Here is a 288,358-nt window from a genome sequence, read left to right as displayed (position 1 = left end):
TGTCAAAAAGAAAGAAGGAAATGGAGAAAAGTTCATTAAACCCTTCCAATAAGAATTTATAATTAAAAAATTGTGCTTGGAACAAACATTTAATTTTTATTTAAAAAAACTTGCCTGATTTTGTAATTTTTAGTGTTAATAAAATTATATTATTGATAAGGGTATAATTGTAATTCACAAGTTCAACACTTCTTCAAAAACATAATGACGTCAAATTGGTACCTAGTTTTAGCAAAATCAGAACACCGACAACAGGCACTCCTGTAAATTTCTTCATTTCAGGCACATTAGCTATTTTCTTCCAATCCATTCTTCTGATATGTCCGACACCAGAATAACGAAGTCATCTAGCATGCTTTTATCTTCTTGGTAATATTTTACCGATAAATATAGGTTTATTACTTCCAATTCTTCGTACTCTGCCCTAGTCTTATACATTAATGTTTATTTTACAACAGGTTCATACCAATATTCACATTAAATATTTATAATGAAATCCCCCTGACTAATAACAATTTGGCTCTGACTTGAACCAAGTAATTCTACAGATAAACAATATGCGATAGTAATTTGTGATATCAACATAAAAAATAAAAATGTTGTTGGATTCAGCATATTAGAAATAATTTTTTTAAAAAAATTGTTATAATATTCAATAGCAACATTAGTCGTATGACTTGTATAACTCTTAAATGTGCTGCATTACTCCTCCTTTTACTAGACAGAGTTAAGCACTATACCAAAGTGTTGAAGCTTCTAGATTTCTTCCCCTTCATGTTGTTTTCTTTTCGATACATCAGATAAAGATTTATAACCATATTTCAACTTCTGCAAGGGGGAAGGAATGCATTTTTCAAGATAATTAAGCACTAAAGTACCCCCACCCAAAAAAATTTAAGCCTTTTTAGGGCGTATAAAAATTTTTCAAATTTCAGCATTTTTTATGAGGCTGTGTATCCTGTACATTCATTCATAGATAGGCTATTAAACCATTTTATCTTGGAATGATAGAAAAAGATGCAGTTTTGAATATGTGTATCGCAGGACTGAAGACTCAGTAAAGCATATACTAACCAAAATGATATATGTTATCTCTCATGGGCTCTTAAAAATATTTTCGTTCTGTAGCAACAAATAAGTTTCAATAACTGACCTCATTTAATAAGAATTCTGATCAGTTCCAGCTGTTTTCCTTACCCACAAAAAATGTTCACCTTTTGCAATCAAATTCATAAATAAAATAGTTCCATTTAAATCATTTGTAAAGAATATTCATAAAAAAAGCAAATGCTGTTAAAGGGTGAAATTTTAAAAACATGTTTTAATATTGTTGTAACATTTTTTTAAAAATACAAATTGCGCTTACGATTTTCAAGTACTTAAAGGCATTTCTATTTTCTTAATTACTAAAGGGGGAAAAAAAAGTAAATAAAACAGTAAAAGAGCAACTTGGGGATTCATACTTTAATGATCTTATTTTCAGGCAGGCTGAAGCATTGTGTTCTTTCCTTCATTTAAATTTATAAAGAAATGTTAAATAGCAAAGAATTATCATACTTTTGTGATTCTATCATCACAAAGTCATGATAATTTTTTACTCACTCTACGAGTGCATTTCACTCACTCTATGCCATATTGAACAGACTTCCCACTACTTTTCAAGTAAACCTCAATATATACTAATCGTGAATGTTTAAGTTTATGAAAGGAAGAAATGTGTTGCTTCCTTTCCTACATTATGTAATAAAAACATTTATCAAACCATATAAATAATGCATACACTATACACTTTATAAATTGAAAATTCATTAATAGATATTCCTTTAGTATAGATTTAAATACAGTTTGTTAATAAACATTTCTTAAGCGAGTTTTAATATTGCATAAAAATAATTCTTTTTATAACAAAATTTGTTATCTTTTGAGTATCATTAGCCAATATATAATTTAAAATTAGTGAGAATTACAAGTGCAGACATGGTACTTAATCTTATATTAGTTTTAAATGAATTAAGAAAAGTATGCCAAACATTTTAATGCATTTCCTTGGGGAGAGGGGGAAACATTATTCCAAAACAGTATTCAAAATAAAGAATGTCATCTGCTCTTGAGCAATTGTAATTTATTTTTTAATTATTAAAAATTAATTTTTCAATAAAATTATGGTATGGAAAGTAACAATTACACTTTAATATAATAATCCATATTACCTTTACACATATTTTTATAGTGTTCCAATGTACACATTCTTGAATGAAAAGCAAAACCTACCTGCTTCTATTTGACAACTCATACAGCTAACTGATTAATATTATGCAAGAATTTAAAATGCAATAATTAGATAAAATGTTAAGTAACTCACCTCACTAGTAAGCCCCAAAGGATTTTTAAAGAAAAATAAACTTGTTTGTGAAATGAAGAATTTTATTCCAAATTCATATTTATAAACTTCTGTTTCAAGTATACAAAGTGTCTGCTTTCAGTCAAAATAAAGTCGAACAATGCTACAAGTTCGTCATATAATGCATCTGAATTTTAAAAATAAATTAGGTTTCAAACAACAAGGGCCAAAGATAAATACACAATGTTAGTTCGGTCAGAAAAAAAAAGTGCTCAGTATATAATAAGGAGGAAAAAAATAATAATAAACTTTCAACAAGTGCTGTAACTTGAATGGCTAGGGAGTGCCTCCAAGGCTACCCCAAGGAACAGCCACCTGTTGGCAAAAACTACACCTCCAGCTGTTTGTTTCTTTAATGCAATCCAATCACAGCATGATAACAATTACAAAGTAGTAGTATGTTGTTAATGACATGAGAAGCAGGCAGACTCAAAAGATAGTGAGCTCCACATTGGTTAGGCAGAGACTGTTGCTTCATTTGGGGAAGCTTCTACGGAAGATGAACCTTCACATTTTACAGCACTCTGAAAAGGAAAGGGAAGATTAATTTATGATTATGGAATCCAAATATTCTATATAAATACACACACAAACTTCAAAATATTCTTATCCCCTACCTACTAAATGCTCAAGAATTCACTTTTCTCCTTTAGGTATAGAATTAGATTTATACAAAACATCATAGAAATAAAAATTAAATAGCTTGTAAATACAGTCCACTCCTGAGTATCCGACATACAGTGGCAAAGGGCAGGCTGGAGTCCTATAAACTTATTTCTTTGTCCACCAATACTAGAAGCCAGTTTTTACAGCAAATTTCACTGTTATAATATGTATTTTCTTGCTTTTTATAACATATAAATTCTCCATTTAACACAAGCCATATAGAATGTGGACATGGCTCGATGAATCATAGAAGCAATTGCCAGTAACATGTCAAATTAAAATAGAGGGCTCTGTACCGATAGTTTATACATGTTTATATACTTTACAGCATGTGTCAAGAATTTGAAACAGAAAAAATAAATTAATTGAGATAAACTGTTCACATTTTAACAAATTTTATAATTCCTAACTTAAATGCAGGAAACAAACAAAACTTTAACATAAATAGTAGGTTTAACCACAGCAAAATGCTGATATTTTGTGCACAACATGTAGGAGAACTGTAGCATTTGCCACTTCCAATATATCTTGGCGATGTTGCAAATACAAAGCCTTGCCTTCCTCATTCAACTGAGATAAAAGAAAATTAGGCCGGATAGTTGCAAACTAGATACTCAAGAGTGTATCTTACTACTTAATAAATTATATTTTCCCCCAATAGCAACAGACCCTTTAAGCCGGACATGTACAATCACTCCATGTCGATAGATTAATAGCATTCCAAACTCACTAACAAGGGGGAAAACATGTCATAAGTAGCATGATGGTGTAGAGTAGAAGATAGGATATGCAACACAATTACTAATTTTCACCAGTACATCTCCAACACTATTTCGAATAAATGCAAATAGGAAGTAAAAAGTTTATGATGTATGAAAGGGCATAATCTGTACATTCTACACCAAGCACCTACAGAACAGTCGGAAACAAGTATTTGCAAATTATGTGTGTAAATAGTTGAGCTAAAAAAAATCGATTGTCAGACTTTACTGATAAGATCTGTAGTTCTCTGGATGACCAGTTTAAGTCAGAGACATCAAAATTGCATAAGAGGTTAGAACACTTTTTATAAGAAGGGGAAAACACACACAAACTAATTCCTACCTTTTTATTAAGCAAATTCGACTTATTTTTAAACAAATCATAAGATAAATTTATTAAGAACAATTTCTACTATACTGTAAAGAAACTTGTTTCAGTGTTTTCTTTTAATGTTTAAATTTATAATTTATTTTAAAACATATTATAGAAATTCAACTTTTTTCTCAAAATGAATATCAAACAACATTATTTGTATAGAAACAAAATAGTCAAGCATACCAACCATTAATTAGGTCTTAAAATATAAGATATGATTACTGTTTTCAATGACATGCAAGTAAACACAATTTAAAATTTCTATTTTTACATACATAAAACAAATCAAATAAAACTATAAAAAAATACAGTAGTTTTTCATAACTACAGATTTAAGAACTAGAGTAACAAACCACATTTCATTTTACAAAGAACCTAAATATTTTGCATTCATCTGTACAAAAAGAATTTTCATTTTTCAGAATATGAGGAGGTGCTGTTTATTTACTTGCTCTGCAGATGTTTGCTCATTAGAATACCCCTTGTTCGTTTGCTGTGAATCACTGGGTTCTTGTGACACTGCATTAGAGGAAGGCGATGCATTCGTGCTGTTTGAATTATCGTTTTGGTTACCAGGGACATCAGATTTGGATTCATTTTCCCGCCCTTGGCCATCATAAGAGCCATCTCCTTTTCTGGAAGGATCATTGTCTGCGGACCTGGTCCTGGTATTAGATCCACCACGGCGAACTCTCCTTCGGTCCATTCTTGGTCTGTAAGGTGGGCGAGGTCTGTATCCCTGGCCTCTATCGCGGCGCTGGCGTTGATCATCTTCTGCTTCCGTATCCTGAAACATATTTTTCCTTTAATATTTGTAGAATATTTATAAGGTCTTGCTTAAATTAAAGGCAAAATGCATACACAGAAACCAAGTATCTCCATCTTAAAGTGATGTTTATCATTTTATCATGACTCGGAATCTAGGAGATGGATGAAAATGTAATCTTCTTAAATCTTAAGCCTAATCTTCTTTAAGAGAAAATATCTTTATAATTTTATTAACTTTTTAATGGCAGCACAATAATTATATTTGATGTGTTTTATTACAGGACTTGCCAGAAAGTATGAATTATAAAAGCATCCATTTTTTAAAACTTAACAGACTCTGTTAATGACTCGTGCCACTAAAACAAAATACATATGCTTAATTGTCATTACTGCGCAGATTATTCAGTGGCTCAGACAATTTTTAAAGACATGTAAATTTTAATTTTGGTCATTTGAAATTTTTGAAGAATGCCAGCTAAACTCCTTGTGCTCAATTTAATTTCGGAAACTTTTGTATTAAAGCAATATTTAATTTCAGTTAACCACTGCACAGCATAAAATATTAAGAATTTTTTCAAAGGTTTTTCAGTATTGTCTAATGTGTATGTTTAAACAGGCCACACATACTTCAAATCAAATAATGAATTTTTAATAATAACCTAAGTTAATTACTAAAAATGCATAATGTGCCCAGCTCATTACTGTAGAAGATATAAAACCATGCTCCAAGTAGTAATTTAATAGAAAATAAATTATAATAAGTACCAGACTGATGAACGTCCGACAGCAGGCAGCACATCATATGTGGTACTTCCAAGTGATGGTTTTAACTCATTTTATTTAACAAACTGGAAGCATCCATTCTAATTACTGTTAGAATATCTGCCAATTGCCAAAATAGCTGCTAGAATTTAGCTAAAATAGCTGCCAACCAACTGATGGTTCTAACTCATTCTATTTAACAAAATAGAAGCATCCATTCCAATTACTGCTAAAATATCTGCCAATTTCTAAAATAGCTGCTAGAATTAAGGATTTTTAATATTCGCATGTCAACAAAATACATAAAAATTCAAAACTAAATTAACCTTAAATGGTTTTATATTAGTAAATCATATATTCCTTTTAAAAATTCAAGAAAGTAACAGATTTTAGAATACTCGTAGATGAAAGCCATATTAGAAAGTGCAAATATCTTGATTACTCAACCATGTACTTGCAGCAAGTAGAAATTAAAATAAATCAGACAATGTAACAGTGTTGTATTAATACATTTAACACAAAACAAAACGAAAAAAACCTTATTAGTTGTTTCTCCTTCTACACCACTCTGGCTGCCTTCTGTGTCACTCCTGGGACGGCGTGGCCTACGTCGGAAAAATCGGCGTGTAAAACGTCTGGGTGCTCGTCTGTTACTGCCACCACCTCTCTGTGGCCTCTCATCATCTTTCCTCTCCTGACCATCCTGAAAAAGGAAATCCAATCAGTATTTAGGTGAAAGTATTTCAGTTTTTCAAAAGAATATGCAAACCATGATATCGACAAACTAGCCTTAAAAAGTGACTGTCCCATTATGGAATAAACTTGCCGAGTTAATCAGTGTACGCTGTAATGAGTGATAACTTACTATCCCTAGATAGCCAAATATTTCAAAACAATAAAAAGGGATAGGTAGCAGATTAAAAAAATTTAATATTCAATATATCTACATTACTTTGATTTATTTACTAGTTTATTTTGACCTTTTTCTCATCATATTATTAGCACTAAATTAGTAATGCCAATCAACTTTGATGAACTTATCCGATCAGTCTAAAGTATTATTTAAAATTATAATTGCACAATGCATTTTGATTGGTAATCTAAGTGTCCATATAACAAAATTAACTGCTGAAATCAGTCTAGATGCTAACTGACTTAAGAGCTCTGACTGGTGCAGTGGTTAAAGAAGAGGGATTGCCTGCCCTCAAAGAATGTACAGTAAAACATTGGTTTTGAAATTACCGCTGAAAGTGGGGGCTAGGGAAGGAGGAAAAACAAGCTTTGATGCATACATAAGGATTCATGAATTTTCTTTGGTTTTTATATTTTAAATACAAGATTTTTTTAATAAAAAAATTAGAAAAGGAAGCATGCACCCTCCCAAAACATTAATACACAACAGATAACACATTAAAGTGCTAAAAAACATTGCAATTTATTTAGTTATAATTTAAGTAATTATAAAACCTTGTTTCTTAAGGATGAATACACCAATTAAAAATATTACATCATTGCCTTCTTGATGCATGTTTCTGGGCGGGCCTCGTGGAGGTCCTCGGTAGTACTGCCTAAAGAAAGGACGGCGCATTTGTCGCCTCATAGGTCTCTGGGGTTGTTGAATCTCGTCATCAGCATTTTCTTGACTCTGGCTATCTTCACCTTCAGTTCGTTGCTATAAAAAACAATTTTTTTTATTACCTGCTGCTCTTGATTATAATCAACAATGCATATATATTATTTTTGTAAAAGCACGTGTTTTTTTTTTAAATTTTAGGAATAAATTAAAAATTTATTATGAATTGCCTAATTTATTTTCAAAAAATATATTTAAAAAACATATGTAAAATAACACAAGTGAAGCACATGTTAAGAAAAAAAATACCTTTATATACAATACCAATTATGACTATCATGCCACTTAATAAATAATTTAACAGATTAACAACAATAAGCAAACTGAAACATAGTTACAGATATAGTTCATTATATTAAGAAAAATTAAAGCTAAACTTAATAAATAAAAGAATCTTTAAAACAAATGTATCAATTCTAAATTTTTTTAAAAAAAAATTAAACATGAAGTACAAAAATCTTAGTCTTGATTCTGCAATATTTGTCTGAACATATAGATAAAAAAATTAACTAAAAAAGATGCCCATTTGAGATTTGACAAATATGACGACATAACTAAATTTGATTCACTGTCAGTAAATAAAACTTTTCTCCCAATATTGCAAAAATTTTGTATTGCTCTAAGATAGATTGCAATTGAATAAGTTTAGGAAACCATGCTCAGTTCTAAATCAACAAAAATTACACATTTAAGACGTCAATAACATGGTAATAAACTCCTAAAATCCAAAGAGTTGTGCTATATATGTGCATTTGAAAAACGTTTATTCAAATTTCAAATTAGATGCATAAATGAGTAAGAACATTACCAGCCTTAATATTAACATGCAAATCACATTTCCTTTAAACCTGCAATGTAAACTTCCTGAGGTTATAAACATTAATTTTTTCAAACCAGGTACTACGAGGTAGTCTTGAATCAAGAATGCCTTTAAGATGAAGGTTGTATCAGCAATTTAGTGAGTATGAATGCAATAATGAAATATTCGACAAGATAAATATTTTCAGAATACTCCAGAAAGAAGGTATGCATAATTTTTAGTTACAAAAGTCATAAGAAAATATCCCAAGAAGACAAAAATCAGATTGCACGAAGACACCAGCCAAAAAAGACTGCCACATTTGTCATAATAGCTCTGGTATATAGTACAGTAATTATAGCAAAAATTCAGGCTTCTGTTGACATCACAATGATATAGTGAATGATAAGAAATCAATTACCCAAGCAACAGCTCCAAATTACATGGCTTACATCTCAGTCATCTACGATTTCATTGATATTAAGCTAGAGCTCTTGGGGTGGGGAGATCCTTTATGTTCACAGAGAAGAATATACCGATCATTAATTTATGTTTTTAAGCTAGTAATGGTAATATGATAGAAAATTTTCTCGCCTAAATAAGAGCACTCATTTTTATCCAACACATAACATGGAAGAAAATCTGTTACACCAAACTTACGTCTGAACAGAAATGCAGTTATTTTTTAATGCTATTCAAAGGGACATTTTCTAACAAGATTATGCTTGTATCTATATAACCATACAGATTGTTTTTGTGTTGTCCTGACATACAAGATCAGAGATTTTCCTTCCACTATACACGAGAGGAATATTACTGGATGAACAATCCAAAACCATCAAGGTCCATTGTCGATTTAACCGGCTATATGCAACAAGCATGGAACTTCATCCCATAAAATAACATGCAGCACCATATAATAAAATGTATCAACATTTCCATTATTGCATTTAAAATCACAGTGGTTCCAAAATTATATATCATCAATTCAAATTTGAAATAATGCATCTAGCATATACTTTAAGTTGCGACTGTCAAACTTAATGAAATATTAACTTAGATAAATGTCAAAATTAACTAAGAACAATTTAACTAATGCCAAAATTTCATCGTTCAAAACTGATTTCTTTTGGGGGATTTCCTTTTCCATTATATTTAATAATTTCCAGCTCTTAGAATTTAACTTTTGCTCCATAAATGTTTACAGATACGGTAGAGAATTTTTAGCTCAAATTTATTTTAGAAATTTTTAGAACATTGAGAAACATTCCAGATCAAATATTTTAGGATACTGTATTTTAGAAGCGAATACCATTACATAAATATTTGGACATTATAGATTTATGTATTCTAAAGTATTATATTTCTAGAAATTAGCTTAGCTTTTTAAAAACATTTTAAAGTGGTAAATTTAGATTTTTCAAATGCTCACATAGTTATTCTAAAGTGCTTCTATATTAAGAAAAACATCAAAATAAATATAAAACTATAAAAATGAGATCAGTCATTTTAACTCAAATATAAATATAAAAATGCATTTGTTAAGTACTTAACAATACCAAGTTTAAAGTACCATATAGAGAATTATAGTGAAATTTTATATAATATAATTTAAAAATGTATAAAATTTAGAATATGCCCATACTGTTTTTGTTTTTTTTACTTTTAGATTTGTAAAATGTAGCTAACAGATATTTTTATATTTTAGGAATGTTTATACATTCCTTAATTCTAAAACACCACAAAAAAAATACATGTGAAGAAGCACAAAAAAATTAAAAATTGTGTTTACTCTAGGTGTTCTGGGCACGTAACGTCTTCGCGGAATCCACCTCCCACGCATACGATTTCGATCAGCAGCATATGGACTACCCATTACTGGAGCACCATCAGGTCCAGTCACATTAGCAGCTTCATTACCTTTCTCGCCAACCACAACATCAAATTCTACAACTTCACCATCTCCTACACTTCGAACCATTTTCTTTGGATTATTTTTCTTTATTGCAGTTTGATGGACAAATATGTCTTCTTTTGTATCACTCCTATAAAATAAAAACAGCTTAATCTTACTTCATTTTCTACCAAAATAATTTGATTATTCTCAAAGAATTTTGACAGATTTTTATACAAATGATGGTTTTCAAGATCGAGTATAATTTTTAACAAACTAATACATGCTTTTTAAATCTGTTTTAAAATTATTAATTCATTCAACAAAATCATACCAAACAATAAAAAAAGATATGCTAAAAAACACATAAGAAGAATTGAAGAAATTTTTAAATGATGACACTGATATGCCACTTAACACGCACATAATATCCAATTATACAATTCCTCTTATTGTTAAGAATGTCGAGAAGAAGTGATCTAATTAGGTATTGTTTGTCAACAGACGACCACATTCCGACGACTCCATCTCATTAAGGGGCGAAACGATAAGTGCATTTCCGGTATTCCCTTTGACCTGGATTTCCCCTTTGGATACTAGTAAATGTAAACATTTCCTCCTTTCACCCCTATTTTGATGAATTAAACCCATCCTAACGCATGTGCAAAAGTGCGGAACATTTTACAATCCGTTCTGAACAATAGAGTATGAATGAATGCAAAATATTTTGTTTGTATCATACCACCATCCAAAAAATTAAGCATGCATGTTGTGGAAACTTTTTTTAATGAAAAATTAGCTAGCCTTCTACATTCTTATTATTTATGTACTATTAAGCTTAAATGCTCTCTTAGACTTTTAAAAAGAGAACAGCATGCACATTTAATTTCAAAAGCCACTATTTTGATATTAATTTTTTGTAATGCCTCAGCAAGCACAAAATTTGGAAAAAGACAAAGATAATGCATAGAAATTTATTTATTTTTGCTAACAGAATATAAAGTTATAATTTTAATATTAAATTGACAACTTTAAAAAAAATTATTTTGAATGGATATAGATTTTAAGAATTAAAATTATACTCTCAAACACACAAAATAAACCTTCTAATTCACTACTGCAAAAATGTTTAAGGTACTGTGCTAGATGCTATATGGTTCGAGCTATATATTATTGTGTTTATGCTTGACTTTACATCTCCTAATCATTTTTTTTTCAACAAAATACACATTTTCTTATCTGCATTCCTAAATTTCCATATTACATATCATTCATATAATGAATTCTGATATAATATAGAATGGATTAATAACACTATAATAAAACTCAATATACATCTCTAATCTTGTTAATGATGATGGACCTTTAAGTCTTTAGGCATTTTTTTACACCTAAATAATTAAGTTGTTACTCAATACTAAAAAAATAAGATTTGCAATACTCATTTTAAAAGTTATACAAATAAGTGAAATTTCTTACTTTGCAATAGAATAACATACTCTGAACATAAAGAAATTTTAGTATTTGGAATAAAATAAATGCTCATAGAAGTAATATCAATTTGCTGTCCAATATTTACGATATGTACTTAACAATCTTTACAGAGCAATGTATTAATGTTAGTAGTTAAAATTATAGTGCACAAAAAAGCAAGTAATAATTAGAATTATAAAATTGAAATTACCTATTAATGAATCCATAACCATTTTTCACATTAAACCATTTAACAGTACCCTGTACTTTTGTAGCTGAAAAAAAGAAAATTCGTTATTTTTTACATCTAGATAGAAAAAAGAAAAAAAAAATACATATGAAGTTATTTTATATAGATTCATTCTACTTTTTTCCTTACTGATGAAAAAGAGCTCCAAATAATTCTTATGTTTTCTGCATTCCACTTGCAAGATGGAAAAGATTCATCCCAAAGCATATTAAATTATTAAAAATTTCACATAATAGTTAGTAAATAACATAGCAAAACCTCAATTTAATTGATGCAATTTCATTAAGACTGACATTTAACAGAGTAGTAAAAAAGAAATGGCAAGTCTACGGCCCTTTTCCAGCAATATCAAATTTTTTTGTGGGGTTTAATCTATACAGTAAACATAATCTATTTTAAATGTTAATTATAATACACAAACCTCCAGCATTTCCCTTTGTACTAATTAATACATTAAATGAAGAAGTCACAATATATATATATATTTTAAAATAAAAACTATGCATTTCTCTCTTAATACTGAGTTCATACTCATTTCTTACTTTTAAGTGTTCTTGTCAATATATATATACCTATTCCTTCAAAGATGAATTTTCAAATACAATATGCTAGCTTAACTTATTCCAGAACCTATACATTTTTCAATTTAAAAAAAAACCTGCACTTATCCAGCAGTATAGCACAATCTTTTGCATTCAAGAAGAACAACAGCAAAATATAGTTCAGTTAGTTGTTAGCTTAGCTATTATAAAATACAAGATCTTAAGATCATAATGCTTATAATTCTCTTAGGCTGCACTAAAAAATCTAACATTACACAAGAAAACTTAAATTTTCAACAATCCACAATAATCAAAATACGAGCCAAAAGAAATAGTAGAGTATAATTGCAAAATTGTAATATTTTTAAAAGTGATAAATTAGCAAATATGATAACTTAAGAGTATTATTATTTAAGCATAATATTGTAAGTGTACTATTAGACTAAGTGTATTAATATTTAGCGAGTTTCTTACAAAAAAATCTGTAACATTCTTTTGCTGTCAAATACCAGAATTTTGATATACATTTTGAATGATCCAAAAATGCTTCATAGCAAATATCTTATTATCTATGTAACCAAATAATTATAATAGTACAGTTTAAAAATAATCTGCCCATTTCACTAAGCATAAGAAAATTTTCTCGTTTGTTTGAATACAATTTAAATCTTGAACCAACAAATGAGAAACATGCTTTCTAATAGATGTGTATTTATTATAGACATATTATGCTCATAATCAACCAGAATTTAAAATAAATGCCTCCAACAACAACAAAAAGTCATTCAATATGAATACAGTTACAAATCGGATACAATTAAAACTATGCTATTCAGCACATTTGAAAAATTTTTAAATCTAAAATTAACTTCGCAAAAAAAATAACGAAATTATTCTTTGACACTTTTGTACATTTGGCTACATGATCACTTATATATATTCAAGAACGGCGTGTAACACAAGCGATCATTTTTACGCGAAATATGAAAGTGTTCAACTTAAAAACGTGATAGTCAAATTATAGAAAAGGAGAGAATACACTGATTTTGCAACCATGCTAAAATATCTCTTCCAAACAAAACAAAACTTTCTTGTACATAAATACTTCTATTAAGTTTAATTCTTTCAAAGATAATCAGATAATTCTTTCATAGATAATCAGAAGACGCAAAATAAGTAAGAATAAAGTTATTCTGAAATATACCTATTCAAAGATTTTTAAGCAACTAACTACCGCCCACTTAAAAATAAAAGCAATTGTGTTTACATGTGATCTATTATTTACATGGTTAATCATCCAAAGTGAGAGAGTCAACTGAAATAACTTTCTGAAACAAAACAATATATCTAAACTTTTCTTGTAAGTAAATAATAATTTTAAAAACAGAAACTGGAAAACTCAGAAATAAAATAATTAATGTGAAAAGCAGCGATCACCGTTGAATGCGTTGCTACAAAAAAAAATTATTTTTAGTGGATATATAGAAATAACTCTTTATAAGAATCAAAACAAGCTTTAATTCTTTTCCCAAATGAAAGCAAAATATAACATGTAAAAAAATGTGACTACAGTTATTAGGCCTAGTGATATTCTACACCAGATTGAAGATATTTGATTATTAATTACCTAGAATTTTTTTAGGAGTGTTGGCGGGCAAGGAGGATGTTGAAATTTCTTCTTTTGTGTCCGACATCTTCCACAACGAGACACACTTCGAGGTCAATAGAATGCGACCCTTAAATTTTTAGCCCAGAATTTTACAAAATCACAGCTCACGTTTTTCCGTAAGTTACTCTTCTCAACTCTTGTAAACCATAAAGCAACGGCACCGGCAGATAATAAAAAATATGAGCAGCTAACTATGAGAGAAGTTTCCTAATTGGTTAAAAATATTTACTGTGATACTGTAGCATTAAAAAAGTAAAAAATTATACTTGTAATTTAAAAAAGCATAAAAATTATATTTTTATTATTTTTATAACTTTTTGGAAATTTAAACTAAATATATTTTTGGTTATGTTATAAATAAAACAAAAATTACAATTCTTCGAGTGCAACGTCCACAGCGACACCTCTGCGCAAGTCCAGTGCAGTTGAGCTCGCACAGAACATAGTCTTTTTGAGGCTATAGCCACATGTAACTGAAGATCATTGAAATCATCCCCAGTATTATTATTATAATTCTTAATGTAAGTATTTAATTAGTAAGTGGTTTACAAATTAATTCATTTTGTTATGCAAATGTCAATGTTTTAATTGTTATTTTTGTTTTTCATCGTCCCGGCATTTTCACCGAACTAAACATGGCTGATTTAGTAATAAGACGTTAAGCCTTATTCCTGGCACGAGTTTTATTATTTTCTCCCATTTGAGTGTGAATCATTTCAATGTTCTATTTTTATTAAGATATTTATTCGTTTGTTAACAGTTGAAAAGATTTATTGTGTAAAGTGATGGACAAAAGTATGTATGATTACAAACACTTGGCTATTTTCGCCGCGTTGCACGTTGGTTCGCTGCCATTTAGGCCTAGTTTTAAGAATAAAAATTTCGGTAGTTTTTCCTTTTTCACAATGCTTGTTTTCTTTGCGGAATATTTAAACATTTATCCTCCCTCTTATTCTATTAAAGAAAGTTGTTGCTGATATTTGCCTTTACTTTTAATTTAATCTAAATGAGTGGGATGTGAAATGTCATGTAATTGTTTAGACTATATTAAAATTACCGCATTGTCATTGATTTTATTTTTTATGTCGCGATACTTTTCTTAGCTTTTTGAAAGTACTCTTAAGAAAGTTCATTTATATAGATCTGATAAAGTTTCTCTGCCTCACAGATAAGATAAAATTAGATATATTATCTTTTATCTTATAGTGAGACTGCAAGAATTGTACCTAAATTTTACATGGCAAAATTATTTTTACTTTATTAACCACGAAATAAATTGTCGAACTTTAGAGAATGTTTTTATTATTTGCACAAATCGTATCTTGCGCCTTTCCGTTAGGCGAAATTTCATATTAGTTTGGTATCCTTTAAGCTTTATTAGGATTTGTCGGCTTTTAAAATTGGATCCCTCTGTTAGTTTTCCCTTGAAATGATTCTAATTTACTGTGATTAAAATGCCAATTCAATGCATCATAGTTTTGCACCCTGAATATAAAATAAAAACTGCCTACATATGACAGGAAAATGGTTGAGATTGTGTTCTTTTTTTAGGATCGATGTTAGAAAGCTTTTGCTTTATGTATTTATTCTGGGATGTCTTTGAGCATATAGATATTGGAATCTAGAATTTTAAGGGGGGGGATTAGAATAAAACTATATAAATTGGAACAGAATCAGCTCATGTCTTTTTGATTAAGGAAATCTATTTTTATTTTTTGATGTGAAATTGAAATTCAAGCGATTAAGTTGTCTTGTTTTCTGTTTCAGTTCCAATAATGGAAGGTGGTGAAGAAGATTACACTGCTGCTAATGCTGGAGCTTCAGCAACCTACCCTGTACAGTGTTCCTCACTGCGTAAAAATGGGTTTGTAATGTTAAAAGCTCGCCCCTGCAAAATTATGGAAATGAGTACATCTAAAACAGGAAAGCACGGACATGCAAAAGTAAATATCTTGTATATAGAAACTGACTTACCATTTATTATATTTCAGAGTTATTTTCCTTTCTCATTATAAAAGCATAGATTATTGTATTATCTTAAAAAAATTGATAACTAAAATGCATATGTTAATGTGTTTTGAGTTAGTCCATGATGAATATTGTGATCTTTAATTATTTAAACATGGATGTAAATCAAAAAATATAGTACCTTTTGAAATATATTTTCCCTTGTCTAAATTTAAATTGTCATATAAGTTAGCTTTTAATTTTGATCCTGTTCAAGGTGGTAGTTGAATATTCTGTTCATGTCTGTTGCATGGTTTATTTATATAATATTCTTAAACCGTTAAACATTTTATTTAAAATTTAAGAAAATAATTAGTAGTATAATTAATTAGTAGTTTTATTCTGTTATCAATCTTGATGTTTGAATACTAGTCTGGTTACTTATTCTGAAAAATCGACCTTTGAAATGAATAAATATTTTTTGGCCTAAGTGAAGATTAGTGTGCACCAGCCGATTGTCGCCAATATTGCAACCCATCGGATCCCTCTTATAGCAACCGTACTGCTGTTTTGTTTACTACTTTTTGCAATGGTTGAGCTGTACTTAAACTACAATTAAATTATGAAAAATGTTAAATTAAAAATATTTAAAAAATATCAATTAAAGATTTTACTTTTGTTCTTTATTATAAAGAAATTTAAGCTTATAATTAAAAGTTATTTTCTTCTTTCTTTTTTTAATGTGAATACAAACAGAAAATATTTGTTCTTTTGCAATTTTTAATTGTCAGTATTCGCTTTAAAAAAATCGTCTGCGTTCTCACTTTCAAAGACAGCTGCAAATGGAATTCTTCGCAGTTCTCGTAATTCTTTTGGTGTTATAACGGTTGGTTCCCTTCATAATTTGTTATGTCGGGATTATTTCGAACCTGTAGAATGGATGAAGAGCGAGTTAAATATGCATACATATATATTTTACGAGTTAATGAAATTAGGAAAGGATGCTTGTTTGAAATTTTGCATTGAGAATGGTTTGATATCGAACCGGCAGAATGGATGGAAGGTGAGTGGAATATATTCTTTTACAAGTTGATGAAGGTGGGGAAAGTATGTTTGTTTGAAATTTTGTATGGAGAATGTTCCGATTGCTTATTTCTCTGTTTTTTCTTTTCTCTTGGTTATGTACTGTTTCTGTTTTCCACACAGTCTTTATGTTCAATGTGCTAGCGAAGCTACTAGGTTCCCGCTGCTAGCGAAGCCGTAGGATGTTTTTTTAAGTTAATAAATCCTGCCCGGGGCCTTCTACAGATGCCTTCGGCATCTGTAGAAGGCCCCGAGCAGGATTCCCTCTGAAATCCGTTTGTACAACATCCTTCATTCTTTCTTTTCAATTGATTATGTACAGTTCATGTTATCCACACAGTCCTTATGTTCAATGTGCTAGCGAAGCTACTAGGTTCCCGCTGCTAGCGAAGCCGTAGGATGTTTTTTTTTTAAGTTAAAAAATTCTGCCCGGTGCCTTCTACAGATGCCGAAGGCATCTGTAGAAGGCACCGGGCAGTATGAAAAAAAAATACTTATGAGTAAAAAGTTCTAATTAGATGGCGGGAAATAGTAACCGTAACTGTTCCGCGAAAGTATTTGTTTATTTTGTCCGCCATCTTTATTGGCGACTTGGCATTGTTGGCGCAGCTGGGTGCACGCTAAAATTCACTTTTACCTATTTTTTTATACTTCTATTAAATCCTTTCCTTTATCAAGTTTCTAAAATTTTAAAATATTGCATGTATATATACATATAAATATTGTAATATTGAGCTATCATGAAATATGAAAAGGGCTGTTTTGTTGACCACTTGACGATGAAATATGCTTTGATTCTAGTTGGCTTTTTATAAATCTGAGATAAGAATGTCTGTTGATTCTATTTTGAGCAAAAACATGTCATTGCATTAATGTTTATATCTGTAATAGTACTAAAATATTGTCCAGTGTTAATTCTGTTTGAAAGATTAATTCATTTTAGTTACAAACTGTTACAATTTAATTACAAAACAGAAATAGTGTAGAAAGAAAACAATTGTCATTTTTACTGTTTTGTAATGTTTTTATTTCTAACTTATTTTTATTTAGTACCATATAATCCTCATGTAATAAGGAAAATTTTATTTTATAGGTACATCTTGTAGGACTTGATATTTTTACTAATAAGAAATATGAAGATTTATGTCCATCTACACATAATATAGATGTACCTAATGTTAATCGTTGTGACTTTCAAGTAAGTATATTTGTTTAAGTAAATGAATTTTTAAATTTTATTTTGTTTTTCTCATTTTCCTAGTTTTTACAATTTTTTTTATTTTGGCCATAATGTTCTAATAATGCAACTAAATTTCATGTTTTATGAGAAATTGCATTTTTTAGTTTAATAAATATTAACTTTAAAAGCTCATCTTATATTTGCTGATAATAGTTGTAGATAATAAAATAATTAATTTATCCAGAAAAGAGGCCTTAATATCTTTATAATGTAAACTTAAAATCAGGATGAATTCTTCGGTTTATAAAAATTAATGTATTAGTAGCTTAAAAATAAAGATAGTGTGAAATTTCTTTTTCAGCTAATTGACATTAGTGATGATGGTTTTGTTACACTTATGAATGATAAAGGTGAAACACGTGATGATCTCCGACTCCCAGAAGGAGAGTTGGGACAGAAAATACGTGACGAGTTTGGTAAAGAAGACATCACAGTAATAGTAAGTGTCCTTTGTATCAGTTAAAGCTTGTGCAGTGTTAAATCAGTGTAAATTCATTCATAATTTATATCAACTATATTATAATGAAATTTAAGCATAAATCTTATATTAAGAAGCCTTACGTTTTATTAAAGTAAACGTAAATTAATTTTTCCTGTAGATGGTTGAATTGATGTCTTAATTATTCTTTCTGCAATGTATTATCCTTGCTTTGATTGTAAATATAATTGGCTTTGTATCTAAGATTGAGAATTTACGATATTTGATAATTATAATTTTACAATGAATTGATTTCTTTGCATGTGTTAAACTATTTTTCATTCCTTAAGGTTTTATTTTTTAAAGTAAACATCTGTAAGTTATTTTATATAATTCCTTCCTAGTAGAAATACTGTAATGTATATATGAAATAACTGTATATTCATTTAATTTTCCTTTTGCAGGTTACTGTTCTGTCAGCTGTTGGTGAAGAAGCTATTGTCGCTTGCAAAAATGCAAGTTAAATGAATGAATAAAATATAAACATTATTACTGGGAAGCATTTTTTTTCTTCCTTGTACTTGCTTTTTTTAAAAAAAATATATATACATGTAATAATTAAGCATTCCCTGCTAATTTTTTTCTATTATGCTTCTTTGAAAAAAATTCAAACAATTGGATGGGGAAAAAACCCAATAGAAGCTATTGATGTGCTCCTGGTCTTCTCTGCTGGGAGTTCTACACCTTGCTGCAATAGATTTTCTGATCACAATGGATTCAGTTCTTGTGACTGATAATACTCAAGTTACTTGAATATGAAGTGTTGGGCCTCTTTGTTACTATTATCATGTTTTTGTTACTTCATTTTTTAATGTTGATGCAACATAATTTTTTATATTGAAGCAAAGTGATGTGTTATGATTCTTAAACTAAATTATGCATTCTGTCGAGATTAATATTTAGAACTAAGCCTTCAACAAAAAAATGTCTTCATCAGTAATAAATAAATTAAATTGTGTTTTTGTATTTTGTTACTTCTGAGTTATTGTTATGCACAGTTTTGTCTTAAGGTTGGTGTGGATTATTTTATTTCTTGAATACTATTTAAGCACTTGTTAAAACTTCCCTGTCTTCGTAGATATGTCCTGTAAAAATTAATCACTGCCTTATGACGTGCAATGGGGACATGTGTATTTTCATCAAAATTTCTTGTTATGTGAATCAATTTTCCTGTTAGACTTTCCCCAGTGCCTACTTCTGTTATCCTGCTGGTCATTTGTCAGTAAAAATTTTCAAACAATTGATTGAAAGTTGATTAAACCTAACTAAAATAAGTAATTATATTTTCTTATACTGCTCAGCTTGTCAGACTAGATGTGTCTGAAAGCAACTCAAGTTCTGTGTTTTTAAAAAAAGCATGTAATATGAAACAAGCGTTTGATTAAATAAAGTGTCCTTTTTTTAGAGCTTTGGCAATGCTTTTAAATGATGCTCAGTAGTTAGATATATCAAATATAAGGTAATACACTATTTACAAAAGGGAAATAATTTCAAGCTTGTCTAACAAAAATACTCTCGCTCATGGCTTGGTTAGTACAAGTTATTGAAACATTGGGGAGGGGGAGTAACTATTTGTTCTCAAAATAAGTAATTTCTATAAAACACTAATTTATACAATAGAAATCATGAAATACAAGCATATTGTGTTATGAACATTCAGATTGTTTTACTGAATATTTTATACTAATTTTTTAAATCAACATTACCCTTGATTAATTTATGAAAATGCTAGAAGGGCTTGTCTTGTCGAAACTTCTGTTAAATTGAGAAAAGATGTAGTACACTCTTTATTGTTTGGTTCGCAACAATCTGGTTTCCATGTGATCTGGACTAATTTTCTTTTAATATAATTAAATGATGGCCTTATAAGTTAGAGTCTATTACAATTCTCTTGTATGTCTTTCCTCAAAGTATAAGTTGTGACAGGAAAAGAACAGTGCTCTGTTCTTTGTTTCATTAGTGAGTAATTGACCTCAATTGTTGCTGCTGTTCCTGATTATAACTGAACGGTATGTACAGAATTCGTAAATTTACATTCTATGTGATTTGAGGCAAAGGGAGGGCTTAGTACTCAGAAGTGAGGAAATGCATATTACAATAGTGAGTTTTGATATAAAAACTTTGTCTTCTGGTATTGGTGGGTAAAGAAGCGAGTTCATAGAAGTCCGGCTTTTTTTATTATTCGGTCTGCCCTTTTGACACATTAAACCGGACACTTGAGCGTGTACTGTATTTTAAAAAAATCAAGATATTAACTCAGTTCCATAATTTAAATATGGATATTCATGTTCATATCTTCCTGAACCTTACAAGATGGTTTTTGTATCATCGTAAAACCTTTTAATATTTCTGCGCAATTTTTTCAATTCAGTTCATATACAATCTGTGACAATGCTGCAATGAAATTCAAATTTGTCTATAAAAATGTTCATTCTTAAAAATACTTATTGGATATTAACTGAAGTAGGACTCCACTTTTTAATTTAGATGAACAATTTATAGTAGACTAATTCAATTAAATCCATCTTTCAGTCTTATCAAATAGCAAAGCTCTTTCATGCAATAGTTTAAAAAATCAAGTAGGTTTGCAAAGTTGCCTAATATATAAATAATTGGCTAATTCTTTGATTTGAATGCGTCAAAAAAATCTTGTATTTGAGTACCAAATCACATCAGATACTGATTTTTAAAAAATCGCATGTTTAATAGTTCATATGAATTTAATGTCTACAAGTGCGAAAATATATCGATTTGGATATAACATGTTTAATGTTTGCCTGAATAATTAAGTTTTATTTGAAACTAACACTAATTGGGCTTTGTGAAAATTCCTTGTCTTACAGTTATGCAATGTGATCTCGGTATATTAAATAGAAATTAAAATTGCTGGGCCCTGCAAATAAATTGTGGTTGGAGCTCATTGTTGAGGTATAAAGTAGTATGGCAAATAAAAATGTTTTTATAATTATTGCAGTGAATTTTTGATATGTTTTACTATATCCTTTATTTTTTAGTAATTGCTTGGGAAAAAAATTGGTTTTAACCTCTAAATGAGAAATTTTATTTTAAAAATGTTTTTTAAATTAGTGGACAGCAATTGATTATTCTTGAGCTCTTGCATAGTGTTACAAAATAAGATATTAAATTTGAATATTTCATGGAATTTTTACACCTTGCTATTTTTGTTAAGTCTTTTCTTTCGATTATAGCATTTAATTCATTGCCAAAATTGAGAGTTAAAAGAAGCTTATTCATAGAAATCTTATAAGGTTTTATGGGATTTAATTTATTATGCATACTAGTTAAATATATTTAAATTCTCAGCACTTGATGGGAAAAGAAAATTTATATTATCTCTTGACTCTCCAAATTCTGTAAAAGAAAGATTGGGGGGGATTTGCAGCCAGTAACAGATATATATTTCACATGAGCTGGTAGTCCCTTGTACCAGATTCAAGAACTATTCCTTATTGTAAAAAAAAAAAAATCCTTTTGTAAAAGTTGAGGTTTTAAGTGACAGTATGTAATAAATATTTAATTTTGGTAGGCTTTATAAAAATTACTCATTTTATGTTGAATTTTCAATAATGGGAATTTATAATGACCCATTATTTTGGTTAATAGGAGTTTAAAAAATGCAGTTAACATACTTTGCCATTCTTTGATCTAAACCTTAACCAATATTATATCGCACCTCAAAATCTTTTCTCGGCTCCACCTAAAAGAAATAAAAACTATTCTCTTTTATAACATAATTGAGTCTCAAAATAAGACTGATATGGTCCTGTTTAAGACAAGAGATCTTATACTGCAATGAGAACAGAGTAAAATCAGTTATTTTACAGGTATTAAAAATGATTGCTCTTGAGAAAGTATTTAACCATATATAGAATCCTTTTTTTCAATGTGGTATGAAAGATCCTTGTGGTTAATCCATTTTAATTTTGTATAACTTTAATTTTGATATAAAAATAATGTTTGTGCAGTAACCTGTTCATAAGTTGTGTCGTAAAAACTGTTTTACACCCCGAATGAAAAAACCATAGAAACATTTAAATGGTTAGTTACTGTATGCTAATTTTCGTTTGAATCTGCCAAGAGGTGTGAAATTGTTTATGGTACCTACAAAAAAAAAAAAAAAAACATTCATTTTCAACGGGTGTCTACTATTATTGTTGTTCAATGGCTAATTTCTAAACCGCTACAGGTAGACATATAGTTTCAGGTGGGAAAATGTTTTAAATGACGAGAATATTTATATTTCGTTGTTCGAGTCGATAAATATATTTCTCAAAAAGTTACGGAATCTATCATTTTATATGGTTTTATCAGTCATATTAAGTAAAAATTTGTCAATTTCCAAAAACATGTGATAAAAAAAATTCCATCGTTTTATGATGGAAAATTTTCCTAATTATAAGTGTATAACCTAAGTGTGGACCATATACAAATTTATTTTAAGGGACAATTTGAAAAGTAATAATTAAGGTGCATAATTTCAATTTGCAAACGAAGTCCTAAGTCTCAATGCCTTGAAATTATCTGTAAAGTTTGTCTAAAATAGCTAAAATATAATATAAATAAATAAATGTCCAGTTAATAAAATTTGACAATTAAAAATTGTCTAAGTATTTTAATAGCTGAAAAATTGATTCATTATTATTGTCAGAGTTTCAAGACTTTTACTAAATATGACTGATAGGAACAAGCGGCTGTATAAAAAGTTAAATTTCATAACTTTTTGAGAAATGATTTAAACAACATAAAATACAGTTTTCCCCGCCATTTAAAGTATTTTAATTGAAACTGTTTTTATGTCTACTTATATGAGCCACTTAAGAGTGGATTCTATATATGGATTGTTCACTACATTGAATGAAACATGGATTATTTGCCATATCGTCAACTGAAAAGATTTGGGGATAATATCGATGAACCAGATCAGAAGCAGAAGTTCAATAATGGAAGATTATTCCATTATTATTATTGGAATTACGGAAGTATTCCATATCATCAATTGCATTCAAGTGACCTGTTAAAAATTAGTGATTTTATATAGGGCAATCATAGGAAAATGCGAATAAATAAATAGTTAACCCTTTGCACTTGGATGGTGCCTTTCACTCACCATAAGTTTTATTTAATACAGATTCAAGTTAAAAATTAAACTTTTCTAGGTTTAGGTTGCAGTGAGAGTTAATTTAATCTTTTAATTTTTGTCAACATGTTTATTTTTTTATGAATGCATGACGTGGCCGAACAAATTACTTTTTATTTTTTTTATCAAATAAATTGTTGGAAAATATGTTTAAAATGCTTTTTTCATAGAGACTTATTTTATACGTTAAAAAAACTTGGTATCATTGAAAAGATAATTTGTTATATTTTAAGATGATGAAAAAATCATTTTTGTGCTGTAATATTTTTAGAAGTTGTTACGGAAAAGAGACAAAATTTCGCTTAGTTTTAAAAAAAATTAAAATTCTAGTTAAAATTTGTTTTCAAAATTGTTACGCTATAAACATTTTTATCTTCTAAACTCTATATATGTTAGGTTTGGAGCTTTATTTCAAACGCACTGACTTATAGAGGGCTAACACCACCACACACGCACAAACACACATTCATCTTTATAATAAACTGTCCGCCTTTGACTTATTCACCACAATTTACAATCGCTAACATTTTCAATTAAATATTTTATGTAACTTAACGTAGAGTTTTCAGCAAAATATTTATAAAGCTTCAGATTTTGATCAGTATTATACGTAATTCAGGCTATTTTAGAAGATTTCTGTTGTACTGCTCATTTTATTATGCATTTCCCCTTTTTTTATTTTTTTCCCAGCTTGCTGAAAGTTATAAAAAATGGATATATTCTGCTAAAAATGTTATCTCATTACTAACCAAAACGTTGTAAAATTTGTCATTTTCTTCTTGTTGATGGTATGCTTTACTTTAAAATCTTACCGATTCTTCTCAGAATGAAGTAAATATGTGTCTTGTCTTCCTGAAATCTGCTTGGAAAATAATGGTTTGTGTTCAGATCAAACGTTTGATTTCATTATTTTATAGGTTTCATTATTTTTGTATTAATATTGAAGGCAGTTCGGTGGCTTTTATTAATAATTTTTGTGTTCTTTCAGAATTGTTTTTTGGGCTATCATTCGTGATACATTTCATGCTCGTTCATAATTCTTATGACTCTTGTTAAAAAAACTGAATATTTTTTTAAAAATTGATTAAATTTAGAAAAACTAATTATACGATAAAAACACTGATATCATAGAAAAGATACTTTTCTGAATTTTATAATGATTTTTTTTTTTTTTTTTTTTGTACTGTACTGTTTTCGAAAGTTATCGCGAAAAAGCAGCGTCAAAATTTCGTTTATCTTTTAGTTAAAATTAAAAAAAAAAAAAGCTCCATGGTGCACATTCTCCCCCTCCCCGTCTTTGAAAATTTGCCAAATTTGGTAAAACGCACACAATTACCTTTGTTATACGTTATGATTTTGAGAAATAAAATTTTTATTAAAATTTTATTTATAGAATAAGAATAAATTTTTGGTAGAGCAGGCGAAAAGTGATAGTTATACGAAATAAATATCAAAATGTTACGTCGAATGAAATCGAATTTATATTCATGTGTACCTAAGCTGTTGAGTAACTTTGTGATTTGGTTATTTTCTACAAATCAGTATCGCTTGCACACGAGCAGGTGAAATTATCCAGGTCTGCTTGTTTGTCTTTTTTCGTTAGATTAGTTTACAGCTGCTTTTTGAATATCACAGACAAGAGTTTTTTCTTGGATAACTGCTGATGTGCATTTGTATTTTATTCTTATTATTTTTTAATCTTTCTCCATGACGTAATTGTAATTCTAGATAGGGAATAAAACTTTAAATCGCTAATAAGACTTGCGCTTTTTCAAAATTAGAAACAAATTAAATACTAGTATCGTTCAATAAAAACGAAGTAATTAATTAACGATAAGGAATGGAATGATTGTTACATTTCTAATAAAATTGGAAAATAAGTTAATTTTCTTAAAATCTTATTACATTAAAAAATGTTTAAAGTTAGAAAAGTATCAATTTAATATTTCTTTTATTAAAAACGACCTTTGGCGATCAGCTAATTTTTCTGGAATATTGGTTACATTTCATTCATTAGATTCATTGCGATTTATTTGAAAAATTCGTTGCGATGTTGCCAACGGAAAAACAAACAAAAAAAATTGCAGTCTTCCTTCTTTGCTCTTTAAGAAGGAAAGAAAAATGCACGATTAAAAATCTGATGAAAGAATGAAAGTATTTTATCATATTACATATAAGAATAATTTTCAAAATTTATTGAAATTAAGGGAAATTACTGGAATAAAAATGGTATCATCAAAGAAAATAGTTGAATTTAAAAATGACTCAAAATTAATTTTGAGTAATACTATTTTCGAAAGCCATGAAGGGAAAGCAACCAAATGTCTCCTAATTTTTAACTAATTAGAATTTCACATAACTCAATTCGAACTACATACTCCCACATTGCAAAGTCGTATTTTTTACGGGAAAAAAATGGCGCCAGTAACTTAAACATTCTTTTGCGAAATAATTTTAAACCTTTTTTTATTACTGTTTATTGCTTTCCCACAGACATTTTTTTATGTTATAAATGAGGAAAAGTGAAGTTATCCGCTTTTTTTTTTTCGGAAATGTTTTTTTTTCTTCCAATTTCTTAGTCTTAATACTAAATTGTATAGGGAAATAGTCTCATTTTATGAGAAGATTATTATCATTATTATTTTGAAAAACCAAATATATCATTTTACAACATATTTTTAACAAAAAGTAACATATCTATTATCCTATTGTATCTTTTTTTCCCTCTTCAAAGCTTAATATATCCATGTAATCTTCATGAGATCTAAATTCCGTCACTTCCGTACAAGATACTTCTTTGAGTTTTTCGGCACGGTTTCAGATAACAGTTCGGGGATATAAAAGTAGCGCAGTCTTTGTTCGTATACCATTTCCTTGTTTAATGCTGTAGGGAAAAATGTTATTTTACATTCGAACTTTTAGAAGATAATCGAAGCGCCTTATATATATATATATATATATATATATATATATATATATATATATATATATATATATATATATATATATATATATATATATATATATATATATATATATATATATAATTCGAAACGGTGTCGTATAGCAAGAGAAGTAACATCTATAGTAAAGTGACTATGCCAAATTTACTGAGACAGGTTACAACGTCCATAGCGTCGAAATAAGAAAAGTACAAAACAACTAACAAAAGTAAAGAAGATCGGCCAAAAGATCCAGTTGGAAATATGTACGTTACCATAATAATAATAATTACCATAGGAAAACTTCCATGGCATTATTTGCTATCTTCTTTGGTATTTTACCCACTCCGCAAGTTTGGTTTCTTAGATTTTTAAAAAATTATTTATATTTACTTTTTTTTGTTGCTAAAATTCAGCTTTGCAGTTGTTTAACTTTAAAAAACTGTCTGATAATACCGAAGAATATATTTTTCAAGATAGGACGAACTTTTTTTTCAAGTCGCGAAAATTTCATAAATTAAATCGCAAATATCTCCATGAGTCTTACAGATGCGAAAATTTTTCCTATATTTTTATTATTGTATAATGCACTTTCCCTAATTGGATTTTTTGGCTAATCTTCTTTATTTCTTAAAGTTATTTTTGTAACTTTCTTATTTCGCCGTTATACTTTACTATACTTAAAGTGACTATACAATAAGACATATTACTTCCATGGCTATACAAGACGCCGTTTTGTACTTAACGAGCATAAAACGGTTTTATTCATCACCCTGTATATTTGATAAATTCTTAATTAATTGGGATATAACAATCTTTAAAGCTACAAGTACCACCATCTCGAATTTCTATAAATTAATCAATGCTCATTCATTGATTATGCAGCTTTTTGCGTGCTTTCATCTGTGCTAGAAGTCGATGTTTTTGTTTATCTACTTTTTAAAATGGAACACTAAGTTAAAGAATTAAAGTATGACTCAATAAGTTAAATGTGTTTTTTCCCTGACATAAGTTAAACCAGACATCGCAATTTTTGAAAGATGAACATTGATGGTGCTATCATAATTTCAAAAATGTTAAATGCCTCGTCATCTTTTGATAATAATTTGATGTTAATTCATAGGAATTTTTATTCAGCAGAATGGAAAAAAAATCAAAATATTACATATATGCGGTATATTTTTGTAAAAAAGCCAAAAGAGGTTCCCAAAGATAAATTTTCTTGAAATATTTTGTGAATGCAAATAAAAAAATGGTTTCAGTTTGCTAGATTTTTTTTTTTTCCTGTCTCTTGCTATGGGCGGGCCAAAAGAGAAAATTTTGAGAGTTTGAAATGAGTTAATGGATGGAAAAGTTATAATATTATAAATAAAGAAAGATTTTGGAACTTTTTGTCTATTATGAGGTTAAATTATATTAACCGCCTGTTTTTCTTAAAGCAACACTACGGCTGTTTTGTGACTTCAGACCTTATTTCGTTTCGTACGGCAGTCAAATGAGGACACCAAAGTTGGCTCATCTTTGACAAACTCTTGCATTAAATTAATGGGCGGATATTTGGATCTGCTAGATTGAACAAGCACCAGATGCGCTTAAATGATGTCTCTTCGGTGGAAGCGCGTCTCGAAGCTGCAACCCTCCAGTCCTGAAGCCGAGATCTTACCATTAGACTATTGTGTCCTGCGTGGATTTGGGGGAAAAAAGGTTTTAGATACAGTACACTTCCGAGCATCTGGCTTAATGTGGCAGAAGGGTAGGCCAGTTAACAAAATAGACAGATGGACAGATTTCTATGAATTCATTTCTTTGCCCAGAAGACAAAGTTTTTTATTTCAAAATATACTGTTATAATAAGTATTTTCTCACTTCTTATTCAGTACTAAGCCGTCCATTTAACTCAAGCCACGTAGAATGTTTTTATTATTATTATTATTATCCCACTTTCACTAGCTTGTGCAACAAGCCACTTTTCAATTTCTGACGATGTTTTGACAGATCCCCACTGTACCACCCACTCACCTAACTCCGGAGTTATATTTTTCTAGTCGCTGTAAAGAGCGTAATTTCTCCTCCATAGTCACTACAACTTTTTTTCCTTTATCACCCATTTCGAAAGCTTCACAGTGGTACATTTAAAAAAACATTAAGCATACTCCGAGGACAACTTACGAATACTATACGTACTTTGCAGTTATAAGCAGAAACATCGGCAACAACTGAGGTCCGTTACACATTGACGAAACAATGAAAAACGAGCAGAACGCTACTCTTTTCCTGTCACAATTTGTAATTTGCACACGACATGTAGGAGAATCGTAGCAAACGCCAGCTTCCAATGCCTTGGCAATGATGTCAACGCAACGCCTTGCCTTCCTCATTTAAATATGATAAAAGAATATTAGGCCAGATAGTACGGAAGCTAGATAGTCGGGAACCGGATACTTCGGAGTGTACTTTATACAGAAAAGTTCATGGTATATGTTCAAGAGCAAAATTTTATGTAAAGAGATATCGAGGGTGAAAAGGTGAAATCGATACTAAAATGAGATGTTGCTCTTCCTATAAATTTAATTCTGTCATGAGCTTAGAAATTTAATAAAAAGCTGACAGCGAGAAAGCAATACAACATCTCCTTTCTACACTTCTCTAGGGAATCAGGATAGCCAAAGAAAAGGCTGACGATATTTTGATGTATTTGCTTACAATTCCTATTGAAGATAACTGGACTACAATTCTGGAGTGACAATATGATTCTTCAGAAGGGCGGTATTATTAACAAAGGGTTAGAAGAATGCTACATTCAAAATAGAAAGTACGATTTCGTTTAAATTTTTAAGTTGAAAAGATATTTTGTTAAATTTACATTTTCAATGGAATTTTGAAAGTCAGTTTTTTTTTCTTTCTAGTTTTTAGTGTTTTTCTCGAAATTCGATATATTCAAGGTTTTATTTCAGATTAACCATATTCTGTAAGGTTTTTATTACTGCTGACAATCTAGAAATCTTCCATCATTTTTTTTTAGTATCATTGACCAGAATCTTTAAACAGAATTACGTTTAAAAAATCAAAGGAAAAATTATTTAGAAAGTTTATTACGTTTCTTGAAAAATTTTGTAAAATAAATATATTTATTCATTTTTGAAACTCTTCATTTGATATCTAAAAAATTCCTGACATGCTATAAGACGTACAATATTGGTATTCATTTTATATAGATTTTTTTTATGCTTTACAAATTCTATGCAAACTATCTTTAGAAGTGAATGCTTCATTTTCAAATTATCTAGGATAAACCAGAAAAATACTTCATTTTATTTCATTACTTTATCTGGCTACTGCAATAAACATATTGATATTTTTCAAAATTTAATTTGGAAAATTAGGTTTTTAGGGGTTAATCAGTTTAGTTCAATTATATTAACGTCCCTTTTTAAAGCAACACTAGGGCTGTTTTGGGACGAACTTAGTAATCTTGAACCATGGTCAGATGCCGGGAATGACACCTGGGCTGGCAGATGTGTGAATGTGCCCTCCTGTAAAAAGGGGTTGTGCAAGCGAATGAGTGATGTGTGAGTAGCAAAGAGCTCTTGGCCCTAGGTGTCATTCCTAGAGCCCTATTTATAGTAGGGCCAAGAGTTTTATAGTAGCTAGGTTTGGCGCTACTATAAAAACAAGAGATGCTCCCCTTCCGGTTTAAAATCGCTATCTTCATAACAGCGGGCTTGTTGGCAAGTGCCATAAGAAACAACAACCATTTTTACACAAAAATGTTTTTATATCATTTTAAAATGCAAAAAATAATCTTTTCAGTGATACTAACTTTTTACCGTATAAATTTTTTATGTGCTTTTAATCAATTTTTAAAAAGAGAATATTTGTCAACAAGAATACAAAAATACTTAAGGATTCTGAACGAAAATTGAATGCTTCACAAACCATAACACAATAATTCTGGAAGAACATCAAAGTGCTTGAAAAAAAGTTGTCATTATGTAAACCTTCGCACTGCGAAAAATAACGAGATGCAGAATACATATATGAATATAAGGATTCTTGTTAGAGCTTAGAAATCTCAGAAACAATTTGTTTGTTTACTATAATTCTTAAAAATTAATGTGAAGATTGTTTGCTATTATACAGCTTTCATAGTTATAATGATCCAATCAGAATATCAAAACAATGCACCTTGCACATTCAGACTGCCCAGAAAAATTTAACAGCTATTTTTTTTTTAAATTTTTTTTTTTGGTCGTGCGAGAACATGATGGGTTTTTTTTTTATTTGAATATTTCAAACCTTAAAATGCACGGGTAGAAAATTGGCAATTTATCGCTTTTGAGGCATCAATTGCTCGCTTTTAGGGATATTAGAAAATAATAAAGAAGGTTATCACATTTGGCGACTTAGCGCTGACAAAAAGTTTCAGCTTGGTGCGAATGTTCGCCAAGTACCTGATTTTCCTGTCTGGCCAATATATATATATATATAGAATTTTTTTGCAAAGCAAAGTAAATTGTAAAGCAGATTTCAAAAAGCAAGCGATAAATTTACTTACTTCTGAGATGAATTTATAAAAGATCTAAAATATTGTTAACAAAATTGAATAAATAAAAAAAAATTAATTAAAAAAATTTCCAAACATTTTTTTTACGAAATTTTTTAGGGTAATTGGCAGAAAATAAGGGAAATGCATTGTAAAATGAACAGAACGGCATGAATTCAAATGAAACTTAAAAATATCACGTTGTATGAATATTAATCTTAAAAATATTTTGTTGAATAAGTCACTAAGATCATTTTGCTTAAAATATTTAATTAACAATTTTGGTGACAATTAATTTCGACGAACCAACTGGACACCAAAGGTGGCTGTAATAAAATATACTTTAGATTGAATTAAAAATGTCGTTTTAAAAAAATTGTATAAAACTGTTTTAAAATCTGCATTTTGAATTGTTTTATTGTAAGATATTGAAACAAATTCTCCAGAAAGTGGTTCATAATTGAACGTTTTGCTATTTCAATAAATCAAAATTTGCTGCTTAAAACTACTTAAATAGAAAGTAAATTAAAATTAATTTAAAAAATTTAGTTTTGAAAATTAAGGAGGAGAAAAAGCAACACTCAAGCCTTGTATTGCCTGAAAGCTCTGAGAAAGTTTAATCCACTCATGGCCGTGTAATTGCTAAATTGTAAAACTGGTTTTCAAATGTGCAGTAATTCAGTATTTAGATTTATTCAAATTTTCCGATCGAGTGAGCTCCAAGCAGGGCACTTTGCACTTCTTTGATGCATGATGGAATTCTATTTTAAGAATTGTAAACTATGTTTTTCAATTTCTTATTATTCCTAATATTTTTTTTTTCTTTAAAAAGTTTCATTAGTTCTTAAAAATATATAAAGTACTGGAATGCTTTTTATATGTCGTCTTTTTCTTTTTGTTGATTAAATAATCTATCTTTTTTTTGCACATTTAAAATCGTTTTCATTTGCATTTTAAGTTAGAAAATTTTTCGGAATTTATGAAACTAGAATTTTCACATAAAAACCTTCCTTTCTGTTTGTTAAGGATAAGTTTGTTTTCTTCAAATCTCAAACTAAAAATACATAACAAAGAATGTAATTAGAATTTAGTAAGTTATTAACTATAAGAATTAACATATGAATATTACAAATTTTATCTATAAAAGTAAATTTCAGATAAAAAATAAACTTTATTACTTGCAATCTAATTTCGAATTTTTTTAAGACGAAGACCAAAAAGATATTGGTGAATTCGTATATTAAATTTATAGTTTTGCTCCATTGTCTATCTGAATTAAAAAGGAGGATTTTCAACTCCAGCGATAACGTCGACTAGATCGAAAATAATTGATTCATCTTTTGAGGAGTAAATATTTCTGCAAGTATTTTCTGACTTGCTTGAAAATGACCTTCATTCATCAAACCTATTTTCGATGGTTGAGAGCTTGCCTTGATGCGTTTCACTGATTTCTGTAGTGTGCTAGCAGCTTTAGTATGCCATCAAAGGTTTGCCTTCCTTTACCATTCTCCTTCCTAACCTTCTTCGATTTCTTTCCCACTGTGAGATAAATAGCAAACAGGCTACTTTACTGTACTTTCTCTAAAGAGCAAAACCTCGACAGAGTTCCCAACCACAATCGTCATACCAATTTCAAAATTTTAGTTTCATATGACTGTCACGATCCCTCCGTACTTCAACACAGATCGTCTATTCCTTTCCTCCCCATATCAAGAGGTATTGAAAATTTTGACAAAACCCTTTGCTGTAACAACGAAAAAATTTCTTCAATTTCCATAGATAACTTGACAGTTCCCCCATTTTGAAATATAACTAAGCCTTCAAAACTCTCTATTATTATTGGGTTTTACTTATACAGTATAACTTCGAATTAATGTCATTCAAGGTGTTGAAGCGAAATTAGCGCTATATGCGAGAAAACGTTAAATCGAGGTATAACAAAAAACGGAACACTGGACATGAAATAAAAACTAATTCAGGTTACATAACTTTTATTTCTTCTTTCTCAATGGTTTGTACATCGATTTTTAAATTGGTTTTTTTAAAGAAATTCTTTATTTTACTTTGCATCTTGTTTTAATTATCTAAGTTGCAAATCGCATACTTGATGTATATGAATTTTTGCAAGCTTTTTTCTTCGCCTTCACAATTCAAAATGAAGGCTTCCACTATTTTCCAAGACTGAATGCCGGCTTTCCCATAAGGAATTCCGTGTTCTTCATTATCATCTTGATCATCGGCTGAACTATCAGATTCTTTGTCTATCAAATCGCTTAGAATCGAAATCTCTGATGCAAGGGATTTTTATATCGCAAATTACATAATCCTCAAAATCGTCTGAAATGGAAATGAATTCTCTCCTTTCTTTAGAATTTTCATTCTCAAATTCACCACTTTTGATCTTTGGAAAACCACCTTTTACGAAAGAATTTGAGATGCATTTATTCCAGATTTCTTTCCATGTTGAAGAAATCATATGAAGAACATCTAGCATGTTTACCAACTTCTTGCTTCCATATTATATATAAGAAGAGTAATATTCAGAAGTTGGTTTCGATAAAGCACTTTAAACTATCGTAAATCACAAGACAGAAGTTTGTTTTGACAGAAGTTATATTTTGTAGTTTTAAATATACAGTATGGGCTGTGCATTTATCAGTAAGTAAATGAATGCTACGTTTCTTTAAAAGTTTATCTGTCTACTTTGCAAAAAAAAAAAAAAAAATTTAAAATTATTCTTGCCATACAAGTTTTTGTTTGAGGCGTATTCAGTGGGAAAGTTCTTCATATTTTTGAAGCATCGTAGCTTTTTTTTAAATTTTTTTTCAAGAATTAATGGGGTTGACTTTACAGTTCCCGCCTGCTGCATGCAAAAGAGACAATCGTAGCTTCACAAGTTTCACACCGTGACAGCTAGCACTCTTTACTGCAAAATTCCTATTCAGGAAAAACTGTCGAACAATCCTGCCCATTCAGCATTGGAAATGTCTTCACTAGATTATTGGATGATTTTTACCATCCATTCTTGGGTAGTCTTGGAATCGACTGCATGTAAACTGACTTTACAGAAACACAGTTGGATAAATTGGGCCTCTTCTTAAAATAGTCTATCCAATTATTGGAAGCTAAGAATCGTTGAATTCCCACTTTAGAAATAATTTCCATAGCTTAATCTTCTCCATTTATAAGAATATTTGTTGCATGAACTTTGTTTAAAAAGGTTTTATTTATTATCTTATGAGAACATGATATTGTTTTGGTTAGGGGGTTTTGAATCTCGAAATTGCGTAGGCAATGAATATTGAAGCTCATAATCTCGTATGCAATAAATAAAACATAAATGGAAATTTTCGCATCATCTTTTAATCGCATATATTTTTTTACCTGCTTTTACCAGTATTGCATTATTATTATTATGTGTGCTTCTTTGAAAGCAGATGTGTTTCTAAAAGGTTGACTTACTTTTACAAGTATTGCTTTATTATTACATATGCTTCTTTGACAGCAGATGCCTTTTTAAAAGTTTGGCGTGTAACTATGACATCATAACTGTTATTTCATTTCAAAATCGGTCGAGCTCCAAAACTTTGTTTGCCAGCTAGAAAAATTGAAAATGAAAGTTTAAAAAATTATCATTATATATATATATATATATAGAGAGAGAGAGAGAGAGAGACCGATAGAGAAGTCTCGTGATTGTTTCAAACCGGTTTAAACTGGTTAATGACTTAAAAATAATAAGGTTTTCACATGGTAACTTAAAACATGCGATCGTTGATTTCATTATTTCATATTTTTTGTTTATATATATGTTAGTAACTTTGTGAAAATACACTTTCACTTTTTTATTTATTTTTTCTCTTATCATGTGAGAACACGATGTTATTTTGGTTTGGGGTTTTTGAAGCCACAAAATACATGGGCAGAAAATTGGCGATTTATCGCTTTTGAGGCATTAATTTTTCGTTTTTAGGGTTATTAGAAAATAATAAAGTAGATTGTTATATTTGGGGACTTATCGCCAACAAAAAGTTACAACTTGGCGCGAATGTCCACCATCCTTCTGTCTGGCCAATAAAGAACACGATCGTAAGAAGTTATCGCCCGACCAAGCACAGAGAAAAAAATGGGAATGAACGCGAAGGGAGGTATCAAAAGTTATATATGAAATTTTTTTGGCTGGCAAAAAAAAAGTTTTGGAGCTCATACAATTTTATTTTGAGATGAAAAAAAAAAAAAAAAAGCCATCGTTTTCAAGATATCGACGCATGCGTAATCTGATAGTCACGTAATTGTTTAAAACTAGTTTAATGCTGATGATTGCGAAATACGAGTCATGGAAAAATAGGATGTTTTTCTATCGGATTGATACCACATGACTTAAAAAATAATGTTCTCACATGATAATTTGAAATTTGCGATACCAGGTTAAAAAAAAAATTTTTTTTGACCAATTTCCCCTTTTTTTCTGAATCTTGCTTTATAACATCTGCCTACTTGAAAATTGTTTGCGAAGTTGAAATGGAATTTCAATTAATTTAGTAAGACAGTTTTACTGTCATTGTAAGCATCGGCTTTGTGGATGATCTCCAGATTTTCCCAAACAAGATAATCCTTTTCTTTTGATGCACAATTTAATTTAATTTCCAGAACCGATGAAAAGTTTCAAAAGAATGTCAGCCTTCAAGCTCGCAACTGCAGCGATCAAATGAGGTATGTCAACCAGGATTCAAAGAATATGTCCTTTGTCTTCATGTGACCAAGGGAATAGGGAAGATAAGGAACGGTCTTCCCACTTTTTAACGACACAAAGCGAGAGAAGGAGGGAAGAGACTGTTTTGTACTTGTTGACAAGAAAGTATTTCTTTTTTATTCCATCACAATCGCTAACGATTTTGAGAAAATTGCACTGAATTCTTGTTTGTCTAGAAAAGTTAAATGAGGAAAATAGTTCAAAGTGATGACGTTAAATCCGTGACTTTTTAACATTACAAGCATAAGGAATTATCTGAGACCAATGAGGAATGACGTCATATGAGGAAAAGACGTTAAATGTGGGAACGTTAAATCGAAGTTTCTCTATATTATTGTAACTATGCATTTATTTTACTTACACTATTAGAGGATGCAGTTAATCAAAGTTGATTTATAACTAAATTAATCTTATTAATACTAGCCGTTTTCGATTATTATATTGATGACATCAATATAGTCTCATCGATGAATAGTGAAGAAATATATCTTATAAAAATAAAAGAAAATGCTGTTTTAAATTATGACTGCATAACAATGACAGTGAATTTTATGAAAAAATGAGTCATCTATGCTTGCAAAATAGTGAAATTAATGGGGGCGAAATGGTTCAGTTTTGAGGTTGGGGGCTGTCTCTTTTATTTTGAATATGAATATTCTATTATATAATATTTAATTCTATTCCATAATATAATATAAACTTATTCTAAATTCTTATGGCTTTCGAGCCAGTAAACCCCATCAAATCAAATCAAACCTTATTCTAAAATACTTCTATTATACTATAATCTATAATTTTGGAAGTTGAGGAGAAATGAAATTTGATGACGCACCAAAGATTTTAATTTCATACGAAATAAATATTGGTAGAAACGATACATTAGATACTTTATTAAGTAGTTATGATAGACAAACCCGTTAATTTTTTCTTTTTTTCTTTTCCAAACGCAGAGAATGAAGAAACGCTTTTGAAATATCTCTCGGAGATAGAGGGTGGTTGATGGAAGGATATCGTTAGAAAATCTGTAGCAATTTCACCAATTTTTATTTCAAATGAATTTAAGACTAGAAAGGATCATATCAAATCACACTTAGTTGGCGAACGACGCATTTACTCATCAAAGGATGAAATCATTGCAGTTCGCGAAAGGATTTATATCATTTTCTATAAGCCTTATCGGCCAATTAAGTGGAATGATATAGTCTTCACACCAAATTCTATAGCAGAGTAATGCTATAGAGATGGAAAGGAGATATAAATCTGAGGTATAATAAATATTTTTAAAAAAAGGTACAAAATGAAGTACACGATGTATTAGGGTTCAACAAAACTGGAAGTTAAGAAAGCTAAACAAAACAAAACAGAAAATACGCCCAACGAATTCTCTGCATTGGCGGAAGCTTGACGTAATTGTATGAGGCAAGTGTATGATGGAACGCGACTTTGGCGAGGGTTTGTGAGAGTTGCCAATTGAGAGCTAAAAATATTTGTTGATTGAAGAACAAGTTGTAAATAAAAAAAAGTGAAATATTTTTAAATCAAAAAGTGGCTGGAGCTATTATGAAGGAAAAACATTAGTTTAAATGACAGAAGACTATAAGAAAATAATAGTTTTAAATAAAAGATAGCTGGTAAAAATAATTATTGAAATTTTTGGGACCTTCAAATTCCAGCCATAGATGCATTTTCGAGGCTCAATTCAAATTTTTCTGGCTTGGGTGACCCTGCCATAGTTTTAAATAATGGCATTAACATCGCTCTGAAATGTAGTCCTCTACTTACATCTTAAAATCATTGATTAAAGTTTCAAAGATAGAATTAGGGATGTTACTGATGAGTCTCATGTATTTGAGTATACTCGATGTAATACATTGTTTTCATATCTTTTAGAACAAAATTATAATGCTCAGAATTAATTTTATTACTAATGATATTTATGTGATTTTAGAGTTATTATAATGGTGTTAATTCCTAATTTCGCATCCGTTTTTGTACAAATTTTGTAGACAAAGAGAACAAATTGTATTTAATTAGTTACGTACTTCCGCACTCAAATTGCCTGAAAGATAAAACAATAATACAATAATTATACGATAATCATTGTATAAAGCAAAAGATTAAACAATAAAGGATCAAAGAGTCTAATTGTAGAAATGTTTTGGAAAAACGATAAAATTTTTTAAGGCATTTATGGTTTCTTGACTATAATTCCTTTCTTATAGCGGTTTTTTTTTCATTCATTATATGTACAAAGGAATTTGGATAATATTTTAATTTCATCTTTATAAATATTTTTCCGAAATAAATCAACTGTTACAATTTTCTCTAATCTCACGGGAAATAATGATAATAAAAGTTTTTCCTTATTGTTCTTTTATTAATTAAAAATAAAAATGACATTTAGTAATTATAAATCCTTGGTATGAGGATAATGTATAACAGCAAGTGGTTTATAGGAAAATGGATATAAAATTATTTAAATAATAATCAACAAAGTTAGCCGTCATCATCACATTTGCGGATAAAAAAATTATAAATTACTTTGTCCTACGCATTTAACGTACGCATTTTAGAAATGAAGCATGGCAAGCTTCTTCATTAGAGTTGCTATAGATATCTCCGCGAGCTAAGCCACTTTTCTCTTTCAGAATCTATATCTATATTATCTTATATGAAAAATAAATTCCGAACCATTTCTGTCTTAATTTTCATTTTGATTTATTTCTTTAATCTTTCTGTTTTTCATCTCGTGTTAATTTCTTGTTAACTATCCTTTCATTTTCTCTTTCGGGTATGGGAATTAAAATGATAAATTTTCTTTTGGGTCGTCCTCTGTTTCTTGAGTGAAGCCTTACGGAGAACTGATTTTTGAAGGAAAAAAAAAAAAAAAAAAGAAATTCGAAATGGGTGAAAAATCGATCTTTCTATTTTGGGTGCCTGGCAATTAAGAGAAATGGTTCCCCAGTCATTTCATTTATATTTTCTAAAATATTTATATCCAGTTCAGGAATTTTAATGACCAATGACAACTCTTGACCAGTTTGCTTTGAAATCTCTTCTGCTATTCTCCCTGCATTAAGGCTGGGCAATCAGTCAATGACATACAATGGAACGAAGATAAAATTTTGAAAAATGACAAAATTCTATTTGTTTTGAATTTACTCATGATGTTGAAAGGGTTTGTTGGTAGCGGCATACAATCTTTCATTATTCTTGGAATATCATAAATGGTCATGGTTTAACTCCTTGCACTGGAAAGGCGTGTGAAGCAAATCGGAATGTTTTTGTCACAAAATCACTAACGGTGTGTTATACACGTACGTCGACAGATCGTTGTCATAGAAGTAAAAATGATGTCCGTGACAGATCGACGGAGATCCTTTACCGGAGTCGAGTTTACAGGAGCACAATCTTCGAACGAAACTTAATTCATTCTTAATTCTTCGAATCAAAGTTAATTCATTTTATAAATCTTTTTCCGATTTCTATTAGATATCGGATACTTCGTGTGGCCTCACTGTGAGCTTCAGTGGACTGTTTTGGCACGAGCATCTGTGAATCTTTTGCGGACACAAGTGATTTACTAGGTTGCAGTTCATCCAGGTTGATTCAAGTAGAATATGAATGGATCTTAAAGTTGGAAGCAATGAAGAAAGAAGGACAATCCTTGGCTTTATTTACAATTGCTGTATTCACAAGATATTCCTCTGCAAGATATGAATGCAGATGGTCTATAAATTTGCAAATTCATTTTCAGTCATGCAACCTGAAAAACTGGCGGATTCACCTGACTCAGTTGGGCCATTTCGGACAAATATATCCATGTTCTGGAGCCTGGGGAAAATGAATATTGATGGAACACGGTTGCCCACTGAATTTATAACATAAGTAAAAAGCAGGAATGTTCTTATTTTAACCGAAGTAATAGCACCAACTCTTCTTTTGACCGCTTTCAGCCATGTTTTTTTAAGTTTTTGTATTATTATTATTCCTGAATCATTAATGTCGAAATTTAAAAGGTCGAAAAGTTATTTTTTCAGAAAATATTGATATTTAAAAAAAATTCATTTTATTGAATGATATTACTCAGTTTATAGACGCCACTTTTGATGTTCTTAAGAATCTGTTAAACCAATCAAAATCAGCCATTTTCTTTTTGTACTAAGAGAAAAATATATTTTGAATGCCAATAGTTATATCACTCTGGTAAACCATTTTTTTCCATTAGCGGAAACAATCGGAAGTAAATATCCGCTCATTCCAACAAAAAGGAAGATATTTTTTCTTCTTCCGCAGGTATAGATATTAACCTCACTTTAGAATATCCAGCTGAAAAAGGAACAATGAACTTTTTATTTATGTAGATACAGGAAAACAAAAATCGAACACCTCAGCTACTTTTCTAACATTTAGACCCTTTAATAAGATTTTTAAAAAATCATGTACATTTTTTCCCGTTGAAGCTCTTTTAGATTTCTTTTAATGCAAAGCAAGAAAAGAAGATGATTGAATAGTTAGAATTTATTACTTATTATCTAATCATTTACATTTCCTGTATTACATTCTTCGATGTCTGATGTTGTCATCTATTTTTGCGTGGTATGCTCAACTGCGACCCATATGAGAAAGAAAAAAATGTAAAAATATGTTTGTATATGAGAAAGAAAAAAAATTCAATCGGTTAAAATAAGTAAATGTCTGCCTTATAGAATAAAAGATATTGATAATTAATGAGACCTAATGACACAAGAAATTGTACAGTATCTCCGCGATGTTAGATAGTCAAAATATCGTATAATATCATGAGATGCCATAGCAATATTTTTTGAACACTGTGCTAATAGAAAATATTTCGCAAATGTCAATTTTTCCTAATATTAATTTTTGAAAAAAAAAAAAAAAGTCGATTTCGAGATAACATGATGATGAATCATGGCCTACGATGAACTGTGATTCAGTAACTCATATCATTATTTATTTTTGTTTTCAAAGTTTAATAGATGTTCAATATTTAATTTCTTAGTCGGAATTTTGATCGTTAAAGCATTTGCGTTAAACCTATCTTTCTTTAAAACGAAAATCGAATATCATTTGAAGAAAATTTAGGTGTTTATTTTTGTTGTCCTTTCATTTTAAGCGGAAACGATTATGATTTGAAGAGAAAATGAATATTTGTAAAATAAATAAATATTCTTGAAGGCATTCGATCCCCCCCCCCTCCGACTCAATTTTTGATAAAGATTCTGTAAAAATTCTTTCATATTTTTTATACATTAAAATGCTTCTTTTACGTATGTCATTTTGAAATAAATTTTTTCTATTCCCTATACTGAAAGATTCTAGCACTGATTACTATTTAAATATAATAAAAGAATCACGCATCGCTTATTTTCAAATATATTTGCAATTGAAGCAAATTTTCTAATGACTTTGAAAATACGAAGTATTTTTCCAAATGAATTGTAAAGTAAACTTTTAGGATAATTTTTAATGCTTTTATACAATTATGAATATAAATGAACTATAAATACATTTCTTCAACAACAAATACTGAACATTATTAATTTTTAAATACCTTTTATTGCACTTATATTAACTATAATTAATAGAAAATGGTAGTATATTAAAAAAAATCATGTATTTAAATTTTAGATTCAAAGCAGATATGTTTAACAAGGAATTCAAAAATTAACATACATTTTTAAAAAAGTGCTTTTTTATTAAATTTTTTCTGTACGAGTTAGTATAACTCTAAATTTTGTAACGCATTTTAAAACTTTGCATGCGTATATATAGTTTATTTTGTAAGGTATGAAACTATTCTTCGAAAAAATCGATTTAAATGCGAATCTTTTTATAACATTGTACTTAAAACATAATTGTATCGATCTTTCAACGCTCAATTATAGTAAGGCTAAAATTCTTTCATTTATGCTTCTTAATTGCCTAAAATCTGGGAGACCTTTTTCTTTCAAAAAATTTTAATATATTGCATCATTTTCTATAAATGTACTTACACTCCATAATATTTATTCTTGTTTTACAGATTTCGAAATTACTGCTCCTTAATCTGTTTTTGATTTTTGGAATTTTAAATTATATTAAAGCTTCTTTTTCTAATCTATATACAAATTTCTCCATCTACAAATTGAGTTTAAATGATATTCAGATACAACTCTCTAAAATGTGCTTATGATACTTTCAAAATAGTAGAAAGGAATTATGTTAATCATGCGCTAGATTAATTTCTTATAATATTAGACTTCAGATTTAGAATGAGAGATTCATTAAAACAACTTAATTTTTTATGTGAAAGATATTAATATGTTATTTCTTTCTTTTGTGAAAAGTGAAAGAAAGTGACATTTTTTATTTAAGCAAGACAGAAGGAAAAATTTTAAAAAATAACTTCATTCTTAAAAAATGGTATGATCAGTTGTAAAATGCAGACTTTGCTAAATCCAGATGCTATTATAATCCTATGCTGAAGAGATGAAACACAATCGTTTTTCAATTATTTTATTTGAAGGAATAATACGAAATTTTTATTACATAAAATGTAAATTTTATAAGATAAGCTAAAAACTCCTTTCTATATTTGCAGAAGTCTTGATTAGTCAATATGTTAAGAGAAGTCATTTACAATTTAAAGTTGCTATAAATAAATGCTAAAATCAAAATATATTGAGAAGTATTCATTTATATTGAGTGATATCTTGCTATCATCAAATTCGGCCATCGTTTAAACCTACTTACCTAAGCACACCACACTGATTCCACAAAACTCTTACTCATCATCCCAATATTAAAAAAAAAAAAAAATCTTTGCTTTTTTTATTTATTTATTTTATCATGAACATCCAATAGTAGATTATAACTGTATACCTTTACAGATTTGGCAAAACAAATCATGTTTTGTTAACAAATAATTCAAAGCCGGCGGGAGTGATCTCCAAAACTTTCTCGCCTACTTTCTGATAAAGGTGTTAAAACAGAGAACGCCTTCCATGACACTGGCGTTTAATAGTTATAAAATATTTACCTTTGGCGCGAATTTAACATTTTTATTTAATCCACCGTGCCATCCTTTTTTTGGTGATTAATCTCTAGCATGCCGATAATAATACCTTAAGAATTGGATTTGTGTTTTAGAAGCGTTTTTCCCAGCCGATCGTAACCAAAATTTGAAACAGAAGTACAACCAGAGCCGACCTTCTCTAAGAAGGGGCCTGGGTGCAAGAAACCATTTGGGGCGCTAAATTTTTTGCAAAGTAAAAAAATAAAAAATACGAACACATATAACTATTGCATGTTTATTTAATGCTTGATTTTGTTTTTGTTATTAATTATTTCAGAAAAATTACAATTTTTGCAATTTCCTTTTCGATGCTTAGTATAGTAAGTGCATTTAAACGTTATGCACACGTGCTTGACCGATGACAATTCTTTATTAATTTTAATTTGCTGAAAGAGCGCTCAACATTTATTACAGTAATAGGTACTGTAAAGAGAAATTTTAACACATTTAATAAATTTAGAAATAAATCATTATAATTATTAATTAGTATATATATGTTGCAATATGTGTTGAGCATTATTTATACCCCTTTCATACAAAATCAAATCCTGTAGCAAAACAATAATTTGGATTAGGTTTTCATCTATATCTTTATTATAAAACGTTACAAAGTTTTTATGTCATTTTTCTAATTCTTGCTTTTCTAAAATTTTTATATCAGTGATTAATTTCAAATACTTTTAAATCTATCTTCTATCTGTACAATAACTGTATCAGTTACAGAGTTAAAAAATAATATCTAAATTCCTCAACCTGGTTTTCTATAATTTCCTTTTCTTCTGTTTCGAAATATAATTTCCCTCTTTTTTTTCTAATTAGTTTTTCAGAAAAATGTTCTGAAAGATTCAAATGACGTGCTATCGCTTTTGCTTCATCCAAAAATGAGTTAAATTTTGTTCTTAAATTTGGAATTTAAAAAAAAGCCCAGTCAAGAACAATTGTTTTTTATTTGAAATGGTTTATTGATAGTGCTAATTTTGGACAATATTGTAAACCATGCTATGAAAATAAAATAAATATCATTTCTTTTATTGAATTCTATAGACTTTTAGCTTCGGTTATCGTTGTATTATTGTTATTTGCATCAATAAATTCTTCTAGGGCATTACAAAGTTGTTCAAACTGTATATACACTGCTTTAAACATATCTATTTTGGCTTCTCAACGATTTAATATCGCATAATGGTTTAAGAGTAATATTTAAATGCTTTTGTAGAATTTCCCATCTTTTTGTAGATGCTGAAAATAGACAATATAAGCGTTGCAATATTAAAAAAAAATTGCAGTATATACTGCTGGAAGCGGCATCACCAACTATTAAATTAAAAGAGTGTCATAGACAAGGTACATAAATTGCAGAGGGTTCAGAGCAATTATTTTAGATAGTACACTTTTACATTTCATTTTCATGTTGCTACTGTTGCCGTACGCCTGTCCACTACATTCTACAATATCTAAATCAAGCTCACTTAATATTTCTAATAGAGCTTTTGCTAGTCCTTCTTCAGTCACATCAGTTACTTCAACAAACCCTATAAATGACTCATTTATACTTAATTTTATCTCTTCAAAACTTACATAACTCATGAAGACGGAAGTTCGTTTTTTATGGTAAATATCAGAAGTAGAATCCATTTGGATACAGCAATACGTGGCTACTTTTGTAATATCTTTAATTTTGTTAAGAACTTCATTTCCTAAAGCTTAAATTATTTTTTCTTGTGATATATGTGCTAAATCATGCACAATTCTATTTTTGGGATTATTTTTTCTCTGTCTATCTGATCCATAAAAACAAAGTTGTATTTACTTAATAATTTGATTAAACTTAACAAATTTATATTATTAGGAGTTCCTATTATTTCATGATTTCTTCAAGATGGTAGATTATTTCATGTTAAAAATAAATCACATCTACAATTCTTTGAAATACAATTTAAGTCTTTCCGTTTCCTCATTTATATTAACATGATTTGTTTTATCAATAGTCGAACATAAATTTAGTCGTTTCAGTAATTCTTTTCAAGCAATAAACGAATTAAATGATAAATAGAACGCTCATGATCTTAAATTACAGTTGATAACTTTCTCTGGTTATTTTAAACATCTATAAATCGTGTAGATTTTTCATTTCATCTGGAATATAATGTTCAGTAAAAGCAAAATACTGAGTCTTATATTTTTGAATAAATCAACCAGCTGCGAAGCTCTATTTCACCATTTGGCAATTTTTTTTAAAGTAGTAAGTAATAAAAAATGATATACTTTCAGCATTCTTAAAAAAAAAACTCCTTTGTGTTGTACAGGTCCACTTTTAACTCAAAACATTTTAAACTTATCAGTTATAATGCATGGTCATAAACCTGAATCATTTATATACACTTGATCACATTTGCTATTGTCATTTTCGTCGTTATTTTCTGCTTCAATCGTATTTGTATAAACATATCGTTCTTCAAAAATTTTCACAGTTTCTACTTATCTCTTGCAAGGTTGTGTAGAACTTTCTTCGTCAGTTGAAGCTTGATTTGCAACTTATGAAGATGAAACAATTTTTTTGCCAGATTATTTCGTAGACAAGAAAACAGATATACTCGGAACTTTTTGAAATTTAGCTTTTCTACTTTTTTCTTTTCGGCTAATTTTCTGTGTGATACCGAGTTTTGACACCCAAAGAAATACTTTCTTGACATGGGCATGATTCGATCTAATAATATTAAACATTTTATTGTTTGAATTATCAAAGTAATATATGAAACTTTACCTAGTTGGCAAATGACCGTACTTGTTGTTTATAATATGTTGCACACTTGCACAAAACTGTAATATATCTGTAAAGTTCATATATTTCAATACCCATCGATTGTTCCAGTTACATTTCTTCCTTTCTTCTTCCCATTTCGTTATTACCGTTCAGAACATTATTTTAGTTTTTGATCATGTTGGGGCCCATCAATCGCGGATCCCCGGTGCATAGTATCCGTCGCACACCCCACATGGCCGGCTCTGAGTACAACTGTACTTACAAAATTCCATATATTTAAGTTATTGCACCTTTCAATTATATTTATCACTTTTACATGTTTTTAAAATTACAGACAGACAATCAATATCTTATTGTATTTAATACAAAATTTGATACGTGTTTACTTTATAGAGGTTAAATCTGAGTACCAAATTTTATCAATCTTGCACTCTTTGTTTTGTTTTTATCGTGTTAACTTACATTCGAATAACAGGAAAAACATACTTTCTCCAAATGGATTTTTCCCAACTTTGACGGAAATTTACAAATTTGATGAAAAGGCCTTATACCAACTTTCAACATTTTAGCTCAAAGCTTTTTGAATTATCTCTGTCACATTCAAACAGACAGACAGATATTTTCAAAAAATGTATTTTTCAAGTTTTGGAACTCTGGGAAGTCTAAAACGAGGAGATTCTTCAAAATCATGAGTTCGAATAAGATGATTACAATATATTCTTTATACTATGTAGGCGAGAAAGTCAAAAGCAATGCAAAATAATGAAAAGAGTGGAATTTGACTAATTCGTAACTGCCACAAAAACTCAATTCATTAATAATTTGAATTAAGAAAATTATTAAAAAGAGAAATGAATTTTAAATTAAAATAGGCAAAGAGTGATATTTTGTAGTTTTAATAAATAGTTTGAATAAATAAACCATGATATTTAAAAACACTGATTCAATAATATTTATTTATAAAAAGATTTACAATTTTATAATAATCATTACCTGAAACATACATAAATTTTTAAAAAATTAATAAAATTTTTATTGTTTTTTTTATTGGAACATTGAATAGCAGTCAAGTGCGCGAGGAACTTAAGAATCTAAAAAGTTATTTTTTCATGATCACTAAGGACATTAAGTGTAACTATATTTAAATAATGAAAGTAACTCATAATTTTAAAAAATTATAATTTGTAGCCTTGAATCAAACAAATAATAATAATCAAAATAATAATAATAATAAGTAACTTTAAATCAAACAAAATAAATTCGTCTCGCAGAAGATATTTTAACATTATATTAATAAAAGATTCTACAGGCCCAGTGAAAAATTCTAATTGACGACAATTAGAGTTAAAAGTTCAAATTAGCCAAGTTATCCAGTTCGACTATTAAATCTATTAAGATCGCATACTTTAGATCCTTTTTTTATAACTATTGCAATCCGAAGATATTATCTAATAACTCGCTAACTGACCCATTTATCAATTTGCCAGTAACTGGTGGGTCCTTATATGCAGAAGTCAAAGTGGACTTGTCGTAATTAGGGTTGAGTGTATTTGTTTGACTCCATTTATTGCAATGTTTAATCTAGATATCCAACCATGCACAAGTTCTTGTTCAGTGGTCTCAGATGTCATATTAATTGTTGGAATCAATTCAGACCATCTAGTGAATCTATCTATAATCGTGAGACAATACTTATAGCCTTCAGAAATGGGAAGGGGTCCTATGAAATCTAGACGAATGTGAGAGAATCGAGCCTCCGGTTCGGCATAGGTGCTAAGAGAAGCTTTAGGGTGTTGAAAAATCTTAGCACATTCGAATTTGACACATGCATGAACTCGATCTCTTATATCTGAGTTCATTTTTGGCAATATGGATAGTTCAGAAATTATATTTGAGGTAACTGATATACCAGGATGAGATAAAAAACGGACATTTTCAAAAATTATTTGTCGAAGTGCCTTTGGAATGAAAGGTCTGGGTTGGGCTTGAGACATATCGCAAATTAGATGGATATCTTCCACGGGAAAATATTGTTTTTGCAATTTTGAAGATGTGTTTGACTGTAATAATTGCTGCAACTCATAGTCATTCAATTGCTCTTGAGCAATTTTTTTATAGTCCAATTTTGAAGGAGTTGTGATTGCATCGATATCTATCCGCGTAAGAGTATCAGCAATTATGTTATCTTGACCGTTATGACCGTTAACATAACGAATGTCAGTTGAAAATTGTGATATGTAATCTAAATGTCTGAGATGACGTGGCGTACATTTTTTAGGTTTTTGTTTGAATGCAAAAATTAAGGGTTTCTGATCCGTGTAAACTGAAAAATTTCGACCCTCAAGCATATGACGGAATTTTTTTTTATCGATGCGTAAATAGCATATAATTTCCGATCATATGTGGACCAGTTTCTCTGACTTTTATTGAGTTTCATTGACAAAAAGGAAATTGGTTTCCATTTATCATTGCACAATTGCATCAAAGAGCGTCCAATTGCTACATCTGATGCATCCGTCCAAAGACTTGTTCAGCACCAGGAATTGGGTATTTTAGTGAGGTAGCATTAGCAAGAGCCTGCGTGGCTAAAATAAAGGCTTTATCTGTTTCATCAGACTATTGAAGTGGATTTTCTGGCTTTTTAGAAGGACGAAAGGATTTATTTTTATTTTTGTGACGTTCTAAGAATTTATTCAAAGGGTCCAAAACTTGAGCAGCTTTAGGAATAAATCTCCTATAAAAATTATACATGCCCAAAAATCTGCGCAATTGAGAAAGTTTGTGGTCCGGGAAACTTCTGAATAGCTTCAACACGATCAGTTAATGGTTGTAAATGTGATGTCTCAGCGGACAGGAGGTTAGTCGTCTTCAAGTCTGCCTGTCAACATTTCCCGAGAAGGATCACGGCTTAACACACTTCTTGGCGTTGTTTTGGAACTTTTCATGATACCCACGGATGTCCTTGGACGGAGAAAAGCTGCGCTTTTGAAATCGAAAGTGATTGCGTCGCCGATCTGAGCAAAGACGCAACTTCTATTCGAAGTACTCTAATTTCCGCAATAAGATCTGAGTGAGATTTAGCACTATTTGAAATTGCACTAGAAGCAGGACTTGAAATTTTGCTCACCTCAGGTGGTGTTACTTTCAAAATTCTATCAGCCATCTCTACAGCTTTAGTGGCGTTGAGAAGAGAAGCTGTTAGAATAGATTACACGTTATTTGGCATTTGTTGAAGAAAGAGTTCTAATAGTAGAGCATCAGAAATGCGGTGACTTTCCATACGCCTCTGCATAACACGAAGTAGCTCGCTGGGTTTTCGATCTCCTAATTGCTTGCCGGTGAGAAGACTTTGGATTTCGTGGGATTTTGATTCTCTGCATCTTTTTATGACCTCCGATTTCAGTTGCTGGTAAGGATCCTCTTCATCAGGGTAATTATGATGTCACGAAGAATAGAAGCAGCTTCAGGTGGAATATGTGCAACACAGTAGTTGAAATTGGTTTTTCCTTGCAGTTATCGGCTGGGGCACTGCTAATTCAAATGTACCTTCAATGATAAAAAACGAAACTTGCGGATCAGCATAATTAAACGGGGGTATTTTCACTGCAGATACTTCATCTATGTTGGAATTCTTTGAAAACGGAAGTATGCTTAATCAAATGAGAGCTGATAAAATTTTTAACGTCTGTAACCCATGTCGTAATTAGGGTTGCGTATATTTGTTGTGACACCATTTATTGCCATGTTTTAGGAAAATAATTTTATTTACAATTTAACTAAAGAAATTAAACATTTGATTTTTACTTCCAACTTCACCGAGACAGTACGCGTGAGAGCGTTCCGAGGAAAAAAAGGAAAGAATAGCTTTTTAGCAATACTTGGATGAAGAGCGGCAATTCAATTACGTCACATACAGCCTCGACTGAACCTGTAGTTTACAGTGTGGTGAATAGCATATAAGCCAGTAACATCTCTTCTACCCGAACAGCTGTTTTGGTATAATTGTTAAGTTACTGAACTGCTAACCACAAGGTCTCAGGTTCTATCCTTCGTCCATCACCTACCACTTCATTCGTGACCTCGGACAATGAACCTTCAATCTTCGTACAGCTGCTGTGGTGCCATCTACCCGCAACCAAAGTCGTCAGACTCACTTGACGCAGCAACCCAAAAGTCGCCAGACACAACATGGCGCATCAGCCCCCACAAAACGTTCGCCATAACGCTTGGCGCTATTCAACTGGGTACCGGCCCATTTAGACAACAGCTAATAATAAATACTCAATATATCACCACTCAACGCCATACCGTTCGTCTCACCTCCGACTCACTGGAGGGAGAGTACTGTGGTGAATAGCATATAAGCCAGTAACAACTCTTCTACTCGAGCAGCTGTTTTGGTAAAATGGTTTAGTTACTGGACTGCTAACCACAAGGTCCCAGGTTCTATCCTTCGCGCATCCCACACCGCTAAAACAGATACTGATATGATTTATATGATAGGTATATATGATTTATAATAGATATATATCATTTATAATAAACATTCACTACAAATCCTTGGACGCTCTCCCTTTTGGATATGTATGTGTAAGAGAGAAAGGAAGGATTTCATCTTGTCGAGAATTATTAAAACTTCTGTAGAGATAAGTGATGTGCTAGGATAAAACATGGGACCTTGTGGTTCGCAGTCCAGTAACATAACCATGATACAAAAACAATTATTCGGGTAGCAGAGCTGTTAACTGGCTTATATGCTATTCACCACACTTCCCATACTTTTCTTTAACCTAATAGCAATCCATTTCATTTTACATGCGCAGCTTCTTCTGTGTAAAGATCACTCAGAATTTGATTTCTGAAGCCTGCAATAAATTAAAAAGAAATTATCCTTTTATGCAGGAAATAGCTGTTCTTGCAAGAGGTGACACACACACACACACACACACACACACACACACACACACACACACACACATACACACACATTCTGGAAGATATTATTTGATGATCTGAAAAAAAGAATAAAAAAATGACTTAACAATGAAAACCAGTTATTTGTTTTCTTCATAAATGCGATGATCCATTTATGTGACGTTACAATCGCTTGACAAACATAATTGCCTTGATTTTCCTTGTCTAGCAAAATACTCGTAACTTTTCTAAACCAAACTGATTGCTGATTGACATGAATCACGTGAGCATAAGCTCTAATGCTTTGAGTACTCTATTCACTATGCTATTTAAGCGTCTATTTTAAATTAGAATTGAGAGTTTACAAAAGTTCTATTTATGCTTTTATAGAAGAACATTCAGAAAACTTTTAAAATTGTTGAGGAAGGGAAATCTAAGTGTAGATTAAGTTTTTTAACCTGTAAAATCAACAAGATAAACAATCAAATTAATTTTGGTTATCCTTTATTTAATTTCGGATAAGTTTCATAGGTGGCGCTGGGGATTAATAAAATGCATGGGTTCAAGAGTTATCAACATTAAATTGCAATGAGATCTGGATTGTTTATGTTTGACGGATTTGTTTATAAAATGTACCGCTTGTATTTCAGTTCGGCGGTAATTGAACGAAATTATATCGTTTAATCGAAAGTATTAATCTCTTATCTATGGCTCAATATACATTTTCCGTTTATTAAAATATGTATAAAGTGATGTCTCTAAAACAGAACTCTATGAAGTTTTTCATTAACTGTTGTTTTTGGATTATATTGCTTCAGTTACTACCAAATGTAGAAGGTAATTATGATTATTTTCTCGAAACATATTTTTAAATTAGTCAGTGTGAAATTCCTACATCTCTTAGATTGACTTATTTTGTTTGGATTATTTGAAGATTTATGCGTATTACTTTTTTTATTATGCGTTTATAATTAAATTGCGAAGTTCATGGTATTAATAGTATGCGTTTCAAAATGTCATTTGAAATGCACCCAAACATTATTGTATTACTTCAATAAATTATATTTCTTCTTTTGAATCCTAATAATTTTGTTAAATATTATAATATATATTTAATTTTTTAAATACTTTAATTTTATCCTCTTTTTGTTTTTTTAAACGGTATAAAATAATTTAAAAAATTTGACTTGATTAAATTTTTTGCTTTTATATATAAATAATCTGTAATTGCTTTTTAAATCAATTTTGAATGAAGAGAGAATTTCTATAAAAATTTTCACTTTTGAATTGTAAAAATTAATGCTATTACATAGACATTATAAAATTGAAATTTTATAAAAAAAATAAAGCAAAAAAATGAAATAAAATTTTGAGTATTTAGTAAATGCATAAAAGCAAAGAATTTGTCATTTGATTTATTTAAATTGTGAATTTTTTTTCATCTATTAATATATTACATTAACTTGCATGTACATAGTATTATTGTTTTGTATGGATATTTAAAGTATTTGCTGTTTGGAATCTGTCAGAAATTCATTCGTAGAAATTTTATAAGAAAGATGATTAAAAGGTATATAATATAAAAGCTATCTTCCCATCTTTTTAGAAATTTCTAAAGATTTCATTTTTCATAATTAAATAAGTTTTTTTTCTTCTTTCTGATTCTTAGATTTTTTTCCCCCTTTTCTTAAAATACTGTGCAAAAACTATCTTCTTAGGTTTTTAAACCTATCGCCTATTCTTAAATTAGTAGTATTCTTAAATTTAGTAGTATTTAGTAGTATAAATTTAGTAGTATTCTTAAATTTAGTAGTATTTAGTAGTATAAATTTAGTAGTATTCTTAAATTTAGTAGTATAAATTTAGTAGTATTCTTAAATTTAGTAGTATTTAGTAGTATAAATTGAGTAGTATTCTTAAATTTAGTAGTATTTAGTAGTGAATTTAGTAGTATTTAGTAGTATTAATTTTAGTAGTATTTTTTAGTAGTATTTAGTATTTTCTTTTTTCTAAAACATTAATAATAAAAGTGTTATTTTATATATATGTAATGCATTAATTATTTTTTATCATGCAGTTTTGAATGTATTTTAGTCTTATTTACTGCTTAATTTTTAAAATTCTTCATTTTTATGTAATGCTGCGAATTTAGATAGGATAAATTCAATCATTTGTTGAAATAATACAATTGATTTTTTTCTTGAAAAATTTTCTTGGATTTTTTTCTGTAATTATTATTCAGATATATCAGAATATTAATTTTGAAATGAAAGAGGGGAATGCATGCATGAAGATTTGATAATTATATAATACATTTCTTTCTCTATAGTTTATGCTGTACAAATTAAACATATTTTAAAATGCTATATTTATTGATTTAGTTTATTAGTTATTAGTCTTACAGTAATTCTGTCACTTTTAGCATAAATTCTGTTGCATTAAAGTTTAAATCCTATGTTTTGTAACAGAATCAATGTTATTACATATCATATTATGAAAGCTTTAATTAAACCAATTTAATCTTGAAAATTTTAATAGCCTCTTAAAGTAAATGACGAAATTTAGATGTATTTTTTGTATTAAGACTATCCAATGAGTCAGCATTATATTAGCTGGGTTCTCATTGTGAATATTTACATAATATATTTATGTGCAAATAGGTGATATACAATAAGTTATGATTTGCACTTTTACTGTCTATTTACGATAAAATACTTCTGTGATCATTTGAATTTTCTATTTCAATCTGTCTATTTTACATTTATACAATTTAAATACATAATAATTTCCATGCTTTCTCTTTGTTTACATCTATGTCCTTTCACATTTACAATCACGAAAAGTAGATGCAACATAATTTCAGATTTAATTTTTGTTTGCTGTATGTACTATAGAGTTCATGTTATTTATTTACATAATTGTATTTAAATTTTAATTTTCATGTTTTACATACAGTTTGAAGTAAAATAGATAAAAAAAATTATAAATAGGACTTGAAACTTGTCTATTGGAATGAAACTCAGTTCAAAGTTAAAGAGACGTGGTCTTAAACGACTTTTCAAAATTAGGTGAAGATATACTGGTTTTAAAGTGATGATGGATATATGTAGTAAATGGAAGGATTTAATGCTGATGATGTAATGGATCAAATATATGATAATGAGAAATATTTGGAATGAAGTTTAGTATTGTTGTTAGTGAGTATTCAAATTGGGGGAATGAGATATATGCTATATCATTATGAATGAGAATATGCTATATCATTATGCCAGTTACATAGTCTTGAATGTGATTGTAAATTATTAAAAAATAATTGATATGTCTGAACAGTTAGACAGCAGATACCAATATTCTGCATAATAAAACATCAAGAAATTGAACAATCATTTAATCATAAAGCTCTTCATGTATTCTGTGATACATGAAAAACTTACCCACTCACTGATAGTGTTGTGCTTCAAAGTTTTCTGTGCATTAGCATTTTGGGCTGTCATGGTTTGTGTCATTAATTATTGTTTCTACCCAATTGCCATATCTCTGAATCTACTGAAACAAAATATATCTCACATTGTTTTTGTGGTTAAAAAAAATGTGAAAAATGTTTAATGCTGAAAGAGTATTCTAGCAAAGAGATCAATGCATTTTTTTTTTTTTAGGAGTTAATTATATGCTTGGAAAGTTTCATAGTTTCTTGTTCTGAGAAATTTATCTAAGTATGCTCAAATCAGATAATATCACAACCTCCATTCTAAGAATCTGCTTTCAGATTAAGGGTAAAAAATTGTGTGTATGTGGAGATTTGAATTAAGGCAGTTCATATTGTTGAATTCATTGTTTGATTGAGTTGCTGCTTTCTTTAGTATACATTTGGTAAAAAAAATAAATAAAAATAAATTTAAAAAAATAAAACAATTATAATTATTTAGTACAAGAGGAGCTCAAAGTAATGATATTAGTTTTAGATATTTATTAATCTTTCAACTGTTTAGAATATATAAAGTTATTCCAACAATGACTGGATTGTAAGAAGTTATTCTTTATGCATTCAGATGCCATTGTTTTAAAGGGGATTCCGCTGTTGGATAAATGTTGGTGAATGAATTAATATAATGGCCTGCATGGGTAAAGTATCTCTAGTCAGAATACCCATTGAGATTGTTTTTCATGCATTTTCAGTTTAACACTGGCTACTAAAGGCTCTAAAAATGATACAAGAGTTGATAATTGAAGTTACATAATTGTTATTGTTAACTGTTTCTTAAATATGCTTAGTTGAACTCCCATTTGAAACTGTTGTACATGCATTTTCAATTTTTTTCTTTGAGTCTCTATTTTATCTTTGTTTTTTGCATAACTTACTACTATAGTTGCAGATTGACACAGTCTGTTGAAAAGCCATCTTTATTTTTCTTTATTTAAATTGTACATATTTTTCTTCTGTGGATTCTGCAGATTGATTCAGAGTAAAAGTTGCAGTATATTTGCAGCTGTGATATTTTAATTCTCAATAAAAATTTTGAATTGAGTTCAAGGTTGAATTTTTTTTCTCTTTCTTTTGCACATATTTTAGAAATTGTTTTCAAGTGAATACCGTAATCTTTATATTTTTATTGACATTCAATAATGTAGGTAACATAGTTAATATTTTTTTGCTTATATATATATAATAAATGTTTATATATAATATATATATATATAACAATATGTTTGCTTATAACAATATGTTTGTTTATATATATTTGCTTATATATATATAACAAATGTTTGTATCAGTTTGTTGAGAAATAAGTAGATAATTGAGTAATTTGATTTCTCCCCTTGATTATCTCAGAAGGGTGATTGCAGCTTTTTTCCTTAGCCCATGAAGTGCCATATAGCCAAAATAATGTTTTGTGTTTTTGTCAATACACACATTGGCAAAGGCATAATTTCTTCGGAATGCAACATATAAAATGCATTTTAAAACAATTCTAAAGCTGCACTATCCATTAATTATAACATGCATGATTAAGAAATTGTTCGAAATGCTATAAAAAAAACCAGACCTAGAGCTACCAAATTTGGTTTGTAGTGTGGTAATAACAAGCGATGGATTTTTCGAAATTTGTGTCAGAATTTTTAGTAAAAAGTGAATAAAAATGATAAAGTTATTCTGCATTAACTTCGGAATATTTTATTGTACAAAAGTCATTTTTACATTAATTTAAAGTAAAAATTCAAGAGAAAAAAAAACAAACAAGCGTTTTAGTAATTCTGATTTTATTTTTCTGGTTTTAATTTAATGTTGAAATGTATTCCATAACAATACTTTATCATTTTTGTATTTGCGTTTCCAACCACACGTTTTGTGACGGTATTAAATACATTTTTGTATGCATGTTATCGCTGTTTAAGTTAAAAGTAACTAGTTAAGTTTCGAAGTAGGAGTTCAAATCTCCTTTATTTTTATTTTATTCATTTTTAATTACAAATGAAACTGGAACAAGGAACATATTGAGGGATGGCATTGAAAAATATTTCGAAATGTTTGAGTTGTCACTGAAAACTGTGTCTTCCAAATAAATTCCGAATCGTTATGAAATCTCGGTGGGAGAGGGGACTCTTTTGATCGTGCTCATAAAGCTGTCGAATAAAGCTGTTGCTGTGTTCCCTTTTGTGTGTGTGTGTGTGCTTCTCTTAGGAAAGAAGTTTTCATATCTTGATAGTTTTTTTCTTCTCAATTTCTGAATAAAATTTTCAGCGTGAATGTATATTATTAATTCTGATGAAACTTAGTCCCACTGGTCGTTGGTTATGGGGGGCCATGTAAGAAATGTTTTAATAAACATGTCGAGGAATAGAGATATCAGAACTCCGAGTTCCTAAATCTGAGGACGCTGCAAAAACAAGACATTTCTCCGGTTTTTCTTTGTCTATATGAAAGATAACATTGTATTCATCAAATAAATCGATCTTGAGATTTTGTTGGATCTCCATACTTTAGATGTCTCCGAGTCCGAAGAACTCGATCTTGAGATTTTGTTGGATCTCCATACTTTAGATGTCTCCGAGTCCGAAGAACTCGATCTTGAGATTTTGTTGGATCTCCATACTTTAGATGTCTCCGAGTCCGAAGAACTTATGTTTGGATTTATATCGATTTAGTTGTCTCTTTGTATGAGCCCGATAGTTTAAAAACTCATCTGGTATGTCATCTTTACTCTAAAATCTTGTTATTTGTCAAACATTAGACAAAATTTGTTTGAAAGAAGCTATTCATGCGAATGAGCACACAATTTTTTTTAAAGCATCTACGATAAGATAAATACAGTTTTCATTCAAAATTTGGGGTACAGTTTTATCGCCAAAATTGCAGATTTGGATCAGATTTTGGAATATACCTTGGCTACGAGTCGATTGGTGTTTGATTTTAATTCTACTCTAAATTTGTGTGAGGCCGCGGTGGCCTGGTGGTAAGGTCTCGGCTTCGGAACCGGCGGGTTTCAGGTTCGCGACCCGATTCCACCGAAGAACCGTCGTGTAAGCGAGTCTGGTGCACTTTAAATCCATCCGGACCAAACGTCCTCCTGCTGGTGTGGTGTGATGTAGAGAGAGGGTGCCAGCTCGGGTGTCGTTCTCGTCATCTGACCGCTGTTCAAAATGGCGAGGTCCGTCCCAAAATAGCTCTAGTGTTGCTTTACTACGCGGCGTTAATATAACTAAACTAAAAACTAAATTAAACCAAATTTGAGTGAATAGGACGTTAAAATTCAGAAATAAAATGATTTAAATGGATGTAATTTGGTGTATCAAGCCGTGTACTATTCTTAATTTTGATTTCACTCGACCAAAAAGAGGGTTGATATACATACCGGGTTTTCTTCCTTATATTGTGTGTGAAGCACAAAACACGCCGTAATGTATCAGTATCCTCGAAAATCGGAAGTTTGAGGTCTTTTCTTTTTGACACTCCTTTGCTTTGAATGATTACCAATTTGATAGCAAAATAAATCTTGGGTTCTCATGGGAATCCAGGCCCTGCCCGCAATTTTCATACGAAGAGATGGTACATTTATTGAGGAATATTTCCCGAAATCGAATACCTCATGATTAGGGATTGCAATATCGGACCAAAAGTTCAATACCGGTATTCGGTATTTTTTAGATCTTAATAACGAGATACCGGTTTTAATACCGATATTAGAAATTTTAGAAAAAGAGAAGAAAACGTAGGTGTTTCTTTGTTTTTTTTTGCCAGCTTTATTAGAAAATGTAAATATCGCAAAAAATAAGTTGTAACTCATAAATTATAACAGTATATAAAGAATCACAAAAAAGTAAAGGAACATCTTATTTATTTAAATCACAAAAAAAGTGTTAACATCACTATTCAGTCTGTGGTATTATTGCAAATTTTTGAAATGTGATCTTAAAAAACATAATGCATCAATTGTACTGTCATTAAGCCTGGAATGTAATTTTGTGCAAAAATCAGCTGTCGAAAACACTCTTTCGGTATCTACGCTAGTTGGTGGTACTGTTAGCAATTTGCAATATACTTTTTCCAAATTTTTACTTCTAAATCCCTTATCTTCAAATAAATCGATTTCCCGTCGGATGGTTTTGGATATAGCTGATTTCTATATTGGACTTTGGTTTGTTGAATTTTTTTTATCGCTAATTCTAATTTTTGTTCAAGAGACAATTTCTTTCACATTAGTGTCATAATTATCTCCGATAACTGAACCGAATTCTTCTGAATGTGGATAGGTTTGTGGGTAAAAAAATTTTAAGAAAATTTACTATAAACTTGATCTGGTTTGAATTGGTTAATCTTTTTTCTTCTTTATCATTTTCATTTTTAAAATCATTATACTTATGTAAATGCCGTAAGACATTTTCTATTTCGGTATGCCTTTCTTCTGTCCGAATTTTCACTATAATATATAATTCTTCAGATAGTGATGTGTGCTGTTCTTTCAGTGACATGAAATTTATTGTTGCATTAGCTGTTAATAAATTAGAATCGCTCCGACATAATGCCTCAACATCCAGTTTTAATATTAAGTTATAACAAAGAGTTCTGGATATTAAGTCGAATTCACTATCTGAAAAATTAATTTGCAGGTTGAAGTCGATTATTGCTTTTTGGATTGGATTTCTCAGTTTCAAAAATCGTTCCATCATTAGGAGTAAACTGTTCCAACGTGTTTTAGAATCTCCTCCTAAACATCTCCTTTCATCTTTCCTCTCACCCCTATTTTGTGAAATTAAACCCATCCTAACGCATGCGCAAAAGCGCGGAGGGTTTTACGATCCGTTGTCAAATAGTATTTTATCACTTCTCTTGATTGTACGTTGCAACTTTGTATTCACATTCTAATTAATTTCGTCCGTTAAGGTGACATAAAAACAAAAAAGTATACTATTTTGCTATGTTGGCGATCCCTGACCATAAAATGGAGACAATTTAAAAAATTTCTTGTAAATATCGAAAAATCGGTATTTAAACTTGTGAATACCGGTATTACAAAATTGTACAAATGGCTCAAAATACCGGTATTCGGTATATCGGTATTGGAATCCCTACTCATGATATTAAAATCAAGTGTAACCAGATGGTTGTATAATATGCTATGCCTAGTCGCCATCTACCGTTCTCACCCCATTGGTGATCAATTTCTTTTATTTCGTTGTCAACACCACCGTACCTTTTCCAATGATGTTAAGCTTTGAACTACCTGAATAGAGCCATCATAAATGCTGGAGGAATATGCTATCCTAAGAATCCCAGTCTGTTTTCTGAGCCTCTTAATATCATCTAATGCTGGAAGAAGTAATTTCTTTTCTCCTATGCGCAGGGTGCTTATAAATGAACATCCCAACTTTGCAGAGCTATTAAAAGAAAGCAAAATAAAGTATAACTTTGTTGTTCATCAGAAATTGCAAATAATAGTTGAAAATTTAAATTTAACACAGTTATAAGTGTTTGTTCTAGGCCCTTCTAAAAATACGAACGATTTCAAGGCGACACGGTAGCTCATCCCATACTTTTTCACAATCTCTGATGTGACTCTTTGAAAGCCTGCAGATATGCATTTCTTAAGTTTGTCAGCATCATTTGGTAGCGGGGCCACAAACACCTGCTATTTGATGCAGCCCTTGAAAAAAAAAAATTAAATATCGCTATACACGCACATCTGCATTCTTTCAAACCGCAACACCAGGCATGCTGAAAAATTTGTGGGGCGAATTATCGTATTGCCTTGATACTCCGTATTTCCTGAGGGGTGCTCATTGGACACTTATAACTCTGTTGAATTTAGGCTTTTAGCTGTTATTTTTGATTTCTGATGAACAACATTTACAGTTGGGATATTCATTTATAATCACCAGTAATTTAATTTTATTTTCATCTCTTTAGAAATTATACGAAGATTGTTTTGAGATGAACATCGTCATTTTGAATTATAGTCAGATGATAAGGACGACACCTGATCTTCGAATGATGCTGAAAGAAACAAATTTTTGAATATATCGTTGCTTGTATGGTTCTCATGCATACGAAGAAACTCAGCTACAAAATTTTAATGCAACGCCGGGCCTGAGACGATGCGATTGGACGGCGAATGTCCGTGACTGCTTTCATTTTTCCAAGAGCAAGCAGACTGTTAAGGTCAGTAGCCTAACGATTGGGACAGATGCCTCAAGCGAACGAGGACAAAATATTAGCTCGTTTATTTCACTTTTTAAAACCAAATATGAATATAGAATTAAAAACGATACTTTGCTCTTGGTATTATTTATCCTAGGAATCAAACTGGTAAAACGACTTGACCATGCAGAACATTTGAAATTTGTAAACTATTTAAGAAATACACGTGTTTTTTTTTTGTTGGAAATTTAAATTATTCATTCCTTTTTTTTTCATATAAATATTGTATAATTTTTTTTTTAAATTAAAGGCTAGATGATGTATGTAAATTACTGTAAAAATATCCAAAACATTCTGCATTTAAAATGTTAATTTTGATTTAATTGTTGGAACTATAACTAACCAAAATTAATCTTTTTGGGAAGTAGGAACTTATTAAGAAAGGAGTTTTCATAATTTTAATTAGACTTTTTAATTAAAAATTTATCTAGATGCTATCAGTTTATCTAGGTGATCTTGAAAAATATTATTAGTCAAAAACCATTTTTTATATCACTTTTTAATTTAAAAAAAGTATTTTCCCGTTCATAGCAATTTTTTCCGTCTCTTAATTTCAGGAAAATGTTGAAATTATTTTTAAGTATATTTTCAACAATACTTTTCATTGTTTTAATTACTGCGTTTATTTACTTTTGAGCTGCGGCGATTTTTTTATACATTTTTTTCCCTCCGTGTTATCATGGCTATAATTAAAAGTAATTAAAAAATAATTTTAAGAGGAAGAAAAATTTTTTGGAAGTCAAGAAAATATTACTGAACAAAGAATTTTAAAAATTTAAGAAAATGTAAACATGTTTTTTAAACTTGATAATTTGTTTTGTCTGCCATTCTCTCGGTAAACTTCGTAATGTACAAATCAATCAGAATGGAACGGCTGGTGTCATCAAGACAGACGATAGACGAATCAATCAATCAAACATTATTATGCTGCCATATTTTAAACAGTTTTAAATTTTTTTCTTCTTCTATTCTGCGTACTAATTGCTACCATAGTAAAGAATTATAACCAACGAATTTTATCGTGCCTAAATTTTGATTTTTTTTTTTGGAACGATAAAATCGGGTATAAGAATCGATATTGATCAAATCACGTAGACTGTGTCATTTTCTTCTTCTTTTTGTTAAACTTGCTTGTTTTGTCTGTCTATGATCACAAATCAAAAACACTTTCAGTTTGATGGGTGAAATTTGGTATATAACCAGCTAGTTTGTCTATCCGAGTGCATGTGAACATGATAGCTATTAAACAGAAAAATGAAAATAAAAATAAAGCAGAATAAAAATTTTTTACACAGTTTTAACATTTAAAACTGATTAAAAAAGATTGATTGATTAAAGTTATACTTTAATCAAATTTTGAAACGGATTTTTTCCAACAGCTGACTGCCTGTCTATTGTTACTTTCGTATACATTTAAACGCGATTACTCATAACGCAATGATTTGGATTGATTAAATTTGGTGTGTGATCCAGTTATTAAAATTGTTGTTCTGTCTCAAATTTTGGGTTCAATCGATTGTTAATTATAGCTGATAACTCCAACTCACCCGAAGGCACATGGAAAAATCTGAATGATCGGAAGCTGCGACAACAGTGATGGGAACGAAGTTTGAGTCCTAAGAGCCATCACCGGCCACGGTACAACCCTTCCCGTAAAAGGTACTTCCCATCATCGGTAGGAGGTACCTGACCCTACACCTTTTCTGTATCCACTAAGGTAGCGAAAACCAACCAACGTTTCGGATTAATCAATTGATAAGTCATATCATATCACTGACTCTCCGCCCCGCCTGGATAACTGAATGATCAGACAGCCGCAACAACAATACTGGCAGGAACTGCCACCGGCCACGGTACAACCCTTTTGTAAGGAAGTACGTCCCATCATCGATGGTAGAAGCCAGACTCCAACCCTTTCGTGTACCCTACTGGGTGGCGAGAACCAACCACCATGCAGGAAACTTCTCATCCTCATTTCGAGGTGTCCCCTGGAGGGATTTAATCATTTGATAAGCAAGAATATAAATTATGTAGTTGGTTTTCATCTCTATGTTAGGAAACACGAATCTTTGATGTACGGGGCGCCAGCATTTATGGCTAAAATTTTTTCTGTGAAGATTTTTCAGTTCAGCCTTGCTCAAGGTCCACAATTTTTGTGGGAGAGGAAGGGGATAACACCGTTATTAGGGAGTGTGAGAGAGTTTGAGGAGAACACTTCCTCTGATTTTTTATTGTCAGATTAAAATTACAAAAAAGCTATTTTGCTCAAAGAGTTAGGGTTTTCAAGAAGTTATATATTCTTAAGACGAATTTTAAAGGTTGCAGTAACTCTTTTCTGCTTATTGATGAATTTTAACGATTATATACTGTCAAAATTCTTCCATCTGTTTTCCGTAAGAAAAACTAAGCTGTAGATGCTAACTGAACTCTGATAATATTCCAAATTAGAGTATTTAATTTTTAAAGTTCTTGATTTCATCAGTATTTTAATTAGCTTTTATTAACCCCGTTTGGTCTCCTAAATAATTTTGGATTTACTTTTATTTTGAATAGACAGTTCTAATTTCATTAAAAGGACAGTTGAAAATTATTATTATTAGGTAAAGTATTACATAGTTTCGAACTGGAACTCCAAAAGGATAGCTCCGTTTTTAGTATAAGAATGCTTTATAAATTATGAGATTAAAGAAAGTGGAACTTGGATAATTTAAACGATTTTAATTCGAATGAGGTGGTAATTCATTTTTTTCTCTAGTTCTTTGAATTTTCTGTTTCTATAATGTTAATATATCGTCCATAATTTGAATTTATTTTCGCTTATTCAAAGTAAAAACTGGATATTCTAAAAAATGTTTTTATTTCTGACTTATTTAGTTAATTATTAATTAGTCAATTAAATACGTCCATCTCATATGCTAGCAATTATCGTAATTGCAAACATAAGATATGGAAAGTTCTTAATTCGCTCCAAGATTTAATTTCTGTACTACAATTAAAAAATAATAAATAATTTCCCTCATTTTTTTTAGCAGTGAAAAGTGTTAGATTTGAATTTTACTTCTTATTTTAAAATTTTGTGGTATGAGTTTGTAATCGGAATATTTTATGAAGTTTATTAAAATTACTTTATTGAAATCATTATTTAAAATTTTCTTTCATAATTATATTAGTTCATTTATTACTATTTATTAATTATATAATACTTTGTGTTGAAATTGCATTTTTATTGCAATTTTAATTGAAAAATTGGTGTATTACTTTTGCGGTATTCCATCTGAAACTTGGTTTTGAATTAACTAGGTTCTACTGTACAAAAAAAATTCAGAAATATATGCATTGAACTCCTATTTAATTTTCAGCTGTTTAAAGGCTTCATCTCTTAATTAAAATGTTTCACTTTAGTGAGTAACCTAAATAACTTGAGGTGCCTCTGAATGGCGCATTCATTTAATATGTTTCAATTATGAGAGCACCCAAATAACTTTAGGCATCTCTGAATGGATGAATCCGTCACATTTTCTCCTGGATTCCTACGTGTGGGGTCCCCGGGAGGTGACAAGGTTCTCTTTTTCTTTTGATTAAAAATCGTGGCGAGTTGACAGTTGAGACCTTTTGCAGCTGAATAAAGAGAAGCGAAGGGTGTAAAAATATGCTTTTTCAGAGAGTAGACGCCTTCTACTTTAATCTCTTGTTTTCCTAGATCTTGAGATAGAAAGGGGGCCCCCAAACAGTAGCCTCATCAACTGAGGAACGGGAATTGCCATCATTTCTGAAATCTATTTATAAGCGAAACCACAATTTTGAAATGACACAACTGTCAATTGTTGAATTTTTTTTTGTATTTTTAAAGTATTAAATGATCAAAATTTAATCTGTTTCATTCCTAGGAATGCCGATTTAAAATGGTACGCTGGAATATGTTATTTCCTTTCTGAAAAACAGTTACTTTTATGCGAATAATTGACTGTTAACAAAAGAAATAAAGAAAATATGTTATTAGCAGAAATTATTTACATTTTTTGAATATTAGATTAGAAAAATTTAAAATTGACACCGAAATTTATCAACAGGAAAATATTAAGGAATGGGAAGGGAGGGGATAGGACCAAATCCTGATTTGTTGAATGATTAATTAGAGATAAGCTGTTAACTATGTAGCCCCTATGTAGTTAACTATGTAGGTTATATATGTTAACTATGTAGGTTATATGTATGCTAACTATGTAGGAACATATACATACCATTCCCTCATTTTTTTTCTCCTATGTACTCAAAGGCATTTTGAATATTGATTCCAGCTGTTCATCATTACTACAAGAAAAACTTTGAAGCTGCTTATCAATTTAAATCGAGAATTTTCCAAAACGAAAATGGTTCTCCAGCAAAATAACAACTACTTAATGTGATTTACAAATGGTTTTAATTTCTTAATTGTATGACATCATTTCTATCTTAGTGAAATCAGCAAATGTTTAACAAAAACTGGGAAATAATTGTTGAAATAATTGGAGTAGGTTTTTCAATCGCGTAACCGTAACCTAAGGACGAGCTTGCAGATTTAACTGCTGTCGTGCGATAAATTGTTTTGTACCTGAAGTAACTGTGATTTGTGAAATATACTATTCTCTCGTTCGTAATGCTATTCTAGATTGATTAGAACAGTATATTTTGAGGCTACTTTGAGAGTCATTAGGTGACTTACCAAAATGTGGACGATATTCATATGCCAAAGGCGACTTTGGGGATTTGTGATCATCAAGACTTTCAAAATGGTTCGTGAACTGATGATACATAAATGAAACCAGGGGAGTGGTCTCTCTAAAACTTTCTCGCATACTCTTTAATAAAGGTGTTATGCCCCACACATGGCCAAAAATCGTGGACCTTGGGTAAGGCACTTGCATGCCTTTGGTATAAATAGTTAAGAAATATTAGCTTTAAGCTTGAAATGATCGTGCGATCCCTGTCGAGTTTTTTTTGTGGTTAATGTTTTTCAAATTTCTATTTTAGACATGTTTTTTTCTAACCATCATTTGACGCAGAGCTACAGTTGTAGTTTCAAAATCACTTACGAAATTTAGTATATTTAAGCCATTGCGTTTTTGAGTAACCGCGTTTACATGCTTCTGATAAATGTTCAATCTCGTATTGGATTTGGTTCAAAATCTGGTAAGTATCTGCACTATAGATGCTAAATCTGTGTACTGAATTTCATCCATCTAACTCTCTTCATTTTGTAGTTATCGTGTTAACTATATTCGAACAGTTGGATAGACAGACTTTTCGTCAGAATCGATTTTGCTCAAAATTTGACAGAAACCTAAAAATACAATTATAATTTTATATACCAAATTTCAACTGTCTAGCTCAAAATGTTTTGAATGGTCCTTGCCATAGGCTGACAGACAAATATAACGCCAAAAAATATTTTTCGCACTCGGGGAGGTCTGAAATTCGGAAATTCGTCTAAATATTTAGTTGAATTTTTTGGCGATTATATTACTTTTTTTATTCTTCGTATATGAAAAAATAAAAGTAGGCTAATAACAATTTGTAATTTTCAAGTTTAACATTTGAATGATATATATATAAAATATCGAAAAAAAAAGGGGGTGGTTGGGTGGTTGTGGGGCTTTATTACGGATTAGGTAGCCTATTACAAATTCCAATTTTTGTTTCGAAAAATGAACTATGCATATTTATCTCTTTGATTTATTACGGATTAGGTAGCCTATTACAAATTCCAATTTTTGTTTCGAAAAATGAACTATGCATATTTATCTCTTTGATTTATTACGGATTAGGTAGCCTATTACACATTCCAATTTTTGTTTCGAAAAATGAACTATGCATATTTATCTCTTTGATTTATTACGGATTAGGTAGCCTATTACACATTCCAATTTTGGTTTCGAAAAATGAACTATGCATATTTATCTTTGATTTATTATGGATTAGGTAGCCTATTACAAATTCCAATTTTTGTTTCGAAAAATGAACTATGCATATTTATCTCTGATTTATTACGGATTAGGTAGCCTATTACAAATTCCAATTTTTGTTTCGAAAAATGAACTATGCATATTTATCTCTTTGATTTATTACGGATTAGGTAGCCTATTACAAATTCCAATTTTTGTTTCGAAAAATGAACTATGCATATTTATCTCTTTGATTTATTACGGATTAGGTAGCCTATTACAAATTCCAATTTTTGTTTCGAAAAATGAACTATGCATATTTATCTCTTTGATTTATTACGGATTAGGTAGCCTATTACAAATTCCAATTTTTGTTTCGAAAAATGAACTATGCATATTTATCTCTTTGATTTATTACGGATTAGGTAGCCTATTACAAATTCCAATTTTGGTTTCGAAAAATGAACTATGCATATTTATCTCTTTGATTTATGAACCAGTAGTCTGCACTTTCAGTCTTTAGTTGCCGAGCATATACTTAAGCGGTAGAAGCAGTTCTTGTGATGCTAATAACATGACGAACATAATTGCGCATAATCATCCAACATCTGTTTTGTCGTGCGCTCTGATGTCATTTTTTTTTCCACTTGCAGGATCCGTAATGAGCCTCTAAGCGAAATGAGCGCGCTATTATGTGAATGCGAATCGACTTCATTATTAATTTATTATTGTGAAAAATATGGATAAAGAAATTCAGTTTTTTGGAAAGGTTATTCTTGTCAATAGCAATTCCAATATTTCTTCTATCCAAATCCATTTTAAATATTTGCTTGTTAACGTTCCTGAATGTCAAAAACTCCTTAAAGAAAAATTCCACTGCAAATGGCTTTGATTTGTGACGTCACAGCATCTGTATACTCCGATTTAATTGGAAAGAAGGCGACAAAATAAAAATTGAACTTCTTGACTTTTTTCAGAAGTGTGACACGACATAAGTGTTCCGCATTTTTAATTCTTGAAACTTTCCTTCCTCTTGTTGCATTTGGCGTAGAGCACTTGACAACCAGACATTATAAAAAAAAAAACAGTACAACAATGGAAAACCGTACATGCGGTGTTCAAATGCTTTTTAGTATCTTAACATCCGCTTGTCTTTGTTGCAAATGCGGTAAGATTATGGCGGGTTTTTTTTTTCCTTCTTTTTTTTTTTTGCATGATTTCGGCATAAAAGATTTGGTAGAAATGCGAGCTAAGAAATCTAAAATTATTTTCTATCTCGATTACTCATCGGCTAAGTTATGCAATAGAATTAACTCCAAGGTTGCGAGAACCCGCTGAGAAGATTCCAGTAGTTTGAATCATTAACCTCTTCAAGGCGTGCGAAGTTTATTCATCGCCCGTCGTGAAAACGCCTCTTAAATCAAAATGCTGTTAATTGATTCGAGTTGAGGAAAACTGTTAAATTGATGAAAAAGGAAGCGCGCCATATCTCTAAGGAAAATCAACGATGAGATATGAAATAGCTTTTTTAATTATGCCAAATAAGTACACAATTAAGGAGAATTTTTTTAAAAATGATGCATAAACATTTTTTTACTGTACCAAATAGCTGAAACACTATTAGAAGGAAAAAATACACTAAATGCCTTTAGTTTTTGAAAAAACAACAACAAAAAAACCCCCCATGTTTATTTAATGAAAATTTAGCAAAATTTTCAATGTTTGAATAAACAGAGTAAGTCAAAAAAATAACGGAAATATTTCATTTTTATTTCACTTATATATAGCACAAACTACATAAAATGTAACAGACCACAAGATAAAAAATATTTTAATAAATAAAAATTTTATGAGCATTTTTAGATGGCGTTATTTTTTTTTTGTCAGAATTTGTCTATGTTTTGTAATTAAAAGTATCTGTAAAACACGTCTTAAGTGAAGCTATCTTAAAATCCGCGGTCTATCACATCCACAAAGGTTTTGGATACATGCATATCAAATTTCAAGAAATTTTATTGAATGGATTTTGATTTATCATGTTTTCCGTGAATCAATCACAGGGAAATATTCGTTCCTAGGGATTGCAATATACCGGTATACCGAGATACCGAATACCGGTATTTTGAGCCATTTGTTCAATTTTGTAATACCGGTATTCACAAGTTTAAATACTGGTTTTTCGGTATTTACTAGAAATTTTTAAAATTTCTCCACTATATGTTCAGGTATCGCGAACATAGCAAAATAGTATACGTTTTTGTTTTTATGTTTCAATAACGGGCGAAATTAATTAGCTAATTAACGGCTTAATTAATTGCTTAAATATAAATTAGCGAAACATGGATTATCCCTGAAAGAAGATATTGTATCCATAACGACTGATGGAGCAACAATTATGAAAAAAGTTGGAAAGCTGATTGGTGCAAATCAGCAGTTGTGCTATGCACATGAAATTCAATTAGGAGTAATAGATGTATTATACCAAAAAAATAAAGAACAGAAGAATCCAACTACTGTGGATATAGAAATTTCGGATTCCAACTTTGAAAAGAGTAAGAGTGAGAGTTATATTGACAATGAAGATAATGACAATGTAATTGTTGAATCAGATATTGCTAATGGATGAAATATTAACCTATCAAAAATTGCTTCCTCTAATTTATCAAATTAGAAAAATTTTTAAGATATTTAAACGTTCCCCTATAAAAAGGATATTTTACTAAAATATATACTAACTAAAATAAAACAGAATATATGTTAATATTAGATTCTAAAACACGTTGGAATAGTTTACTCCTAATGATGGAACGATTTTTGAAACTGAGAAGTCCAATCCAAAAAGCAATAATCGACTTAAACCTGTAAATTAATTTTTCAGATAGTGAATTCGACTTAATATCCAGAACTATATCAGCTCTACTTCCAATAAAACTGACTATTGTGGCTTTGTGTCGGAGAGATTCTAATTTATTAACAGCTAATGCAACAATAAATTTCATGTTGCAGTCACTGAAAGAACAGCACACATCACTATCTGAAGAATTATATATTACATTGAAAAATCGCACAGAAGAAATGCATACCGAAATAGAAAATGTCTTACGGTATGTACATAATTATAATGATTTTAAAAACGAAAATGAAAAAGAAGAAAAGAAAATAACAAATTCAAATCTGATTAAGTTTATAGTAAATTTTCTTAAAATTTTTTACCTGTAACCCTATCCACATTCAGAAGAATTCGGTTCAATTATCGAAGATTATGATGTCACTACTGTCGATAGTGAAAAGGAATTGTGTCTTGAACAAAAATTAGAATTAGTGATAAATAAAAAAAAAAATTCAACGAACCGAAATACAATACAGAAATCAGCTATATCCGAAACCATCCGACGAGAAATCGATTTATTTGAAGATGAGGGATTTAGAGGTAAATACTTGGAAAAAGTATATTGCGCATTGCTAACAGTAGCACCAATTAGCGTAGATGCCGAAAGACCGCTTTCGACAGCTGGTAATTTTTACACAAAATTACTTTTCAGGCTTAATGACAGTACAATGGATGCATTATGTTTTTTAAGATCACATTTCAAAAAGTTGTAATAGTACCCCAGACTGAATAGTGATATTTACACTTTTTTGTGATTTAAATAAATAAGATGTTTCTTTACTTTTTTGTGATTATATACTGTTATAATTTATAAGTAAGAAATTATTTTTTGTGATATTTACACTCTCTAACAAAACTGGCAGATAAAACAAAGAAACACCTGTGTTTTCTTTCTTTTTCTAAAATTTCTAATACCGGTATTAAAACCGGTATCCCGGTATTAAGATTTTAAAAATACCGAATACCGGTATTGAACTTTTGGTCCGGTATTGCAATCCCTATTCGTTCCTCAGAAAATGTGTTTGGATACTGTACTAAATTAGGTCATCCAAATGTGCTGGAAACAAAGGTAGTTTTCACACGTTTTTAACAGAGCTGCCAAAAATAAGCAAACTACGGCTGAGTAGGTAGCGAGTTAATCTAAACACATCAAATATTATTTTGAAGAATTGTACGGTAAAACTTAATTAAATCATTCATTTTCGGTTAAAAATACCACTGTTTCCGATTTCATTTTTATTTGTTGTTTATAATTTAAAGCACTGTATCTATAGTTCTATCTCACATATTTTAAAAACAAATTCTGTTTTAGAATTTACGAAGTTTGGACTTTATTTTTAGATCATTAAAAAAAATCAAATTTTTCTGAAAAAGGCATCTTTACAACCTAGTCGGATACCTTAATAGATTTTCGAAAAACTACTGAAAACCTGAGCCATATTCTTGATTACTGTTTGAAATATAATTGTGTATTGAAATTAAAATTTTTTTTAAGGCGCCACAAGAATGTGTGTTTATTTATTTACATATTTTAGTTCTTTCCTAATATATATCAAAAGTTTTCAAAAAAAAAAAAAAAAAAAAATGCAACGATTTCTAAATTCTAAAAGAAAAAAAAAAAAAAAAAAAGAGAAAGAAGCATTATTTATTCACAATTAAAATTAATTAGATGTTTTAGAAATTATTTGAAATGAGTACCTGTCTTACGAACGTTTCTCACTTAAACTTTTTCTTTCTAATAATGCGTTTTAACATAAACTTAGCGCGCTCTGTAAACATAAACTTAATAATAGGTTTTTATTATTATCATTATCGATATTTTTTTAAGTACTGAAAACACTTTGTCTGATCACAGCAGTGAAGCATGAAGCCTTCAATATTCGGGAAGGTAACTACTATTTTTCTTTTAGTATAATTTTAAACTATTTGCGCTTAGCTACGGCAAACAAAGATATGTAATGCCCAGGGCAAAATGTAAATGTTTTGTTCACAGTGGTTACCAGCAACTTATCAAATGTAAATTGCGCTTGGGACATGTTATAATTATGTCGCTCTTTGATTATATTTGAGTTTTAAAAAATTATGCAGATACTAATGTTTTATCTTCTGCGCGTTCCCTTACAATGAGACTGGCGCCTGGGGCAACTATACTCCCCGCCTCTTTGGCCCCAGGGCCCTGGTTTCTGATGTTTCAACGTCAACTGTGTTTTGTCAGAAGTGGGTAAAAAATCCTGTCCCCTGATACACTATTTATAGCCTTAGAGGTTTATTAGTTGAGGAAAAGGGACGTTGACTGTAGAAATCTTATATGGGATCTACGTTGTCGTTTATGTAATTTTTTTTCCAGAAATGGGGAATTTGAATGTAGATCCCATAAAAGAATCCGTTATTCCAAATAACTAGACTCGGTTTGGGATATCGGTCTACGATGTAAGCTGACCTAATATGTGAAATATATACTCTTTTCTGTGTAAGAGGATTTTTCTTTTAGTATTTTATAGTTTGATGTATTCATGAGATACGCTTATCGTGTTTCTGCAGTCTTCAGGGCTGAATGAAGTCCTGAAGGGGTCCAATGCAGTTTTCGGTGGCTTCCTCCTCATTTTCCAAAATCAATTTTTTAAAAAAATATAAATTTAATCTTCTTAATGGCAGCTTTATAAATAACAAATATTTTGCAAATTGAGATAGCGAAATGTGTAGTTGTGCATCACATCCAAGATGCAGGGTTTCAGTAAGTCTTGTATAAAATGAATTTTAGTTTCAATGTTGTTTAAATTAATTTTTTTTATAAGCAAATTTTTTTAAACCCAGTCTTTAAACTTTGTCAGGGGTTCGATTAATGATATAGTCAGTATCTGTCCATTACTACTGCTGGTGTAAAAAAAAAAAAAAAAAAAAAAGTTATAAATTATAATCTGAAATTGAAATGGATTTTCTAATGAAATGCAGGGCTTCATTTTAATTTAAGTTTGATTTTAAGTTGGAATGATTTTAATTTGAATATGTTCGTCTGGGCTCTTCTAAATAAAATGAGAGCTCAAAATTTAATTACTCTGAAAATAATGCAAAAAAAAAAAAAAAAAAAAAAAAAAAAATCCTATCTTTAATAGTTGTGGGGTTTCTAGTCTGTTGCCTATTTTGCTTATTTAAAAATGCGGTTCTGGGTATCCAGAAGGAAAAGGAACAGGAGGATGAGAAAAAAAGAAAGGTTCTATACTTTATTAACCTTATTTGCTGCTGATGTATTGCAGAACGTGGAGATTTTTCCACCCTGTGCAAACATCGTTTTTCATACGGTCTCCACCTCTTCTGCGACCCAAAAGAAAAGAAAAGGGGGGAAAAAGAAAAGAAAAAGAAACAAAAAGCACCGTGTATGCCGAAGAAAGTGTGCTTTTTGAAGCGGAAATGTCTCGTGTGATGTTATAAATTGTGTGGCGAATGTCCCGCTCTCTGGTTGGCGGCGATGCCATCTTTTCCCTCTGTGTTAAATCTTTCGAGAAGAGGTCAACTGACAGGAGTCAGATCGTTTGATTTTGCCAGCATGTCCGACACTTGCTACATGCGCGCCGAACATCTGCACCCTACTAAGTAGACGACGCCAGGCCTTTTGTTATGTTATTTGGGCTTCTTGTTTTTGTGAGAATGCTTAAGAAGTCAAATCATGCAGGATTGTACTTTGAAAACGTGTTGTGACGCTTTTATTTTCCAAGACTAGTTTATTCGTCTTTACCGTCGCTTTTTTTTTTAAAGGAGATTTTGTTTTTCAGAAAATAGGATGGTTTTGATCTTGTTTGATTTATGAATTTCTGAACTGTGGATTTTCCTTTTCTTTTTTTACCAGTCTAGTTTGACGAGTTGTTTCTTCAGGAATATCGTGTATCTGTGATTTTAATTAAATTTCTTATGCATTGCTTGATATTGATAAATCCTTCGACAGAATATTTGTGAGCATCGAATGGTGGGGAATATTTTAGCTGTATTTTTAAAAATAAACTTACCACCTCTGTTTTTAATTGTAAATTGTTGTAATTGTAACGAAGTAAAAAAAATGAATAATAACTGTACAAGTAATCTATCATCCGACTGTACGTTGTCTCTTGCGGCTATGCAATTTTAATTTCAGATACATCATGTAAACTGCAGTTAGCCTTTGAATAATGGAAGGAAATCAAACAATTAAATATTTTGTAAAAAAAGACAATAACACACATTAAATTTCATTGTAAGAATAAAAACTATTGCCAGAATTATGCAATTTTTTTTAAAAAAATTGCTCTATAATTAAATGATATTGGCAAGGTAATATTTGAATGTTAAAAAAGAGTAAAAATTAGTTTTGTGCAATAATATTTTTTAATATTATTGGGGAAAAAGAAAGCCAACATCTCGCTTCATTTTTAATCATTTGGAATTCTATTTATATGTCTTTCTTGATCAGATTCATTGCTTAGTTTGGCTAGTAAAAATCTAATGAAAAAAATATTTTTCCAAATTTGATAGCTCCATGTTAAACTACCTAAACTATGGAGCGTCAATAAGCATAGAATGCCCCATTAAACTTACAACATACGTTGCCCTTTATTATTACTACAAGTCTCTTTATAATCCAACATATAGAGGGTTCTAATGAGATACGTCCAAGTTAATGAGAAAACCAATTACATTTTTATTTTCTTGTATATAAAATACAGAGAACGTATTGTAATCGTCAAAAAATTCGAACTCAAGAATTTGTCCTCGTTTTAGACTTTCCCAAGTTCGAAGAACACATTTTTAGAAATGATCTGTCTGTCTTTGTGACTAAGGTCACTCGACAATGCTTTGAGCTAGACGACTGAAATTTAGTATAGGGTCTTTACATCAAATGTGCAGATTTCTATCCAATTTTGAGTAAAATCTGCTTAGGAGAAGTTTGTCAGTCCGGCTGCTCGAATATAAATTAACATGATAACTACAACATGAAGATGGATAAAATTCAGTGCCCAGATTTAACACCTGTAATGTAGATACCTATCAAATGGTGAGTCAAATCTAACCAGAGGTTGGACATCTATGAGTTTGTACTTTCAGAATCATGTAAGCGCAAAAATTCAAAAGCGCAGTGATATATACAGCAAATTTGGGTTTCATCAGTTGTGAAAAACCGCGTCTAAAACACACATTCAACTTTACTCACTTTTATGCGAGTATGTTTTGGAGAGATGATTCCCGCTGGTTAATGTATTGAATTAATATTCCTAAATGTTTGTTAGACACAACGAACTTAGCAAATGAAAGTTAGCATGCGATCTTTATAATGGAATTGTTTCTATAGAATTTCCATAGTTTTTTATTCTGTATTACATATAAGATAAAAAAATATTTTGTATTGCATATAAGATTTCTATGCGAAAAATGAATCTTCAGTACATATTCATTTAAAAAAGTATGTGGTTTCAGTGAAAATGTTTTTGTATTAGTTGATGTTCAACCGTTTCTGAAATCCGAGCTTCAGTCAAGTTGAAGCACAGATTTAAGAAAAAATGGCAGGGAAATGCATAATACAATGAACAGAACGGCGTGAAACTTCTAATGGTCGCCAAAGGCGGCTGGATTTTAATATAAGTAGAATTTTTAGATATTTGATTTGTCTTACCTTTTGATTTTCAACTAAATAAAGAGTGTTAACTCATTAAAAACAACAATATGAAGCCGACGCAGTGATGCTGGTAGATTTTTCAAATAAACAAAAGAAATGCAATGAAATTTTCTTATATTTAATATGCTAAATTTCTCTTCCTTTACTTATTTTCTTTTCTTGCTGCTTTCAGTTGGAAGAAATTTTTTAGAGTTACCACCGGCTTTATTCCGCAATAGACTTTCTCGTATATTTGCACAATATGGTGTATTTTGTGTTAAGCTTCGTAACATAGCAAAGGTAATCGAGTTTGCATTTTGTTTCTCTTCCGTTTGACAGATTACATCCGAAATTTGACATAAGTCCGCAATATTGATATCGAGACCACGTACCCAATTTCATTTATATTGTGATGTATGAAATGTTGGGGTTATTTCTTTCACTTATAAATGAATACAAGATGCAGCCAAACTCTTTTTGGCGGACTTCACCTGCAACTTCACACAGATTTAAAATTCTAATGAGAAAGTCATATGGTAGATTTCATTTCGCTCGATTCGTTTCAGTTTTTAGTTATCGTTTTCATACGTACGTGACCGATTAAGCAGACAGACTTCTTGCTGATGGGTTTTTTCCAAAATCTATATATAAAAAACGAGAACGTGCGTGGCACTGAAATCACGTTTATTACTTATAGTTGGAATGGTAATAGTTATGCACAAACCATTATACGAATCTCAGACTGTTTCATTGAACATTTTTACAGCTGCATTGAATCCAGTGCTTCGCTTAGCTAATTAATTAATGGAAGTGAAAAACATCATTAGAAATGTTCTGGGGAATATTCGCCGTGTCACCAAAAAGTCCTTTCAGCCAAATGAAAGAAGATATAAATGAAATAGGCTTCAAATAGAAAATTGAATCGAGGCCGAAAATAGGTTTAACCGTTACGATTGATAAGTAATTTTTATGACTTGCATATAGGAAAATGATATTCATAACTTTAGAAATAATTATCATACAAAAATAATCTTTATAAAAGACTTAAAAATTATTTTAATGATATCAATTTTACTTCTGTACTATCCCCTCCTCTAATTTTAATAATATTTTTAATCCAGTTTGATACAATATACTATCCGTAACAATGTTTTTAAATACTACAATCGAATCCAAACGCATTCCTCAAAACATTTGGGCTGTGGTGGCTTGGCGATAAGATCTCGGCTTCGGAACCGGAGGGTTTCAGGTTCGAGACCCGATTTCATCGAAGAACCGTCGTGTAAGCGGGTCTAGTGCACGTTAAATACATCGGGGCCAAACGTCCTCCCCCTGGTGTGGTGTGGAAGTTTGGAGAGGGGGTGCCAGTTCAGGTGTCTTTCTCGTCATCTGAACGCGGTTCAAATTTACGGGGTCCATCTCGAAATATAGTCCTAATGTTGCTTTAAAATGGGACGTTAATATAACTAAACCCTCGAAACATTCTCTCGCGTGTTTTTACCAATCATGAATTTCGTAGTAGAATTTTCTCTTCTTTTATTTTGCAGTAAGCTGATTCACCCAAATTGTGTTTTTCACTTATATCTAATAACAGGTGAAATTAAAAAAAAATACATTCAACATTAATTATTTAATAGTCTTAAAAAGTCAAAAGTGGCTAATTTGAATCAAATCAATTTCCACTGCCTTCCTTCATATTTTTACTGTAACTTTCAACCAAAATTTGGTGGGAACATCTTTTACCAAATTTTATCTGTTTAATTTGCTGTGCTCAGGAGTTCTGTCTTGTTTATAGATAACTAGACTTTTTTTTTTTTTTTAAAATTTGTGGAGGTCTGAAACGTGAAGATTCATAGATTCATCCAGTGCTCGAAAATTTTTTTGGTAGTTACTATGCTGTTTGAATACTTCGTTTACAAGAAATTTAAAAAAGATAGCGAAAAGTTTTCAGAAACAAAAATAGTTCATGTGAATAAGCATTTCTTAGTATGGAATTCCTAATAATTAGTTCGATAATAGAACAACTTCATGCTTTGAGATAAACTAAACCCGAAGAGACAACCGATGATCAATATTTATCATTGCTTCCCAAATACAGACTGAAATGAAGATGAAAACCTGTTCTGTCAAACATGAACGTATCATTCATTTTTTATCGTTTATTTATATTAGTCAGTTAAAAAAAAAAAAAAAAAATCCTAATATCAGTTTTAGAAATTTCTAAATAGATTGCATTCAGTGATGTTTTTTCTTTTTTCATCATTCGACTTGAATTGATATTATAGATATGATTTGGATTAAACTTCTGATTGCTAATTTAAAGTTCCATTGGAGATTATTTTGATAATTTTACTTTTCTGAGTTTCGGGAAGACCACGAAGATAACCAGTGTCTGGCGGAACATGGCTAAATATGGTTCTTTCATTACAAAATCCTACAATCCAAATTATATCTCGTTTGTACCTGACCCTTGGATATAGGTTTTACAAGAAATAATTTTTTTTCAATTTGTTTTGATTAACATAATTTTCTAACTCTCCTCTTTTTCATACTTTTCTTATGAAACCATAATTAATGTATTTTATTTTATTTTCTCGTAAACAAAGCGTGTCGAAAAGATACTCAGTTTAACAGGACTTGTTACTCCAATTTTATTTGGCAGAATCATGATACGTATTATGCAGACGTATCAGAATTTGTCTGTTTGTCCCGGATTTTTTCTCACTTTTAAATAAAATGTTATGAATGTTTGCAGATTGCAGGTTCCAGAGCCGATGCCATTTAAAATAAATAAATAAATAAAATTTTCTATAGCAAATTTCAAGTTATCATGAGGGAATTTTATTATTTTTAGTCTTTGTTTGTCTTAATTAATTTAAATCATTAAACGGTTTACACCGGTTTGAAATAATCGCGAGACTATTAGATTATGCATGCGTTGATATTTAGAGAAACGATGTTTTTTATCATCTCAAAATCGATCGAACTCCAAAACTTTTCCCTTGAGGCCAGAGCCCCCCCCCCCCAAATCCGAAAATCCGCTAACTGGTTTGAAATGATCACGTGACTATTTTACCCCCGCCCCCCATCTCAAAATCTTTCGAGCTCCAAAACGTTTTTTGCCACTTGAAAAATGAAAGTTTAAAAAATAATATGTTATTGGCCAGACAGGAGAATCGGGTACATGACGAACATTCGCTCCAAGTTGTAACTTTATGTTGGCGATAAGTCACCAAATTCGACAATATCATTTTCTAATAACCCTTAAAGCGAAAAATGGATGCCTCAAAAGTGATAAATCAGCAATTTTGTGGCTTCAAAAACCTCAAACCAAAACAACATCATGTTCTCAATGATAAAAAAAAAAAAAAATGAAGATGTCTAATTTTGTTTGTGAGTTTTTAAAAAGCCGTGCGGGAAAATGCTTCCTCCAAGCTTGGAGTTCGTGGTGGAGTTCGTGGGCAAACCGAGCCGCGTTGCAACATTTATTCATAGAAATATAATCATTGAAAAATTATATTATAAAATTATGCTATATTTTTTTGAAGGGAGGGAAGTTGATGCAGTGTATGTTTGGGGAGAGGAATCGCCTCCGGTTATATGTATATCTTTTGCCCATATTTCAAAAGTATGAAACAGATATATAACTTCTATAAATGATATTTAAATCTGACTATATTAAGTTGAATCCAAGTGATTCAAGTCTTCACTTTCCTCAGATTATTTTCACATTAAAAATAAATATATTATGGTATAATTATTAACTAAAAATAATAATAAAAAAATTAGCTTTTGAGTAATTTTTCTAAATTTTATTGCGTGTAGAATATATAAAAGTCACAATATCTTTATTACAATGCATAATGTCAGCTTAATATCGGGATTTTTAAAAAACTCTTAATTCTCCTAACATGCATGCCTGTGTTATCTTTATTATGAAGGCTGTGTACAAAGACTTTCCTGATGAATCGGAATGAACTCGGCTTTCGATTTCTTTGTATCATTTTGGCGCCCTCGCCTCCGCTTCAGTCTACAGCGTCTGTTATTGAAGTTCAGATAGCCTGATCACTTAAGATATCCACCTACGTTAAAAACCGATTTTTGACCAAGAATGACAATTTTTTTTTAATGCTTTATTTGAAAGCCTATTCTTTTACTTTCACAAAGTCGTTTTAATTTTATGTTTTCATTCATTATAAATGATATAAAATGCATTTTAATAGAACTTAGCAGCTGAAAATTTAACTTATTGCGACAGTAGTGTGAATAAACAAGTTTTTTTCATTATTTTTATTTAATTTGTTTAAAAATTGCCTTTTCCTATTTAACTTTTTTTTTATCATATGCTATGTATTATTTCGAAAATATTTTCAGTATTAATTTTTTTTTTTTTTTTTTTTTGCAAATTTTGCAAATTTAGAAATTTTGAATCACTAGAATATCTTGATTTTTCACTCTTGCTATAATGTTTGATAATAAAAACATGCAAAACTTTTTAAATCGTATTGATGACAAATATTAATTGATGAATATATTAATTAATGATAAATATTAATTGATGAGTAATTAATATCTCCAGGTTTCTAATATATATTCTTAAGACAAAAAAAAAACTTGAAGAAATACCAAAATCTGCGCTTGCCTTCTACATAATATATGCAATATGTATTTGTAAAGGTATGGAAAGAGATTAAAAAAAAAAAAAATTCAAAAATTGAAAACTGAAAAATGAATTACATTCAAGAAAAAGAAGAGATAACCTACCAATTTAGGAAGTTTGGGATAAAAAGTTTCCCAGGACATTTTAATCTCATTGAAAATTGAAAAAAAAAATTTTGGACCCATTTTTCTTAAACTGTGATTTTTTTCCCAAAATTTCATTTTTCTTTCTTTTTTCTTTTTTTCCAAAGCATTAAAACTATTCCTAAAATACAGAGTTTAATTTGCAAGAATTGAAAGTATCAGTTTGAAATTTGACATGCATTTAGGAATGGTTGGCATACATTTTTGTACATATAAATTTAGCTTACATTTTTATAATTCTATCTAGGGAATGGTCTGAAATATAAGTGCTATGAAAGAGTGTGAAGTTATCCACATTTAGAACTTTGAAAAAGGATAATTCCACAACAATCTGTGATTTCAAAGTGAAACTTTTAATTTGCAAGAATTTAAAATTATCTCCAAAGTTTTACTCCAGTCCCTAACCAACACATACGATTCAATGCCATTCTGACCATTTGTTTTTGATGGAGCGTATTTGAAGAAAGCTCAAATTTGGGATAAGAAATTCTATTTTTTCAAGTATTGAAAAAACAACATTTAAAATAAAAATATATTTGTAAATCATTTTTGCATAAATGTTATTTGAAAAAAGAAAAAGAATATATATATATATATATATATATATATATATATATATATATATATATATATATAGAGAGAGAGAGAGAGAGAGAGAGAGAGAGAGAGAGAGAGAAACAAACAAAACAAGAAAGTCTTTCGAATGTAGTCAGATACTTTATGATTTATATTCATTTTTTACGCAGAATTTTAAGTCTATTAGTAGCTTATTATGCTAATTTCTAATTAAAAAAAAAATCGAATAACATTGTGAGCTTTTCAATTTTTTAGTCCATTGTTTCCCAAAGTGCTTTTCTCTAGGTTTTGGGGAATTTCAGTATTCTCAAAAGGATGCTACCGAATATTATAAAACAAGCTTAAGCTCAGAGTGTTTGTGAATGCATTCCTTACTTCCTATTTTTATCCATCTGAGTTTTCGACAGTTATCTATAAAATTGGTTTCGCATGATATTTAGTGAGAAAAAAAATAGCTAAATTTCAGTATTTTAGATATTGTGCAGTTATGAACACGCGGAATAACTTCATTTAATATTATATTTATAATTTTTTTGAATGTATTTTATATGCCACATGAAATAATTTAACGTACGAATATTAGTGTGTTTTGCAAAAAAAAAAAATACTTATTGCAGTTTTACTAGGAACTCGAAAATCATGAAAGTCTGGGAACCACTCTCTTGGACTTCCCGTTTCTTTCAAGTTGTATAACTTGTATGAAAGACACTTTATAAAATGAAAATTAATAACTAAAAGAATTGAATTTTCCCCTTGACAGTGCATCACCGCTGAGATAAACATACAGATGTTGCATCAGAACGTGGGTGAGAATTGCAACGCGGAACTACGTTGGATGATGACAACAATCGCCAAACCACGCCATATTCATCTCTGAAGTCATATTAGAGATGGAAATAAATCTATGGTTTCATCAGTGAATGGGTACAAAACTTTCCCACAATCAACCTTCCCATTTCCACTCTCACATTCCGCAAAACAAAAACAAAAAAATGTATTTAAACATAAACTGAATATGATATATCAAAAGTCGGTAAAAAGTCTGTAAGAATGGTCTTCTGAAACTTTCTCGCACTTTCTAATTAAAATATTATCTCCCCACAACCCCCAGGGTAAGACAGAGAACGCCTTACAAGGCATTGGCATACAAAATATTAAACAAGAGTTACGAAATATTAACCCTATCAGCATTTTTACTGAATCCATCGTATGAAACTTTTCAAATTTTTTTGGCGATTCATCATTGGCATGCGGTTAATAGTATCCGAAAATGAAATTGGCGCTTCGCAAGCGATTTTCCCAAGCGATTATAACCACATTTTAACACGAAACTGCTATTATAGTCACAAAATCACATACCAAATTTTGATGTATTTAAGTCATTGCGTTTTTGTGCTATGGAGTTTATATTCTTCTAAAAGTACCGACCGACAGACGTTCAACCCCTTGTTGAATTTGCTAGGATTCAGCACTATAAATGTTATCGAATCTTATCCATTTATTCTCTTCGTTTTGTGATTATCGCATTCACTTTAATTCGAACAACGGGACAGACGAACTTCCTCTGAATAGAGTTTGCATCAAGTAGGAAGCTACAAATTTGTGTAAAGACCACATACCAAATTTTATTCGTCTTATTATCTTTGTCAAACTGACAGACAGACATTTTCCAGAAATCTGCTTTTCGAACTCAGAAAGGTAGAAATTCATCAAAATTTCAAGGTGTTTTTTTTTTTTTTTGGCGATTACAATATTTTTTCTATTTTTTGTATGGGACAGAGTGAAAAGTTGTAACCGTTGATATTTTTTTTTTATCTCCGCTATAAGTTTGGAAAAAAAGAATGGTGACAGCAAAAATAATATAAAGGATTCATTAAAATGTTCGAAGACATAATTATAGTTTCAATACTTTTATTCATTTCAGAGAACTTCGGAGTACTAAGACCCATTGCTGCGTTTTGCGGCTCTTGGCAATGCACATTATGAGGCCCTACTTTTAATTATTTTAAACAAAAAGTTAATTTCACATTTTTACACATTCATAACTTAATAATTTATTATTTATTTTGGGTTATTTCTTTTTTAATTTTTCTAAAAAAATCTTTGTAAAACTTTTAAATTTGTTTTATATATTTTTTATTATGACTTTTGATTACACAACACCCATGTTTTTAAGCAATATTTTATAAGTGAATGTTCGGCATTTATTACTTTAATAATAGAACGAACAGAATAAAACAAATAGGAACTTAGTCAATTATGATAGTTAAAGCATTATTAAAAGTCATCACATTTATCAGTCTCTCTATTTATAACACTAACGTACGTTACACAGAAATAGCTCTTATTACTTATTCCGAATGGCAACAGTCAAATATAAATAAATTGTTACGTGAAAGTTATTTGGTCATCAATTTGATAACGGCTTTTGTTGCCAAAAATCCCATTCTCATCCTATTTCAATCAATCAATGAATCAAGTTTCAGTTTGTTTCATTGAATGGTTTAAAGCTGCATCCGATTCAACGTTTCGAAAAAATATGGAGTTGGAAAAACTTGGAGAGTACCGAAATTCGATTCAGTCAGATTGAAAAAAAAATGAAGTGTCAAACACAAAGATGATCGAGCGCAGAAAATCGGCTAACCAAAGCCAGATATGGGAGCGCGATGATTTACTGAGGAAGTTGATGACAATATCTTTCAAAAATCTTATTTCGTAAAAATAATCTTTGCGTTATCTTAAAATTCAAGAAGTTATTGCTTTTAGTTTTTGTGATATGAATTTAATTTCCATATATATATATATATATATATATATATTATTTTGAATATTTTAAAATTCAATACACAATCTAACAAAGATTTAATGCTACGATGACATTCAAACTTATTATCAAAACATTCAATCAATGCTTTTGCCAATGCTAAATTTTCAAACAAACGAACGATTTTTTTTTTTTTTTTTTGTGTGTGTGTGTGTGTGTTAATACCGAAATAAGATTTTCACTTTCGCTTTTATTCCAGAGTATATACTTTTTTCGGTACAAATCGATTTTTAACTGCGACCCAAAACGCAAAAAAAAAAAAAAAAAAAAAAAAAAAACTCCGCCAAACTACAAAAATATTAAATCAGCTGTAAATCACATGATATATAGTTTGACGATTAAAATCGCCAATTGGCGATTTTTTGGCGCTTTTTAGTCGCCATTACAACTGACAAGTACCCATTTTTAATTTGTTTCTACAATAATTTATAATATTTGGATTGATTTAAATTTATATTTTTCTGTCATAACAAGGTGAAAACTTTTTAAAAAGTTACTTCATATAAATTTTTTTAACAGCGTTAAAAGTAAATATTCTGGGCGTACAAGCTGGTCGCCAAAGACAGCTAGTTATCTGTTACGTTACTAGTTGTTTATCTAGTTAATTCATAAAATTGGTATTTTTTACAAATTCATTTATTTGGTTATAATGCTAATAGCGCTATTTTAACCAATTTACTTGCGGGTCCTGTTATTCCAGAGGCCCTAGACAAATGTTTAGTCTTCTTAGTCAGAAATCCGCACTGACTAAGAGGACTGACGTCTGTTGTATTTCGTCAAATCGCCGAAATGTTTCTATTATCAATAGATGTTTCACGCGAAGACTTTTTTTTTTTAGTTCTAACACATAATCCTGGATCCTGTAGAGAGTAGCATGCTTTTTTAAGTGTTTCCGGTTTTCGTTTTGGCTGGATAGTGTATGATGGGACCTAAATGACAACATGATCAGGAAATTAATTTTGGTTGATTAAGCGGGATGCTGTTAATTAATTAATCAAGCTGAAATAAATGAATTACTTGAAACATGAATATTTTTTTTAAGTAGTAAGTAATTTGAACCAGAAACTAGTTACGAATAGATCAATCAGAATTTTCATTGAATCACTTGAAAAATGTTCTCCGCGCTTCTTAAAATCAATGAAGGCGATTTTTTTCTTTGTCATATTTTTCTTATTTTAATGAAAATAAATTAATATTATTACTTATTAATTACAGCATCTTTTGCACTTTTATCAGGTATTCTGTTTCAGCTGATTCAACCTGATGTCGAACTTAAATTTTGCACCGTTATTTTCCTTCAAACGGAATTAAAAAAATGAACATACAATTCAGAAGTCCAATCTGTTTCCCCTAATTAATCTAAATATCGTGGAAAATGTGAATTCAATTGTGCATGCTGCAAGCATAATCACAACTTTTATTTACGCTACCTAAAAATAGTAAATATTTATTAGTATAAATAATAATACTTATTTTTGCGGAGATCGTAAATCAAGAAGAGGCTGTATACTTTCATTAAGCATGTAGTTGCTTGCTTATGTAACCTGTAATGCTTAATGTTTTCACTTGATATAATATTACTTAGAAATCTATGATAATAATAAAGATGAATGTGTGTGTGTGTGTTGGCGGTCTACAGGCCAGGCCATTTGGCCTACATGTACCAAATTCGGAACATATATCTGAAAAAGCAAAAATAGTTGAATTTTTAAACTTTTTTATTAGAATTTTAATTAATTAAAAAGTGAATTGAATTTGGCGTTTTTCCGCGATAATTTCCAGAAATAATATCGCACAAAAACAAATTTTACATCTTCTTAAAATTTTAAGTAATTGTCTTTTTCGTGATACCAATTTAATAGTCGTGCAAATTTTTGCAATTTTTAAAAACATATTTTTTTTCTTGAATTCCAACATTGTTACCTGAAATTCATACCGTTTTCATTGTCTCATCACATTATTAATCGCATGATTTTCTTCTATTTTTGGAAGATTTAAAAAAAAAAAAAAAAAAAAAAGGGTTCTGTTTAATATCGGTGTAGTTTACAAGATTAATAAAAAAAGTGAAGTATCGTGAAATTTAGGTGATAGAAGAAGTGGATATTTAAGTTTTTATTAGCATTATGATGTTATGGCATTGTCCACGTTAGAAAATTCATGTATACGATAAACAGAATATAACTTAAGGGGATTGAAACAACACAGCTTTAATGTCGGACAATTTCGCGGGATCATGACCATGAAGTTGTAAAAAACAATTTATCTGGATTGAAATATAACCAATATTCCTGGTTGCTTAAGGTAACTAGTTTTCAATACTTCGAAAAATATTTTTGATGGCTGTGGAAATAATAAGGCACATATTTAGCTCTTGCATCTCGTAAGTGTGCTTACTCCTGGGCAAGTTCCTGGAGCGTGGCGTATGGAAATGATACGTTAGCTTTTCTTTGCAAAATAAACATTTCTTTTTGTGTTGTTTTGGACAATTAACTCTCTCCTTTTGAAACGTAGATTTAAAAGGGGAACTTCGCGGGTGTGCCTTTCATTTGCGGATTGCGAGAAAGCTGCTTTCGGGGAATTAAATTGCCCATGATCTCATTACTTGTGAAAACACTTCAAAATGACCAGCAAAAAGGGAGAGTTAAAAAAAAAAAAAAAAAAAAAAAAAAAAAAAAAACCGAACAAAGGCTTGTTTTGAGCCGTTAAAAGTTACAACCACGCGCTTTTTTCATTCCAGATGTATTTTTCAGTTATCAAGTGTTTAACGTTAAAAAAAGTTATTTAAGAGACGCTTATCGACAGTTTCCGCTAAGAGGTGTGTTCCTCTCTCTGTTGTTGCCACTTTTACGCCCTCTTTGTGCCGTCAAAAACACGTTACCGTAAATTAAGACTATTCTGAACGGACTTGATTTTCGAAGCATAGTCCAATCCGAGTCCAACATTTTATTTATTTCTACCTAGCTGATACCGGCGCGTTGCTGCTGCAGAAGAAAGAATTTTGGAAATATCGTTTGAAACAGCTATCTTGTTTTATTAGGAATGATAGAAAAAATGATATTTATTTTCTTGGCGACAGTGAATACATTCATTGAAATTGAATGATATAGAAGGGAAAAGTATAAGTTATATCACTGACTCAGATATCCGCCCGAAAACAGATAAAAATTACTGAATAACCGGACCGCCGCTACAGCATCACTGGCGGGAACTGTGGTTGAGTCCTAAGGGCCATCATCGGCCCCACTACAACTCTTCCCTAAGAAAATACGTCCCGCCATCGCTGGGAAAAGCCAGACCCCCATCTTTTCGTGTACCCTTCAGAGTGGCGAGAACCAACCACCATGCAGGGAGCTTCTCATCCTCATTTCGAGGTGCCCCTCGGGGGGTAAGGAGAAGTATAAATAATATTTATTCTATTTTTTTATTTTTTACTTTATTATTCAAGTGCTTTAGGGTAGACAATATTTTTTGTTTTTCCGTCTTCAACAAAACTTGGCTGTCCGACTCGTGAGCATCCAATATACAATTGGCCTTGCGAAAAACAAATTTTCTAGGCATCATCCACACTTTAAATGATTGACATAGCATCTTGTTGATGGTCATCGAAAATGCAAGTCGAATGGGGAATTGCAGTCGTTTGAAATCAAAAGGTATGTCGGTGGTAATAATGAGAATGCGTGTAATGAGCACATCTTCTCCATTCTATTTTCTCTTAAGAATAGTTACTTCGATTCTTGCTGCATGTTGCTTTTCTGATTCTGATGCGCGTGATCGGTTAGCACAAAAGCGTTGTCTTTCGATTCTTGCCGTATATTGATCTTGAGATTCTGAAGCATGTGAATTTGCAATTCATAAACGATCTGCTTCATTGCTCGCTTGCCTTAACTCGTTTATTTGAGAAGCTGGAATTTGCTTATTTCTACTTGTTGCGCTGTTAGATCTACTAATGAATCCTTGGGCGGCATATTTTTTTGACGAAGCAATCAACACGATATACGCTTGTATAACCGAAATATCTTTTGTCAATTCACTGAATAAATAGAAAAATGACTGTTTGTACCGGAAAATTTCCATTATATATATAACTTACCGTGATCGTCAACGATAATAATAATATTTGTATGTGTGAAATGAATAGTACTTGCGGTTCGCCGCAGCCAAAATATTGTGCCCGTTGAATGACAACATCCTGGGTACATGATTATTCATTAACGAAAAGAAATAAAATTAGCGTTTGCACTTAATATTTCCGATTTCATTTCACTCGTAATTGATTGGCATCGATGATAATAATTTTATTTTGTTTGATATATGAGAGATTACCTCCGAATGACACGCGCCGTTTTCTGTCAATTTTAAAATCATGTTGAATCATAGAAACGTATAAGACGATTTATTTGTAAATTTTATTGCCTTCAAAATAAATGCCACTAATTGAATTATGCTTATAACCCTCGCGCAGGTACAAGAAATAAGTTGACAACGTTTTACCCAGGGGTGTTTGTGCTCCGGGGAAACCCCGGAATTCCGGGGATTTTGAACTTCGATACCCGGAAATTCCGAGGATCGTCGTTCAAAAGGAAATAGGTATAATAATGAATTATTTATTTTGATCTGGGTAATTTTGTTTGCTTTGAAAGCAGAAAACGCAAGGTCAGTGTGTGTGGGGAAAACTTTTCCTTTCTTTCTCCAAAGGCAGTGATAATGCGTGAAAAGGGGGAAAAAACTTCCTTTTTGTTCTTTCCTTATTACGAGTTATGACTCATTCCCCCGGTTCTCGGACATTCTCTTCTGGATTCTTTTCGGCAAGTAGGCGCGGCAGAAAAAATAGAGAGAGACTTCGTTCGACCAGATGTGCGATCACGTGACCTCTGTTCAGAGGTCTTAATTTTGCAAAATTAATGGTTATTAATTTTGCAAAAAAAGTAATTCATTGAACTTTTATAATTAGGTCATTCAATACTTCATAATTGTAATTTTTCATTTCTCCCCCCCCCCTTCTCGAAACTCCAAAATGTCGGTAGTAAGTCCGTAAAAGTTTCAGGGGATTTTTTGGGGTCCCACAAACACCCCTGCAATCCGATAAACGGAACGGCAGCGCATAAAATACGAACAAACAAAAATTCATTTTCATATAATAGATAAACTTTAGGGGCCAGTTTGATTTGCCAAAATTATGGCATGTGAAAAATTTCGGTAATTTTTTTTAATTTTTTATATCTTCCACACCAGAGTACAATGGGAACGCATATCAAACATCCACTTATCGGATTTTTTTTCAGGAATTTTGCATCTTCAGTAAAAAATAATTTTTATATATCAAAGAAAACTTTAAATGAAAAAGAAAGTTAATCACACTTTCTGCAATATAAAAAAGTAACAATTGATTTCTTTAAAAAGAGAGAGAGAATATGTACATGTTCAGAAAACCCTGTTTCAGCGAATCTTACTGGAATAGAAATTTTTGGAAGTGTTTATGAAGAAACAGTAAACACTTTTGAGTGTTTACTGTTTACAGTTACGTGTTATTCTTAGCTTTTGTTCTACGATGTTTTTCCTAATATGAAGTGATATTTCTATTTTAATTTCAGTTAAGCTTTCATATTTTATTGTGAATATGGCCCTTAAAAGTACACTCATGTCCATAAATTCAGGAAAAGAAAGAGTCAGAAGCAAAACCAATGTGATTTATTTATAAAGCCTATTTATTAAACAAAAGGTAAAGAACAAAAAAAGATACTATATGTTTGACATCATTAATAAAAATTGCGATTTTTTGCTCTCTGGAGCAAATAAAAAAAAAAAACTGTTTACAAAAACCAATATTACATGGTTCGTATGGTGGTTAATATATAGCATGTCTCCCAGACGATGCAATACAGTTCGTACAGGTACAGTCCGTCCTAGTCATGCTGAGTATCAAATTATCGATCTGATCTTGGAGAATATTACACCACTCATCAAGCAATGCTTTCCGAAGTTCCTATAGACATGTAGGAGGTGGTTGACGGGCTGCAACTCGTCGACCAAGCATGTCCCACACATGTTCTACTCGATTCAAGTCCAATGAGAATGCTGGCTAGTGCATACGAGTGATATCCTCCGATCGAAGGCATTCGTTTGCGATGTTTGCACGTGAGGAGTCATCCATGAACACGAATTCTGCGCCCATGGCGCTCCGAAACAAACGTACATGTTGTTCCAGAATGACTTCCCGACAGATTTGGCTTGTCATGGTTCCAATTTGAACATGCAGGTCAGTTCTGGAACCCAGAATAATTCCTCCCCAAACGAGCAATCCTGCATCACCGTTACGGTGTCGTTCAATGATGTTCTCTTGGTGGTACTGGGTACCTGGCGCTCTCCATATGAAAGCTCGGTGAGAATCAGACTGCAAGCTAAATCTGGACTCGTCGGAAAACATCACACAAGCCCACTGTTGCGGTTACCACAATTCATGTTCTCTACTCCAGGCTAACCGCAGGCGACAGTAAGTTGTAGTAAGTGGAACACATCTGACAGGCCTACGAGCATATAGACCAATCTGCCCTAAGCGTCTGTACACGGTCTGTCTTGAAACTGTCATACCAGTGGCTGAAGAGAGCTGACAAGACAAGTCTGATGCTGTGTTCCGTCTTTTTCTTTTGGCAGTAAATGCCAAATACCGGTCCTCAGTCGACGTTGTAACTCGGAGGCGACCTTTGCTGCAACGTCTACTCTCATTACCATCATCTTGGAATCGTTGTCAAAGCCTAGAGCTGACACTCTGGGCGATTCCAAGTTCCTTGGATACTTCCAACTGGGTACGCCCATATTCCAGACTGCCGATAATTCTACCACGTAAAAATCATCCAAGTGCGTCCTTTGTGTCATAACTATGCGATTATTGCACTGAAAGGCTTATAAAGCGCTTGCGAACAATTTTACTTCTTTCCCTGTATTCCTTATACATCACTCTTACATTGTCGTCGTTGTGACGTACTATCGGTGTCATCTGGTGGCTTCCTGTAATTTGCATATGATTTTTGAAGATGCCTGTGTATAGTCATTTTACTGGTGATATATGTATTTTAGTGTTCGATTTTCGTGCGACTCTGAATTATCCTTAATTTTTGGACATGAGTGTATAATAGAGAAATTCGTAAAAGTGAAGACAACAATTTAATTGAATCTTAGACATGGCACTATATTTAAACGATTTAACTGAAATTAAAATTAGATATAACCAGTATAATTGGCGAACAAACTGATCGCCAAAGTCGACAAGTATTGAAATAAAGCGGAGTTAATTTTTGCATTTGCTATTATTTTAAATTCATATTAGGTCATATTTTTGAGGCTTTCTTTATAGCCTGGTATAATTTCGGGTAATTTATTTAAATTAAGTTATTTGACTTTGCTTTTTCTGCTTCTTATATGGAACAAGCCGAATCATTTATGCCTTTAACTTGTGTGAACAGCGAAATTTGTAGTGATTCTTAATATCTCGCTAATTCTATTATGAGGAGGAAGTGTCACGAGATGAGATAGCTTGGAAAGGATAGCGCATGCTTGGCTACGTCCTCTTAACGAAGGTTTAATCTTGATTCATCTCTTAAAACGTTATTATTCGCATCAAGCTACTTCTCTTCTCAGTATTATAATTACTCGCATATTATAATCTATTTGCATATGATAAAATAACGGTCAAAAGAGGGGAAAAAAAATCACGACCTATCTTAATCGTCGAATCACAACGATCAAAGATAGTTATTAATAACAGAAAGCTGTAGACTGATAAATATAATGTAAATTAATTGGAATGATAAACTTAATGTAAAAATAATATTGCAAACTCAACAGGGGAAAAAAAAAAAAAAAGCAGCGAAAGTGGTCTTTCCAAACTTTCACACATATACCCCCATAAAAGCGTTATCCCCCCCACACACACTGAAAAACTTCTGAACTTTGAGTAAGGCAGAAACTTAATGCTTTGTTGTGCAGTGGTTATGAAATATTAACCTCAGTTTTGGCGATTATTAATCCTTAACAGGTCGTTAATAATAACCGAAAATCGGAATAGTGCTTTATATGCATTTTTTGGGCCTGGATATCTTGATTGGTAGCGCGTTGGATTCGCGTCCCTTTGGTTGCGGGTTCGAACCCCACCGGTCGAAGATTCTCCGTGTGTGTGGTGGCTGGCGCACGTATAAATCTGTTGTGGTCACAAAGTCCTCCATGTCGAGAGTAATACCACTGGGTACTGGATCAGGGGTGATCGTTCTCTGATTCAGGTCTAAATTACTATCTGTGGATGAATCAATGAAGCCCGGCCCGTATAAAGCGTTTTGACTTGTGTGTAGCTAAGTCGTACTCTTGGCACTAGATGGCGCTGCTGGAAAAACAAGAGACGCACCCTTGGCTTAAAATCACTGACTTCTAATGTCAGTGGGCTTGTCTATGACAAGTGCCATTAGAAACAACAACAAAACAGATGCATTTTTCTCAACTGATTGAAATCAAAATTTGACACACAACTGCAGTTGCAGTCATTAAGTTTTTGAGTCATTGTTTTTACATGCTTGTGAAAGTGCAGTCAGACAAACAGCCAACACCTTGTTGAATTTGTCAGAAAATTTGATAGGTGTATATACTATGTATGTTAAATCTGTGTACTGAATTTTATCCGTCCGTTTATCTTCGTTTTGTAGTTATTGTGTTAACATATACTTGAACAGCCTGGTAGACTTTCTCTGAATAGATTTTGCACAAAATTTGATAGAAACCTGCAAATTTGATGTACAGACCACATATCAAATTTCATCTATCTGGTTTAAAGCGTTTTTGATTTATCCACATGCAGGCACCAACGTGTTTTTCGGTCTAACAGGGAGATTCATCTAAATTTCGAATTTACAATACTTTCTCTGTATTTAATGTACGTGAAAGTAAAAAGTGTTTTCATTTTTTTCCTCTGCTTACAGGCATACAAGAAGAAAGTGGTCGTTAAGAAGCCTGACTTCAGGATTTTGACATATAACACCGTTTAAAATTTTAACAACACCTGATTTTTTTTTACATCTGTGTTTGTGATGGTTCGCCCCTCTGCCTTACTGATCTGTGAATGCAACGATTAAAAAAAACTGAGCGTATTAGAAGAGTAAAATATAAGAATGTGGTATTTGTGCCAAAATTGTAAATATCTTTCAGACTTCGGGTGAAATCCGCAAAACTTCGGTGAAATCCGCAATTACATTCCTCCGTATGCTTGTGAGCCTGAGAAACTCAAGATCGCAAAGTGCTAATAGATGGAATCAAGCATAACGTTTTCTGCCAGATTTATAGATGTGTATCAATTTTTGGATCAAATTTGTCCGATCGCTGGCTGTTCACCTGCATTTATTCACCTATTTGTATTCGTGTGTATAATTAAACAACTCAAAATCAGAACAAACAAGATACATGAACTTTAATATATGATCCTGAAAGATCGAATTTTATATAAAATTAAACTTAGAAGAAGTACTGTTCCAAAATACCTAGGAATACCTACCTATACCTAGGAATACAAAATACCTACAAAATGAACCAAATAGTGGAATATGCGAGAAAATCTACAAAGAATATACCTATTGTTTTTAACTACCGTTTACCTGTTATTTACATTTTCTCCCTTTTCAGTTGTTTAGGTATAAAGATAACTTTCACTGTTGCTGTTTCTTTTATTTCTTATTCATTTATTTTTACTTTCGCTTATAAGAAGCATACATTGAGAAAGTATTGTAATCGTCAAAAAAAAATTCGAACTCGAGATTTGGACGAATTTCCAAGTTTCAGATTTCTCTGAGTTGGAAAAAGACATTTTTATAAAATGCCTTTCTGTTTGTAATAAATGTCATTCAAAAGCGCTTTATCTAAATGGATGAAATTTGATATATGATCTTTACACCAAATTTGTAGATTTATAGTAAATGGTGAGCAACGCACAACTATTCACAGGCAATCTGTCTAACTAGCTGTTTGAATATACGCTAACCCGATAACTATAAGACGAAGAGAGCTAGATGGCTGAAATTCGGTACACAGATTTAACATCAATACTATAGATACCTTTCAAATGGAGAGCCAAATCCAACGAAGTGTTGAATATCTATGAGCCTTTACTTTCATAAGCATGTAAACGCGATAATTCTAAAGCGCAATGACTTATATATCAAATTTGTTATATGATTTTGGGATTGTAAATGTATTTCTGCATCAAATTTTGGTTTCTATCGGTTGGGTAAAAACGCGTCTAAAACACAAATTTGATTTTCGGATACTATTAAAGTAATTTTGGGGATTAATCGCCAAAAAAAAAAAAAAAAAAAAAAAAAACTAACCCAAAGGGATACGTATAGATTCAGCGAAATTGCTAAATTTACACTAGAGATTAATATTTCGAAACTCTTGTAGTTTTTCAAAGTTTTTTTCTGCCTTATCCAAGATCCACGATTTTTGCGGCCCTGGAGAGCAACACTTTTATTAAAAAGTATGCGAGAAAGTTTTGTGGAGACACTCCTGCTCTTAGTATACAAAGAGAAAGCATTGTAATCGTCAAAAAATTCGAACTCTAGATTTGGATGAATGTCCATGTTTCAGACTGACTTACATGAGTTCTGAAAACACACTTTTGGAATTATGTCTGAACTAGCCTCACCTTGTTCACCTAATGTTCCATTGTACCGTGCGAAAAGTGTCTGTCTGCTTTCATACTCTTTTACAGAGCACTCATAATGAACTCTACAGCATTTATCATATCAAAAATGTATCACGGTATTTCCTGAATCTGAACAGAAGTCAGCATAAATGAGTTCAGAATGCCGAGCTTCTTCTGGGGCCGCGGTGGCCTGGTGGTAAGATCTCGGCTTTGGAACCGGAGGGTTTCAGGTTCGGGACCCGATTCCATCGAAGAACCGTCGTGTAAGGGGGTCTGTTGACGTTAAATCCGTCATGACCAAAACGTCCTCCCGCTGGTGTGGTGAGGTGTGGAGAGGGGGGTGCCAGCTCAGGTGTCGTCCTCGTCATCTGATCGCGGTTCAAAATTACGAGATCCATCTCAAAATAGCTCTAGTGTTGCTTTAAAAGGGACGTAAATATAACCAAACCAAACCAAACCAAACCGAACTTCTTCCGCACTTAGTTGTCGCAGTTATTAAGTATGATGTTCTGTGCCTCATTTTCATTAGGATTTTGTACAGGATTGTCACGCCACCGGGAAAACACTGGGAATTTAAAAATCGGCTTTAAAAAAAAACCCGGAAAATGCAGGGAAAATTGAAATTTTTTTTATAAAAACAGAGAAAACAGAGGGAATTTTAATTTTCGTAGTTATTTTTTTCGCATCTAAAAAATGCCAATCTCTAAAGATTGCAAGAATAAAAGATCGTAGTCATCGCTTCCAAAAACGAAACAATATCATTCGCGACTGTGTTATGTGGGAACTTGCACCGTTTCTACTCTCTCCCCCTGCAGAAATGGATGCTCATGTACGTGAATTGGTAAAAATGGATAAATAAAAAAATAATTTTGCTTTGTAATGTTATTTGTTAAGTAATAATTAAATTTGTATCATGATAACAAAAATGTGTTTTATTTCACACGAGTCCTTAATTTTGTGTGACTTACAATTAAATAGCATGAGAGGTAATATATCCCCCTCCCCTTAATATATAAATTTTATCTTGCTAAATTCTAGATATAAATAAAGATATTGTTTTCTTTATTTGTAAATATCAAAATTCTTTTAATATCCTGTTATTTCAAATAATTGCCGCTTCCTTTCTTTGATTTTTCCACGCTTTAAAATCATATTGCATTATAACTAGCATATTTACTCGTATCTTGAATAATTTGTAACCCTGTTATATTCTGGAGATAGTATTAAAACTGCTTTGTTTGATTAACATTATTTGTGTTATTTTAATTAATTCGGAATGCTCTTTTTCAGGACAAGTGTGCAATGTGGGCCATTTCAAATGCGACAAGAGCAACCTGTGCATTCCTTTAGGTTGGCTGTGCGATGGCGAAATCGACTGCTCGACGTCGAAAATCAACGATACCTCTGATGAAGATTTGTATCGATGTAAGTTGCTCATACTGTTTTCTAATTTTGCCCAAGTGGCATTGCAAGCCGCTGGAAATAAAAAAAAATAAAAAAATTACACTTTATTTCGATTGGTGTTATTCAACCACCACGGTAAAATGTCAACCGCCATGTCTCATTATTCATATTTACATGTTTATTCGCTTATATGCTACAATAAAATCAAACCACTCGGAATGGTTTTCCAAAAACTTTATTGTTTTAGTTTACTTTACTTATATTAATGTTCTGTTTTAAAGCAACACTAGTCTGTTTTGGGACGAACCTCGTCATTTTGAACCGCGATCAGTTGACGAGGACGACACCTGAGTTGGCACCCTCCTCTCCAAACTTCCACGTCACAGCAGTGGGTGGGCGTTTGGCCCCGACGGATTTAGCGTGCATCAGACCCGCTTATACGATGGTCCTTTAGTAGAGTCGAGCCTCGAACTTAAAACCTACCGGCCACCAGCGGCCCCAAAACTTTATTGCATACTGACTGATAGAGATACGTTTGTGTTTCAGAAGGATTGTTTTTCCCCCCAAGCGATTGAAACCAAAAGTGGACGCAGAACTAAAATTGCAGTTGGAAAGTCTTATATAAAATGTGATATATTTAAGTCACAGCTTTTTTGAGTTATCACGTAAAATTTTGGTTTCAATTTGGAGAAAAAATGCATCTAAAACGCAAATCACATTTATTGGAGAATATATGAGAAAGTTTTAGGGACATCTTCTGGTTTGAATGATTATGATATCGACTTTTTGCAAATTTTGTACCCGAAAAATTCCAGAAATCAGGAGTGGTCTACGCAAAACTTTCGCGCGTGCTCTTTAATAAACTTGTTGTGCCAGAGAACTCCTTGCATGACATTAGCTTGCAATAGTTATGAAATATTATCTTTTGGTGTGACTGTAGCATTTTTCTGAATGTTTCGTGTTATCCTTGGCGAATTATTTGGCTATTAATCCATAGCACGCTTTAATAGTATCCAAAAATTTAATTTGTGTTTTAGAACTCATTTTTCTGAACGGATTGGAATAAAAATTGAACACAAAAACCCATATCAAATTTGATATATTTAAGTCATAGCGTTTTTTGTGTTATCGCGTTTGCATGTTTCTGAAAATACAGACCGACAGACAGTCAACCTGTAGTCGGATTTCGCTCAAAGTTTGACAGGTGTCTACACTATAGATGTTAAATATGCGTACCGAATTTTATCTATCTAGATTGCTTCGCTTTGTGATTATCGTGTTAACTTATATACGGACAAACTTACTTCCTCTCAATAGATTTTACTCAAAACTTCATTGAAATGTGCAAATTTGGTGTAAAGACTGTATTCCAAATTTCAACTGTCTAGCTCAAAGCGTTTTACGAGTTATCTTTATCACAGACGATAGACCGACGGCCATTTTCCAAAAATATATTTTTCGAACATAGGGAGATCTAAAACTTGAAGATTCGTCAAAATATGGAGTTCAAATTTTTAGACGATTACTGTACTTCCTCTATGCTACGTATACGAGAAAGGAACAAAGACAAAATGGTAAAATTTGTCACTTTCTATTTATAAAAATGTAAAGGAAATGACATTAATTACACGGTTAGGCTACCAATAAATTTGTCCGAAATGGACGTGAAGGCTAGTTATGTAATAACGAAATCCCAAGCTTGACGAGTTAAAATAGCTGAAATGAACCGCCTTTAAACGGGGCCAGTTTTTGATTTATACTTACATTCGGGACATTTTTGATTACATAAAATGGAAGACAGCTCGCTTGAGGAATAAACCTGTACTTTAGTAGGTTCAGCTGCAAAAATAATCTTTGAATTAATAGAGAGAGAAAAAAGAATATCCATACGCTTTCTTTACACTGGATTCAATTGAGTCGAGCAAATTATGGGTCTTTAAATATATACAAAGAGTCATTAGAGCAAATTAATGGAAGTAAATAGATTGTAAGAGTCAAAGGTCAGACGATTTATTTAATTAATAAGCTTCGTGAGCCGAGCAACTTGTGTGTGGAAAGAAATGCCTCAAGCTAAAAATTTAATGTTCGCCATTGCGCAAATGGTAAAAGATATATGATAACGTCTTTCTTATCTAAAAAATATGCCAATAAAGTTTTAAATAAATTTTAAAGATATCTAGCATTTTGAAAAATAGATTTTTAAAAATTATTTTCTATTTTTTAATTTTAATTATTGGATAATATAATTAGCCCAATAAAAAATCACTAGTTGTCTTCTCACATTTTATTTTTCACTTAACTGTTCACAAACGCATACATTAAAGTTACACATTTAATACAACATATTTACATATAACACTCGAGAAATAGGCACAGATGTTGGCACCCTCCGCCTGCTTAAATATCGTCTGCACTGAGCATACGCCAATAGTTATGACAAATATTATGGAATCATTAAATCAATTCTTTCTCTAAATTAACATCATGGGTAAATGAAAATTTCATCAGATTAATTGACTAAACAATGATTCAGTTCTTATAATACTAAAATAGTGTACTGTTATCAAGAGCACACAAATGCACAAATTTCAGAACCCAGTTTCATTAGAATATAAGTAAAAAGCCGATTTCGAGATTCCATCTTTACAAAGCATGAAACTAGTTAAATAAAAGTTTATAAAAAGAATATATTAATGCTTAAATTAGTTTTTTAGCATCAAGGAACCTAAGAGAACTATTTTTAAAAGTCAATTTTTTCTAAACATTAAAATTAAGGGAGCATACTTTTTGCCTAAATTCTTTTAAATATTAATTTTATAAAGTTGAATGCAAAAAGGATGTTAGATAATATACAGAATATTCTTTCTCCCATATCTAACCAATATTTTAAAATATTTATTATGAAAAGTCTTGTAAATAATTTGAGGTACGAACAAGGGAAATTTTATAATAAAGATGAATGTTTGTTTGTGTGTTGGCGATCTATGAGCTAGACCCTTTAGCCCTAGAGCTACCAAACTTGATACATATATGCTTTGGAATGTGCACCTGGAAGAACGATTTTTAAAAAAAAATTTTTAATTGAGATTTTAATAAAAAATTAAGCAAAATATTGACGTATTTTCACAATAGCCTCCGAAAATAATACAGTTAAAAAATAATTTTTGAATGAACTTCAAATAAAAAAAAAATTCAATAAGGTCAATTATTTTTTTTTTTGTCATATAAAACTTTATTCATATTTTATTATTTTTTAAAAAAATATTTTAAACGTGTTTTCCAATAAGAATTCTAAAAATTCTGTACAAATAGAAACCTTTCGAACGGTAATATAAAAGCGTAAGAATTTTGGGTGAATACTAAAGTTATTGATAAAGGTCAGAAATGAAGTTGTATGTTTTTGTTTTAAAATCCGAATAATTATCCTGTCCTTAACGCAAATCATTATTGGTATAGCAAATTTCAGGCAGGCAAACGATATATTTATTTAATTCTGGAAAAAAATTGTAAAAGATTTAAATTTTTAAAAAAATTGTATAAGATTTAAATTTTTAAAAAAATTGTAAAAGATTAAAATTTTTAAAGAAATTGTAAAAGATTTAAATTTTTATTTAAAATACTATTAATATGAAGAAAAATGGTGAATATTACATTATTTTAGGTTAGAAATTGACAAATAATTTACTCATTCTTTGCGAATTTTGGGAAAGTTCACAGAAAATAAGGAAATACATTGTAAAATAAACAGAATGGCATAAGGTTTCTAAAATAGTTTGAATTATATATCTATCAAAATTTGAAGCTTAAAAATAGTTTGCTGATAAAGCCATTTATGCCAACTTACATAGCATATTTAAACCAAAATTTCAACAATCATTAATCCTGACGGACCAACAGGTAACCAAAGGCGTCTAGTGCGCCATAAATAAAGACAGATAATTTAATTATTTAAGATAGAACTGATACAAAATTTACACATAGTTTTTCTTCTTCTAAATTTAGAAAAGATCTTGAAAGACTTGAGAAAAGAAAATTCGTCAAAAATCGCAGAACATCAGAAACATGCATTCAAATTAATTCTAATATTAACTTTTACTCAAGAGTTATCTGAAGTATCTCTATCTTCCAACTTCTAATTTCCCGTTGAATCAAATTGATTCATAACTGATGTCTACTAGTGAGAATACAGCCTTCTAAATATGCAAGAATACGGTTACAAATTTAGTGAAAAGTCAATAATTATTCTAATAAAATCAATGGAGTTGGTCTCTTGCATGTTCTCTAATAAAGTTATCTTTACCACATTCCACATAATATTGTGGATTTAGGGCAAGCGCACGAATGCCACGAGAGCTAATATTTTTAATTTTTAGAGTCCCACACATGAGAATTATGTGTTTAGTAATGAAATCAATACTTCTGTATTACTAACCGCATGTCATTGGCGATTCAAAAGTTAGAGAAGTGTCTGTTAGCGTGCGATCTTTGTCAATAAATTGCTGGAATGCCGTTACTATTTAAATTCCTAAAAATCGAATACTATTTTGCACGTTTTTTTTCTTTTTTCCTCGACTGATTAAAATCAAAATGTAATGCATATCTACAGTTTATAATTAAGAGATCACATACCAAATTAAGTCCTTGCGTTTCTTATCGCTTTTATATTCGTCCATAATCTAAGATAGACCGAAATCAGCTCATTGACAAATTCGTTTCCATATTGACGCAGATCCATACTTAAGATGTTGTATGTACGTAATAAATGTTATCTGTTTAGCTCTTTTCGTTTCTTACCTTGTACTCGGGCAGATAGATTTCCTACGAATGGATTTCGTTCAAATTTTGATAGAAATCTCCAAATTTGTTGTTACGACAATATGCCAAATTCCATTCATCTAACTGAAATCATTTTCGAGTTCACAGCTAGATAGGCATCATTCCGATCATTTCAGTCTTTTGGAGGTTTGAAAAGTAGAGATGTGTTAAAATGAGAGTATGATTTTTTTTTTTTTTTTTTTATTGATGGCAATACTTTCTATTTACATAATTCACATATGAAGAAGTAAAAATGTATTTCCTTTCATGAATTTAGGTTATTATTTTTCAATTAAATACTTCTGACCTTAGAAAAGGGTTTATGTGCGAACACTCGAATGCAATCTCACCTGATAGTAGATTCTCACGGAATTTTTTTACCATCCTATTAAAATAGCACTGATTTCTGTATCATCCATTTGAATAGAAACCATTAACCTGTGGATTATATATTTATCGAGAAAACTAAGGAGACAATGATATTTGTTATGACCTTTTTAAAATACGGTATATAAAGTACATTTATTTCCTACAGTAACTTGTAAAACAAATGTTATTGTCGGGGAGACAGTAGTATTTGTTTTACAAAGATTTAAGGTTCTACAAGTTTTGTTTAACATCGTTTTTAAGGTATCTTTAAATCTTTTTTGTTTGCACTCTTTCCCACGGTTTCAACATTTTTTCTTCAAAAAAAAAAAAAAAAAAGTTGCGTACTTTGTCTAAGAAATGCCATGCATTTTTAGCAATGTCACCGTGCTTTAGTCCTTAAATAATTTCGCATACCTTCCAATGAATCCCCCCCCCTCTCCCCTTATAAAATTTTGAACTTTGGATAAGAGAGACCAAGAGTTCATTAACTCCATGCAGTCTAGTTGCAAATCACACATTTAGTTGATAGTTACAAATGACAGATCTTTGCCATGAATCTAACATTTTTGAATTTCTTTTGAGAAAACGTGTTTTTGAAGTCTTTTTCTTTCTTACTTGCCGATTCATACCAAAATTTGACGCAGAACTAAAAATTGAATCAAGACAGCGAATTTCATTGATTTAAGTCACTGTGTTTATGAATGATCGCGTTTTCATGCATAAGAAAATAAAGACTTCTACATATGCTTGGCATATTTGGTTCAAAATTTGATAAGAATCTCTATTGTAGAGACTAAATTCGTGTAGCTTATTTTATTTCTATGGCTCTTTGCGTTCTGTAATTATTTCCATTTGTACTCAAACAGTCGGACAGACAGATGTTTTCTGAACAGATTTTGCTCATCATTTAATAGATATTTACAAATGTATTAGAAATTATTGAAAATCTGAAATTTTTATGCAAGTACCAGAAGTTTGTATTAGTCAGCAAGAACTGAAAGTTTATCTCTGCATTTTATAAACATGTTTGGAGAAATTAGCTATCGTTTGCAAATATTCTTCTTTCAATTAAATGCGAAAAGTAATGTTTTATGACAGAAAGTACGAATTTATCGTTTGATTTTTCATGTGTATTGGAAGGAAAAAAGTGGTCTGCTTTTCTGAATTAATATGAGATCATTTTGCACTTTTTATTCTAATTAAATCGATTTATCAGCAATTATTTCGCATAGCATATATTTATTATATATATTTACAAATAAAACTTAATTTCGCCAGCTACTCGTGATATTTTGTAGCCAACACCGGCTTGTCACTCTTCAGCTATCTCGTAGGCCGTGGCTCATTAAAAATTGAGCGCGCATGCTGTGATATTCTCGGAATTCTAACTTGTTTAGAAACTTGTGTCCTGGAATGTTATCTGTTTATGATACGTTAACTCCTCGAACTTTCCGTGGAAAGTTGCATCTCGGATTCACTGCTTTTTTTTTTGTTTGTTACTTGCGATGCATCTGTTAAATGCTTGACAATAATGCTTACTCCCCCCCCCTCCCCTGCGCACTTTTCTGCAACTTGATGAGTTGCGAATAAGTCATTTTTGAGTTGTTTGAACTAAAATGACCCGGCAGAAGCATCCTCTTTTGACTTGGATTGACGAAATTCTCAGAATCTTAATTAAATGTCCGATTTTTTTTTTTTATTTCGTATACGAAATATAGAGAAAGTGTTGTAATCGCAAAAAAAAAATTGGAATTAGAGATTTTGACGCATCTCCATGTTTTAGACCATCTATGTTCGAAAAATACATTTTTGGGAAATGTCCGTATGTCACTCTGTGATAAAGATAACTCAAAAACGCTTTAAGTTAAATGGATGAAACTTGGTATATGGTCTTTATACTGAATTTGTAGGTTTCTATCAAATTTTGTGCAAAAGCCATTCAGAGGAAGTCTGTCTGTACGGCTTTTCGAATGTAACTTTACATGATAACTACAAAACGAAGAGAGTTAGATGAATAAAGTTTGGTACACAGATTTAACATCTATAGAGTAGACACATCACATTTTAAGTGAAATCCAACAAGAGGTTGAATGTCTGTTCAGCTTGCACTTTAAGAGCGTAGTGATTTAATTATATCAAATTTGGTCTGTGATTTTGTAACTTCAATTGTATTTCTGAGCCATTCGGTTGGGGAAATCACCTCTAAAACATAAATTCTATTTTTGGATACTATTAATCACATGCCAAGGATTAATCGCCAAAATACTCGCCAATGATTACGCGATAGATTCCGTAAAAATACTTAATTCGCGTTAAAGGTTAATATTTCGTAATTATTGTACGCCAATAGCATGTAAGGCGTTCTTTGCCTTAGTCAAAGTCCATATTTTTTTCCCGAGGAGTGGGGAATAAACATTATTAGGAAATATTCAGGAGACCATTTTCACTGTCTTTACTTCTGATTAATAGTATAATTTATATATATATTGTTACAAAATTTTTCTTCTACAACAAATACCGCCACTCAATTGTAATTACTCAGCGCATTTAATTGCTATAGTTCAGCAGCTTTCTTGCTGTCTAATCCTCCAAGACCTCTTATTTGTCGGCGACTCCGACTCCTCTCACACACACACAACTTTTGACGATCCACACAACTTCTTCCGATACACACGACTTCTTGGACGATCCACATAACAACAACAACTTCGTAGCTTGATGGTTGGGTTGACGGGGCGCCTAGCCCCGGTAAGGAGAGACTTCACAGTGCTTTGCTGTCTATACTTTGCCGTGGCCGTCTTCGACGAAATTTGGAGATGACGAGTGTCAGGACTCATTGTGATTGTCTGATATTAGGGTGAAGGGGGGGGGGGATACGCTGCCGTTGGGCTTAGTAAGTTTTTACTGCTCGTGAGCTAGAATTGGCTATTGAGATACAGTATAATTTGAGTTTGAAAAAATAAAAGTTAGGAAGAAAAACTAAGGGGCTGAGATAAATTAAAGTAGTATATTACGGGGTCTTCTAGAGTTTGTAGATGGTTTATATTTAGGGATTTTAGCTATTGCTTCATTTTCATTCTTATCCATGTTTTTAAAGAAGTTAGTGGCTAGATTTTGAATGAATTTTTTAAGAGGGGGATAGTCTAGGCATAAGTACATATTTGTATTGGGCATGTAGTATTTCATATTGCAGAAATTTCTAATTAAGTTATTTTGCTGGCGTTCAATAAGTCTAAGATTAGTCTTGGCAGCATATCCCCACACAGGGCAGGCATAAGTTAATACTGGACGCAAGTAGGAAGAGTAAATAAGCATTTTATTTTGTCTACTCATTTTGGAGTTTCGAGAAATTAAGGGATAAAATTTACGAGTAAGGTCTCGAAACTTTTTAGCTGTGTAAATAAAGTGGGGTTTCCAAGTTAATTTACTATCTAGAATAACACCTAAATATTTGCATTCCTTAGACCACGGGACAGTTTGATTTTTAATTTTAACTGGGGAGAAATTCTTTTTACAGTTATTTTTATTAAAAACTATAGCTTCAGTTTTACTAGCATTTATTTCAATTTTCCATTCGACGAACCAGTCCTCAAGAGATTTAATATGTCGGTTTAAAGCTATGGTAATGAAATTTTGATTTTTGTTTCTAGCTAGTATTGCAGTGTCATCAGCGTACATGCACAACATAGTGTTAAATTGCTTGGGGATATCATTAATAAACAAGGAAAATAAAATTGGCCCTAGTTTAGATCCTTGAGGTACACCTGCAAGAATAGGTTTTACTTCCGAAAATTCATTGTTTATCTTGATTTTAAAGGATCTGTAACTGAGGTAAGAAATTATAATTTTGATAAGGTGTGGGGGTATGTTGTAATTAATTAGCTTGTATATAAGACCATCTTGCCAAACTCTGTCAAAAGCTTTCTGAATGTCAAGGAAAACCGCTGCAGTTTTTTGTTTATTTTCAAAACCTTCTTCAATGAATTCTACTGCTCTAATTAATTGGTGGGTTGTAGATAGGTTACGGCGAAATCCAAATTGTTCAGGTGTTAGTATATTATGTTCTTCTAGGTAATTATTTAATCTATTGAGAATTATCTGTTCAGCAATTTTGCTGACAGAAGAGAGTAGGGATATGGGTCTATAACTGCAGGGATCAGTTGGGTCTTTTCCTGGTAACAACTTCGTAGCTTCTGAGTGCCCGTCTTTTATAGTTCCGGGAGGCGGGGCTAGAATCCTCTGACCAATCAGGGCGTACCTGGCTGCATCTCGGTTGTTAGTGGATGGATCTTGAAAGTTCTCGAACTTTCCGGTACTATCCATTTAGTCGCTAAACTCGCCAAATTTATCACCAAGCCGCCAAATGCTCGCCAAGTCTGTCGCCAAGCTCTAAGTTCATTGATCTCAGCACGTACAGGACCGATCGTACAACGGTCTTTCTTACGATGACTCTATTCGTGCCGGGTAGCAATATTATAGGTTCGTAACAATATATATATTAATCAGGCGGGAGTGCTCTGCCTGGATTTACTCTTATATTAACACAGTATGACGAATTTTTGTTCAAAGTATAATGAAAAAAAAAAAAAAAATGATGGTGGATTTTAGGTGACTTTTTTTTTTACGAAAATTAAAAAAAAAAAAAAAATGAATTCAAATATTTTCTTGCCTGTTTGTAATGTTGGTATTTACCGAATTCCGTTTTTCTGAAAGCTTGAATTTTGGAGTTATTGCTTTCACATACATGCAAACTGACAGACGGACAATCCTTTGACGAATTAGGTTCAAAATTCAAAACAGATCTACAATTCTATTTATAAAATATGATCACCCCTTGCTGCTGATTTAAATTGTATTAACTTTCACCATTGAAGCAACACGAAAGTAGGACGGATTTTGTTATTTTGAACAATGATTAAAAGATTTAGATTACCCTTGAATCGGTGCTTTTCTCTTTATATTCCAGTACATGTAATGACCGAAATTGTGGCGTTTCTAAATTAATTTAAAAACCAAATGCTTGAATAAAATATTAATTCAAATTATATAAAAAAAGAACAGTTTTGAAATTAAAAGTATTTGACATGATGTAATCATTTCGAGGTTGTAGATAAAACGTAGAATTAAAATTTGAATGTATGTTATTTTTAAATTGTAATTAGCACATCTGCATTTTGTCTTGGGCATATGTCATTTGAAATTCTACTGCTTTCGTTGGCGTGTTTCATTTTGAACTAATTTAACTATTTTCCCCCCTCATTTTTAAAATTCAATTTTTCTTTGTGCATTTCTTTTTAACAACAATGACAGTTTTAAAGGTTTGGAACCCAGTTTTTTCATTTTAATTCACGTTTTACTGATTAAATCCCATTTTAATATGTCTTAAGAATTTGTGTTGGTAATCGTACCGTTTTTCTTCTTTTGTTCTACATTCTTCAGATGTTTTTTATCAATCGATATGACTAAATATTTTCCCATAGCCAAGCTTGAAATCTGGATTTTGCAAAATTTTTATCCATAAAAGTTTTATGATCGCATTTTCCTGATAAACTCAGAAATAAAAATGGCGCGAAAGATAGCCGCCGGATAACAAACGCGTAAAAGCCACTAAACGTTCATGCACAATCGTGCATCCGAAGGAATTACTGCCCAATTTTTCAATCTACTTTCTGAATAACTCAAATGCCGCGATGTCTCCTCGCACGCCGGTTCTGTTTTGCATCCAAAATCGAGACAGTTTTTTGCTTCTTTGTTGTCGCTTTTATCACTCTTCGTGCGAATAATTCCGATTAGCTGGTCTCACGTTGGTGGTTCGATAAGAACATCATTCTCCGCGGCATTGGTTCGCAGAAGGATTCAGGGTTATTATCACTGTTCCATTTGTTTTTCTATATTTTATTTCCTTCTTTCCTGTTTTGGTTCACGCAGACTAAATTTGTAACACGCCATGTTAGGACTGGTCGGAATATGCTCTTTGATCTCCAGATCTTGGAATATTTATATCTTTACAAATAAAGGCTTTTCATGAACTGTGTGTTTATTTTATTTTTTTATGTAGACAGTTTAATACAATTTATAATCGTTTTAATTGGAGAGGAATGAAAATGTTGTCGTGAAATTATCGCTCATTCAGCTTTTGAATAGTTCCCCTCCCCCGTTTTTTTTTACCCACAGTGGAGTTATTATCTACCATAAATGAAAGAAAGATTTCATTTTATTTATTATTCGAAATGATAAATGAAAGAAATATAATATAAATTTCCATATTTTTCTAAAGGAAGTGATTCGACCGCTTTCAAAAATTTACAAGAATGACCGTGATTCCATTCCACAAACTTAAAAAAGTATTATGAAAATCTGACGTAATTTTAAATAATTCGAACTATTTACATTTTCATACAATAATAACAATATATACTTATATTTGCATTTTCAAGCATTTGAATTTTCTAAGCTTACTTTTATTTTTTTGGAGGGGGGGGGGAGACATTCTGAATAATGTTGCTTCTATATTCTTCTTTGCTAGCAATTTTATTTATTTTTAGTCGAATTTTTATGCATCGACAATCTCTCTTATTTGAATTTTTTTTTTAAAGGAATCTTTGAATTTCAATAGCATAACAATTTCTGCATATAGTATAGAATTTTTATTATAGTCAAAAACCGCCCAAAAATTTGGATTTTAGCAAAAATATAAATTAAATAATGAAAGAAAAAGTAAACTATTTCATTGATTCTTACTGCATTAGAATTCGTAGAAAACAGGATGATTGTTTTCTAATCCCTTCCTAATCTGGAGCGTAATTTTAAAATAATTTTTTGAACTCGAAATTATTAAATAGTTTAGGTTTTTTTGTTCATTGTTTTCTAAAGAGAAATCTTTTAAAAAAGGCTTCGTAAAAGTCATAGAAAGTAAGAGGGAAAAATTTTAAACGCGGCGAAAAAGTATGTAATTTTAATAAGAATGGTACTTCAATTTTGAAAAATCTCTTTTTATTGTACATTTTTAAAAATAAATTTCTTTATTAGTTTAATTCAAATTTAACCTTAAAAAATCAACTATGAATAATGGTTTTTGATAAGAAAATAATGAAAATCTTACTATACATATTTCTATGTGCACACACACATACACGCACACACGCACGCACAGAAAGCTCACTGTATGTACAACTGAAAATCCTAAATGTTTTCCCCACATACCCATATTTATTAACTAAAATTTTAAGCCCAATAGATCTATTTAAATGATTTAAATAATCTGCAGTAAAAATATTAATAAAAGGCTAGTGGTCTATATCACCTTGTGAACTTTATTTGTAGTTCAGTATGCTGTCTAATTTGACACCTTACACATATGAAACAAATGGATCATTTTGTCCCCTTTATTTATATTTATTGTTTAAGAAATAAATAAAGAGGATTTGAACTTTTAATACGAAACATCTTAGCATCTTAATTTTTAAGCTTTATTCGTCTTTATTTTAAAAATTTACTTTTAATAATATACAGGTGCGACAGAAAAACCCGGAGAAACAAATTTTAATATTACTTCATTAAAAATAAATAAATTAACAAAATAAAGCAAATAATAATAAGATTAGACATTTACTGATAAATAAATTTAATTGGTTTCAAAGTGGCCGGTTTTTGCAGTGATGCAGAGGCGCAAACTCTTATTGAAATTTTCAGCAGTATTTCTTTAATTTATTCCATTCCCGCCGAAGCCATTGCTTTAGAGTTTCCAAACTTTTATGTCGTTTAGAGCAAACCCTAGACTCCAAAATGGACCATACACTTTAAACATGGGATTGAGATTCGGCGAGTTTTGTGCCCATTCTCCAGATGATATCACTTCCAGAAAATATTCCTTCCACCACCTCTTCTGTCTTTTTAGCCTTGTGAACTGATGCAGAGTCTTGTTGAAACTCCCACTTTACATTGCCGAAGTGTGTTTTGGCCCACGAAAATTATAAAAGCTTCTAGAATGTCCCACAGGTACACTTTTTGAATTATTTTAACTCCCTCATCCACAAAAACCTAAGATGTTTTGCAACTTTCACAAATTCCGTCCCAGACCCAGACCGGCTTTGGAATTTTGAGATGTTCAATATTTTCTGAAGTGCTTAGTGCGTCTACAGATCAGAACCTATAGTTCTAGGAGTTACGAGCTTCTGGATGGTAAAAGCTTCTCATTAATGAAAAGGAATCTCTCTCAGTGCTGACATGCGGCCCGTTTCAAGTTTTCGGCGTCTTTGGAGCCGCAGGATTTTGTTTTCTTCAGTGAGAAGCTGAAATTTTTGGACCTTGTAAGGCTTCAGTCCAAGCTCTGATTGTGCCATTCGTTGCACTGATCAGTTCCTTATTTCCAGTTCACAAGCGATCTTTCTCATGGGAACCTTCGAATTTCATTGAACTCGCATTTCGATAACCTTACGGCTACTGAGAGAGTTCACCATGCATTTTAGTTCACTTCCTGGATTTTGACCATTGTTGCCAAGCTTTTTGAAGCGATAGATTGCATCAGACATTGTTTGCCGAGGCGCATTAAGCAAGCAAACGACTTCATACTGTTCGTTTTCCAACTTTAAAATAGCATATCTTTTGCTTGACATTTTAAAAAGAGCAAAAATCGGTACATAAACTAAAAGGCGCATTATAAAAATTTTTATAATTGAAGTGGTAGACAAAAAGAAATGAACAAACATTTAAAGAAATGAATTAACTTCTATTCTACGATGCAATAACTTTGCCGAGTTTTTGTGCCGCACCCTGTAGCAATTATAGTGTGCCCACAAAACTGTATTTATTATCATCACAAAATGCGTGAGTAATTAAGGCAATGAAAGTATTGTTTAAAAATATATTTTAGAAATTATTAGCGTTTGGGAAACAATAGTGTGGAAGCAAAATTGCTATCTTGATCAAATTTGAATGATTTTCCTATTTTTACTCGCAAAAGAGTTAGAATAAATAAAAATTTCAACCTCCTCCCAATTCTATTCCTATTGAGATGGATACGAGAAACTTGATTTGAGAAGTTGGTCGCGATTTCCAATCCTCCCTATAACATAATCCGCGCCTTTTCAAATCTCATTAAAACGACTCGAATTATCGTATTCACAAGTTAGCATGCTTTTTTTTTTGTTACAAATCAAAATTTTGCACTTAAAATTAAATTTTTTTTCTCAGTATTTAAATACAAATACATAAACACTTTGAGTTGCTCGGGCATTTTGTTTTCCCATGTCTCGCAGGATCTAATTACTCTAATTAATTTAAACTATTTAATGTTATTCAGGTGTATTGCATAAAAATCACAAGTTTCAAAGGAATGGCAGGTCATATTTTTTACTAAAAAAGTTACATCCCGAACGCGTAAAAGCAACCGTACGATCATTTTTAAAAAGTGAAAAATTACTCTTAAAGAAGGAAAGAAAGAAAGAAAGAAAAGTTTAATAATGCTTTCCACTTGTGTATTGTTTCATAAAAGCATATATATTCTAAGAACAAAGATTTTTTTTTTTGAATTTACATTATAATATTAAATTGAATGAACGTTTATAATAGATATTAAATTGACATCTGAATATTAGTTGACGTTAAAATGAATAGTAATTTGAAAGCTGCGTGACTGCTGTTTAGGAACAGACTTTCAGACTATATTCAGATGATGAGGATGATAACTGAGCTAGTAAGAATCCTGCTTTCCAAATTCCTCCATTATTATAGTCTCAAGATATTTAATTCATGATGGCATTTTTGCGCTTACCGGGCTTTCATAGGTGGCCTATTTTCGGTGAAATCAGGTCTTGAACCTGAATCCGAAGCCATTACACCTCGCGACACGGAGTTAAATATAAATAAATGTAGCAACATCAATCATTGCGGTAACATTTTAATGACTGAAAAATATTTTTAAGTATTTCTTTAAAATGTTAAAATAAATTCAATTCTGTGATTGACTTTATTTGTTTAAAAAAATTTATAAATGGATGTTTTGCATTTGCATGCAAATGTTTCTTATTTATTTAGATTTTGCATAAAAAATCAATTCAATTAATTTTTTTATTATTTTTTTTTCCATTTAAAATTTGTTTTAATAATGCACCAATAGTACTTTCGATGCGTGAAAAGTTAATTGATTTAATTACAGGAAAATAAAATTTCTGTATGGTGGTTTGTAATAAAAAAAAATATGTATAATAGGAGTTAATAATATATAGTTGTCTTTAGTAGGAAAATAAAACCTCGCTCGTTGTAGTTTTTTTCTCGTAATACTTAGAATATTCTAAGGTGCATTTTGTTTTGTGAGATTAATTGGTTTTTGAATATATTAGTGTGCTTTCAAATTTCTACCTCACAGAATATAAATTGCATGTTAAAAGGAAAATGATAATTCACAGTAAATGTAAGTTTTATTTTATTTACATTAAGCTTATGGTCTCTTTATTTTAGGTCATAAAGATCATCTCTGTCCGAAAAATTACTTCAGATGCAACGATGGAATAACATGTAGGAAAATTTCCAAACTCTGTGATGGAACTAATGATTGTCCAGATTTTTCTGACGAAGGACCTTTTTGTCGTAAGGCTTTTCTTAGTTATTTTTTTAAATCTAAAGTTGTGAAATTTGTTCTTAGCCAAAATTTGACTTTTAAAAATATGTGACATATTTTATAATGATTAAATAAAACTAATCTACCTCCAATAATTTCATAATATTCATAACTTGCATATTGAGAAATAAAAGTACTGACTTACAAATATTTGAAGCAATTTTATGCTTAATCTTGAGATTTTTCAGTTTGTTCAGCAACAACCCATATGCTGAAAATTCCAAAGACAGCTGCTTGACGCTACAAAATGTTAAATTTGGCGGCATGCACGTCACAGAAAAATGACCTTTTTTTTGCCAATAATTATGTTTGGTCGAATGTTGTCGATTTAATGGGAGTAAAAAAAGGACTTCAATATTGTCTGTGTTTAGAGGTTTTGGATACGGTTAAACTCAAAAACATTGCATTGCCGCCAATGTTTGTCAAGCTTAAATTGTGTACTTAAAAGCTTCGCCAATGATATTTAAATTTATATTTTCCCTTTCCAAAACAAAAAAAAAAAAAATTATTTATCAAATTAGAAATAAAATTTATTTGTGATTTAAATAAAAATGATCTGTTGGAATGCATCAATGACTAATAAGGTTCTACTAATGCTATTACCATAAGACACCCTTATACAAACCGGGCTCTGGGAGAAGCTAGGGAATTAGCAAAAAGTACGATGGTAAAAACCATTAATAAGCAGAGTGTTCTAGTAGAGTCTAAATATAAAAACAAAATATATAAAGCATACAAATAAAAAATAATTTGCTTATTAACATTTTACCTTTATTGCATATTTCATGTTATGTTCTGTATTATACAATAGCTTCAGAAATATTTTTTTTTAATTAACAGGAATAAAAAATAACATAATAGCACACATCAATGAAGCATTTATTAAAAACCTTTTCATCCAATTTAAGTGATAAAATTATTTTAATTACTAAATCAATTATCAATTAAATTTTAAAAAAATCATAAAAATTGAACAACTTTTGCCTCAAATTTCTATATACAGTCCTACTTTTTAACTGATGTGATAGTGTTTGTTAATACATTGCCAAAATAATCATAGTTTGGCAATGATGCAGTACCATGTTCTTGATCCCCTCCCCCTTGAAGTCTATTAAAATTATTTGCTAGCAAGATTTTAGAATTTCCATCAGTGATGGCTATTTTTATTTTTATTATTTTTTACAGTTTCGAAACATTAAAGCACTTGCTTTATATACTGAATTCATATTTTCTAATAAAAATTAAAATTCAGTATTGGTTTTCTTTATTATTATGTTGGTATTTTAATAAATTATCAGATTTATAGGTTTTTAGTTGGCATTATTGAATTCTCCAAAATGTATGTGAATTGTACATATGTTAAAGATATTTGTTGAAATTATATTTTTGATTTCATTTTTTAGGTAATAAAGCTATGTGTTCTGAACTTAACTGCACTTATGGTTGCAAACCCAGTCCGAAAGGTCCTACTTGTTTCTGTGGAGAAGGAAAAGAACCCAATGGCAGTGCTTGTGTTGGTAAATAAATTTCTGCTTCTCCCAAAGGTTAAAGGTTTTTACTTGGGAACTAAAAGGCTTTAGATTCAAAATCTGATTCTACCTGCTGCATTGTATGCATTAATGGCCAAAGTGCCATTCTCATCAACATAGTAAAGTTTGAATGGCTTCTTCAAAATTCTTCTACTTCAAAATGAGAAATTGTTATTATTGATCTTAACTAATCTTTTTTCAAAAATTAGCATATTTGCATTATGTATGGAGTTTTACTGGACATTAGCTCTAAAATATAGAAATGTGCTTTGTTTTTATTTTTGCATAAGAACCAAATGCTTGTATTTTTTTATTACTTTGATATGGTCTGCTTGAGAAGCAATGTTATTTTCAAAACTATTCATAAAGATAGAGCATTTTGTTTTCCAAGAAAATAGCAGCAAGAAAAATACTTGAACCAAATGAACCAAAAATAGAAACATCAGCAGTACAGAGATTATATCATATCAATTATTATCATCAAAATATACTGGCTAACATTTTTTAAAACCCACTGAAACAACTTTACAAAAAAGCTTGTAAACATCATATTTATTTATTACAAAAAAAGAGTAACGGTTCATTTATCAATTTTATGATTACTGCTTTATGTATTGGGTATTTGAAGTACTATCATACTGTGTAGAAAGCTTAAATTTAATTTCTCAAATTATTTTCAGGGTATAACTTCAATGAACTAAATAAAATAAATTCTTCGTGTATATCATTTTTTTTTCTTCATGATTTTGAAATATTTCTATATTTATACAATTAAAAAAATACACACACTTTGGTGATATTGGCCAAGTTTTCATTTTCTTGAATGATGTAAATGGGTTAAATAAAAGATATAGTAAAGTTAAAATAAGTTTTGCATACATTTCAAGTATTATATAAATTTTAAAAAATGACATCATATGAGCTTTTTTAATAAAACAGGAGTAATTTCAAGTATGTTTTTAAAATAGAATAGACAAAATATCATTTTGTTGATTTAATATGTAATGTTCGGAGAAATCAATTTTTATATTTTCCTTTGAAGAATGATTTGCTATATGTAAAATAAAATTTAAAAATAATTAAAATTAATTTGAAAATGTAAAAAGAAATATGCTGATATTTCTTTGTATAAATCTAGTTTGTTGTGTAATTTATATTAGCATTTTTTGTTTTGTTTTTGTATGATTAATTTTAATTTATTTGTTTAATTTGTTGACTTGAGGTATCATTCTCCATGAGATGCTGAAAATTGCTAACATGTTCAATCTACTATCCTTTTTTAGTTATACAAGAAAATAAGTGTGAAAGTGAAGACTTATGTGATCAAATCTGTAGTAGAAAAGGTACATCTTATGAATGTCTTTGTGTTGAGGGCTATAAGGCCAAAGGGCGTAAATGCATTGGCATCAATGGTAAGTTTGGAATATTATTTATTTATTAAATTAACAAACAATTCTACTTTAAAAGGATTCTGTGTCAATTTATTAGAAAATGAATGTGCAAGATATATCAAAAATCTTTACTCATTATTGAAATTCTCTATCTGTGAAGTTTTGACATTCTCTCAATCCTCCAAATAAATGGGATAGCAAGTGTCAACTGATAGTTCATTGCTCTTTCCAAAAGCATTTAAGAGACGTCTTAGATCAGTTAAACTAGACAAAGATATGCAGGCCTTGATGTACAATCGATAGTTGAAGTGTGTCGCTTTTTGAATCTGATACTTTTCATCAGTTTTAATTTAGTAATAATAATGAAAAATAATTGTGAGTTATCTTCAAGAGAATTTGTTTTAGTGTTTTGCATAAAAGAAATTTGAATGTAAAAGTTATAAAAATATTATAATTTATTCTTTCTCTATATAATAAAGTGGAATATCTCAGTAACTCAAATCTTTTGTTATCTTTTTCCTCTTTTTTTATTTTAATGGCACTAGGCGGAATTTGCCTGGGCTGTTGACTTCTGAGTCAGCCACCCACATATAGCTTTTTTTAAAAACATCTTATTATATTGAAAGCAAATTTGAAATATGAAAAAAAATTATCATGAATAATGTTCAAAAATTAAAAATACTTAATTTTAATTTCTATCTGTCAGAAAATATGTAAAAGCAGCCATGTTGATTAAACTAAAAAACAAAATTAAATTGCTTTAAAAATGTTGCAAAAAATATTAAACCTTGGATCTTTTAGGTAGTTACTTATTTAATTATTCAACCCTGGTTAATAAACATAATTTTTTTATGTTAATTTTATTTAAAATGTTTTATATTACCTTAATTAATTTTATATTTTTAGTTCCATATAAAGCACCTCCGACTTTGATTTTCACCAATTCTGCTAATCTACAGCACATATATTTGAATGGCTCTCTTGTACGTAACAACACTGCAATCAAAGTACCTGAAAAGTCACCAATAGATTTTGATCATAGAAATGAAACGATATGTTGGGTAAGTTTTATTTTCTTCTTTTTAAATTTTATAATTGGTCATTTATTGTAACCTTTTAACATACTCACTGGAGTTAACATGATTTAACATTTAACTGATAAGTTATGTAAGTTTACATTTTCCCATTGTGACTTCTTTTCATTGGTTTTCCATTCACCAAGAAAGGTAGAGCAGATACAACCTCTTGGTTAAGTGTTAAACATTTATACACTTTTCAGTGAGGTAACTTCAGATACAGATGTTTTTTTCTTTCTTTCTTTCTTAATAGCCAAAATAAGTGCCAGCTACCTTAACCATATGTTGCAACATTTATGTTTTTGTCAGTTTTGCACTTTAAAGCTACTGTACTGATGTTCTTAATTTGATTTGGTGACTATGGTATAAATAGAAAAATTTCACACAAAAATGTATAAGGTGCAGTTATCACTATTATTACAGAAACCCATTGAACATAAATTATAAATGGTGCCTTAAGAGGTTATAATAGTTTATTCATGTTTGTATGAGGTGCCTTCTAGTGATTGTATAATGGTTGTTAGGAGTGCTGTAAAATATGTTTCAGTTAATGTATTTGTAATATGGTATGTTAATTATAGTTCTTTAAAATATTTATTGTTCTATACAATTACTAAATAAGAAAATGTTTTATAGGCTGTGAATGGTGGGAACTCTTCTGGATTGGAATGCTGCAATGCTTTTAATTTCTCTATCCAATGGAAATTAACATTACCTCAGTTATATGCTCAGTCAAGTAAGATTTTCTGAATATTTTTTTTCCCCCACATTGCAGTTCTTTTATAATACTGTATATGTCTTTTCTTTATTCATCATTCGTAACATCTTTGGAAATAAGTCTGACTGAATAATTAATAAAAGGGGATATTCTTTTAGGTTGCAACTTGAATTCTGAGCCTTCCCAACCTTGTCCCTACCCTGTGAATTATAATTATAGTGACAGAATACCAAAAACTTTTTTCAGTTGCTCATTCTTATTACAAAAATCTGACTTTTTACCTTCTACTGTAATTTAGATTAATAGAATGAAAATATATGAATTTCATATTCAGGTAAAGTAAATGTAAAACTATAAATTAGCTAAGCCAGGCTGTATTTACCTCATTTATTTAAACAAATATTCTTGAAAATGTTACATATTTTCTTATCCCAAAGTGACAATTCCCCGGGATGTTACCCTCCCCGTACTTCTCCGCTTGATAAGCTGTTTTGTAGGAATTTTTTAACTATGATTCTTTGCATGGATTAAAAAAAAAAAAAAAATGCTTTTAATTGTAATTCATTGATAATGGTAGACGATGCAAAATGGGTGCTATTAACTTTGTTTTATAATATTTATTCTTAAAAAATTTTGTTGACACATAATGGAGATTTTAAATATATATTAAAAGTTCTTTAGTTTTTGATGTAGTAGGAAGATATTTTTTTCAGATAATTTAAATCCCTTTCTGCATTGCTTTCTCAACTTCTCATTAGACAAGCCTGTCTGTTTCGGAAATATTGATATCATTAAGAATCATACTGCTTCAGTAAGAGCGCATAGAATACTCAAAATGAGTATGGATTATTTGCCATTTTTGTATCGGTATTTTGTATTCACAAACATTATAATATCTCTGAATCGCCCAATTTTAGTTTATGAATTTGAAAATATCATAATTTGATGCACAAATAGAGCTCAGGTACCACAATTAAGGGATTAAAATGTCTATCACATTCTACTATTTTTCACTGATAGCAGTTCAAGACATTGAGTCCAATTCTTCATGAGCATATTTTTAATAACAATGAAAATTTTTGAGTTAAGACTGTAAATATGTAATTCTATTTACAATTCATCTGGTTGCAAATAAATAGGTTTTTAATTATTATTATTTATGTCACCTATACATATGGGTGATGCCTTTATTAGTGAATTAAATTATATAGGTCTATACAATATTAAGTTTACAGAAAAAGCTCAATGAAATTAAAATCAAATGCCTACCATATCATCGAATGTAGGCAAACTTTCAGATTTTCGTGCCTTATTTTGATTATACCAATAGTTCAATTTAAAAATTATTCTGCTTTACTTGTAGAAATTTATGTAAGAATAAATCTTAATTAGAGGAATATGACACCAATAAATTTTTTTTGCAAAAATTGAATTGTGTTTTTTTTAGCTATATTTATTTAAAGCCATATATATAAAAAATAGTAATAAATTGCCAGCATTCTATATTCTAAATAATTAGAATTTTAGAATTACGGAATAATTTTGTAGGATTCCAATTTGAATACCCTTGTCTATATGAAGTAAAAATAAATAAATAAATTGTGTATTGTAAAAAGGAAACATTTTTGTAACTTATTAAATAAAATTATCTAATAACTTTTATATTCTTTTTTTTTTTCCTTCTTTTAATTAATTTTTTTTCTCCTGTCGTTATAGCCTTAAGTCAAATAGCATATGATTGGGTCTCAGGAAATTGGTATTTTCTGGATGTGGAGAGAGAGATGTTGTTTGTTTGTCAGCATTATTTGACTCTTTGTGTCACCCTCATTGATATATCATTCAGTGAGCCTAAAGATCTGGCTTTGGATCCCACCAAAGGGTATGTAATCAGAAATCAGTAAATTTGTTAAAATTTTATCTATTTAAGAACAATAATTCTTATCCTTGTTTTCTGTGGTGTTATTCATTTCCTTATTGTTGCATTTGAATTAAAACTACTCTTTTGAAAGGATTCCTTTTATGTTTGACTGTTTAAAATTAAAATTCTCCTTTTTCTATATAGCATTTTTTTCTTTATTTATTTTTTATGCAAAGTATAAAATAACTTTTCAAAATATTTAATAAAATTTAATTAATAAGTTTCACTTCAATTTAATAAAAATAGTAGGTTTTAATCTAATTAATTATTGAATTTCAATACTGTAAGTATTTGCTTTAATAAGCATTTGCATTCTTGTTCACTGTAAATTTTTTTCCATCTTTACAAACTTAATTCATTATTATCGAAGAAATTAGTTGATCAAAAATTTTACTATTTCTTTTAGTTGTTAACTGAGTCACAGTTCCATCTTATATGTTGACATTTTTTGATATTTTGAATGGAGTAATTTCCATTGATACATTCTTTAATTTAACTTGCTTTATTTTTAATTAAAATTAGAATGATTAACATATTTTTCTTACAAAAGAGATAACTTTTTATCTTCATTGATTGTCCGATCTCATTCATTTCTCTTAATTAATATTAGAATTCTATATTCAGTAATATTTTAATTATATTTATTAATTATAATTTTATTATTCATATTCATGCTTCTTTTTTAAATTCTGATGCAAGATAGTGCTTAATATACAAATTATATTTTTGATTTCTAAGGTGAAGAAATTCTAATTTTAAATTGGTTGCTCCCGTCCTTTTCATTAATTTTTTTTTCATGTTATAAAATGCATAAACCAGAGTTTAGTATTTTTATGATTACTGTATTTATCGTTATAGGATAATTTTATGTTAAGTAACCTGTATTTCAGAAAAATTCTGAAAGATTAAAAATTAGTAACATTTTATACCCATATAGCAGCTTCTATTTTTATATGCATTTTCTTTTTCCTGAATTATTATTTTATTATCTTATTATTTATGTTCTTACAGGCTAATGTTTTTCACTGTATGGGGTTTCCACTCATCACCTGCATTGGAGAGAGCACAGTTGGATGGATCTGACAGAACAAAATTGGTTGCAGAAAAAATTGTTAAGCCTAATGGCATAGCTGTAGACATCCCTACCGAGAGTGTCTATTGGATTGACTTTTATTTGGGTACAATAGAAAAGATAAAATATGATGGAACTGGCAGAAAAACACTTCTCAGAAACAAACAGGTATTTTGAAAAGGAACATGTGTTTTAATTGCTTCATTTCAAAAACTAATGAAAAAAAAAAAATAGATTTAAATTGTATTAATATTTCTGTGCAGAACACTCCTGAATATCCGACCCAATGTGGCATAAGGAATGACCGGATAACAAAAAAGCCAGATAGGCCGGATTTCTATGAATTTATTTGTTTGCCCACTGATAAATGAAGACCAAGTTTTTATACCAAAATTCACTGTTATAATACATATTTCTTACTTCTTATTGAGTATTAAGCCCTTTATTTATCTCAATGTGAACACATCCATAGCCCAGTGAATCATAGGAGCGGTGTCGTGTTAATGTGTTAGTAACGTATCGAGTTAAAATAGAAGGCTTTGTACTAGTAGTTTATATATGTTTATATACTGCACTGCATATTTTAAGAATTTATTAGAGAAAAAGTAACTTAAAGGATATAAACTGTTCACATTTTAACATAAATTCTGTAATTCTTTCGGAAACATAAATAAAACATTAATGTAAATCGTTGGCCAAATTCTTAAGAACATTGGCTCAAATTGATTTTATTTTTCACTGATAAATGGTTACACAGATAAGAAATAACCCTAAAATAATAGTCAAAACGTACAGTTTTTATTTAGGAGAAACTCCTTAGTAAAAGACTTAATTGATGCCTTGTCATGCACATTTAATTATGATAAAAGAAAACTAGACCAGAGAGTCGCGAACCAGATACTCGGGAGTGTACTGTAGTTTTAAAAATATTCTGTACATAGTATTTCAAATGTTTGTATCTCTAAAGTGTTACAGGGATCCTTAGTGATTGAAGTGACGGTTTAATTCAAGATTCATCTTGTGAAAACATAATAAATGTAAATTATGTGGTTGTAGAATGTCTTTTTTTTTATTGATAATAGTTTTATCAAATTGTATGTATATATATACACATATATAATATAAAGTGTTTGTGTATGTCTGTGCTAACAATGTGTGGGTATCACTGATGATGTATGTGAACTATGCTTTTAAGATTGGAGTTAATTTTCTTTCTTTGGTTTTATGACTCAAATTTGCTTGTTCTAGTATAAATTTAGTGCTAATCAAATGGAATTAATATTGTGCAATTTCATTTGTAATCAAGATTAGATTTTTGCTACTTCAAGATTTTCTTACATTGTTTGATTATAAGTTAATCATATGAGCATTATTGTGGATTTAGAATTACAGTATATATTATCTGCTATTTAGCTAAACCTATGCTTATTATACTTACACTTTAGCTGTAAATTTTTATAAAATACATTTTTGTTATTTTTTGAATAAGACAATTACACATATCTGATGTGTGTGTGTGTGTGTGTGTGTGTGTGTGTATATATATAATATGTAATAATTTCAATTTATCTATGTTTTAGAAATGGTTTTCTTTTTCTTATCATTCAAACTCAAATTTCACCTTAATTTCTGAGTTGCATAATCTGTTATTTTTATACACTAAATCTCTGCATGTTGAAATCAAAATGCTCTCTCATCTAAATTCAGAATAGTTTCCCATTATCTCTTTTTTTTTTTCTTTTTCTGTTTTCTGCTTTCTTCTCTAGATTGCACTTCTGTCTAGTTATGGTTTTAACAAAAAAAAAAAAAAAAAAAAATCTTAATAATTTCTGAAAACTCTTAAACTCTTTGTTTAATCATGCAAAAATAAGAGAAATAATTTTAATGACCTCCATGTCTGCTTACCTTTATCAGTTAAAATGCATTTTTATATTGATTTTGATAAGCTAATCATGAAATCTAAATATCTTTGTTTCTCTTCCTTTAGATGAAAAGTTTGAATTTCATATCCAATAACCTTATTAGAATATCTACATTTGAAGACTATATGTATGTTACAAATGTGGATGGCAGCAATATATTGGCCATTCCTAAGCACAATGTTTCTTCTTCAAAATCTATAAAATCTAATAAAACACACCCTTATTCAATTCGTGTGTATCACAGGCAAAAACAACCAGATGGTGAGTTGAAATTAATTTCTTTTTGCCATGGAATTTTTTCTTTATCACAGATGCAGTTTATTATATTTTGATCTATTGAATTAATTATATATTTGTGGATATTGTTTATTACTTTTTCTATTCAATATGTCTTCTATTGGGCATATATATAAATAATTTTTCTATGATTAATTTAAATACAATTTCAATTATCCTTTAAGATTTTAAAGAAAATTAAATATAATGAAATGTTCATTTAGTATTGGATATCTTTCTTTAAGTCAGCTGTAATTGTTTACCATTTAGAATGCAAATGCTTCCATCTTTTGGCGAGTGCATTTCTTTCATTTCTATTTAATAACTAAATATCAATTGTCTGTAGTCAATGATGATTCAGATTGACAGTTTTTAGAAAGCTATTTTTGACATCTCCATTGAACATTTAAAAAGTGTTATTTTGTTATTTAGGATGACAGAAATGATTCATTCTTATGTTGATATTGATTGATGTAATAAGCTTTTCTGTAATACTCACTTGTCAACTTGTCACTGATTATTGAATGAATATGTTGTTACAGAATTTAATGAAGTATAATTTTGACTTTATGTTATTGATATTTTATGGAGGTAAATTATTGTCCTCTATAGGTTGTATATTTTGAAATCTCAACATTTGAATGAAGACAACATCATTAACAAAATTAACTTAATAAAAATTAAAATGTGAAAAATTAAATTAAAAGGTGAATTAAAAAAATATGTTAGTAAACCTGGGTGTTCTTGAATAATTATCTATTAGGTATTTATAAATACCCTGAATGATTGGTTAACATTGTTTGATTGTAAGAATCATTGGCGGATTTCTAACTAGACAGGTGTCTTGGACCACTGTTCTGGGAAGGGCTGTAGGGCAAGTTGATTAAAAATTGTTTTTAGTCATGTTACTAAAAAAATAAATTTCTAAAGAATACACATTCTTTCAATATAAAATACTAGGATTGCAATATGTGTTAACAATCATTTATTAAAATTGATATCAAATATTTGAATTTCCATTTATGATACATTAGAATTTTAATTTTAGAGGGGTTTTCTTTTCTAGTAGACAAATTTTGTAAAATAGTAATTATTAGTGTTATATTTGTTTGAAATTTACTTCCTTATAATTTGTCATAATAATTTAATATTTGTATTTCATAAATAAGAAAATCATTAACTTATAATTATGTGTTTTAAATATTTATTAACTTTCAACGATTTTTGATGATAGTTATTACCATATTGATTAAGCTAAAAAGTTGTTGAAGTGTGAAACATAATTGACCAACTATTATAAGAGAACCCTTAATGTGCAATGCTTGGATCCACAAAATATATATGCCTGTCACTATTAATAATTGTATGATATCACTAAGTTGAATGAATTCAGTTGACTGAATTCTTTAATTACGTAAAAAACTTTTACTATTTTTTACTTTTCTGCTATATTTAGATGATGATGGATTAATATTCTTCATAAGTGTTTGTTGTAAGAGTAAAATAATTTAATGTTATTAACAAATTGTAAATGGAGGGGGGGGGGAATAGAAATTCAAACAAAGTTGAAAAAAGGTTTAATTTGTTTATTCAATCTCAAAATGGTAGATGTCATTTTAAAGAACTTGACATCAATTCATTGCATTAAATAAATTTTAGATTATCTTTAAGCATTTATAATAAATAATTTCTTTCCTATGAAACTGTGCGTTGTTGAAGCATATTGGATAATTTGTATTTTGCAAAGGACTTGTAATTTCTCCAAAGGAAATTACAAACAAAAAATTTGTTGTTGCAGGTTTGACTTTTTTAGAGTGAAACTTATGATGAATAAATTGCTGATATATATATAATATATTTTTTTGCAGTTAATCATTCATGTACAGTTGAAAATGGCCAGTGTGAACAGATATGTATCCCTCTTTTTAAGCAGGGAGTTCCTATCCCAAAGTGTCGATGCCAGTCAGGTTTTAAGCTTGCCAAAAGTTTCTCACAAGGAAAGAAATGCATTCGTATGTATTTACTGAGTTATTTTAAAGCAGATTTTATAAAATTATTACTTTAAGTATTGTTATTATAATAACTAAAAATGCCAAAAGTGTTTTATAAATGATGAATTTATTCAGGAGAGCCATGTAGTTTATGAATATCATAAAGTTTATATTAAAGGATATGTTATGAAATAAACTTAAATCGGCTCTAAAAAAGACTTGACCAATTCAAATTTTGTGTTTCTATATATTTATAAACCCTATGATAAATTGCCCAAAAAGGCAAACTGTCATTTCATCGATACATTGGAAAATGGTCATTTGACCACTCGCAGACCTGCCAAGTACTCTGATTTAATCGGAGTTTCTCCACTTTTTATCAGTTTACTCCGGTAATCTGAAAATTATCAGAAAACTCCGATTTCTTAAAATTTGACGGTTTTATTTTTGTATTTCTCACTCTTCCTATGTAATTTGAATAATCTGCTTGCCAAATGCAATTCTTTAAAAAAAATACTACTTTTGGTTTTGAAAAATTATCGTTTCCGATACTGAATGCGGTTTGCTTTTCGTCAGTCGCTATTTTGTGTTTATACTTATTTTTAATGAAGCTGATCTTTTTTATGAATCTAAAAATCTCTTAGAAAAAAATTTCACCTTTTCCTTCAGGGAGGGGAAAAAAAAAAAAAAAAAAAATTGTAAATATTTTTATAAAAATATTTTTAGCATGATTTGGAAATCTCAATAAAAAGGCAAGTCTTTGTAATATCAATCAAAATTGAAATGTTTAGAAATTTATTAACTACAGTAAACTTCTTAAATAATACATAGTAAGAAAATTTACAGCTAAAGAACCAATTTTTTTATTTAAGAAGTAAAGTTATCTATGTGTGTACTTCATATATAAAATAATTTTAATTTGTTTATTGCTGTTGTTTATTTAAACATTCTTTGAGTTTCATTGCTTTAAAGAAGTCTATGTCAAAACTGTGAAAATAAGGGAGTACATGGGAATAACTAGTAAAAATTTGGTATCGTAGATTTGCTCCTATTTTTTCTTGTTTGCTCCTATTTTTCTAGTCTTGTGCTCCTAAATTTTTTTATGTAGGGTTGGCAGCTCTGCACTCAGGATAGGTTTAGTGTTAACTTGGTGATTGGTAATTTTGCATTTGCAATTTTGATGCAATAAAAAAAATTGCCAAATAAATGTGGGAATACAACCAACTTTTCTGAAATCATAGTATGATGGGTTTTGATGAATTTGGTATAATCTGAAAATCATCAAACAAACCCCTAATCTTGACATTTTTAGTAAGCTGAAATGTGTCACGTAAATCAGGGGATTATAAGATTAAATCATTACCCAGATTTTCTGTTTAGAAATATTTTTGTTGTACCATGAAACATTTAGCATTACATATGAAAAATTGAGATCAGAATCAGCGTGGCAAATTTAATCATTGTTTACAGAGGAAATTGCTCTATTAATTTAAAGGTTATATTTGATGTTGGTAAAAGAATATAAACTATCATATTATTTAATGCTTATCTGAGTAGCAAAGCATGCCATATTTATGTATCAGATAAATAGTTCGTTATTTTTAATGCAACTTTCCTTTAATAATTATAAATGCATTTTAAAATCGAATTTTATCATTTGAAATTTTTAAGAAATATCAATCGAGGATACCATATTATCACAGAGATAATGAAAATGAACATTTCTTTAGTTTTTATTACTTTGCTGCTTGTTCTCACTACATATCTTTTAATAAAAATTGTTGTACAGTCAATAATAAAATCACTTGTATTTTCATTACCAAAAATTTTACCGTTTTAAAATATAGGTGTTATTTGGTAATTTTCAAATTAATAGCTTTTTTTTTTTAAATTTTTATGTTTCACTGTGCAGTAATTATTTTTATTTTTTAGCATCTTTTAAGTATCTACTATGTGTCGAACTATGATGTGCCGTTTCATTTACTAGACATCATGGGATTTAAATATTCCTTACTTAAGTTGCATGCATTCTGAATATTAAAGTATTTACTGAGATGTAATATCTCTATACTTGTGGAACAAAAAGTCAAACATTCATAGCAGCAATTGTTGAAAATATTCTATTTTTTTACTCTTAAATTAAAATTCAAGCAATATTTATGGTCATAAAACTATAAACTGTGTGTCTGGGGGATAGGGAAGAGTTTTCTTCCTATTGTGCAGTATTTCAAATAAACTAACTTTAATTGTATTTACTTTGATGGTGGTTACAAAAACACCTGATATTCTGACATAATTTAGGATATGATTATATTTGGAATAAGTGCTATTATTTTTATAAATTTTATATGTGGGGAAAAAAAAAGGCCAATATTTACTTGTTGACATTATACTTTTTTTTTCTCATTCTAGTTAATATGTAGTAAAATTGTAGGCATTTTTCCTGGAATTTTACTAAAATAAGAAGCAATTGTTAAATCAATTTTTAATAACTGTCAATAGTGATAACTGTTATAAAATTCTAGATGCTTATTTTTAATGTGCATCTATCTACATTTTTTAACCTTGTTATAAACAATTAGAAATTATCTGAATTGATGACATTAGGGATAATTCCGATCACAATAGAGCCAGATTTACATGCATTGTGCTTTCTCAAGTTCAAAATTTTGAAACCTGTAAAAGATAACTGTTTTATCCATCTCAAATTTAAGGTTTACTTTCTCTGTATATCTTGTAATTCCAATTAGCAGTTTGTCTCCAATGCCAGTTACTATTCATATTTCAGATTCTAATCTAATACCTAGCATCAAAACAAAAACCATTCTCTGCATCAATATGTCTTGCTGAATTTCAGTTATTACTTTCTCATATACGAAGTATAGAGGAAGTATTTTAATCGTCAAAAAATTCAAACTTGAGATATTGACGAATCTCCCTGAGTTTGAAAAACTCCACTTTAGCATTCAATCAGTCTGTTTGTCTACGAACAAACCCAATAATTCAAAAATATTTATCGGATGGATTTTGTTACATCAGCTTTCAACCAAATTTGTAGATTTCAGTCGAATTTTGAATGAAATCTTCTCGAGGAAATCTGGCTCTCTATCTGTTTGAGCACAAGTGGACTTAATAATTTCAAAATGCTAAAAGTTATATAGATAAAAATGATTGCTTACATAGGTTTAACATCAAAAAAATTAGCATCACTTATCAAATTTTGGTTTACTGTCAAATGGGTTACCGTCTGGTGATCTGTACTTTCCCATCATGTAAACATAATAATTCATTAACACAATGACTTAAATATATGAAATATTGCATACAATTTTGTGACTACAACTTTAGTTCTGTGTCAAATTTTAGTTTCAATCATTGATATGAAAAAACACACAAATAAAATACATATTTGCACGATAGATCCAGTAAAAATGTTAAATCATACCAAAGGTATATATTTTGTAACTATTGTTCGCTAATATCATGAAAAGTATATGCAGTTTTACCAAAGGTTCACAATTTTTTGCGGGTTGAGGGACAGGATAAGAACTTTATTTTAGAGTATACGAAGCAATTCCTTTAAGACCACACCCACTGGTTTTTCAAAGGAAAGACAAATTTATGAATTCTCAGAATTTCATGCTGCCTCTCAAAAACTGCACATTAATCATTAAATTGTTTGAATATATACATGCATTTGAATTATTTTAAATTTATCTCAAACTTTTACTTCACAGTAATTTTCTGGATTATTGAAATTATATACTTTAAAAAACCCTGCTAATTCTTAAAAATATTTATTTAAAAAAATATTATTATCTTTTGAATTTCCAGCTGCCAAGCAAGGTCAGTTTCTTCTGTATGGTCGAGGTCATCCAGGAGCAATCAAGGGCATTTCTATAGAACCAAGTGGAAAGCAGGAAGATGTCATGGCACCAATTCTGGGTCTTGGGAAACCAATTGCTATGGATTATGATGCTCATAGTCAATTTGTCTATTACACTGATGCACAGAAATTTCTGATTGGACGACAAAAAGTTGATGGCACACAGAAAGAAGTGTATTTAGAAAAAGGTATGAATATATTATTATATCAGGCACATTTGTTCTGTTAGCATTTTTTTTTTTCTTTTAGGTAGACTTTTTTTCCTTTTAGGCAAAATTTAAATTCATAAGAAATAGAATTATTTATTAAAAACATTTGATTTAATAAACTAACTAAACAAATGAAAATAATTACTTTGGAGTAAAGGAAGTGAATGAATTCTGGAGAAATGTTCAGAACTTTGTGTTTCAAATGTACCATTTTAAGCTATTGATTGAATTCTTTTTTTATTTCTTTTTGCAGGATTAAATAACTGTGAAGGATTAGCTGTTGATTGGATGGGTAGAAATCTATATTGGAGTGATGAAGGATTGCTGTCTATATTTGTTGCTAGGTTGGATGATTCAACAATAAAGAAGAGAATAGTTCATGAGAACATGTCCCATCCCAAAGCTATTGTATTAGATCCCAAAAGAGGGTACGATTTCCCTCATTTTTTAATAGTATAGTTGTTTAGTATAAAATGATCCAAATGTGAGTGAAATTATAATTGTAGATCATTATTCTGAGAGTTCTACTGATAGATATCTCAGTATTAAGAAATTTAATGACAATTTTTTTTTCTTCTGCATTCTGAACCTTATTGAGACAAAATCTAGATGAAATGTTATCTGTTTTGTCATTTCTGTCTCATTTGACATGTCACTATCACACCCTTCAACAGCTATGGAATCTCTATAGTTAAATGGAAACTGCTGAAGTGCGGATATGTTATAAAAACTATGGAAAACTACAAAAAACGAACATATATACAAAAAACTACAAAACATTCTGAAAATATCCTTTTCTCAAATCTTTACTCACGGCAATACAGTGAATGAAAGTATTTTTAGCATGATCTGTAGAGAGAGAGAGAAAAGAAATGGCAGTTGTTTCAGTATGATTAAAAACTGGAATCACTGTCCATCACAAAATATGGGAATTTGTTATGATGTTATACTCAGCATTGATGACTTAAGAAAAGCAAAAAATGCTTGATATTTAATGAAATAAAGTTATTAATGTCTAAAATAATTTATTTGATCAACGAAATTGTGTTGTGTGATTTTAAAAAAAATTTCACTTATATACACAATTAATAATAAGTAAAAAAGTCTTAAATAATTTATTTTAATAATTTTAATGTTATGTCTTAATAATAATAAATGTCTTAAATAATTTGAATAATTTTTAAAAATATTTTTTTAACTAGTTAAAATTTTTTGGAAATATTCATTCTTTAATTATTTGTTGATATTATGTTATATGTAATATATCGGTAAGCAATGCTGCTGATGATTGAGTAACCAATGTTGGAGGGTATGGCCACTATTAATTAATTTATACCAGATTTCTGATATAAACAACCATCTACTGTTGAAAACTCCTATGTTCTGCTATGTGAAACAATGATACTACCATCTTACTTTCATTTGGGCATGACTTTTTAGTTAAGTCATTTAAAAATAACTATGACTTAATGGAATTCCATTTAAATATAGATCTTGCTTTTTTTTATTCTTTTCTTTAGAATGATGTATTGGTCTGACTGGTCCAATGAAATGCAGACTTCTGGTGCATTATTGCCTGCCATTGGGGGAAAAATTAAAAGTGCATATATGGATGGAAGCAACATCAAAGATTTTTTAAGTGAAGACTTACAGTGGCCTAATGGACTGAGTATTGATTATGTCGAAAAGAAATTGTACTTCTGTGATGCATATCTTCATCGTTTGGAACGAATAGCATTAGATGGATCAAATCGAGAAGTATGTTCTAATTTGTCTTTTTCTCCCATCATTTTGTTGATTGATTAAAAAAATATTTTTCTAAAGAATTATGTTACTGTTGTATTTGATGGTATGTATGGGGAGATTTAGATAATTTTAACTAAAACGCATTATTTTACTGAAACCTTGCATAACAAATTGATTTAGGAAACATATTTATTTATTTTTTTAAAACTTGAAGAATACAGTAATTCCTGCTTTATTTTATCTAAGTGTTAGGGTACTTTTATGGGTATATATTATTAAAAGTACAAATTAATTATGAGTTGGTTAAATAGTATTATGTATTGTGTTTTATTGGATTGTGTTTTAGCAAAAATGTCTTTGTAAATTACAAGAGAGAAAGAGGGAGAGAGAAATGCTACAATTTTTTAAATGTTATAAAATTTATTTTTGTGCCATAATATTTTCAAGTGTTATTGTGGAGAAGCATTGAAATTCAGCTTAATTTTGAATAAATTAATATTTTATTTAAAATTTCAAAAAAATTTGCTGTGCTGTACTCATTTCCATCTTCCCAGGTATATGTGTGTGTCAAACTTGGTAACTGTAATTCAGTCTCGCCTGTAGAACACCAATACACACATATTATTATTAGTAGTAAAAACAGGCACACAAATATTATTAGTAAAAATAGAGAGTAAGCTTTGGTAAATTTAAAAAGATCTCACGAAAGATAGAATCTTGTGTTATATTCATTGAAATAAAATTAATTTTTTTATATGTCTTATTAAATTGTAATAAATTTTTCAGGTTTTATATGAAGATATAAACAAGGATCCCTACAAACATCGTGGCTATCCTTATGGTTTAGCTCACTTAGATGACTTTGTATTCTGGTCTGAATATCAGCATGGGCTCATTCAGCGATTAAATTTGAAAAACAAAACAGTCACTACTATAATCAAAGAAAATCCCCCATTGTTTCAGATCAAAATCTTTGACATTGCTACACAAACAGGTAAATAATTATCTACCATATTAAGAATGAACATTTCATTTTTATGCCAAAACTTTTTTATATTCTTTTGGAACGAAATTTTTTTGCAAAGTTGGAGATATAAACTTTATTAACATTTCAGAATTATGACATTTCAGTTTTGTATCTTTATTTATTCTAAGATATTGCATGGATCAAATTATATATATTATACAGTATGAGAAATTATGAAGCTGGAATCAAGAATGAAAGTATAATTTTACTAATTTCTGTTATCAATATATTTTGTGTTGAATGGTGTAACCAGGTACTTACAAAATAGATGAATTATGGATAAGTGCATTAACCTCTAGCTTACGGCCGGTACAACTATTGTACCAGACTTTTTTATCTTTCCTTATGGCTCGGTACAACTGCTGTACCAGAAATGAGTTTGAAATTGAACACTACTGAACCCTAATTGCCTCGTAAAATCCTTTCTCTTTTGTGTTGCACCCCTTAGGGTCAGAAGATTTCGTCCATCAGTTGTTATAATCATTTTTGGCACTAGTCATGCAAACCCTGTTTTTGCGGCATTTTTTTGAAAAAAATAACATTCCTAAGAGGTATGGAATGAGTTTGCATAATTTCATTTGTGAGTAGTACTTGAATGAAAACTTTCGTGTTTTCTCCTGTTTCTTAATTTTATAACTTTATAAATTCCTTAATATTTTAACTTAATATAATTTTGTAACTTTACAATAAGTTGGACCCATCTATTCGTCTAAATATTTGAACCAAGAATTTACTTGAAAGAATTTATTAAACATTTGAACAAGAAGAATTACTTGAAGTTTCATTTCTGACGGAATGGTATTATGAAGGTAATCGGCACCCTAGGCAAATTGTTACTTCTTCGCTCCCATTCGTCACAAATGATGCAGAAAAACTAAATGAAACCTTTTTTTTTTTTTTCACTCTGTCATTATATTTTACATTCAAAAGTGAGAAAACACTTTATTTTTTCCTCATGCTTACTCTCCCCCCCCCCTGCTGGAGCCATGGGCATATATATATATACTTCTCAGTCACTAATTTATTAGTCTAACACTGTATTAAAGAATCCACAACTTACAATTTTTCAGCATTAAATTTTAATACTTGAACTGGATATATTGCTGCTAAAAATACATTTTGGTTTTGATTTTTAAGTAAGCTGTCAGTTTCACCATTATTTTTCATAATTTAGGAAAACGATTGATTTAATAATTTATAATTAATCATTCATTAAAAGTTATGATTCTAATTTTAAAATATTGAAGGAGGAAATCTATCAAAAATAATAAAAGTTTTTTGCTAACTACTTTTCAGCGTAATATTATCACAATATAATCTTATGTATCGAATTCTAGGTAAACCATATCTAATCTTATTTTTTAAAATTGTCTTATATCTGGTAATTACCTATGTATTAGTAAATTTTCTGCAGGAAAATAATTTTTTGTTATAATTTAGTTATTGATTGTATGCAAAATTGAGCATATTTTTCAAAAATACTACACTGCAATGAGTAATTGAAATTCTCAGAAAAAAAAAGTCACTATAAATTGTAAGAATCGTCAATAGAATAGGAAAACGTTACTAGTAATTATATTAAAAGCAGTTCAAACTATATTAGGAATAAACATTATATTCGATTTCTGTGTGTGCAATATATTCATACTAAAACATTCAAAGATATTTTAATCTTGAAAGCAGATAATTGTTATCTGTGTTATGCACAAAGAAATGGGAATATTTTTTAAAAGGAAATGTAAACAATTAGGATCCTTATGCATGATATATATGTTGTCACATTTTATCAAAATTGACGAGTTGAATAACAAAATAAAATTCACAATCATGTGTTCTAGCTTTATAAGAGTGGCTTTTTAGAGGCGCTCCTCCTCAGGCTTAAATCGGCTGTCTTCGAACAGTGGGCATAAGAAACAACAGCTTTATAAGAATTAAATTTACAGCTTCATTAATGCTTGAGAAATTTATTTAATTACAAATATGATTGAAAAATTGACAATATTTTGTTTAATGTGCTAAATAACTATGCAATAGTTATCCTAATTGCAATTTATTTAATGTCATAATATTTAATTCAATACTTTCTCCTACAGAAATATTAAACTAATGTTTCAGAAAAAAAAATTGTAGTAAAAAGCTTTTTCTAGGGTTCAGACATGGTGGAACCGCAAAAAAGCAACCTGATTACGATGGAGAGGGCAGATGACCAATTACCACTACAGGTGGTCGAAATCGGAACGGTTATTTCCAACAATCGCCTTTAAAAGAGGGGGGGGGGCATCTTCTAGCCTTTCTCAATGAATACCCATATTCAAAGTAACTTTTCTGAGTTGGATTCCCGAAGCTAAAAGGTTAAAAGGTGATGTTCACAACATATTATGACAGTTGTTATTAATTCCTGGGCACCTACTTATTATTGAATAAATATCTCCACTAATCGAGTCCATTATTAAAAATAAGTTTCAGTTTCCATTGAATTATTATTTTCTAATAACATTCACACCACAATATAATATGGTTATAATTTTGGCAGTTATTTCTTTATTATATGCAAAAATTTATTTTCTTGTTGGATTTGCTCCTGTTTTCCGATATCATGCATTTAACCAACAATTTATTTTTTGAAAATATTAGTTTTGAATGCAGTTTTGGGAACATGTTTTTCCTCCTGGATGTTTACTTTTTAGATTTTAGCATTCTTATTAAGTTCTTTGTGATTAAAATAGCTGACCATTCATTGCATTTATACATTAGAGTTTCGATATTAGGCATCAAACCATATTTGGTTGGATGTAAATGATACTGGTTTGTAAAGTTGGGAGAGTGATCTCTGTGATCATTTGATCCAGGAAGTAGTCAATTTTTTTTTGCCCGTTAACTGTCAGTGTTAGATTCTAGAATGTGTATAAAAAATTTTCTAGGTATGATTAAAAAGGATTGAATTTTTTTTCTTTCTTTTAGGTATAAATGAATGTAGTGCTAATAATGGAGGATGTTCCCAATTATGCCTTGCAACCCCCGAAGGACATGTTTGTGCTTGCAGAGATGCTTATTCTTTAAGTAGTGATGGCATCACTTGCACTGGTAATCTATAACCTTAATTATATCAGTTTTTTAAATGTTATTTATGTTTTTTTCTAAAAATATACTCAGATTTTATTTTAAGTATCTTTTTCATACTAATTATATGTCTAAAGAGAGTAATAATTTTTCTTTTTATTAAGTGTTATGCAATATTCAGTGCTGATCATTTTATTAAATAAGAACAGCTTCTTTTTTTTTAGATTCTGACATCCCAATACTTTGAAATTTTTTAATATATGTGACAAATATATTTCATATATTTCAACTCCTTTGGAGTTGATGTTTGTAGTGTTGATAGAAAAAAACCACTTCATATATTTTTTTTAATAACTAAGTTAAACATAGGGAGAGCATGAACTCTTTCTAATTTTTTCATGTATTTAATATGAGTATAAAAGCAAGAAAATTACTGCTATTTGTATGATACATTCGTAAATGAAATTATTACCATTGGGTTTTAATTAAAAACAAGTTTGAAATAATTTCGAATAATTACATGTAATAAAAATACATGAATATCTACTACTATTTCAATTTTTTTTTTTTTTTTGTTCTTCCTAAATAGCATTTCTTTTTAAATAAATCCTTCCTTTTCATTTTGCTTGCAAAAAGTTATGGTATTGTTGTCGTTAGTATTAATTTTAATTCATGCTCAGCAATTTTGAAACAGTTTTTGACTGCCCATTTTTAAAGAAAGACATTTAATCATAATTTATTATTATATAATAAATTAGTTGAGCTTATTATTTGTATGATTTAATTTTTTCTTTGAATCCTTTCTTGTAACCATAGTATACGACGCTCTTTATTGCTTTATTATTAATTATATTTTGAGATATTTTTTTTAATTCCTGTTTTCATATTCATCAAATTTAAAAATAATTTTCTTAACGTCGTGTGTACTAATATTTTAAATGCAAAATAATTATTTTCTAATCATAAATTCTTTATACTTTCATCATTTGTATTAAATTACCTTTATTTAATATGTTTATTTTTTTGCACTTAAAGGTTCAACAAATTACACTGAGCCTAGCCGATGCAAAGAAGGAGAGTTTGAGTGTGTGAAAAATCTGCGTTGCATTGATGTACGATACCTGTGTGATGGAGACAATGATTGTGGGGATGGTTCAGATGAAGACTCCTCTACAGGTGGAAAATGTGGTGAGAAATGTTTAAATTTGCATGTAATTTCTCTTACATAGTAATTATGATTTTTTTCTTTTTAACTTTTACTCAAAAATCTCATGGAATAATGACTATTTTTGAAGCTCCAAAGTTAAATCTCATTATTTTTATAAAGATATTTCTTTTTTTATTGTTCTTAAATACTTTAATCTTTACAAAAGTTGAAAACATAAGGATGATTGCTTTTTGCATTTTTCTTTTTTAAAATAACTTGCTAATTTCTAAGTTTTCAAGAAGAATCAAATTAATATCAGTAATAATAATATATTTAATAACAAGCATAAGTTAATAACAAGCAAACATAGTTTGAAAATGCTACGTAAATTCCTTCCCTTCATTCACTCTAGTTTGAAAAGGCTACAAATTCCTTCTCTTCATTTGCTCTTTTTCATATTTTAAATTTAGTGACTTCTCAGTGTATATTCATTTTCAAAAACCTGATAACACTATTTAATTAATCCTGTTAGGTATAATGTTAATATTTTATAAAAAATGTTCATATTTTGGGTATGTATTTAAAATATTTTATTAATTAATCGGTCTGTGTGTACTGCAATGGGTTCTATTTCCCTTAGAAGAATTCCATTGTCGTGTGGATCAGTTTCAATGTGATCACAATCGTTGTATTTCCATCCACTGGGTATGTGATGGAGAAAAGGACTGTAAAGATGGTTCAGATGAAGAGCCCACTACCAAATGCAGAAGTAAGTTTGGTGCCTTAAATTATAAAATTATTATTTTAAAATGACGTCACTTATTAAAATTTTGAATGCTTTTTTTTTGCAAAATTTATAATAAGAGTTTTATATTTTGCTGTTTTACTTCATTAATGGATATATTTTGCATTCTTTATATTTTCTTTTAGATTATACTTGCAGTCATAATATGTTCACTTGCAAGGAAAGTGGCCGATGCATTCCAAATAGTTGGACTTGTGACTCGGATCTAGATTGTGGAAATGATGATGTATCGGATGAACATGAAGATTGCGGTAAATTCTTATTTTTTGTTTAAGATATATTCGAATTAGCTTTTGGAGGTTTTTAAATTTTGTACATAGTTTGAAGAAATAATATTTGGCCGTTTTTGCTTTAAAATAACTTCTTGGCATCCTTTTGTTTTTGATGGTTGATTATAGAAGAGTTTTCAAATAACAATAAGCTTAAATTGTTCAACATGTACTGTCTCAGTTTCATTGGGGAATACTTGAAATTTGATAATATTATTTTTAGTAGAATTTCCCATTTTTTTCAGTTATTAATATATTTTTTCCAATAAACAATTTTAAGTACATCAAAATTGTTTTCAAATCTTTAGTTCTTTAATTGTGTTTCTGTATCATCAACATTGGATGAATTTTGGAACTTTGGTTTCTTTTGAAACTATTTTTTAAATCCTGAAAGATTTTTCATTTTTGTTTGACTATTTATAAAAAGTGTATTTTGTAATGGAATTTGATTGTTTGATTTATTCATTTAAAAAGCATGCTTTTGAGAATATCAACAAATTTATCAGTAATGAAATAAAACTATCATTTTTATTTAAACAACTTGAAAAAAGAAGTGAGCAAAAATATGAGATTTAAAAAAAAAAAAAAAAAAAAGATATTCATTTAGTTTGTGACATTTGAAGTATTTTAAAATGAAAAGCATTTTTCCGCTGTGACTACAGTATACAATTTAATTACTGTTTGCTCAAAAGGTTTTAGCATTTCTGGTGATTATTTACTTCACAGATGTTTCTTTATCATGGAAATGTTTCAACTCATTCACATTTTTTCAAAAATAATATGATAATTTCATTTTTGTTTTAATTTATTATTTACATCTAAATACATGATTTTTTAGAATATCTTGAAAGTTTTCTTCTGTATTTGCAGAATATCCTGTGTGCAAAGAAGAAGAATTTCGTTGTGAAAATAGAAGGTGCGTTCCTCTAGAGTATGTCTGTGATGGTGACGATGACTGTCGGGATGGATCTGATGAGCAATCCTGCAAGCAGAAATGTGATGGGCCTTATGAATTTTCTTGTGATGGCGGTACACTCTGTTTAACTGAAGATCAGAAGTGTAATGGTTGGATAGATTGCAAAGATGAGACAGATGAACAAGGCTGTGGTAATGTTTATTTTCTCTTTTACCTTTGAACAAATATATGAAGATAAATTTTAGATTTTTAAAAAAGGTGTTTAAGTAATTTTATTTAAAAAATTACCTTTTTTTGAATTGTATGACATATGACCAGATACATAATGAAAAATGTTTTAAAATAGTTATATTTTTAAATTTTTACATAAAATAACATTGAAACACATCTATGAGGACATAATATACCAGTTAAATGACTAAAGTTTTTTAAAAATTGGAAAAAAAGAGTTATTGTTAATTTAATAAAAGGTATAAAGCAAAAATTTTTTAGTTTAGAGCTTTATCAAATGATTTTCTAAAAAATTTGCAAATAGCTTAAGAAATATATTACCCAATTCCTGAATTAAAAAATTATTCTATTTTTATCCATTCTTTAAATATTCATGTTCAATTGATAAATATTATGAAATTTTCAATATTTTTCACATTGTGAAGCATTAAAATAACTATAGAATATTTCGAAATGAATAGATTACATATTCCCTAATTTAGGAGTCGTAGAACATGTTGAGAAATTATTCTAAATTTGAACAAAAATATGCATTATTTTTTAAATTTGAAGTTTTTGTTAGAAAATTCAACCAAGATTAGAATTTCAGAAAATAACTTTTAAAGATGTAAAATAGCATTAAAGTGTATATCAATGCAAATATAAAAATTAGCAAATGAACTTAGAAACGAAATTTAAACAGTTTTATGAAGAAAACTGTTCAAACATTAAAGATATTAAATAAACAAATTTTCATATTTTTAAAAAAAGTCAATTTTTTTAATGCAGTGACATGCTGTAAACTAGTATTTTAAATATATTACTATTTTTTCACACTCGAATGTAAGTATGCTAATATGTATTAGCCACTATTTCATTGTGAGATTAAGGAAAATAGATATTGATCGACAAATTAATTTAAAAAGAACTGCAAAGAACTTAAAAAGAACCTCAAATATAGCTCTTTCCTATGATTATTTTAATATTTGACATTTTTTTATCATTTCATTTCATAAGTACTAATAATGTTTAAATTACTTGATAATTTCGGACATATTAGCAAATAGTTCTAGTTAAAATGTTCAATCAATGAAATTATTATTTTCATTTTTCTTATTGTATTGCTAATTTAATTGTTTGTGGTCCTGATAGGTAATTTTTTAAATTCAAATATTCCTTTACAATTTAAAATATGTTTTGTGCATATTTTATTTTCTTTAATTTTACACAATCATTTTACAGTATATTGTCAAATTTGTTGTTGAATTGAATTCCTAAAAAGTAACAATTTATCTTAGTTTCAAAGAGAAATAATGAGAATTTAATATACCATCTGATTCTAGAATTGTTCTATACTTATTGAGTAAAATATAGAAATGATATTTGCTTTCTCTATCTTTAAACATGTTTTATATCTGATTTCATTAGAATCAACTATGAAGAAGACCATCTGTCCAAAGGATAAATTTTTATGCTCTGATGGAACTTGCATTCCCAGTACTTGGAAATGTAACATGAGATATGACTGTGTTGACAGAAGTGATGAAATGAATTGCAGTATGTATACTTTTGATTGTAGCATTATTTATTACAAAAAAACTTATTGGTTTGTTTTTAAAGTGGGATTTTAAAGAAAAAGTTAAGGCTTTAAAATTATAGTATGTTTCCTAATGTTTTTAAAGATATTAACATACAAAATGGAAGCGGGGATATCCTTAGTCATTCATCTTAGGAAAGTTGATAACTTTAGTGGAACATGACCACATTTGGTGTAGTCTTATTGATCATCAGATAATTAAGGGTTAACATACAAAACTTTAATATTAAAATAGATTAGTAATAAAATGATTTTTACTTTCAAAAATAGGATGAAGGGAAAGAAAATATATTATGAAAAGTTTTCTTTTTTACTGTATTATATTATGCTGAAGTTTCCTGAATATACTCAAATTTTAAACAGAGTACAAAATTGTGTGAAATATTTTTTTTCTTTGGCTCATTTCTTTTATATATTTTAGAAGAAAAACATACCTTTTCTATTTCTCATTATGAAAATAATTTAATAAATTTTTTAGAATTAATTTCCTTAATAAATTTCATATAATAAGAAATAACTGAAATGCTTTGTTGAATTGCTTTTTGATTTTTATTGTGTTGCTATTATTCAGAAATTGCAAAAAAAGTTTTATTTAATTTTCCAGCTAATGTAACCTGTGCTGATAATGAACATTTATGTGCTTCTAAAGATCAGTGCATATTAAATACCTTTGTATGCGATGGTCATCCAGATTGTGAAGATAAATCTGATGAAAAGGATTGTAGTAAGTGAATTTGAAAGAGATCTAAATTCTGGATAATCTGTGTCATTTGCTTAAATTTTGATCCAGTTTTAACTAAATATACGCTTCTGTAATTTATATAGAAGAACGCATCAACACCTGCATTTTTCCAAGTCATTTGTGCGACAATAAAACTCGATGCATCAATGTCACCCAATTTTGTGATGGTACCAATGATTGCAGTGATGGATCTGATGAAGGAGGCATGTGTGGTAAGTGAAAATTTTCCAATTTCCAGATTTATTTATGGAATTATTAATTTTTTATGCAAAAATAAATTATTCAAGCTTTTTATATACAGTCAAACCTTGCTTATCAAGCACCTCACATAATGAGTAACCAAAATGTTAAAAAGTGAATGGCTCAACAAGTGATGTTTCACAGAACAAACAGCGAAGTGATACTGTGATGTCACAAGCTTCATTGTCTTGTATTAGTTTGAATTGAGCACTTGTTTGAAGAAAGACTTAGGGAAAGTTTTGGCCAGATAACATTATCAAACATGACTCTGATGGAATGAGCAGTATCTGTGAAGCCTTAATTAATGAAATTTTGTATCTCGTCAAGATTATTAGGTTAGAGGTGGGTTGAAACGACATTGAAGAGCTGATGTAGGAACATAGCCAGAACTATTGAAGGCCTTCTACATTCTGTGTTATAGTAAAAAGGTAAAGGAAATTTGGTCAAGAGAAGAAAAAAATAAATTCAACAGAGCAATGATCTTTTAGTAAAATAAGGAAGATGCTGAAAGCCTAGGAATTTATTGCATCATATATTGAGAAACGCTACTCTGATATGGCAATAGCTATGTACATTACTAATTTCTTTAACAGTAATGCTGTGTCTCATTTTCATTAGATCATAAAATAAAGCAAAGCCAAAGATACATTTTTTAGATAATTTTCTTCCTTAAAAGCATGCATTATAAATAATAATTTTTTTAATTATTTTTTTTACCAAGTTTTACTTGGATTCATATAGAAAAGATTGTTTTACATTATGAGTAAGATTGGGGAGCAAATTATGCTTATTAAGCAAGGTTCTACTATAACCATTTCTTATGTAATCAGAATTTATTTATATATTGCTTTTAATGTGTTTGTTATTTTAGAAACCTTATTCTTTCTCACTGTATTTTAACTGACTAATAATTATTTTTCACAGCTGTTTATGAATTGGCTGATTGAATTTTTTTCTTTGTTTTATATCTCCTTGTTTCAAAAGCTTGATTGTTACTTTCTCATGTATGAAGTTTGCAAACAAAAGTGTTATAATCTTGCCTAAATTTTGACTTGATATTTGATAAATCTTCATGTTTTAGAAAATTTGAATTAAAAAAAAAACCCTGAAAAATATTCTTTAAAATTCATGTAGTAATTAATGTAATTAATTTTTAAATTGATCTCTAAATGCAAAGAATGAAACAATCTTGAGAGATTAAATTTGGTACTAGATCTTTGCACCAAAATTGTACATTCAAATTTGGTGTCAAATTTTAAATATTTTTTCCAATATTTTTCATTTATTCCATTTTTTATCCATCAGCACAAGCTCTGTTTATTTGCTCAAATGCGTGTGAACATTATAATTTGGAAATGTTTTGGTGTAGAAAGAGACAAATCTGAGCATGTATTTATCATCAGGTTCTACATCTGTATGGCCTTTGGCTCAGATGGGGCTATTAATGCTATCTGATCAAATGTTAGATAAAATCAATAAAAGTTGATTGTTTGCTTATTTTCTTATGCCTATGCCTATGAATATGATAACTTAAAAATGCTAGAAGTTTGAAAAGAAAAATTTGATATATAATTGTAACACCAAAATTATAGATAAGTATCAAATTGTGGACTGAATCATTCCACAAGTGCAAGTAAAATGTGCATTTGATTCTCTATCTAACCAGCACAGTTCTCTATCTAACTCTCAGTGCTTCATATTGTCAAAAAAAAAAAAAAAAAAAAAGCCAAGAAAGTTAAGAACATTTTTCTAGTTGTGTCAATGATTACTTATCTTTTTGTATTTTTTTTTTTGGAAAAATAAGTTAGTAAAAATACTGAAATAAATTTTTATAGCATGTATCATGTAAAATGTAAAAATATTTATATATATTTTTTATTTTTAGAATATGAGCAATGCTTCATGAGTCGATGTATGTACTTATGTCAAACTACTCCAACTGGCCACATTTGCTACTGTCCTCCAGGTCTCTCACCTACCTTGGATGGAAATTCTTGCACAGGTAATCTTAAGTATATTAACATATTAAATTATTCATTAAAAAAATTATTATACATATATGCAACATACAAATATTAATCATATTTAGTTTGTTTTTTTTAAAATTAAAATATGTATTGTATCTTATTATCAACATTTTACCTTGTTTTTTTAAATTTTTACTGACAACAATCTGTTTAAAGTCAATATCATGTTTCTGTTTTTCATTGAAAATTCAAAAATGAAATATTTTATATCCAGAAAAAATCAAATATTATAATTACTATGAACAAAAATGAAATATTTTATTTATTTTAAATCTGATTATTTTGCTCATAAGAACAGTAAGTAAGTTTTTTTCCCCTTCTGTATATAACACATCTAAATAAGATTTTAATAATAAATGTATAGCATTTTTAACTTCATAAAAGTATTAATTTTTTAAAGACTCTTCTTCTTTTGAGTCTTCTGAAATTGTTTCTTCATAGAAGTGGTCTAAAGTAATGTTAATTTTTGTACACTTGGAAATTTTCTTCAAACTTATTAACTTAATTTCTTATAGAAATTCCTGCTTGTGAACAGTGGGGCATCTGCAGTCAAAATTGCATTCAGCTGAAACATGGTCATAAGTGTGCATGTGAACCTGGGTATTATCTAGAGCCTGATTATTATACGTGCAAAAGTAATGGTAAGTGCTATTATTTATGTTTATTACAACTCTAAAGATAAATAAATTATATTTTTGAAATATAAACAAAATATTTAGATTATTTAAAAAAATGATTGATTTGATAAATAATCATTCTTAACACATTGCCACACACTTTTAATTCTTGCAAAATCTTGTATGGATATCAGATGATTAAATTACTTTTCAGTTATTCAGACTGAAATATTTGTATTACTACTTTTATGAACTGCAGTATTTGGAATTGTGATTTAATAATGCATTATTATTATTATTTTGACTTTTGTTCCTATTGAAATTGCTATATGTGTGAATTTTGTTTTATTGATTTTTATTATTTGAGATAATTAGGAAGTGATTCTTATGCTTATTATAAACTGTAATTGTAATATAATTCTTTTTTTTGTGAGCTTATTTTATATTGCTTTTCAGTTATAATGATTTGAATTGTCATGAATTACAAACAAATAGGATTAATTTTTTTTAAATTATTTAATTTCTTTAAAATTTTTAGTAAATTAATTTTATTTTCAAAGTTATTTTTGGAATTAATTTTTGTTGGAAATTAAAAACAAAAACAAAAAATAATAAAGTAAAAAAAAAAATCTTGTTATTTACATTAAGCATTTAAAAAAAAATAATTTTTATCTTTTGTGTCGGAACTGATATTAAAAAATATTTTTTAAACTATAATGGTTCCCAAATGTTTTATTTATTGGATCTGTGAAGTGCATTCAAAGAATATTCATTAAACTTTTTTTTTATTTATTGCTTAATATGTAACTTATCAAGATATGGAAAAAATACATGTAAAAATATTTTAAAAATAGTAAACTGAAGATTCAATGATTAAAATTTCAAATATGCTAAACTTTTGAATTAATAATCATAATTCCACTTTAGATTCTACAGAACCTTACATCATTTTCTCCAATCGTCATGAACTGCGGAGTGTCGATTTGAAGACGATGGCTGTGAAGCCATTGATCTCTGGATTGCAAAACACTGTGGCTGTTGCTTTTTATCATTCTGAAAAGGGAGATTTGATCTTCTGGACCGATGTTGTGGAAGATAAGATATACAGAGGATACATCATATCTGGATGTAAGTATTGAATATTTGAGAAAATCATTTATAATTTATTTAATTTATGAGCAACAAAACACTGTATTTGTGGTTGGACACATATTTCTGATTTCTTTTTACATAGTTATATGAGGTTTGATTTATTTCATGGTTCATGAAATTTTTCATTGCTTTTCTCTAATGTGTTTTCAAGATTGGAGCACTTTGTTTTCAGTGATGATATATTGTTTTAATATTTTTAGGATTTAAGTATTAGAATATAAGTAATTAAATTGAAAATTCTTTTTGTAAGTTAATAAAAGTGAGTTTTTAAGTGTTGCTTTTATTAAATTTATTTCATGTTTTTTTTTTTCAAACCTACAAATATTTTTTTTAAAAAATTAGTTCTTTGAAACTGATTATTTGTATTTCATATAAATTAAATGGAATCGCATGAAATCTTGCACAAAAAAAAAATCACTGTAAATTTAATCTTTATTGTTTGTAGCCTTGACCAATATAGAAGTAGTGGTACAGACAGGACTAGCTACAGCTGAAGGTTTAGCAGTCGATTGGATAGGTGAGAATCTGTATTGGGTGGAAAGTAATCTAGATCAGATTGAAGTGGCTAAATTAAGTGGACAGCACAGGAGGACATTGATTGCTAGCAATATGGAAAATCCCAGAGCTATTGCTTTAGACCCACGTTTTGGGTAAGATTTGTATGAGTTATAAAAAGTATCATGGCAATAAGTATTAATTTTATATAATGGAATTTTATTATAAGTGGAGTGGATTTTATACTATAATTATGAGACTTCTTGTCAATAAACAGGTTCTTAGTCTCTCCAGTGGAATATCATTCTGTATTTTCTCTTTCCTTCTTTCTCTCTTTTTTTTTAGTATGAAGAAATTATTATTTCAATTTTAATCAATTTATTTTAAAGTTTTTGAATTTAAAAAATTGTTTTAGATAGTTGATTTAGATTTTGATATTTAGTCACGGAATTTTTAAAAATTTCCTTATAAAATAATCTATCTATTATTACTTTATGTCTTTACAAAGTAAACATTTAAAAAAAGTTACAATTTCTGCTTCTTGAACCATGTGGAGTTAATAATGTATTTTTTAGTCATTGCATTTATTTTTTAGAAATTTCTTTCACTGTAAATTCAAAAAAATAATAATAGGAAAAAAATTCTTTAAATTGTATTTTGAAAATTTTAAGATGTGTTCAAAGCATTTGTTTCAAAATTATGAAATCACTATTTCTGATGTATTTCACTTTGTAACTTTCATTAGTGCTTGTCAAAGTAATTCTTGCATATGTTTTAAATTTCTTCCATTTCATGTAATTTTTCTGAAATTTTCGATTTTAATATTTTTTTAAATGTTGCTTGTACATTTACTTTTTTTTTTTTTTTTTTTAACATATTGGTGTCCAAAATGAATCAAAGGAACATTCATTTTTCATGCATTTTAGTTACCCAGTGTTCAGTGATCCATTTAGTTGAAAATATTGTTAAATTCTGTAAAACCCAAGTTAAATAGAAATTTACGTCTATAAAAATATTTAAAACTTTAAATGATCTGTTGTAAATTATACATAACAAAAAAAAAAAAAAAAAAAACTTTTTTTTTTATACACGTATTTGTATACATGTTTATATCTTTTTACATAAATTAACTTTCCATACTACATTAGTTTTACTGTACTAATGAAAATGTTTTGTCTTTTCTACAAACTTGATAGATAATTATAATATAAAATGAAAAATTATATTTGCAAAAAGAATGCAGTTATTTTTCTTATTAGTTTTCCTTTAAGGTATTTCTAGTGTTATATATTTGACAATGAACTAGTACTGCAATGGCCAAACAGTGACGTTTTGACTTCGGGGCCAAAAGACTTACTGGTTAAGGCCCAGTTTCACCTAAAAACTATCATGTAAATGATTCTGGTGCATGTTCAATCCATTGAAGCCCAGTGTCCTCTCACTGGTGTGGTACGGAAATTTGGAGGAAGTGCAGCTTGAGGGGCATCATTGTCATCTGACAGTGGTTCAGAATTATGAGATCCATTCCAAAATAGCCCTTGTGTTGCTTTAAAATGGGACATTAATATAATCAAACTAAACAGATAATGAGCTAAATTAATCCAATTTTCTCTTATATGGATTTAATGGTTATTAATTTTTAAAAATAATTATTTATCATGTATATTATATTTTACCACCTGAATAATATTTTTATATCTTATTGAATCATATCTTATAAATTTTATTTGCTAAATTATTTTTTTAAGCATGTTGTTTTGGACTGACTGGGACACATCCTCACCTCGCATCGAGAGAGCTTCCATGAGTGGTGAAGGGCGTTCTATTATCTGTCGGGTAGATGACATCACAGATGGTGGTTGGCCAAATGGATTAACCCTTGATTATGTTGCAAAGAGAATTTATTGGATTGATGCTAGGTTTGTATTGACTTGTTAAATTTCCATTTTTAACATAAAATATTTTTTTCATATTTAAGTATCTATTTAGAGTTATGAAGCAATTGATGTTCTCTTATATGCATTAAAATTTTAGGCACCTTTTAATTAATTTTCAGCAAAAAAAATTTTATTCTTCTGCTGACCATTCTTTAAAAATTAATTCCAAAGCAACCAAGTTTTCAAAATCAGAAGACACGAAATACAGCTGCACTCATACCAACAATAAAGATATGGTTGTAGCATCAAACTAAAGAATACCATCTTTTATTTGTGATTTATTCACACAATACATTATTCTTATAAATGGAGATAGGACTCCTCTAATCCACTTTCACTTTTGGCACGAGAGTCTATGTCTCTAGTAAAAGTATTTTTTACTGACATCTGGGCTCTATTATGTTTCAAATATCATTCAACCAAAGTAGTTTCTATACCCTTCTAAGTCTCTTTAGGCTTAATCATCCACAACTTAAATTCCTTTGACTTTTTTGCTTGTCTTATATGCACTCTTTTGACACCATATGCAATAGAAAATTTCTTGACATAATCTAAAATTAACCTTCAAACTGCTTGAAGTTAGCATCAATAACATAAATTCAAAATGTTAATTCATTCTGACTCTTGTCAACGTGAAAATCAGTATTGATGTGGCAACTTTCCTATAGAAACATTCTGAAATATGTCACCTGATTTATCTACTGATCCTATTTTCATCAGAGTGATGTTTTGCACTTCCTAGTATATTTTGATTTAGAAACTATATGCAAGAGTTGTAACAGTGTGTTTTTCTAAAGTACTTTTTTGTTCAAAATATTATTTAAAAAAAAGCTTGCAATTTAAAAAAAGTTAGCAGTTGTTGTAATGTTTTGATGATTATTGCTTGATCTAATATTTGGAGATCGAAAGTAAATAAAAAAGATGTGTGTGTTGTAGATTGAAAGTAAATATAAAGATGTGTGTGATGCCTTAAAAATAAGCTTCATTAGCTTCAAAGTAAGTATTCATTAGCTTACTTTTCATTCAAATGTGTTGTTATTGATTTTGCATATTGTCAGATTTTAATAAAATCCAACATTACTCAGAAGTACAAAAAATTGTAAATTCTTGTTATGTAACTGTAATTAATAACTTGAATGTCTCTTTGACTAATTTCAGATGTATTATTTTGTAAAAACTCTTGATGTTTGTTGCAGATCGGATTCTATTCATACTATCACTTATGAAGGCAAGGATCATAGGGAGGTTCTTCAACATCATGAGAGTCTATCGCATCCTTTCAGCATTGCTTTATTTGGAAATTATGTTTATTGGACTGATTGGAGAACAAATTCTGTTTTAAGGGTATTTTTTTTTTGTTTAATAGCACTCTAGCAGCATTCATAAATTTCTCAGCATTTTGTTTTATGTTATATTAATTTGGGAAAAAAAATGAGCAATTAATTTTTATTTTTGTAAAAATTAATTTCTTTGTTAAAATCTCTTTGAAGCTAAGATGATCATGTGAAGTACTTTCCGTATTTTCCCTAATTTACTTCCTATAAATTTCAGGCATTTGGGTAAAAAAAAAACTCTTCACTTTCTGGCATGAGGGTTATAGGATTGATGCGAAATAAATTAATTTGTTAAAGTAGTTTTCTTTGGACATTAAACTTTTGTATTATAAGTACATTTTAATATGCTTGTATTGTAATTTACTTTTTAATATTGTCTTTTCATTTTTTTTTCTTATTAAGCTTATTTTTTAAATTTGAAAGCTTCCTGTTGGTATATCACATGTCTTTCTTAGTCCTCCCCCCACTCATTGTATAAGATTTTTTTTTTTTACTTGATGAATTTGTCTGCTGTAATTGAATTGTTATACATTCTATACAGTAGCTTCAAAGTCATACTTTTTAAAATAAGCCAATGGACTCTTTCTTCTAACTTTAACAAATTCACCTCCTCTTCTTTTGAACTTTATTAGGAATTGGGGCATTCCCTGCACCCCCTGCAGGGAATGCCCCAATTCCTAATAAATGATAAATAATGATATGATAATAATGATTAATGGGCATTCCCTGCACCCCATTAATCCTTATTATCATATCATTAGAGTTCAAAATTCTAACACTGAATTTATGATTAAACATTAAAGGAATTTCAATATAATGTTTTTTAAAGTAATATGAGTGGGAATGTGTATTACAAAAACTACACAAAGCAAAAATATTTCTACAATGATAATAATAAACAGTTGGTTATTTTTGTATAAATTGTCATTTCATTGAATGCACATTTCATCTCTTTCCAGGAAAATTTACATGTGTATTGCCTGAAGCTTGTAATTATTGGAATTATGTCTTTAGTAATTGTTGATATTTAAATATCTGTATGAGTTATTGCATTAAGTATTAGATCAAGGAAATGTTGTTAAACACTTTTAGGTTGTTTTTCCTTATAATGGTTTATCACTTAAGTTAAAATTTAAATAATACCAGTTACATTTTTGAAAATATTTTGTATTTCTCCCAAGAGCAAATATATATTGCCAACTATTGTTGTATTTGTTTTAGAATAGGAATGCCATCCATTTCTTCCATATATGGTATCTGTTGACAAGACTATTTATCCGAAGGCCGATTATCCGATTTCTAAACCTTAAACCCCAATTAAAAATAGAAAAATTTGAAAATCTAAAGACAAAATTAAATGAATTTTGCTTTTTCTTAAATGGTTGCTATCGTGTGTATTTTTAGTAAAGGGACTTAAGGGATTTTTTTTAAAATCTCGGTTAAATTATGAGCTCTAAATTTGCATAATTTTTGTGCCAAAGATGTGCATTGAGCTAATTTTAAGGAAAGGCAAGTCCTTGTTATTTGATTGTAACTGGAATTGTTAAAGAATGCATTTGAAATCTGAAATTTCACTTCAAAAATTATTTTTGTAACTAATAAGAGGTGTTATCTATATTGTATTTAGTGAGTTATTGATCATGTTTTGGGAAAATGAGTATGCTTTTTTCTTTCTAAAGCATTCTTCTTTGAATGAGTTTGTTTTTAATGCACTTTTTTGCTTGTTTTGTAAAAATGCTCTTTGTAAAATAAATCAGAATATAATTATTTCTTATTGTGATACAGTCTTATTGATAATTCATTGTTTTTTTTTAACAACGATGGTTAAAATAAATTATAGAAATTAAAACTAAGGAATAGAAAAGTTAGCTAATAGAAAAGTTAGCTACAATTCTGCATTTCTAATATTTACATTTTTTTTTTTTCTTTTTTATTCAGGCAAATAAATGGAATGGTACCAATGTTCAAGTTGTACAAAGAGCTATAACGCAGCCTTTTGATATTATTGTCTACCACCCTAGCAGACAGCCTAAAGGTAGGATCTAAAGTTCATTTTGTTATTTTGAAACATTGATGTGTATTTTTTATTTTAACATTTAGTTTTTAAATTGATTAAATTTTTGAAGCTATAATTTTAGAAATAATTGCCATCTTTCAGTAACTTTATGAAATAGCCCCTGTTAATGTTTATTGTCCTAGTAATATGACTGAAATAGTTTCACTCATAAAAAAAAAAGAAACGAAGAAAGTATTCTTGTATAGTCCTGCTAAGGCAGTAGCTATGCACATTACAGATTCTTTTAACAATAATGCTATGTCTCATTTTTGCCGAATTTTGAAGAGTAGTGTAGGACAAATGCCTTTAGATAATTTTCTTATAAAAATGTGCATTATAAGTAATAAATTGCATTATAATAAAGTTATTTTGAGTATTTTTTTAATAGAACGCATTGTCCTGTTTTATATGGATTCCTATGGGAAAAAAATTCTTTCGCTTAACAAGTATTTTGCATTGAAGTAAAATTTGGAAGTGGTTTATGCTCATTAAGCATGGGGTTCCACTGTAATTCTAATCAGACTTTTAATAAAAACATAATTGTGGTATTCATAAAAGGTTAAATGCTATATAAAACTGGATAATAATGCTTATAGCTGAGGCTTGGGAATGATGAATGGGTTTTTCCTCCCCTTTCTTTCAAATGTTATCTTCTTTATATATTTTTATGTTTTTAGATTTCTGCATTTATTTCTTTATTATGACTTAAATTTGATTTGAATGCTATAATATTAATTTGTTTTTCTCACCGATTGCTGTTTTCTCTTCCTTTTAAATTTTTTCCACATCACTGGTTTTTTAATTTATCTGTTACATTTTTTATTGAAATAGTTTTGTGTATATGAGTATATATGACTATAATTGGTTTCAACATTTTGCCTTTACCTTGTGAATGCTAGAACTTCAGTTATGCAGTAGTTAACAAAGTATTTTTTTTTTAAATTTTCATGGAGATTTATTATCTTTTAATTCTTAGGTATTTTAATAAATAGTAAAAGTTATTAAATACATTTGAATGACAAAATTACATAATATACTTGATGCAGATGTTTATATCATAGTAATTTTAATGCAAATCTTGTAATTTTTGTCTTTGAAAATCTGTTCAGGGACTCAACCAAATCCTTGTAAAGAAAATAATGGTGGATGCTCACATCTTTGTCTTTTGAATTTCAACAATACTCGCACATGTGATTGCCCTCATCTTATGAGTCTGGCTGCTGATAAAAAGACCTGTTACAGTAAGTTTTCTGTAATGTAACTTCTAAATTTGATTAATTTATTGGTTTCTGCATTCTAAAGATTAATGAATGCTTAATGCACTTGATACTTGCCTGACTTTATCCTTAATGAATGCTCTCTGGAATGACAGTATAGGGTTGCAGGAATTTAGTGGTTAAGTCTTAAGTTTTGGAATCGAAGATTCATAGATCTAATACTCTATTCTGCTGAAGCATGTGAACCTGGTGCACATTACGTCTGTTTTTAAAGGATATAATATTTTGTTGATGTATTTAAAAAAAAAAAAAAAGGAATTGCCAGTTTAGATGCCTCCATCATTTTATAATGGTTTTCAAATATGTATTCTGTGTCAGAATATTGATTAATAGCTTTAAAACAGAATACTAATCTAACAAAGCTAAGCTAATAAATTAGATTGTTTCTGTAAGCTTTTGTGGTGTCATAACAGCACATAGGCAAAAATACTAATCAGCAACATTACATCTTAGAAAATCCTTGACTATCAACCATCTATTATAAGCAGAATTGATTAAAAAATTTGTATCGAAGATATTTTTAGTTTAAATTTATTGTTTATTTCAACTTAAGTATATATTTAATTTAAAATATAGTAAAATTTAAATATGAATCTTTTCATATTTAATTTGAAGAAGTAGTATTTCATAAGAACTAGTGAAAATTTTTGATGAGATGTATATTCTTAAAATTATGAATGAAAATAGAAGAAAATTTTAGAATGCATTTGGCATTTTAGAGAAAACCAATATTTCTATTTTTAGAAAATGAAAAAGTATTGTTATTCACTCGTCAAAATGAAATTCGAGGTGTTGAATTGACTATGCCTTACTATAATATGATTCCACCAATAAGTCTACCAAAGGTAAATAAAATTTTTATTTTCCTTTTTTAGTAAAAATAGAAATTGTAATATTCAAAGAATTTGTGCATCAATTTCATTTTTATAGAATTATACTACATCTGTATGTATTAAATCAGTTAGATAAAAAATTTTCTGTTGTGATTTTGTTCTAAATGCTTTCAATTTTTTGGAATATTTTAAACTTTTTTATTTAAATTTTTGATGGAAATTTATTTAATGCTTCTTTTTTGTTGTTAAAAATATAAAAGATCTTTATTATGAACGAGTTCCTTTGAAGTTAGTTATATATATTCTGAAATCAATAAAATTATAACGGGTTGTATTTACAGTTTAAAACTGTAAGTTTTTTTCTCTGTTTTCATCTTAGATTGTCATGAAGACAAGAGAAGTAAAAGAATTATTTTTATTATTACAGGTGATGAAAGTACATCAAATTGACTTTGTCGCTTCTCGTCATCAAATATTTTGGTCTGATTCTGATCTAAGTGAAGTGAAAAGAGCTAATTTATCTGCTTCTACTGTTGAAACTCTAATTGATACAGGTGAGTGAGTTGATCTCTGGGGTTGAAAATTTATTATTTGATTTTGAAATGAAAAACTGACTTTGAAATTAATATATCAATGTATTATGGTTTGGTTTTAAATCAGAAAAAAATTAATGCCACCTAAAAAAGATTGATAGTTGTAACATACTGTTTGTTAATTAACATGATTTGTGACAATTCTCTTAAAAACTTTACATGCTGCATGCAAGTAAACATTCATCATTGGAGCTTAAATGAAATATGTCAATTTAAACTTTGTATGGGACAGTGATTTATTAGCTTTATTTTTATTAGAAGGATTTTATAGTTATTAATAATTCCCTAATTAAGCTAAATGATAGTCTAGGGTAAGTTCGTGAGAAAATTTTATGAATAGTTAAAAATATTGAAAGCAAACTGCCTTTAGTAATCAGCTGATTCATTAGAATTATGGATTACATAAAATTTCAATGGAATCTTTTGTATGCTACTTATCCTCAGTAATTTCCTCAGAAAACTATTTTTAAACATCAAATTGTAATAATCACGTAACTCATACTATTGTAGAAGCCTTTAAATTTAGTTTGTCATAAAAAAAGGTTTTTTGAAATTTAACTAATCCAATAACATGCCTCCTGAATCGAAGCACATTTGTAAAAAAATATAAAGATAAAATGGAGAATAATTCAACATTATATTATGATTCACAGATTATATATTATGATTCACACTACATATTAGAGAAATATTGAGTAAAAATTTCTCTAACACAGGTAAAAAAAAAAAAGTGTTACAATAAGATGACATCAAGTAAGTAAATAAAAAAAAAGTATCAAGCAAAAAGAATAATAATATGAAAGTAATTCAAATGCATGAACTTTAATTACTTTCATTATATTTTATTTCCAAAATCAAACATTAGTTATAATTGCCATATTATTGAAATTTTTTTTAAAAAGTATACTTTCAAAGAAATATATTCAGAATGGAAAAATTTAGCCAAATCTTCATATCTTGAACTTCAATAATAGGAGGGGGGGGGACAAACTAAAATTCAAGTAATAACTTTGAAAGCGAGTTTGATTTCATTTATAACAATGAAAATATTATTGTAAAATGTGTTTAAAAACCTCATTAAAAGTTAATTAAATTAACAAAAAAATTATGGCATTATTGATATTATTAAAATATACATTTTTGAATTTCAAAATTGTGTAAAAGTCACTTTTGTACATTAATATTTTCTGTAGATGTCACATAAAAAAACTCCAAAATCTAGTTTAATTTTTAACTAATTAAAATTAAAAAAAAAAAACATACTAAAGTGCATATTTTGACCTATCAAAATGTTTATGTATCAAGTTTGGTAACTCTAGATCAAACAATCTACTCTGTTGAGCACCAAAGTATACACATATTTCCCATTATTATTTTTAGAGATTTACTAAAAGTTTTTTTAAAAGAATTATGAATATTATTTTTCATAGTTTGCCATCTTAAAATAATTATTAATGTGTACTTAGAAGCTCTGAATTATTTGTTCAGGGCTATTTCATCAAAATTTCCATTTTTTTTGTTTTTTTTTTTTATGGCCTTCTCATTTAAAATTTGATCATATACAGTTCTGGAAAGTCCAGATGGTTTTGCTGTTGATTGGGCTTCAGGAAATTTGTTTGTGAGTTCTTCTTCTGCAGAAACTTCTGGCCGCATTATTGCCAGTAATCTAGATGGAGAATTTATTGTCAATATCATAACAGAAGATTTGCACAATCCTCGTTCACTTGCTGTGGATCCATTTGAAGGGTAACTTTACTATTTATATTAAAAAGTTAAATAGTTTGATTCTTTCTTATTCTGATAAAAAATCTTAATCAAATTAAGTAGATTTATATATTTAAATTGAGTTGTACTTCCTCATTTAGTATTTTGTATAGATTATTTTTGTTGCCATGATATTGTCAGTATCTTATTTTTCATATAATTGCTTGTCTGTTATTGCTGCAAATTAAAGGTTTCTTGTTGTATGGAGTATGTGAATATCAATATGAAAGAGTTTCTTAAATACCATATATTTCCAAATATAAGTTGGTCATGTATAAAGCCAGTTAGGAATTTTCCCCCTCTTTTAAAAATTGACCTAAAATTTAAAAACCAATATAAGTGGAATAAAAAAAAATATTGTGTTCATCAAATTTTCAACATGAAAGTGAAATTGTTTTCAAGCAAGTAAAACAAGTGGAATGTTTTTCCATAGAGTTGCTACCAAATTAAATACCATCAATAATAATATTAATTCTGGTTGCTATATGTTGTTAGCACATTTTCCTATTCATTTTGTTTGAAAGTTGAATAGGAAGAGAAACTTGTAAAAATGCAGTAAATTTAGAATTATAGATGATCACACTTATGAAAATTCTAATTGCTTGCTGTATTTCTCCATAAGTCCTTCATCCAATGCAACAAACAGCATAATAGACAATTCTGAAAATAAAACTATTTATCTTCATACAAGTACACATACAAAACACCCCTAATTTTTTCTAAATTAATTTCCCAGCATAGAAAATGGATCTCATTTTTTGTGAGATTAGCAGATTAGTATCTGCTGGAGAAAAGTTCCGATAATTCTCAGCTTATACATGGAAATATACATGTTTTTCTATGTTATCATTTTAATGTAACAATTTTTTTGTCCATGTGTAATGCCATGATGATCCAATCATTCATTTGTGAAAATTTTATTTCTATTTGGAAAACATTCTTTTTAGCACAATAGCCATTCTATAAAAATTATCGAAAAACGAAGTTTTCTGATTTCTTACAAAATATATTGTTTTTTGCTTACAAGTATTGTGTTTCTTTCAGTCTTCTTTTTTGGTCTGATCATGGTAGTGTGAATGTTGATCCAGTAATTGAAATGTCCAGAATGGATGGCAGTAACCGGGAAATACTTCTTACTGGATCTTTTGAAAACAAGATTACTTTGGCTATGAGTAAGTTCTTGATGTGATTCATTTTTAACTTCTGTAAAGTGTATTCAGTTACTAATTACTGTACTTGAGGTTTTGCTTGCGTCCATTTATTTATTGTGTGTGTGTGTGTGTGTGTAAGAAAAAGTGAAACATATATATATTTGTAAGTCATACAGTTTTCTAATCATAAAGGAAATTGAAATTGATAAAAGTTATGTTTAAATTAATTCTGAAAAATTTGTTAAAAATCTGAGAAAAATTGTACAGGGATGAAATGGATGTCATTAAAAAATTAATCTTAAACTGGTGAAAAAATTATATTTGTACGGTGATTTGTTCTGAAGTTATATTAGAAGAACCTAAAATCTTTTGACTCTCTTTCTCCTCCCACCCTCCAGAAAGGCAAAGAGTTTTTTTAATAGCTGAGTTATAGCTCTGTGGTGATTTTAAAGAATATGAGTACTAAATTTCTTTTAAATCCATCAAGGATCATAGAATTGTACAAGGTCCAAACAGGCATTCAATTATAGATTTATATTTAGTACAGTTTATATGATATCATTGTCACTATTTATGTTTAAATTTATACTACAATATATCTATTTTATGTTGTAACAGACTTTTATTTTGAAATGTGTTTTTTAAAGCAATAAATGTAATCTTTTGTTTTGTGAAATTTTTTAAAAATATTTCAAATAATTCTTTAAAAATTTATTTCAGGCTTAACTATTGATTATGCATCACCATCTAACTATCTATATTATGTTGATACGGGACTTAATGTTATTCGAAAGATGAATTTAGGGACTAGAGAAGTTGAAAATATTCCTATCAAAGCAGAAGATTTACAGAAGCCTTCTGCTTTAACTGTTTATTATGATACCCTCATCTACGCTACCTCAGGAGACAGTTGTGTGCATTCTGTTGATAAAATAACTGGGCAAAACCATACCATTTTACGTGAAGCTACTGAAGGTGTCTTTGGACTTAAAGTGTATGATGAGAAGCTGCAAAATAGTAAGTTTTAAAAAAATTAGTATTTTTTTTATTTGATAAATAAGGTGCTCTAGATGATTTCTTTTTATAATTTTTTTTTTAATTTTACAACTTTTTTTTTTATTTAATTGTATTAAGATATAATAGTATACTACTTTAGGAGAACAGATTTATTACATTATGCATTTTACCAATAGTTTGGTTTTTAGTCTAAATGGACATTTAAGTTTCCATTTTAAAAAATTTAAAATATAATTAGGACACATAAAAAGCTAACACCAACATAACAATATTTTTAAATAATTCTTTTCTTTTAAAAAAATTCTTTTATAATTTGTCTTTATCAACTCTTTGTGCTTAATTATATCTAATATAAGATTTTGTTTGAAAAATATCAATTTTGCTCTTTCCTCTCAAAATGCTTTTGTTAATAAGAATTGGTACTTTTTTAGTTAATATATTACTTAGAACCAAAAGTTTTTTTATTGATAATTTTTTAGAGGGAAAAAAAAATAAATATTTAATTGTGTTCTATTTTTTTATAGAAGTTTTTATAAATAAATGCTGTATTTTTCTTTAACATAAGATTAAGTAAATTTGCCTGTTAATTATGTTTTTCTGGAATTCTTAATTTAAATTTTGGTATTTCAAATTCATTTAAATTAACTGTGACATGCTCTTGAAATTGTTTCAGATTATAAAATTGTGATATTCAATAGATTGTGATATTCAATATATCAATCCAGTCTCAGTATGTGTATTGAGCAATTCACTGGTTTCTGTTGTCCAAATTACTATAGTTCTAAATTATTTTGCTCAAATTGAATGTTGAAAGTATTATTACACATATATGTGGGTGTTCTTAATCTTATTTTAGAAAATTTTTTTTATTAAAATCGAATTATGCAAGGTTTATAAGATTAATTAAATTAATTTCCTCTTCCTGGAAAAAAAAATTTAATGAACGAAATGCCAAATCTGTACTTTTTCTCCTCAGGAACAAATGTATGCTCTCTAAACAATGGAAATTGTTCCCATCTGTGTCTACCAATATCCTCTTCTGAACGTGTTTGTAAATGCACACTTGGCTTCCACAAGGATCCTCACAATGATACCAATTGCATTGGTAAATTATTTTTAATTACTTGAAAATAAAAATTGCCATTAAATATTTTAATTCATGTAAGACTTTAAAACTGCTTTTAGAAATAATATAACTTGATTGTTATTTTAATACACATTCTAGAACCTTCAAAATTTTAATACTTAGTAAATAATTAATTATCTAATTTGCAATTTTTTTAAGAATACGTTTCAAATATTACTATTATAATACTTTAATTTGAATACATTTTGATTAAAATATTTTATTTTTATGCTTAGGTACCACAAGTTTTGTTTTATATTCTTCAAATTGGGGAGTCCATGGACTTGCACTGGATAGGAATTTAGCAGATGTTCCGGTTCTTGCACCAATATCTAGAATTTCTATGGCATCCTCCCTTGATTTCTATGATGGTATATTTATTTTTAATACTTATGTAATTCCTTTGTTTTGTACTTAATTTGATTTTTCATTCTGTATAATTAAATAAGATTTTTGTCATTTATTAAATGTTAATTTTATTCTCTAAATATGTTCATACAAGCCTTCTTTGGTGAATATCTATTTCATGATCAATAGTGATTATGTTTTTAATTTTAATTAAATCTCTTGTACTTGATATTAATATTCTATTAGTGACATAGTTTAAGCATCAAATTGAGACAGATTTTAAAGTCATGCTAATATAACAATTAGAAACCTTGTTGTCCAAATAATCCATCCTCTAATTGCATTTTTTTTTTTTTTTTTTTGCAATATTTTGACATTACCTTCATTTCAAATACAAATTGGACACATATTAAGAAAATTCTTTTTTCTTTAGCTTTTAACGATGAAAGAAAATCACATAGTTAAATATCTCATGAATCAATGAAAAGTGCTTGGATTTCATTTTAACAAAGAAATATATGTTGTTGAAAGTTATGCAATATTTACATAATTTTTTTTAAATCTGCAAAAATTGTATAAATCTGATAAATGAATATAAAGAATTCATATGCTTTGTGGTACACATTCTTGGCTGTAAAGTACCAGCACACAGACATTTATGCATTCTCCTTTGTTATTAGTAGAGGTAAATTGAAAACATCAGTGTTTAATTTCAGATTTATAATTTTATAAAATATTCCTTAGAAAAGATGCCAAACATAGAATTTCTTTTGAAAGTAAAATTAGAATTTGATTGAAAAGTATTTTAGTATCTATTTTTAATTATAAGATTTATTTATTAGTTGTAATGAAAAGCTCCATATTGCATCTACATGTTGTTCTATAAATGCTATTGTTAATGCATACCAATCGGTTACCCTGGATTTCAATTTTTTTTCTTTTTTTTTTTTAATTTTGGCAAAAACTGTATAAATCTGATAAATAAATATAAAGAATCCAGAAAAAAATTATCTAAAAATTAATATTGAAATTTTTGCAATTTATTTAACAATTTCAAATTTCTTCCTGGAAGAATTTAACTTTATGACTTCAAATAAAGAATGTAAGTAATTTAATTAATCATTTGTGAATTTGTTTATAATTTATTAAAAATGTAATGACAGTGTTGCAAATATGAATCTTTACATTTTTAAGAATAATTAATTTTTTTATAAGCTTGATATTTTAAGATAATTAATTGCAAAAAGATGCACTGAATATGCAGTTGAAATTAAAGATCTGTAGTACATTTAAATGGTTTGTTGAGTATTAAACTTTTTTTAATGTTATCACGCTTTTCATATCATATTCATTCATAAGATTTATACTTGACTAATTGCAATATAGTATCTGCTTCATTAAATGTCACCAAACCATCTTTCTTAGAATTTTTTATCACATCTATTAAAGAATTCTCTGTTTTATATTACTTTAATTTACTTTTTAAAAATTAAAAAAAGGGTTATTTTTTTAAAGATTTTGTTTTTTTCCTTATCATAGCTTCTAATGGTTTTTCTCCTAAGAAAATATATGAATTATAAAATATCCAGAAACTGTTAATTATTTATTCGAATTATTCTATTTTAAATTTTGTGTTCATTGTGAAAACACCATCTTTCTTTTCCTTTTTATAGCTGAAGAATATATTTATTGGACCGATAGTGATGTTGGAACTATTACTAGAGTGAAGAGAGATATGACTAATCGACAAGTAGTTATAAAGGGTTTGGAATCTATTGAGGGTTTCAGCATTGATTGGATTGCAGGTATTTTTCTGCATTTCTTCATATTGTTCTGCATTTTATCATTCTCTTGCAAAATCTTCGTTTTAATCTGCTCTCCCTTTCTTTTTTTTCTAAAATCAATTTTTGTCACTTTCTTGTTAATGTATTATTATTCACTTTATATTTTTATGTTTTAGTCATACTTATCAATATTTTTTCGAAATCTCTCAATATTTATGGAGCATTTATGTTCATTCCAGGAAATATGTATTGGATTGATGGCTCTTTTGGTTGTATTGAAGTGGCTCATTTGAATGGAAGTAACAGATATGTTGTGGTGTCTGGAAAAATGTCAAAACCAAAGAACCTGGTTGTCCATCCATATAGAGGGTAAATAAAGTTTTATATTCTGATAAACAGATAAATTATAAATAGATAACTATGCAAAATGAAGTGAGAATAAATGTATTTAATATATTAGTTTCTTGATGTTAAAACATTTGTATACAATTATAATTGATAAACTATTCACTGTACTAATTTATTAAATTGCACCTAAAGAATTTTAAAATGATTTAAAAGAACTTCTGAAGAATTTCTGGAGCCACAAAATCCTATCAAATAGATAGATCTAATAGTTAGTTGTTCATTATAAAAGAAATTTCCCGGAGTGATTGTAATCTGGATAAATCTGAAAGCTCTAGACTTTTTAAAAAACATTTTGATAGTTGGATTTTAATAAACAACAAAAATATCACGCAGTGATTAATTATAATGGCCTCTGTAGAAAATCTTTAACTTTTAAGAGCAGATAGTGAAGGATTAATTATTTCCATTAATAAAAATCCATGTGAACATTTGTATAAAAAATCCTTCTTAAGAAATCATTGAAAAATATTTCAAGAACCTATTAGTGAATAATTAAACATCGTACCAAATTCTTTATATACCATGAATACTTTTTACAACTATGTACCTTCAATATCTATTGATAAATAAAATTCTTATCTAAAACTTGAAGGAGGAATAGTGATACTTACATCATAGTTTTAACATTAGATTAGTTTCAATTCTCAGATTTTAGCACACACATCCTTTGAAGAAGATGAAATTGAAATTCACAATTTTAAATGTTACTGAATCTAAAAAAAAAATTAATTATTTTTGTAATTGCCACATTTTTTTTTCTCAAAAAGTAGTACTTTGTTTTCCTAATCACATTTTTTCAAAATAAGTCTGTGTGCATTAGTAATTGGAAATTATTTGAGAGTTACAACACATTCTGGATTTTTGAAATATTATCACAATCAACCCAAATTTCTATTGATAACTATAATTATACAACTTATATCATGATATAATGCATTATATGTGATACAATTTTAATAATATTGTTGTTTTATATTATGTTCTAGAAGAACTTTATTTTAAAGATTAATAGAATCAAATGATTAAGAGTTGTCCTGCAGTTAAATTTATTTTTACTAAGATTTATTTAATTTTGTTATGTGATGGAAAAGGTTAATATTGTTATTATTTTTAATTAATTTTAAAAGGAATTTCAAAAACTTAACATTTAATTTTTCAACAATGTATCCCTAAAGTGAATAACTTTATTTCTCAACATTTATTTCTTTGTTATTTATTTCATCTATAATATAATCTTCTTCTATTGCTACTCAATCTGTGGAAAGAAATTATAGAAAAAAATATATGCAAAAAATTAATATTTTTTTCATCATGTTAGGTTATATCTCATACTTCAATGTGTTAAATATTACTTTGAAGTTTGCATTGCAAACACAAATGGTTACTGTAAAATTTATATTTTTTCGTATTTTTGGCCCTTATAGTTTAATGTTCTGGTGTGATTGGGAAGTCCCTCCAAAGATTGAAGTAGCTGCCCTGGATGGAAGTCAGAGACGAGATTTCCTCAATACTTCTTTACAATTAATCCAGGATTTGGCCATAGACTTTGAGGCAGATATGCTGTACTGGACAGATGCTCGAACACACACTATTGAACGCATCCATTTAGATGGTACTGGTCGTGAGGTTGTTGCTGGATCATCAGTTGTTGAAAAGCCGGTTTCTATTGCCATTTATGGCAACAGCATCTACTGGACAGATATGTGAGTGTTGTAGTTGTGATTTAAAGATATTCATTGCCATATATCTTTATTTATTTATCACGATATTACTAAGAAGTTTTTATTTATTTATTTATATATAGAGAGAAAAAAAATGAAGACCTTTTCAAAGAATTGAATAATATTTTAATACTGAATTATTCATAAGTTTTTTTTATTTCTTGTTCTTAATAGTATTTTTCTGATTATTATTATTATTATTATTATTATTAAAAATTCCCTGTGCAAAATGTTTAAGTAGAAGAATAGATCCTTCGGTTTAATGCAGATTTATTGTATATTAACAGGTGGAAAAATATTAAATAAATATGTAATTAAATTATAGTAATAAAATTGACTGATGGTAAATTTTTACATCTTGAGGATATACTAAATGATTTAGATGAGACTCTTCTCCCTCCAAAAAATATATAAATATAAATTCATTCTGTTGGTATGCAAATGTTTCTTATAAAGCCTGTAAACTCTATAGAATATTAAAAGAGGCTGTATGATCAATAGGTTCCCAAAGTTGTAGAATGAAGGTTGCAATATATATATGTCAAATAAATGTGACCAATATATAATCTGGTTTGAATAGCATCATAACATGAGTAACTTTGAATTAATATAGATTGCCATACAATAAAACTTATTGTATATCCCTATGTAACACTGTTAAGACCATTAATAGAAACCTCAGCGACTAGTACCAAATACCAACATTACAAATGAATTGAGATAAAAATTCATCATCTAATTTTGCAGCTGTTTTCTTTCAATGCAGCTCATTCATTTCTTTCGTATGTTCATAAATGGTGACCCAAAAAATAAAACAAAAGTATATGGTATAATGTGTTCAAAACTTTGCATATGAATTCTGTAGAAATCAAATATCTCATTGATTTTTTTTCTTGCAAAGTATCTACTGAATTAGGAAGATTTTAAATAATATAAATAAATTTCTCTTAATAGAAATGTTTGTTATTTATTGTTATTAATAACTATGCTTCTCTCTGTGTCATATTTATTAATTCGCATTATATGTTAACAAGACATTATGCGTTCTCTTTTTTGTCTTTTTTATTAATATACTTCAACATATTCTCCTTATGATCTTTCATACATTTATTATATCTCTCTTTTTAAATTTATAAAAGAATTTTTAACTTGCAGACAAGCGGGTGGAGCTATTTTCAGAATGGATAAAAACAGTGATACTAACATTGAAATGGTTCGTCAGCATCTGGAAGACTCTTTGAAAGACATTGTAATTTATCATCCAAGAAATGTATCTGGTAATTTCTGTCTTTAAAATTGTGTGAATTACATAATTTTGTTAAACTGAATGAATTTTAGAAAAATCTGTGCGTGTATTGATTTTGATGTTTTTTATATTAATAATTTAATATAACAAACTATTAATATATTCTATTCTTTCTAAATCAATTAAATTTTTTTTATTGGAAAATTGTATCAGAAATTTTATAAATTGCCATATATATATATATAATATCTTTTAAAATATATATAATATTATTTTACTTGTAAATTAAATATAAAAATTTTATATTTTTAGGTGAAAATCCTTGTGTACGCAAATGCAGTCAAGGTCGCTGTGAAGATGAAGGTCTCTGTGGCTCTAATCTCTGCCTCTACAAGGGAAACTCTTCTTACACTTGTGCTTGTTCTCATGGACAATTGGCTGAAGATGGACATTCTTGCAAACGTATGTTGTGTTTGAAATGTTATGCAATTGGATATTAAGAGCAAAATTATATTCGATTCCTTGCAATAAGCATATTTTATGATACTGTCAATTTTTGTTTAAATTTGTTGTTTGTTTTAGAATGAAATAATTATTTTTAAGTTGTTTTACTTTATGTAGAATTGCTTGACATTTAAATTAATTCTACCTTGATTTCCCTTTTTTTTTTTTTTTTTTTTTTGGAAAATGAAAACATTAAAATTTTGACCTCTTCTTCACTTTAGAGACTGTTATCGTACATATATTTTTAATGTATAATTCTTAAATGTAAAGTTATTCTATAATAACTATTCTAATTGTAATGATAATAAATAATATTATATATAATTATCATATATTTTAATGTTAATAAATAAAATAAATATTCTTATATGTGTAAGCACTGATGGTGCATTTATATATTAAAAAGATTATAATTTGGTATACTTTTTTTATATTTTGAGTGAGGTCTTATATGGTGTAAGGTTACCTTCAGTTTTTAAAATATTTTTTTTTTAATGGATAAATTTCTGAACTTTGCAATTCAAATTTTTTCTGCTTTCTTTCAGCTTATGATGCCTTCATCGTGTTTTCTCGTGTTCTTAAGATTGAGAGTATTCATATGTTCGATGAGAACAATCCCAATGCTCCTTATCCCAGTATCAGTAATAAAATCCATATGAGGAATGTAATAGGTCTTGCTGCTGACTATATTGGAAAGCGTATCTTCTTTTCTGATATTCAGAGAGGAACTATCAACAGTGTCTTCTTCAATGGAACCAGTCCTACAGTCATTGTGGAAAGTAAGCCTAACATTATGTATATTTCTGTGGGCTTTTTTTAAGTGGTATTGACAGGTTTGAGAAGAACTAATTTTAGTAATTTGAAGGTTGTTTTAAAAGAGTGAAAATGCAAATTTCTTAACAAATCTTATCCTTCATGAATAACAAATTAGTAAAATCTTCCACATCTTGAAGTAACTAGAGGTTTTGCTTTAAATTGCTTTATATTTATTATGAAATCATAAGATATTTTTTAATTGATCAGTGTTTTGTGCAGTACAAACTTTTAATTGCGCTTTACGATCGAAAGTATGTTATGCATCACTTTAGGGTGAATTGAACTTTATGAACAAATAATAATAATAATAATATAGATGAAATGTCTAAATTTAAGGTGTGGATACACAAGTGAATATGCAATTAAAATGAAAAAACATTTTCTCACAAATATTAAAACAGAACATGCTTAGTATTATTATACAAACAATATCTCGACTTAGATATAGGCATTGCGGGAAAGTGTGGATAGTCAAAGAAGTATTAATTATAAGAAAGTTGCTATATAAAACTTTTCTAATTCAAAAATTAAACTGTTTTATTTTGAAAAAGTTTGCAATTATTGTTATTATTTTTTTTTTAAAGTGTACAAATTTGTTCTTAAAAATGAAAAATTTATAAATGTTTTACAAAGAATCTGTTTTTAAATAAAAATTAGTTAACATTTTAATAGTTTTTTTTTTATCAATGTTATGTAATGATTGTGAATCTTCTGTAAAAGTAGTACTTTTTGTTATATTTAATAGGAACAATATTATTCATATTTGCAAATATGTAAATATTAATAAATTATCTCAATTTGTAAAAAAAGATTAATACAATAATAACAATATAAGGAAGCACTGAAATATGATGTCACATGCAATAAGTTATAACAGGATGTAATTTTGCTTTAAACAGAATCAAGTATGAACAATTTCACTTTCATGATTTTTCTTTGTGCATGATTCACATTTGCTTGGAAAAATCTTATGATCAGTACAAATGAGAAAATTCCATAATGGGCATTAACTCAACAGAATCTATTATAAAGGCACAAAATTGAGTTTGAAGCGTACATTCATTTATAACATGCATTTGTTTTATATTGTCTCATAATTTGCTGGAAATAATGGGCCATTTCGAAAAGTCGTGATTGATGTGACTGAGTAGAAATATTAAGTAATATGTGCACAAATTTAATGAACTAATAGGGTAAGTAGTCAGCTTTTGATCAGAAATATGAATCATTTGTTCATTTCCAATATATTTTTTTACATCATACCCAGGATCAACTGAAAATCTATTCAGCCCAGTAATATTCAGTTGTTCATTCATAGATATAAAGAAAACAGTATCGTTTTTTTGTAAGTTTTTAGTTAAAATAAGATTGGTAGACACTGTGATCGACAGTGTTTATGAGAAAAGATTGTTTACCTGAAGCACTGCTTCATTTTCTTCAGTTGAATGCACACCATAAATTCAGCTTATTGATTGCACTGTTCCAGTTATGTGTTTCAAAATAGATACTAAGAGATGAAAGCCCCCAAAAGACCTTATATTAATGAGAACAAATTTATTATGTTTTTGTAATTTTGGGTTAAAGAATTTTGATATGGAAATGATAGAATATTCCTTTTAAATGTATAGATTGATTTGTGAATTTTCATTTTGCATGATATGTAACAGATTTAATCATTATTTTTGTCCAAATTCTTATTTCAAACTAATTACTAAATCATTTTGTTTTTCTCTTTCTTTTTAAGAACAAGGCTCTGTTGAAGGGCTGGCTTATGACCCCATACACAAAGACCTTTACTGGACAAGTCATAGTAACAGCTCTTTGAGCCGTATTAGTCTCACATCTTTCAATGCCTCTCCAGAAGTCATCATTCAGTTAGGTGTGGAGGACAAACCTAGAGGAATTGATGTTGATAGCTGTGCATCGTAAGTTAATATATTTTTTCTTTTAAGAATATTAAATATTCTGTATTCCTGGATTTAAACAATAATATAATTATTTGCAGGATTAATTTTGTTTTCAAACAGAATTTAAAAATCCTCCTTAATTTTGTTATTAAATTTTTTGGACTTAAGAAAGTAATTCTAAAGGTTTAACTAAAATTTAAGATTATAATTTATTAATGTTTTATCTTGAATAAACACTTGAAGGTAAGCTTCCTTTAAATTTTAATCCTTTATTATATGTAGTTGTTTCCATTTCTTATTAAACATTTTTTTCTCAACATTTTTTAAAACAGATATGAATATTAAGGATAGTTAGAAAATTAATTTAATTTGCATTTGGGCTTTAGTTTTATAATAATAAAAAATACAATTTTATATGAATTATTATATCAGATGTTTTATATTGAATTTTTATTATGCTATTTGTAGCAGATATTTTTGCCTTCTTGCATCTTTTTTCCTATTATAACTTTTTTTCCCTTGCCTATTTAACTCTTTATTAAAATAAGCAACTTAAAAGCTTTTTTTATTTCATATAAGAAATTTTATAAACGAATTCTTAATTAAAAATATAGAGCTTCCTGAATTTTAAACTGCTTTTTCAAACTGAATCTTAAATGAAATATTTTGTTGTTTAGTATAAATAATGTTTGTTTTCAGATTATGGCTTTTTATAATTAAATAATTTGTAAACCTTATTTCTGCAATTTCACAGGCGCATCTATTGGACAAATTGGAATACTCGCAACCCAAGTATCCAGCGAGCATTTTTAAGTGGTTTTGATCTGCAGTCCATCATAGAAACTAATATTCGTATGCCAAATGCTTTAGCTTTGGATCATAAAGCACAGAAGCTTTATTGGTCTGATGCAAGATTGGATAAGGTGGAACGTTGCAATTTGGATGGAACAGAACGCTATGTAAGTTTGCTCAAAAGAATTCTGATTAACCTTTTTTTTTTTAAAAAGAGTGGCCACTAATTCCTTGTAATGATAGGATGTCGTAACTCATTGTTCAATGTGCAGCAATGACTTCTTTCAGTTAAAATTTAACAAAAACCAACCAATTATTAATTTTAAGAATTTTGTAATTGAACTTCAAAATTAATTTTCTTGTTGCATTTCCTGACCTCTTGTTTATAAATATTTATGCAACTGTAATTGAGATTAAAAAAATATATGTATGATTAAAATAAAATACACAAGTAAGGGAATTGATTTCATATTTGAGAAAATTTTATAGTCCAATGTTTTTAATTAATTTTTATTTGTAATAAGTTCTTCCATTTTTCTTATTTATTTTCAAATTTCTGCATATTCTGTTGTAAAAAAAAATAAATTTGCTTTATCTCTTTTACTGTATTTTCTTTAGTACCTTCTTCCCTTTTCAAACTTGTGATAGAAATAAATGCACTTTGTTACTGTATGTAGGAGGGAGTAAAAGATCGATGGCAGTCCTTAGTTTAAAAGCAGTGCTTCAAAAAATTTCCTGTTTGTATGCAAAGAGCTTCTTGATTTTTTTCTTCCTATATTTCATAAAGATTGGAAGCTGTAAAAGGAAAATTGTGTTAAAATGTTGAATGATTTGAATTCAAATTAATCGAACCGAATTCAATAAATAAATAATTCAACAATTCATACTCATAAATTCAATAAATAAATAAATAATTAGTAAATCAAATCAATGAATGATTTTTTTTATAATTTTGAAAAAATTCGGGGTCTGCAATTTTTTTGTGCCTAAGCACAAACTGATTCTTGTAAAGACTATGCTATACCAGCAGATGCTTTTGTATACACAATTTAGTAAATTTATACTTAAATTCAAAAATGGTGAAAATCATACCTCAGAATTGCGTTGAAGAAGAGGAATACTGTTTGCTATTTCTTTATTTCAATTTTCATTTTAAGAGAAGGTTTGAGATTTTTATTTCCTTCTATTTTAGATGGTAATCATGATATACTTATCAAAAGAAAATAAGATTATTCTTTACAAGTACCTAAGTATTATGAATAATAATACTTAAAATACACTTTTCATGTTTAAGCAAAGAAATAAAAAAAATATTTTACTACATTCCCCATTTATTTTCTGTTCTGTTTATTAATCTAAGATTATCTGTTTTCTTTTCAATGGCTTTTAAAATTTGATTTAAAAGATGTATATATTTCGTTCTAGGAAATGGCAATTCAATCTGCAACATAATAAAAATCATCAAATAATTGAGAATCTTTTAATATAGCATTTTTCTCTTGCAGTATTTTCCTGCCATTTTGCTTTTTTTTTTTTTTATCATTGATTGGATTTCATTTTTCTAAAATGGTATTAATCATAATTCAGTGTTAAACCTATTGCATACAACTATAATTTTTAAAAAAACTGGTTAAATGACCATTTTCCATTTGCTGTTTCTAAGCATCATTGGAGTTTTAGTAACTTTAGTGTTAAAAAGTGTAACAACACTTTACACACATTACATACATGAGTATGTAGTAAGAACCCTTCATTTCAGCAGTAACCCTTTTCATTCTTAACTTAATGTAATATAAATAAAATATCAGCTCTTTGTGTGGGGATTATAATAAATATTACATTCATATTAATTATTAAAATAGAGACACTGTGTAGTAATATTATTTGCATCTGTTCATTTTAATGCATACTTCATTAAGTCTACAGAAAGTTTTTATTAAGCTTATTTCTGTATTTTTGTAAAATTTTTGAGAAATTTTCCCATTTGATTTATTTAATATATTAATAAATAGTATTATCTTATTCCAATATCTATTTTAATTCTTCAAATTATTTTTAGGTGTTACTGAATGAGCATCCTCAGCATCCATTTGATTTAGCTGTATATGGTGATTTTATTTTCTGGACTGACTGGGTTTCTCATGCTGTGATGAGAGCTGACAAATATACTGGCTACAATGTGGTAACCTTGAGGAAGAACATTGCCCGTCCTATGGGAATAGTTGCGATTGCCAATGACACAGACTGTAAGTTGTCATGTAGAAGTAATAGGAATTTTTAATGTCATGAAAAAATTAATTGTTTAAAAGAAACAATATACAATTTTTTTTTATCACATCTGCATTTTTTTTACATGAATTTATAGTTAAAGGACTTTTTTTTTCTTTCATTCATGTTCTGCTCATAAAGTATAATTAATTTATTTTCATTCTACTGAATCGTTTCATCAGACATCGGATGTCATCATAATCGGATCATTCGTTGTGCATGTGTCTTATACTTTTTAATATTCTGTTAGACACGATTTTAGTGAAGTGTATGTCATTCAGATTTAGCATTATGAAAATACAAGTTGGGCAATGAAATTTATTAGAAAAATATAGAAAAAAAGAAAATCATTTTATTCTGTTTTTTTTTGTTTTTTTTAAAGATTTAAAAAGATTTTTCTGCTAAAAATGGTTTCCAGATTCTTTTTATATAACAAAATATCAGTGGACTTCTTTGTTTCCTTTATTATGATATTTAAGAAAAGTAGAAATGGTAATGTTACAAAATTTCCATAGAAAAGATACTACTACGCAAAAAAGCTACAATAGTTTATTTTTTAAGATACTATGCATATAAAAATATGAGTTGAAAAGCTGTTATTAGATCTTAATATTCCTAGAATATGTGCTAAACTAAAATTTTGTGGCTAAATTTAAAGTATAAGTAATTCACCCTAATGTTATTTTATCATCAATTTTTAAATAAAATGTTCCAAACATTTAAAGACTTATTTATAAGAGTCTTGTTTCAAAAATTTTATGAGATTACAACTTTGAAGGCTTCACTAGGTAATATAAATGAAATATAGTATTGTGAATTTTTTCACTTGTAATTGCTGATTTAGTGATCTGTTTAAATATAAATGAAAGTAAATAAAGATTTGTTAGAAGATCAGTGGAAGAATGGAGTATATTTGTGGATAAAAATATGCAGGAAGTAAAGATGTCCAAAAATCATTGCTGAGGTTTAAAAAATCTTCCATGATTAGTTATTTTGTTTGCAGATTGATAGAAATTTATTGTGAACGACATTAATATCATTGTAAATATTCAAATCTTAATCATATTTTCCCATGTAGTAGCATTTTATCAATTTCTTATGCTGTGTCAAATCAATCAAATATTGATTTTACTATTGATTGCAACCCCAAACTTGTATGATTTTTGTAAATTTACTTGTATGATATGCAATCCCTAACAAAAAAAAAAATCAGACACAGTAGAGTTTCTACATTAATCATGTATTCAATAACATCTCAAATGCTACTAAAATGCAAATTTTATAATCTTTAGATATCTACAGTTCAACAAATGATGTTCAAATTAAATTTCATTAACTTAAAGATTGCCTTTAATGCAAATTAAATTTAAAGTTAATATTTTCGATACCTTCTACCAATACATCCTGTTTAAATAATATGGTTTTTGAAGTGACCTTTAAAGATTAAAGTAAATTTACTTTTCAAACTTATTTTAATTCAAATATAAGTGAAAAGTTTTTTAAAAAATTAAAATGAAGCATAAAAAGTGTTTAATGCTTAATAGATGACTAAGTAAATAAAGCTAAAAGAAAGGCTAATACTTCATTCAGTTAGTTATTAAGATATTTTAATGGATTTTTCTGAAATGAATTTAATGATAGGAAAATTTCCGAAGATAAAAAAAGGAAATGATAAGCCAGGTTTTATTAAAGAGGAATTTTTTAATGAAGTTATAAAAAATAACTCTGTAAAATGCAATTACAAGGAGTAAATGCAAATATCGAGCATGCATTGCTTTATCTTTTATATGACAAAATCTAAATTATTTACTTGAAAACATTCTGCTTTTTAAATGCATCATGTTTTCTTACATACTTATTTTAATGTAGTAAAGAAAGAATGGATTCATGAAACAAAATTTATTCCAAATTCATGTCAACAATTCTGCTGAAAAATTAATTGTGTCAATTCACTCTGACATTTAATTAATACATTTATGTTAACTTATTGCAAGATTCGCATTTAAATGTTCATGCAGATATATGATAGCAATATGCCCAACGAATGACAGTTTCGTTTCTAAGAGTATTTTCAAATATTTTTTGCAGATCTTTCACAAAGGTGGATGAATTTAGTTCCATTTAATTTAAAAATTCTATCAAATTCAATTTCTGTCATTATGATATACCTCACAGGAAGATTGGCTATTTGTGGGAGGATTCCTTAATTTGAAGAAGTGTAGAAGTTTTGTGATTGAATAAAGATATTAATTTAGTTAAAAAAAAACATTATAAACATGATAATTTTAAACTTGCTAAATTTGATTAATATTGATTTTTTTTCCAAAACATTTTTTAAATTATTGAATATTAGCTCCTGACGAATTTTCCTCTTAATTAAATAATATTATAGATTGAAAATATTTTTTTAAATTTTGTTGAATGATTGCATGTGTGTTTTTATCTAATTATTGCTTTTCAATAGGGGATATAAGATATTGAGTCATTCATATAAAATTTCCAATAAAAAAATATTTGGGAGAAAAAGATGTGCAAAAATAATAGTCACAAAATATCATCATCTGTGCTTCTTTGATTATTCACAATGGAATTTGTTCTAATGGTAGATTTCTGATCCAGCATAGGGCACTGAACTGATAAAGGCCATATGTAATCAATTAAAAAAAAAGATGTTATTAACTTATTTTTCAAATAAATGAATTCATAAAAAATAGAAATTCTATGAGTTTAAAAAAATGAAATAACTGCAATACTTTTTCAAGTATAATTTCTGAGATTCCTGTTTGTTTCATCATGTTCACTTAGCTATTACAACATTTATAACATAGAGTATCTTCTTAATTGTATACAAACTTGAATTATAAAAAATAAATAGCTAAAAATATGAGTTTTCACAAAATTACTAAAATAAAAATGTAACCTAAAATAAATCATCATGACTGAGTTAAAAATAGGTTGAAATATGAAACTAAATTGTCTGGTTTACAAAATGAGGGGGATTCATGATATGCATTACCTACATGTGTAAAATGCCTAAATCCTACCTTGGTTTATTCTTTTATTTCCATAATTTTGAATTAATTATTCCGTACATATTTGATTGCAAGATTTTCTGTTTGTGCTGATCTGTAAATGAAAAACTATTCCTTTTCCGAAATACAATGGTAATCTTAAGTATTCAAATAAAAATTCATTGCCAGTAAATTCTTATTTGACATTTAAGGGAAATTGTCAGAAGACTCATATTTTCTCACCTTCCAAAGAGACTTAAAAAAAAAAGAAGAGAAAGTTAAAAAAACCATAGAAAAGAAAGTGGCGACCAAAGTAGATAGACATTCATAAAGTTCCAAGACTTAAATGATGAAATGGGTCATAAATTTAAAATATTAAATTATGTATTAATTTAACAGTTGATGAATTTTAGTTTTATAAAAAAGAAACATATATTTCAAAATAGAAATGACTAAGAGGCTATCAATTTTTAAGGATTTCTCCCAACAAAATTCTTGTAGTAACAGTTATCAATGAGATAGTGCTAAGATTAAAGTAAAATCAATTAAAAGATGTTTGTCTTTAAATTTTTGATTAAAATTTAAATCAATCACAAATTCATTTTACACAAACCATTTATGTATTCCAAATAAATTTTTATTTGATATCATTTCATGAAATTCATTACATGTTTATATTCTTAATATTTATTGATGTTATTCAAGACATCAAACTAATAAAAGTATTTGCTATGCTAATAGTTTTCATTATTCAAAGAATTTCTTATCAAAAGAGTTTAAATTTAATAAAATGTATAAATATATCCATGCATTTACTGATATGCATTACAAAATAAAATTGTCATTTCTTAGAGATAAGATCTTGGTTTAAGCATAACAAGATTTATAAACAAGCATAACAAGGTTCTAAATTTCATTTCATTAAATATTTGCTGCTTGTATGAACTTAGTATATACTAACATCTGATATTTGGCATTTTGAATTGGAATCTGACATCAAAGTTCAAATGTTCTCCACTAATGTAGTGGAGAGCATTTGAACTTTGGAAAGTGCTGTGTTGATTCTGGAGCAAGACTGAAAATTAAAAGGTGTGATTCAAAATAGTTCAAATGTTCTCTCAAAACATGGGCTGTATTTGGACGTGAAGTTTCCTTTAATGGATGACTATGTCTGCTAAGAGAAGTAGGCTTTAAAGCAATTAGAAGTGTTAAAACAGTGAAAGACATGGCAAAATGTGTCATGCCATGGATCTTCGAAACAAACTTTGTAGTCAGTAAGCCATCTCCCTTTTCCTACCATGAAGCAGGTTAGTGGAACAGATATTTGTAATAGAATATAAATGGAACTGGATATGTAATGAAGCACAGTTTTTCATTGGGGAAATTATTTTTAATTTAAGGACTAAGTATCTTTGATCTTATCATAACATATCCATGATTAAAATAATTGTACTCATCAGCAAATTGCATTGTTTGACTTACACTCAATATCATACACATTCAACTGTAAATGTTAGATTAATTAACACCTTCTTGTATCAAAAACTGGGTTTTCTTGCATTGAGCTGATTTGGAGAAATCCATGGTTTATTCTGTTTCACTCAAGGCATCCTGGTACTAACACTTTAAACCATATTTTTTCTAACATAAATAGCCATTTACTAGAGAAACATGAAAGTTTTGCTTTATGGAATATCGGCAGTAGAACCACTGTCTCACTTTTATTTTGACGTACCTCATAAAAAAAATGTTAAATGATTGAGAATTAATCACAAATTTTTAAATTCTAATGATTTAGAATTTTAAAATTCATGGATGAAAAATATTTCACAAAAAATATGCCTTATAACATAAACATTAAAAATAATATATCAAGATAAAATTGAAAAATAACATAAATATAATTGAATTTCTCACCTGATACCAAGTAGTACAGTAAAATAAAATAAGTGTAATTTAATGAATAAAGAATTGTATAGATAAATTAATAATGTTATGATATTTAAAAAATAACATAATCATTGTTTTAGGTAAAGCACAAAAATTCAAATATATTTATACAATAATGTAACAAATTATAATCAGGTATTTAAAATTTGGTGTAAGAATAAAACTCATTAATACAAGAATTATTCACTAAATCAAAGCTTCGGAATACACACTGATTTTTCAATAACTCAATGATAAATATAGTAATTTACCTCATTTTTTAAAAGAAAATTTATTCTCGGAACTAAATTGATAGGATATAATGACATTTTAATTGCAGCATTGCTTAATAAATGTAAGCTGTAAACATATAATTATTAATAAATATGTTATTTTAAGTATATTCTAGCACCAACTATTCAGGTTAAAAACATTTCTTCTGAAAAAATATTTTAAATCAAAATAATCTTGTAAAAATCTCTTATGCAGCAATATTTAAGCACTAGTCTTTAAAAATATTATTGGGGATAAAATCCTCTACAATATCAATAAATTAAATCATGGCACTAGAATAGATGCTGAAATATAAATTAGACACACAAACAACATATCTAAATATTCTATTGCAGTTATTTATCAGAAGTTTTGTAAGAGTACATTATCTTTCAGCTGATGAATATGTAAGTTTATTCAAAGTCATTCTGAAATCTAATTATGTAAATGCATATTATACAAGTACTTACTAAAATGAATAAAAATATAAGATTCAAAATATATTATATTGAAAAGTTAGTAAATAACTTGTTTGTAAATAAATTTGTCACAACTACTGAAGTCTACAAAATTTAACTGTTTGATGTTTGTATTAATTTATTTAAATTATATTTACCATGCCAATTTGAAAAATAATATCTTTTTTTATATATTACAAATGGATTTCAATCATAGAATTAAAATTTTTGAATTTGAGACAACTTTAAAATTATATATACAATTTACAAAACATTCATTATTTTAATAAAATCAGATAAATATATCTAAAAAGCAATTAGATAATAAAAATTAGATAAATTTATTTTACTTTCCCTGCATGGGAATCTTATGTTTGTTAGATTTTGAAACTGGTTCAATGTCAATTTCTTTTTAAAATTCTAAACTATAAGTGATATTTTATTTACATTTCACTGTCCCTGATATCATTTTTAATTCTTTATTTATTTTGGTTAAATCTCTCATCTTGTTTCTCCCTCATTGTAGCAATATTTTCAGAAAATTACTCAAAATAAAAATTGTGCAAAAATTGTATTTTATTTTCAATTTCATTTTTTTTTTTTTTTTTTCCCCTTTAAAGTTATGTACTATTTTTCTTACTTGCATTGTTACTATTTCTAATTTTCTGTCTCTGAATGATGTTTTTAAAACTAATATGTTGTTGTTCTTGATCAGTTATATATAAATTGTTTATAATCTCATATGTGTATCGAAAATATTTCTCTCTCCGTTTTTACCTTTCTATAAATATAGTGAAACATAAATGAAATCAATCACTAATTTCTTATTTAGTCTTAGTATTTAGGTATCCTATTCCATTGCCATAAAAACAATGTAACAATCTTTGTGGCTTAATTACATGATTCAATTTTAAAATCTCTGCAAAGTAGCCATTTAAATTTTTGATATTTTAATTAAAAGAAAATATATGATTTTCATATATACGTTTAAAATTTTGAATAAGCCTCAGGAATTGAAGCAATAATGCTATTATAGTGCATTAAAGTGCTTTTCTTAATCGAATCTATTAATAATCTCTGCGATGTATCACTTGGGGGGGGGGTGCCAGATCAAGTGTCTTGCTCATCATCTGACCGCGGTTCAAAATTACGAGGTCCATCCCAAATAGCCCTAGTGTTGCTTTACAATGGGACGTTAATATAACTAAACTAAACTAACAGAGATGTATCACCAGTAGTGGAAGATAAGCAGGCTATTAATTCCATATTAAATTTTGTATGGAAATTCATTATCCTATATTCATTATTTGATATATTTTATTCATTCCTCTCTATAAACTTTATCTATACAATGTACAAGTGATTTTTGAGGAAAATGTCTGATAATTTCTTTCTTTCCTTTTTCCTCCCTCTCTTTCTGTAACAATAAGATGTTGTTCCTATTGCAAATACATTTTTATTTTTATGTCATGGTTTTTAAACGTTATAATTTTCTTCAGAAATTTTTTTATTTTTATGTCGTGGTTTTTAAACGTTATAATTTTCTTCAGAAAAATTTAAATCATGTGTGATATTATTTAGCTTATTTTTGTACTTCTAAAATTGCTTTGGGACTCAAATATAAAACTCCAGTTTAAGTTTTCATAATCGGATGATAAAGGATTAAAAAGTCTAATCATAGATGGATCAGGATCATGTAATGCAGATCTAATAGTTAAAATTATTTCCGAGCACACTACATTCATTTTGTTTTTGCTGGTTTGGCATTTTATTTTGATTATTTTAACTTTATTTCTGTAATTTTACTGAGAAACTCATTTTAACTTCTAATAATATAGTTTATTCGATAATATTTCATATTAATTCTTACTATTTGTGAAAAGTGCGTGAGTGATGGAAAAAACACACATATTAATTTTATGATCTCTGTGTCTGATTTATTAAAAAAATATAGACATTCTACTAACATCAGATTCATGTTTGAGCAGCAGCGTTTTTCCGCACAGGTGTTCGATGCGATCGTATGCCTGTAAATTGAAATCTGGCGGAAATCGATACCAACTTGTAACTCGATACTCTTGCAAGTTACAGAGATCATTTTCTGATCTAAAATGTGTCGCAAATTATTTTTCGAATAGTATAACCAAACTGCCTTTGTTATTTTGGAGAACAGCTATTTTCCTGGGGATATTGATTATATTTCAGTTTAATCTCTTGGATGTTAACTTCGAATCTATTTTTTCGTCAATTTGTCAGACATTAAAATCGTGTTATTTTAACTACGCCACATATGTTCTCTTCATTATGTATATGAACATATGTAATGGAGATCAATCCCATGACATCACAAAGTTATTAAAAACTTAAAGGCCCCGTTCGTATATCTTATAATTTTCGCGTATTGTAACTTCACTTTTTTATTCATCTTGTTAACTGCACAAATATTAAAGAAAATACTTCTTCAGTTTTCAACAGTAGTGGAAAGTCCGGCAATCAAAAATTTTATGAAACGATGAAAATGGTTTTTGTTTCGGAGCAACAATGCAACTTTTCGTCCAAAATTAATATAAAAAATTAATTTCTAAAATTCATGAAAAATGTGCATGTTTATTAAATTGATCTCATTAAAAAGCCGTTTTTTAAAATTTGAAATGATATAAAATTTATTTATTTCTATAATATTTTCGGGAGTTATCTCGAAAAACTCAAATTTCTTTATTTTTTAAATTAATTATTACTCGAATTAAAATTTCAAATGAAAAAAACTTTCCAAGATGCACATTCCCTACCCTCCAAGGTATATATGTGCTAAGTTTGGTAGTTGCAGGTCAAACAGTCTTGTCTGTAGAACGCCAACACGCACTGCATTCAGCTTTATTATTATTTAGATTAAAATTAATGATTTGAAATAAAATGACAGGTGTTTTCCCATTTTAAAATAAGAAAAGTGTTATTTTAGTATTTTAGTGCCTTTCAATATCTGCTGGAGTGAGAGAAAATATAGTAATTGTTGAAAAATTCTACATCAAAACTTTGCCGCATTCCCACGGTTCAGATTTCTCCGCGCTCGAAAAGCTTATTTTGGAAATGACGTCTGTTTGCCTGTGAACATGATTGCTCCAAAGCTCTTTGAGCTGAACGAATAAAATTTGGTGTGGTGTCTCTGCACTAGATTTTCATCAATTTTTAAACGAAATACGTTTAAAGGAAGTATCTCTAGTGACTGGCTCTCCGAGTCAAAATAAGCACGACAACTTTTAAATGTAAAATACTTTATTAGATTTGATACACAAATTTAGCATCTAGAGTGCAAATCCCCTTCCAAAGGCTTAGTATGTACTTCCGCAGATATGTAAACATCAAAACTCAAAAGCGCAACGATTTAGATAAATGAAATTTTATATTTCATCCTGTTGCTAAAATTGTAATTCCGTTTCAAATTTTGGATTTTATAGCTAACATTAATGGTCTGAGGGGGGGACCCATTGGAAATGCATAATTTGTATTTTTCACTACACTGCGAACACAAAACTCGCATGTGTGTGACTCTAAAAATAAAAATTTGAACTGCCGTGACGTTTATCGCTTTGACCAGTATCCACAATTTTCTAATTGGGATAACCTTTATTAGAAAATATACGATAAAGTTTTGTTGAGATCATTCGTGACAGTTAAATTGATTTAACTGTTTAAATTTTTTTGTAAATTTAAATTTAAAAAATTATATATATTTTGAATAACTTTCAAATTTTTGTTCTTGTTTAATATACAATTTTAATGCTTGAACATCCGATATAAATAGATGCAATGCAATTAAATAAACGCAAAGGCCTGGAAAAAAATTGAATGTCACTTTTTAAAAAATATTAATTGTAAAAAAAAAATGTTTATATAGTAAAATACAAAAATAAAGAATAGCAAACATAATTTATCTTTTTTATCTATTCGATTATATATGCAGAGTGTCCCTTTATCGGTGAAGCAAGTTTTTATTTTTTCAAATATTGCATCTAGGCTTATGCTTTCAATTACAAAGTTTCTTTAAAGTGGTGGACAGATGTATGAAAACCTGTTGGTTTCTATGGATATTGATAGTAAAAAGTTAACAAATATAAATTTTTGTATATCACCCTTAGTATTAAAGTGTCAGTTTTTAAAATATTTCTCCGATTTTTGTCTATATACATGAAATTTTACGTTTGTGTAAAACGTCTGTGTAAACGTTTTTTACGTTTTTTTTTTTTTTTTGTGTGTGTGTGTGTGTGTGTGTGTGTGTGTGTGTGTGTAAACGGTTGTGTTACGTCTGTAAAGATTGGCCAATTTTTTAATTTAGAAGGATTAAAAATGAATTTAAATGAAAACATTTATTTCAGGAATATAAATTTATTCAATGGAGATCAGTTGTCATATGTGCATAATTTCTAGTAATGCATCATCCAATCAACATGACTTTAAAGAAATTTTCTAATCACGTATAATAATTCATTCAGTTGATCAGTATAATTATTCATTTCAGTTGGTCGACAGTTGGGACATCGAATTTATAAAGAACCTTGACCTTTTAAGATATCTTGGACAAGTGTTAAAAGGCCAAGCAAAGAAATAAAATTATTGCCTGCACTTGTGTACTTAGTAAAAGAATCAAACATGTCAGCAACAAGGGACATTTACATAAACTGGCGATTTATGCATTATGCAATCCTAATGTCTGCCTAATTATAGAAGAATGCAAATGTGTTTTTCCGAATATCTGGCATTCTTTTAGAAAATGTATTTACAGAAGGATTTAGCGATTACAAACCTCAGGATCCTTATTTCCCTGGAGAGAAACGGGAGGATGAGGCGTTATACTTGTGCTGCAGAAATAAACACTTAGGCTTATTTTTCATGTTGCCCTCCTGTTAGTGTTCAAAAAGTCCATTTGAAACTCAACATGCCAAAACCAACAGGGAAGAGAATATTTCAACGCAAATACTGATCGATGTCTAGAATTTTACAATTATGCTTTACCTTTAGGCAAAATCAAAGCCTCCTCATCTAAAAAAAAGGCAATTTGGACAGAAAAATTTCATTCTAATGAAGTTATCAATATTAATCTTCATACCTGTCACTTTTAAAACGAATTAAAAAAAAAAAAAAAAAGCTTTCTTCGTACCTAAGGTTCACCATAAGTGGCAGTTTTCTATTAATGCGTGTGATATGACAATTTTAATAACTCTTTCATTAGTTTCATTTTGTATAACAGTGCTGAATGGTGACGGATATATTCAGATATTTTTGATTGGCATTACGTCTGAACTGAGGAATGTATTGTCTTGGACAGTACGCGCGTTTTAGATCTTTACCTACGAATTGAAAAAGCCTACCTATAAATGCCAACTCGGCCTCATATGCACAGTGTATATGAATGAAATTTTTCTGTCCAAATTGCTTTTTTTTTTCTTTTGCAATATGTATATTGTCTATGAAAAGAACAGTCTTGCTCGAATATATAAGACATTCCAAATCAATAAATTTGCCCTTTAATATCAAATTAAGGGGCAAGGGAAAGAGCCTCAAGTGAGAGAGACAAGTCTTCTGATATCTATCAGCCTTGAAAAGAAGAACAGAACCAGTGCTCTTCCTAGAATACCAATGGTGATCCAGAGAGAGTTTCCACAAATCCCTATTCAATTTCTTTTGTTCCGAGAAAACCTCACTGAAGGTGTAACACTTATCTGGATGAGGAGCATCAAAAGCAGCAGCCCTCGCCAGAATATCAAACATCTCGGTGGCAGAAATACCGACGTGGGATGGGACCCATTGGAATTGAACTTCAAAATTACCAGAGAGTCTATTGATAAGAGTTAAACTGGACAAATAATTGTAATATGGAAATATAATTGTTGAGGTATAGAAAAGTAATTTTTTTCTAATGAATCTCGTATATTATTTGAGATTCATAAGAAAAAAAAAATAATTTATATACCTCAAAAATTGTTTGTAAATACGATTTTTGTTTCTTCTTCTGTCTATTGCAATGATACACAATTTAAGGAAATAATTTGCTTCAAAGCATTTACCTTCATTTTCGTTTTTAATTGAGTCATACCATCCAAATAATTTCTGGAATATTTATGTATTAAACATGGTGTCACCAAATATAAAGTTGAATAAATTGTCAATATTTTTCATTCGGTGTGCTACTGTTTTTCTCACCCAAAAATGAAATAGAGGGTTTGGGGGAAATTTTTTTAACCCTTTCTAGGGCCGTGGGAAGTATGCTTCCCACCAAATTTATCAATATTTGTATGAAATTATGTAGGTTGGCGTAAATTCTGACAAATTTTTTTAGAGAGTATTTTATTAGTAGAGCTTACATGATGTCCTCTATCATATATTATCCTGTTTTTGATCGCCCTCTGTGGTGTGCTGTCTCATACGATGCAAATTTAATTTCTCTTCCTTCTTTTATATCGCACTAATATTATTTACCCATTATTCCATGCATATCTATCTCTGAAGTGTTTTGCTATTTATTATTTGATAATTTGTAATCCTGTATTCTAACACGTTAGGCAGATAAAGGTCAGTTTTCAATGATAGGGTTACTCCTTAAGAATGGTTGTGTGAGGGCATCACAATAAACAGTCGTATTTTGCAATGATAATTCTTAAACATGTGTTGGACCAACTTTCTTTACATTTGAATTTATAAAAGTCATAATTTTTACAGGTACCATGAACCCATGCCATATATTGAATGGAGGCTGTGAAGATCAGTGTAATGTGGCTGTTGATGGTCGAGTCATCTGTACTTGCTTCTTAGGTAGAACTTTGCTTCCTGATGGTCAGCGTTGCGTTGGTATGTACTGATTGAAATCTTTTTGGTGCATTGTTTTCTCTCTTAATTATTTTTGCAAAAAAAGATAGCAGCATTCTGTATGGAATTAATAATCGTCAATGTTTCAAATACAAGGATGTTAGTTTTAAAAAAGAAACTGAGACCAAAAGCCAGATGATTTACAAGGCATGAAAATTTACATTTTATGAATTTATAAGCAACAAAATATTATTGAATGCACCCAAATTAGCATTCATGTTATATTCAGAATACTTAACAATTTTATATATATATATATATATATATATATATTGTTACGGATTACCGGGTTTGCTTATAGTGGGTGTATGGTTCGAAAACACAATCAGCAGGCCTCAGTAGAAAACAACGACGTTTATTTAACACGAAGACACTAACACAAAGACAACAAAAATTTATAACCGAGACTAACACAGGATAGAACACAGCAGCATACTACAGCAAACAGTAGCTTACAAGTAGTAATCCACCACAGCACACAAAGCGGCCATACAGAATTCAGCAGGAGAGGGGATCCTGGGAGCTTTGTTCTACGGTCTCTCCAGACGGCTGAAACACTCCTCTGTATCTTAGCTTTAGTTGTATCCACACACAACTTGATGCTGCTTCCACAATGGACAACAGGACTAGGCATACAGCTCGGTTCAGCACTAGCTTACGCTCCACACAGCGCTGGCACTCCACCGTTGCTTTGTCATCCTCTCGAAGACTAGTTTCTTGTCTATGACTCTGACTACGACACCTTGCAGCTTGAGACTGCCGCCCTTTTATAGTTCCCGGGAGGCGGGCAGAGAACCGTCTAGGCCAGTCAGGCGTATCTCAGTTCCTAATGGACGGATCGTTAAAATTCTCGAGGTTTCCTGCATTATCTATTTTGTTGCCAAGATCTGGGATCACTGGCTCGGCACCAGATCAGCATTCAATAAGATGATTGTAAATCAGTCTTTCCGGTGATAGAACTAACCGTGCTGGAAAGCAACTTTTCAGGCTTGTAACAATATATATATATATATATATATATATATATATATATATATATATATATATATATAGTACAGAATTTTAATTTCCAATGCCATTGCTACAAAGCTGAAATAGCTTAAGCACTTTCCTGCACACTGGTTTTAAAGAATAAAATTGTTAATGCAGATTTCTAGGTATTTCGTTTTGCCCGAGATTACATGGTTGCTCAAAAATTACATCCAGCTTTTGGTAATGAATTTTTTCTGTAAAAATATTTGCAATGTCACCATTATAAAGAGAGAGATAGTATGAGCATATCACTGGCAGTTTGTTTGAGTGGGATAATCTTTAAGAAAAATCGAAGTAATTTTCAAAAAAGCCAATTAATGCCAATATTTACGAAGTTTTCATATATTTTCCAATATACCTGCAAAAAGCTGCATGTATATAAAACTTCTTTCATATATTTTTCAATAAACCTTTTTCAATAATTCTGTAAAAGATCATGTTTAGGCTGGATCAAACTTTCTCCCATTGAACATAGAGGAAATTTAAAGAGGAGGTTGTCAGCTCATTCGCTATCTGAACAATTCTTAAAATTATGAGATCCACCCTAAACTAGCTTTCATGTTATTTATTTATTTCCAAGTGAAATAGTATTGTAATTAAACTGAGATGACTTTTGTTAATCAATTATGAATATAAAAATATTTGCCTCAGTACTGTATTGTCCATCTTTTTTTAATGTCTTAAGTAATGACCATGCATTTTAATCTTAATGGTCCTTCTATAATTTCTCATTAAAATAAATTTCTGCTTTGTTTTTCATAATACCTTAATTGATGTAATAGGAAAAGAAGCCAACTGTACTGATGAAGAGTTTGATTGTGGCAATGGAATGTGCATTCCATTTGAACTTACTTGTGATGGAGTGTCAGCTTGTCAGAATAGTACAGATGAAGATGAGGTGTATTGCAGTAAGTGAATTTAATATTAAATTTGCTCGATATTTAAATTGAGAAAAACTATAAATTTAAAAGTATTTCTCCATAATTAGAAAGTGAAATTTTATAATTAGTTTTTTAAATGAAACTAATTCAAATTTATTAACAATTTAACTCATCTTTAACTATTTTCCATGTATTAAAATTTATCTTTGGAATTAAAATATTTTCTATAGTAATTGTTTGAATTTTTAATTAGATGGTTCTAATATATTTAAAAAAAAAATGTTTCTGTTTAAAAAATGTTATATATCTGAATGTTTTTTATACTTCTTTTTTTGTGATACTTTTAAAGTAATTCATTGTAAAAACAGAAACAGAACAGAGTTATTTTTTGATTCTGGAGAAAAGTAATTTTTTTAATATTAATTTTTCAAAATATCAGACTAGCAACTGTTTAATATATATATATATATATATATTTGATTGAAATCTTCTTTACAATTTAGTCACCAAAGCTTAACCATTACCATTGTGTATATTGCTGGCAGTCTATACAATTTATTAACCTTTATTCCTCAAGATTCTTTGACACTGAATCTGTGACAGAAAATAGATTTCAATCATAGCTTAAATAAAGTTTTATTTTTAAAAATCTATAGAAAAATGTATTGATTTTTAATTTAAAAATTAAAGTCAAATGTCTTTATATGATGCTTTTACAAATATTAATTTTCACAGAGAGTCGCAGTTGTCCTTCGCACTTTTTCCATTGTTCCAATGGACGCTGCATACCTAAAAGCCGTGCATGTGATGGGCAAAATAATTGTGGTGATTACAGTGATGAGATTATGTGCAGTTGTGCGGCTGATCAGTTTAGATGCCACTTTGGAGGACCCTGCATCAGCCAGTCATATCGCTGTGATAATGATCCAGATTGTCACGATGCCAGTGATGAAATGAATTGTCGTAAGTTACAATTTTACATTATTTTAATTAATATTGTGATTATATATAATGTTAATGGTTCTCTTGGCATTGCGAATTTCATAAAGAATTGACAGCACCAATCTTTTTCCTCCTTGATTAAAAATACACTTTAAAATACACTATAATAAGGAGAGATGCAGTTATAATACAAAAAACAATAATAAGTTAAACTTATTTCAAAGGAATGAATTCCAACTCTACAAAAACAAAGGTAGTATATATATGATGGGGGGGGCGTAGCTAGATTTATTTATTTTTTAACTCTTTTTGGATGTCTGTCCTCTTTTCTCAACAAATGGCTGAGAACTGAGTTCTGATTGTTCTATTCCTTTTCTGTGATTTCCAATTTTTTATACCTTTGAGGGAAACATTGCCTTCATCTTGCATACATATCAATCATTTTTTTTGTTTGATTGTTTTGTTGTTGTTTCTCAATAGGAAATCTTATGACTTCCAGTAGCATAGTCCATCTGTATGCATTAATAGAAAGAATAAAAGGCATATTTATGCATAAAGTATAACGCATAATGCAATGATAATCAGCACATTACCCAGTGCAATCATGTATAACCATTTTATCCATTGTACTATTATGTCATGCCATGTATCCATTGTCCAATACCTGCTTCCAAATGATAAGAATACCTCTGCAATGTGCATGTAATTATATAAATTTGAGAAATGCTTTTCATTTGGGATATTATTTTTTAAAAATTATTTAATGCATTACATAATTACTTAAATGATTATTATACATCCTAATTATGCTAATTTACTACTAACAACAATAAATTGTTTCACTGCCTTAATCATTATAGTATTTGATCTTGAATGATTAAAAATAATTATCTTTTCATTAAGAAAATATATATAAAATTTTCTGAAGCATTTCCTTATAAGCTAACCATGTGTATAAACTATTATTGTAAATTCTCAATGCCTTTATAAAAATTCATATAATAGTATTGTTGACATTTTATGCAGTCTGCTTTTTCATATCATTGATATATTAAAATAAGAATAATTCATGTGCAACCTTTTGATCATCTTGCCCTTTTTGATAAAATAAAATAAATTTATAGCTCATAAATTTTTTTAAATGATGACAATATAATGAAAAAAACTTTAATATTCACATAGTTTATTTATGAAAAAAATTTTATTTGGAAAAATTTACTCCTACTTATTCAGTTTTTTAAATGTTAATTATATGAACAAATCCATATTCTAGAAATGAAGATTAAATGCTTTTCCGTTTCCGAAAGCCATAAAAAATCGCCAAACAGTTGATGATTTTTTTGTTTGCAATTTGGCAAAAATAATTTAACTGTCGCCAATGACCCTCGGACTATAATGGTACTTTTCCGTTTTGGAGGGCTGTAAAAAACTGTTGGCATTTTTTGGGGGGTGATTTGGCGAAAATAATTTAATTGTCGCTTACGACCCTCGGAAACAGAAAAGTACCGAATATTGTTACTATACGAGTTACATTATGAGAAAATAACACATCTGTATCCTGTTTCAAATTTTTTAATACTGTTTGTGTTTTGCCTCAGCTCAGCCTGATTGCTCTCTTCATCCTCTGTTTTGGGATCCTTTACAAAAGCTCATCAACTGTGCTCACACTACTGCATGCATCCATCCAGCTTGGATTTGCGATGGTCAGAATGATTGCTGGGATATGTCAGATGAAAAAGATTGTGAAACGAGTAAGCTTGATTTAATTGTTAGAGCACCTCTATTTATTAATATCTCTATTATCAAACTGGTTATCTTTTTGTGCACTTTTATTTAATCTGAATTGTTTATAAAAGTGGCAATTTCATGACTGATTTTGTCTCCTTTTTCTTACTCTTTCTAGATTTTCAAAATTTTGTACATTTTTGCAGAACTTGATTATCAGTTAAAATATTTCAATTTGCTTTCATATGGAATGCCTCACTTGGTAGCAAATTAAAAAAAAAATCCAATGTTTTGTTTTTGTTTTTTTAAATATGTAATGATGAATTAGAAATTAAAGTTTAGAAAGAAGAAAATAATTTACATGGGCAAATTTTATCCTTTAGTAAATTAAAAAAACATATAATCCAAAAACTTTTTTTAAATTTATTGTGTTGTGATTTATAAAAGTGTAATGCAATTAAAATACATTCTCATTTGATTATTTGATAATTAGATTGATTTTATAGATTTGATTATTTTAGATATATTATACAAATAACTGAACTGTTATAGTAGATGTTTAGAGATAATGCTGGAGATCAACACTCCAACGGGAGAATAGTCTCAAATACTACTCTCATGTTTGCATTTCTGCTTTTGTATCTCCTGTGTTTGGGCATCAAGAGAACTCGTATCTTGGCTTCTAATTCTTCTAATGCCATATTTGGGCTTATTTTGTTGCCAAGACTGCACTTCATTACCTTGACATCTGCTAGAATTGTCTAAAATTATCTTTATTGTCAAGAGACTAACCATGCAAGGGAGCCATATTACAATATTTATGAATTGTATTTGAGCATATAATAAAATTGATGAATTAATTACAGCAAAACTTCATTCTAAATTTATATGCATCTTAATTGTTATTTTGTGCATGTGTGTGTAAATAGTGTTCTAAATATATATATATATATATATATATTTTCATTTATTGCAGAGACACCAGAAACTTCTTGTCCTTCTAATTCCTTCCGTTGTGAAGGTGGAGAATTATGTATTCCAGAAACATGGAGGTGTGACAGAGATGATGATTGTAATGATGGCGCTAATGGGACTGTCAGTTCTGATGAAAGAGATTGTAGTATGTTCTTTATCAGAATTTTTAAAAATTTTGCTTACCATGTAAAAAAAGCGTTTTTACTTTTTTTTTTATTATTTTATCTTATCTTTTAGTTTTTCAGATGTTATGACTGTGTAGTAAAACAAGTTCAATGTTCAAAATTAATTCAGAAATAAATGCAAGATTTTGAATATTTAGAATTAGAGTACCTTAACATGAATTTAAAGTAGTGTATAGTTTCTTTATGAATAATATAGAATGAAATATTTACTTTATTATGTAAAAGGGTCATGTAATTTTTCTTTTATCATGATACCCAAGAATAGCATGTTAATCTAAATTTTTTGAATTAATCTGAAATGTTTTTCTCTCTTTCTTTTTAACTAGAATATGGTTGCCATTCTGACCAGTTTCAATGTGATAATCAGGATTGTATTCCTGCTGTGTGGAGATGTGATGGTCATCCTGACTGTTTAGATAAATCAGATGAAACACATCAATGCAGTAAGTTTTTATCTGATCTGACTTCTCCTTTAACAAATCAGTAATGATGGTTTCCTTAAAAGGTTAATAATTTATGTTCCTCATAATTTTAGTAGTAAATGTTGCAAATAACATTTTCAAGGATAGTATAAAAAATTTAAACAGTTCCTTTTTTTTTTTTTTTTGTATCAAATAGCAACCTGAAATGTTTTATTTTTATGCTGTTTTCAGAAATATTATTATTATCTTTTAATCAAGATCATTCAATAAATTGAATGGCTTAAGAAATGGGGATTTCTCAATGAGAATATATAATTATTGAAATCTAAAATTGATTTCTTCTTCATATAGTAAGTTAGTATTACACAAAAATTCATTAAGCATAATTTTTCTTCTGCATTGTCCATGAAAGTTCTAATGTCTTAACAAATTTCTTTTCCAAAATGGACTGTAGTGCAAACCAACCCATCTCTCTTAGCAGTTTGATTTTAGAGAATTTAATTTAATATTTTGGTTCAATGATCAGCTTGTATACCATTAATTGTAAAAAGAGCTGAATTTCATAAACTGAAGGAACCAAGAAAAAGAAATCGTTTTAATGCATTGATATGCCAATATAAGATGTAGTAAAAGCATTTTCTTCTTTGATTTTATCATTTTGAAATGAGGCTTGGGCAGACTGATCCTTTTACCTACCCCACTGAAAATCTTCTTAATGATTGTTGGGCCATAAAACCTTGAATTAAATCAAACAGCCCTTCTTTTTTATAAACTTAAAATAAACTTTAGAAAATTTTTCAGCAAGTTGATTTTTGATTACAGGTACCCGACAATGTGAAAACCACGAATTCCGCTGCAATAATACAGGGCAGTGCATTCCTCTTAATTGGCTGTGTGATGGAGAAAATGATTGTGGAGACAAAGAGGCTTCTGATGAGCATCCGGAGAGAGGTTGTGGTTAGTATCTTTTCTGGTATAAATGAGCATTGCATCACAAATATAAATAAGAGTTTCATTTGTATGTTTCAAATATTATAACTGTGTGTCAAATTCAATCTACCCTGTCAGCATTGAGGTTTTTTTTTTTTTTTTTTCATTCCAAAATTTTAAAATGCAGTAAAGTTTTGAAATTCCAGCAGTTTTGCAATTGAAGTTGAAGCTTTGAAGAGAATGATACTAAATTCATGTAGTGTAATGTTTTCATAAAAAGGGGCTGATTTAAGCTTTTTTAAAATGGATATTGAATAGAATTAAATAATTTTATTAAAGATTGTTTATAAAATGTTTAATTAGGTTTTATTTCATTCATAGTGGAAAATATTTGCAAACCCAATGAGTTTCAGTGTCTCAATTTTGTTTGTATTGGTAAAAACTTTTATTGTGATGGTGACAATGACTGTGGGGATAACTCTGATGAACCATCTCTGTGCCGTAAGTATTTGATTTTATATTATCACTTGCACTAATATTTTAATGTAATTTTCTTTGTATAACTTCTGCTCTTTTTTTTTCATTGAATTCTAGCCAATCGTGTGTGCAAAGATGATGAATTTGAATGTGCCAATAAACGATGTGTTCTGAAGACTTTGGTCTGTAATAAAGAAAACAACTGTGGAGATGACAGTGATGAAGATATAGAAATATGTAGTAAGTGATTTTGATGTAAAGAGTTTTTACATTTTTTAAAATTCTTATTTTGCATTAGTTGATTGTTGATTCAACTGTAATTTACTATCTTTTTAGGCAATAGTACTAATATAACTACATGCTCTGAGCATGAATTCAAATGTGGAAATGATAACTGTGTATCTATGGAAGTCTTATGTGATGGTGAAAATAATTGTGGGGATTATTCAGATGAAAATAAATGCAGTAAGTTGTAGTTTTCTTACATTTTGCAATTTTTTTTTCAGATTACTATTAAATTACATATTTTAAAGTTACTATCATATATAAAATTATTTTACTAAAAATATACTATGACTATTTAATTTTATTATTATTATTAAATAATAATAATAATAATAAATTATTATTTATTATTATTAATTTACTATTTAAATTTACTGATTTTCTATTATTACTAAAAATATAAGATTATTTTATATTCAAGCTTTGAATAAAATCATAGTTAAAAATTTATTGCTTGGAGAATTCTAATGTGTTTCTCTTAACATTTATTTGTTACTTCGAAAATTAATAGATATAAAACAGAGTAACTATCCACATTAAATGGTAAAGTATAACAAATTGTTATTCCTTTCAGATATAAAGTATTTGTATATTTTAAAAATTGTAATTTCCTTTCAGATATAAATGAATGTGAATCAGAATTCACTTGTGCTCATAATTGTATTGATTTGGCTATTGGATACATGTGTGTTTGTCATGCAGGATATAGACCAGTGAATAATGGTCAAATATGTGAAGGTGAGTGGAATTTTTTAATGATTTTATTTAATTTGAGCTATCCCAAGCTTGTAAAATTGGAATTTTTAATTGATTTTGCACTCATATCTGGATGTGTTAGTTTTTAAAGCTGAAACACTTGTGTATTCTCAGTGATAAGACACATTTTTTTATTTTTTGGAATTTAATGACCTATTAAATATTTGATTTAATATGGATTTGGATACCATACTAATGATGCCAGGTGGTATTGAATTTCAAAAAGAATTTGTTTTAAGAGCCCATATAATTAAAAAAGATTAAAGAATTTTAAAAGTTGATTAGTTCAATATACTAATAAAAGATTTTTAAACTTTTGTATTAAGTTTATTTTATAGAATTTTAAAAAGTTAATATAAATTAGTTGCTTTGATTTTGTACATAAATTATGTTTTGAAGTTAAAGAAATATTTTGCAAATTAATGCTTGTATATTAATTATTTTCTTTTGTGCCTAAAAAGCATTTTTTGCATGACTATTTTCTTTTTTTTTTTATTATTATATATACTTGTAATTATATTTAAATTTATTTCAATGCATAAAGAAGCTGAAAAGTTTTTCAGTTGAAATCTTCTGTTCAGTTATCTTTGCTATATTTAAACACTCAAAATACACAAATAACTTCCTTTTTTAAACTCTTGTATTTCTTTCTCTTCAATCATAGCTGTTTATATTTATTCTCATTTATCAAAATTTCCTTGAATTCACCAAAATAGTCACCACTACGAATATGAAGTAAAAAGAAATTAAATGAGGAATAACATGTAAATATGCCAGCATTGTTCTCTTGGCAAAATGACATGTTTCTAAAGGAATATATTAAATTTTGAATTCATAAGCTTTGTAAATCTCTAATAATACTGTCATATTTATTAAATTTATTTAATTAATCACTAAGTGGTTTTTTCTTTTAGTACATAAATTGTAATTATTTTTATCTCATGCTATACATATAATGTAAAAAAATGTATAAAAGTTATGTAAAATTCTAAATGCACAAAAGTTATTAAATTTTGTGGCCATCATGCTCTTTATTATAAAATGTCTTTCAGACATTGACGAATGTGCTGAAGAGCATCCTTGCAGTCAACATTGCCGGAACACTCAAGGTTCTTACAAATGTTTTTGTGAAGTTGGCTATCTTTCTACAGATGGTGGAATTACTTGCAAAGCAAATAGTTGTGAGTTAGACATTTATATATTTTATTACATATGTTTTCTTTTTAAATATTTTGATGCTGCTTAACCAATTATTAGTTTTAAGAGTTATATCTTTAAAATTTTTGTTTGTGTTTAGAAATCCTTTGTCTTATTTGGGTTTATTTTTTGTTTAGCTGTGAAACCAATGTTGATTTTCTCTAATCGGTACTATATTCGACAAATTGATTTGCATGGACATGATACAGAGCTCTTGGCACGCAATTTAACTAATTCAGTTGCACTTGATTTTGATTGGATGGAAAACTGCCTTTACTGGTCTGATGTTACAGCTCTTGGAAGTAGTATTAAAAGGATGTGCTTGAGCACTCCAGGCCATCAGGTGACTTATTCATTTCCATATTTAAATGCTAATAATGAATAAATCAAGAATATTAAAAGCAAAAGCTTGTATAAAAATATAAATTTCACATAAAATGTCGCATAAATGTTACATAAAAATATAAAATATCACATTTTCAAAAACTTTTCATACAGATTTTAATGATTATAGAACAATTGCATATAACTACAAATCAAATGCAATATTATTCTAGCACAAATGATGAAGCAATTAGTGATCATTGCTTATTCTGAAATCATGTAATAAAAGAATGAAACAAAACTTGTTATAAACTGTTGTTATCAATATCAGCATATGATTTACTCTGTTGATGAAGTGATCTGCATACATATGATTTCATAGGAAAGAAAAAAAACACTAAATATGAAAAAAATCAAATGACTATGGCACCTAATCATTTGAATCACATCTATTTATAGACTTCCTTTAGCATTTCAGTTATGTCACAATATATTGTTTAGTGATATGTACTTATCTAGCTGTGTTTTAAAACTCCATAAATTTTATGTCAATTATTTTGAAATACCCTGCATATGTATTGTGGATTCATAAGTATTATGGACATGCAACAAAAATTTACAGTAGCTGATGAAACTGAACTAAATTGTGCATAAGTTTTTTGGGGATATCAATATTTTCACTTAGTTTATACAAATAATTGTTACAGATTTCTTTTTATAATGTCCAATTAGTTAATCCAGTTATGGCCAGTCTTTGATCTGAAAGCTGAGGCATTAATTAGAACTGATTGTTAATTAAGGCAAATTATTTCAGTGTAGCTGTATTCTTGTAAATGGAAAAAAGAAGCGTTTTAATGGTCATTAAACAGAATACATATAAAAATTTTATACTAAATGTATTTATAATAGATTACTATATACATGATAACATTTTATACATAATTCACCTCTTCTATATTAAAGTGGGTTTCAATTATTTATTTATTTAATTATTATTTTTAATTTGTGTGGGTTGTAGTATTATAAAAACTATTGGCATAGTATTTTAGATTTAAATCGATTTGAATTGTTTTTTGAAACTCTAGTCTAATGTTAATTACTTGAATTTCATAGCTATTACATGCTGGCTCTGTCCAAAGTCCTGATGGTCTTGCTGTGGATTGGATTGGACGTAACTTGTACTGGTGTGATAAAGGCAAAGATACAATTGAGGTCTCTACTCTGGATGGCAGATTCAGAAAAGTCCTCATCAGAAAAGGATTACAAGAACCTAGAGCTATTGTCTTAGATCCTTTCCGAGGGTAAGGTCGATGCTTCTTCTTATGATATTCCTCAGTTAAGAAATTTTGTAATTTAGAATTTATTTCAAATGCACTTAAGTGAGATATGAATAATTCTGTTTATTTTATTCATTTTGTTTCAATTTAATTGTTTTTCTTCATATAAGATTATTATTTTATTTATTTATTTTGAGATCAGCCTTATTCTGAGTATCTTTTTTATATAAACATTGCATATTAAGTAAATACAGATTAATAGTACAAAATTTTTTTACATGAGATGTACATCTTGTAACTGCTAATAAATTTCATTAAAAAAATGTTTTATAATTTAAAAGTAATTTACACTTGGTATGTGTCTAATTACTAATGATTTAATTCGTATACAAAAAACTTATTTATGACATAAAATAAATTATTTAATACTTATATATTTAAATGCTTTTTTTAATTGAACTTTAATTTAGTTTATATATATAGAGAGAGAAAAAAATTTCGGGTTATGCGAGCATTGAGCTCTCTAATGATATATCTTATTCTTCATGATATTATCGAAGGAGTTAATCATTATTTGTCAGTAAGATTTATTTGTAAGAGCTATTCCAGTAGAAGATGTAAACCTAAGAAAAAAGCAGGGTGAAGAAACATTGTGATTGTCTTTTGAACTTATATAGCTTTAGAATGGAATTTTGTTGAGAAAGCATTTTTGGTTTTAGCACTTGTTAGATTCACTATGGAAAAATAAAAACCTGTGTAGTTCAGTTCAATTTTAATGATTATGGAATAATAATTTTTAAAAATGTGGATAAATAAAATTATTTGTAATATAAATCAAAAGTTCATATGTAATAATTATCTTTAATTATATTAAGAAAGGACTTGAAAGTAACACATTAAGTTTGAAATGTAATTAATAGTCTTAGAATCTCTAGTCATTTTTAGAAGCATTTTTAGGTTGTAAGAAATCTGTTTACAAGTTTTGGATAAGATAAAAAATGAATTTTATTTGCATTATAACAATTAACTGCTACTTTGAAATATTATATTTTTAAATATGTTTCTTATTGCAGATATATGTATTGGACTGATTGGGGAGATAAAGCATACATTGGGAAGGCAGGAATGGATGGCACACAATTCACCAAATTGATCAATGAATCTTTGGGATGGCCGAATGCCCTCACCATAGATTATGTGACCAGGGAAATCTTTTGGGCTGATGCCAAAGAAGACTACATTGCTGTGGCTGACCTTGATGGACTTAACAGGAGAACTGTCATCAAGAAAGGTTAGAGATATTAAGTCATTTTGAATTTTTCTCAGCTTATTAATGCTTTTAACATAGAGTAGATTTCTTTTATAAAATGTTCTAAATATTCTTTGCACTTGATATTCTAATTGTGAGTTTAGTCTTAAAACTCAAGTTCAAATCAATTCAGGAAAAAAAAAACTTATATAAACACCACCAATGAATATACATACACTAAGAGAGGCTGTTTATGTTAACTTTTTCTTTTCACATATTATTCCTCTTCTCTACATCTCTTATATAATGAACAGTGTTGCATCATTAACTTCAAAGCAGTTTAAAGTGATGAAAATCCAACTCTTGATTTAAGTTCAGAAAATTTTTTTTGAATCTGATATTTAAGTTTCCCAACAGTATTTTTATTATGGATTTATATTCTGCATATTAGAGAACAGTTCATACATTCTCTTAAAGTGACATCATTTTTCTGCTAGTCAGTTTTATTTGCAGCATTTAAAAATTGTTACCAAAATCTAAGAATTTAGCAGCCAGTGTTTCCTAATATTGCTGATATATTACTAATAAATTTTCCTTAATTGAGTATTCAAATTTGAAACATTTGATATGGGCACCTATATATTTTGTTTTTTATCTTTATTACGTTGAATTTTGTACGTTGTTTTTATTTGAATGAATTATTAATTTTTGCTAACAGATTTTAGTTAAACTTACTTTTATCTGGGTTTTTTTTTTCAGGTCAATTTGATGCAGTTCATCACATTTTTGCTCTGACAGTCTTTGAAGACCAGTTGTACTGGACTGATTGGGTCACAAAAAGTATTGAACGATGTCACAAATATCACTGTGTGAATTATACTACTATTGCCACAACAACTCATCGACCAATGGACATCCAAGTCTTCCATCCTTTCCGTCAAACACCATGTATGTTAACCAAATTTTTACTGTTGTGTACATTGACATTGAATTATCATAAATATACAAAAATATAAATGGAGTTTCTATGGTGTTAAAAAATACTGTTATTTCATTATATTTTTTTATTTTCTTTTTGTAAACTTCTTTAATTTTTATTTTTACTTTACATCTATAATTCTCCTATAATTTTAATAGAATTATAAATTTTCTCTTAAATACTTATATTAATACAGTTCCCTAATAATGTACTCATTTTTATAACTATCACACACACAATTAATAATATATATTAGTACTTTATTATTCATGAACAGTTATTAATTTATTGCTGGGATTTGACTTAAAATATCTAAGCTGTTTCAGTGACACTGAATCTAATTTTTGATTAATTTCTTTTCATGGATACACCTGAAACAAAATGTTTATCACTAAAGACAAGTTACATTCTATTAGATCTGTGTAGTCACTATGCATCTCCCAAATACCCTTTCATATGCTTAGAAATATTTATAATTCCATCAGTCAGCCTGATCTGCATTGTGCAGATCAGCAGTCAACATTTTTTATTATATTTATAACTGTCAAAATTCTGCATTTGTTTTAATTAATTTGAGTTATGAGACTTTGATGTGTGTTATTGATTTTTATTGTAATGATTATTCAAAGTATGCTTTTGTACACATTCATTTTTATATTCTATTATCACAAATTATCTTTTATCCAATGTAAAATGCACAATATATAGTTCATATATATGTTACCAGCAAAGTATGAAACACTGGCATTCTGTAGAATGCACAGGCATTGTATACAATGTTAGATATTCTTAGGCAAAGTATGAAATGTGAGAATTATTACATACTTTCCCTAGGCTTTGTATATATAATAAATTTCTTTTTTCTTGATTGATTTTAGAACATATTTTATTTTCAATAGCATTTTCAGTTTTGAAACAAAAGGTGTGCAAAATATTCATCTCATCATTTTTTCTAACATGACCACAAAAGGTTTGAATTTTTTGAGGATGCCTTTTACATGCAAGTGCATCATTCATTTCCTTTAAACATCACACCAGGTATCAGAAACGGAAATCTCAAATGATTTGGAGGAGATGTACTTCATACTTTACTGGTTTCTCATTTGGCATTCTATAGAATGCCTAGGAAATGTGTGAAATATGAATTGTTTCATGCATTGTTGGCTAGTTTTAGGCATTCAATAGAATGCCGGATTTCATACTTTGCCACTAAAATATACATGTCTCAATATGAACTACTAAATTTTTGATACTTCTATAATTATTTTCCTTATTTATTATTCTTTGTAGTGAAGACCTCGAATCCCTGCACCAGTGCTGGTTGTACCACCTTGTGTCTTCTGAAACCAGGTGGTGGTGCATTATGTGCTTGTCCAGAGAACTATGTCTTAGAAGATGATAACAAATCTTGTCGTAATAATTGCACAAGGTCTGTATTTCTTTGCTTATAGTAATTGGAGTGTGTTCTCTCAGTTATTAAATTATTTTTGCATTCATTCAATTATATTATTTCATATAGAAACAAACTTATATTACTTCAATTAAAAAGAAAGAATTTTTACAACTTAATTAAATATTAATCACTTTTAAGAAAAAAAAGAAAAAAATTGTAATTAAAAGAATCAATACTAGTGAATTTCTTTCTTATATTATGTTTTCATTGTGCTGTTTATGTTTAATGAATTATTAAATGTATGCATTGTTGTTAGATATTTTATTGAATGCCCAAAAGTTTGTTGTGATAAAATTGTTTATATTTCATAGAGTAATTGAGTATGTTTTGTAATCAAGTGCCAATTTTGGCAAACCTTTAAAAACATTTTATACTTGCTTTAAGGAGGGGGGGGGGATTGTGTGATCTAATACTTCACTGGAGTGATATTGGAAAATATTAACCTCCCTTTTTGAGACAAAATTCTTATTTTTTGTATTTAAAAATCATTAAATGATTTTTTTCTTTGCTAATTATTTCTCTAATCAATTATATCAAATTGAATTAAAACTTTATCAAAGCAATTTTGATTATTTCTTGCAAAGATGTTAGCTTGTCTCACCTCAGCTGTCAATGTTTGTGCATTGTACTAATTTTTCACAACAAAATTGATTATTCAAACTATAAGTAATAAACATGAAAAATCTTCCAATTAGTATTATACTTTTCAAATAAATTTTATTTCTGAAAATACATCGCAACTATTCCAAAAAAATTATCAATGGTAAAAATTAGTTTATTATATTTAAAAATTAAATATACTATTTTTACAGGGTGTCATATTAGTGCTGTATTTTCAACTATATATTTTGTTTAATTGTTTATTCATTTCTAGCTGTTATTGAAGTGAGATAAAATGAAACCATTTGTTTTTATTGGATTTGATTTCAGCTCGCAGTTTGTGTGCACAGCCACTTATAAGTGTATCCCCAGCTGGTGGTACTGTGATACTCAGGATGATTGTGGGGATCGCTCAGATGAACCTGATGACTGCCCATCATTCCATTGCAGTCCTGGTCAGTTCCAATGTGCTAACAATAACTGTATTCAACCTAACCAGATATGTGATAGAGTCAGTCAGTGTAGAGACATGTCTGATGAAAAAGACTGTGGTAAGTACCTTGTGAACTTAGCTAAAAAGAAGATGAAGTAGATTATTCTATTTATATTAACTTGTTAAAATTCAGTGCCCGTGGTTTTGTTCCTACTCTTTGTAATGATTATTCTTAGTATTAGTGGAAATATTTATTTTAACTTAGCAAGTATCTTAAAATTTCCAGTATTTACTGATATAGTTAACTTGATTATAATGCAAATTTTGAGTGTAGCTCATATACATATCTTGCTTGATTTAAATAAATTAACAAAGGTACGCTGAAAGTTGTCAGTACCAGAACTAGAGGGGAAAATAGCCCTAATGATAAGAGCAATGTCTAAATAGATTTTCATATATAACAGTGGCATATGATATAAATACTTTCAGACTTGGCCTTTTGTATATTACATGATATTAGTGAATGCTTAGCTTTCATTCATGCAATGCATTTATCAGCAAGAAAAGGCTCATATTGTACAACTATTAACTTTCTGTTGATGTGTACGTGTTGTTTAACATCAACAGTATATTGCTATCTTCATCAATTGTAATATTGCTTTTGTGCTCAGTGAATACTCATAGAAAAGAGAGTGTCTTATAGATATTAAATTGGATGTCAGATTAGTGACCCTCCCCCAGCTTTAGGATCAAATTTAGTGACTTTAACAACAAAAATGAAAGTTCTTGAAAGTGCAGGAATTAAAGGGATATCTCTAACATGGAATCGAGATTTGGCAAGTCTTTTAGAGTTTTAGATATTTTGTTAACAAATCTATATCAATGAGAAACTAAAGAAAGGAAGGTCAGCTGTATGTTCTTTCTCTTTGGAGTGTGATTGTGGAATGAACTGCATTCTGAGCAGTATTGTATTGTACTGTTACCCAATTAACAATTCACTGTTTGCCTGTATGCTGTTAATTTCTACAAATACTTCATGTACTCATAGTGTGTTTTATTACCTGTCTTCCATGTTTTGTGGATTAAAATATTGTTATTCATTATTGAGCTTATTGCATTTCTCACTGGATGGATTTTAAATAACAATATCAATTCATTCTCCGTCCAATTGACATAGATCTTTCTTTTGGCATTAGATCACACTCTACGTAGATTCTTCCATGAAGTGCCATGCTTTTTTACCAGTGATGTTAGTTTCCTGGAGTGATATTAGTTAAGCATGACTCTTTTATAAATAGGATATTCCGAAACACAAATTCTTAATCATTATGCCTTCTCATCTAAATATTCATGGAAATCCTTTATAATGTAATAAGTAATCAAATAGTGATTCATTCATAGAGTCTGTATTATCTGCATCTTTTATTTATTTATCTTAACATATGTCAACTTTTTTTTTGAAGATTTTATTAATCTTTTGTTATCAAAGATAAAAATGCTGTTAAACATATAAAAAAAATGAAATTTGATTTTGTGAACCTATTGATATTCCATGAAATCTGAACAGAAGTTGCAAGAGTATTTAGAATCTTTTCATGATGTAGCTTGTAGCTCAAGATCCTATGAATGCTCATGGCATAAGAAAGAAAACAAATTCTGTCTCTGTTATGACTACTGAACTCACATTTCTTCCCCATTTAACCTGAGAAACCAAGAATTTATTCTTCAGACATTTTCTGCTTATTATATGCTGCATATATTTTTTCTTCTTTGTTATAAATAAATTATTAATTCACCTTAGTAATTTCTCAGAAATAAAAATTAACATAATTATTATCTGTATTATCTTTATTTTTAATAGACAAACATACATGCTTGCTGAGCCAGTTCAAATGCCCTAGGAATGGAACGACCCAAGCCTACTGCATCAGCCTTGCCAGTTATTGTGATGGAACTGTTGACTGTGTAGGAGGCGAAGACGAAATCAATTGCAGTGAGTATTTTCATTTAAAAACTGCAGTTTATTTTTGCTGAAAAAATTGCTTTTTTCGTTTTTAATTCTTGTGTGCAATGGATTTTTTTTATATTCATTTATGGTTATAAAAACTATATCTATTAAAATTAACTGCACAGTAAATAAAGTTTCCATCAGAAAAAAAAAAAGAAAGAAAGAAAAATATCTTTTCAGTTTTTCTAGATTTGAGTAAAAAGAAGGAATTATTGATTAGATATTTAAATAAAGTAAATTTACTAGTATACTTGTAATATAAATTATAGAATTTCATTAAATTTAGGTATTATTTTATTTTTATTGAATAATCATCTGAGGATTATTAAGTTTACAGTTATATATTGAAGTCTTATCTATTATTATTATTATTATTGATTAAATAGTTCTAATGTTTTCTCTGGTGATGGAAAATGTTTTCACTGAGGGAAGGGGGGCTATCATATAAAAAGATTATTTATTTAAATTTTTTAGTAAGGTTTTTTCGAATATTTTATAATGTCATATGAGTTTAAAGAATCTTTTAATTTAGTTTTTGATTTATCAAAAGTAGTTTTAAAAAGAGAACTTTATATATATAATAATTATTGCTTCCTATATTTTGTGCCATTAAATTATAAAATAACTAAAAGATTTTTATGATCTTTTTTGTTTGACTTTAAAGTGAATTAATTAATGCTTTTTTGCACATTTTCTTAAAAAACAAAGATTATAGTAAACAGGTAATGGCCTAATTACAGAATCTCAACTTCAGGATCAAAGCATTGCAATCTTAGCATCCTATATAACAAAATAGTATGATAGGTAGAAATTTGATACAAGTTAAACCCATTGTGAATATAATGCTCATTGTTTCTAATTTTTTCCTAATATTTGGTGTAAATGTTTACATTTGGGTTCATTTTCATTATGTGACTGTGATTCAAAATTATGAGATGTGTTCCTAAATAATCTTCTTAAACCTTCAAAATGTGACATTAATCTAACTCAAAATAAAGTAAAATATTCTTCAGAAATCCTATTCCTTTTAAAAATGTTTAGTTTGCCCACTTTAAAATATCATTTCTTAAAACTGAAGATAATAGTATTGAACGAATTGGTTTCTTAGATTAAAGGTTCCCTGTTTGTGGCACTTGTATTTTAAAGAACATGCAGCTGAACAGTTGAGAATATGAAAAAAGTATTGTTAGTTCAAATTACAGATTCAGTTCAATTTACAGATTTAAATGAAGAAAATTTATATGATTTTATTTCCCCTATGGCTTAAGTTTGCTTACTAAGTACTGAGGCAATTGAATTTATTTTAAATTCATCCAACAAAATATTTTTTTTTTCAAGAAAAATATTTATCCTTTTCCAAAAAAGAAAAAGTGACCCCTAGCTTTTGGCAATTCTTTTTCATAGTCTTATTTTTTTAAAAGAAAAATAATAATAATTTTTTTGTAGCTGTGAAAGAAGAATACAAAAATATCAGTGTTAAATAAAAATATTTAATACTGTTTAAAAAACACAGAACTTGTGAAAGGAGCATTCTCGTGTTATGCAAATATCACAGCAAGCGTGTTGCAACTCCATAAAGCAAATTCAAGGATAATATAATGCTGCTTTCTGTTTAGATAGTTTATTATGTTGAATAATTATTAGCTTCCATTTTAAATGGATGCAAAATTATTTCAGTACTGTGTTTGTTTTGACATTTTAATTATGCCATTATAAAATTAAAATGAGAATAAAACCAAAAATAGATAAATTTTACATATGTTGTGATGTTGAATCAAGTCTTAATGTAACCTAAGGTCTGAACAGTATTAATAAGAACTTCTTTGTGCTGAGGGATGGTGGTGGACATATGAAAATAGGGAGTAATCAAAAATAAAAAGAATTATCAAGGTGTGTGAAAAAAATTGTGTAGAATTGTAAAATTTACCAAAGAATCCTTTTACTCCTCTAGAGAATAGATATTGTTCAGTATCTACTGTTTGTCACTGATGAACTATTTATTTTCAGCTCCTCGCACTTGCATGCCCAACCAGTTCCACTGTTCTAACTCCAAATGCATTCCTGCTGTGTGGCAGTGTGATGGAGATGATGACTGTGGAGATAATTCTGATGAACCAGAAAGTTGTGGTAAGAATATATTGTATTTTGAATGGGCATGTGCAGCCAATAATCTAAAAAAAGTTTTGTGTAATAAAAGCACAGTATAGTATAAAATAATACTGTATAGTATTGTAGGACATATACATCTTCAAAAAATTTCATCAGCAGGGCAATAAGTATAAATTTTAAAATGTATTGAAATTGAATTTATTTCTATGTATCATTTTACAAAATTGTTTTTATGAATTCTCGGCATTTAAATAAAATATTAGGGAAATTAGTTTATTTAAAGTTGGTCAAGTTCTGGCGATTACTTATTTTATAATTCTTTTTTTTTTCATTACTATCATTTGAAAAATTATTATAATCATCAATATATTTTGATGCAACACTGACTATTTTTAAGCATTCAAATATTAGATTAAAATTAGAAAATATAAGAATTTCAATAAACTGTTCAGCTATTCTTTAAATATGAATTTTCCTTACCAGTATACTTATGGGAAAGATCTTCTGAGTCATAAAAAGAATGATTATAAATAATGTTTTACATTCTGTTGCATGTAATTAATCTCATGGTATTTTATTCTGAAAAGTAATGAATCTGCATTTCACAAATCTTGAAATTCCACATTTTAGGTTTAAATAATCTGGAATTTTCCTATTACATATAGATCTCAATCTTCCCATTTTATTATTTTTTGTGATATTGTTTTTTTTTTTTTTTGTAATATTCAAAGCAAATCTCAATGAATTTTTTTCATTTCAAGCTGAAAGGGAATGCCCAGCCAATTATTTCCGTTGCAACTCTGGTCGCTGCATACCTTTCTCTTGGAAGTGTGATGGTGACAATGATTGCAATGATAAAGAAGATGAACCAGATTGGTGTGATGACACAACCACCTGCCACCCTTCTTATTTCAAGTGCAACAATAATCGATGTATTCCAGAACGGTGGCGGTGTGACTATGATGATGATTGTGGAGATCTATCAGACGAAGAAAACTGTGGCAAGTATTCTTTTTCCCTTTCAAAATATAATAAATATATAAGATGTCTGAACTGAAAATATATATATTTTTTTAACTTATAATTAATGGTGAGAAGAATTTGTAACATAACACTATTTGACATTTTTTTCTGCTTAGAGCTTCATTAAACAAGTATCTACTAGCAAAAACTTTGCACTTTATTTGAGTTGAAACAATGTGTCCCTATAGTAAATTTGATAATTCCTCAAATATTATAGCTAGCTATTATTATTAAGCTAGGAATTCATTATAATTTAGACAAAATACTCTTGTGGTATTGTTCAAATTAAATTACAGGAACTTAAAAAAATTTTTTATAAGGAGCCCCTATTTAACCCTAACTATCTTAATATGTATGTATTGTTACAGAAAATTTTTCAAAAATGCATAAAATCAGTGAGTTTATTGAAGTTGATAAATAGGTGAAATAGATCAACAGACTTAATAACAAAAAATTATATTTATTCAATACAGAAATATGAACACACAAACAACAAAACGCAGCCTAGGCATACACAGGAACAGCTTTTAAAAAAACATCCATAAACCTCCATAGAAGATCAAGTATTTTCTTATAGTTTCATACCTTATTTAATGAAACTTTGTTATTGGAAGTATTATGTCTATGTGCAATATTCAAGAAAATAAGCATTAATTTTCACCTTTTGGGGCACCATTATCTTATGCAAGTCTGAATTGCCTTATTTCTAGCCATATAACCATATCTATTACTTTGGAATTAATTAAAATTTCTTTGAACGGGGCTCTGCCTACAAATTAGGAGTATGATAAAAATGTGACTGTAAAACTGACAATAATGATGTATAAATCAAGATCAGATTATTGTGAATAAGGAAAGTCAGATTTTTATCAGAAGCTAATGAATTAATTAACTTTCTAGAAGTTCATGGGTTACTTAATTGTTGAATTTAACATTTTTTTTTAACATAACATGTGTTTCTCTCTAAAAAAAAGCTATTATTTTTAGAAATTTTTTTAACTCACATAATTTGAATTTCATGTGTAGTGACTACTGTTTTCTTTTTTATAACAACAGCATATTTGAATTTACATTTGTGGCTTATGCGATTTCTTTTAGTAATTTTCTGTAAGAGTACTTTTAAAATTTTTCCCTATTTAACTCTCTTTAGTTACAGGAATATTTCATTACATTTTTTTTTTTTTTTTGTTATCCAAAAACTTTGGCATTTCATGTATAAAAATTATAAATAGGCTTGATATATTAAGCAGCTACTTTAAGATACTTTAATGATGATAAATTTAAGAAATTTAGTTTTATATTTATTTATAAAAAAATTTTAAGATATTTCCATATTAGATTTTCTGAAATATTTTTGCTAATCTTAAAGAAAGTTAGTTTTTATTATATTAAAAGAATTAGTCAAAGGTGTTTTCCCATAATGCATTTGAAACTTTGAAATTCATATATGGGACCTGTAGTTTCTGATCTTTAAAATTCTACATTATATTTTGTTCTTTTTTGTTATTGTTATGAAATTTGCAGATAATAATAATTTCCGCAGACTTTATTTACAAAGTGAAAAAAAAATCCACTGAATTTTAGATACAATGAAAATGAAACAAATTGTGTCATAAGCTTTGTGTTTATAAGCAAGCCAAAATGGAATGATTATTTTTAATAGACTATAAAATTCTCTGTAGTCTTAGAAGACCTAATAATCTACAAATACATTAGATACTTCTAAAGCAAAATTCATTAAAATAAAAAATAGTAGTTTATCCATTCCCATAAGAAAAGCTTTAATTCTACGCAATGTTATATATAAATCATTAATTTATACATTGAGTAACCTCAGAATGATTAATATGCTCATCAATTAATTATATTTTTATTAACAGTTCTGCGAAATTGTTCTGAAAGTGAATTTCGATGTGACAATGGTAAATGCATTAGTTCTTCTTGGCGCTGTAATGGAGAAGCCAATTGTGATGATGAAAGTGATGAAGCAAATTGCAGTAAGTGCAATATTTATCAATTGCTCATATTTATATATATAAAATTATCAAATATACGTTTTTATCACTTTTAATGTTTAAGCTGTTAAAATATTATGCGAAACAGTAATTAATATTAAGCTATATTTTAAATTAGTTACCATTGTTGCTGAGCTTGTTTGTTAGGAATATTGTTTCTTAATCTCTGCTAATAATAAAGAAGATTGTGTGTTTCACAGGCTTGCAAAACAAATAAGCTTTGTGTTTATAAGCAAGCTTCACTCAACAAATTGGACCAGTTGATCTGGGCTGTCAAGTTTTAATACAAATGAATGCTGGAGTATGTGAATGTGCACATCAGAATGATTTATTAAACTTTATTTAATTTAAAATGAAGTGCATTAATTACTGAAAATATCTTTGTACAAGAATATTCTTATAACATTTTTAACTTCCAAAAAGTTTTCTTTTTAAAAACACCATTTTAGTTTTTCAGCACTTCGTTCTATTGAAAATGTTAGTTATTACAGTGAAGTTATCTTTATTCAATCAAATAGTTAATTTTGTGACTTTTCATCCATTTTTAAAAGCTAAATAGGAATTTTTTTATACACATTTCATATGAAGAATAAGAATATTAAAACTTTATTATTTTAATTAACTGCTTCTATTATATTTTTTGTATACATGAACTTTCTTAATGGAAGCAAGGACTCCCATGTCATCACTGTGCAATTGAAAACAAATATCTTGATAAGCTTTATTCTAATTACTTTTTTCTCAATACTGTAACTTAATTTCTTTATTCCTTATATAAAATGTGCCAATAAGAGGCTTTTTTTTTTTTTTTTTTTTTACTCTCTGTAATGAAGAAAAAAAATCACATGATAAAATATTTGATGAAATAATAAAATTGATTTGAATTCCATGGCAATTATGAAATATATTATTCAAAATTACGCAAAAAAGTATTTTTAAAAACTTGTCTTAATTCTAGATGGGGGAAATTTGAACTTTTTTGAGTGTTATTAAAAGAAAAAAAGCATTTCATTCTTCTTTTTTTTTTTCCCCTTAATTTTAAGATTTTGTAAAAATTATTTATTTTCAGAAATTACTGTGGAAAACAACCAAAATCTTATTTTCCTTTAATTATAATTTAGATTTCAAAAGAATCTTTCTGAACAGCACATTTCTGCCCTCCAAAGTACATTTATACCAAATTTAGTAACTCTTAAGTAAAATAGATTTGGTTTGTTGAACACCGAGGCATATAGATACACATCATCATTTTCCTTTATTATTAGTAGAGATTAAAATCAATTAACTCGTTTCTTTAATTATATTTTTATTGTTGCTGCCTTTCCATTTTAATTTCTTTATTATTGTTTTTTCATTGCAAAATTTGATGGAGACCATTATTTGGTAGATAAGATGAATAAAATAGGATGAATGTGGATGGGATAAAATAGAATGAATAGGATGTGTGGAATAGGATGAATAGGAATAGGAAATACTGCATTTGATTTTTGTTTAGTTATAGTATTTTCTGCTCATGTTGTATTCATTTAACTTGTTATGTTATATTATTCTTATTTCAGCAATAACATGCAAAGCCAATGAATTCTTATGCAAATCCACTAACTTCTGCATTATGCAAGCCTGGCATTGTGATGGAGATACTGATTGTGCTGATGGTTCAGATGAAGAAGGATGTGGTAATACTTCTTACTCAGTTTTTAAATTTGTTTCTGTTGTTCCATAAATTAAATGAACGTTTCAAGCAAAAATGGCTTGGAAACTAATCTTTTATTAAGGAAAGCATAAGCCATTTTTTAGGTAAAGTTACAACTGTTTTAATTCGTGTAATTTCTGATGCAATGCTTAATTATTTTATGTATGACTTATATGTTACTCATATGTTTATTGCTTACTTATATGTTTATTGCTTCATATTTTGAATTTGAAATTATTCCAGATAATGTTGTTGCTGGTCTAACTTGTCAGAGGGGTCAGTTTACTTGCCAAAATGGAGCAGATTGTATATCACCTGTTTGGCTGTGTGATGGTGATAAAGACTGCAGTGATGGTTCTGATGAAGATCCTGTTCTTTGCAGTAAGTTCATTTTTTTGCTTTATACATTCTTTAAGTTTTTAAAGTTTTTCTTTAAAAAATTTTTTATAATTTTATGAATGATGAAAATTAAATGTTAAATTATTTCTGAAATTCTTTTAATATATGCTTACTTGTTACTGATACATTCGATGTATTTTATATATGACAAGCAACATTTTGTGAAAATTTGGAATATTTGCTATACACACAAATATTAGACCTCTAAGTATGTTCTCCAATTACAGTTGTTGTTTATCTCGAATATATGTCTATGAATGTTACAATTCTAATTATTGAATTTTTTAAATGTATAAAACTTAATGTGAAAATTTTTAATTTTTGTAACAATATGAGGATAGATGTTTTTTGTGTTTGGTATTTTTCGCTGTGAGAGTATTCAGTTTTCTTTTGTAATATATAAATTTTTATATTATTTTTTCATATAAGCTATAATTTTACTTGTATTTTTTATATGTAATTGTAATTGTATTTTTTATATGTATAAATCTGATTTATTTAAATCAGTATACGATATTCAATACTGGCCAAAATTTTAATGAATTGTTGCCTCTTTGTAGTTTATTGTGTTTTTGTTGCATTATCTTATTAAAATTATTAAATTGGTAGTTTTTTAGATTGAAAACTTAATTTGCCTGTCAGTTCAATAATTTAAAAATACATTGCATATTTCTGGAAAAATTCCGGATTTTAGCTTTTTCAGAATCGAACTTATTGTTTTCAAGAATGATTAATTCAGCTCTTTTGCTCTAAGCCTGTATAATGTCTGTTTAAATTTTATCCTATTTGATATGGCAATTTCAATGAAATTTCAGGAGCACTTGCTTGTCCACCCGGGAGGTTCCGTTGTAAGAATTATGTATGCATTCCACAGGACAAAGTTTGTGATGGCAAAGATGATTGCAGTGACAAATCAGATGAACAGTTATCTCTTTGTAAGGATATAATTTTCCTTGATTAAATCTTTTTGATACACTTTTGGCTTTTTAACGTTAATGAATAATAAGATAAGTTATTTAGACATTCAAGAAGAAATAAATATTGTATAACATATTAAAGACAAAATTTAAATCTTGTCCAAATGTTCTAATTTATTTAAAAAATACTTTTTGCTTCAATAGTTACTTGTTTAATGTTTCATGAGTTTGGTATTTGTAAAATAGTTTGAATCAGAGCAAAATATTTATTAAAAATACAAAAAGATAAATGGAATTTCAAGCAGAAATGAAGCAAGATAGATATCTTCACAGATACTAACATAATAAAGGTAATTAAAGTAAACAAATTATATGTAAAGGCCATAGTTACATCATTCAAAATAATTACCTGACTATTTTGAAAACAGAATAATTTGGCAAGTGATGACAACTATTAAGAATATTCTTACAAAAGTCTAATATGTTAAGTCAGCAATTTTTTCCTGTATGCTCTTTATATATACCAAATGTCACGACTTCAATATTATGTTTCCAGAAGCTATCAGTTTTGAAAAATATCTGAAAATAAAATGAAAATATTCCTATTCACTATCTTAAGCAATAGAATCTCACAAACAAGTATAAGCAGTGGTATTTTTCCATATTATTAACTGAATATCTGTATATTCATAATAAATTATCTGGCCCTGTTTAGCAACTTTTGTGAAATTTTCATGATATTTTTTAGCATTCAAGTGGCTAATTAATTTATTATTTAAATAAATTATATTAATCTTCATTTTGTTAATTTAGACTTGGCTCATTGCTATCACTTGATATCTTTATTAATTAAAACTTTTTAAGAAGCATGAATACAATTATCAGTTGTTTACATTAGGAATAAAATAGTTTATAATTAAAACTAGTCATTAGTAGAATAAACATAAACTGACACATATATAAGGAGATATATTTACAACTATTCATAAAATTTTGCAACTTTTTTTCTGTATATGCATTTGTAGTCTTTATGGCTGTATAAGAATTTTATTTGTTTATTTAAAATAGAGGACTAGATACATATATCCTAGATCTTGTGCATTTTCTTTATTGTGTTACAATCAATTTCTTTTAACCATAAGTATAATTTTATAATTAAAAGTATGAGATTCACTTTTTAATTTGAAAACCTAAATACTCTTAATGCTTTTAAACATTACTGATGATATAAAATTTAAATTAATTAAGATTATTAACAATCTGTGTATTTTACTTTTTTTAATTTGTTGTTCTTTTATTTTGAGTTTATGCTTGTGTCTTCTCTGTAGGTCAACATGAGAATCATTGCCAAGCACATGAGTTCCAGTGTGAAAGTGGGCATTGCATCAACGCAACTTTCCGTTGTGATCATTTCGAAGATTGTGCAGATAATTCTGATGAAGTAGATTGTGGTGAGTTGTTTTGACTTTTTGAACAAATTTATGGTATTTATTATTCTTATTATTTGTTCAGGTTTTTTTCCCACAAATCATGTCTGAATATTTGTTATCTATTTTTTTTTTTTTCACTATCTCAAGACTAATAAAATTGCTAAAACAGTGTTCTACATTGCATTTTTGTAGACTATGGTCCTTGCAGTTTTGGGGCTTGTTCGCAGTTATGTGTAGCCAAGAAAAAAGATGCTTACCATTGCAGCTGTGTATCTGGATATCATCCTGTACCAGGAGAAAAGGGATCCTGCCATGCTGAAGGTACAATTGGAGATCTTAAATAAAAAATAAAAAGGACCATTTAACATTTTATAGTTCAGATTTTAATCATTAATTTAAAAAAAAATATCTAATGGGTCGTGAAGTTTAAAATGATTTTTCTCCTTGTTTATACAAACACACTCCATCATCATTAGTTGTTTAGCAAGATTAAATTATGTCTGTGCCATGTTATCATTTCCCCTCTCACCATATTTGGTATCAAAAAAATTACATGAACACTTTAATGCTTTGTCTATATGGTACAACCTGAGATTAAAGCTTGCAGCATTTATGCCACCTTACTCTTCACCTGGTTGCTACACCTCTGCACATACAATTGTAATGTTGTAATTTTATAATTGGAAACATGATTCATAATTCCACCTGTTTCCTATTTCCATTATTTTTTTTTAAATCTTCTTTCTTCTGTTTTTATTTTGTAATTTCTGGCTTCAAATTTCAAGCCTCTAAAAATTGGAACGAATGCCAAGGTAACAAATAGTTTATCACAGATACTGTTGTAAACTCTGCATAACATTGTTATTTATATGTTAAAAGGGATTCCATGTAAAAATAATATTTTTAATTTCTTTTAATTCCTACAATGTTTACTGTTTTATGAACCAATAATTGCTATATATAAATTTCTGGAATATCAAATTCTAATTAAATAACAAATTTTGCAAGATAATTCTTGCACTTAATAGACAATCTCCAAACGTATATATATTTTACTTACTCAGGTTTTCTCAGTAACCAATAGCATTATAATAAATAATATTAGAATGCTGTTCGGGAAATGTTATGTAATAAGTATTTTTTCTCTCCAGAATAAATGAAATGAAAGTATTAATATATGATTGAATATGGTATATGATTTTTTTTTTCTTTTTTTGTCATCTGGATAAAAGAGATTAAGTACTTGGGTCTCATTAATGTTTTTAATTTTTAAAGTCAATGTTAGTATCCTGTAATTTTTTTCATATTTAAAAAAAATATTTAATATATGTTTATATTCCTATCAAAATTATAAAATCGATACAATTTAAATCAAATCTGTATATTTTATAGCATTTAATTACATCAGGATAATTTCTAATTTTAACCACATTTCAGGAGATGAAGCTGTGATATTTTTAGCAAGTGAGAATGAATTGAGACAGATCAATCCATATAAGCCAATGGCACAAGATTTAAATGATGTTCTGGATCCAGAAATCAACGAAAATCGCATTGACTCTATTGATATCTTATATAGAGACAATGAAGTCATACTGTTTTGGGTGAGCATCCATGACAAAGCCATTTATAGGTACCGATACAATCGGCTGAAAGGAAATAACTCTGTTAGCCACAGGGTGAAGAGAGAAGACAGTCCAGTGTTGGTTGTAAGTATTTATTTAGCTCTTTTAAAATCTGTATTTATTAATGGCCCTCCATCCCATCAGTTATCATGTCCATTGCCATTTGTAACACTGAGTGGAGTTAAATAATATTCCTGTTCTTTTGATCTGTACCATCCTTATCAGGTTAAAATCTGTTAAGGACAACTGTGACAGATTCTTTTTTTAATGTTTAAATTGACTTATTTATCACTTTGCTAATAAATTTAAGCATTAATAAATAGTAAAGATTAATGAGTTGAGATCTGTAATTTTTAGTGATCATTTTTGCTGATTCATTATATTCTCCCTTTATGGACCAAATTGAAGTTTCTTGCTAGTATTTCCTTTTGACATTTTTAAAAAAATTGATATTCCTTTTTTTTTTCTTCCCCTTTCATTTTTTAACATTAAGTGCTTGCATTTATTTTGTCATACGATATTTGGGTTCAAACCCTGTAATTGTCAAGATCAATCGTCTGTAAGGCCCGCAGAGTAATATGTTCAAATAATAGCAGTGAAAAATGCATGTGACTGGTGGTTGTAAAATGTTGCAGGTCAAGAAGACTTCTTAAAAACACATACTTTTATTTCTTGCGACAAACAAACATTTAATACATTATAAAATATCACATATTACACCGACACAGACTACGAGCACAAGTGAAAAAAAAAAAAGAAACTGAATCTACGTCTAAGTATGCGCACACGAGTGCTTTCGCTCTTATATAGAGTGAAAAAACATTGGGAGCATCATTTTATTTCATGTTATAAATCGTTGCGAACGGGGTAATTCAACTCGCAGTGTTCGCAATCCCATTACTCACACCGAATCATCAACAGTTTGTGTACACGCATTCGGATGGAAAGAAAAACCCAATATGAAACGAGCATCCTATTTTTGCTGACATATTTCAATCAGCAACATCTATTGGTAAACATGCAAAATATCTATATAAACGACAATGGTTTTTTGTTTTACCATTTTACTATTACTGTATTATTATCATTTTGAAGTTTTCCATTTAGTATTATTGAATTATTCAGTGTATAGAGACCTCAATCATGGAACACTCCAAATTACTTTTTCGATATTTGTTGTTGTTGTTGTTTGAAGAAATCTGCCATCGGAGCCCATCAGACTCTTTTAGAAACTTATGGTGATGCTACTCCATCATATCTCGGTTGTCGATTTTGGTTTCAATGATTTAAGAATGGTGATTTCTATGTCAGTTAATGGCTGGAGGACCAAAAAAATTCGAAGACAATCATGTGCAAACCTTATTGGATTAAAATGGGGAAAAGTTGTAGAAAATGATGGAATATATTTTGATTGATATATATTGTACCAATTTTTCTCAGTAAATGCCTTTATAAAGTGAAAAAATTATTAAAATACTTACAAGCACCTAATATATCCTTATTTGTTACAATCTGATTTCATAGAGTTTTCATTTGAGTATTCATTTATATTACAAATAGAGATCCGTTTGCAAAAAAACTAAATTTCTAATGTTGTTATATACTTCCATCTAAAATGCACTACAAATAATATACTTTTTTTATTTCATAAGCACTGTGCCTATGTGCATGGTTTTTCCTATTACAACTTTTGTTAGCTAACTGTGATAATTGAATCTGAGATATTTTTAACTGAATAACAGCCCATCTAAATGGGCACATCTTCTGGTCAATAGATATTAATTGCAAGAGGTATAATGGGATGATGTTAATTTCATAATTATTCTTGGTTACTCTATTAACTATGTAGTTAATGGAATACCCAGATTTGTAAGGATAATAGCTTGACAACTAATAAAATAAATTAGCAATTTTTTTTACTTTTCTCATGAAGAAGAACGAAACATTAAGACACAATTGGTAATTAAGAGAGCACTTCTGGCTTTAAAAAAAAAAAAAAAAGGTTTTAAAAATTGTAGTAAAGTACCAGTTCATCAGTTGACGTCTTGAAATGTATTTAATTTACTAAGGGAGACAAAATGTATTACCATAAGTATTTTCTTTCCTGTTTCAAATCTTTCCTGTTTCTGTAGATTTTATGAGTATAATCAAAAATAATTTTTGTGTTCTTCTATTCTCTTTCTTTAGTTGCTTATATATTCTAAGTTATTTATATATTCAGTATTATAAATTCATTTCTTGTTTACTTTTTCTACCTGCTGAAAAAGTAACAAATAGAAATTTTTAAACGAGAAGCACCAAATATAAGGATCAATTTGTCAACTTTGTTCATAAAAATAGATAAAAGACATTATGGTTAAAGTAAAAGTATATGATATCATTAAATAAATTAGGTTTTTATTTTTTTTAAACTAAATGCAGTTAGTGAGACTTTTTTTCTGCTAAAAGCAATTTCATTCAGTTATTCCAATTTGAAATTATATATATAAACATTTGTTCGTGTTTCAGAAATCCTGAACTATATTCTTGATTCAAGACAATTATAATCTTCAGGTGTTTTTTCCTACTCTTTCTACCATGAATCATCATTCTCTTTTGATACCTTATGAAAATAATGTATCAAAAGGGAAAATAATGTATTTTATTTTAACAATGTAATTTCAAGAAGCTTTTTGGTTCCTTATTTCCCTAATGTCATGTTTTGACATTCCGTTGATCTGATTCAGTCTGTAATTTATTATATTTCTTATTTTTTACATTTTCTTTTTCAGGTGGATGATTTAGTGGAACCAAAGAGCATTGCAGTTGATTGGGTGAATAACCACATCTACTGGGTAGATTCTGGAACTGACACTATTTCTCTTGCTACTTTAGATGGAACTCTGCGACAGACCATTATCTCCACTAGTCTAGACCAACCCAATGATATTGTTGTAGACCCAGAAGCAGGGTAAGAAATATATATGTAATAATATTTTTAAATCGAATTTAAACTTAATTTATTTCCTAATTTCTATCTTAATTCAGCCCATATTAACTTCATTTTTTAAAAAAAATTTCTCCTATTTCCTGATCCAATTCCACCTTTTTTTTATTTAATTAATGCTACAGAACCTCTGTAAAAATGCTTAAATCAGCGATTTTTACGCTGTGAGTAAAGGAATAAAAATCTGTCATTCTACACAAATTCTTTTTAAATGTACCTATTTTCCCCGGACCTAAATCAACACTTGTAAAGATATCATTATGAGAATCTCATGGTATATAATCATCAGGAAAAATATTTCTGTCACTCTTTTCGCTCTTTTGTGGATTGACGTGCCTCATCACTTCGTGTTTGTACTTAAATTATGCCTCCCGGCGTGGAATAAAAAGGAAGTTTAAAAATTCAAAATGTCTTTTCTCTCTGATCACGAAAGTGCTTCAAAAATATGTGTTTTACATTATATATATTTGCTGGAATATTACTCTTGCAACATTTTTATATGCTTTCACACAAAATAAAGTAAGTTGATGTCTATATTATGCAACTTGTAATTATTATTGAGCGTTGCCATCACTAAAAGTACTCTGAAAAGTAATGAAAATAATTTTATGTCCTGAAGAACTATCGGTCTATTTTTATTTTATGATTAGGAAATTTTTCTCCATTATACCATTAATTACCAACTATGAGATTAAATTTGAAATTTAAAAAAATTGTTATGTGTTCATATGGAAGCAGTATTATGATGCATTCTTGCTAAATTTTTTAAGTTAGTTACTATACAATAAGAAAAATTTGAAGTAATAATATCATAGTTTATTTTTACTTTTTCAAACTAAAATATTACCATTTTTTAAAAATTTTAATATTATTTTTGATAACAAAAAAAAAGAATTTTCAATTGTGCATGCATGCATACATGTTATTTCACTTTAGTAAAGGTTTTGAATATAATTTTTCCACCTTCTTAGTTATATTTACTGGACTGCATATGCCAAGATTGAAAAAGCTCAGTTGGATGGCAGTGAGCGGCAAATCATTGTGAGCAAGAATGTCATCTGGCCCACTGGTATTGCTGTTGATCAGCCTGCCAAAAGAATCTATTGGGCAGATCCTAAAGCTTTGCGAGTTGAATCTGCTGATTTAGATGGAAGGCATCGGCATTTGGTGAAAGCATTCACAATAGGTAATGACAAATAATTCTTCATTAATTTAAATCTTTCAAGTATACTATGCTAAATATGTTTTTCTATTGTTATTGATGAATCACGTGCAATCTAGGTAGTTTTGATATTTTGATCTATAAGATCTTACTTTGATAAATCTAAATAAATGAGATTGATATTAATGTGAATATAATAATGCATTATTGCATGCAAATCAAAAACATCTCTATTTCTTTGACTTCACTGCTCACACAAGTTAGGGACTTATTTTTAAGTCTTCAAATCGTACTTTTATACTTAGTAGATCATCCTCAGTTTGTGTGACTTTTGTTTTATAGTCTGTGCAATCTTACTATAATCATGTTAGATAATTCAAGTTTACAGGAAATTTAGTAAAGCGAAAGCGAAAATATGCTATTTATACTTCATCCTTCCTGTTAATCATTTATTTTACTTTTTTGTCTTTGATTTTATTGTGTACCTCTACTCCAGTTTTACAATATCTTATGTTCCCAGCACAATTTTAGAACATCTCGAATTGAAGGTAAGAAAATTGGCTTATCAAGGTGGCATAAAAAAATATATCATCTGGTTTAAAACAAATAAATTCAAATGAAAACATTCTTGCATAGCATGATTACAATTTTACATTTTATTATTCATTTTTTTTTTCAGAGGATGAAAAGCCTTATAAAATTGATGTTTTTGAGGATTATATATATATGACTACAACTCCTAGCAATGCTGTTGTCCGACTAGATAAATTTGGAAATGGAAACTTGACTTACCTTGTGTATGGTTTAAATAAAGCTAATGACATAGTTCTTGTGCAAGAAAATCGACAAATGAATTGTAAGTACTTAATCAAATCAGTTTTATAGTATTCTGAATTATATTCAGAATACTATATTATTAGTTTTTATAAATATTAGTCAAGTAATAATTTAAAAAAAATTTTAGTTAACCAATTTTATAAAAATTACATTCTTTAAGTAAACATAGGTTCCTCACATGCAAGCAAGGGAACCGCACACAGACTGAAGAAAAACTCTGAAAATACTCTTTTTCTGGTGTCAGGGGTTTCCAGAATGTTCTCTTAAGGCAGAGATCTGTCATCCCATCCGGTGATGCATTACAGTTCTGGTACTACAGACTCCCCCCTCTGGCTTTGCTGTCGTCCCGACAAGGAGCCAGCAAGAGAAGTTTATAAAGTTCAGTTTTTTGGGGGGGGCAACCTCTTCTACGCAGAAGATGTACAGGCTGACTATTGGCGTGAGACTCAAGGCATGGGCACAAAGCTGAAGAATGGTATGTTCTTCAGTGGTATGTTAAGTGGGACATTTGGGTTGTTGGGGTTTGCAACTTCGTAACTGGTCAAGGAGCGTTGGGTCATTATGATGTAAGGTCCATCACGTCGTGGTGTAAACTTTGCAGATTTTTTATTTGCTTCGTTGCTCTTCTAATAAGTAGTTACCCATACTCGGTCTCCAGGTGCATAATACACAGCATTTCTGTGCTTCTTGTCCGCATATTCTTTCCGTTGATCTTGCTTCTTCTCCACAGGGGTCCTTAATAGTCCAGAGGGTTTCTGATTTTCAGCTTTATACCTACTACATACGAGGTATTTCTTGACATAATCTGAGATAAAGGATCTCATTCCCATTCAGTAATATCTTTTGAAATGGTTTTGACACAAAACAGCTCCTAAGGCTTAGGCTGACGCATCAGTTCTGAGGATGAACGGTTTGTTCTCGTTTAATTGTTTTAGAACTGGTGGTGAAATCAGACTTTTCTTCAAGGTATCAAAATTATTTTGCTCTTCCGAACTCCAGGCCCAGGTAGCTAGTTTTCTGGTTAGAGTACTTAAAGGTTTTGCGACACCAGCAAAGTTGGGATTAAAACGTCTATACCAACCGCAGGTTTGAAGAGAAGACTGAATCTGCTTCACATTCTTTGGTGGAGGAATGTCCATAATGGCTAACACTTTGACTGGATCAACTTCAATGTCAGATCTCGTGATGAGATGTTCAAGGTATTTAACCTTCTGATACATGAAGTGACACTTTTCTCGATTTGCTTGTAGCTTAAACTGCTTAAGTCTTTTGAAGACTAGGCACAAATCTTCAAGATATTGTTCAAAAGTGGAAGACATTATGATAATGTCATCAAGATAAACCAACGTATTAACCTTGAGTCCATTTCGGAAAAGGTCGATTAGTCTCTGAAAGGTTGCTGAAGCTGTTTTCAAGCCGAAAGGCATACGAGTGAGTCTATAAACTCCAAATGGACAGACGAAAGCAGTTTTGTCCATATCAAGGGTATACATCTTAACTTGATGATATTCTGCCTTCAAATCAATGGCGGACATGTATTTAGTCTCTGAAGTTTTATGCAACAAATCATCCATTCTTGGCAATGGATAAGGATCAGATTTTGTGACTGCATTTAATTTTCTATAGTCCACGCATAACCTGAATTCTCCATTTGGCTTAGGAATTAACACCTCTGGGGAAACATATGGGGAGTCGCATTCTTCTATAATTCCAAAGTCAAGGAGAGATTTGAGTTCTTTTTTAAGTATCTCTTGTCGAGCAGATGACATGCGATAAGGTGTTGTTGCAACTGGAGGTGCATTTCCTGTATCGATTCGATGTTCAATGTACGGCGTTGGTTCTCCCTCTGGATTAAAGGTATCCTGATATTCCATCAACAATTGGTTCAAACGGGACAGTTGGCCGAGCCTTCTCCTTCCTATTCTCTAAGACGGCAATTCTGTAGTTGAATAATTTCACTAATCTGAGTTGTAGACAAGTCGTTAGGCGAGGTATCGGGTTCTTGACAGGCAATTGATTTGGTCTCGTCTCTTACAGGGTCAACTGGTAAGGGAAACTCAGGGTCTGGTACAGTTTCTACAGGGCATAGAAGGCTAGCTGGTATATCTTCTCGAAAAAGGATCTTCCTCGTTTGATCTCCATAAAAATGCCAGATTTTTTGCTTCAGGTTAAGTACTATTCCAGCCTTTCCAAGAAAGTCGGTCCCGAGCAAGGTTCTGTTTCCTTTCGCTTTTGGCAGAGCTAGAAGGCCAATATAAGAACTTTCGTTTCAATTTTAAACGTCACCGGGGCAGTGCAAGCTGCTTCTTTGGTTTGAGAACCTTTCGCCAAAGTCATAATGATGCTAGTTGGCCGAAAGGCCACATCTTTCTTTAACAAACAGGAATACAGAAATTCTCCATCATCTGTTTTTGAAGTGCCGGTATCGGCACAGGCTCTTAACATTTAATCCTGCAATGTTTACATCCAGCATAGCTAATGGAGAACTGGTTGCTTGGAGAGTCAGAAAGTTGAGAGCCAGCCTGTCTCTTTGTTCTGATGGAGAGCAAGTGGGACATTTAACTTTGATGTATCCAGGTCGGGAACAACCATAACAATAGATTGCAGGTCCCGTTTCTTGGTTTTCCAATTTCTCCTGATGTCTTGTTTTCTGAGGCCACTTCTTGGCAGTAGACGATAGATCCTTCCTTAGGTTTTGACGAACCATTTTGTAGTTGTCCAATTTCTGTGCCAGTTCTTTGGACGATGTAAGGTGCGTCCATTCATTCAGGAAGTGTTCCCGCACCTCTGGAGGTACTCTATGTTTCAGTTGATCGGTGACTATCAAATCGTCGAACGTCTTTATTTCTAGGTCAGTGATCCATCCATAAAAATAATTCCTTATTTCATAAGTGAAGTTCCTTATTTCATAAGTGAGCCTGTCGTTCAAAGAGAATGAGATAAAGACTGATGTTGTTGCTAGGATCGAATCGATGGATCAGGGTTTGTAGATCCCACTTGGGTCTTGAAACCAACGGTTCTGAACTTGACCCTGTACTCGTCTGTGATAGATTTGTATTGTGCTCCAATCTTAACTTCTTTTACTCGAACTCCATCTCATCCTTGCGTTTACTTTCCTCTTCTGTTTCGGCCCTTGCTCTTACTTTTCATCTTCGACTCTTGTCTTTCGCTCCTCTGTGATGGCGAGAAGAAGTTTTTTAACATATTCCTCCTCATAGTTAACAGATTTCAAAATGACATCATTCAAAGTAACCTTCGTCTCTTTGCTACCCAGAGTCTCACCCAACTCTGTAGCCAATGTGATCAGGTCTTCATGTGTTGCTCTGGCTAGAAAAGCCATGTTGTTTAATGTTCAGTTTAATACGTGAGTCTTTCACAAATGCTCTCAAAATCTTTTTTTAAGAGTTCCTTACATAAAAATTTTGGAACATTACATTAAATTTTGCAAATAAATTTATCAATTAAATATTTCAAATTGCTAACACCTGAAAATGAACCTTTTGACTTGAATAAAACGTTCACTACTAGTTTATATAATGATAGAATTGGTAATTAAATTGGCATTCACAAATGAATTAAACTAAATTCTAATTAATTACATCGTCATGATTCTACTCACTTAATTACTCACAATTAAACATATTGTCAACAACAATATTTAGTAGCGATCATAATTTTATCCAAATACATATCACCAATTTCTTTCATTTATTTAAATTTTCAAAGTAGATAAAGTTAAATATATCTTAAACAACTCACTTTATATTAACCATTAATTATTTTCTACGACTAAACTCAAATAGTAATCAAAATTTAATTCAAGTAGATTTCACTAGCTATTCAGAATTTATAAAATAAATCTTATTTAGAGTAAATAAATATAATTACATTAATCAATCTCATTCAGATTATCAAGTAGATATAACTCAACACCATAAATCACATCAAATTATCATTCAACATAGGCATACAGTAATCATAATTTATCTTAAGAACATTTCATAAATTTTCCAAATTTATTTTCGAATACAATTATTTGTTAACTAGCCGCCTTTGAAGACCAACCGGTTCATAAATTTTAATAATTAAATATTTTACGCAATTCCAACTTTAATAGATTCTTCAGCAAAATATTTTAAAGCAAATTTTGATAGTCATATAATTCACTCATAATACTATAAAGGCCTTCATGACGTACATGTATCTCTCTACGTACATGACGCAATATGTACCTCCCTAATTTTCTGTTAGCTCCCGTAGAATTTATGTTTTAAATTAAAGTGGAAATGATTAATCTGCAATTAATATAAGAACATTTTGTATTGAAACAAAGCAATTTTTTTTTTTTTTAAATATTAGTACTGAAAACAGAGTCGCTAAGTATTTAAGCCTTATGGGCACTAAAGAATATCTTTCTTAATTTATGTAATATTTCAAGAAGTTTTTGACAAAATTTTCTCAGATTCACCATGAACATATCGATTAATTAACAATGTTTTATTTTAAATGCATCAGACATTAAGAAAATAAACAGAATCGTTTGAAATAATCGTTCGAAAACATGTTAAGCCTTCAAAACCAAGTCCGTATCCGTTAAAAAGAGAATTGTCAACAATCGGACCACAATGCGCATGCGTGAATTTTCAACGCCAATTATGGTAACGCAAAAGCGTGAATTTTCTATGCTAGTTGGGGTAACGCTACGTGGATTAGAAATATTCAATTTCCTTTATTCTGCTTTAGTTTAAATCAAAAGTACTTCAGAAATAACTGAAAGATCGATTAATTAACAATGTTTAATTTTCAGTGCATCAAACACTAAGAAAATAAACAGAATCATTTGAAATAATCTTCCGAAAATATGTTAAGCCTAACCTCGTTAGCGTGGGAAAAAACTGAAGCCTACTCATTTGGCGGTGGGAAAATGATTTTTTTGGCCGGAAAGTTAGTTTTTAATTAATTATTAAAATTCTAATTAAAAATTCAAAAAAAGGGACCACAGGTACACATTCCCTACCTCCAAGGTATGCATGTACCACATTTGGTAGCTGTAGGTCGAACGGTCTGGCCTGTAGAGCGCGAATACACACACACATTGAGCTTTATTATAAGTATAGATAAAATTTAAACTTAATATTAACAATTTAATTATAGTTGCCAAGATTCATGAACATAAACCACATTAAAGTGTAGCTGAATCTCAAAATTCCAATGTTTGTCAATAGAAGAGTTACAACATTTATAGTGGCAACTTCGGAACATCCATTATCTTGGAATATTAGAAATGAAAGCAATTGCATTGCATATGAAGTACAAAAAAAAAAAAATTTAAAACACTTGCTTTATTCAAAATTATTTTTTTTTCTTTTCTTAAAATAACAATATATAAACTTAAAAATAATCAAAGCATAAATTCAAAATTCTACTTATTCATTTCCTGTTAAGAGAACACATGAACATACCAATATCAGAAATGAAAGTAATTGCATTGCATACGAAGTTCAAAATTTTGCAAACACTCGATTAATTCAAAATTAGTATTTTTTGCAAAATAACAATTTATAAAATTGTAGTGAAAGCTTATAAGCCAGTTAACAGCAACACTACCCGAGCAATTGATTTTGTATCGTGGTCGTGTTACTGGACTGCGAACCACAATGTCTCAGGTTCTATCCTCGCTCATCACAAATTTGCTACATTGGTGACCTCGGACAAAGAACCTTCAACCTTCGTACAGCTGTTGTGGCGCCATCTACCCACAGCAAAACTAAAAGTTGTCAGACTCACTTGACGTAGCATCAGCATCAGCAACCACTCACCCACACACGCACGCCATAGCGCTTGGCGCTACTGAAATGGGTACAGGTGCAATATACTCAACAGCTAATACATCATCACTCAACAGTCATATCGTTTAAATCACTGGAGGGAGAGACTGTAGTGAAAGCTTATAAGCCATATGCTACCTGAGCAATTGCTTTTGTATTATGATCATGTTACTGAGCTGCGAACCACAAGGTCCCAGGTTCTATCCTCGCTCATACCAATCCGCTACAAAATAATCAAAGCATAAATTCACAACTCTATCAATTCATTTCCCGGTAAGAGAATACACAAATATACAGAAAACAAACTAATAAACTTATCTGAGAAATACGGGATGTATCTGGTATTGTGCATTCCATGCGATGTAGCATATTTTCAAATTGATCAGGTTGATCAATATTTCAAGATTCAGGTTGAATGCTTTCTATAAAAGTACAGACGACCGTCTTTTTATCTAAAACAAAACTGAGCCGTGCATTCAATTCACAAGCTGCATGGTGCCCATTCTGGTGCCAATTTATAGGTATTAATCAAGTGATTAAAAGAAATTTTAATTAACCAATTCTATAAAAATTACATTCGTTAAATAAACATGGGTTCCTCGCATGCAAGAAAGGGCACAGTCTGAAGAAGAACTCCGAAAATACTCTGTTTCCAGTGTCAGGGGTTTCCAGAATGTTTGCTTAAGGCAGAGATCTGTCATCCCATCCGGTGATGCATTACAGTTCTGGTGCTACATTTTACATTTTTCTTTTGCTAAGCTAAATTTTTCTATGTTTGTCTGGGTTATTTTTATCATTGTGGTAATTTCAATGGAATTGAATTGAAGGCAAATTCTACTGTTTTTTATTTTATACTACTTACATATTTATAATAGTCTGTTTTAAAATTTCTTATTATAAGTTAAACATTCAGGAGAATTTCAGTTATTCAACATAGGTTGAATCTCTAAAGTTATATTATAGGAAGATAAAGTACTTTTTACATAAAATACTTTATATTAAATTTAATATTTTTCTTGCTGATATAATATTGTAAGATTTTTTAAAAAAAAGTTATACCTTCTATAAGCTAACCTCCAAAATATGCCTGAATAAAAAATACCATCAAAATGGAAAGGAATAAAGGTGGAAAACATTTTTTTAAAAGTTAATTATAATAGTTGCTCATTGTATATCAACATTTACTATTTGCTATGTCTTGTATGCAAAAAGTGTGAAATTCATCCTTGAGATTTCTTTTTATGATTCATTGTGTGTTTCAATATAGTTTCAGTAACATTTAGTCCACCCATGCATAATTGCTGAATCAACCAAAAGTCCAAATGCATTGTGTAGGCTTTCCCAAACTTTGGATTTGGTTTCAAAACAAGTAGTTGAGTTTCTATAACCGCACAATTTATTCTCAGCACAATGAATATTTTTAAAGACAATTAACACATGTTCTTTCTGAAAAAAGATTCATGGGCTAAAAAGAAGCTGAAAGGAAAGGGAAAAAAATTATTATTAAATATGATTTTACGAAAGGTACATTTAACATGATGGCTTGCTAGATTTTAAACCTACCACATTTTTGCAAATTGTGGAAAGATACCATAAAGATCATGTCATAAGCCATCTAAAATTGTCTCATGATCCTCAGTTTAGAAATCTCTTAACATGTAGGGTTCTCTTCATTATTCTACAATGATTTACATATCTTCGAAAATTGTGTGGAAATTATTCCTGCTGGATTGTTACATTTTCTTTATTTTATTAATAATATGCAGGATTTTTCTCTTTGTTCTATTTTCTTTGTCTAAAAAATTGTGACTATGAAGCAAGTAGCAGAAAATTTCTAAAATAGCATTTTAATCCATTACAGTCAGCACTCCTTGCTTATCTAACATCAATATGTGTGGACCAGATTCATTGTGTGTGGCTAAAAATCAATCTTTTGCTATATGTTTGTGTTCAGAAACAGTAGACCATGAGACCAATGGTAATACAGAATGTATTGTTCCAGTTCCAAAACATCCTGTTCCTCCAGGTAAGGGGAAAAAAATTTTAGACTCAATTATCTATCATTTATGAATGTTTAATATTTGAATTTAAGGGTTAAAAATATACCCAAAAAGCAAGATTAAATTTCCAATTATTCAAACATATTCCTACTTGAATTTTATTATAATATGTCTGGGATTAAATAATTGCTATTACAGTTAGAATTTCATGAAAATTTTGACTCAGGCTTAGCAAATTTAGGGGAAATTGGGATAAAGAAAGTACCATTTTTATTTCATGATTTCCAGTTAAATAATAATATTTAGAATACAAATGAATTTAGAGTTTTCTTAACTATTTTAAATGATAAATTATGAAAACTCAGCTTTCAATTTTTATGATAGTTGGCATTGTTTATTATAATGGGTATTTTAAGTCCTTGAAATTCATTTGTAGAATTAAAAATTTGGTGATTTAATAAATCACTAGATACTTATTTTTGTTATTGAAAAAAAAACTTTCTTTGTTAGCAATCTCATTTTTAGATATTTTTCTTTAAATGTTACAGTGATAAAACTTATCTGTATATTTAAAATAAAAAGGAAAAAAACTAATGAACCAGTTGTCCAGCCCTAATTACAGGGTTGATTTTGCCAATTTTTGTTGAACATGAAAGCTCATGGCCTCTAGAGAGGGCATCCACGTTCACTTCTCCTCCTTTTGTCTCCATTTTTGGGAGAAATTAAAAATTAAAAGAAAAATCAATGCATTTTGTAAGAAGAAATCTTGTGATATTCAGCAACTAATGATTTAATGTTCCTTTTTAAAAGAAGATTTAGCTTATAAGATATTGCATGCATGCACCATTTTCAGCTTGAAGTCACTTTCTGTAATGAAATGGAAATACTTTTTTCTAATCTTTTTTCTCTCAAATGTTCAAATCTGAAGGCATAATTGAATTGTGTCAGTGATGGATTGATCAGTTTGCCGATTTGACTAATATAAGATGGTTCCCTTTTGCTTAAGATAGTATGGGTTGCCCAAGCTGTATATATACATATAACAGAAGGTAAAAGAAAGGGGAAAAGTTGCTCAGGCAGAAAATTGCTAGATTTCTCATGCCTTTTCACAAAAACATAAACTAAATAGCATTTTTGGGCAAGATCTGTCTGTAAGGCTTACACAGATTTTTTTATGGGTGCAGAGCTCCATTGCTAGGCTGAAGGAAAATTATTCATATGTGCAGGAAGTGGCGATCATTATTATAGTTGATATAACATATAACAATGTTTTGTTTTTTTAATCTTTTATATCTGTGTCTTTTATATTAAGTGTATGAAGAAAGCCATCAATAAAAACTTTTGCTAACATTTTTACTGTTTTAAATATTTGTTAGCAGATTATATACTGTAGTTTTCCTTAACAGTTTGATTTTCAATTATGAGACTTTCTTCTATATATGTACAAGATATGAAAAGTTTTTAAAATAATTATGTGGAATATATTAACCTATTAAAGGGTTTCTCATAAAATTGTATTAAAATATTTGTGAGATTAAGATTGATGTGAGAAAAGAATGATTTTAAGAGACTATAAAGGTTTTGCTTATTAGGCAAAATTAATTTGATATTTTAATGATTATTTAATAAATCAAGACACATAGTTATGGTTTGAGATAAGGTATTAAAACATCTAGGTTTTGTTTCTTCATAAAATTTCTTGTCCTTTCAGTATTAAATGTTAGTAAAACCGTATTGGGGGGTTTTTCTGTGATTTTTGAAGTTTTTGCTATGGAGCTTCCACCACTAAGTCCGTAAAATCAACAGGTTCGCTTGTAATAAGTATATGGTGTAACACACTCAACAATCCTCAGTAACAAGCGACTATTTTTATTAACATGAAGACACAGACAACAAATGCACAGCCAAGACGCACACAAGCAACACACTTAACACAAGCAGCAGCCCGCGAGTACTAATTGATAGCTAACAACAATCACAGCACACAAAGCAGCCAGACAGAATCCAGCAGGATGAAGGAATCTATGTAGCTACTCTGCATTGTCTCTCCAAACACTTGCAAATCTCCACCGTCTCTTTGCTTTAGCTGTATCCAACTGCCAACTCACTACTACACGATTAGCATGACTCGATGCTGCTTCTATAATAAACACCAGGATTCGGTATACAGCTCAATTCAGCAATCGCCTGAGCTCCACTCAACGCCTGTGCTTTGCTGTTCTGATCCAACTATTCGCCGTTGACTCGCTATCCGACTCTAAACCTCTTGATAACTCTTAACATGATGTCTTCGACTGTCCGGCCTTTTATAGTTCCTCAAGCAGGGCAGAAAAGGTTCTAGAAAAATTAAGCATATCTCAGCTCCTATTGGCTCTATCTCCAAAATTCTTGAAGATTCTAGTTCTATTCTGTTTGTCGCCAAGTCCTTGGTTTACTGATTCAGCATCCAATAGAGCTAATCGAAAAACAGTCTTTACTGTGATTGAACTAACCGTGCTAGGAACCAACATTACAGATTTGTAACATTATTAAAAGTTAGCAGCTCTAAATTGAGGTGGCAAAATAGATTATCATAGGCATTTAAAATTTTGTGATAAATATTATTTCCATGATTCTGTAAAAAGTTAAAATGGAAAAACGAAACCTTGTTATATGTTTTCGTTAAAAAAATAATACAGTGTTGTTGGCCTTATTTATGTTTCCAATTATTCATTGCTTGTTTTATTTTAGAACCAATTTGCCCATTAACATGCTTCAATGGTGGTACTTGCTCCTTGGACGAAAACAAGCACCCTTTCTGCAAGTAAGCCATCTCTTCTCGTATGGAAATTCCTCTTATTTAAGTAAAAGTTTAATAGAAAATGTTGAGAGGGGGGAGGAATATAAGGGTAGTATTACATGTTGAATTCATATTTTAATTTTCAGAATAGTTAGATAAACGTTTGAAAATAAAATATAATAATTTTCACTCTTTTTATAAAGATTGTGTATTAAGCTATTGAAAAAACGAATTTGAATTGTGTTTTAGATCATTTTAATTAAAATGATGTAAATACACTACACTCCCTAGTATCCAACCTAATGTGGCGGAAGGGCAGGCCGGATAAGCCAGAGTCCTATGAACTCATTTATTTGCCCACCAATACCAGAAGACAAAGTTTTTATACGAAAACTCACTGTTATAATATGTATTTCCTAACTTCTTGTTGAGCACATAGCCCTCCATTTATCTTAAGCCAAGTAGAATCTGAGCACTGCCGCTGGCCACTGAATCATAGAAGCAGTTGCCGATAACATGTTAAGTTAAAACAGAAGGCTCTGTAGTGGTAGTTTACATATGTTTACACTGCACTGCAATTTTCAAGCCTTTATAAGAGAAAAAGTAAATTAAAGGATATGTATTCACATTTGTACATGAATTCGGTACACTTCACTGAGGTATATTTAAAAAAACTTTAAAAATACCCTCAAAACAATTTACGAATCTTGTAGTCTGTGCAGTTACAATCAGGAGCAGCAGCAGCTGGTGAGGTCCGGTACACACTGACGAAACAATGAACAGCGAGCAAAACGCTGCTCTTTTCCCGTGACAACTTGTATTTTGCACACGACATGTAGGAGGATCGTATTACCTGCCGCAAATAATTACGATGAAAGAAAACTGGGCCGGATAATCGCGAACCGGATACTCGAGAGTGTTCTGTATAGTAAAATTTTTAAGTTGTAACAAAGTAAACAAATTTCTGGTATAACAAAAATTGATTTTTTTAAAAGTTTAAATTCCTACCAAAAGTTTGTAAAAAAACTGAATGTATTTTTCTATTTTAAGACAAAATGCTATGTTTAGATTAGGAATTCAGCATATTGTTCTTTTGGAAGAAGACTGTCTCAGTATGAAACCAGCAAAAGTGGTCTTCACAGATCTTTCTCCTCTCCCCATACTCTCTAATAAAGATGCTAATCTCGGAGTATGATTTTCATTTCTTTGGCATACAATAGTTAAGAAATATTAACATTTAGAATGAACTTAGCATTTTTATTGAATCTATCATCTGATCCTTAGCTACCTTTTTGGCGATTAATCCGTGGGTAGTAGGTAATGGATCCGAAATTCGAATTGTTCAATAGGTTTTTCTAAACTGATTGAAAAAAAAAATTGGCATTTTATGACTGCAGTTGTAGTCATAAAAACTCATACCAAATTTGATATATTTAAATTGTGTTTTTGCATTATATTGTGTTAATGCGTTTCTGAGTATGCGGACTGATTGTACACCCCTTGTTGGATTTGGCACTAAATTTGATAGGTGCCTACACTGTAGATGTTAAATCTTTAATGTAGGCACCTATAGATTTCAGACGGATAATGTTGAATTTTATCCATCTAGCTCTCTTCGTCTTGTAGTTATTGAATTAACTTAAATACAAACAACTCGACAGACATAATTCCTCTGAACAAATCTTACTCCGAAGTTGTTAGAAAACTACAAATTCTGTGTAAGGAACGTATACCAAATTTCACGTGTCTGATCCAAAGTGTTTTTAGGTTATCTTTGTCACAGACTGACATAATGCCAAAAGTGTGTTTTCGAACTCAAGGAAGTCTAAAATCTGGAGGTAGAATTTTTTCACGATTTCAATACTTTCGCTATACTTTATATATAGAAAAGTTGAAAAGAAAAAGATGACATCCCCACTGAATGTTGACCACACTGATTGCAGTCAACTATACTGATCACAGTATTTATCCTGATTGCTATCCAATAATAAATGCTGTGATATGAAATTTTTCAATTAAAAATTGAAAATGTATTGTGATACTCTTCTTGCAAGTAAACGATATATATTTAAAAAAATGTTTTAAATAAACTATATTTATAGAAGAATCTCCTGCATAAACTTTACCTGCGTTTTTCTGTTGCACTTTGGGTAGTGAATAAACAGATAAAGTGATGTGACCCTTTTTCAGCTGCAAGCCCGAATATGACGGTTCTGTTTGTGAAATTAATCGATGTGCAAATTATTGTAAAAACTCTGGATTTTGCTATGCTGATGTGTCCAAAAACAGTGCCCATTATCAGAAACCACCTCTCAAGTGCAAGTAAGAATTGTGTTATGGGGATTCATAAAGCATGAGGAAGACTTTCTTTATATTTGGTTTTCCATTATGCTTATAAAGGGTGGAGGATTATTTTTCGTTTTTTGCACGTCTTTTACGGCTCTATAATCAAAGCACTCAGATTTATGCACATATTTTCATTATGATTTGTGTAAGCATGTGATCAGTATTTTACTCATTGACAAAGTTTCAGTTTGCGTTTTTTCATTTTTTCTGAATGGTTATTTTTTGTTACACTATAGCTCTTTGAGTTGGTTTTATTTTGAAATGGATGCAATTTTTATTTATTTGTTTTGCCATTTTTTTTCTCTAAATATTACACATGATATTCATTCTATTTCTTCAATTATATGTAATGCATTTTGTGTCTAAAAAATTTGGTCTTTATATATAATATAATATAATTGATACTTTTTGTTCAAGTTTAATTCACTCATAAAATGTTTTACTATATGGTAGAATGAGATATAAAGTTTTAAGTATTAAACTTTAAGTTGAGTTTAATTGGAGTTTTGTTGTAAAAATGTGGGAAGAATGAAAGATTTTTTTTTTAATTCAATTGAGACAATCTATTTTAAAATAATTTCAAGCTTGTACTTTTTTAGAATATCTTTTCCCTTTTTCATCTTCATATTTTACCATTTTAGAGTAGTTATTCCTGTGTAAAATAAGTTATAATTTGTATTGCAAAAACCTTTAGCAAGAGATAAAGGTTGAATTTGTATATGTCGTTTGAAGTTCAGAATAATTCAGAAAGTAAATTTTAAAAACACTTTAATTTTTCCATATTTTCGTTTGTTTTGATTTTTTTTTTTTTTTTTTGTTACATTTGAAGTCACAGTTTTTATCACTTCAGAAATTCCTTTAAATAAATAAAAATAGAAATACTACTGTTTGAAATTTCTGTTTTCAGGATTTTTAAAATGCTCTTAATTGACTTGTTATATTTTTGAAGATAAAATTTTGGGATTGACTTTTCCTTGTTTTCTTTCTTTCTCTCTCTCTCTCTCTCTCCGCTTTTAAGTTTTTAGACTGAAATTTATTCTCAATGATATTACACTACTTTAATATTTTTCTGAACTTAGTTATTAATTAATAGATTAATAATATTAAATTTTCATTTTCTACATAGTGTGCTACTTTGATAATGAATTTAATAAATAATATATGTGGAAAATAATTGAAATAAAAATGTCTGCTGTTTATAACATTAACTGAAATGTGTTTAAAAATTGTCTTGAATAACATTATTCCAGCTGCACTTCGCTCTGGACTGGTGACCGATGTGAAAAAGCATCCCAAACTTGTAATGACTACTGCTACAATAGCGCTACCTGCTACTATGAGGATGGACAACGCTATTGTACTTGCCCCCGAGATTTCTTTGGTGCCCGATGTGAGAAATGCAGAGTCTTAGAGTAAGTCTTAAACTGGAATTCTATCATCCAAGTTTATTCTAATCAATGATAACTTGCCTGTTAAAGCGGCACAACCGTCAGTCACTATTTCATACATCCTTTTTCTTTTTAAATTCTTTATTGTAAAATGTTAAGGCATTTCTTTTCCAAGGTTTTGATGCACAAATAAAGGAGCATTAAAATCTTGGGGGGGGGGAGGAGGGGGAGTCATTTGTTCATCGCATGCAATAGACGAAATTTGAATTGAAAATCCTATTAGTGTTTGGCAAAATCTACAATCAGGTCAAAGCATTGCTTGCAGTTATTTCTAGCTATATCTGAAAATTGCATGAAAAATCAGTTAGTATGCATATGTAAATGATGTATGGATAAATAGAAATGGCAACAGTAGTGCTTCAAAACTAGGCTGGTTATTCCCTACATAGGGAAATTTATGTATTGGTCCTTTTCTTTTCATCCACTCCAACCTTCTCCTCATAAACTATTTTCTCTGACTTTGTTTTTTAATTGTTTTGCCTTGTTTTCTCCATTTCCTTAGTATAAACCATCATGAGAAGAGCATTTTAAGTACGAAGATGAAAAGTTATTGTATTAGCAAATAAAGTTAAAAACGTTTCTGTTAACCGAATTGAGGATGGTTTTATCCTAACCAAGTATACACTGGGCATAGTGTATTTTCTGTACTTCAAAGTCGTTTCTTTGACAAAAGTGCAACTTGTCAGTGTGGTACCGAAGAAGGCTCTATAAATCAAGTGATCAAAGCCGCTGCACTGTAGCGAGAACACAGACTCAGATGACCAAGATATGGGATGTATCTTGACGTCGAAGAACTCATAAAAATTCCAGTCATTAAATCTTCGATTGGGGACATTTTGTCGAAATCTTGTCTTTAGTCCTCTCCTAATGTAAAAAGTTAACATGCATTTTATGCACTTTTAATGCTTCACAATTTTTATATGTAATGTATCACAATTTAATATGTAATGTAAAGTGTAATGTATTTTTTTCTTCTATTCTTTTTTCTGTATCAATATGCATTTTCTCTAGAAGATTCTTTGTTGTTTGCAAGTGTCCAATGCCATCAAATTTCATTCATGCTAGATATGGTTGCTCTTCGGCAGCCCCATCAAGTTTCTTACATGACCTCTGGCTAGGTTTCAGTTCCAGTAGAAATGCAATAATGCCCTGATGGTGGCATGGCTAATTAATGACCTCACCTTAAAAAGTATTTACTTGTGAGGATTCAGTGCATATAAAGCTTCATAATGAAACTTATTTTGCAAATTTCTTTGTTTCAAATTTGTTATCTTTGATAATCTGCTCCTGGAGGTAATTACTCCGCATTCCTTGGTTTATAGAAGATTTTCTATTTTTTATATGCTTGTCATAAATCAACAATTCAATTAAAGATAATTTCTTTTCAAAAATATTTTGGAGTGTGTATTACAATACAATATTATGTAGTGTGCATGTCCAGTACAATATCATACAATGTCGATAGCACATCCTCATTTACAATATTGGACGATATTATATTATGCCATTGAATATTCAACAATATTATTCAATATTACGAATATTGTTTAATATTATACAATATTGTACAGTATATGTGTGCTACTAGGATTCCTGTATTATCGACTCATGCAATGCTGATAAATTCTGAAAAATTTAGTTCTGACACTGAATGTGAATATTTTGACTAGGGCTATGCCGATTTTCGATTTATCAAAAAAATCGAGTTTTCGATGCCAATTTTCGAAATATATTGATCTATCAATATCACGATCATAAATGATGCTTCGCGATGAAGCGCGATAGAATAAATTGATATTCACAATTAAGCTGTATTTTCGATTTCTTTTTGGTCATCGGTGAGTATTTATTTTTGTTGCTCTTCATTCTTTTTCATCTTCATACATAATTTTTGTTAATATTTATATAAATAGTGTCATAATCTAATATATAAAAATACTTGTTTTGAGCATGTCATTTTGGAATAAACGGTTTTCTGTTCCCTAACTAAATTATACCATTATGAAATAATAACTGTGGTTTATCAGAAGGTTGTTGATTTTACTTAATTTAATCGTTAAATATTTATCTTCAGAAATAAAAGCAAAAAGAATTAATTCAGATTAAATCCACAATTTTATTCTCAGCTCGCACTTTCGCACTGAAGCGTACTCGCATAGAAAAAAGAAACTCCGTTATACGTGGGGTGACCCCAAAAGAATTTTACAAACAGCAGCATTTGGAAAGTAGAAATTGTGATCGGGAATATTGTTACCCTGAGTGGAGACAGAAGGCGCTAGTTGTCTTAGACCGGTCGTTCGAGCAGATAGTGTCAGTACTGAGACCTGAAACAGCCACAGTAATGGCAAGACATCTAGAGAAGTGGTCTTACACAGAGGTGCGAGCCGTGATACGATTTCTATGAGCCAAGAATGTGTCCCCATCGGACATTCACAGACAAATCGCTGAAGTGTACGGAGGCGAAGCAATGAGTAGAAAATAGGTGGCGAAATGGGGTTTTTCTTTTGAAGCGGGCAGAGATATTGCTGGGAACGTTTAAGTGGGGGGTCTGGAGCCACCCCCCATACAGCCCCGATTTGACTCCCAGTGACTATTTCCTTTTCCCGGCATTGAAGAAACACTTATCCGAAACAAGGTTCATATCAGACGGTTATGTTCAAAAAGGTGCCGAGGACTGGCTCAATAGCCAGGGACCTGATTATTACCAAGACGGGTTAAACAAATTGGTCCAGCGGAGTGATAAATGCCTCAACAGGTTTGGTGATTATGTAGAGAAGTGACGGCCACTTATGTCTCTTAATTACCATTTGTATCCTATGTCTATTGTTGATAAAACATTTTTCCTTTGGCTTGTATTTTTTTTTTTTTTTTTTTTTTTTGATTACCCCTCGTACTTCCGCTTTCGGCTGGGGGCTCACGATGAATTGCGATATTTCTTATTAAAGGCATTATTATGTCGTTTTTCTTTTCTTTTTTTTTTTTTTTTTGATGAAAAAGGGGGGGAAAATTGAAGGGTTGTTTTTTTTTAATCAGCAGTAAATAAAGGTAAAATTTTAAAAATTATTATATTGAAAAAACGCAATATGATAAATTGTAACATGCAAATATTGCTTTGGCAGTGACAGACACACTTTATTAAAGGGGTTTTAACCCAATTATTTTCTAATTATTTTTATTGAAAAGAACGCAAATATTTTTATTATATAAAATAAAACTTCCATTTATTTGGAGTCGTTCTGATTAGTCAGTATGTTTAGAGATTCTATTTATAACTTATAATAACAAAAAATAAATATTTATTTTTGCGATTAATCGAAAAATATCGATGTGTGTTGGATGATATATCGCAATGATGAAGTTCGATCATCGCCCAGCCCTAATTTTGATATCATCCAATTTAAATAACAGCTTTGTAATTGCTGCATCACATATTATTTGTTAAAGTATGCAAGCAATAACTTGATTTCTTACTTTTTTTGTAAAGTGTTTGCAAATTTTTGTGATGTTCCAAAATGATATTCTATTTGGTCCTGTAGATGTAAAAATGAGGGCATCTGTAAAATGGATTCTCAGGGCAAGTTCTACTGTGAGTGTCCCCCCGGAAACCATGGACTTCTTTGTGAACTATCTAAATGTGATGGTTACTGTCAGCATGGCAACTGTACGATGATCAATGGAAATCCTGTATGCCATTGTTTGCCTGGCTACTCTGGCAAGCAGTGTGAGCAAGATATGTGTGATTTACTCTGTCTAAATGGAGGTGAGTTTCAATAATTTCACCTGGAATACTTTGGTACTTATATAACATGCTTGGTATAAAAATTGCTGTTATTACTGTGTGTCCACCAAGAGAACACTTCCCGTCAAATGTCTATGTTTATGACGATCGCTAAAGAAACCGGTTACTATAGGAAGAGTTCATTTGGCATAGGTAGAAGTTCATTCAAGTTTCTTACATTGGCCCATTTAGCGCCTAATTGGCGATATTTTGTATTATTACATTTAATTTTTGAAGACGAATTCAAAAAATTATCCACTCACTAAATTCAAAAATACTTGGAATCTTTAAAATATATGATATTCTTGCTATATGTACAAATAACAACAAAAATCAAATGGAGAAACAATAATTCTTATTTCTAACGATTGTGCAATAAGAAAATAATCAAGTAGAAAAATAGAAGAAAATAGAATCATACATGACAAAAAATTAATCGTTTTCATTTCATTTGTTTTAAATTTGTGTAAGCAATTAATTAATATCAAACTCTCTGTGAGGTGATCTGTTCTTAATTTAACATAAAAATAATAGTAAACTATTTTCAAAATGCACAAGATTTCTGAAACATAATTAACTTCAAAAAAATTATATGTAAAAGTATTTTAAATTTGAAAAAAATTGAAGTGTTCATTCAGGTGCTTGAGTTTTTAAAGTCTCTCCTGTCTTAAATTGAAAAAATATTTTAAAGGGTATCAAAAGTTAAGAGAAAAGAAAAGATATTAAATAATGAAATGCAGTTGATATTAACCAAAGAAATGGTTTATAAAATATAAAAGGAGTAAGCTAAGCGAATATAAAGACATATGCCATTAAGGCTAAAGTGAGAAGATGAATTATCAACAGATTTTTTTTTTTTGTCATTTTAAATGGATGCCAAGAATAAAAAGAAACCCCCCTAGACTTCCGTCCAGTTCCTCATGTTCCAAATGGATCTTCCCTACCCAAACCTGTTTCTATAATGCCCACCGTAAACATAGGCATTCTGTTGGAATTATTCTCGTGGTAGGCACATAATACTTACTATTCAATGGCATCAATCAGATTTAACAAACTTTATTGAAAATATTTCATTGAACCATTTTACTTCAATGAAAAGTTTCGAACAGTGCTACAAAATATTGTTAGAAATGTTCTGGAGAGGGTTCGCAGCATTATCAAAAATATTCAGTCAGATGAATGAAAGCATAAAAGAAATCAAGAAGCAGACTGATTTCTTTTATGACTGAAACAGAAAGTTTAATCGAGAAAGAAAATAGGATTAATCATCGTCAAGATACGTAATTGCTAACTTGAATATAGAAATTGATATTCATATAATTCAAAACAGTTTTGAAGGATATAAATTTTATTAATGTGAGTCTCAAAAGGATTAACCGTCACCAAATGGAAAATTTCTATGACAATTATTCTATATTAATCGTTAAAAAGTCAATAATCTGGGAAAACTAGATGGTCACCAAAGGCAGCTAGTATACTTTAATTTTTCTGTGAATGTGATGTAATTAGAGAGAATGATGCTCGCTGTGTAACATTTTCTTTCCAACATGTGTGATTTTTTAAAACAAATGAAGTGAATTTAGTTTATAATATTTAGATTATTTTAATTAGTTATGTGCAATGTATTTAAAGAAAAATACATTGCATCTGTATTCAATCCTGCTGTCGAAAAAAAATAGAAAGGAAATTCAAACTCTTAGTATGAAGCATTGTAGTTTAGCTTAATTATATTAACGTCCCATTTTAAAGTAACACTAGGGCTATTTGGGACGGGCCTCGTCATTTTGAACCGCTGTCAGATGACGAGGACGACACCTCAGCTGGTACCCCTCTCCAAACTTCCACACCACACCAGCGGGAGGACGTTGGCCCCGACGGATTTAACGTGCACCAGATACGCTTACACGACAGTTCTTCAGTGGAATCGGGTCTCGAATCTGAAAACCCTCCATTTCCGAAGCCTAGACCTTACCACCAGGCTAACGCGGCCACTTATTGTAGTATGCATTGTTTCAAGCTTAGTTTGTCTGTCTTACTTTCGTTTAATTCATTTTCGTCGTAAAATTCTTCGTAAATTAACTGTTAAAAATCATAATTTCTGGAGAAAAAAAAATGCCAGTTAAAATACATTATCATATCAACGCCAGCAAGAGAGTATCTTCGAATTTTTCTCACACACCGTGATAATGATTTATCCCCCTTTCTACATCACCCACTTAACAATTCTGGATTTTGACAAAAGGGTGAATGCCATGAGTGCTCAGATTCTTATTTTCTGAGTCCCGCACATATCAGTCTGTGTTTCATAGTATAGTACTTGTGTATCCTTAACCTCATGCCATTTGATGAACGATAGTTATGAATGAGCTTATTATTGACAATAAATCTCTGCTATGTGGTAATTACACAAATACTAGAAAACCAAAAATGTATTTTATATAGCTTCTTTCCAACCGATTGAAACCGAACTATCACTAACCCCAAGATCACATATCGAATTTCATTTAATTAAATTATTACTTTTTAAAATTATCACCTTTTCATGTATCAAAAAATATGGACCCCTTGATGAATTTTGCTCAAAATTTTATACATATCTATATTTTACATGCGAAATCCTCCGTATCATATTTTATTTGTCTTGCTCTTTATTTTTGTAGTTACTGTGCTATTCTGTGTTCTGACAGATTTCCTCTGAATGATTTTTGCTCAAAATGTGTTAGAAATCTATAAATCTGGTGAAAACAGCCATGTATCAAATTTCATACATCTATCTCAAAGCATTTTTGAGTTTTCATGTTCACAGACTAAGCGACAGACATAATTCTAAAAACTTATTTTTCAGATTCTGAAATGTGAAAATGAATCAAAATCTCGAAGTCAATTTTTTTCCCCACCTTGACAATTAAACTACATTTTCTTTGTACACTTAGAATATGAGAAAATAATTATGGACCAGGGGTGGGCTACTTCGAATTTTTTTCAAGCTGTTGTGGTTCACCCAATGGCGTAGGCGTGTTGAGCTAAAAAAAAAAAAAAAATGTCTACAAAATTGATTTTAATTTAATAATAAATATGAAATATGTACAATATGTACTTACCAACATAATTACAAGCATAATAATAAAAGCAAGATACAAACATAATAATAACCACAAATATAATATCAAATTATAAAAATCATTTTATCTAAAGTTAGTTTTGGTAGTTATGGTTAGTAAAAGATTATTCTGCATACTGTCTGCCAATCTTGAATATCTCGATATATAATTACTAACTGCTAATTTTGAACTGGATTCTAAGTGGTCATCAATGGGACGGGAACAATATGTTGTCTTGGTTATATTCATGGTTGAAAATGCAGATTCTTACAGGTAGGTAGAGCCAAAGAATATTCTACTTATACATTCTAGTTCTACTTATTATTCTCCTTAAAATTATGTCATTTTGAAAGAAAATTCCTCAAGAGATAAAGAGAATATGTAATTTATTTTCTCAGTTATTTCTTCCTCTCAACATTGCCAAATGAGTAATACATGCATGTAACAATGGTTCTAATCTAGTAAATTCTTCGAAATGTCTCTCGAATGCAGAGTAAAGTTTTATAATTTCCACCTAATATTTTTCTTTGTTTAATGTACCTTCATTTTTGTACAACTCGTCAGAAATATTTTTTATTATTTTTCATTGGTGCTCCATGAATATGTTTCTTTTAATGTGTGCGTTTTGGGTATTAGAAAGATGGTCACCCCAAAATGTCTTGGCGGTCTGCCGGTCATCGCGATCGACTTAATGCCCACCCCTGTAATAAACTATTTTGCAAAATAGGGCTCATTTTTGAAAAGAAAGCCTTAGAAAATTTTTTAATATAGCTATGGTGCTGAGAATTTTAAAAAAGAAAAAGCGTGATAACATTGTTTTAAAATTAACAGTAATTTGTATTACTTTGTCACTTAGGTACCTGCAAAAGAGGGTCCAAGAAGCCTTACTGCCAGTGTCCTCAAGGCTACAAAGGAAGGCGTTGTGAACTGGATCATTGTGGGTGTCTTCATGGTGCAACTTGTGTCTCGAGGAAATCAGAAGACGGAATCAACTATTCCTGCCGCTGCCCTCCTCAGTACTCAGGCACCCACTGTGAAACTTACAATCCAATGTCTTGTAGGGATGTCATCTGCAAGAATGGTGGGACATGTCTCATGTCCAAAGGAATTCCTATTTGCAAGTATGTTTACTTAAATAAGAAAATAGTACAGATTTGTTACTGATAAAAAATTTACCATTAAATACTTATAGACTCGGAGTGGAAATGCCCCTTCTAGTGATGTTTAGGCAATAAAAATTTATTAAGGTTCTGTTCCCTTTTATGTTTTTGAAATCAGATTTTTTTTTCTATCAGTTTGTGGTGGTAACATTATAAGCCAGTTAACAACTTCCGGAAAAGAGTGTACACTTTTGTCTAGTGGCTTTGTTACTCGGCTACGAACCCTAACGTTGCGAGTTCAAAACTCAACATGCACATTGGTGACCCGGACGTGATTTGAACACGCAACAGTTTTAATTTAATCTTTATTTTAGTAGCTTTAATTAGTAAATTTTTACAAATTGGAATAGCAAAATGATTAATTGCGGATCCTTTTTAAAAAATTATATCCAGTATATTGTATATAAAAAAAATGTAACCTGAGGTGTAAAAGTAATTGTAAGCAAATTGGTAAAGAAAAAGACATAAATTCAAAATAGCCTATTTGCAAATAGTTGGAAAACACCTCACATGTTCAAGGTATATGTGATTAATATGGCTGAAGTTTGGTATTTAAAGACTAAAAATATTAAAATTCCTGATATTTCTAAACAAAAAGAAGTTTAGTAGATCTGAAATTTATGAAATTCTATCGAAAGGTGAACAATGTGATTGCAAAAAAGCTTGTAGGTTGACCATGACAGACAAGCTAAGCTAATGAAATTGTAAGGACTTTATCATTTCCTATTTCAGGATCTACTGTTCACTGTCTCTTACAGGCAAGCAAATTTCATAAATATCGCAGAATGTGTATAGAAACACTGAAGATGTACCATAGAAATGCATGCTTTCTTTGGATTAAAAAGTGTATACGTTAGACAGATGAATGGTTAAATGTTTCCTTCAATAATAATAAAGAAATACTTAAGCTTTCTTAGAACGAAGTTGCTATGTTGATGACTGAAATGAAAACTTGAATAAAAGTAAACAGAATGGGACGGAATAATAGAAAACAAGATATAGAACCTACAGATATTAAAACAGCCCTTAAATCTTCTTTTCTCGTATATGTCCAAAAATTTTGAATTAGTTTGTGGAAAGTTTTATTTGTGATGATTTTTATTATACAAAATCCTTTAAAAGATTTTTTAAAAATTGGTGATTACAATTGAAAAATTTTAAAAATATATAAAACTTTATGGAAGTATGTTCTAAATGATGTATTTTATTGAAAGAGCAATAATTTTTTTCTGAATCACCAAATATCTTTTATATGGAATGTTAAAATTGATATTTATATTCAACATATAGACAATTTTCTATTATCTAATTTTTCTATTTATTTTAGCTGTCCACCTCATTGGGTAGGACCAGTTTGTGAAATGAAATCAGACAACTGGAATCAGTGCTTGGGCTATTGTCTGCATGGTGGTGTTTGTACTTTACCTCTTAATGGAGTTGGATCTCCCATGTGCACGTATGTTGATTACTTATTGTAAAACATGCAAATTATAACTTCATAAGGCTGTCTTTTTGTAAAATCATATACAAATTTTTATTATAAATTATATGCAAAGTAAACTCTTTAATATTTTTTTACTTATTATTATGCCATTTTGATTCTTTGCTAATTCACTTTTATCAATTTCAGTGTAGGGGGGGGGGGGCATTTGATATTGCATACCTTATTCCTTCCTACTTTTACCCCCACCCAACCCCTCCATCCAGCATACAATAAAATTAACCAAACGGCAAGTTCTTACAACATATGGCTCTCAAAAGTTGAATAAAATGCTCTAATAACTTTTCTTACCCTTTGATTAATTAAAATTTATTTTTAATTTATTTATATATTCTCACTTTATACCATAATAAAAGATTAATAAGATTATGAAATCGCTTTAAAAAGTTTACAAATACGATCAAATTTCAAAATTGAAGTAAATAATTAGTAACATTTGAGCAGAGATTTAATAATACATCATTCCAATATCACATTTTTAGTGTAAACAATGAATTAAAGGAGTTTTCTGTTTTAATTTTGCATCTATATTTTGTTAGGGCTGCAGCAGACATTGTTAATAAGATCAATAGCAAAAAGAGTTATCCCATTAAAAAAACTTAATTTGAATTCAGAGTTTTTTTTTAAATGTAGAATTGTATTTTATAAAAAAAGGTATAAAAAGTGTAAAAACTTACACTGTGTTACTTTTTTTTAATTCATTAACATTTATAATGAAACCAGTAAAATAAATCATCTTAGCTTAAAAATCTTTTTTGAAACCTTTATTGTATTGAATCTGTATAAATGAACCTAAAATAAATATGACTGATGTATCTGTTAACATTTTAATTCTTTTTCAGATGTGCTCGTGGCCGAGCAGGAAAACGATGTGAAATTAGCACTTCTTGTAACAATTATTGCTTCAATTCTGCAACATGCATTCCAGCTGTGAATGATGATGAAAAACCTACATGCCTGTGAGTTTTCTTTTCATTTATTTGTTCACTGCTTGAATCCAGTCTTATACAGTGACTGAATTAGATTTTTAAAAAATTATTTATTTCGATTCCTTTTTTAAGTGTCAATATTCATAAATCTTTATTTATTTTTTATTTTATTTTATTTTTTTATTATTTATATATTAATTTTTGTATTTTTAAAAAAATGTAGTCATCTTCTTGTACTGTTTTGAAAATTTGCTTCTTTCTGTTAATACTTTCCTAATTTAAAGGTGGAAAATTTTATAAATTATGTCTAAAGATTTTGAAATGTGCCTCTCTCTCTCTCTCTTTTTTTGAAAATTTAATTTAATTGCTGTTAATTTTGAACAATTTTCATTGGTGCTTTAGAAGGGAATTTTGATATTCATAATAAAAAGTTGGATAGATAATATTATAATCAATAATATATTATCATCTGTTTTATAGCTGCCCCAAAGGTTTTGTTGGATCCAGATGTGAAACCAGTCAACCTCTTTCTCTGCCAAAATCTGATGAAGAATCATCATTCCCCACTGAAAGTAAGTCATATGATATTTATTACACTATGTCTATCTACTAGTTTCTATCTATGTCTATGTCTGTCTATTAACACTATGTTTACTACTGATGTTTATCGGTTATTTAAAAAAAAAAAAAAAGAAAAGAATTGTCGTGAAAAAAATAAAAAATTGTTTTCAGGAATGTTAAACAGTATGTAGGGACGCACACTTTAACTTTTGGACAGACGATTTCATTTCATATACTTAATATTGCCAAGGTTTTTCATCTTTTGTCTATTTTTGTTGGCTTCACGAGCAGAAATTCTTGGCCAACCTAAGATTCATCATATGTTGAGATCTTGTGCTTGTTAAATATGTCATGAGTCAAACTTCTCCTGCATGTGTGCTGGAGTGGACTTTTTTAATTATCTGTTAGACATGCTCTGACCACAGTTGCAATTGCAAATCTGCACCAAACATAATCTTCGTGCATCTTTGTAATAAAACTCTAGTTTGATTAAAAATAAATATTTTTTAAAAAAATTTTGTGATAAAAATTTTAGAAATTATTTCTAAATTATTTAAGCAATTTAAAAATTATCTTTGCTATTGGAGAAGTAAGTTCATTTTTCATTTGTTTCTGTCTGTATTATATTGTTTTATATTTGCATTTCCTTAATTTTTACAAAATTCATTGATAATTTGTATTAACATCAAATTGCTTATAACTTTAGTTTTAATGAATTATATTGCTTATAATTTTATGAAAATAAGCTAATATATTACCTCTATGATTTCTTTATAAAATATGTTATATACCAGGTGTGTAAATTGAAACGTGATAGACGTTTTATTGTATTGCATGAACAATAACATTGAAGATAACAATCATTTGATAATAATGCAATACAAAATTCTTTACACATACATATTTATCCTTCTGCTTTGTGCCAAATAGAAAATTTATTTTAAATAAAATAATTACTTACTAATAAGCAGGTTTCTTAATTAGAATTTCTCTCATACACTTTATTTTTGTATGCAGATCAAAACATCATGCATTATATTAAAAGCAAATTTTATTCCTATCAACTATTCATTTAAACTTTACTTATAAATTTTGATGAGGACCAAAATTTAACTAATAACTTAAATTGCTAATTTCCTTTACTAAATAATGTTAATTAGAACACATTTGATTTGCTAATTATGATTAGTTGATTTAACACATTAATGACTGACATTTTTGTTTTCAAAAATATTTTGTATCTGATTGCAGATGGTGTTTAATTAAGTGGAAAAATATATTAAAAATATGTGTGATTCAAAATTTTTTTATTTCATTAAAAAATTTAATATCTAAAAAGAAACAGTCTTAAAACAATAAAAAAAAATCTATAAAAAATTTTTAAATATAGAAATTTTTAAAAATGCATAAAATAAAAAAATCTATAAAAAATTTTTAAATATATAAAATTGTAAAAATGCATAAAATAATTTTTATTCATGTGAATGAGCGTTAAAAAAATTGTTTTCTGAATAGAATAATTTTAACATCAAATTTTTTATATTTTTATGTCAAATGTTTTTGTCAAAGACTACCAATTTTTATCATAATGCTTTAAAATACTCTTTTTTATAACTATTTTGTAATTTAATTATTTAATCTTTTAATTTTATATAATTTAGTGAATTTTTGTTTCTGTTAGTTTAATTCTTACTTTCTCTAGAAATATAAATAGTTTATTTGTTTTAGGATTTTTTAACTCTTCTTTTATTTTTATTCTTTTAAAAGAATTCTTCGATTTAAAGATGCATGAATAATTTTTTTAGAATATGATAGTGATTATTTCTACTGGTAATAGAGGAGATTGTGTGCTTATTGATGATCTTATGCTAGATTGTTTCACCTGAAACTACAAAATGTGATTCAAATATATTTTAAAGGACAGAAATGTACCTAGAAATAATTTTTTAGCAGTAATTGGAATTTTAATTTATTTAATATGAGGGTGGGTTTTTTTATTCGTGTGTGTACAACTTTAAAAAACACTGGTTCACAAAAACGATTTTTATTTCTTTTTAAAGTTTAAAGAATTGCCCTTTTAATCATTTCAATTAAGTTTACATAGTATGGTATATTAATGAATGCTGTGTAGTTCATTTTTTTAATGTAGCTAAATCATTTTTGTATAGACATATTGGTAACAAAGATAGCTAAATGCATGTGGAATTTTTTTCCCCTTGCACATCATCAAATTTATTATTTAAATAAATAAATCACAACTGAATTTTTTCCTAGTGATTGCTGCTATTGGTATACCTGTATTGACAGTTTTGTTACTAGGAATTCTTGTCTCATTTGCAATAATTATCTACTGTAGAAGAAAAAGGTATGTACCCTCTTTTCAGTCAACTTAAAAATTCGATTTCTTTATGTTACAATGTTTTGCATGCAATCTAAGTTATTGAATTTACTACTAGAAAAATAGTTAATAATAATATGCTTAAAATTATGTATAAAAAGCGTAATTATGAGGAAATGCCACTAAAATTATCTTAGAGTAACATTATATATAATTTAAATCCTAATTTCCTGGGGGGGGGGGGGTTCTTAAATTAGTCCATATTACTTCATTCTAAATTTTTTTTTTTTTTTTTTCTTTTTTCCGGATCTAAATCTTATTTTTTTTATTTAATTATTTCTAATATATGCTGTATAAAATTACTGAGTTGGAATTTCCCACTTAATGAGTGAAGCAATTAAAATGCTTCATGTCTACAACATTCTTTCAAAGATATTTAAAGTTCCCTTTCTTAAGTAGATATGAATCAAAGAAATCCCTGTTAGAATCTCATAGTAAGGTCAGTAAAGGGGAAAGTTACTGTCTCTTTCCTCTTATGCTCTGATGCAAACAGACATGTTGTGCTTTTTGTCCCCTTGTAAAAATTATGGCTCTTACATTTAAATATATTGTAGCTTCTTCCAAAAGTGTCATCTTTCGGCCACGTATCTACCAAAATTATGTTGCATAAAGTGCACTCCGTGAGAACTACAGAACTGGATGTTTCCACGTCTTTTGCCCAATTTTGAACAATGAACCGCCATATAAGTAGGTCTGGTTCATACTAAATCTATCTGGAACAAACATCCTCTTGTTGGTATGGTGAAAAAGTTTGGAAAGAGAGTTACCAACTCATGTGTCCTCCTCGTCATATAACTACAGTTCAAAATTATTAGGTTTGTCCCAAAATATTGCTTAAAAAAAACAAGACATTTATATAAATAAACTGAAAAATATTTTTAATGTACTTGCAAAAGAAGAATACAGTTGTGGAAAGTTGACTATCGCTGCATTACTCATTATATTGTTATTCATTGAAAACTTTATAATTTATCTTTTTTCAGGGGTCTGCCCTTTATGCATGTCCGTATGCAAGATTCAGCCAATGTCGAAATTAACAATCCCATGTACCTCAAAGAAGATTATGACTATGAAGCTAGTGAAGCTCTCAATGCATCAATATCACAAGAAGTAGATGAAGTTTGTTAATTTTTTTTTATATTTTCTTACACTCATTTCAATTCCTTTTATTCAAAATATATTTTTGATCATTGTATGCTTGGCATTGGTTATGTTTTTATTCATACACTTACTATCACATTTTTTAGAATTTTTGAAAGTGATATTTTTTTTTATAACTGTATTAAATTGAAGTTATAGTAGTTTGATGTTTGTTGTAAAATGTAGTCTATTTAAATTGTTATACTTATAAGTTGTATAATTTAAGATACATACAGAAATTAAGGTTTGGTCGATCAATCTGCATTTCATTCTTTCACAGCATATGATTATAGACATTTCTATCATTAGAAGTGGGAAAAATATGCAATATTATATTTATTGTAACCGTATTATTTTTGCATGACTCATTCTGCATTTCATACTTTTCTCCTTCTGAGTAAATGCAGTCGTCTATCTGAGGTCAACTGATGATTCATCAAATCTATGCTATATTAAGTTATTGAGGGGAAAAAATCTATAAATTAATTAAAATCTTATATTTAGTTTTTAATTTTAGTAAGAATTTCGCTCTGAAACATATGATAATTAAATTAATACTCTGATATTTTATCCTACAAACTTCACATTTGGTCTTTCAATTTAGTTATTCATGATGCATTTTATTGTCCTTTAAATTTTGTTAAATAATAACCAAAATGCCAATATTTGGGGATATAGTGAAGAGTCGTCGTCCCTTGACTAAATTTTATTAAATCTTCCTGTTTACATATAAATTTTAGTTTGAATTATAGTATATGAAATTTAGCGCAGTTAATTGATTGATTGGCTTTTGGTTTATTGACATAAAAACTATTCTATGGCCATACTGCATCAGACATAGAATAAGATTTATATTGTCTAAAAATGAGTTTTAATCAAAAATGATTAAGAATTTTAAACAGTGTTTATGAATTGATCAAGTAATATAAATTCAAAAGATATTTGATGTATAAGTGGAAAAGGAGAATTTAAATTGCAGATTAATGGGAATTTTTAAAATTGAAAAAAGTTTATTGTATGGAATATTATCAGTTAATGTTGAAAAATCAATAGAAGTTATTTGAAAGTGATGTAAGCATGGAGAATTAAAAAACGGACATCTGTAAGAATATGAAAAACAGATAATGGCCAATCGCAGCCAGAATATATGAAAGTAAATACTGGTAATACTGTAAATACTGGTGAGCTAATCTAATATGATCAATATGTAATCTTCTTAAAACAGTGTTGTCCTTTTCAATTTCTTTAAAAAGACCAAAGTTCTCTATAACTGATTTATTTGCTCATAGTTTATTCGATATTTTATGGGTCTGTTGAGCTTGCCAGCTTGAGTAAAGAGTGGCTCTGATATGTTTTTTTATAACAGTGAACATATTTTCATGTGAAGGGATGGAACATATTGACATAATCAGTCACCAGTTTTGCAACTTCTGCAGAACTATTCTCAAATCCATTTATTCCTATACAGCATAGTATCCAACAAAATTGTAAAACTTCGGAAGTCTATAATTAAATTCTAAAATATTAAAAACCAATAGATAACTCAATGATTTCAGTAAGTGTAGTGCTATTGAATCTTTATAATTCCGACATATTTAAACTGAAGGAATATCATTATATCAAAAATAATACATTTTTTTAGAAATTTTTTAGTGATTTCATTTAATTAGATTTTAGAAAAATTATTATGGTATCCAATAAATTCTTTTAAAATAGACTCCCTTAATTTATATATTGGAAACATATATGTAAAATATTTGGTCAATTTTAGAAACTTACTTTGCTGATCTTTTAATTTTAGGCAACAAATTTCACAAATCCTGTGTATGATTCTCTGTACCCAGTGGGTTCTACATCAAGTGAAGAAAAGAAAGGACTTTTACAGGGAGATAGTGTGAATGTTGAATTCCGTGATGGTCGTGGGACTGGATTGTCTCGTGTAGGTCAAGGTTCTGTCAATGAAGGTGACCACCCACTTGCATGAATAAGGGATAAACTATAAAATCTCACCTTCCATCCAATGTGTCTTTGAGGCTACATTTCATTTGAAACTTTTTCCACGCTCCTACCCTGACGAGTGGGACACTTTTATGTTTTAGTACCTGCTTGTTGTTGAGATTTGTTTAATTTTATAGATTCTACTTTTTTCGTGGTTGTTGCCAAATTCTCGTTTGCTCAAGGCTGAAAGAAACCGGAAACAATCTCTCTCCCCTCAACTGTGTTAAGTCTTGTTAGTTAAGTTTATGGATTATTTTTGTTAGTTTGTGTCAATATTATTTGAGCAGAGTTTATATGAGCCATGGATTTGAGAGGAATATATTTTATTAATTGAATCTTCTTAACTTTAGAACAATTGATTTTATATTGAATATGTATAGTGTGAATTTCTTTTTTTTTTTTAATTTCATAGGATTTTTTCCCTCCTTCACATGAAGCTTATGATGTGTTTTATTGATCTTTCATTAAAAATTTTCGTTTTCTTTTATGAGCATTTGCTGTTTTTAATGAAATATTTTTAGGATCAATTTCATATGAATTTAATTAAGTTTTCAGTTGATAAATCCTACCATATTTAAAAAATAGATTCTCTTCTTGTTAGAAATGTATCCTATATTGTTTCCGGTGGGGGGCTATTAATTTAGTTTAATTGAGCTTATGTGTGTTCTCAGAATAACTGATATGAAATCTTGGAAATTTCTTCTTAATTTTTTAAAGTATCTTATGAACTTCATGTGTAGGAAATAAAGTTGTTTTTATTCATAATATAATATTTTCCATTAATGTAAAAAAGATTTTTGAGGACTGAATCTCAACTGTCTAAGTTAGAAGAAATTGACGGACACCACTGAGTGTTTTCTAAACTGTGGATATATATTGTGTGAGATACTACTGTTTTTAACTTTTTTAAAAACTTATGTTTCTGCCAAATATTTATTTGTTGCGGTTGTGAGCCATATTTTGTACAAAATAGGCAGCTTAATTCTTTTTATCATTATTATTGCTTTTCTTATATATTTAATATGTTCCTCTTAATATTGCCAATGACAATTAATCAGCTGTTTTTTGTGTGTTCTCTTTAGCTTGTTTGCAGAAAGAAATGGTTTTTTAACTTACAGCATTTCTCAAACTTTATAATTTTTGTTGTGTTGATTCAAAACCAAAATATATAACTTTTAATATCTTGCAATGTATTTTAATCTGTATGGCGTGTTACATGCCTAATGCATTCATTGTGAGATAAACTCTTATCAGTTGTATGTTAAAACAAACCAGTTTAAAATAGCTCTTTCTTAAAAAAAATAATACTAATAATAATCCATGATTCCTTAATATATTTACTAATTTAATACAAAATTTGAACTCTCCCATCATTATTGAAAAGAAAATGTTCAATCTTCTGGCTTCTCAGAACTAATTAAAATATTTTTTAAAAAAAAAACTAGTTTAATCAAGGGCCCTCTTATTTTTAATCTTACTAAGTTCTTTTGCCATATACGTTTTGAATATTTTAGATGATTTTTAATAAAATATATTAAATAATAAATATATTTAATAAAATATATTATTTATCATATATTAAGGGGAGCCATCATCTCTCTCTCTCTTATCCTGTGTAATTCTGGTGTGGTGTGGAAGTTTGGAGAGAGGGATGCAAAGTTAGGTGTCGTCATCTGACCTTGGTTCAAAATTATGAGATCCTTTCCAAAATTTCCCCAATGTTGCTTTAGAACGGGACGTTAATGTAACTAAACTGAATTATCCTGTACAGTTAAAAGGCATTAAAGTTTAAATAATTTCAAAGCAATGTTCGCTTTCCTGATAATTGCCATATTTTCTTAATAATGCAACTTGCGAGAACATGAGATATCTCTTAAGAACTTATGTATTGTTGCACATTTGTGTAGGTAATAAAATCTATAAAAAATCACATTGCTATTAAAAAAAAATAATAGCTGTTTTTTGCTCGCTTGAGAAAAGACATTCACTTTGAAATGTTTTTCATCATTAAGTTTGAGAAATGCTGACAAAGCGGATAAAAATTCAATGCCATTTAATATATGTCGTGTGGCAGTTTCTGTCATTGCATTTCAGTGATGCTATTTTAAGAGAAAGTGTAATTTTATCACTGCATTTTGATAACCGAGCCAGAAACTGTGCTGCATGTTTGATGTCTAAGTGCCAAATTGTACACAAATACTTGCGTTGTCTGTATCAGTAGGGTCTTGTAGATTTGTAAGCATTCGGAGGACCTATCTGAAAGAATTTAAGTAGTATTTTTTGATGTGAATACAAGAATGGAAACAATCTCATATATACAATATAAAACCTGTAAAATATTACTTTATATTCTAGATTTGAATTGTTTATAATTTAGAACAAATTGATGGTATTCTCATGTTTCTATGTGCTGCATGCAAAAAAAAAAAAAAAGTTTTTATTAGTTTTGGTTGTGATGGATAGATGTTTCCTAGAAAAATATTTTTTAGAAAAGAATCATTTTTGTATTTTTTAAATGTTTGAAAAAAGTATCTAATATTTACTTTTTAGGTTTGAATGTTTATTTCATCTTATCATTGTTATCTTTTTAATGTGTGATGTATTCTGTTACAACTAACAATGTAATTATAAGCAACTGTTTTGATTCCTATTGCTTGTTTTTAATGAATGGAAGTGGTTTTTAACAATTTCAGATTAGAAACTAAAATTTTATTTTTAAGAATGAATTTGTTTTAAGGGAACTTTAGTTCTGAGTGTATTTTGATCTGAAACATGGACTAGTCTTTTCAGGGTACTAAGGATGCTAAATCAAATGTGAGTGATTGAGATTGATTTTTTCTTTGGTAACTAATCAGCAAAAATTCCATGTCAATATGGTTTTTAAGATATTGCATGAAACATGTTCTCCTTGAGAGCTTATTTGATTTTATTGTTATTTTTTTATATATCTCAAATTTCAATGTGTTTATTTCACCTGCTTGTGTTTTATATGTTGAATTTAAAATTTTTGAAAAGGAAAATTTAAAATCAGCAATTGTGTAAATAATTACTGATTCTAATTTTTTTATGAGTAAAATTACTTAATTTTTTTTTTTCATTCTGTTTGTTTCTCGGTGCTTTATTTATATATATATTTGTATATGTTAACAACATCTCATCTTATGATTTTTTTTATTTTGTTGATGTTTAAATTAACCTGCTAAATTTCTAAGATTTGCTTTGAAATATGGAAATTCTTCACCAAATGGACTCTACTTATGATTCGCTGTAATGTGTCCACTACAATTTATTTGTTTTGAATTAATTCTAATAGACATTAAAAATTTGGAATTATTTGAAAATTATTAAAAATTAAATTTAATGAGGCTTTAAAGCCCTATTAAATTTTTACTATTCCGTAACATCTAATAAGTGCTTTGGAAAAAAAGTGCTCCTCACAAACCATATTGCCATTTTTTTATTGTTATTTGTTTTTGCTTTGATTGATTAATACTTGAAAATTAATGAAATTTCTTTATTTTTGTTAATTATATATATATATATGTATGTGTGTGTCCTCAATAAGGTAAATTAAAATTTGCTTGACTGCTGAATTGGACTATTGAAAACTAATATTTTATTATTACGATGCAGAAAAAATACTTAATACTTTCTATACATATTTTTAAAAAACAAACAAACTTATTAAATGTTGAATAATGCATATGTAATATACACAAAAAAAAAATCAGAAGCCTTTAAAACAGAAGGGAAATTTGGAATCTACTTAATTTTGCATGCAGCTTATCATATTGTGCAGTCCATATACATGAATAGTAGGTCTTGTTCTGTTTCACAAAGCATATTTACTGATGCTTGTGTTGTAAATGTGTACCCATATGTGATTGGTTGTATATAGATGATTTCTTTATATGTTATTATTTTTGTGACCTGCAGCTATTCCTAGTCTTCCACCTGATTAGTTGCTCTTCCTTTTGGATGACTACCTGTTGATTACCACATTAAATGTAAATAATACTATATGTTGAAAATAATTATTATACTAGCGATTCTTAACCAATATATGACGGATGTAAAAATTACATTATAACTTCTTGTTGGATTAAGCTCTTTATATCTCAATTTTTGTAATACCATAATGAATTTCTGTTTTTATTGGGGTTTTCTTTTTAATTTCCATATTCAGATTTAATTCTCGTATTTTCAGAATAGTTGTATCTATTAAATATCTTGTATATGGGCTGGCAAAATAACAATCAAATCATGCAATAATCATCAAATAATAATCATGTAATATCTTTATAAGTAATTTTCTTGATGAAAGTTTTTTTAATTATTTTTGATTCTCAACTTTTATCTCTGATTAACTAGTTTGTTCTGCAATAATAATAATAAAAAATATCCAAGTTGAAAATTTGTAACATTGTTAATTTTAACCAAATTAATTTCTATTTGACATGTTTGTTTTATTTTTCTTCTTTCTAAATATAACTCATCTGTCAAAAATTTTGGTATTCATTTGTTTCTTTTTTTTTTAATACATTAAATGGACTAAATTTCTCAATGTATTCTTTTGGAAATAATAATCATATGTTGGATCAAGAAATCGCTCTGTTAGATCTTTTTTATAAAGGGCATTTAAGAAGAATTCTGATTATATTTGAATGTTTGTTATTTTAGTGTGTAACATTTTGCAAATAAGATTTAATTTAGAGTATTTATAATAATCATAATTTAAGTTAATTAAGAGTCATGAAATTTCATGAAAATGCAAATTTTTCATAGAAGTATTATAATACAGTATTAACTGCATGATATCAAGAATAATAATCAGTCTTCCTTCAGTCCTAATGCAAATAAATCAGTCTTCCTTCACCTAAGCAATAATCTTGAATACTTGTTTTAAAATGTAATGCCAGAAACAAAAGAAAATGTAAAGGTTTCACTTGATATGAAAAATAACCTAAATTTTCAATGTATGTTAAGAATCGCTAGTCTCTTGGATTCAGTACATTTTTACGTCATTGTACTTCATTGAGTACTTCCATTTTTAATACATCCTTTCCAAGTACATTTTACTATAAATGAATAACAAATTTTCAATATCCTCTCCAATGCTCATGATTACCATGGTTGATGTTTTCCCTGTGCCATAGCTGTTCAATTGTTGATATAAGGTGTCTTCTTTTCATGAAAACTTACTGCAACCAGGTGTAATTTCTCTTCTTGGGTCACAGGGTAATTCATGCAGAAATAAGTTGGTTTGATTTACTTTTTCCTGAGACTTGATTTGTACTCAAATGTTGATTAAAATGTTGTATATTCTGTGTGTAGAAAAAAAATTGCATTAGTTGTGAACACATGTACATTATGAAAAGCATTTGTCAGTGATATATAAAGATCTGTTCTGCTTGTCATTGGTGTGTATTCTTTTCTAGCCTATTCATACAAAAATGTGTCATTTGTATTATGATATATAGCAGAGGACCATGCTTTAATAGCCTAAAAATTTTTATAAATTTGTCGGGAAAAAAGTACCTGAATATTTGACCAGCGTGTTTTAAGAGAAGAAGAAAAAAAATTCCTAGAAATATAAACATCATTATGTTTCAAAAAATGGAGAATATATATTTCTATTGTTTTTCTAGAATTGGACGTGTTGTTTCGAAAATTCTCTGCTTGTGTGGACTTAGTACACGTTCTTTTTTATCAGTATTACTTCAAAATACTGTGAAATACGATATAATATGGTACATAGGAATATCAATCAAATTTAGCTAATTCTAAAAGATTTTTACGTAAAAGAACCATATTTATAATTTATACTGTTTAAATTTACTGATCCCAGGTGACACAGTCTGTTGCAAAATATTGTGTTATATCATATGATATTAATCAATATTCCACAATATTGAGAATATTCAACAATGTCATACAATATTGTACAGTATTTGGATGCTACTAGGGGCGACCTTATTAGCACAAAATACCCAATAGCATTATTACATTATTATCACTAGATTTCCCGGTATTCAGACATCTGACTAACATTGTGGCGAAATCCTTCAACGTCTTGAGTTAACTGGGAACAAGATCACAGATTCAATTTTTAGTATCGTTGTTTCTTATTCATTTTTTTTTAAATCGTACGAACATTTTTGTCGGTATCAAAAAGGTGCGTACAAATAAAAACTCTCGGGAATGTTTTCTTCTCGACTTTCTCCTATACTTACAGAATCTAGCACCTTCCTTTCAGTTCTCCTTCTGTCCTGCTCTGCATCTCCTGAACGCATAGGCAGAAATGGTATGATGTCTTCAAACCCAGAAAAGTCATGGTAGTCTTCAAAAGCTAAAATTCTTATCAGTTCTCTTTTTAGCCTCCTCTACATCTCCTGAAAGCATAGGCAGGAATGGTATGATATCTTTAAACCCGTAAAAGTTATGGCAATCTTCAAAAGCTAAAATTCTTATCAGTTCTCTTTCTAGCCTCCTCTGTGTCTTGTGAACGCATAGATAGGAAGAGTATATCTTCAAACCCTCAAAAGTCATGGCAATTCTAAAACGCCAAAATTCTTATTAGTTCTCTTTCTGGCCTTCTCTGCGTATCTTGAACGCATAGGTATGAATGGTGTGATATCTTTAAACTCGCGAAAGTCATGACTTTCCTCAAAAGCTGGAATTCTTATCGGTTCTTCTAGCCTCCTCTCCACCTCGTGAGCGCATTGACGGGAATAGCGTGATATCTTCAAACTCTCAAAAGTCTTAGCAGTTCTTAAATGCCAGAGTTTTTTTTTTTTTTTTTTTTCAGATTCTTTTTTTATTCCATTTTCCATCCAATGAACATATTGGGGAAAATGGTGTGATTTCTTCAAACCGTTAAAGTCATGGTAGTCTTCAAAAGCCAGAATGTACCTCACCCCCGACCTTCGCATAGGGATGGAGTTTAAGCGATTCGTGCTTCATAATATATTGCAGAAAACTAAGTAAGCATACTTGACACCTTCCATTTCACCCTCTGGATTATATGACTATAATCTATAATTTTGGCCACAAAATCGCACACTAAATTTTATTCATTTGAGTCGTTGGGGCTTTGAAATAGTCTCTTCGGAAATACGCGAATATGCAGATTAATAAAGTCATCCTTTTGATACATTCTATTCACACAATTCTGAGGACAAAAGCATAGGACATGTTTCAATCATACAGCTCTTTGCGCTTTTGAGTTAACGTGTTCACATGCATGTGGATAAACAATCTTCTCTTCGGTGGAGTTCATCCGGAATGTAAAACTTCAGCGGAATTCCCAGCCAAAACCATTGTCCTGATCCCGTCAAATTTTATTTATGTTTGAAAGCTTGTAACTCTCAGATTATAAGATCAGTAGTCGTCAGCTCTCTCAACTATCGTCCATTTTTTAGAGTTATCTTAAAATAAAACAACATTATGGCAAACACCAGCCACAATAACCTGACTGATTTTACCAATTTTATTCGTGCATAGCTGACCAACCAGAACGCTCTATGTTTATTGTGCAAGTTTAATTTAAAATTGTACTTTCATTTGAGAAAATAAGACATAATTCATCAATAAACCGGTTTACATCTTTAAATTAATCTATACAAACAGTAAAATGAAGTCTAATGAAAGCGTCTGTATGTTGAAACCCGAAAAACTCGAGAAATACTTAACTAATTTTGGAGATATTTGTACCAATTTGTAGGGCATTTATTGGGGAAAGTTTTAGTATATTGAAGTCAGATCAAAATAAAAAAAAAAGGAATTTTATAATTGCGATTTTAATTATTTCCTACTACAAATTGCGCATGCGTAAAGCAGCAGTATATGTGCTTTGCACTTATCCGCGCTTGAGCGGAAATCTCAAAATTTGCATGTGCAAATAGCAAGAGTTGTGGTATTCATATGCGGTACATTTCTTTGTTTACGTTTGATTTTAAACAGCAATTGAAATCTCATTATCACCAATTCCTTAGTCACCATACGTTCCAAGTGCGATGGAGATAAACACTCTCCGACATAAAAATTACAACAAAGGATTAGCACAAGGTAGTATCCTCTGGCCAATATTATGGGCAATTTTTATGTCGGATTTTTTTTAAACTCTTGAAAATGAAGTGGATTGTTTGATTTTTGCGGACGACATATTTATTTTTGGCTCGCACCAGTCTATTGAACTTATTACTAAGAAATTACAAAAAAAACAATGGAAAACGTACATCAATGGTATGTATTGGAAACTTTCAGTTAATGCAGAGAAAAGTTACATAGCCGATCTTTCAAACAAAATTAATTTTACCCACCCAAATATCTCACTAGCAGGAACGAACATCCAATGGAAAAACTCCTTGGAATTCCTTTTTCAAAAAGTAATCAAAACGGAACGATCTTCAATAAAATTAAAAATAAAGCTTTAAAAAAATCAATGCATTAAAGGATTTTGCATATAAACATTATGGCCCAAGAATAAGAGATTTAATCACAATCACAGATAATAGCATTTGCAGCTTATTTTTTTACGCCAGTCAAATTATCAACAAATTTCAAGAAACTCACATGAAAGCATGTAATATTCAGACCAAAGCACTTCGCATTGCACTGGTGTTCCCCAGGACACCAAATAAAGCTCTCCTTTACATCTCCAATCAGGAAATTCTCAGTGAAAAAATCAATCGTTTATCCTTACAATTTCTCATTAAGCAGATTTCTGTCAGCTCCTTCTCCGCCATCTACAAATTAGATTTAGAACATTTCAATCTTGCTCTTATTGAACAGGACAAAAAATTTTTGGATAAAATGTTTCCTGATCTAAACATTAATTGGAATCGCATTATTTCTGATCAACAATTTTTACAACTTCCAAGAGAAAATTGCAGTATTATTATTTCAAAATACCCTTTTCAAAACAAATCTCACCCACACTCAGTTATTAATGGCAGTTTTCAAGGAACGCTACAAAAGGACTTCAAACAATGTTTCCTAATCGCAACTAATGCATCGAAATCGTAAAACTTAACTTCAATCGCCGGCATTTCGAATCTGTCTCAAGTTGCTTTTCAAGCCCACAACATCAACTCAATTTTTACAGCTGAAGCTCTTGCAATTTGCCAGGCTGTTAACTATCTTACCGTTCCTGAGAAACCTTTACTTCTTTCAGATAGTCTTTCAGTTCTTACAACACTTCAAAAATTTTCTTATAATCCCAATCCATCATTCACAAAATTGTGGAAAAATCTCAGATTAATCAACATATTAATTTTCTATGGATCCCAGGGCATTCGACAATTTTATGGGATGAAAAAGCGGACTTGATCGCAAAATCAGTAACAGAAAACAGTTCAGCATTGAATGGATCGCATCGGAAGACATCACCTCACGCATCAAACAAATCTCAAATAGAAAGACAGCTATAGACAGAGCAACTGTTATGAAATTCTTGGGGAAATCCCAGACATAAAAAATATTGCTAAATGGACAAGCAATAGAAGAGAAGACATCATGGGCGCTAGAATTTCTACCAAAACACTCATTACACCGGACCTTCTACATCATTTTAACCTGTCGAATCAACCAAATTGCGAAACATGCCACTCTTTGAATAATTTGGATCATATCTTACTGCATTGCCGAAAATACTCAAGCATCAGACGTTGCCTCTGGTCGAAGTTGGGCCTCAACTTTCTTTCAACCTGTAATTTAAACAACTCACAAGCAAAGCTTTTGCAGATAAACTGTCTCTCCATATTTTCCTTCAACACTTGAAATTTTTTGACATTTATTAATTGGAGATATTGTTGAACGCTGGGATGACAGCCTTTGTTGCTAAAAATCCCTTAATCCTTCAATCAACCAATTAAAATCTCATTATCCCCAAAAGAAGGAAATTCACCCTTTGCCGGAGCACATTAAATGCTAAAACGCTTCGTTTTTGCACGATAGTGAAAATGTAGAGGAAAGAAACGTTAGGTTAGCGAATATCAGAGAAAGAATGTCCACACTTTCTTCAAAGGAGGGTCTTCTGCTGAGTGAAGTAATCATCTCTCTTTAAATCGAACTGCAATTGAATTACAGAGACAGAATGAATCTCGCCTGTCTGCTGACAGAGAAAGACATTTAAATTTGAGACACAGGAGAAGAAGTGAAAGAACAAACGTTCCTGAAATTTGGACCGAAAAGGGGTACTCCGCTCTGAATTTCGATCCATGTGTGGATTATAGAAATGATGCCTCGGTTTCAATAGGAACCTGTCCATATTGTCCAGCTTTAGGAACACCTTTGATATACAGTCATTTTCGCCAAAAAATAATTTATCGCCAAATATTAGCGAAATGGCCGAATGTGGCGAAAAGGCAGCAATAGGGTAACGGTAGCAAAAGTGACACCGAAAAAGTGCCATCCTCTCGAGGTGCAAAATGATTGAATATAAAAGCTTAGACCAGCTTTAAAATGGAAAGATGAATCAAAAGGCAGAATGAGTCTCGTCTGCCTGCTGACAGAGAAAGACATTTAAATTGAGGAGAAGAAGTGAAAGAACAAATGTTCTTTCACTTGGTCCGAAAGGATATTTGGTCCGAAAAGGAGTACACTGCTCTGAATTTCGATCCATGTGTGGATTATAGAAATGATGCCTCGGTTTCAATAGGAACAATGTCTATATTCTGTCCATATTATTCAGCTTTAGGAACAGCTTTGATATACAATCATTTTCGCCAAAATATAATTTATCGGCTAGTTTTATCGAAATGGCCGAATGTGGCGAGAACGGCAGCAATAGGGTAACGGTAGCAAAAGTGACATCGAAAAATTGCCAACTTAGCAAGGCGCAAAATGATTGTATATCAAAGCTCAGTCCAGCTTTAAAATGGAAAGATGAATTAAAAGGCATTTGTTGTTTACAAGGGAAAACTGAAACCATTTTAACAGTCTAAATATGGAACAGCATTGATATACAGTCATTTTCCCCAAAAAAGTTTATCGCCAAATTTAGCGAAATGCCCGAATGTGGCGCGAACGGCATCAATAGCATTTCCAATCTAAAGGTTCCGATGAACACTGCAGCAAATAAACGGAAATATAGAAAAAAAAGTCAATAAATGCCGTAAAATCAAATGCATGCAAAAAAATTTAATCGAAAATAATGAAAGTAAGCAGAAGAAGTATGTGCATCAGGAAAAAATCAAGGGAAATAGACAGAAAGATCGGAATACAGTAGCATACGTAACATAAAAAAAATGGCCACCATGTAACCCCAAACAAAGTGCCACCGAAAAATTGCCTACCTCGCAAGGCGCCAAATGACTGTATATCAAAGCTTAGCCCGGAATATTTCTAAATATTTGCTATAAAAATTGTTTTGTAGTTATTTTTGATGATTTCTAAATATCTTTTTGATCCCACATGACATTCCCATGTGATATCGGGTGGAGGCTAGACTTAAGTCTAAAGCTAATTTTTACTCTTAGATATGCCACGGGCAACGCTGTGCGGGTACGGCTAGTACTATTAATATAATGGGTGAACAGTTGGTTACCGTAGACGACTGGTTAAATATAAAAATAGATAATAATCCGGAAGTATTTCAGTAGCATAAATATTAAAAAGAAATTATTTTTTAAAAAAAACTAAAATAAAATAAAATAACTTGAATTAAAAAGGAAATTGACGGGAAAATAATTTTGCCCCTCGTTTAATCATACTAACCCATACAACAATACAGAAATGAGATTTATCCCATATTATATTTAATTTTATCTTTTATACATTTTAAATAATTAGCAAAATGTAGAAGCGGCCCCCACCTACAACCATTGGTCTGATTTCGCCAACTTTTGTTTTATATGAAAGCCTATGACCGCTAAATATATCAAGGGTTACCTGTCCTCCGCCACTTTCCATTTTCAAAAGAAGTTTCAAAAACTTTCCCACACTGTACATTCTCTATGGCGAAAAATGCAGATAAAATTCCCTAACTCCTGTAACAGTTTCGAAATGTTTTATTTCGTATGAAATCTTTTGATCTCTAAATACGACTCAATGATTGTCCGCCCTTCATCACCAGTCATTTCGAGAGAAGTTTCATCCACCCCATGGAATAAATGACTCATTTTTATTCCGTTAACATCATAATCTGTAGTTCATTTTTATTTCTTATACAACCTCAATGGCTTCTGGATATTATCGGTGTTATCTCACCCTTTTTTCAAGAGAAGTCTCAGAAATGCTATCTTAATTATGAATTTTTTTAAAGGGAATAAAATTTTACATTCTTCCCCTGCCCCAACAGATGTTCTGAATTCTACATTTTTACTTCATATCAAAGTTCATGTCATCTAGCTCACCTGTCCACCCGCCCAAAATTTTTAAGAGAAATCTCAAAATTATTTCTTACCTTTCTATTTCGTAGAGAATAAAAATATAATTTATAGAGTTTTAAAAAGTCGTAAATTTATAAATTATCCTTTAACAATAAATCTAATAAGAGCTTCTATGATAGAAAGATAGTTTTTTTCCTTTACCCGAAATATGTTTTATTTGAAATTGGGCAGGTTAGAATGCGTCCTATTCATTGTAATCTAATGAAATTTAATACAACCTTATTTACAAACATTATTCATCTGTTAAACAGATTTATATTTTTTCTGCGGAATAGTATAATCTTTAGAGGCTATTTATCATGTAAAATATCATATATTGTTCAGATTTTCAAGTGACATGGCATTCATTGTTTTTTTTAATCTTATCATTAGCACATTTAAATGAAAATAAGTTCATTGTAATTATTAAACCTATATTCATTTATTATGCTAATTTTGAGATGATTTTATTCAGAATTTTCTGAGCTTACCGATTTATAGTCATGAAATTAAAAACTATCGCATCACAACATGTATTTAATTTGCCATTTAAAGCAAATACTGTATACCCTAAATTTTCTATAAGATATTAAATTTTACTTGCGAAAAAATCCCCTTTATTTATAACTGAATTTTCGGCAATTTTCACCGTCGAGAACTTTGATCCAGTTTCTTTAAAGTTCATTGAATTCTCAATGCAGCAATAGAATTTTTAAAAATTACGTTTGTTAAACTTAGCATTAACTTTCAAACCGGATCAAAGTTCTACTTTAAGCACAGCGGCAAAAACTTCGGGTTTATCCAACAGAACTGTTCTCTAGTAGCTCAAAAATACTGTACAATATTGTTTGGCGTTAATTAATATTCGCTATATTGTATAGTACTGGGAAATATTGATTAATATCATATAATATCGCATAATATTGTACAATATTGTGCAACAGGCTGTTCCACTTAGGTTAAGCAGAAAGATGCCGGAATTAATTGCCATAACATTCTAGCCTAATATCAAGCAAAATAGTCTTTACCATTATAACCATGAATGAAGCAATTTTTAACTTATCCAGACAAAGCCCTCCTTTGGTGCTCAGTACAGTATTTTAAACTGCTGGATCATAATTTTAACATTCAATTTTGTTGAATTCCTAGACACATTGGTATCCTTGGGAACGATTAAGCTGATGCTGCCGCAAAAACAGCTAGCTCAAATGAAGAAACATTTGTTCCGTTTCAAGACTTAGATCAAATTTTAAGACAATGTTCGCTCCATATATGGCAATATACCTGTGACTTACAACTTAATACGAGGACTTGCGCCAGAAAATAATAAATTGTATTCCATCCAGCAGTCTATTTTTGGTTTTAAGGCTGACTCTCTCAGTCGTAGATTGAGAGTCAAGTTAACATGACTTCGCACAGGTCATACTTATTTTACTCACAAGCATTTACTTTATTCGGATACAGCTCCAATTAGTTCAAGATGTAGTACCATAATTTCTGTCCGGAAAATCATGTGTGAATGCCCTAAGTTCCATTTTCTAAGAATAAAATATTTCGGAAGAGATTATCAAAATTTGAAAGATATAATTGGCAACCTTTATCGTTTTAATGTGTTTTCATTTTTACTTGACATCAATTTCATGCATACTATTTAATTTCTATTTTTACTCTGTTATTTTAACTTTGCATCTCTTTACTGTTTTTAATTAGTATTTTTTTTTTTTTTTTTTTTTTTTTTTGTATTTTAAGTTAACAAAGTTTGGTACAGCTTGGCCAATATTGGCCCTTGCGCAAGAAAAAAAAATTGATGACTCGATCAATCCTCCGAATAACAGTAATGTCATTTCACAGCTTCAGTTCTATTAATATTATTTCTTGATTCGTGAAGCGATCTTCAATGCTTCCCATTCAAATGGTAAATTCTTCGAACAGTCTACAGTTGTATGTTTTTGAAAAATATTTTCAAAAAATATGCTATCACAATACTACTATTGTTATTTGCAATAGTTTTTTGCAGTATTATTTTGCAAATTATATTGCAAAAGTTATTTGCAATAGTTTTTTTTAATCAGTGGGAGTGATCTCCCCAGAACATTTTTGCCCTCTAATAAAGACTATCGCAGAGTACATCTTGCATGGCATTGGCGTATAATAGTTGCGAAATATTTACCTTTGGCTTGAATTTCTCATTTTTACTTAAGCTATCACCTGATCGTTGACTATTTTTTTGGCGATTACATCCTGGCATGCGGTTATTAAGATCTGAAAATACAATTTTTGTTTCAGCCTCGTTTTTCCCAACCTGTTGAAGCAAAAATTAGACACAAAGTTACTCTTATAATAATAAAATTCCATGCCATTTTAATATATTTAAGTCATTGCGTGTTTGAGCTATTTTGTGTACATATTTCTGAAATTACAGTCCGACAAAAAGTCAATCCCTTGCTGGATTCAACTCAAAATTTGATAGGGTGTCTACACTATAAAGGCTAAATATGAATACTGTATTTCATTTTGTAGTTATCGTGTCAACTTGTATTCGAACATTTGGAGAATAGACTGCTCTGAACGGATTTTGCTAAAAATTTGATACAGACCAACAATTAGTTATAAAAACTTTATACCAAATTTCATCCGTCTAGCTCAAAGCATTTTTGAGTTATCTTTGTTACAGACACACAAAAAATATCCAAAAATATGTTTTTCGAACTCAGGGAGGTCGAATTTATTACAATACTTTCTCTATACTACGTATAGGAAAAAGTAAAAACTTATGTTCATGTAGAAAGCATTGACTCAATCTAGTTAACTAAGTTTACAATACTGAACACAGTACTGAGCTGCAACTGCAAGGAAACAATTCGCATATAATGAATATAGCTTTCTTTATCAAAATTCATACAGAAAGATTCGATTAATAAACAATTTTTATCTGTAATTACATAATATTATTGAAATTCTCAATTTTTTTTTTAAAAAAAGGAACCAAATTTGAAAAAGATGGCAGGAAGAACCCAAGATATTGTGCGATATCTCTTCGATGTTGTTTATGCCGAACAGTATTATAAAATGCTGTAGATTGTTATACTAAAAAGAGTCATTCTATAATCCTTGAATGAAACATTAATGGCTGAAAAAAATTTGATTATGAATTCTTAACATAATTGCTTAAATTACCAGAAATAATAAACTTATGGAAACTCTATCATACAAACATCTTCTAGATTATAACATAATTTGGAAAAGAATCCTCAAAAATATTTATTTCGTTACTCGCTGTGCCTGCATAGCAAGTTATTGCTTCTTAAGCTTGTAAGCAAATACTACATCATTCTAAGAGGATTTAATTTGATACAGATTTTTGCAAAGCTTGCAAAAATATTAGCAACCTTTGGCGATAAGTTGATTTGCCAGGATATACAGTTGCTAACATTTTTAATTAAATATTATATGCAACTATATTTTAGAGGATTTCTCAACAAAATATTTTTAAACTTCCAATTTTAATGAAAATTTGTATTATTTTAGAAGCTGTATGCCTTTCTCTTCATTGTTCTTTGTTTCTATCAATTTTTCAATCAAACTACCAAATTTTCTATCAATATCTTTATAAATCATATTTTACTCCTCATAAAACTGAAGCAATTAAAAATTAGCGTTTTCTAAACATTTATCGCCAATACTTGATTCTGAAGCTCAGTCTTAATTGTAAATATAATAAATTTCAAAATTTTTACTAAAAGCATACTTAAAACTAAAGCCTACAAAATATGTAAAAATAAGTTGAATCTTCATATTTTGATCATCAGCAACGAAAAAAAAAAAAAAAAAAGGTTGAAATATTATTAGAAATAATGAAAATGATTAGAATTTCATTTCAACAATGAAATATATTATAACATACACTTAAAATATCTTTTTAAATTGATTAAAAATAGAAAAATACATATTGTAAAAAACTAATATATCATTGAAAATATAATTTTTTGAATTTTAAGACAATGTGAAAATTATTTTGTATTATAATATTTTCAGAAGTGTTCGTGAAAAAACGTTAACATTTTAATTAATTTTTAATTAATTAAGACTTTGATTAAAGTCTAAAAATATCGTTCCGAGATGCCCATTCCCACCTTTTAAAATATATGTGAGTGAACTTTGACACCTCTAGATTCAAACGATTGTCTTTCAATGAACCACATTTTCTCCTTTATTATTAATAGAGGCAGAGATAATCACGAGCACCTCAAGTATTTTGTGGAATTCTAGTCAAGTAGACATCAGATTATCTATTATTAGCGTTCTAGAAATCTAAAAGTTTTTATTGACTTTAATCTATCTTTTATAGAAATCCTATAAAATTTATTGTCCATTAATATTATTGTTCCTTAATATTGCCATAATATTCCTTAAGATTTCATGCAGCATTTCAGAATATCGAAAAACATTCTTGAGAAATCGTACAATATCTTGGGCAATTAAGGATAGAGCATTAGTTTTGGATATTCGACTGTTGATAAATAAACAAATGAAACAAAACTCATTCGTATACGAATTTTATATATATGTATACTGCCATACTCATAATCAAGGCCGTCTTAAAAATGGTTTTAGCGTAAAGTAATTAGGAAGCTCATTAGAACCGCCATTACTAATTCGAATGCTTATAAGCGAATGAAATTAAGAACTGTAATGAAAAATTAATGTTATATATAACTCAATAATATTCAAAATATGAACTGTTTTTTTGTATAGAAAATAACCCCACTACACTTAAAAATTCTAATGAAACAAATCATATTTTTTTAATATAGTGCTCTATCTTGTGGTTGAAAATTAATCTGATATAATGATATGCATCAGTGTGTAACTACTCACTGTATTATTGATATAGTATCTTCAACATATTGAAGATATTCAGAATATCGAGCAATATTTCTTTGTAATAGATTAGATTTGTAGCCAAATTATCCTGCAATGGATAAAATAGTACTGTACACAATCATCCAATGGATGCAGATTAAATAAATAAATAAATAAAATTAATTTTTGCCTTAGTTTCTTGAGTAGATGATTGATATGAAGGAATTGATCACGCCACCGAAATTGCTCTGTTCCGATCCTTTGATTTTCAACAGGTTTCAATACTACTGTTATATATTCATTTCTTTTATGAAGCTCGATTTTTTTTAAAAAAATACTGAACAGGAAAAATAGCTCACAATTCAGACTGTCTGTAAGAATTTTCCTTTTCCTTTTTTTTTTTTTTTTTAATCAGAGGATCATTTGTAACATTGCTCCAACAGAAAGTCTTTTACCGAAAGTGACTTACTGAGAAGACGAAAGCTTATTATCCAAGATTACTAATTTTTCGCTGAAATTTCAGTTTATTTTAGGTGTTCATCAAATGCAAATTTAAAACAAATAAGGACAACTTTAACTTCTAAAAATCATTCATAATAAAAAAAAAAAAATCTAAAAAAAAAAAGTTGTTGTTTGTCGATAATGTTACATTTCGAATTTCAATTTAGTGATTGGCATTCGGCAACACTGATGAAACGCCATTTTCTGCATAATGTGCTGTTACTCGCTGTTCGTACAAATGCCGGAAGAATCATAATTGTTAACGAATTCAATTTAATTTATTGGGGAAATTGAATTTCCCCAGAATGGCAGGTAATGAAAATGGGATTCTTTAAATATATATATTTATGCATTATATTGTTTTTTGAATAGGTGATGGCTCATTATATGAAGTACTTTGATATGTCAATACAAATTCTTAGATTTGAATATATAAACTTTTAAATTTTATTTTTATGAAAACTACTTGATGAATTAGTAAATCGTCTCTGTTCATTATTTCAGGAAATGGAGACATTCAGTGGTGTTTTTCACAAGTTAAAGGAACTCTTGATGATGAGATAACAGAGGGTAAGTTGCTATCTTTTCTACCGCTTTAACATGTATTATTCAATAAATTCTTTGCGAGATGTTAATTGACATTAGTGCACTGTATAAACTCTTTCGGATTTATATTCTTTTAGATGGAATAGAGAGATCAGTGTTGAAATTTATCGTCGATACTCGTTTTGTGTATTAAAAAAATAAGATTCTTCTATTTGATTGATAGAGTATGATTTGTTCTTTGTTAATGAATGCACTTTATACGATTCTTTTGATGTTCATTAATGGTAATTAAAGAATATCAGAATTTTACTCTGTTGCCCCATTTCTTAAGTAAAAGAAGTGATATGCTTATTAATAAATTATTTAGATTCTTTGTTAATTTTTAATTATTTTGGTTATTAAAAGTAATCTGAAATTCAGTACCACTTTGCTATTTTGTTAAAATCAGTTTTACATCTAAGTTGAACATTATAAATAAGTATTTGTCAAAATATAAAGTGAAAGAATAATTTTGTTGTAAATCTAAAGAGTTGCTCATTATTAATGTCATCTTTTGCCTTTAACATGTAATAAGTTTTTGCATTGGTGGTAATCTAATATACTGAGTCATATAACTAGATTTGCTGATTAGATCTAAAATGTATATTTGTTAAAAGGATAAATATTGCATATTTTGTTACTAAGATTTGTTTTATTTGATTGAAGAAAGTATAGACTTTATTTCAGTGTAGTATTATTTACTTAAAATTTTTTATTTAAATATATGTTAATATTAGTTAGACTTTATTTTAATACCATAATTTTTTTTTCTATTCTGAATATCAGATATTGATTGGAGTCAAATTAGTTTAATCAATAAATAGAAATGAATGATAATAAAAGGCTCAATTAATATGATAAATATATTGTTTTTTAAATTTCCTAATTTAATGTTAATTTCTTTAGCTGTCGTGTAGAAGATAAAATTTTACATATGAATTTTTTTTTAATTCAGATATTATTAGAAATTTTTTATATTTATAAAATTAAAAAAAATTAATATTTTTTATTAATTAATTTAATATGTAAAAAATTTCTCTGGTAGAATTAAATTGAGTTGGTTAAAATCCTGCTAACTTCGGTTTAATCATCTAGTAATTTCAAATTTTCAATTTATTATATCATTTTTATTCACACATTGAATTAGATTAGTATTTGAACTAAATTTTATTTAGGTAGTCTTGGATAGCAACTGATTTATTTTACTTGTTACTAATAAAAATGTCAAAGTAGATGGTGCTGTATGTATTCGCCCTCGTGTGCATATTCCATGCTCTTTCTAGTTCAGCGCTCACTTCTGTAAATATATCATGCAATAAGCATGTGTGTTTGAGAGCTCTGGAGTTTTAATAAGGAGTAACTTGATATGCAAGCCAGTTGCTGGGAATGAGTCTCCTATGCTTGTAGAATTATTCATTTTCTATTTTAATCTAAGTAGAAAATCTAAAATGGCTTTTTTCATTTTTTCCCACTTTTATAAATTTATTGTTTGAGTCCAATATAATAATAGTTTGGGTATGCATTAATAAAATATTTATTGTTTAAGTTATAAATGTTATAATATAGACTAGTTATGATGTTTGATGCTGCATAATGCTATATAATATTGTTTTTCCATTGTGTTTTTGAACTTATTAAAATTTATTGGATTAAGTACCATTTCTTTAAGTAGCTTAAGTATCTATCAGGGCCTACTGAAAAGTGTAATTTTCTTAAATCTTAATACTGAAGGAATATAGACTATAAAGTTTTAAAAGGTAATAATTTGTTTTGAATGAGAAGAAAGATAAAACTAATTAAGTATGTTAATTTTTTATTAGTCATAGGATAAAAATATGTACTTTTAATTATAAAAACAGGAAGTTGCCAATTTTCATATCAAGTAATATTTATCAGATTTGTCTGCCTTCAACAGGCAACCTAACCATAATGAATGTGTATATGCTGTAGATTATGGATATCTAAGTTATAACATTTATAAGTTATTGGGTATTCTACAGATTAGTGCTAATGAGTTGTTGAAACAGCACCAAGACTGCATATAAGAAAAAGATTACTTTTATGTATATCTTCTGTGAATCAAATGTGTATAAATTACAGCGTAAGAAGAGTGAGGCATTTTCAAAAGCTGTATTATTCTAATAAGTTTCATATAACAGAATCTGAGGTCTCTTTATTTACAGCTGATATTATATCGTGTGTTGAATTCAATCATGATGGAAACCTGTTGGCCACAGGTGATAAAGGTGGACGAGTTGTTATTTTTCAAAGAGACCCATTGGTAAGTTTTACATTATAATTGTCTTTTCACTGACTTCCTAATATGTTAGAGGATTTAAATTTTATTGATGTAAATTTCAATGACAATAGAGTATTTTAATATTTTCGTAAATTAGTAATCAGTTAACCATTAATGAAATTTTGTATCAATAAGTTTGATAAGTCACCTGATGATAAGTTTTGGTAACAGTAAATAATAGATTTTGAAGTAAAAAAAATAATTAAAATTTAAAAATTGTATTTTAAAAACTGTTAAATTTATCTGCATGAGTTTATTTTTATTTTGAGTTTTCAGATAATTTTTTTCTTCTTTTTTTTTAGTCAAAGCTGTCTGTTCCAAAGCGAGGTGAATACAACGTATATAGTACTTTTCAAAGTCATGAACCTGAATTTGATTATCTTAAAAGTTTAGAAATTGAAGAAAAAATTAATAAAATTAGGTGGCTTAAACGAAAAAATCCTGCTCATTTTCTACTTTCTACAAATGGTAAGTAAATCATTGATTGTAATTATGTCATAATATAAATTTTTTTTAAATAAATCGATTAGGAAAAAAAACACTTTTTTTTTTAAGTTTCTCTGCATTATTTTAAAATTTTCACTTTATTTTAGTTGTTTGTAGTTTACAATCAGAAGCTTAAAATATATAGGAGGAAAAATCAAATGTTTAAAAAATATTTGATAAAAAAAACTATTTTTACAATGTAAAAAAGCAGCTGCATTAAAGGTTATTTCTTAAAAATACTAAAGTACATATATACTAGCCTGTGTAGAATTGTGTAAGGTTATATTGATAAGAAAAACTACGACACTTTATCAATTATATAATTTATTTAAACTATTGTTTGCTTAAAATTTCCTTAATTATGATAAATTCTGAAACTTTGTATTTTTTTAATGTCCTAAGAATGTAGTGTGAAAATCGTTTATCATTATTTTAAAGCTAAAAAGTATTTTTGTAAATTTTGTTCATAATGCAGGGGTGTTTGTGCTCCGGGGAAACCCCGGAATTCCGGGGATTTTGAACTTCGATCCCCGGAATTTCCGGGGATCGTCGTTCAAAAGGAAGTAGGAATAATAATGAATTATTTATTTTGATCTAGGTAATTTTGTTTGCTTTGAAAGCAGAAAACGCAAGGTCAGTGTGTGTGGTGAAAACTTTTCCTTTCTTTCTCCAAAGGCAGTGATAATGCGTGAAAAAGGGGAAAAAACTTCTGTTTTGTTCTTTCCTTATTGCGAGTTATGACTCATTCCCCCGGTTCTCGGACATTCTCTTCTGGATTCTTTTCGGCAAGTAGGCGCGGCAGAAAAAAAAGGGGGAGACTTCGTTCGACCAGATGTGCGATAACGTGACTCTGGGTTCAAAGGTCTTATCTCTCCTGGCGTGTCGCCAATAAGTAGAGAAGGGGGATTTTTCGCCGTATTAGCTACTTGTCATTGATCACTTCGCAACTTTTTTTTCTCCGCTGTGTTAAATTTTAGTTTCATTTATTGATGCACGTGTAAATTTTTCGTTTCGCTTATTGAAATATTTTTTTATTTATGTACGCAAGAGAATTTCATTTAGAAATTTCAGCATATGAAACAGAAATTACCCCTTAAAAATTCATATCTAATTAGTTTTACAGCATTAGATCCAGAGCTAAGAGGTAAAACCAGTACAATATTAGCTTTTGAAAAATTATCATCTTTTATGTCCCATATTTTTAGTGATAATGAAAAGTCAAAAGTAGAAGCTGAAATAAGGTTATACCAGAGTGATATTGATATCACCAAAGAAATGCTCTACACATCTGATGAAAGTGGAAATCAAGTCAAGTGTACAATTGATAAATATTGGTCTGAAGTTTTTAATTTAAAAGATGATTTCACAAATGATTATAAGTATCCTACATTGGCTAAATTGGTCAAAGCCTGCCTTAGCTGCTTCCATGGCCCATTAGTGGAAAGTGCATTCAACTTAATGGATACACTTGTCACTGACTATAGAACCTCTCTTAAGATTGATTCCCTAGATGCAGTGCAGACTATTAAATATGATTTAATGGCTTCTAAAGAAACCTCATGTGAAAAATATGGCTCAAAAAATCCAATGACTGATCCAATTCACAAAGATCTCTTACTGAATATGAACAGAAGTTGGAAAACATATCAAGAGGACTTAAAAACATGTATTTCAGATGAGTCACCTATAAAAGTCTCTGAAAAACCTTCTACATTAGCAGAAAAGCAAACTGCTTCTACCTCTGCATGTGCAGTTCTCGAGGAAATTTCTTCAACTGTAAATGAGGAAAATAAAAGTCAACCTTCCTGCAATTATGAAGTTCACCACAAAAGAAAGACAAGCCCACAAACATCAGAAAATAAAAAAAAGCAGCAGAAATTAGATAATTTTTTTTAAAAGAATTAATTCAGGTAATTTAAAATATTTGCATAAAATGTAGTAGTTTATATGTTTGAAAATTTATGGTTATTAATTTTGCAAAAAAAGTAATTCATTGAACTTTTATAATTAGGTCATTCAATACTTCATAATTGTAATTTTTCATTTCTCCCCCCCCCCTCGAAACTCCAAAATGCCGGTAATAAGTCCGTAAAAGTTTCAGGGGATTTTTTGGGGTCCCACAAACACCCCTGATAATGTTCTGATGCTTCTTTTCAGATAAGACTATCAAATTGTGGAAAGTATCTGAGCGAGACAAGCGAATCGATGGCTATAATTTAAAGGATGATGCAGGTCATTTAAAAGACCCTATGTCAGTAACTAGCCTGCGTGTTCCTACAGTGCGACCTATGGAACTGATGGTGGAAGCAAGTCCAAGGCGCATTTTCGCTAATGCCCACACTTACCATATTAATTCAATCTCTGTGAACAGTGACCAGGAGACTTATCTGTCCGCAGATGATTTACGCATCAATCTCTGGCATCTAGAAATTACGGACCAAAGTTTTAGTATCCTTTAAAAATATATATATGTAGAAAGGATAAGCATATTATCAATAGTTATTTTAGTTTCTCTTATTCATTAGCTAGTAAATTAGGTATTGAATTTTATGATTTATAAAACTAAAAAAATTTAAAATGCATCAAAATTATCATTGAAGCAGAAATTGTTTAATTCTATGTAGCTATTAGAATGAGAAAAAGCAGTTAAATCTTATTATAGCTAACTCTCAATCTATTAATTGTTACTTATAATGACATTCAATAAAAATATTCTAATGTCAATTAAAAAATCAATTTGAAGGAGAAGCTATTTCTTTTATCGAAATAAATTTATCTAAGTGATCTGAATCTTCAGTATTTATGTAAAATGAGAAATTATGGAAGAATTTTTAAGAAATTTTTTTAGAATAATCAGACAATTATCTGATCTGATAGTTGTCTGATTTAAATATTACAAATTGTTATTTTAGATTTTATTTTTTCGAAGAGAAGATAATGGAACAGCAACAGAAAATTTGTGCTTAATTTTGTACAGTTTTTAAAACTAATTACCATATCAGAATTGTTTGGCAAAATTGGAGCATCCTTTAAATTTGCATTATATTCATGATTTGGGATGCTTAGAAAAGGTCACATCTAAGGTTATTATAATAGTTTGTATAATTTTCTTCCTAAACATCTTAAAATATTTATAAATTTTTGTTAAAAGTGGGGATTTTTCTTATTTTATTTTAAATTTTTAAGCACTTTTTTTATATTGAAGTACCAATATAGTATTTGATTTTTTTTTAAAGTCTTAATTCAGAAGTCTTTTGTCCTTAATTAACTCTCCCAGACATTGTTGATATTAAGCCTACCAATATGGAGGAGCTGACTGAAGTGATTACTGCTGCAGAGTTCCACCCTTCACAATGTAATGTGTTTGTGTACAGTAGTAGTAAAGGTACCATTCGTCTATGTGATATGCGAGCAGCTGCCCTCTGTGATCAGCATGCCAAATGTTAGTATTGCAGCTCTTTGTTATTTTTGTATTCTTTTAATATTTTTGAAATGTACAGAGAGATTAGAACCATTAAAAAGATTAAATATATAATAATTTTATTTTAAATAAATGAGAAGTTGATATTGGACAGTTTATATCATAGTATGGAAATAAGAAGTTAATTTATACATAAATTGAAGTTTTGTTTGTGTCTTTTAGATTGCTTATTAACATAATTGAAACAAAAAGAAAAAAGAATTATTTGTTAAGAAAATTTCAAATTTATGCAGAAATTTTAATTTTGTTCAAAGCAAAATTTCTACATTGCATTCAAAGTTCAACATGCTATTTATTGAAATTTCTATATTATTAATTAAAATTACTTTCAAAATTAGTTTTTTAAATGAATTAACAATTTATATATTTATTAAATCTGCTTAATATTAGAAATGGGTCTTAATTCCTATTTTAGCCTGCTGTTTTTATTTTTTTCACTGTTTTTTGTTGCAAACCTTACTGATTTGAATTGATCAAATTTTGCTGTGTATGAAAAGAACTGAGATAATAAATATTTGTGTATAATATTAAGAATGCCTTAGCAAATATAAATTCTCTCTCTATATATAAAACATTAACATACTTGGCACAGAAATAGCTCTCATTACTTAATGTCAAATGGGAACAAACAAACCATCCTGCAAATTTCAGACTGCTTCCTTGGACATCTTTGAATTCAGTGATTTGCATAGGTAATTGATCGAGCTACAAGATATTATTAGAAATATTCTGTAGATGTTTATGTAAAATAAAATGTACATTGCTATTATATTTGGTTTTCAGTCTTATCAAATAACAAAGCAAAATTTAAAAAAAAACAAAAAAAAAAAACAAGAAAAATGCATTCCATGTTAATCATTTAAAGCATAATCTAATCTTGGTGAACAAGCTGGTCACCAAATGTCATTAGTTATTGTTAATTCTCTGAAGACAAATTACAGCTGTTCTATATCAACATTTTATCTTTTTAAATTTAAAAATTCATACAGGGAAAACTAAGCAAGTATTTTGGAAAATTGGAAATTATATGCACACACACACACACATATATATATATATACAGTATTGTGCGAATTAATTGGGACAAAGAAAACGGTTCCTTTCTCGTGGATTTTCTGCCTCAAACTGGTTTCAGCTGCATTTTCTTACAACATGCGACTGCCCTTGACTAGTCTAAACCACTTCGACCACGTAATCAAAAAATTTTTCCCTTCAGTTGCTGTAAAAAGTGGTTGCTTGTGTGAATTGTCTCTTTCTGGCATGTATTTAAAAATGGATATCACTCTCAGGAAAAGGACTAGAATTGTTACCCTTAGTCAGCATACGTCTATGACTGTGAGGGATATTGCTGCAGCAGTTGGAATTGAAAAATCCAGTGTTTCTAGGATTATTAATCAGCAAAAGAATTTTTGGACAGTTTCTTCAAAGCGAAAGAGTAAATATGGACGCAAACGCAGACCACACCTCGAACAGGCAAATTTCTTGTACGAAATAGTACAATGCATACTTGCAAAACAAGTAGAAATCTTCAGAGAGAATTATTAGCTACTGGTGTTAGCGTGGTTTCATCGACAGTTCGATGAAAACTAATTTAAGCTGGGAGATTTGGAAGAAAACCAATCAGAAAACGATTATTAACACCTGCAATGACGAAAAAAAACGTTTGGATGGGCCAGGAAATAGCAATCCCGGATTGGTTTTCAATATTATAAGAACTATGTTTTTACTCAAGCTTAATTTTTATAAAAATGTGTTGATTCATTTTGTGTTCTTTTAATACAAAATATTATTTTATATTACTTCATTCTTCTTAATATTACATTGCTTAAAGAATATCTTCTTGTCTAGTGTTTGAGGAGCCAGAGGATCCAACAAATAGGAGTTTCTTTTCCGAAATCATCTCTAGTATATCAGATGTGAAATTTAGCAACAATGGACGTTATATAATTTCTAGGGACTATTTATCTGTGAAAGTCTGGGACCTCAACATGGATAATAAGCCAATCGAGTGCTTCCACGTGCATGAGTACCTTCGATCAAAACTGTGTAGTTTATATGAAAATGACTGTATTTTCGATAAATTCGAGTGCTGCTGGAATGGAACGGATGGGTAAGGCTACATTAGATTCTTTTTTCTTCCTCCTCTTAGAAGAAATACAATTTATGTGTAGAAGTTTAAAAGTATTTGTTTCGGTTATTAAACATGCAGTGAATTTGTTTACATGACATGTATAGTGGAGTATCGTGTATAAGCTAAAATTAAAACATTTGTTTGTAACATATTTATAAAAAAAAAAAATGAAATGGCTTACAGTGTCCTTCTGAAATTTCTTAATTGGAATTGAGCTTTGATAATTTCTCAAAATATGTGATCTAATTATATAGTATGGGCTAAATAATTAAGTTATTAACAAAAAATAATTTGAATAAATTTTCTAATATTGTTTATTGGTTGCATTTATGGATCTCGTTTGACATGAAAAAGTTTATTTTTATGAATGTTATTAGCTATTTATTTGGATTGCTTTTCTAGAAAGATCATTTCAACAGTATATTAATTTTCACATGCTTGGATATTTTATCATTTAGTTCTTCAAATTTGGTTGCATCGATTGTACTAACAAAAGTAATTTTCAATTTTATTAATTGTTTTTGTAATATATACTTTAGAAGGAAAATAATTTTCATTATTCTTTTCTTTGCTATGTTTTTAGGCAGATAATTTGTGACAACTCAAAAATATTTAAAAACGAAGTGCAGCATTGAAAATCGGGAAATATGAATTCATACTTTTTGTTGAAAATAAAAATGCATTATAATGAGTATAATGCATATATTATGAAATTTCAGAATTTTCTTATAGCTTAAAATTTGCCTAGATCATTCCATTCCTTTTCTACAATGGTTTTTAAAAAGTATATGCAACTTTCATACATAAATTAGAATGCTAATTGTTTTGAGTAATTTTTTATTATGAAAAAAGTGAGCGTTGTTTTTTGTATAAGATATGAATTTAAATTACCAGAAATGTTTACATATACTTTTTCTATGCAATTATTAAATTTGTCTTATTAATTCAAATATTCAAAAGTTTTCAGATCATTTCAAAGAAATATTGGGTTATCAACTAAGTAATTGCGGATTTCACTCATAGATTGCTTCAGTTGAATTTTTAGGTTTGCAGGCGTAGTACAAATGTAAAACACATTTTGTTATTTGATAGTTGGCAATTCAGCTGTCAATCAGTAAAAAAAGTTTTTTGATCGGTTGCATAGTTTTCGTTTGGCGTACGTTGAAAAATGGAAAATCAAAAGGAATATTTTCGTCATATTTTGCTTTTTTATTTCCACAAAGGGAAAAACGCATCACAAACTCATAAAAAGTTATGTGCTGTTTATGGTGACGAAGCCTTAAAAGAACGGCAGTGTCAAAATTGGTTTGCCAAATTTCGTTCTGGTGATTTTTCACTCAAAGATGAAAAACGCTCTGGTTGTCCAGTTGAAGTTGATGACGACCTAATCAAAGCAATAATCGATTCGGATCGTCACAGTACAACACGTGAGATTGCAGAGAAGCTTCATGTATCATATATATGCATTGAAAATCACTTAAAACAACTTGGCTATGTTCAAAAACTCGATACATGGGTTCCTCACGAACTGAAAGAAACGCATTAACAGCTGCGATTTGCTAAAGAAACATAATGAAAATGTTCCATTTTTAAAACGACTGATAACTGGCCATGAAAAATGGGTTGTTTACTACAATATCAAGCGGAAAAGATCGTGGAGCAGGCCAGGTGAACCAACTCAAACAACATCAAAAGCTGATATTCATCAAAAGAAGGTTTTGTTATCAGTTTGGTGGGATTACAAAGGAATTGTCTACTTTGAACTCTTACCACCCAACCGAACGATCAATTCTGATGTCTACATTGAACAACTAACGAAATTAAACAATGCAGTTGAAGAAAAGCGGCCCGAATTGACAAATCGAAAAGGTGTTGTATTCCATCATGACAATGCAAGGCCACACACATCCTTGGTCACTCGGCAAAAATTATTGGAACTTGGTTGGGATGTTTTGCCACATCCACCATTTAGTCCTGACCTTTCACCATCTGATTACTTTTTGTTTCGATCTTTACAAAACTCCTTGAATGGTAAAAATTTCAATAATGATGATGATGTCAAATCGTACTTGATTCAGTTTTTTGCTAATAAAAACCAGAAGTTTTATGAACGTGGAATTATGATGCTGCCTGAAAGATGGCAAAAGGTCATTGATCAAAATGGGCAATACATTACAGAATAAAGTTATTTAGTTCCATGAAAAAATTGTCTTTGATTTTCTTAAAAAAATCCGCAATTATTTAGTTGCCAACCCAATACTTTTAAAAAAATGGCAATTTCTATCTATTTTGATATTTCTTGCAAATAGGTAATGAAAGGCGATGACATTTGTGCTTTCTGGTTACAGATTAAGACATTCTTCAAAATGCTTTATTTTTATTTATTACCTTTTAACTTAATAAAAAAAAAAAATTGTATTCATTTAAGAAATTTTTATCTGAACATTATCTTTTTATAAGAAAGATTTTCAAAAATCTTAATGTATTTGAGTTTCATCAATTTCATTATAATTTTATTACCTAGTAGTTGTCTTGACGAACAGCTAGGAAAATTGTTTGTATTTATTTTCAATTAAATCATTTATGCATAATTTGATGTTTCTAAGAAAATATTTGTAAGCTATAGTGATAGATATCAGAGCCATGTTATTTTAATAGTCTTAAATCTACTCTTTCTATTGTATATTTGAACAATCTTAATACCTGTGTTCTGTGACATCATAGTGGTATTAAAAATGTAACTACCCAAATAATCTGTCTTCTTAATTTCATGGCATTATAGCTTCATTTTTGTATTCCTTGTGCAAATTATTCAACATGAAAAAGAAACCTTCTTCCCTAGCTTTCAATAGTGAAATCAAATCATGTGATTAAATATTCAACAAAACAATCAAAATGGTTTGAATTTTAATTCAACAGTGAAATCTGTTATTGAAAATTATCACATATTTTTTAAAAAAAAAAATTACCAAAATTAAACAAAAAAAGCCATAACAATAAGCATTATTAAGAAGAAAATTTTAAAATGGTGTAAAAATTAGTTTTGTACATTAGTATTTTTGGAAGTTATTGCAAAATGTGCCAACATTTTGCTTAATTTTTAATTAAAATTCTAAGTAGAATTTCAATAAATCGTTCCAAAATGCACTTTTCCAGCTTCCATCATGTAACTATGTCCAGGTTCCACCATTAAGATACTGTTATATAAACATTTGTCTTTATTACTGGTGGTAAAGGAATCGACATTTACTAAGTTTTTGAATTCATCGATTGCATTCTGTTTTATAAAGTAGAGAGCAGCTAAATCTTTGATTTCTCATTTATATAATCTGTAGAAATATTGTATTAATTAATATTTGATTTAAATAATTAATGCAATTATTAATGTTGAAAAAAGTTTTCTTTTTGTTATGTGTGCATTTATTCTGTGTTTTAATGTGAAAATGAATGCCCTCTATCTTTGTTATATTCTGTATTACCTTTTTAGTTTTGAGGTTCCAAACAGAAATACGGAATTGGCAGGTTTAATTTTATCCAGTAACAAAAAGAGAATAAAATCTCATTTGGAATATAGGATAAGAAAATATATATAACATTAATTCCATATTGGGATAGTGACATCTCTGAAGTATTATTATGAAACAAATAAAATAACTATTTTCCTTCTCTAATTTCAGCAGTTTATCCATTTTCACGATAATGATTTTCTGTACAAAGCCATATTAAGTTGGATAGTTTTGCACCATTGTGAATTTAAAATAGTTATTAAACTTATTAATTTCTGATCTATTTATAAAATTGTTTGATGTAATGCTCCTTTATGCCCTGAGTATATTCTTGGTTGACTAATATAATTTTGCAGTTAGGAGTGCCTAGTCTTGTAGCTGTGATGAAAATGCAGGGGTACTGAAGGATTCGATCATGTGAATCCAATAGCAGTGTGTAAAGGCTGTGAGTGCTAGGTGCATCCTGTTTTTGCATACTGATATGATACTGCACTGACTGAGCTACTTATTTCATTATCTAAGAAGTTTCTGTACAGAATTTGAACTTCATTCTCTTCTAAAGGTGTTTAATTATATTTATTTAAAAGGAGTGGTATAGGGCTGCTCAGATTTGTGTTTATCCTTAGTTTTAAAGAAATATAAAATGATCTCCCCTTAATCAGTTAAGTGTGTTCGACTTGTATCATTCCATTCCAAATTTTCACTTTGATGTTGTTGATGTGTAATTTTTTATATAATTAAAAAAATGTTATTTATTCTGTGATATTTTTTTTTCCTTGCAAAATTTAATATGCAATGATTTGTATTGTATTCGGTGTGTATATGTATCATAACTTTAAAAGGGTGGGTCTTAAAACTAATTCTGCAGTTAACTGGTTAAAATAACTAATATTTTTTGTAATGTGAGGTCCTCACTCCCACTTCTAAAGAATTTTTTAAAAGTTATTTTTGTGTAATTGAATTCAAGAGGCACATTATTTATGATAACTCTCGTGATAACATAATTAATATGCGAGTTTTCTGTTGTAGATACATTATGACTGGCTCATATAACAATTTCTTCCGGGTCTTTGACCGCCACACAAAGAGGGACGTTACTTTAGAAGCTTCTAAAGAAATAGCTAAGCCTAAGACTGTTCTTAAACCTAGAAAAGTAAGTCATATATGAATTATGTTTTTGTATAGTAATTTGAAATCTTTAATTTTATTTCATTTTTTAATGGAGTTAATTTATTTAGTATTAGCAATACTTTTAGAACAATAAAATTGTTTTATTTAAAAATTTCATTTCAATCTGATTGTATTTATGAGCATGTCAAGCTGGAGAAAAATTTTTGTTGTAGCATTTGTATATTATGTTAAGTATATTTCAGTAAATTCATTTATTTTTTAATAATTTTTTTCCCACACTGCAACTTTAATAAAAGGGAGAAACTGAACGTTTTGTATTTCATTAAAATATAATGCACTTTAATATGAAATCAAATTACAAATGTATAACATAAATTAAACTTAAGTTTATAGTGTATTAAGACCAGTAGACAATAGAAAAGCTCTCATGTTCAAAAATGTTGCAATGAAAAAATCAAATTAATAAAAACTCATGTAATCAAGCCAAATTTTCTTTTTAGCAGAAATCTCTGAAAGAAATAAGCAGTCAAATCTGAACTTCTTAGAGTGACAAACAAAATGTGTGTGCAAATTACATCTTGGGACAACCCCAAATTTAGTTTGAATTATTTCTAGTACTCCAAAAGAAAGGAAGTTCTATTCAAGAAAGCTAAATTAAATTTAGAGTTGTAGATCATTGTTTTCAAATTGCATTTTATTCAAACTTATCATGAATATTTTAATTTATTATTTCATATTATGCAGCTGTGAACTGTTGGTAAATAATCATTCATGTTTTAATTGACAATTTTCTGTGTTGTTTCAGGTTTGCACTGGAGGCAAAAGAAAGAAAGATGAGATTAGCGTCGACTGCCTTGATTTCGGAAGGAAGATCCTACATACTGCATGGCATCCTCAGGAGAATATAATAGCTGTAGCCGCTACAAATAATTTATACTTATTCCAAGAAAAATTGTAGTACAGGTGAAAACTTTTAACTTTCTTTTGTACCATATCAAGCAAGAAAAAGTGTAATAAGACCATTAAAAAATATTTTAAAAATAGCATTGGTTTTGTTTTGACTATTAAATAGCATGTATATGATGCCATTATAACCTTGCCAAAAGAGGAAATACCAGATATTTGTAGCATTTTATTAATTTAAATTATATATTAATTATGAACATAAAATGGTTATAAAAATCACATTTTGGATATATTTGTTTGATGCAAGAACATTTCTAATGAAATTCCTTTTCTCTTTCTAATTTCAATAGCTCTTACATTTAGAGGTTTGAAGCCTGTTTTGCCTTTATTCCTTCATTCGAAAATTCAACAATGTTCATGAGTTTTGCTGTTCTAGATTCTTATAGTTGTGTAAATCACATATCTGTAGTATCTTCATTTTGTGATACTACAAATACATGATTTTTTAAAAATTTATTTTTAGGTCCTGAAAATTGGGAAAAATAAATAAAAATTAAATATACAAATTAATAAATAATAACCTATGAGTGAGATTAAAATTTAAAAGATAAAATGGTCTTCTGGGTGGGTTGAATTATTGGTGATTTCTCTTTTGATGATGAGAAATTGATAGATACCCTATAAAAATAACAAATGAGGAACAATATGAGCATTAAATGCTGTTAGCAAATACTAAATACTGTTTCCAAATAATATTATATAATATACATGAAAATTTGAGACTGAATACTGATGAGTTAAAAATGCATTTGTCTTTATTTCTGATATTGTGATTCAAGTTTCACTATTTTTAATGTTGATATCTTATTTTAATGCTTTTCATTAAACTTGAACTTGTTTGTAAGAATGGAATTTTGTAGCCGTTGTTTTGCTCATTTCCTGTTGTCCTACAATATAGATATACTTCTGTGTATAAACTGTTTAAAAATCATCATTTAATTTAATATTTATTTAAAATTTGATTACATTCGAATGACACAATTGATTATTGAATTTGAGAAAAATCGATTTGCAAATATCTTAATATTTATCACAGTAAATTGTAAGCTGATATGCTATCTTCCATTTCTAAGATGACTTGTAGTTGGTGTCTTTATCCTGGATGCTGGCATCCATTTTCTATACCATGTTAGTATATCTATTATGTGAAAGGTTTAGAATAATCAAATTGATTTCTTGAATCAGAATTCTGTCTTTTATGATTCAATGTATTATATTAGTGTTTGCATGTATTTTAATCAGCGACATCTGTTGGTAAACATGCAAAGTATCTATATAAACAAAATGGTTTTGGGTTTTACCATTACTTTATTGTTATCATTTTGAAATTTTTCCCATTTAGTATTATTGAGTTATTCAGTGTATAAAGATCCTAATCATGGTTAACTTAATTCTTTTTATTTCTTTAGTTCTTACCTCCTCTGATAAGCGATCAGCCCCAGCGGTGTTAAAACCCAAGTGTACTGGAAATAACACTTGTGTGTGCCATTTTTGAAGAGCGACTGTGCCACAGACTTCTGTTCAATGCAAGCAACCACCATGCTACACTTCCTTCAACAATTTTGTCTTCCTTTTGTTTTGTTTCTCCCCTATAAATTTTTTTGTGCCCTCTCCCTCCCCCCTCCTTGCAGTTACATTTCTTCATTCAGTTGGTGGCCATGCATAGCATTGGAGCAGGCTTCAAGGACATCCAATCAAGGAAAATAAACTTGTACATAAGATGAGTAGGCAGCGTTGTGCTGTATATTTTTGCTGCAATCTCCAAATGAAAAAAAAGAAACTTTTGTTGCATGCTTCTCATAAATAAAACTCATTTTATAAAAGAAAAAAAAAGTTAACTAAAATGCATAACTTGTGAAATCAAAGAAACTACTGCTGCCTCATTTCATCTTTTTCTTCTTTTTTTACTCCGAAGCATAGTCCTTTTTATGTCCTGCTGTGCCTACAAATAAATTTATTTATAAGAATTTCATAGTGTTTTTAAAGCTACAGGATATTAGCATCAAGATATATATCAAATAATTAAATGCTTCTTCTTGCAAAAACTCCGGCATTGAACAAAATTACTTGTTTTTATAGATACTGAAAGGTTTCTGAATATTAACTGCAATTTATGACTTAAAATAACTTAAGATTCAAATTTTTAGAAAGTCATGAAACTCTCATTTTCTTATCATGTTGTAAAGATCTGAGTATAAAATGTCATGGTGCTGTAAAACTTTTTTTTTAGTTTATGTTCTTTTTTTGAGAACTTAATCATGTAATCATTTATAATAATTAAAGTGTTATTTTTAATTGTTGTTAATTTCATTTTATTGCAGAGATTTATTAAATTCAGTTTTGATGAATTTTACTCTGCTTCTAATCACTCCATCTTCCGTTTTATATATTCATTTCTATTAAACAATTTCAGGAAATGTGGGTTGCTTGTTTTTTATATCTATTTAAAATTTGGGTACACTTTTATTTCTTGGTTTCCTTCACTGTTATTATGATTTTTTTTTTTTTTTTTTTTTTTTTTTTTTGAAAAAGTGTAATTTATCAGAATAATTCCAAATGATCAGTTATTGTCTGCTTAAACTTCTGACGTTTGTATTTCAGGTAGTACTAAGATGGAAGTTTTAGATTTGTTTCTTAACTTATTGGGCTATTCATAAGTGTAACTAATTAAAAATCATAGGTAGTCATTAATTTTATGTAATGATTGATTTTCATGCATTTTATATTTTTCTCAATTTTATTTCATAGTTTTGTTGTCTTTTTTTATTCAGCTTATATCAAAAGCATCAACTTAATTTTAAATGTGTTGATTAAAAGATTGTTTTTTCGTGCAGTCTTTTGTCCTGAATCTAAATTATTTTTGCGTAATCATAAAATAAAGGTGTTTTTTCATCTGCATTGAGTAATGCAATATTTGTTGCCTATGCGAACCTTTTCTCTTAAAAGAGACTGAATTGTGTATATTGTCAGTATTATTAAAATATTTGGATTACTTATGAAACTTTGAAAATAAAAGTTAAACGCATAGTATTTGCAAATTGCATTTTATGATAAATGAAAATTATTTGTTTATTGCTTAATGGTGATAAGTACCCTAAAAACGGCACACACCTTACCTCTGGTATATCTAAAACTAAATATTGCTATAGTTCAGAGCTACTATAACTTATTGAGGTACAAATTCTTTTATGACTGCTCTTTTTCACATTATTTGAAGTTTGTAAGCAAGTGGAGAAGTTTGTTGTAATCTAAAAGGTATTTTTGATATTTGCTGTAGGAATATTTTTCAGTTAAATTTCCTTTTAATTATTGTTACTTCATTTTCTTATTTTTAAAATTATGCGCAGCAAGATTTTTTCCACTCCTAACCTTTTTACAGGTATATTCAGTTTTTCTTTTTGAAAATGTAGCTAATTCGTGTATAAATTGGCAAGAAAGGAAAAACTTGGGACCTTCATAAGATATAAGAAATAGTTGTTGTTTTTTTTTTTTGAAAATATATTTTGATAAAACTATTGCTATCTAAAAAAAAAAAAACTTATTCTAAAAGAGATTTTTGAAATGATCGTATCCTCTGTGAGTGAGTAAAAAGAAAAGTTAAATGAAGCTTCATTGTATCTAATAAGCTGAGACATTCATTTACTCTGAATATCTACTCATGGTTGCTTGGGAGATTACGGATTTTCAGTTTCATCCATTGGGTCAAATCCGATATCCTGTCCCAATTTCATAACAGAAAGTTCTCTGAAATGTGAGTTACTATGAATCCAATGTTTTTCACATTATGAATAACCCAATATTCAACAAATCATATTTATTGCAAAATATATATTTTTTTGTAAATGTTTTAAGGAATTTAAAAAAATTGCATCTTATGATAGAAATGAATTAAGTTTTCTTTGTCTTCTTCTCTGTTAAGAAAAAATTAAACAATTAAATATTAAATAAAAGTTTTTTGTTTCTTAATTCTTCATATTAATTCTCTTGTAATTGTAATCTCTCTTGTAATTTATGTAAATATATATTCATTTTTTTATAAAACATCTTCATTTCATTCATATAAGGGAAATTTGAAAGCCTTGTCTCTTGGCTAAAAATATGAGCAAGTGTTTCTGTTCAATGCTGTGCGTTTTAGATGGTCTCACGAAATTTGTTTTATTTATTTAAAAAGACAGAAAAATATCATTTGCTAAGAAAAGAAAAATATCATTTGCTAAGAAAATAGTGCATTGTATGGACAATCAAGTCAAGACTTTCTCTTTTTTCATCTTGTTTTATAAGCATTGATTGGAACATACGTAATGGCAACTTTTAATAAAGGAATATTCTTTTGCCGTTCTTTTTTTAAAAACAAATTGTTTTGTCAATTTTTTCAAACTTATTTATTATTTCTGACATTTAATCCATTGAGCTTTATCTCCTATTCATTCTTAATACATAACTTCAGCTAAATTGCACAATTACAATTCTGGACTCAACACTGCCATTTTCAAAAAAATTTTGATTTTATATAAATATCACAAAAAAATAATAACACACTCGCCTAAAAAAATGTAAGCACGTTTTTACCGTTAAGTTATCAAATGTAAACAAAGTATTTAGTGGAAATACTACCTATTAATTTATTGCATTTTAACCCAAATTTACATCGTCATTACATGCATTTTATAGTTATTCATAAGATTCCAGTTTCGTGAAGAAATAAAGTAATTATTTTTGCTGTAGGAAAACATGAAATAATTTTTTTCTCTTCTAGCTATCTTGGAGTTGTCTTCGCAAATTGGCAATTAATATAACGTAACGATTAAGCTAAATGAAAAGCAAGGATTACACATGCAACAGCCTCTATTTCAGATCTATTAATATTTTGGAGGATAGTGTTCTTGGAGCTACTTTCAAATACCAAAAATGATGAAGGTCAAATTGCCCGCTACATTTATCAAACACTCATTCTGAACATATTCGTTTACAAGTTTAACGTGGTGGAATTGGGTTTTTCATTAAAATAAATGTATCTTCTATTGCACCAGGATATGATCTAGTATAGAAATGGAGCATCTATACCACGACGTCACTGCTTTGTATTAGAGAAATCGAAACCGATTCCACCAAAAATCCACGCAACAGGCTTGATCTGCCGTTAAGAATCAATTCCACTTACGCGAATTTGGTGTTGGTCTTTTTTTTAATGCTTTATATACGAGATAGTAAAAAAAAAAGGCCAACGGTGGACTAGCGTGGGAATTCAGTGATTATGTAATTAACGAAGAGTGAAATCTGGTTTCAAAGTAGATGATGGCAAGAATATCCGATACCGATACAAATTTGTTTTTTAATGAACTTAACTTGGATTGGACGAAGTTTTGGTCTCCATTGCCAACTCTGTTCTTTTATGTTTGGTGATCTCTTATATGATTGATCCAAATAACGCCATCATAAATTTTGCCAATGTTCAAAAGACCATTTGTGGCTGTCCGGTTGGGACCATATGCTACGGGATCAAACGATTAAAACAAAATGACCGTTCACTTATATGGAACATCTTTGTCTACCTTACAAGTAAAAAGCGTCAGTTTTTGAAAATCGTGGTAGTGAACAAGGCAGTGGAAATTCAAGTAGATGACCGCTCAAATGATTCTCACCGAGATGACCATAGTTATAACTTATCAGATATAACTTACCATCTTTCTTTCAAAATATAAAAATTCCTTTCATTATTTTTGGCATGTGTTTGACGATCCAATTTTGTCTTTTCTCTGAATTTAACTCTGGACTGAATGTAAATATCTTGTTCGCTTGGAAACAAGATTAAAATCACTTCGCATTAATACATACTAGCAATGCTAGAAAAAAATATGCGGTTAGAATGAATATACAAGGTGATTATTAAAGTCATATGATAAACTTTTGAAGTTCGAAAACAGCTTCTCGTAAAGCCAGGCAAATAATGTGTATTGTAGTAGATGTATTGAAACAAGTTATAGCGAAATAAAGAAGATGCAAAAATAATTTACAAAATCAAGGATATCGACTAAAAATTCCAGCTAGAAAAATGTACTCTATACTATAGTAAAAATTCAGGAAAAAGTTTCATGAAGTTATTTGTAAAATTGCAGGAAACATTTGCTCTTAAAATTCTAAACTTTTCCTTGACTTGAAAAAAGGTTCATCCTAAAAATGAAAAATGTATTCTCCGATATCATTATACATTTTTTCGAACTAAGCAACGGCAAAGTGAAATTTAAATAATGAAGAAAGAAAATAATAATATTAATGAAAAAAAATCTGGAAAAACGCATGGTGTGGTGGGGTCTCTGAGGATACATTTTTCATTTTTAAGAACGAACCATTTTCAAGTCGAGGACATTCACAATCTTAATCGCAAATATCATCGCCAATTTTACGAACAGCACTATGAAACATTTCTCTATATTTTTATTATGGTGTGCCTTTAGTGTTAGTATACCTTTTTCTGGGCATTTTAGCTTATCTCTTTTATTTATTTTTGTAATTTTCTTATTTCACCTCTATAGATGCTATAACCTCTTAGAACTCCTCAGCATAGTTACTTTACTATAGATACACTTTATTTCCCAGGCTATATGAGACGTCGTTTTGAATTTAAAAGGACTTTAGCGATTACCATGTATAAACAAGCCGTATTCACTTATTAGCTTTAACCCTTTCACCGTCCTCTCCTTTCAGCGAAAATTTCTGTTTTTAGCCGCATTAGGAACAAACAAAAATGAAAATGAAAACAAGTAAACATTTACAAAGCATTTTAAAATGTAGAAGAAAGCTTGAAGCGCGTTACGGTCGCCCTGCAGAAGTTTCACTTGAACGCGCTAGACGCGTTACGGACGACGAAGAGGTTAAAGGAACACTTATGTTGATGGAGTGAAAATTATTCCCTTTATTATATCAGTCGCTTCCTGAACACGCATTTTGACCGGTTGGGCCCAAAGTTTGATAATAGCTTAATATTCTTACTTTCTCGTATACGTAATATAGATAATGTATAATAATCGTCAAAAAATTCGAACCCGAGATTTTGTCGATTTTCCATGTTTTAGACCTTCCTGAGTTTGTCTTTGGAAAATGTCTGTCTGTGACAAAGATAACTCTCAAGTACTTTGAGCTAAACGGTTGAAATTTGATATACGGAAATTTCGTGTATATAATTTGATATATATGTTACGGCGAAAGCCCGAAGTACGGCCAGTTGAATTGGACGGGTAATCTCCTTTCCTTTGACACGAAGGATGCAGGTTCGGATTCTTCCGTCCCGGCCATCGATTAATTTCACCACGAGATCTTTCTTCCACATTTGTCGTGGTCTTAGATCTTCTTGTAATAGGACCAAGTCTCCTACTCGTACTCGTGGTGATTGCTTTACATTCCCTACTTGATAAAATGTACGTAACTCCAAAAGATATTCTTTGGACCATCTTTTCCAAAATATATCCAGTAAGTCTTGCTGTTGCCTGTAAGTATTTGTGAGCTTGTCATTTCTAGACTCAGGTCCGGATGGGACAATGGTCAACTCTTTTGCGAGCACGCGCGCGTGTGTGTGTGTATTGGCGCTCTACAGTCCAAACCGTTTGACATACAGTTATCAAATTTGACATATATATATATATATATATATATATATATATCTTGGAGGTCGGGAATGTGCACAGTGGAGCGATTTTTTAAAATTTTTAATTATAATTTTAATTAATTAAACATTAAGTGTAATTTTGGCGTTTTGTCGCTATAACCAGAAAATAATGCAGCTCAAAATCGATTTTTGCATCAAATTAAAGCTCAAAAAATTATCTTTTTAATGATACCAATGTTTTAATTTATAAATTATGCTTAGATTTTTAATGAATTTTTAAAGAAATATTTTAACTATATTTTTCAATAATATATTTCGCTCAAATTAAAAATAAAATTTAATCTGCACGAGCACGTCAAATTAAAAAAAAAAAGCTTTTATCAACGTGTTGCCATCACTTTGTTTAGTTTAAATTAACGTTTAAATTAAAAAATAAATCAACTATTATTATAAATTTAATAAATAAAATCGTAATTTTCGGCAGGTGTCTGTATAAAATGAAAAAAAAAAAAAAAATGAAATAAGGTATTTTCTGAAAAGTAAAAGGAGGAAAAGTTTTCTATGAGCTTTGACAATACCTATATTATTAATTCAATAAAACAATTTAATTTAAGGCAAACATAGTTTAATATACTTATAATCATTCTAATCAGCGATCATCAGCTAAGTTGGGGCATACATTTGCTAACAAAATGGTCTAAAATAACTAAATAATTATATTTAATATAACTTTAGTCAATAAATGCTCCGATGAATCAGGAATTTTAAATTTTTACATAGGTTCTCTGCCCTTTGAATCATATTTAACAAAATATTCTTGAGACACCATTATTTTAAATAAAAATTGTTGATATCCAACCAACTAAATCAATAACTAAAACTGATTGATTTATGAAATTTCAATATCACTTTTCTATGAAAACTGGCGATTTTAGATTACTTCACCGACTGTCTCAATGAAGATAAGCTTATCTTCTGCCAGGATTTCTCGACAGTGATTGGCCTGTGATTATGAAAATGTTGATTGTTCTAAAATTGATGCATAAAAACTTCATAAATCGGTCAGATTCATCGCAGAAGATAGGGACGTTTACTTATTTATTTAAAAGTTGAAGTGTCAAGATTATTTCGCAGAATATGATTCCTTGGGACTAAAAGACTGTAAAATTTAAAATTCGTAATTTTTTCGTAAGTTTATTTATTGACTAAAATAAAATAAAATATTTTTATTTGCATCATTTAAATCTTTTGAAAGTAAAAAATTAATTTTACGATGAATCAGAGAAATTTTTGTTGAATAATTCTTTAAGATATGATATAAATTATTCTGCATTGCATATATTATTTCACTGCCAAACGACTCTGATTTCAATTTTCATATTTAAAAAAAGAAATGGTTAACTTCAATACAAAAAACTTTTATATTGATTGCAGTTTAACATTTCCACTTTAATTTAAAGTAGAAATTTTATGGATACTGACAGAACATTAGAGAAAGTAGTACAATGAACAGAACTGTTTAAGGCCTACATAAAAATATGACTAAATCATATAACTACCAAAATATGAAGCTCAAAAATATTTTGCAGAAAAAGCTACTGAGTGAAAAAGTTACATTAATTGAAAATTTTAGCGATCATAAATACTGGCGAACCGGCTGGTCGCCAAAGGCGGCTAGTGGTAAATAAATATAATGACATTTATGTATAAAATATAAATAAGGTCATGTTGTAGGTGAAATTCAACAGATGGCGCCAACAAAGAAATTCTTTAAATGATATTAATAATAAAACTATATTTCCTTCATATTCGTTTTAATTAGCCCTTATATTTGCTATTTGTCTTCGCAAAAAATTTCATATTTTTGAAGCGATATTTCGGGAGACAATGTGATCTGGGATATTTATCATTAGGTCCATGGAGCAAAAAAAGACTAAGGATCACCCTTAAAGGTAATTGAACACTGAGTAAAACTGAGTACTCAGTTTGCCTTTGTATTCATACACAATAAGCAACGCCTTTGCTCAAGATATAATTCGTTCTTTTTGACGGGCGCAAATCTAATCTTCACGCTATCACGTTGTTACAGTATATACGTTCACTGAATCATTTCTATTATGGCTTTAATGTGAGAACAGAATAACACGAGATCATATTTTTATATATTACAAGCTTATTTTTAACTCAGAGGTATCACTTATATTTGAACTCGTTTCTGAAACAAATTGTACTTAAAAAAAACAGTACACAGAAGTACTCATTTTTAAATACTTCGTTTTTAACAGAATGCAAAACAATCTGCTCTTGATTCCTTTCTTCCTACTTTCCCAAGCCACTTCGCGAATTGGCCGGCCAAAGCCCGAAATCAAAAAAAGATCGGACATTAGAGGGTAAGTTTACAGCAACGTTGGCCAGTTCGAGAATTGGCCGATTTCGGACTTTGGCCGTAACATATACACCAATTTCGTAGATTTCTTTCAAATTTTGAGTAAAATCTGCCCAGAGGAATGTTGTTTCATTATATAGAGAAAAACTCATCTAAAGCACAAATTCGATTTTTGGATAGTAATAACGCGTGCCATGG

The 288,358-nt window shown here is 29.3% G+C and overlaps 4 protein-coding genes across 8 annotated transcripts; 3 read left to right on the top strand and 1 right to left on the bottom strand.

Moving 5' to 3' along the window:
• Nucleotides 1–2,403: 2,403 nt before the first annotated feature.
• On the bottom strand, nucleotides 2,404–14,175 carry LOC129971264 (Y-box-binding protein 1-like). The gene is made up of 7 exons (XM_056084864.1): nucleotides 13,953–14,175; nucleotides 11,745–11,808; nucleotides 9,959–10,211; nucleotides 7,242–7,406; nucleotides 6,273–6,437; nucleotides 4,653–4,991; nucleotides 2,404–2,925 (listed from the first exon to the last, which is right to left on the bottom strand). The coding sequence occupies exons 1-7, from the start codon at nucleotides 14,017–14,019 to the stop codon at nucleotides 2,857–2,859; spliced, it is 1,122 nt and encodes a 373-aa protein (XP_055940839.1). The 5' UTR covers nucleotides 14,020–14,175; the 3' UTR covers nucleotides 2,404–2,856.
• A 186-nt stretch (nucleotides 14,176–14,361) lies between these two features.
• On the top strand, nucleotides 14,362–20,148 carry LOC129971265 (eukaryotic translation initiation factor 5A-1-like). Its single transcript, XM_056084865.1, has 5 exons — nucleotides 14,362–14,515; nucleotides 15,762–15,937; nucleotides 18,118–18,222; nucleotides 18,566–18,703; nucleotides 19,147–20,148. Exons 2-5 carry the CDS (start codon nucleotides 15,770–15,772, stop codon nucleotides 19,204–19,206), a joined length of 471 nt encoding a protein of 156 aa, XP_055940840.1. The 5' UTR covers nucleotides 14,362–14,515; nucleotides 15,762–15,769; the 3' UTR covers nucleotides 19,207–20,148.
• Nucleotides 20,149–51,495: 31,347 nt separating this feature from the next.
• On the top strand, nucleotides 51,496–251,268 carry LOC129972445 (low-density lipoprotein receptor-related protein 1-like). Of its 5 annotated transcripts, none has more exons than XM_056086584.1 (90): nucleotides 51,496–51,731; nucleotides 95,191–95,325; nucleotides 110,947–111,075; nucleotides 112,510–112,623; nucleotides 113,919–114,047; nucleotides 114,933–115,087; nucleotides 115,739–115,838; nucleotides 117,537–117,699; nucleotides 118,750–118,978; nucleotides 120,798–120,993; nucleotides 122,877–123,020; nucleotides 126,834–127,073; nucleotides 127,348–127,522; nucleotides 128,615–128,852; nucleotides 129,627–129,834; nucleotides 132,829–132,951; nucleotides 133,963–134,115; nucleotides 134,718–134,843; nucleotides 135,005–135,130; nucleotides 136,019–136,255; nucleotides 137,703–137,831; nucleotides 138,476–138,595; nucleotides 138,697–138,825; nucleotides 140,739–140,855; nucleotides 141,396–141,521; nucleotides 142,425–142,625; nucleotides 143,095–143,299; nucleotides 144,893–145,063; nucleotides 146,278–146,425; nucleotides 148,354–148,450; nucleotides 149,581–149,712; nucleotides 150,493–150,593; nucleotides 151,009–151,135; nucleotides 152,740–152,920; nucleotides 153,983–154,110; nucleotides 154,810–155,106; nucleotides 156,083–156,211; nucleotides 156,469–156,603; nucleotides 158,254–158,385; nucleotides 158,604–158,733; nucleotides 160,197–160,475; nucleotides 161,649–161,770; nucleotides 162,052–162,201; nucleotides 162,789–163,022; nucleotides 164,804–164,984; nucleotides 165,721–165,925; nucleotides 167,818–168,004; nucleotides 180,412–180,540; nucleotides 182,373–182,498; nucleotides 183,207–183,434; nucleotides 185,012–185,164; nucleotides 186,115–186,258; nucleotides 186,625–186,741; nucleotides 187,543–187,677; nucleotides 188,014–188,151; nucleotides 188,245–188,367; nucleotides 188,464–188,592; nucleotides 189,031–189,150; nucleotides 190,221–190,349; nucleotides 190,503–190,708; nucleotides 191,803–191,990; nucleotides 193,040–193,257; nucleotides 193,975–194,163; nucleotides 195,485–195,623; nucleotides 196,578–196,798; nucleotides 198,542–198,673; nucleotides 200,696–200,815; nucleotides 201,559–201,798; nucleotides 203,701–203,817; nucleotides 205,395–205,511; nucleotides 205,772–205,909; nucleotides 206,743–206,862; nucleotides 208,173–208,295; nucleotides 208,467–208,595; nucleotides 209,712–209,983; nucleotides 212,671–212,849; nucleotides 213,857–214,071; nucleotides 214,727–214,903; nucleotides 222,574–222,738; nucleotides 225,443–225,515; nucleotides 227,682–227,813; nucleotides 229,088–229,249; nucleotides 232,822–233,045; nucleotides 237,021–237,285; nucleotides 238,652–238,780; nucleotides 239,668–239,784; nucleotides 240,235–240,326; nucleotides 242,590–242,680; nucleotides 243,697–243,832; nucleotides 245,655–251,268. In XM_056086584.1, exons 1-90 carry the CDS (start codon nucleotides 51,635–51,637, stop codon nucleotides 245,835–245,837), a joined length of 14,190 nt encoding a protein of 4,729 aa, XP_055942559.1. In that variant the 5' UTR covers nucleotides 51,496–51,634; the 3' UTR covers nucleotides 245,838–251,268. The 5 variants fall into 5 exon arrangements, with proteins under 5 accessions (XP_055942559.1, XP_055942561.1, XP_055942560.1 ...); XM_056086586.1 differs by having other exon boundaries at nucleotides 134,715–134,843; nucleotides 188,032–188,151; XM_056086585.1 differs by having other exon boundaries at nucleotides 134,715–134,843; nucleotides 243,697–243,823.
• A 12,471-nt stretch (nucleotides 251,269–263,739) lies between these two features.
• On the top strand, nucleotides 263,740–280,692 carry LOC129971465 (protein phosphatase PP2A 55 kDa regulatory subunit-like). The gene is made up of 10 exons (XM_056085254.1): nucleotides 263,740–263,898; nucleotides 264,091–264,156; nucleotides 266,355–266,452; nucleotides 266,773–266,938; nucleotides 269,114–269,404; nucleotides 270,234–270,398; nucleotides 272,286–272,547; nucleotides 277,104–277,227; nucleotides 278,011–278,168; nucleotides 279,581–280,692. Exons 1-9 carry the CDS (start codon nucleotides 263,892–263,894, stop codon nucleotides 278,161–278,163), a joined length of 1,332 nt encoding a protein of 443 aa, XP_055941229.1. The 5' UTR covers nucleotides 263,740–263,891; the 3' UTR covers nucleotides 278,164–278,168; nucleotides 279,581–280,692.
• Nucleotides 280,693–288,358: the final 7,666 nt, after the last annotated feature.

This window comes from Argiope bruennichi, chromosome 6, assembly GCF_947563725.1.
Source record: "Argiope bruennichi chromosome 6, qqArgBrue1.1, whole genome shotgun sequence".
NCBI lineage: Eukaryota > Metazoa > Arthropoda > Arachnida > Araneae > Araneidae > Argiope > Argiope bruennichi.
Note: the sequence above shows the minus strand (reverse complement) of the source record. Positions and strands in the feature narration are given on the sequence as shown.

What these genes read in the sequence shown, in the direction of transcription:
- LOC129971264 (XM_056084864.1), bottom strand. Translation starts at nt 14,019, where the DNA reads ATGTCGGACACAAAAGAAGAAATTTCAACATCCTCCTTGCCCGCCAAC. An exon ending in GGTTATGGATTCATTAATAG is followed by an intron (nt 10,212 to 11,744) that starts GTAATTTCAATT and finishes TTTATTTTATAG; the next exon opens with GAGTGATACAAAAGAAGACA. An exon ending in AAGGAGAAACAACTAATAAG is followed by an intron (nt 4,992 to 6,272) that starts GTTTTTTTCGTT and finishes AATATGTTTCAG; the next exon opens with GATACGGAAGCAGAAGATGA.
- LOC129971265 (XM_056084865.1), top strand. Translation starts at nt 15,770, where the DNA reads ATGGAAGGTGGTGAAGAAGATTACACTGCTGCTAATGCTGGAGCTTCA. An exon ending in TTAATCGTTGTGACTTTCAA is followed by an intron (nt 18,223 to 18,565) that starts GTAAGTATATTT and finishes TTTCTTTTTCAG; the next exon opens with CTAATTGACATTAGTGATGA. An exon ending in AAGAAGACATCACAGTAATA is followed by an intron (nt 18,704 to 19,146) that starts GTAAGTGTCCTT and finishes TTCCTTTTGCAG; the next exon opens with GTTACTGTTCTGTCAGCTGT.
- LOC129972445 (XM_056086583.1), top strand. Translation starts at nt 51,635, where the DNA reads ATGTATAAAGTGATGTCTCTAAAACAGAACTCTATGAAGTTTTTCATT. An exon ending in TCAGTTATATGCTCAGTCAA is followed by an intron (nt 115,839 to 117,536) that starts GTAAGATTTTCT and finishes CTGTCGTTATAG; the next exon opens with CCTTAAGTCAAATAGCATAT. An exon ending in GCCCACTACCAAATGCAGAA is followed by an intron (nt 134,844 to 135,004) that starts GTAAGTTTGGTG and finishes ATTTTCTTTTAG; the next exon opens with ATTATACTTGCAGTCATAAT.
- LOC129971465 (XM_056085254.1), top strand. An exon ending in CTGTGATCAGCATGCCAAAT is followed by an intron (nt 270,399 to 272,285) that starts GTTAGTATTGCA and finishes CTTCTTGTCTAG; the next exon opens with TGTTTGAGGAGCCAGAGGAT. An exon ending in CTGTTCTTAAACCTAGAAAA is followed by an intron (nt 277,228 to 278,010) that starts GTAAGTCATATA and finishes GTGTTGTTTCAG; the next exon opens with GTTTGCACTGGAGGCAAAAG.